The sequence below is a fragment of the Myotis nattereri genome, assembly GCF_964212035.1.
Source record: "Myotis nattereri genome assembly, chromosome: 10".
Classification (NCBI taxonomy): Eukaryota; Metazoa; Chordata; class Mammalia; order Chiroptera; family Vespertilionidae; genus Myotis; species Myotis nattereri.
Window position 1 is genome coordinate 53,276,779 of NC_138085.1, and position 288,358 is coordinate 53,565,136.

At 40.2% G+C, this 288,358-nt stretch overlaps 5 protein-coding genes across 9 annotated transcripts; 3 read left to right on the forward strand and 2 right to left on the reverse strand.

Moving 5' to 3' along the window:
• The first annotated feature begins 45,912 nt into the window (after window positions 1-45,912).
• On the forward strand, window positions 45,913-156,584 carry CCDC88A (coiled-coil domain containing 88A). Of its 4 annotated transcripts, XM_081101476.1 has the most exons (33): window positions 45,913-46,851; window positions 46,947-47,047; window positions 72,262-72,370; window positions 79,371-79,440; window positions 81,521-81,579; window positions 86,546-86,629; window positions 88,419-88,559; window positions 94,530-94,702; window positions 100,959-101,040; window positions 103,503-103,661; window positions 105,328-105,474; window positions 106,303-106,447; window positions 111,000-111,184; window positions 115,632-115,769; window positions 117,410-118,480; window positions 119,850-119,977; window positions 121,168-121,309; window positions 125,421-125,585; window positions 129,221-129,382; window positions 129,716-129,993; window positions 130,218-130,361; window positions 131,567-131,753; window positions 136,196-136,341; window positions 136,663-136,755; window positions 136,875-137,089; window positions 143,827-143,910; window positions 144,918-145,121; window positions 145,700-145,771; window positions 146,950-147,030; window positions 148,790-149,052; window positions 149,497-149,959; window positions 153,536-153,635; window positions 154,146-156,584. In XM_081101476.1, the coding sequence occupies exons 1-32, from the start codon at window positions 46,777-46,779 to the stop codon at window positions 153,598-153,600; spliced, it is 5,631 nt and encodes a 1,876-aa protein (XP_080957602.1). In that variant the 5' UTR covers window positions 45,913-46,776; the 3' UTR covers window positions 153,601-153,635; window positions 154,146-156,584. The 4 variants fall into 4 exon arrangements, with proteins under 4 accessions (XP_080957602.1, XP_080957599.1, XP_080957600.1 ...); XM_081101473.1 differs by lacking the exons at window positions 153,536-153,635; window positions 154,146-156,584 and having other exon boundaries at window positions 148,787-149,052; window positions 149,497-150,655; XM_081101474.1 differs by lacking the exons at window positions 143,827-143,910; window positions 153,536-153,635; window positions 154,146-156,584 and having other exon boundaries at window positions 148,787-149,052; window positions 149,497-150,655.
• A 3,747-nt stretch (window positions 156,585-160,331) lies between these two features.
• On the reverse strand, window positions 160,332-162,882 carry LOC308526332 (prolyl-tRNA synthetase associated domain-containing protein 1). The gene is made up of 2 exons (XM_081101477.1): window positions 162,596-162,882; window positions 160,332-161,496 (listed from the first exon to the last, which is right to left on the reverse strand). The coding sequence occupies exons 1-2, from the start codon at window positions 162,728-162,730 to the stop codon at window positions 161,062-161,064; spliced, it is 570 nt and encodes a 189-aa protein (XP_080957603.1). The 5' UTR covers window positions 162,731-162,882; the 3' UTR covers window positions 160,332-161,061.
• A 2,772-nt stretch (window positions 162,883-165,654) lies between these two features.
• On the forward strand, window positions 165,655-186,958 carry MTIF2 (mitochondrial translational initiation factor 2). The gene is made up of 15 exons (XM_081101478.1): window positions 165,655-165,914; window positions 166,020-166,189; window positions 168,041-168,265; window positions 168,639-168,750; window positions 172,740-172,911; window positions 173,348-173,508; window positions 174,365-174,541; window positions 176,242-176,381; window positions 178,237-178,361; window positions 180,137-180,341; window positions 180,678-180,930; window positions 181,807-181,947; window positions 184,723-184,887; window positions 186,068-186,208; window positions 186,556-186,958. The coding sequence occupies exons 3-15, from the start codon at window positions 168,047-168,049 to the stop codon at window positions 186,726-186,728; spliced, it is 2,184 nt and encodes a 727-aa protein (XP_080957604.1). The 5' UTR covers window positions 165,655-165,914; window positions 166,020-166,189; window positions 168,041-168,046; the 3' UTR covers window positions 186,729-186,958.
• Window positions 186,959-187,937: 979 nt separating this feature from the next.
• Window positions 187,938-190,454, reverse strand: RPS27A (ribosomal protein S27a). The gene is made up of 6 exons (XM_081101232.1): window positions 190,169-190,454; window positions 190,003-190,067; window positions 189,491-189,545; window positions 188,990-189,075; window positions 188,512-188,643; window positions 187,938-188,121 (listed from the first exon to the last, which is right to left on the reverse strand). Exons 2-6 carry the CDS (start codon window positions 190,048-190,050, stop codon window positions 187,972-187,974), a joined length of 471 nt encoding a protein of 156 aa, XP_080957358.1. The 5' UTR covers window positions 190,051-190,067; window positions 190,169-190,454; the 3' UTR covers window positions 187,938-187,971.
• Window positions 190,455-194,543: 4,089 nt separating this feature from the next.
• Window positions 194,544-219,511, forward strand: CLHC1 (clathrin heavy chain linker domain containing 1; the record flags this gene model as incomplete). Of its 2 annotated transcripts, XM_081101303.1 has the most annotated exons (11): window positions 194,544-194,720; window positions 197,352-197,539; window positions 200,678-200,811; window positions 205,193-205,394; window positions 205,502-205,614; window positions 206,006-206,090; window positions 208,045-208,151; window positions 210,072-210,246; window positions 210,828-211,030; window positions 215,858-216,037; window positions 219,167-219,511. In XM_081101303.1, the coding sequence occupies 11 exons, from the start codon at window positions 194,544-194,546 to the stop codon at window positions 219,361-219,363; spliced, it is 1,761 nt and encodes a 586-aa protein (XP_080957429.1). In that variant the 3' UTR covers window positions 219,364-219,511. The 2 variants fall into 2 exon arrangements, with proteins under 2 accessions (XP_080957429.1, XP_080957430.1); XM_081101304.1 differs by lacking the exons at window positions 205,502-205,614; window positions 206,006-206,090.
• Window positions 219,512-288,358: the final 68,847 nt, after the last annotated feature.

Consider the following 288,358-nt stretch of genomic DNA (forward strand, 5'->3'; position numbering starts at 1 on the left):
AAGACCAGAAAGGATTTTGAAAAACACTCAATCTTTCTAATTAGAAAACATTTTGTCTTGCCCTGACTGGGTAGCTCAGTTGGTTAGAGCATCGCCATAATAAGCCAAGGTTGTAGGTTCTATCCCCAGTCAGGGCACATACAAATCGATGTTCTCTCTCTCTCTCTCTCTCTCTCTCTCTCTCTCTCTCTCTCTCTCTCTCTAAAATAAATAAAAACGTAATAAACAAATAAATAATAAAATAAAACATTTTGTCTCTAAAATTGAGGGTAGAGATAGGGGAACAACAATAAAAACCCTTTCCTTTTATCTAAGGAGCAAGAGCCAATGAATTTCAAAAGCAGAAAAAAATCTAGCTCACCAATTATATGTAAATTCTCCTTTATAAGGGAAGAAGAATGAGTCACCAAAAACACAAAAGCTACATAAATTAACATCCTTTAATGCCTTTAGACAAGTGAATGAAACAGCATAATAGAGTTGTCCCAAAATTAGCCTCCGTTCATATTCCACCCAAGCATATACAGTAGCATTTGTAAAAGACTCATATTACCATCAAGTTGGTACCTGATGTGGAATTTTTTTACTTCTTTATATTTCCTCCATCCTCACTCTAATTCACAAAATGCTTTGTTAGAGTTCATTGGGGTTTTGTGGCTTATATGAGTCAAAAATGAGTTAATTGGCATTCAATGAGTAATGTTGAATACGATGATTACTCTATGAAGAAATATGTAGAAGTCATTTTAGAGACTGTTTTGAAAGTTTTACTCTATAATAAAATACTTAATTTTTTAAATGTATGAACTTTAAAATAATTAGTTTTTAAAATGAACTTTGCTACTTGACAGGGTGTGTGTGTGTGTGTGTGTGTGTGTGTGTGTGTGTGTAGACTTCTTAAATTCATAACTACGGTTTGTGGTGTACCACTGATATGCTGTTTTAAATACTTTTTTTCAGAATCATGAAATGTTTTAGAGTTATAAAAGTCAGAATGGATTTCTGGAACTTAATTTTTTTTTTTAAAGCTGCCACTTGTCATCATGAAATGCATACTATGTGACTAATAAAATTAGTATAAAAATAATAAAATAACTTCCATTTTTCACATGTGGTAAAAGGGGGGAGATTACTGTCAGATATTTCCTTAATTTTGTGCACAATTCTTTTCCAGTTCTCCTAGATCTGAAGTAGTCAGCCCATTTCATAGTTAATCCTCCTAGGGTAATACTGGAGAGGTGAAGGCAGCGGAGTTAAGCTTTGCTGTAGATTAACCATTTCCCTTTCTTCTCTTGGAGATTGTAAGGTGAACATTCAAAACACATTCGCTGAGTTCTACACAGAGAATCCAAAGGGGTCATTTCACAGACAGCCTGTATTCAGTTACAATCAGGCAGCATGCACAGGTTTGGCTGTGCTGCTTGTTCAAATAATGAAACACTCCCATGACCATTGTGGTCGGCAGAATAATGGTCCCCAAAGGTGTCCACTCTCTACACCTCCAGAACCTGTAAAAGTATGCCCTTACATGGCAAAAGACTTTGCAGATGCAATTAAGATTTTGAAGTGGAGAGATTATTCTAGAATATCCAGTAGGCTCAATCTAATCACATAGATCTTTAAAAGCAGACTTTTCCCCAGCTGGGATCAGAGAAAGATGTGACTGTGAAAGGAGGGCAAGAGGTAGATGTAATGTTGGTGGCTTTGAAGACAGAGGAAGGGGGCCACAAGGCAAGGAATGTGGGCAGCCTTAAGAAGTTGGAAAGGGCAGGGAAACATTCTCCCTTAGAGCCTTCAGAAAGGCATACATCTGTGTCACCATCTTGATTTCAGGCCAGTGAGACCTGTGCCTGCTTTCTCATCTACAGAACTGGAAGATAGTGCATTTGTGTTATTTTAAGACACTATGTTTGTGGAAATCTGTTTCTGCAACAATAGAAAACTAATATACCTATAAAGCCACTGCCCCAAGCCTCTCCCATCTTTATGCTTCCTTGGGACTCTCAATTCAGTAACAAAAAGGATCATCCTGGCATAGCAGATTTCCCTGGACACCTGTTTCAAACAGCAACCAGCTTTAGTTCTGACTGAGCTATGCCCTAGCTTTCCCAGGTGTGAACATTGCGTTTTATTACAGGGACCTAAATCAGTGACTTTCAAATTGTTTGACTCCAACCCACTTACAGTGAAGAAATACCTTTTGATTTCAACCTAGGACACACATACACCCTCCCAAAACACACACCTCTATAATAATAAAACCATAATATGCCAATTAAACCAGACAGCTGAACAGCGGAACGACTGTCCAGACAACCTTCCGGAGGAAACCGGGCCTGCGAGGGCCAAGCCCCTTGCATGAATTTCAAGCATCAGGCCTCTAGTATATTATATTACTAAACTAACATTTCATGTAATAGTACTTATCTTTACTACATGTATTGTACTCTAGTAGTTTCAATTCTACGCTTTTCTATTCCTTTTTAAATATGTTTTTATTAATTTTAGAGAGAGAAAAAGGAGAGAGATAGAAACATCAATGAGAGAGAAACATCAATCAGCTGCCTCCCGTACGCCTCCAACCAGGGATGGAACCCAAAACCTGGGCATGTGTCCTGAGTTGGAATCAAGCCGGTGACCTCTTGGTACATGGGTCAATGATCAACCATTGAGTCACACCAGCCGGGCATATTCTCTTCTATTTTTTCATGTAAATTTCAACCCACTAAACTGATTTCATGATTCACTAGTAGGTTGTAACCCTCAACTGAAAAACATTGACCTGGATCATGAGAACTTTATGGTCAAGATGTAGAGTTTGTGGTAGAGAATATATTGTTTTATTTTTAAAGGAAGCATAAACATTTGTTCAGAATTTAAATTGTTTCTGCATGTAAGTTTAATTTCTTATTAAATGTTTTATTAACACACCAAAAATGTATTCGTTTTCTCAAAGTGAACATCACACCCATGACAACTGGTAAATTAAGTCTAACAGTAAAAAAGCAGGCTCACAATGTGGACCAGCTACATTCTAGAAACAATCCTATATAATAAAAGCCTAATATGCAAATTGTTCAACTGGGAGTTCCACCTCTTGCTATAATGTGCGCTGACCACCAGGGGGTGGTGAGGAACATGGTGGGGATTTGTGACACAGAGCTGGCAGCGGGTGGCAGTGGAGGCACTGCTGGCCCCCATGGGCCCCGAGAGAGCAGGACTGCGGTGGAATGATGGAGCAGGTGAGCAGGCAGTGCCAGGCCAAGGCAGGTGCAAGCGGGGGCCCGAATGCCCTGCTGATCGCCCTGCAGACAGTGACCAGCGGCGGTGGTGAGGGGGGATGGGCGCCCGGCCCAGAATGATCACCCCACAGGCAGGATGGTGGAGCAGGTGAGGGGGCGGCGCCAGGCCATGGCGGGATGCCAGGCAGGGCTGCGGGGCTGCAAGGCTAGGGGCATGAGCTGGGGCTGTGAATCTGGGGGCGCAAGCTTGGGCCCGATCCCCATAGGCCACCCCAAAGGACCCCACCCATGAACGAATTGCACCAGGCCTCTAGTTTTTAAATAAATATAGTCATTAGGTACGTATATTTAGGGTTCTACATTCCTATTACTCAACTTTGTTCATTTCTGCTTTTGTTTTTAACATTTCCTGTTTTCTTGCTTGCCTTTAAGATATTACCCATTTCCTTTTCTAGACTTTTTAATTTATTACATTTCTCTTTTTTTCTTGTTACTATTTATAGCTGCAGCAACATTTCAAGCACTTACACTTGTTTCAGTTAATTTAGAGATCCTGAAGAGTTTAAATATGCACTTAAAATTGTTTAAGTGCATATTTAATTCAACTAGCTTTCCTAGGTGTTGATAGCAAAGGGTTTGAAGATTATGACCTATTGTATATCAGTTAGCTCTCATGAGGTTATGTTGTAGAACAAACAACCCCCAAGTCCCAGGGGCTTACAACAACAGAGGTTTATTACTCACTACTGCTCTGTTCTGGGGTCTTCTTCACTCCAGGATGTAGACTGAAGGAGCAGCCTCTGTATGAGACACGCTGGTTCATAGCTGAGCCACAGGAGTCTCCTAAAGCATCTGCTCACAGTGGGGCATCCACCACTTCTGCGCACATTCCACAGGCCAGAGCAAGTCATAAGGCTAAACTTGATGGCAAATGGGTGGTAAACATAATCCTTTTATAGGCAGGGCAACAAATAGTAGGGAACAATAATATAATCTACTCCCATGTTAGCCCCCATAATGCTGCAACCAGAAAGGTTTACCCTCGCGTCTCTATCCATTTAAAACTCCATTTTATTGTTATATCTGGGATTATATCTGGGACTTACCATTATAGCATTTATGTTTTCATTTTAAATGTATCTTTTCTCATAATATAAAACTGTGTGTCTCCCTTAATGCATTTTGCTACAAAATTAGTTGTGCTGATCATGTTTTTATAGGCCACACCGGGCTGCAGCCACTATGGGTTATAATAACATTAAGAAAACAGTATTTTTCTAGCTTAGCCTACACCCACAGCAATGCCAGCCCTTCTCTCTCTCAGAATTTACCAGGCACTGCATGTGCTTCTGCAAGGAGTCCCCTGGTCCCAGGAGGCTCCTTCCTGGTACCTGTCCAGCCTGGGTTTCTAGTCTGCCGAGAGGAGGGCCGCGTTCCCTGCTACCTCCGAAGGCAGAGCAGTGCTGTTCTGATTTCACACAATCAGAGACTCCAGGGATTTCACTCTTTTCAAAATTAATAGCCATCTTTCTCTAGAGCTTTGGCTCAAGTTCCTAGTTGCTGGGACACCACTGGATAGAGAATAATATGATTACTACACTGAACCATTCTCCAAATTACCCTGACAGCCAAACCTTATATTTCAATGAGTTTATTTCCCTCCCCCACTTCTCTTTCTCCCCCCTCCCCTTCTCCCCTTTTGCTCTACGTGAGGCTCCTCTGCTGTTCACGCTGACAGATCCTCTAATAACCAGTCCCACCTGGAAATCTCTGTGTAACTGATGTCATTTAAATATCAGGTTTCTATTGTGCTTATGCAGGCATTAGGAGTTGTAAGCCATTCCCTTGCCTTATTAAAATTTCCTTATTTTAAACATTTTATCACAATAATCACATGCATGGGGAAAAAAAACAATAACACAGGGCTTATCATGAAAAACGGCAGTCTACTGGCCCACCCTCTCCCAGCCCTAATTTGATTTCCCAGAAGAAACCACTTTTAATTGTTTCTGTTTCTGATGGCTACTTTCCTAATTCTGAACAATGCTGTTTCTTTTTTTTTTTAATTCAATGATTTTTTAAAAAATATATATTTTAATTAATTTTTTTAGAGCGAGAGGAAGAGAGTGGGATAAAGAAATAGAAACATGGATAAGAGAGAAACATTGATCAGCTGCCTCCTACACAACCCCTACTAGGATTTAAGCCCACAATCCCAGCATGGACCCTCACAGGGAGGCAAACCGAGACCTCTTGGTTCCTGGGTTGACTGCTCAACCACTGGGCAACAATGCTATTTCTTGATTTACTTGGTAAATCACTGTATTAGGTAGAAAGATGAGTTCTCCTCTTCCGACTCCTCTCCATCTTCCTCTTGCTTTCTGTGCTTACACATTTGCTTTCGCATTATAAAGGTTTGCTTTTATAATTTCTCTAGTAACCATATTTAAGTTTTACCTGTTTTATGCATAGGCTGCTTCTAAAAGTCCAAAACCACGAATAATCATTGATATATTATAACTACATAAATATTGTTAAAAAAAATTAGACAGTAGGATTTCATTTTCCACTTCCCAAGGGCTCTACAGATCATTTTAAAACTGTTCAAATTTAATATCACAGAGTTTTACTTGGCTGGTTTGATTTTATATTTCCATCTCTTTTTACTTACGCAGAAAATCTTGGTTCCAATGACAATGACATAACAATCAGAAATTGTCAAGCCTACAGAAAAAGTAGAATAGTAGGATAAATGCCTGAATGCCCTTTATGTAGATTCTAGATACACAATGGTTAAAATTTGCCGCATTTGCTTTCTTTCTCTCTGTTTTTGCTGAGTCATTTGGAAGCACATTGCAGACAGCATGACAATTCACCACTTGCATGTTTCTCCTTTATTGTCCCTTACTTTTATTTTATTTTTTGTCCTTCACGACATTGACATTTTTTAAGTCCAGATGTCCATAACCTGGTTTCAACGGGAAGTGGCCAAGAGGTCATCCAGCCTCAGGGCTCAAGAGCTGAAAGTAATTTAAATTAAGATGTCGTTATCTTTAGCCTGCCTGGAGCTTAAACCGGGTGCCCTTTAGTCAAAACCTGATTATTGTCTTCTGCTGCTTCAGAAGTGAACAACCACCAAAGAGAGAAACTAAGGCTAGGTCAGTGAAGTGTGCTGAGAAGAGAGATGGAAAAAAAATGATCTTTTTAAAACTATAGTTTAGCTCTGGCCAGTGTGGATCTTTGGGTATCTTTCCATGCACTGAAAGGTTGCCAATTTGATTCCTAGTCAGGGCTCATGCCCAGGATGCATAGGGAGCGTGCAGGAAGAAGCTGATCAATGTCATCGATAATTGCTCTTTCTCTCTCTTTCCCTTGCCTTTCCTTTCTCTCTAAAAATCAATTTAAAAATATTTTTAAAAATAAAACTACTGTTTAAATGAAATCAGAATTACAAGGACCCTCGGTTTCAGTTTTCAAATACATTGATGACCCATGTGTGAATCAATTACAATGAGGTTTTTAAATGGTGATCCCCCCCCCCCTCCTTTTTAAATTAAATTTATTAGGATGACACTGGCTAGCAAAATTATACAGGTTTCATTTGCTCAATTCCACAACACATCATCTGTACACTATATTGTGTGTTTACCACCCCAAGTCAAGTCTCCTTCCAGCAATATTTATTCCCCTTATACCCTTCTAAAACGGTGATTTTCTAAATCATTTTTTTAAATGGCTGCTAATATATCAGCCTTTAGAGTTGTGTCATAATTTACTTATTAAATCCCCTATCGATGGACAGTTAGGTTATTTTTAATCTTTTGCTGTTACAAATAATGCTGCAAAGAACATTCTGGTTTGGTATCTTTTACCCAAGTCCCAACTATAATTGTCAGATAAATTCCAGGAAGAAAAATTACTAGTTCAAAGGCATTTAACATTTGGTAAATATTTCAATGTTACATCTCTCCCCCTCCCCACCCCCCAAAGAGTGATATTAATTTACATTCCCACAGTCAGTGCATTAAAACTGCCTATTGCCGGGCTGGTGTGGCTCAGTGATTGAGTGTTGATCTATGAACCAGGAGGTGATGGTTTGATTCCCGATTGGGGCATATGCCCAGGTTGTGGGTTCAATCCCCAATGTGGGGTGTACAGGAGGCAGCCGATCCATGATTCTCTCTCATTATTGATGTTTTTCTCTCTCTCCCTTCCTCTCTGAAATCAATAAAAATGTATTTTTAAAAAGATATTAAGAATTATGTTAATTTTGTTAGACATGGTGTTTATGTGAAAAAAAGTCTTTGTCAGTGAGGTCCAACAAAGTATGTATGACTAAACTGACATAATATCCAAATTTTTCTTTTATTGATTTCAGAGAGGAAGGGAGAGGGAGAGAGAGATAGAAACATCCATGATGAGAGAGAATCATGGATCGGCTGCCTCCTGTACACCCTACATGGGATTGAGCCCGAAACCCGGGCATGTGCCCTGACCGGGAATCAAACCGTGACCTCCTGGTTCATAGGTTGATATTCAACCCCTGAGCCATGCCAGCTAGGCCAAAATTTTCTTCTAAAGACTCAGGGATGAGTCAAAGATTTTTGGCTTGAGCAACTGGGAGAGCAGGGCTGTTATTTGATGAGATTTTTGAAGACTTCAGGAGGAGGCAATTTTGCAAGGATGGAAGTGGGAGAAAATTGTAAGCTTGGTTTGACATGTTAAACTCGAGATGTGTCTAGATACCAGAGTAGAGCTGTTGAGTAAGAATGGAATTCAGGGAAGAGAACTGGTCTGGAGGTAAACATCTGAGAGTTATCAAGATATACATGATAATTAAAGCCATTGGTCAGGATGGAAACATCTAGGAAATTGGATTTTTGAAAAGAGAAAAAGGAGAGGCCTGAGAAATGAGCCCTAAGTACTCCAAAATTCAGAGACCATAGATAAGGAGAAGTCATTAGAGGACTAGGAAGGAGTGGCCAAGTGAGGTGGGAGGTGAACAAGTATGGTAGCCTGAGAGCCAAGTGAAGAAAGTGCCCCTCCTCCCAAGGGTTCCAAAAATGGTGGTATAATGACTATGTTTAACAAGTGAATACAACACAGTAATTTATTCCCTGCATCAAAATATATAGCAACTGAAGATAATCAATTGATATAAAATGCCAGAACTTTTTCTTTTTTAGAAATCCCACATTTCAATACATGGCTATGCACATAAGGAAACAAGGAATGAGTATACAAAACAGCCAAATGTACAAAACGATAAAGCAAATTTTCAGGCCTGATAGAGATCGTGCTCACAGATACTGGGGGCCAAACATTTATACAGTTTCAAAATGCCAGAACTTTTGGTAAAGTCATATTCTTTTTAACTTTTTAAATTAAATAGCCATTATTATGCAAATTACGCATTGAATAATAGCTAAATGCTGCTGTAATCTCAAGATTCAATTCTGTTTTACATTATTTTAGTGAATACTATTGTGTTTCATCAAGGATCAACATTCTCATCCACTAGCTGCTGAGCATATTAACTGCTCTTGGCTCTCAGCTGAAGCCCTTGCTGGAAACACCCCTTGGGTGTAAGGAGCTGCCTCTCTTGAAGTTATACCACCTGGTAGGGGGCAGCTCATATCAAATACCCGGTTGAGGCAGGAATACAAAGCTTGGCCCTCTTGCTTCAAGTTGGGACTACTCTGAAGGATCATCCCTGATCCAGAGCTCCCCATTGGATCAGTGAGGCCTCAGCGGAAACCTCACTGGGGTCAGCTTCTCTGCTGTCCAGTCTTACCTTCCTCACTTCCTCAGAGGTATCTCTCCAATAAACTGCATGCAACTCTCCACCCAGAATTTGCATGTAGGGAACCCAGCCTAAAATAATGTTCTATGAGGTGGGCACTCTCCTCCAAATATAATTGTGCCATTTATAATATAACTATAAAATCTATTACCTGTTAAACAAGCTGGGTCATTTGCTCTGTGGAATTGTCCATACTCTGGAGTTGGCTGATTATATCCCGGCATGCATTCTTTATCTGATACTTTCTGTAAACTGGCAGTAATGCTAGAGGCTTCATTCGATTCACTTCCATCCATTAAAACCTGGTATCCTGAAGCTTCTTTACTGATCTTTTCCTACCCCGTAAAATTTAAATATTGATTATATGATTCTAAGAGGAGGAAAATATCCAAGTTTCCTGGGATCAGGAGAGATCATTTATGACTGCACCTCCCCCAACACCCACCCCACACACCCACACACAGACCTGGCATAGGCAACGAAAAGGCTTTCCAGATACACACTGAGATTCCGAAGGAATGGCTGGAGAATGTGCTTACCCAGGTTTACAGCCTTAGATACGAAGTACCCTCCTCCCACAGCAGAGTATGATTATCTCATTCTCATCTAGGAAAGAAACCAAAGACAGCAACAGCGTCTCTGGATTATTTGCATGTAGAATTCCACATTGTTACTAATTTTAAAAGCCATCCTGCTTTTCTTCTGTCAAATGGTTTGATTGTGGATCACATTTTTTCACCGACAGCTGGTGTATTCTAAGTCAATTAATCAACATGCATTTATCAAGCACCTGCTGTGTGATCAACGTCATTCTTGGAGAATTCATGCTGATTAAATTCTCTATAAAACAATTAGGAAGCTGTATCTTGTTTCTGTTCTGCCCCCATCCCCCAATTCACATAAATGTATTCCAAAATCAAAGAGATTCTCTTTCCTTATCAATTTACAGTTTTGAATTATCTACACCCTGCTTCATTCTGTTGAGGGTTGATAACACCCTGGACAATTATGCATAAATGTATATCCTTCTGCATAATTATGTTCTCCTATGTATCTCCTTTTAAAAATATTTAAGATTTTTTTTGTTTATTTTACTTTTTTATTAACATCATTACACATAAGAGAAACCAGCTTGAGCTGGCTCAAGGGAAAATAAAAACTTACTGGAATTATATTAGGCTCTCTCATGGAATTCAAAACAAACAAACAAACAAAAAAACAACTGAACTACCAACCAGGCCTCTGGAACGACAGAAGACAAGGAAGGAAGCTCTGGGGACCCTCACAACAGCTGCTCATGACCTTCACTTTGGAATTCTGCCACTAACATGACTCAGAGCCAAATTTCTCCATTCTCTGTGTATTTCAGTTCAAAATTCAAATTCCTGAGAGGAAGAACCTGATTGCCTGAGCTGTGGTTTGAAGCCTACTGCAGCTCCAATCAATTATGACCATGAGACAGAGTCTAGTGCTCTAAATTCAAACTGTCCCATACACTGGCCACGTGTGCCTGTGGAGCATTTGAAACATGGCTAGTACAATTGAGGAACTGAATTTTCATTTTATTTAATTGTTATTAATTAAACATTTAAAACTGAAGCAATGTAAATTTATTTTTTCCATTACATATAACTTTAATATTTTGGTAGAAGTGCATTTCACTTTAATTGTTAAAATTTGCCATCTGAATTAAGATGTGCTGCCAGTGTAAAATACTCATCAAATTTCTAAGACAGTACCAAAAAGAAATAATGTAAAATATTTCATTAATAATTGTATTATATCCTCAGGTGAGGATAGAAAAGAATAATAATTGTATTTACATTATATTGGTTTCATGTTGAAACGATAATGTTTTAAATATCTTGGGTTAAACAAAATATTAATAGTTTACCTATTCTTTTTACTTTTACAAATGTAGCTACTAGAAGATTTTAAAGGACATATGTGGTGCTCAGTACATTTCCACTGGATAGAGTTCTTCTGTATAGCTACCAAGGATCCATTTCTGAGGACCAAGGGCAGTTTCAAGATACTGGTTAAAAGTTCTGAACGGAATAGACCCCTGAAAGCAGTCAATTACACAGTAAAAAAAAAAAAAAGATATTTCTGGGGCAACCTAATGTACTCAAACAATAGTGGAATGCATCTCTTCAGCATTATTTGACCACTTCATTGCAATATTTGTTATATCATTAAGGAAATTGAAAGCTATTATCTTTTACTTCAATGTTTAATGCTACAAATTTCCATCCAACCACATTTATTAACAAAGGCTCTATCCTCATGGAGGTGAAAATGTGGTAGAGGGGAGAGACAAAAAGCAAAGACACAATGCCCAGATAATTAATAGTCACTTGGCAAAGCAAAAAGTAAGGAGATAGAGAGTGACAAGGGATGCTCTTTAGCTGGGTGATTAGGGAAGACTCTGATCTGGTGATATTAAAGTAGAGATTGGAATAAAGGGGAAAGGGCGAGTCATGTGACTCTCAGGAAAAGCAGCCCCGGGGAGTCAGATTATTCAGGGCCCTCGAGACAAGGTAAATGTGAATGGAAACCTTTGCAGTGTTGAATGCAAAACTTTAAAAAACTGCCAGACACACAAAGAAACAGACACCCATAGAACCTGAAGACAACCATAAAAGAGACATAAATTCAGAGCCACATCAATACCTAAAACTTGCTAAGCATATGCATAGATAATTTATTATTTTATTTTCATTATTTTTAATCCTCATCCAAGGATATGTTTCTACTAAATTTTTTTTTGAAAGAGAGGAAGGGAGAGAGAGAGAAAAACATCGATGTGAGAGAGAAACATTGATTGGCTGCCTCCCATACACACTCAAAGATCAAACCAGCAACCTGGGTACATGCCCTGACTGGAAATTGAACCCGCCACCCCTTGGTGTGTGGGACGAAGCTCCAACCAACCACGACACATTGGCCAATGTGTGCATAAATAGTTTATATACAAGAGGTATATTGTACATATAATAACTGCCAATTATCTATACATATAAAAGCCTAAGTGGCCGGTCAACTGTTTGACTGTTCGACCGATCGACCGGTTGCTATGATGCACACTGGCCACCAAGGGGCAGATGCTCAAAGCAGGAGCGCCACTCGGCTGACCAACGGATGCCAGACACCAGGCTCACAGCTGGGGAGCACAGCTGCAGCGGTGTCCACAGCAGAGCAGCAGCTGTGGCAGGCTCAGCTGGGCGGGGATGAGCGGGAGCGGCCGTCTGCCACTTTGCACACTACTACATCCCTTGGGGGATGTAGGACTGCCAATTTCGGCCGATTCCCACAGGCCAGGCCAAGGGACCCCATTGGTACATGAATCCATGCACTAGGCCTCTAGTACATAATAAGTACCATTTTAAAGCACTTACTATATGTCATTTAGTTTGTATTAGTTTGCTAGGGCTGCCATAACAAAATACCATACACAGAATGATTTCAACAGAAATTAATTTTCTCACAGTTCTGGAGGCTAGAAGTCCAAGCTAGGTGTCAGCAGATTTCGTTTCTTCTTAGACCTTTCTCCTTGGCTTTCAGATGATGCCCTTCTTGCTGTGTCCTCATGCGGTCTCTCTTCTGTGCATGCTCATCCCCGGTGTGTCCAAATTTCTTCTTTAAAAAAAAATATATATATATAAAATTTATTTCAGAGAGGAAGGGAAGGGGAGAGAAACAATAGAAACATCAATGATGAGCATCATTGATCAGCTGCCTCCTGCATGTCCCCTACTGGGGATAGAGCCCGCAACCTGCGCATGTGCCCTTAACTGGAATCACAACTGGGACCCTTCAGTCCACAGGCCAAGGCTCTATCCACTGAGCCAAACTGGCTAGGGCTAGAGACAGTTACTTTTGAAGTGGCTTCAGAAGACAATTAGACATTGCATACCTTGTGCCAGAAACCGTGGCAGCTGTGCCTAAAATGCAGTCACCAGTTAACTATTCAATATATTATATAGGAACAAATGATTAGGGAACAATAAGGTGCTATGTAAATACTATTTTTCTCACTTTTTCAAAATAATCAGTTAAATTACAATATTCCTTATTCCTCCAGAAAACAAATAGTTAAATAAAAATCTAAACACATAAGATCCTTATTTGCCTCTTTATTTATACACTAATGCTTGGAAAAACATTTCATTGTTTCTTGTTGCTTTTCTCATCTATCTTGCTTTCTTTGGTTGTTACAAAATAATTATTATAAGTCTTGAATTTTTTTCCCCCCTCGGATGGAGATAGAGACTTCTTCATGAATTCTACATGTCATCTGTGATTGATGACAGTACCTGAAGATAACTATTAATTGTGGCAGGAACTAGATGAAATCAGATAGAATATATACTTAGCAAAGTTCTGTATTTCCCTTAGATTGGCTAAGTCCTTGAATTGACTTCAAATAGAATTCTTTAGAGCTCTTTTGTTGTAATACCTACAATATTGTTCTCTTAAAATATAAACTTAAAAAAATCAATCTTATATGAAAACTAGAGGCCCGGTGCCATTTGGGGCGGATTGGGAGTGGGCTGGCCAGAGGGAGGGAACAAGTGAGGTTGGCCAGCTGTCGTGGGGACAATTTGCATATTAGCCTTTTATTATATAGGATAGCCTCTATAGATCTGAAAATATTTCTATTTTAAAATTGCAAAGTAACGTTCACTCCCTCCTCCCCCAAATGACTCCAGATATTACTTCTAGAAAGAGCTTTCTTTTCCTAGAGAGAAATCTTGGCTTTGGTGGCAAATGTCTTTCTCCTGAGAGAAGTTGAACAAGAATCTGTTTTTGGCCCTGGCTGGTTTGGCTGGGTGGATAGAGTGTCGGCCTGTGGACTGAGGGATCCCAGGTTCGATTCTGGTCAAGGGCATGTACCTTGGTTGCAGGCACATCCCCAGTGGGGGGTGTGCAGGAGGCAGCTGGTCGATGTTTCTCTCTCATCGATGTTTCTAGCTCTCTATCCCTCTCCCTTACACTCTGTAAAAAATCAATAAAATATATTTTTAAAAAAAGAATCTATTTTTGTGGTCTTTTGTGGTTTCTGTGGCTTAGAGCAACAGTCATCAACCTTTCGGACCTCACGGACCACCAGTGGTCCACGGACCACTGGTTGGTGACCGCTGGCTTAGAGTGTGATGATCATATCATACCTGTAATGTATTCATAAATTATATTTCTGCCACCTTTATAACATGTCACTGGAATAAAATCCTAACTTTATTAATTGCATTAGGAATAATGAAATCCTTTTCCACTAAGAGTCAAACTGCTTTGCATTCTCTTGGACTTCTCTTAACTCGTACTGCTGTGAAAAGGACATCCTGCAAAGAATGTAAGAAACTATGGACAGCTAAAATGTGCCAAACAAGCCCTAACAGGTTTGGCTCAGTGGATAGAGCGTCGGCCTGCGGACTGGAGGGTCCCGGGTTCAATTCTGGTCAAGGGCATGTACCTTGGCTGCGGGCACATCCCCAGTAGGAGGTGTGCAGGAGGCAGCTGATCGATGTTTCTAACTCTCTATCCCTCTCCCTTCCTCTCTGTAAAAAATCAATAAAATATATATTTTTTAAAAAATAAAATAAAATGCGCCAAACAAGTAATAGTCTTCCCCAGAGAAGCTCCTAACCACAGAACGTGGCATCTTGGCAGCTTGTGTTTTGGCTAATGAGGAATTTATATTAAATATTAAAATGCCACATTCACAATAATTGTCATAGCTTAACTAGAAATAACTTGAAAAATGGTTTGTTTTAAAATTTAGCAGATTCAATGCAATGTGCTACCCTGGATTGAATCCTGGAATAGAAAAAGCATTAGAGGAAAACTAGGAAAATCCGTTTGAAGTCTGAAGTTCAGTTAATAGTAATGTGCCAAATTTGATTTTCTTGTTTTGACAAATGCTTCATAGCTAGGTAAGATGTTAACACCCTTATTGGACGAAGAATACAAAGGAACTCTCTGTACTATCTTTGCAATCTCTCTGCAAATCTAAAATTACTCTGAAATTTAAAATTTAATTTTTTTGCCCTGGCCAGTTGTCGCAGTGGTTAGAGCGTCAGCTCTCTGACCCAAGGGTTGCAGGTTCCATTCCCAGTGAAGGGCACATACCTCGGCTTCGGTTTGCTCCCCACTCCTGGTCAGGGGCACGCAGGAGGCAACCAATCCATGTGTCTCTCTCACATCAATGTCTCTCTCTCCCCTGCCCCCTCCTTCCCTTCCACTCTGTCTGAAAATCAATGGGAAAAACAATAGTTTATTGTTTTAAACTTAAAGCAATTTAACTGAATGTTAAAATTATATTTTCTAATCTATTTCCATGAATAAGGGGCCAGACCCACAATTCCAGGGATCTGGATTAGTTTGGGAACTATGGGGAAAAACAACACAGAACCAAGATGCAAAACTGCCAAGGCTGGAAACCAAGAAAGCTAGCAGAAAGCTCTAGAACTGGGAGGGAAATTCTCTATGAATATTGATATTCAGGAAGTGCTAGCATAAATTTAGTAATCAGATAATGTTATAAAAAACAAAACATATATGTAGATGAGAATAATGGATATAGCACCTTCTAAAAGCACTTTTGAAATTTAGATTCCAGGTCCCAGCCAGATAGCTCAGTTGATGAGAGTGTCGTCCCGGTATGCCAAGATTTGATCCTTGGTCAGGGCACATACAAGAACCAACCAGTGAATGCATAAATAAGTGGCATAACAAATCGATGTTTCTCTCTCTAAAGTCAATCAATCAATACAAATAAATAAAAAATAAAAGACCCCTGACTGGTTTGGCTCAGTGGATAGAGTGTCGGCCTGCAGACTGAAGGGTCCCGGGTTCGATTCCGGTCAAGGGCATCTACCTTGGTTGCGGGTACATCCCCGGTAGAGAATCTGATCGATGCTTCTCTCTCATTGATGTTTCTAACTCTCTTTCCCTCTCCCTTCCTCTCTGTAAAAAAATCAATAAAATATATTTTATCTTTTTTTTAAAAAAAGGGCTCAATAAAATATATTTTTAAAAAAATAATAAAAGAAAAGAAATTTAGATTCTACCTGTCAAACGGGGGTAAAGCTGCAGGTTTACGAAAGCCAAGGAAGCCGCTGAATATTTTTACAGGACCAGTTCTTGCATTTCTGATGGTGCGAAGAAGGGGTGACAAAGTCTCCTGTTGTTTTCCTTGTTCCCTGGTTCTGGCTCTTTTTCATTCTGTTTGAGATGACCTTGCAATTTTTAAATATGAGGGTGTGATCCTAACAACCTTTTCTACTCGTACAGTTTTAGATTCAATGATTTTTTTTTTTATTTCTTCTTTATTTCCGTGTTATGCAAACTTCTAAAAAATGTATTTATCTTTATTGTTGAGGGTATTACAGATGTCTCCCATTTTCCCCCAGTGCCCCCCTCCACCTGATTCTGGCCCCACCCCAGGCCTTCACCACTATTGTCTATGTCCATGGATTATGCATATGTGCATATAAATACTGTGATTTATATCTGAAGTACTAAACTCCTTTAAAAATAAAGGTTCAATAGTAGCTTGTGGTCTACCCCAGAATGGATTTCTACCCCTCCCCTCTTTCCCCAGTAAATCCCGCCGCCTCAGAGGTGGGAACATGACCCAGGCCAATCAAACAGGGTACCCCATTTATCCGGACCTACTGACAAATTGGGAGGATGGGGACTTGGAGTTGCTAGAAAGAAATCCTGCTAAGCTAAGAGGAAAGGATAAGCTGAAAGCACAAGGCAACAGCACACAGGAAGGCCCCTTCTGCCTCTAGCCAGTGACCCAGGACCACTGAGGGTCAAATGATAATTCTTGCTGCATTGAAAAAGCCGAATTCTATGCTCCCATCTAAAATGAATACAAGGTGGGAGGCAGGAAACATACCAGAGTCTTGATAAAAATTAGGGAACCCTGTGTCCCTTGCCACTTTCTCTTAAACAATTGGGCTATTCCCTGCCAAATATAATTAGAAATCGTGCCTGTGGTAAAAGACTGTCCACTGAAGTACAGCCTGGGGGCACGTTAGCTAGCCATTACTGGAGACTGTAAATTGAGAGCTTATAGACTAAGCAAAGCTGAGATCGGTTCCTAAGAGACAGAAGCTGTGAGGGTGGGACAGAATTTCTGGTATTGCTGCCTGGTTTATGGAAGTCCCAGGTATAAATTTGGCAAAAAGCCAGCAGAGATCTGAAGGGAGTCCTATTGCCACAGAAAAAAAACGACTTGGAAAGAAGTTTGTGAATGTTCAAAACCCAAGACAACACAGGGGCTCCATAATCAGGCCAACAAGAAGATGGTGGCGAAAGTGGTTCGATTCTGCAATGTGATGGGTGAGGGAGACTTGCTTCTCACGTGTACAGACCCAGAGGTAGCAAGACTGAGTCGCTAAAGAACTCCGGGACAATAGGAGCCATGTGGATGATATTTTCATTACAGGACTAGAAGGAGCCCTGTTTTCATCTGACCAAGAAGAAAGCATATGGCCCACACTTTGCAGACTTTCACACAATGTAGTCACTGGACAAGACTTCGGGTGTCTTCCTGGGAGATGAACTGTACATGACGGTGTTGCATTTAATCCAGTATGGGAAATTTTCAGAATTGCACGTTTCAAAAGGCTAGAGCATAGATGAAACTGGTGCACTGTGATAGTATACTGTGCTGCCCATTATCTTGCTTTCTTTTATTTATTTCGTTCTCAGTTTTTTAAATTGAATTTATTTGGCTGACCATTACTGCTATTTCTCTCTTCCAGTACCAGATCCTAGCTTCTGGAACATGTCACAAGCCACCCAATCTTAATACTCCATTTCCCCAACAATGTGATTAGCCTAGGGGTGGGCAGGTGGCACCAGCAGGGCCCATTATAGTCCTTCTCTGGAAGTGACACCTAGACATTGGGGGAAAGAGTCCTCTTTCCACTAGGATTCCTAAAGCAGACGATGGAAGCCTGGAGGTGTGGGCAACCTACTTCTCTGGCAGCCTGGAAGATGGAAGAAAATGAGGTTACTACACAGAGGAGGCTGAGCTGAGCTACTGTGGGGAGGGTGAAAGAGGGAGAACTGATGATATAATTCCCACCTTGGACTAAAGCCAAACCCTTCTATGAACTCTCTCCCTTTACCTACTCTTCGTTTTTGGCTAACATTAATTTGAGTTGTGTTTCTGTTAATTTCAGCTGAATAGTCTTTATATTTATTTTACTTTTCTAAATATAAAAGTAATACATACTGTAAATGAAATTTGGAAATACAGATAAGTAGAAAGAAAATATTCTATTATGCTTAAATAGATTAGTAATTCAGAGGTTTTGGAGTATTTTAGATGTTGGTTTTACATAGTTATGATCATAATAAATATTCAAGCTTAATATACTTTCTATTTAACATTATAACATTTTCCCATGCTCTTAAGCCACCTTATAAATAAAATTTTCATAAATTTTATCTATTATTGAATAATTTTTAAATATTATAATCATCTTAGGTTATAGCCCTAGCATTTATTTTCAGAAATATAATTACTGGGCCTAAATACTGGAACATTTTAAAGCCCTCATGGTATGTTTCAGATATGATTTCTTATTTAGTTGAATGCAAGTATACACATATAAGAAATGTTTTTCATGGGCAATTGGGATTAAGTGATTCAAATATGTGGAGTTAAATAAGAGGAAAACAAGTAAGATATGATCAGGCCTTCCATAAATAGTTCTTTTATAAAAGAAATAAAAACATGGCACCTGGTATACATTCCTCCCTAATTGATAAAATCTTTTAAAAATACAATTTTAGCATTTTTCTACTATAAAAATAGTATATAAAACAACAAAAGATATAATTGACAGATTTTAAACAATGATAATTTCCATTGTCATTGAAGGTACAATGCTGGGAAGAGTGCAAATAGATATAACCCTTTGGGGACAAGTTGGCAACTATTTTATTTTTTTAATGAATGAATAAATAATCAGGCATTTCAATTGCTTTATAATATTCCATTAAGTGCCTGTGTTTACTTAACCAATACTCTATTTTAGAGATTTAAATTGTTTCCAGTGTTTACTATTATATATTCATTCATTTATATGAGTTTTAATATATTATAAGTTATTTACTTTGGACCAATTCCCAGAAGTGAGATTACTGAATCAAAGGTCAATGAATCAAGATTACAAAATCAAACATTTCTGGCTCTTGATGGAGCTGCCAAATTATTTTTCAAAGAGAGTACATCAATGTACCATTCCAAGAGCAATAAATGAGAGTACACATTTCACCCCACTTTTTCTAATATGTTAAATTAGTTTATAATGTTTTCTCATTTAAGAAGTAGAAATTGATCTGGTTTTAATTTAAATTTTAAAATTACTAACCAGGATGAATATATATGAATATTTGTGTGAAATTTTGTTAATCTTCCAAACATAACCTTTTAACCAGTAAGAAGACATCCTTTCTTCAGGGTGGCTTCTGTCATATTAGGAAAAAATATACCAGACTCTTCCATCACTTTGCCTGAAGTGAGGGGTGGGGAAGGGCTGACTAATCAGGCCCACAGTCTATTATTACAATTGTCCTCAAATGCCTATTCAAAAAAATGTGCCAAATCACTTCAGAAATGATAGCTAGGGAATCTATTAAAAATGCAGATTCCTGGATGCCAGTCTCAGAGTATCTGACTCTGCAGGCCTGCAGTAGATCATATTTTTAACAGGTGAGGATGATATATTGTCAGATTTGGACACTAGTGCTCTAAAGCAGAAGTTTCTAAAGTGTGATCCTCAGATTAACAGTATCAGCATCACCTAGGAACTTGTTAAATATGTAAATTCTTAGGACCCCACCCAGACCTCTGAGTCAGAAACCCTAAGGGCAGGGCCTAGCAATCTCTACTGTAACCAGTTCTCAGCTCATTCTGAGCCAGAATCATTGCTCTGACTATTATTGTGAGATGAAGAGTTGAGAACCATTCAAGATATACCACCGCCTGCTTGGAAAGTGAAAGGAGATGACATCGCAGAGACATCGCAGAATGAGTAGACTTTCATCGGTGACAAGGAACAGAAGGGCCTATCAGGCAGATATAACAACACGACAAAAGGTACCGAGGCAAGAGAGAGCAGGAAGCATGATAGCACAAGGTGGATGGCCTGGCTGGAATGTGGGGTACAACAGGTGTGACAGGAGATGAGGGAGAAAATTTGATAAAGTGCCCAATGTTAATGCAAAGGAGTAGACATTTGTCATTATTTGGCCACTCAGTCACCATCCTTCTTCCTAATTGCATCTCAATGTCCATTGGGGGAATTACCTCTTCCCCCCTGTGCCTCATTGACAGGATGGTATATGCAGGTGTTCTCCTGGTCCAGAAACTAAAGGACCTTTTGGAGGGTCCACCCACTCATTGACTTTCCTCTCACCTCCCTGATGTAGTCAAGGCGTGAGCATGGGACCTAAACTAAACCAACTACACTCTCTGTCATGGGGCTTTTTTTTTTTTTTTTTTTTTTAAAGGATTTAGTCATCTTTTCATTGTGGAAAATTCAAATATGCACAAAAGCACAAGGAATAGTGTAATGAATCTCCATAAACCTCAACTCATTCTCAACGATGATCAGTTCATGGCTAATCTGCCTTGTGTATACAGTTCTTCATTTCCTCCAGTCCGTAGGTCTTTTTGAAGCAAATCTTAGAGATGTAATATCACGGAATATTTGCCCAGTATTGTTAATGTAAGCCATTAGATTAATTTAAGTTAGTCTGATGAAAATATTGCTTTGTGCTAGAAGTGATACTTTCTAAAATCCTTTTATTGCCTAGTACTGAAATTGACAATGCCTGAAAAGAGCATTTTCTTCATTGGAGGAAAGAATGTCCAGGTTTGGTCACCTTCTGTGTTTCTCTGCCTTTGTCTATCTCTCTGTTATCTCTGAAATTAAACACAACTGTATCAATTTTACTTAATTTGATCACATTTATTTAATTCCATATGTTATCATGTGCCATCTAATTCCTATAAATATTAAAAGCTATATTTATGTTTCATTGGTTTAAAATTACAGTCCTGAATATCTTCAGCATTTGGCTACATCAAGATCATTGTTAATTTTTGTTTATGTGATAAAATGTATATAACATAAAATTTGCCATTTTAACCATTTTCAGTGGCATCAAGTACATTCATAATGTTGTGTAACCAGGGATTTTGTATTTTACAGTGTAACATACGGAGAGGAAGAGCCCATAGAGTCTACTCATTGCAGAATAAATACCCAACCAAGACCCAATAGGGATCCCTACTATTAAAACCCACAGGAACTACCTCATTCTAAGCAGGTTTTCCTTCCCTTCAATTCCATTAGCTCCCCAAAACCCCTTAAGATGGCCTTGAAGAAAGGTCTATTATGCCATTGCAGTGAATATCATAACCAAAATAAATTTTCTTAGTCATTGCAATTAATTGAATCTGGGACTAAAGGAAAACAGTCTGTTTACTAATTTAATCACTGTCTATAGGTAAGAAGCTCCTGGACTTTCCAGGTGAATGATGCTCCTGATAAATATCTCTCTGACTTGTGGACAATAAAATGATTCAACAAATGCCATATGTAGTATTTAGCTCTCAAGGAGACCTACTGCTTAGTTGGAACACATCCTATTTGCTGTGCCTACTGGAGGGTAGAATGAACAGATTGCTGGTAATAGCTCACTCCACATAGTGCCTGTCAGACATAACATGCCAGGCCAAAAAGTGACCACACGCAATGTGGACACCATTATTTTCCCACTTCTCTCTACTAAAAGTCTTCAAAGAGGAACAAAGAGAACAAATGGCAAGAAAACTATTCAGATAACAATAAATTCTGATATGAGATCTGACCATTATATAATAAAAGGGTAATATGCAAATTGACCCTAACAGCAGAACGACTGGGAATGACTGGTCACTATGACACACACTGACCACCAGGGGGCAGACGCTTAATGCAGGAGCTACCCCTTGGTGGTCAGTGCACTCCCACAGGGTGAGCTCTGCTCAGCCACAAGCCAGTCTGACAGCTGACAGCACAGCAGTGGTGGCGGGAGCCTCTCTTGCCTCCTCAGCAGCATTAAGGATATCTGACTGCAGCTTAGACCTGCTCCCTGCTGGCAAGTGGACATCCCCTGAGGGGTCCCAGACTGCAAGAGGGCACAGGCTGGGCTGAGGCCCCGCCCCACCCCCCACCTCCCCACCGAGTGCACAAATTTTTTGTGCTCTGGGCCTCTAGTAATAAATAATAGCTGATTAAAAATGGACAAATGGTATCTTGTAATTTTCAGTGTTAACAGAAGCAATTTGATGTAATTATTAGCAACTTTCAGGGATGATATTCTATTATTGAATAGTTTCTGAAGAGGAGTATCATTGTAGTAAAAATACTAGTAATATCTTACTATTAATATATGAAAGATAGTGGCCTCTGGTAAGTGGATAAGACCCAAATAAAGGTGGAATGGTGAGTGATAAAGTCTAAGTTCTGCTACTTAGGACCTCATTGGTTGCTGAGAATTGCAGTTAGGATAATGAAAATATATACTGTTGTGTGTACATGAGTGATATAGTACCTTGATACTCAAAGTGTTGTATGTGAACCTGCAGCATCAGCATTACCTAGGAGCTTGTTTAAAATGTAAATTATTTAGCCCTAACCTAGATCTACTGAGTCAGAAATTCTTGGAATTGGGCCAGCAATCTGTGTTTTACAAGCCCTCCACACGCTTCTGGTGCACCCTACAGTTTGAGAATCAACATCCTAATAGTTATGAGCACTCTTCTGGTGGCTTGTGCAACTGCCCAAGCAATAGGACTTGTATTGATGATGTAGACATTTGTGATGCACAGGTCTCTCTTGTCTGGGTCACTACCTGCAGTGATAAACCAGTTTAGTAGACCTCCAGTATTGCAATGACTTCTTTCACCTAAAGCTCAAACCCACACATTTAGGTGGGTTGACATAGTCTCATTTTGCTCATCAGTTTCTTTAAAGTTATCAGTAGGACTTCTCAGATTACTCTCACTTCTAGAGTTCTGTATTCTGTTATCATGTAACATACACAGTGCTGTCTCTGATAGTTATTACAACTAAGGCATTTCTTTTCTATAACATATTCTTTAAAAGTTCATTTTCCCTTTACTTTTTCATAAGACTGGAAGACTTGAATTTTCTTATGTCACCTTGTTCTAGGACAAAGGCCTTTCAGCATTTGTGCTAGCCAAAGCTGCACAATGCACTCCTTGTATTCCCATATTCATTAAAAATAAAAGTGTTGGAAGGTACTTTTCTTGTAAAATATATTTTATTGATTTTTTACAGAGAGGAAGGGAGAGGGACAGAGAGTTAGAGACATGGATGAGAGAGAAACATCCATCAGCTGCCTCCCGCACACCCCCTACTGGGGATATGCCTGCAACCAAGGTACATGCCCTTGACCAGAATCGAACCTGGGACCCTTCAGTCCACAGGCCAACGCTCTATCCACTGAGCCAAACCGGTTAGGGCTGGAAGGTACTTTTTTTTTTTTTTAATAGATTTTATTGATTTTTTACAGAGAGGAAGGGAGAGAGATAGAGAGCTAGAAACATTGATCAGCTGCCTCCTGCACATCCCCCACTGGAGACGAGCCCGCAACCCAGGTACATGCCCCTTGACCGGAATCGAACCTGGGACCCTTCAGTCCGCAGGCCGACGCTCTATCCACTGAGCCAAACCAGTTTTGGCCGGAAGGTACTTTTTGAACCACTGATTAATCAGCATCAACAAATATTTAGTAAGTGTATGTTAGAACCAACACTCTGTTCTAGGAGCAGTGGAATATAAAGTGGCCTTAGACACGATCATCATTTAACATCTGGTTAAAGAGAAAACATAAATTTGAAAATTTAATGGCAATATCAGATAATAAGATAAAAGATATACCTAGACATTATATGATTAATTGTAAAAATAAGTGGGAACTTCTGTGAGAAGAAAGAGATCATCAGGTTGAATAGATCTGGGAAGGCTTCACTCAAGCTTTCTCTACAGAGCACATGTTTAGGAAGTAACTGCTCCAGGAAAGGTCACATGCAGGTGCTGGAGAAAATGTGGAACTTGAGCTAGGCTTTTGAGAAAGGCAATTCAAATGGCAGGAACAGCACAAGGAAAGGTAAGGTGTGAGGAGTTAATAGAGTAGTTCTGGTAGCCCTCTTCCTGCATATCTCTAAGGAAGCCTGGATTCATGACTGACCATTGCCAACCCCTCGGTATGTAGTCCTTGGAAGTTTCGTTATATTAATTTTGATGATTTTATCATATACATCTAGAACAAGCATATCAAACTCGCGGCCCACGGGCTACCTGCCTTGTTTATTTGGCTTGTATTAGCCTTTGAGTTTGACATGCTTGATCTAGAGCAACGGGCCATGCTCTACCAGCTTGTCAGAATTGTTTTGTCCAAACATCAAGATTACTGATGTGCACTGGTTTCATTGTTAGGGTCCTGAGTTTCATTTGGCATGAATGGTCATGTGCTAGAATGTGCCTGTATAATTAGCCCTCCATAAAAGCCTTGAACCCTAAGACTTGAGCTGACTCCTCTAGTGGAGGCTTTCTGCACATGTCCTCTGCAAGAGAAAAAACATATCCTGTGTGGCACTTAATGTGGAAGGACTGGAAAGCTTGTATCTGGTCTCTCTGGATTCTGTCCAATGCATATATTTTTCCTGTTGCCTTTGCTGTAATAAATCTAAGCTGTGAGTATAACCTGATATTGACTCTTATAAATCCTCTAGTAATCACCAAACATGGGTGGTCATGGGCCCCCTGAAACATATTACCGTACATGCAACAAGACTAAAAATACACATGAAATCTGGGGGTTAGAGACAATAAATATTTAGATCTGGTAGGAAAATTCAGTTCTTGGTTGCTGAATATAGGTGAAGTGTGTGTTCATTGTACTATTCTTTACAGTTTCCTGTAAGCTTTAAATTTTTCAAAATACAAGTTTGTAGAAAAATTAATAATATTGGGGAAAAACTAAGTACTAAGGAATGTTAACAATTAAAAAAATCAATTATTGCAATATGCACATGGACATGTGTGTACCGGTATAGAACCATAGGATTGTGTGTTGTATTGAAGAAGGGAAGTTTTACCCTTTAGTCAAACCTATCCATCTTTTCTTTTTTTGTGTGCAAGTGTGTTTTCCATTACTTTTTGACCACAGACTCCTGTCTTGGACATATGGGGGCCTGAGAGGCATGGTAGAGCTGTGATTTTCTGGGTTGAAAGTGGGCATGAGGCTATGGTAAGTGGAGCCAGGAGGATAATTACCAGGGCAGTTTCCTATGGAGATCCTGGGTCAGTGGTGCCAAGACCAATAGCGAAGGGTCAGGATGCCAAATTCAGACAGGACAACGAGAAGAGGAAGCTCTGATTCCAAGCTGGTCTGTCTGACTGAGAAGGCAAAGCAAAGACAATTCAAACGGGGAGGAAGGCAGACAAGCCAAGAGTGACCCCTGAGAAAAAAACAGTATACAGCTAAAATTTCCTTTTAACCACAGCTGAAAGAGGGAGTATATCCTGAAGTGACCGACGCAGCTGAGGATTGGACACTTGCAAGGTCACAGAGTCCTCTCTCATCCTGAGATTGAATAAATATTTACATCTATTTTCTTCTGGTTTTGTTATATGAGATTTTACGTGTATTTTAAATCTCTCTGGTTACACTGTTTCTACCTGTATGAGTGAGATCAGCTCGTATTGTGCTAGCTTCCTCAGGTTTTATTAATAGGAAGTACATAGTGGTCAAGAACATGAATTCTGGAGTCAGACCCCTTGGGTCCAAATCTTGGCTCTAACATCTAATAAATAATTAGCACTATTACTTAACCTCTTAGTATCTCACTCTTCTTTTAAATGCAGATAAAAAATGCTTCCTACCTTAGGGTTTTCATGAAGATTAAATGAGATATGTATGTAAAGCGATTTGCACAGTTCTGATGGAGACTAAGTGCTCAATAAGTTTGCAACATCAGAAGAAGGAATTATAAATAAGGAAAGGATGAAGGCTAGAGTGGCCCCTCTGGTGTTTGATTGGAATAAAAAGTATGAGGAGCAAGGTGGCAGAATAGGAGCTTTCTACTGTCATCCCACCACAGAAGATCAATTTTGACCATCACCCACAGATGAGAGCACCTTTGGAGGGGTCTGAGAGTCTAGGGGTGAAGCTCCAGCACATTGTTGGAGCAAAAAAAGTCTGAGAATAGACACAATGAAGAGAGTAAGAACAGTTTCATTTTACTTGCATAAGATCTGGGAATCTAATGTACAGCATGTTGAGTATAATTAATAATACTGTATTGGGTACTTACTAAGTGAATGGATCTTAAGCATTCTCAACACATACATAAGAAAGATAATTATGTGACGTAATGTACGTCAGTAGTCTTAATTGTGGAAATCATTTCACAATTTATACATATATCAAATACGTTGTACAATTTAGATACAATTTTATTGGTCAATTTTACATGAATAAAACTGGGAAAAGTATCAGTATAAATTAATGATTTTGAATAAGTATAGAAATAGAGGTGTGTGCATGTGTACAAATGTATATAAATAGATATTAGTGTATGTATATGTACTGAGAGGCCTAGAAGCAATGATACCCCAGTAGCAACAAACACACCTGGTGCTAAGATTTTGTTCTGTAAACACAATATTTCAAAAAAAATAAAAACAAACCCTAGTTCCATAGAGAAATGGCTGGTTCCAGTGCTGGAAGGAACATCTTGTAATGCCAAAAGATAAATGCTCAAAAAAATGATGGGAGAATGTTGAAAGAACATAAAAACCAATGGCTAAAAAAAGGGTACCTTAACCGGTTTGGCTCAATGGATAGGGCGTCGGCCTGCAGACTCAAAGGGTCCCGGGTTCGATTCCGGTCAGGGGCGTGTGCCTTGGTTGCAGGCACATACCCAGTGGGGAGTGTGCAGGAGGCAGCTGATCAATGTTTCTCTCTCATCGATGTTTCTAACTCTCTGTCCCTCTCCCTTCCTCTCTGTAGAAAAACCAATAAAATATATTTTTAAAAAATTTTAAAAAGGGTAAAAAAAAGTATACAGCTAAAAGGGGATCCCAATGGCTAAATCTAAAACAATTTGAGCAACAAAATCAATAATGAAAGCAATATATTATAACCCATGGAATACAACCAATGTCCATAAGACCACATGATAAATAAATAATTAATACAATTATACAAGTAGTTGGGTAAGAAAAAAAATTCAGAATTATAGTAGCATTCCAAGTAATAAATGTTGAAGAAGTGATGGAAATAGAAAATAACCATTTGCCAAACACTATAGTAAAAATTGTTTCAGGCAAGAGTCAATAATGAATGCTAAAATTGTTTGGCTTAAGTTTGGAGAAATGGGATTTTTACATAACCTGAAAGTATCTTCCCAGAGGATACTTATTAATGACCAAGAGAAAAAGTGTCAAAGTCATGAAAGACAAATGAAGATTTAAAAACTATCCCAGATTAAAGAGTCAAAGAAGACATGATAACTAAATGCATTATGTGATCCTGATTGTCCAGGAAAAGGATGGCATTAGTGGAGGGACCATTGGCAAAATTTGAATATAGCCTATTGATTAGTTAGTGGTATTTATTGGTGTTATTTCCTTGGTTTTGATCTTTTTTGTTGTTGTTAATCCCCACCCAAGGATATTTTTACCCCTTTGATTTTTAGAGAGAATAGAAGGGAGGGGGAGATACAGAGAGTGAAAAACATTGATGTGGGAGAGACACATTGGTTGGTTTCCTCCCGCACTCACCCCAACTGGGCTGGGATTGAGCCCGTAGGGTATCCTTGACCAAAATCAAACCTGTGACCTTTCAGTCCACAGGCCGATGCTCTAACCACTGAGAAACTGGCTAGGGAGTTTTTGATGATTTTAATATGGTTATGTAACATTTAACATTTGGGGAAGTTGAGGTAAGAGTATACAGGAATTTTATGTACTATTTTTGCAACTCTTTTGTAAACATGAAATTATTTCATAATAAAAAGTTAAAATATAAATGTCTTTTTCCTATTCACTAAAGACTTTTCAGACTCTTCTAATATATGCATTAGCAAGAGACATATATTTGTATATACACAGTTTTGTTCTGTTTCTATAGAAATGGGATTTATTATACTTGACTCTCTTGTTTCCACTTAACAATTGCATTTAACTCTCCTTGGGTGTTGGCTCATTTCACAGTGATCTAGCTTAACTTCCTTTTCTTTAAAGATGGGCCCCAGACAATCATATCTCTATTTATATGACTTCATTCCTTGGTCACAGATCATCAGACCATGGGTAGAGATCTGACACAAACTGGATCTGGCAGATTCTTTCTACCAGGAATTTGAAATCGGGTCTGTAATATTCTTATTCAGACGGATCTACTGTCTTGAGTGAAGGAAATTTAAAAACGTCAGAGCTGGACTACAGCTGTAACCTAAATGTGTGAACTGAGGAGCAGAGACAGTTGATCAGCAGCGAAATGAGAATTAAATAGAGAAGCAGGAACAGGATATGAGAAGGCATTTCCCGGGTTCCTGGTTGCTAACCATTTTATTATCCCCTTTCCTTCCCTGCCCTGCACTCCTCTCCTCTCCACTCTTCTCTCCTCTAGCCTCTTCTACTCCCTTACCCTCTTTCCCCCCTTTCTTTGCCCCTCCTCCTATTTCTCATTCTTCTTCCACAAATAAGCAGATCCAGATATATTTTATTTCCCTTCTTTTCTTCTGTACTTTGTTTTTCACACTTACAGATTTATTTTGAAGTTAGTTCAAGGTGATCTTCCTCATTCACTTTTACAGCTCTGTGATATGACTTTGTGTTGCTATGCAATAGTTTATTCAATTATTCTAGCAGAAGTTATTTTTGAATCATATATAAAAAAATTTAATAGAACTATACACATATGCACATATCAAAGTGTACAGCTCAGTGAATGTTCATAAACTGAACACACAGGGTAACCAGTAACCAGGTCAAGAAACAGAACATTACCCCAAGGGCCCTCCTTGTGTTTTCTTATTACTCCTATCAACCTCTACCCCACCTCCCACCTCCCTGGGTAATTAACCACTCTCTACTTCTAAGAATAAAGATAGCTCAACTACTTTTGTTCTTAATATCAATAGAATTATACAATATGCACTTATCTGTGTCTGGCTTCTTTCACTGAACATTACATTGAGAGAATCATCTATATTGTTCTGGGTGGATCATCCTTTTTTCTGTACAGTATTCTGTTATATATCCATTATGGGCATCCGGGTAGTTCCCAGTTTGGGGTTACTACAAATAGAGCCACCATGAACATCCCAGCAAATACCTTTGGTATACACAGACATACACTCCTGTTGTATATTTACTTAGCAGTGGGATTACTGCGCTAAGGAATATGCACATTTGGTTTTAGTACACGCTGCCAAGTAGTTTTTCAAAGGATCAATTTACACTCCCACCGGCAATATGAGAACTCTGTTTGCTTCACATCCTCCCCAACACTTGGTCATTTCATTTTAGTTTCTCAGGTGGGTGTGTAGTGGTAAACCACTGTGATTTCAATTTGTATTCCCTAATGACTAATGAAGTACAGTACCTTTTCATATGTTTATTGATCACTTGGATGTGCTCTTTTATAAAATATCTGTTTAAACCTTTAGCCATTTTTTCTCCTATTAGATAGCTTGCATTTTCCTATTTTTTGAAGTGCCTCAAGAAAAATTAATGTTATGGGTACAAGTTGTTTCTTGATGTCTTAGTTTGGATTCTCTGAAAACAGACCAGGAAATGAGAATTCTAGTGCAAGTGATTTTTCCAGAGAGTACTGCCTGGAGAAAATAATGTGGAGTATGAGAAGCAGAATAAGAACAGGAAGAAGCCAAACAAAAGTGTGACTTCAGGCAAAGTATCACTGAGGGTAGCTGCAGCCTGATCCCACAGGGGAACTCTGAGATGTTAGTTATGCCTCAGAGTTTGTCCCAGATTGAGACAGGGGAGCGGGGCTTTCATGCTCCTAACATGCAATTCTGATACATGCTACAACATGGATGTACTTTGAAGATCTTATGGAAAATGAAATAAGCCAGACACAAAAGGGCAAATATTGTATGATTTTATTTATGAGGTTCCTAGAATAGTCAACTTTATAGAGACAGAAAGTAGAATAGTGGTTCCCTGTGACTGGGAAAGGGAAGAAATGGAGAGTATTGTGTAATGGATTTGGGATTGTGGTAGGAAGTTAGATAGATATGAGCAGAGCAAGAATGATTCTCCAGGAACAGGAAGTCACCAGGGTGGAAAGTCCCAGGTGCCTAGCAATTGTAGGTCATTCCCAAGGTGACCTTTCCTCCCCTAGCATATCGCTGATCTGTGGTTTGGACCCCCTGACCTTTCCTCCGTAGAGATAACATCTAGACCTCAGTTCCATTTCAGCTCCAGGCCCAGAAAAGCTGCAAAACCAGACAAGCAGCACCATGCCAAGGCTGACCTCAGGACCAGCTGCAATGAAAAACAACACACACACCACCACCACCCTAACCCCACCATCACTCCGCCCCAGGACCGGCCAACCAACCAATTAGTGGAGACCCTGACCCAGAAAAGACATACCTGGAAAGATGCTGAATATTCTATTGAGATCTTCCTCTGGGACCTCCCCTAAAATCTCTACCCTTAAAACCCTTAGGACAGAGGATCCAGCGCTCTCACCCTCCTGAGAGCATGCCAGGGCCTTTTACCTTCCCCCACCCCAACCCTTTCCCCCTCAGGCATGTCACCTTTACCCTCCTCACTTCTAAGCTCCAAGGGTCCTTCCTTTACCTCTATAACTTGTCTCCTAAGCCCATTTCTTCTGTGAAGTACTTCTACCTCTGTGATGTTCCAAATGAAATTTCTCTTATAGTTTGAGTCTTGGCTCTGAATTCTGTCCTAGCTAGACTCAAGTACAGAGGTTGCTGAATCCATGTTTGGTCTGACACCACTGGTCTAACTCCAATTTTCACTGCCCCCAACAGGATGATGAAAAATTTCTGGAGATGAGTAGTGGTGATGATTGTAAAAAATATGAATGTACTTAATGCCACTGAACCACCTAAAAATAGTTTAAATGGTAAATTTTATATTATTTATATTTACCACAATAAAAACATAACAAAAGCACATTAAAGAATCCATGATCAAGTGGGATTTACCCCTGGGATGCAAGGATGATTTTAACAAATGCAAATCAATGTGTGATTTCTGACATTAATAGAATGAAAGAAAGATAAAAAATCATATGATCATCTCAGTAGATGCAGAAAAGGCATTTCACACAATTCAGCATCCTTTCATGATAAAAACTTCTTCACAAATTGGGTATAGGAGAAATGTATCTCAATGTAATAGAGGCCCATACATGACAAGTCCACAGCTAACACTATAGTCAGTGGTGGACAGTTGAAAGCTTTTCTTCTAAGATCAGAAACAAGACAGAGAGCCTGCTTTCATATTCAACATAGTAATGGAAGTCCTAACCTAAGCAATTAGACAAGAAAATGAAATAAGAGCATCCAAATCAGAAATGAAGAGGTAAAACTTTCTCTGTTTGCAGATGATAAGCCCTAGTGGCTAGGTTTGGCTCAGTGGATAGAGCATCAGCCTGTGGACCAAAGGGTCACGGGTCAAAGGCATACAAGTTGGTTGCAGGCTTCTCCCCGGGAACATGCAAGAGGCAACCAATTGATGTGTTTCTCTCACATCGAAGTTTCTCTCTGTCTTTCCCTCTCTCTTCTGGTCTCCCTAAAAATCAATGAGAAAATATCCTTGGGTGAGGATTCACAAAAACAAACACACACACACACACACACACACACAAACAAACAAACAAAAACAGATGATGTAATCTGATATATATAGAAAACCCTACAGACCACCAAAAACCTCTTAGAACTAATAAATGAATTCACTAAAGTTTCTGTACATAAAATCAACATGCAAAAATCAGTTATGTTTTATACACTAAAAATGACAACCTGAAACAGGTTGTGGGTTCAACCCCCACTCGGGGTTCTTATGGAACGCAATCAATCCATGTTTCTCTCTCACATTGGTGTTTCTCTCCCTCCCTTCCTCTCTCTCTAAAATCAATATTTTTTTTTAATCCTTGGGTGAGGATTAAAAATAATAATAAAAGAGAAGTCTGATATTTTCTTAAAAGCTTCAATTGACCCCTACTGACCATAAAATAAAATATGATATTTGAGTTTTTTCACAATATGACTTTAACTTTCATTTCTCACCGTTTTCCACACCCTTCAAAACTATGTTCCTTCGCCACGCAAACCTACTCATATCTCCCCAAACACGTGATGCTCTTCTGTACTTAGATGTGTTGCTTCTGTTGATCTTCCACCTGAAATTCCCTATACTTCCCCTCCCCATTGAATAACTACTTTTCCTTCAAGGCCTGGATCAAGTCACCTTTTTGTGAAGACGTTCTATTAAAACTTTCCTTTTTCTCCCTCAAATATCACACATCACCCATTACCCTGTTAGAGAATAATCAGTTTGTCTGTATTTCCTAACCATAAGATCCCTGAGTGTTTGTGTGTCAAATGGAAACATCTTATTTATCTTTGTATCTCCCATGCCTGGCATGTAATAAATACTCAAAATGCTTATTCACTAAATGGACAAAGGAAAGGAACTAAACAGGAAGTTCATATTGGACAAAGCACCTTAAATAAACTTTGGACTGACATTTGCAGCTAAGGCATATGGATAGTGCTCCTCACAACTTCAGGAAACATCAGATATTACTAAGAGATTATTTTTGAAATATACGGGAATTTTTTTTAGTTGTCAAGATGGGGTCCTTTAGTGCAGAAGTACTGGGATTTCATGTTATTTGGAGAATCCCTGGTAGTACCAGGTCACTTGATTTCAAGGCCAGGTGGAATTCTACTTTCCTAATTCTCTGGAGACAGGGATGATGTACAATCTGTGTGTACTTGGCACACTCGATAACCAATTCCAGTCTCATTTACACTTTTATGCTGAGATCAGCATTCAAGAGTGTAATGAGGGGAGAAGAAGCATTCCTTTCATGATTCTACCTGTCTTAAGCACCACAGTTTGTGTAAAAACACTTGATATATATACCAGTAAGTAGACACAGATGATGTTTTGTAGAGGTGATCATTGCTATACCATCTGCCAGGGTCTGCAGTTTAGAAAAAGAAATTAGTTTGGCAGGATTTGCTCTTCACAAAATCATGTTGATTTTTGCCAATTCCACGTAATTTGATATGTCCCTGCAAAATGAGTAAGAGAAAAGTGCTTTCACATTGAGCTACAGGAAAAACATGGCCATTGTTCTTATGACCCTCGTTCAAAAAAATTAAAGTATTAGTTAGATAAGGCCATAGTAAATAAAAGAAAATAAAGAAGACAAAGATAGCTGGGTTGCTAATTCAAAATTACTAAAACTTGAAAATTGTAGCTGCAATATAATTGACGTCCAATTGCCATGTCTTAAACTAAAAAAGGGATGAAATCTAAAGCCTTTTCAGATAAAAAATATGCCCAATCCAGGACTTGAAAACCTGTCACAGAAGTTATGTATGAGTTTGTGAAAGTTTACATTTACACAAAAAGGATTTCTTCCTAATTCAGAGCCAGAGTCTTCACATGATTAATATATTGTGAAATATAGGCGATCTAGTTGGTATTACCCACAAACAGTATTTCAGGCAGTACCCTGGCTGTCTACTATGTAGATTTCACAATGATTTGGGGAAGAGGCTATTAGAACTTTCTCAAATATAAGTAAAAAGCATGACTCCAATTTGTTATCAATTTTGCTTTTATTAAACAAAATGATGACTGATTTCAAATGGGGAGATAGTCTAAATAAATGTTGAATGAGTAAGTGTTAGTGAAAGTTAGCTTGTGTGTACAGCTTCCAGGTTTGGCTGTGAGTGAAGGATACAGGTAAGAGAATCTCAAGTGCCCCATAGACATGTTAACCCAATTTTGTGATTTTTCAAAAATAATGTTTTTTAATAAATTACATTTTCTGCTACTTAAAAATCATTCTTTAAATAAAAGTTAGAAAAAATATTCTTTTAACAAATTTATTCATTCAACTAATATAGAGCAAATACTATGTATAAGACATTGAAAGGCACTGATATTTTATACTGGTATTTGTCAATCAAAAAAAAAAATTGGGGCCCTGTCTGGGTGGCTCAGCTGATTGGAGCATCGTCCCATTGCACCAAAAGATTGTGAGTTTGGTTCTTGGTCAGGGCACGTACCTAGGTTTTGGGTTTGATTCCCAGTCGGGCATGTTCAGAAGGCAACCGATCAATGCTCCTCTCTCACATCGATGTTTCTCTCTCACATCGATGTTTCTCTCTCACATAGAAGTTTCTCTCTCTCTCTCTCTCAAGTCAATAAAAACATATCCTCAAGTGAGAAAAAAAAAAGGTTTGGTTTAAACCTTTCATTAACAGATCATATATGCCAAACTATATGCCACAAATGTTATGGCATTTTACTGTCAACATATACCAGGTTCCTCTGTTTTGTCGTGGCATTTTGGAAAGAATTTCCATCTTGTATGACTATCAAAGAATCTATAGAAATGGATCTAGGTATCATCCACAGTATTCACATGCAGCTCTGTGCTAGATAGGTTTTCTTGCGGGCATTTAGTTCTGACCTCTCTGCCTTTCTCTGCGATTTACCACTTACTCCTCACACCTGCCTAAATCATCCCATCATTAAATTCTCCTGTTAAACACTTCAAAGTTGTCCCCTGTGTCTTGCAGAGACTCAAGAGAATTCCCCCCAAAATGGTTTTATACCCAGGGGAAAGGTTTTCAATGTTAACAACATGAGAAATTGAAAACAATTTGAACTATACCTGATACACTAGAATAACGAAATCCATTTTCAAACAACTTGTAGACCAACTCTTCTGCCTATACAATATAGTTGGATGGTTAATTTAATTATTTATAAAATTAATTGACTAGAAAAACCTTCAATCCTGTTTTCTGTTTTGCTGATCCAGTGTAAATACAGTGAATACCAGTGTAGAGGTCTACAAACAATGCCCACCGTCTCTTGTTGCAAATAAAGGTTGACTACAGCACAGCAAGGCCTGTTACTTTATGTACAGTCAATGGCTGCCTTATGCTACCGTGGCAGTTGCAACAGAGACCTTGTGGCATGAAAAACCTAAAATATTTACTTTCTGGGTTTTTGCAGAAAAAGTTTGCCAACCTCTGAGGAATTGATTGAATGATATATTTGCCATTTTCTTTCTTTTGGCTTCATTTAGATACAATTTTCTATGGTCTTGTATGTCAATATGCTATCTCACACATATGGTAGCTCAATAAATATTGATTAATGAAGAAAGTGAGAATGCACTGACAAATATATATAACTGCAGTTATACTTAAAATCCAGAAATGACACTTTTATTCTTCTGCAAGATGTATTAGTCAAATGTACATATGGTTCTGGGAATTTGGTTCTGGAAATTTGGAATTTGATGTTTTAAAAATTGGTAACCTGGGCCCTAGCTGGTTTGGCTCAGTAGATAGAATGTCAGCCTATGGGCTGAAGGGTCCCAGGTTCAATTCTGGTCAAGGGCACATGCCTAGGTTACAGGCTCGAACCCCAGTAAGGGGTGTGCAGGAGGCAGCAGGTCAATGATTCTCTCTCATCATTGATGTTTCCATCTCTCTCTTCTTTGCTGGAATTAATAAAAATATATTTTTAAAAATAAAAATAAAAATTGGTACACACTTAACATATAATGAATGTTATTAAAAAGCACTTGAAGTCCAGTCATTAAAAAGTTTAAACTGAGAGGTATGTCCAAATTTTAATTATTGTTGTATTTTCTAATGTGTTATGATAGTGGTACAATTTTTTAATAAATTGAAATAAATGCAGCACTATATTAACCTCTGAATGGTAGAATTAGAGGTTTGATTTTTTTTGTTTCTTCTTTATGTTGTGATTTACCCAAATATGACAATGAAACATTGTTTTTATAATCTATCATATATAATAAAATGATAATATGCAAATTGACCCTAATGGCAGAATGACTGGGAAAGACCGGTCACTATAATGTGCACTGACCACCAGAGGGCAGATGCTCAATGCAGGAGCTGCTTCTGGTGGTCAGTGTGCTTCCACAGGGGGAGTGCTGCTCAACCAGAAGCTGGCTCACAGCTGGCCAGCACAGTGGCATTGGTGGAAGCCTCTCCCACCTCTGCAGCAGCGCCAAGGATGTCTGATTAATGTCTTAGGGCTGCTCCCCACAGACATCCCCCGAGGGCTCCCAGACTGCTGGAGGGATGTCCGACTGCCGGCGTAGGCCAAATCCCCTGGGAAATGGGCCTAAGCCATCAGTCGAACATCCCCCAAGGGGTCCCAGACTGGGAGAGGGCACAGGCTGGGCTTAGGGACCCTGCCCCCAATGGAGGAATTTTCGTGCACTGGGCCTCTAGTCCTATCTAATAAAAGAGAAACATGGTAATTGGCGTACGACCGCTACCCTTCCCATTGGCTAATCAGCGAGATATGCAAATTAACTGCCAGCCAAGATGGCTGCCGGCAGCCAGGCACCTTGAAACTAACATGAGGCTTGCTTACTTCAGTGACAGAGGACTCCAACGTTCCCCACCTGCCTTGCCGGCCTCTGAGCTTGCAGTTTAAGAAACAGTGTAACAAATATAGAAGCTAAACAAAACCCCAGAAACCTGCTTTCAGCAAGCCCGGGATCTCAGAGCTGAAGTTATACATTGTTTTGATTATAGAACCCAAACAAACCAGATACCTTCTTTCAGCAGCAGAGGCCTCAGAGCTGGAGCCAGAGCTAAAGCTGGCCCAGAATAAAAAAGAATAAAAGGAGCAGTTGGGAGCTTCAGTCGGCCTGAAAACAGCCCTCAGCCCCTCACCCAGACTGGCCAGACACCCCAGTGGGGACCCCACCCTGAAGGGTGTGTGACCAGCTGCAAACAGCCATCATCCCCTCACCCAGGCTGGCCAGGCACCCCAGTGGGGACCCCCCACCCTGATCCAGAACACCCTTCAGGGCAAACCCGCCAGCCCCACCCATGCACCAGGCCTCTATCCTATATAGTAAAAGGGTAATATGCCTCCAGGCACCGGGATCAGCGTGACAGGGGGCAGCACTCAAACCCCCTGATTGCCCTGCGGCTCTGTGTGTGACAGGGTGCGGCGCCCCAACCCCCCCACCCCACGGGCCCTGCTCTGTGTGTGACAGGGTAGAGCCATAACCTCCCCATCGGCCCTGCCCTGAGTGTGATAGTGCTAGCACCCCAACCCCCTGATCGGCCCTGCTCTGTGGGTGATAGAGGGCGGTGCCCCAACCCCCTGATTGGCCCTGCTGTGTGTGTGACAGGGGGTGGTGCCCCAACTCCCCTATCGGCACTACTCTGTGAGTGACAGGGGGGAGCTCCTCAACCCCCTGATCGACCCTGCTCTGTGCGTGACAGGGGGTGGCGCCGCAACCTCCCCATCGACCCTGCCTTGAGTGTGACAGGAGGCGGTGCCCCAACCCCCCAATCGGCCCTACCCTGAGCGTGACTGAGGGTGGCATCACAACCTCCCAATCCCCCCTGCTCTGTGCATGACAGGGGGCGGCGCCCCAACTCCCCAATCAGCCCTGCTCTGAGCCCGACCAGGGGCTGCACCTAGGGATTGGGCCTGCCCTCTGCCACCCGGGAGCAGGCCTAAGCCAGCAGGTCGTTATCTCCTGAGGGGTCCCAGACTGCGAGAGGGCACAGGCCGGGCTGAGGGACCCCCCCTTCACGCTGAGTGCACAAATTTTTGTGCACCGGGCCTCTAGTATATATATAAAAGCCTAAGCAACCATTATGACCAGTTGGCCAGTTGCTATTACACACAATGACCACCAAGGGGTAGACGCTCAATGCAGGAGCTGCCTCCTAGTGGTCAGTATGCTTCCACAGTCAACCTCCCGCGGCCAGCCAACTCCCATAATCCCACCCCCTGGCCGGCTGGCCCTGATCGGCCCCGATTGCTCACTCAATCAGGACTGAGTGAGATGGCCCCGATTGGCCCCAATTGCTGGCCAGGCCAAGGGACCCCACCCATGCAGGAATTTGTGCATTGGGCCTCTAGTGAGAACATAAAATAATTTTAAAAATATGAAATGTGTTCAGTTTCATGCAACTGAATATTTTCTATTGCTGTTTTAGTAAGAAACCAAAAGTAGATCTTTAGGTTAGAAATTCATGGAATAAAATTGAGGCTGAGAATCTTCTCAAGCTAATATGTTAAGAAAAGATTCAACTGTCACATGGTGATTGAAAATTAGTAAATAAAACATTTACATTTAAATTTTTAATGTTTCATGAAAATTTTAACTTTCAACAGCAGAACATCAAATACATACACTCAAATACACCTTTCTACTGCTGTTCAACAGAAGTAAATAAAATGTCTTCATATTTCCCCATTTGTAACGCTTATTATCATTTGTAATTGATTTTTTATATGGAAGCAGATCTGAATTTTTCCTTTGGTTAGAAATATTTCATTGTTTTAGTACACATTTATTTTCAGTAACCTAAAAGCACAAGTTGTGCTTTATGTGAAAAACTACTTGCTGATTTACCTTAAATGGAAAGCAGTGTGGCAAATTCAAAGATACCCTAACTATGGTATCATTATATCAACAATAGCCAGTTTGTGATTCTTTTTTTTTTTCTTCAAATTGCACTTCTTTTTTTTTTTTTTTAAGTATATATTTTATTGATTTTTTACAGAGAGGAAGGGAGAGAAATAGAGAGTTAGAAACATCGATGAGAGAGAAACATCGATCAGCTGCCTCCTGCACATCTCCTACTGGGGATGTGCCCGCAACCCAGGTACATGCCCTTGACCGAATCAAGACTGGGACCTTTCAGTCCGCAGGCCGATGCCCTATCCACTGAGCCAAACCGGTTTCGGCAGTTTGTGATTCTTTTATTAGGTTTTAAACTTGTGTATCATAGTGTATAATTTATCAATTATATTTCTGTGGTCTTCACTGTGAGAACAGTGCCTGTCACATGAAATTCTTGTCTATTTTATTAATGATCCATCATTTGTTCTGACATAGGTGAGGTTCTCTTTTAGTTAGGTATTGCTAATGTCTGTCTGCAGGATGGAAATGGGTAGATAGTAGAGGCTTGGGATAGGCTTATCATCAAAATAGGAGAGTGATTTTTTTTCATCATTTGGAATTCCATTTCATAATATTTGTCCTTTTCTATACATGTTTTTATTTTCTCCTCTAGCTATCAGGTTTCCATTTATTTAGTATCTTTCCATTAGCAGTATTGTAAATAGGAATGAATGAGTCACTATCTATAGCAGATTTGAGTTAAAGGAAGAACTGATCACATGATAGGACGCTCATATTCTGGAAATACCTGGTAAGTAACCATTAATTTACAAGAGTATTTCGTGTCATACCACAGCAAAGTAGTTAAAGAAATAGGATAGCACCACCTTACCTAAGACCAAGCAACTGACAGTTAGCAAAAACATTACACCAAAGACACTTTTAGGCCTATTGCCAATTCATGGACTTTGCTCATAGAAGAGCCATCAGGTCCTCACTCAAAAATTATTAAATCCTTCAGATTACTTTAACAATCTGTGAATTCCCTGCATACAGTAAATTAGAAGCAGCAAGATAGAATGGGGACTATTGATACTGATATTGTCAGCAGCAAAAACCAACAACAGAGAGAGAAAATAGAAAAACTACTCAAGTAAAATAAAAATTTAAAACATAGTTGTCTGGGACCTGTGAGTGTAGGTCAAATATCCTTGCACTTTTTAAGAGCCTCTGAATATATCATTATACTAAAAGTGAAAAACAATAATTTAAGTCAATTGTGATGACATATTTCTATACTAAAAGGTTAATTTCTGTTCAGAATATCCTGTGCAATGAAACCTTGATAATTATAACATCTTTCTAGAATATTTCTTTCAAAATGATACAAAATGTAAAAAATAAACTTATTGGGTGTTGAAAAGGATAAAATATCATTATATAGTATCTGAGAAGTAAAAGATTATGTGATGTTTATGTATTCCTCCAAGCTTTTCTCTCAGAGAAAAGATTATATAGAGTCAGGAAAAATTTGTCTTGAAAGCCATTTATTTTATGGTCTCAGTGTCTTTTTAGTTCTTCCAATTCTCTGGCAAGCAGTAATTGCTCGTTAATGCCCCTTCTAGGTCATTAGTTAATTAGAATAGTCCTTTTCGGAAGTTTCTTTGCTGTGAGCTCTTGCCAATTGTTGGGAATTTAAACTGGTTGAAGGAAGACTCTTTGAGATATTGACTGAGATGCTGTCTTAAATGTCAGGTATACAAAGATGAATAAAACAAGTCACTCTCCAGGAGTTCCCCATCTACTCAGAAAAAGAACATGTGAGCAAAAATAAAGGAAAGCCTGGCCTGCGTGGCTCAGTGGTTGAGCGTCAACCTATGAACCAGGAGGTCACAGTTTGATTCCCAGTCAGGGCACATGCTTGGGTTGCAGGCTCGATCCCCACTGGGGTGTGTGCAGGAGGCAGCCAATTAATTATTCTCTCTCATCATTGATGTTTCTATCTCTCTCTTCCTCTCAGAAATCATTTTAAAAATATATAAATATATATGAAATAAAGAGATTAGATACTATGCAGGCACAAAAGAGGGAGTGGTCAACTCAACCCAGAAGAAGAATGCTTCACGGAGAGTGACACTTGAATCCTGAAGGAGGATTGGGAGTTGACCAGGATAGAAAGCAGGAAAGGGTATTTCAGCTGGGGATGGTAGCATGGAATATAATGGTGAATTTGTGATGGTTCACTTTGGAACACGGCACTGAAGTATTTGAGCAGAATAAATGAAGATTGGACTGAAAGAAGGCTCCTTTGCTCTGCCCTGTCATCTCTTTTTAACTTTCTTTTCCCCTGCCTAGTTGAGACACAGGACAGAGCAACAAGTCCACTCACTAAGCCAGTGAGGGCGAACCTTTTGAGCTCGGCGTGTCAGCATTTTGAAAAACCCTAACTTAACTCTGGTGCCGTGTCACATATAGAAATTTTTTGATCTTTGCAACCATAGTAAAACAAAGATTTATATTTTTGATATTTATTTTATATATTTAAATGTCGTTTAACAAAGAAAAATCAACTAAAAAAATGAGTTCGCGTGTCACCTCTGACACGCGTGTCATAGGTTCACCATCACTGGACTAAGCAAATGTCTAGTAGGGAGTGAAATTAGTATGTATTCTCATTTTACAGCCGAGGCTCAAAGAAGTTAAGCAATGTACTTAATTTCTCTCTGTCTCATTGTATTATAATCCCTATTAAAACTACGTTGGATAACTAAAGCATATGCATTCTATGTTTTAGGTGAGTTAAAAATCTTATTCATTAGATCAAGAGGACTTGGAGACTCCTTTGAAAAGTCTATGAGAGCCTGGCTCAGTGGTTGAGTGTCTACCCATGAACCAGGAGGTCACGGTTCAATTCCCGGTCAGGGCACATGCCCCACATTGTGGGCATGCAGGAGGCACCTACCTGGTCAATAATTCTCTCTCATCATTGATGTTTCTATATCTCTCCCCTTCTTCTCCCTTCCTCTCCCTGAAATCAATAAAAAACATATGAAAAGAATAATAAAAGAAAAGTCTGTGAGAGATTGGACTTTTAAAAATTAATGAGAGAGAGAGAGAGAGAGAGAGAGAGAGAGAGAGAGAGAGAGTTATTCCACTTATCTATGTATTTATTGGTTGATCCGTGTATGTACCCTCATCGAGCATCATACCCACAATCTTGGTGTATTGGGATGATGCTCTAAACAGCTGAGCTACCTGGCCAAGGCCTGAGAATGGATCTTTTGATAGCATATAAAAATAATATTTATGAGGCCATGGTGCCAATTTTTTGAACAATTTTTTTAGAAATACTGTAATTGACAATTCAGCCATTTAAGGTGTTCAATTCAATGGTTTTTCAGTATGTTCATAGAATTATGCATTTATCACCACAGTCAATTTTAGACTATTTTCATTTTCTCAAAAAGAAACCCCTTACTCTAAGCTGTGAACTCCCCATATCCTCCCAATCTTCCCAGGCCTAGACATCCACTAATCTACTTTCTTTCTCTATAGATTTGTCTCTTGTGGACATTTCATATAAATGGAATCATGCCAAGATGGTCCTTTGTGACTGACTTCTTTAACTTTGCATAATGTTTCCACGGCGTAGCATGTATTAGTACTTCATTCTTTTTTATTGCCAAAAATATTCCATTGTATGACTTTACCACATTTTATTTATTAATTTATTAGTCAATGGGCATTTGGGTTATTTCAATTTGGGGGTATTATAAACAACTAGGGTCCCGGTGCATGGATTCATGCACATTGAAAGGAAATCAATTAGAAGAAATATTTTAATATTGCTATTCATGTCTTGCTAATGAAAGGAAAATAGGATTCTACTGAGTCTCCTATCTACCCACTCCAGGACTTCTGTGAGGATCAAATGAGATGAGGCACGGGAAAATGCTTCACAAACATTTGGTTAAACTTTAAAATGTTTGCTCCTGGCTATAAAGGAAGTTGGGTTCCTGGGGTGAAGGAACTCCAAGGAGGCTAGTCGCTAGGGAGAGGAAGCCAGGCATTGCTACGTGATGTCATTACCCGGCACCCACAGCAACTGTTCCTGGCTGGGCTCGCTGTGGGCCTCATTTTGCACCATGGGGACTTGGCAGCATTGGCTACGATTTGGTAGGGTGTCGCTCCCGGGTGGTGACGGGGCCTGTGTCCCACTTGGGGGAAGCCGAGTGTTGGTTTGTCAGCATCAGGTCTTTGGTGTCATTTATTTTTAAATGGCCAATACGCGTCATGGCAGCTCCTGCATTGAGCGTCTGCCCCCTGGTGGTCAGTGCGCATCATAGCTACCAGTCGGATGGACAGCTACAGCCTTTTATATATTTAGATAGATGATACCATTCTGCAGATGTATTTGTTGTTTGCATACTAGCTTATAGATGTGATTAGTTTTGCAAATATTTATCTTCGAGGAGCCTGGTTCAGTGTAAGTCTATCACTTTCCATAGTATAGATCAAGATGGAGGTACACATGTGTGCTTTTGTACATGGGCAATGTTTTGTATGTGTAACCTGCAGTGGGAGCCTCAATTATAATACATGGGGAGAGGTAATCTTTCTTTTGTGACCCCTGAATGTGATCACGGTCCATTTAAGTTCTGATTAGAATAGAGCAGAGCAAATCATGTAGACCCTAACCAGATGGGTATGATTTTTACGAAGTCCTTTCCTGCCGGACTTAACATTCTAAGAAAAGATGAATTCAGGACAAATAAATGACTACTAAGTATGAAACAAAACTACCTTGGAGAAATCTCTTCCTAAGTGAAAGGAGGATTGGAACAAACTTTTGAATTTAATGTTACAGGACGTTGCAATTCAAAAACCATTAAATTGTGTAAATGTACAATCCCTCCTTTGCCAGACGGAGAAGTTTCCTGATTGTACTCTTGAGGTATTACAAAGTATTTCTAAGGCTGCTGTTAAACTAGAGAATTGTGAATTGGTAGGTTTTCAAATAAATTGCTCCAGACCTCAGTCTGGTCTAAAGCTTCCTGTTTTTACAATTAACTCCTCATGTTTCTTTGTTGAGTGTGTGTGTGTGTGTGTGTGTGTGTGTAAAACCTAAAGATAGACCAGGAAGCATGTGGGGCCATCTGGCTTTAGAAGGGAATCCAGATTTCTGTGCGGGCTAGCTTCTAAATGTAAACTGGATAAACAATGCTATTGTAATGTACAACTCCTGGGCTAACCGTTCAGTCATCACTATCCAAAGTGCCCTTAACTTCTTGTACTTTGGTATCAATACTTTGTGGGTCTTTCATGTATGAAGGAAGCAGGTTGGTCTGTCTTAAGATAAACCCCAGTATATGCACGGACACTGCCATGTTGTTTAGTCCAGCTTCTGAGGGATTACAAAGAAAAGTGAACCTCTCAGGCATTAGGCTGCTCCTGAAAGCAATGCTTCCTTTTTGGTGCCGGCTTGCTCTTGGTCCGCATTTCCAAGTAAAGGCTTGTGATTCAGAAAGAGTCATCAAGAGAAGAAGGAAATAATTGCTAGCAACTAGAATGATCCAAGGTTTGTGTCCTGGCCAGGGCAATATGAGATTTTACTCTGTTTACCAGTTAGCAAAGTGTGCTACGAATGCATCTTAATATTAATTGAGATGCATTTTGGAAGGGCATTTCTCTTCTCTTAAAGCGAGAGCCATTCTCCTATAACTGAAGTAAAGTAGGAGAGGTTACATTTCAAGTTTTTTCCTAAAGATTCTTCATTTGGCTGGGGGTGGGGATAAGGGGAATGATGATGAAAACAGCTTCAACAACATTTATAGAGCACTCACTATGCATTGCCATTTCATTTAACCCAATTATTATTCCTGCTGAACATATGAAGAAAGTGAACCACCGACAGGTTCAGTAAGTTGTCTCGGCTCACACAGCCGGTAAGTGTCGGAGCCTGGATTTGAATTAGGTAGGAAGAGCTCAGGCTCTCAATGACCTAATTAAGAAATGGTGCTGCTTCTTAATTAGTGTAATGACAAAACCATTTTTGCTACTAACTTAAAATACCATATAAGTAATCAAAAGTAGATGTTTGTATAAACATTAAGAGTACACACTGCAAAACTATACTATATTTATACGCTTCCCCTCTCAAAAAAAATTTTATATGCCCATGTTCTCCCAGGGAAAATGTCTTCTTGATTTTTCCTTTGAAGAGTAACATTTGATTTTGTTGGCGAACTGCTAAAATTACTTTGATGGTTCCAGTCGTGCATAGCATAGAGATTTATGACAAATATGTAATCTATTTATTTGTCACCCAACTTGGACGACTTCCAAATGTTTCTTCTTAGTAGCTCTTGATTTTGTTTGGATTTTTTAAAATGGCCAAATAGTCAAACAACGTCTGAATCACGTTTGCTCCAGGCAGGGAATACCAACGTGTTGAAAGACAGCTTTGGTTATTTAACATCCCGCTACATTCACTTGCAACTTTGAAGAGAACTCACGCTTTCGTGGACTGGATTTTTAAAAGGAGAAGAAAACATAAGGAATAAAAAAAAAACACACCAAGTTTGCGGCTCAAGTCTCTCGGTTGCTATTTGCTGCAATGAGTTTTCCCATTCCGCTTTGCAGGCAAAAGCACGCTTCCCAGATCAAACCAAACTGTCCGAAAACGCTGTCTGCATCCCTCATGGTTAAAAGAGGAGACTTTGGTTCTCTTTCCTTCACACATCAAAGAAGGCGCTCGGGGAGGAAATAAACCATAATTAGGCACGAGCGAGCAGACAGACCCCTTCCTCTGCCTCCCCGCCCCCCCATCCCCGCCCCCAGACCCTGGCAAACGTCCTGGGCGCGAGCAAGGCGCCGGCCGCCGCAGCTGCTGCAGCGAGAGCGCGCCCGCGCCCGCGCCCGGCGCCAGGATCTGGGCGGCGGCGGGGCCGGCCGGGGGCGCGCGCTCGGGAGCGCGCTCATGCAGCGGTTTTCTTCTCCCACAATCCAGAGGCTGCGGCGCGGGAGGGGCGGGGAGTCGGCGGAAGGATCTGCGCGCGGAGGGAGCGGCGCGCGCCTGCCGACGGCGGGCCGGCGGCCGGGGCCGGGCGGCGAGGGCCGGGGTGTGATGCGGCACTGCGGTCCTCCAGTCGTTGCTCCCGCTCCTCCAGAGCGCGCCGAGGACTAGGCTGGAGTGCGGCGGCCGTTTTGTGCCCGGGCTTCCCAGGGGCGCCCTGAAAAGGCTGGCGGGGCTCCGAACACTGGGGGGTTAGAGACACACAGTCAAGCCCCCACCCCCCCGGGAGGGGACGGGGGCTGGAGGCGAGGCGCGAGGGCGGCCGAGGGATGGTGTCTGCTGGGGAGGAAGGGGCGAGCCCTGCCTGTCGTTGGTGAGGGGCTGCGGGCAGGGGAGGCGCCGCGGTTCGCAGCAGCTCCGTGCGCGCTGGTGGGTGGAAGGTGTGGAGCGGCGCGCGGAGGGAGGGCGAGCCCGGCGGCCGCCCGGCACCCTCCCCGTGACATCCGACGTGGTGGTCCGTTTAGCCCGCGTTGCGGTTAATTCATTGGAGGCAGCTTCGCGGATCGCGCTCCTGCGGGAGCCGGGCAGCCTGGACGGGCTTTTTGTCTGGCTGCTCCAGCCCCCTTTCCCTTCCTCCTCCTCCTCCCGATGCCGTTGCCCTGCCCCTCCTCGCCCGGTACAGACATTTGCAGCGCAGCCTGCGGCTCGTGGCTGCTGCTGTCGAAGCCGCTGCTTGGGATTTCGGCTCGTTTCCCGCTGGGGAGTTTTTTGAGGTGGGAGAGCGTTTCTCTCCCCTCCACGATGGGGTTTCCTTCCCGTGCCAGCATAGACTTTCATTGATTTCTACTTCAGCGTTTAGTGACCGATTCCCCTTAGGCGTATTTCTGTGGTGGTTCCTTTTTTTTTTTTTTTTTTTTTTCCCCCTCAAATACATGAGCTGTAAAATGGAGAACGAAATTTTTACTCCCCTTCTGGAGCAGTTCATGACCAGCCCTCTGGTCACTTGGGTAAGTGGGTGTTCTTCATTGTACCTTTTGCTGCATTCTCTGTGGCCGCAGAGATGGAGGTGGGCATTCGTGTCGTGATAATCCTTCTGTCGTAGGTGAAAACGTTTGGACCTCTGGCTGCAGGAAATGGGACCAACCTGGATGAATATGTGGCTTTGGTGGATGGGGTGTTCTTGAACCAGGTCATGCTCCACATGTAAGTGTCTTTTTTTTTTCTAGGTAACTTGTTTTTCTTTGAAAAATTACATGCTGTGAACTTTAGAGATGTTATGTTTTAAGCTTCTAATTTGATTCTTTGGCGAGGAAAAAAAAAAATCAGGCATCTTAACAATTGGACCTTGAAAGAGGTGATGATCTTACATGCCCAGCCTATTTATCACAACCCAGAGATTAAAATGATGAAACTTTAATTTTTCATTCCGTAAACCATGTATTGTCACTTGGTTGTCTTCAGTGCTGAAATTCAAACCACATTGTGCCCCTCTGATAATTTGGTAAAATAAGAGAGAAAGAATAAGAATAGTTTCCTTGGGGGCGGGCGGGGGGGCGGGCGGGGTGGAAGCCTTTACTGTGAAGTTATGTCCAATTGATGCAGAAATGTTTCTTATTAACCTTTTGTTTAAAAATAAATGTCTCAGAATTTGAAACTAGTGAAGTAGTAACAGATTTCAGAAGAGAGAATTTCAAACAATAGCTCTGATTGGGGAGGAACTGTTGCTCACCAATAATTTAATAAATAGCAAATAATTTAAATGCTACTAAATCTGAGTCTATGGTTTAGTGTGTGAATTATTAGATTAATATTTGGGGGATCACTTTAAGGTAGTAGAGCTAGTTTTGAAATTCAGGTAACTGAAATCTTGATGACAAGTAGGTAACGATGTGGTAGGCATATCTTTCTTTGCCTTTCGTGTTTATGATACTGTGTTTGTATTAAGTAGGAAAGTTTTTGAGATGGGAATTGAATATTGAGATCACGTTGGTAGCTGGATCTGTGACATAAAAACTTCAGTTTTACCATTGTGGCATACATGTATTGTTGTGTACATCAGTGGAGGTTATGAAACTGAATTTTACAGCTGTGCTCAAAATAATGAATATTTAGCCTTATTTCTCTTGAATAGAATCTGATTACAAGAGTAGTTTGGAACTTTTAATTTAAAAATATTCTAATCTTTTATTATGTGAGAATCTCATGCATTATTAATAAATGTTACTAGAGAATAAGTCTACGGTTAATAGACTAATAACCTAAGGTATCAATCCTGTATTTTATTGGAAATTTTTTTTTTAGATTTTTCTATTTAAATAGAGGGTAAAAATCACATCCATAAATAATTGTTCCAGTGGTAACTTCTCAGTCTGTGTGTTCAAAGAGTTTGTGTGCTGTTTTTAATGTACGTGTTGATCCTACAGGAAGTATCATAGTAGTATATGTTTTCCAAAAGTGTTTTATTTGTATTGTCGCCCAAAGAAATATGTATGTTATCTAAATGTGTGTATATGTATATTTTTTTTTCCTTAGGAAAGATAAAAAGCATGTGGACATTACTTATTTTCAGGTTTAGTAAATATACTTTTGGAGGCTCTCCTATGGAACTATTTTTTGTCTTTGAAATATCCCACTATTTCCTAAGCAAAATGGTAGACTAATTAAATTGACTTCTATTTTAGGGAACACACATGACAGGAAGGGTAGCCATTACAGTAGATACTTAGAACTTGTTCTCCTGTTTCTTTTTGGCTTGTTTTTAGACAGAAAAATTTGAATTTGTATGCTGGCCTCTTAAAAAAATAGGTGTGTTTACAAAAATAGGAAAATACATTACTTAAGTTTTCCACTTTAATAGTTTTTATTTAAATGATTCTTTTTCCAAAAAAAATATTTAGTTTATTTTGGAGTCCTAAATAGTTAGCAAAGATGCTAAAAACACGTTAGCTTGTTTCCACTTTGAGTACAGTTAAAAATATATATGTATATTTTGAAAGTAATGGTGTTCCAAAATAGTGGTTGCCAAGTTGTTTTTGAGGGAGAACCTCAAATCTGCTTCTGTTTTCAGTTCCACCTCTCAGTTTCTTTAAAAGTTTTTACAGTGTCCTAATTCTGTTCTGAATGACCTATATTAATTAAAGGAAAAGAAAATTAAGAAAAAAAAGTATGCTTTAGCTTTTTAAAAATAATTTGCTAAAATAAGATCAACACAAACTGTACTCAGTAAGTTAAACTAAAAGTTAGCCTTTGTCTAAGTAATTTCTACATGACATTTGGGTAATAGAATTTGTGAGTAAGAATCCTTTGTAAATGAATCTTTATTTTTCTTTGTTTCCTGTGCTTTTATAGTTCATTGAGCTTCTTGGATCTGTGTGGGTTTGTAGTTTTTATCAAATTTGAAAAAGTTTTGACCATTATTTATACACACACACACACACACACACACACACACACTTTATTTTTGTCCCTTTTTTTCCATTTTGGAAATCCAATTACATGTATATCAAGGCTGCTTGATGCTCACTGATGTTCTATTCACCTCTGTTTCAGTTGGATAATCTTGCTATGTCTCCAAGTTCATTAATCTTTTTTCTGTAATGTGTAATGTGCTGTTAATCCCATCCAGCATATTTTTTATTTCAGACATGGTTTTATCTCTAGAAATGCAGTCTTTTAAAAAATATCTTCCACATCTATAGCTTTCATACACTGTCTTTTTCCAGCTTCTTGAACATATACTAGTAGAATTCAGGTATAACGTGCTGAATGTGCAGGTCTCCAATTCAGTCTGTCATTTCTGGGTTGGTTTTGATAGATTTTTTCTTACTATGGATTGTGTTTTCTTGCTCTTGCATGCCTGGTAAATTTTGATAGGATGCCAGGCATTTGGAATTTTACCTTGTTGGGTGCTGGATATTTTTGTATTCCATTAAATATTCTTGAGCTTTGTTCTGGGATGCAGTTAACTTGGAAACAGTTTGATCTTTCCAGATCTTGCTTTTAAGTTGTGTTAGGCAGTTCCACTGTTACACTATTGAGGCAAAACCCTGCATAGTACTCTAGCTTGTGGGAACAAGAAGTATTCCTGGACTTGTGTGAGCCAAATGGTAGACTAATTAAATTGACTTCTATTTTAGGGAACACACATGACAGGAAGGGTAGCCATTACAGTAGATATTTAGAACTTGTTCTCCTGTTTCTTTTTGGCTTGTTTTTAGACAGAAAAATTTGAATTTGTATGCTGACCTCTTAAAAAAATAGGTGTGTTTACAAAAACAGGAAAATACATTACTTAAGTTTTCCACTTTAATAGTTTTTATTGATGTTCCTTCTAATCCTTGTTGCTGGTTCTTTCACTGTCCGTGGGTAGTTCCCTCAAATACATACTGATAATAAGTACTCAGCAGAAAACTTGAGAGGCCCCCCTGCAGATTTGTGCAGCTCTCTCTTAACTACTCTGCCTTGTATATGATCGTCACCTTGCTATCTCCAGGCTAAATTATGTCTCCTCAACTCAGGGAGACCACTGTGCTCTCCTTGGGTTCCCCCTCCCTGTTCTGTGGCCTAGAAGTTCTTTCAAGGCAGTAAAGTAAGCTAGGGCAATTGTTAGTCATCTTGTGTGTTTCCCGTCTGTCAGAAATCTACTGTCTTTTGTGACCTAATGTTCATTGTCTTGAAAAAATGCTTTCTGTATTTTGTCTTTTTCTTTTTCCCTGCAGTTGTTTCAGGCAGGAAGGTAAATTTGGTTCCAGTTATTCCATCTTGGCCAGAAGTGGAAATCTGTTTATATACTTACTAGAGGCCCGATGCACGAAATTCGTGCAAGAGTAAGCCTTCCTTCCCTGGCTGCCAGCATCAGCTTTTCTCTGGCTGCCGGCAGGCACTCAGGACCCGGGCTTCCTTCCGGCCACAGGCCACCGGCAGGCACCTGGGCTTTGCTCCGGCCGCTAGGAGGCACCCGGGACCTGGGCTTCCCTCACAGGCCGGGCTTTGTCAGGGAAGGTCATCCGGAAGGATGTCCGTTCTAATTAGTATATTACGCTTTTATTATTACAGATAATTACATTTTTGCCCTGCCACTCTTGTATTTCTGCTTTCACATGTGGCATAGAGTTTTGTTACAGGAGCCTTATGGTAGACTTATTTTCATGTAAAGTGTTAATTAAGAATAAGGATATTGATTAATTTAGTGACTAGATTTGCCATTTTGGACCTAGAATCTGAAAGTAAACAGTTGATTTTTTCATGCCAGTTTACTGACTGCCTTATACTTTTGGAGTCTTTTCACTGACTTGGGATTCACTATATTCAGAGATGAATCCGGGATTTCATTGAGTAGCTCCTTGAATCAAAGAATCTCTGTAAGAGCTTGTGACATGGTGTCAGTCCTCTTTAACTAATGGGAAGAGGAAGCTATTTAGAGATCTGGAATGATGGGCCAGCTCTTCTGCATGCTGCAGGGCATTTTCCTACTTAAACGGAATGAAAAAAATTTTTCTCAGCGCTAGTTATATACATAGGGCTCGGTAACAGTGAAGTAGAAATAATCGTTTTTCTGTTTGAGATGTCATTCAGTTCTGTAACCAATTTTGAATATTACTTGCTATGAATTTTTAAGGTATTTGTGACAGTAGTTAATTTCATAATCTTAATGTTCACAAAGTATGCCATTTACATTACCTAAGCAGTTGGATATATGGATATGTTATTGTTTTAAGGACTGAGAAAATTGTCATTAGTATCAAAACAATATTTGGATTTACTCTAGATTCAATCCCATTAGATAGCTATTAAAATACTTAGTAAATATGATATACTGGTGTGTAAATTTGTATATTTTTGTTTTCCCCCCCACGTCCCTCGTGGCTCAGGGTTCAGGATCTGGAAGAGGGGCCGCACACAAATGAAAGATACAAGACAAGAGATAATTTGGGAATATTGGGGGGCCAGGCGGGCAAGTCCAACTCAAGGGGAAGGACTTCCACTGGTGCTCAGGCAGGCCTCCCCAACCTTTTATTGGTTTGGGATACACCCATAGCCCTTAGGCAGTCAATTTCCAGTAACAGGCAGACTAGCCCATCAGCAAGGATTTACATAGTAATAAATGGGGAAGTTGCTTCAGCTACCATTGTCTGGACTAACAGTGGGTGCACAGCCCTGACCTTTGCCAGGCCTTCAAGGGTCACCAGCCTTCCAGGTTCCTTGTTCACACCTCTCTGCTAGTGAAGACAATAGGTGGCTTCCCACATACTGGTTATGGCTTTTCTTCTTTTAGATCTTGAGTTTGAAGGGACTTTAAAAGTCATCTACTGTGAAAACAGCTTTTTTAAAAAAATTTAAATTCTGCCCTGACCTGTTTGGCTCAGTGGATAGAGCGTCTGCCTGCGGACTGAAGGGTCCTGCGGACTGAAGGGTCCCAGGTTCAATTCCAGTCAGGGGCATGTACCTTGGTTGCGGGCACATCCCTGGTGCGGAGTGTGCAGGAGGCAGCTGATCGATGTTCCTCTCTCATCAAAGTTTCTAATTCTCGATCCTTCTCCCTTCCTCTCTGTAAAATATCAATAAAATATATTTTAAAAAAATTTAAATTCTTTACTGCTTGAAGTATTACATGAGTCTCCTTTTTCTCCCATTGACCTCTCCCTGGCCACTCTCTGCCCCCCACCACAGGCCCCCCCCCCCCCCCCCACTATCTGTGACCATTGGTTATTCTCATATGCATGCATACAAGTCCTTTGGTGAGGGGTTAAGAGATCAACGAAAACAACTTTTTTAATGTTTTTTTTTATTGATGTTAGAGAGAAGGGTGAGAGAGAAAGAGCTACGTGAAAGAGAAACATCAATCCTATCTGCACCCAGACTGGGGATTGAACCTGCAACCTAGGTATGTGCCTTGACTGGAAATGGAACCTGCAACCTTTTGGTGCCTGGGACAACACTCCAACCAACTGAGCCATCCAGCTAGGGCTGTGAAAAACATTTTTAATTAAATCCCTGACACATGGTCATCCAACTTCTGTTTTTCCTGAGAAGCAGTTTCATAAAGTGTAGCTGTAAGTAACCATTTAGAGGAAGTTGACTGAGAAATGTTCCTTAGGTCTATCAATGCTTATGTTTAAAAAGTATATTTTGCTCTGGCTGATTTGGCTCAGTGGATAGGATCCTGGGTTCGATTCCGGTCAAGGGCACGTACCTTGGTTACAGGCTTCTTCCCAGCCAGGGCCCTGGTCGGGGCGTGTGCAGGAGGCAACCAATCAATATATTTCTCTCACATCGATATTTCTCTCTGTTTTCCCCTCTCTCTTTCACTCTCTCTAAAAACCAACGGAAAAATATTCTCGAGTGAGGATTTAAGAGATTGCCCTATCTCTATGACTATAATAACACTAAAATGACTTCTAAAATATATATTGGCTGTCTTATCAAGTATGGCATTGACTCAGAATTTTGATATGGTCACTCTGAGATTTTCTCATTGGACCTTCTGGTTTTTGTTTGTTGCTTCTTTAAAAACACACTCATGATGTAGTCAGAGTTGATACCTTATTACCAAGTTTTGGGACTTACCTCCCAAATATTTCTCGAATGTGTCCCTGACTCTTGGATTAATGCTTAAGCCTCTTAACTGGTCTTCTTACCTTTGGGTGTACTCCCTTCAACTTGTCTTCTCATCTGTGATCATATGAACTTTCTAAAACACTCTTATCTTTAAGATGATTCAATAGCTTCTGCTTTTAGAGTAAGCATTATATAAGCTTCCAGATTCCTTTGAGATCTGGCTGATGCCTACTTCTCTAGTTTTGTCTTTGCGTAGTACCACTCCTCAGTGCATAGCCTGCGATTAAGCAGATTTATAGAAAAGCTGTGTTCTCATAGGTCTCTGTGCCTTTCGATATTCTTCCTGTCCCCAGAACACTCTCCTACTTCCTCGCTGTTACTTTCCTAACTGACTGCTGCTTACTTACCGTCACTGCTTCTCTGCTGTTCCCCTGGCTCATCCTAAGCTTAGTACTCCAACTTGTGCTTCTGTCAAACCCTATATATCAGCAGTTCTCAACCTGTGGCTCGCGACCCCTTTGGCGGTCGAATGACCCTTTCACAGGGGTCGCCTAAGACCATCCTGCATATCAGATATTTACATTATGATTCATAACAGTAGCAACATTACAGTTATGAAATAGCAACGAAAATAATTTTATGGTTGGGTCATAACATGAGGAACTGTATTTAAAGGGCCGAAAGGTTGAGAACCACTGCTATATATACTTTGGTATATATATCTCATTGTATTGGTATATTTATTGGTATATTTATTATTGGTATATTGGTATATTTGGTATATTTATCTCATTGTATTGCAGTTCTTGGTATGTTTGACTCTGTTGGCTACTTGTGAATTTCTGGAAGGTAGGGGCATATCTTTCATCCCTCTATTCCTAGCATAGGGCTTAATATACAGTAGGTTTTCGATACACTTCTCTTGTATGAATGAATAATAGAGAGGGTATGTGGTAAAGTGGAATGAATTTGGGCTTTGAGTCAGAGAGACTTGAGTTCATTTCTCACTGCTACTTATTAGTGTGTGATCTTAAACAATTTAGTTATTATCTTCAAATCTTAGTTTCTACATCTTTAAGATGTGGGATAATGTTTCCTTCCTGGAGTAGACATAATCTGTACTAAGGGAGGGATAGTATCTATTTTCTGTTTTGTTGACCATGGTAACCCCAGGGCTGGTTACTGTCATTAGTATCACCCTGTGCTCTACCATACCTACCTATTTATATTTCTTCAAACAAGTCATGGTCATTCACAGTATAATTTTGTATGATCTCTGTTGTTGTCACCTCTGTATAGCTGTATGTAACTTTATCAAGTTACTTAACTATTCAGTTTCCTCCTTTATAAACAGGATAAAAACAATCAGGTTATGAGAAATCAATAGGATAATTTGTGCATAGTGCTTAGCATATAGCAAGTGTTCAACAAATGTTAGCTGTTGATATCTTTATTGTTTTATTTCTATTACAATAATAATTCTTTCTAGATTGCCCTTGACCTCTCCTTTTTTTTTTAATGCTCACCTAAGGATATGTTTATTGATTTTAGAAAGAAAGGAAGAGGGAGGGAGAAAAAGAGAGAGGGAGGGCGAGAAAGAGAGAAACATTGATGAGAGAAAAAAAATCAGTTATTGCCTCCTTGTATGCACCCTGACCAAGAATCGAACCCACAACCTTTCGGTGTTCCAGACAATGCTCCAATCAATTGAGCCACTTGGCCAGGACCCCCCAGTTTTTTTTGGCTTGCAAATTATTTCTGTTCTTTTTTGTTGTTGTTAATCCTCACCTAATGATACTTTTTCCATTGATTTTTAGAGAGTGGAAGGGAGGGGGAGAGACAGAGAAAGAAACATTGATGTGAGAGAGACAGATCGATTGATTGCCTCCCACATGTGCCCCCACCTGGGCTGGAGATCGAGCCTGCAATCAAGGTTTATGCCCCTAATTGGAATTGAACCCTCACCCTTCAGCCCACAGGCCTATGCTCTCACCACTGAGCAACCAGCTAGGGCTCTACTCGTTCTTTAACACCCTGTGAAGTCCCTTGGGAGAGTTAATTGTTCTTTCCTCTATGATCCCATATCTACCTTCACTAAATTGTTAAAGTGATATGACTACTAGACAGCATTTAGAGGCTAGAGATTTTATGTTGCATATCACCACCACCTAGCATAGATTATCTATAATAATAAAAGCGTAATATGCTAATTAGATCAGACATCCTTCTGACAACCTTCCAGATGAAGCCAGGGCTGCGAGGGAAGCCTGGATCCCGGGTGCCTGCTGACGGCTGGAGGGAAGCCTGTGTCCCAGTTGCTAGAGGGAAGCTGGTCCCGGCAGACAGGGGAAGGAAGGCCTACTCTTGCATGAATTTTGTGCATCGGGCCTCTAGTGTATGTCATAAGTTTCTAGTAAATGTCAAAGGAATGATTGAAGACATTTTGTAATTATACTCATTTTTGAAAATTTGAAGACACTCTCTAGTATTGTAGGATTTACTTTTTAGTTTGTCTTCTATTTCTCTCTCCTTTTTTCTCTGTCTCTTGCTTGTCTTAATTACCTTTATTGGATATTTTCTCCACCTATGTTATGTCTTGCTTGAGGTGAGGTAAGAATAAGTCCTAGTCCATGGTTTTGTCTGGTACTGGAATACTTAGTTCCTTCAGTTTGGTTTCTAGTAACTTTCCTGATGAAGTCCAGCATACTGAGATTTTTGTCCATAGGCTTGTATTAGATTGATGTCTTCAAGAGCAATCTATAGTGAATGTCTGCTTCTTAGTATGACATATATACCCGGTTAAACTATAGAAAATGACGAGAACCTAGAGAGAACAGTTGAACTAGTTGCTACATATGGGAGTATTTTTAAACTTTTAACTGAAATTTTTCTTTGTAATATGTATTAATTATGGGAAAGCAGTCCTCACAGGATAGTTGGAAAGGAAGACTGGTTCTTAACTATACTCTTTCAGAAGAACACCAGTTGACCTTCTTTTAAGATTTATGAAACAGATTGGTACCACTCTTAAGCACATTGGTGAGACCCAGGGCAAGTGTTTGCCACAAAAGGCCTAAATATTTAAAGGTTCTAAACCAGGCTAACAAATTGTCAAATATGTTCTGGTCTTTTATCTTGATACATATACCTTCATAATGACTTAAAATGAAAGATTCAAATTTGTAATTTGTGGAATTTAGAATTCAAAAGCTCACAGTTTTACATCCTCCTATTGTCCCTGGTTCTGTCTGGCACCACAGAGAGGTTTTATGTACATGCCTGTGGGCATCCTGCATGCATGACTGCAGTCCAAGCTCTTGTACTCCCTCCTCCAAACAACTGTTTCTCAGCCCAAGGGTGTACACGTCTGTAGCACAGTCCATTCTTAGAACAGACCTGGAATAGAGGCTGAAATTAGGTTAGAGATATTTGGGCAAGAACTTCCAGGGTCCCCCCTGATAATTGCAGTGTCATCTAGAAGGGGCATGTATGGATACATCCTCTTGTTTCCCGGACTCCTTGCCCAGCGGTGAGGGGCATGGTCTGAGGAGCGCCAGAGTGGGACTCAGGGCACAGACCGTTTTGCCAGGATCTAAATACAGTATTCAGTGAGAGGAATGAAGGGATGGTTCATTCAAATATCTATTCGTAAATCATTTCTGCAGGCTGACTTTATGACAAACTATCTGCTAGGTACAGGGGATATGATGCTGAATAAGGTATAGTCTTTACCCACTAGTAAGGGGGTTGAGCATGTAAACAAATGGCAGTGTGATATATGTGCTATGTGATGCAATTATGGACTTGATCCATGTTGGCATAAAGAGAAGTGATTATTTACATGGAGGGAAAGCTTCTTTGAGGAGGGAACATTTGTACTAGGACATGAAAGTTGAGTAGGAGCAATCAGGTGAATAAGATCATAAACAGTGAGAGTAGGGGAAAGGATATTGTAAGCTAAGAAAGTAGCATGAAGATATAAATAAAAATGGTTGAATCAGGGAACTGTAGGGTATTTTGTATGGACAAAGCAGAGACTATACTTTTTGCACTTGGGAAATGCGTTTGAAGAGGTGGTGAGTGGAGGATACCATGTAGGTAGATACCATGTTTAAAAGATTAGATTTTTGTGTGTGTGTGGAAACATGTATTAATTAGTTCACATTCTAGCTGGAGAAACACAACCAACAAGATGTGTGTGTGTGTGTGTGTGTGTGTGTGTGTGTGTGTGTGTGTGAAAATATACACACAAGAAAGGAGAGGGGGAGAGAGAGAAGGGAGGTCGAGGAGGAGGTAGTTTGATGTTAAGAAATTGGCTCATGAAGGCTTGGTTAGTCCAAAATCTCATCTGGTAGGCAGGCAGGCTGGAGACTCAGAAGAATTATATTGAGCTAAAGGTAGTTTGTTAGCAGGTCTGTACCATTAAGGCCTTCAAATGATTGGGTGAGGTCCATTCACATTATGGAGGATAATCTACTTTACCCAAAATCCATTGATTTAAATGTTAATCTTATTAAAAAAACACATTCATAGAACATTCACCATGGTCCAGCCAAGTTATACATAAAAGTAACCATCACAACGAGTGTTTCTTAAACTGGGCCCATAGGTATTCATGGGGGTCCATGAGTTTTTGTGTTTTCATTTCAGTAAGTTATTTTTCAAGAGATAATAACAAAATTCTTTTGCAGCAATAACTTACATTTGAAAGTGTTTTTCATATACTAAGACTAGTTTCTTAGGCTGCTTTCTCAGACTGGGCCCATGGACATAGTTCCTCACAGATTTTTGATAATGTTCTTTCCTTAAAAGGCATCACTGCCTTACTCTAGCTCGGAAAAGAGTAATATAGGTTATGTAAATCATAGATAGAACTGAAACAAGGTGTTTGCATTTTAGAAGGATTGATGTGAGTGCTGATGAGTGTCAGAACAGAAATAACAGAATTGATGTATTAGTGATATGGAAGAGAGATAACACTGCAGTGATTGGACGTGGTCACCAGTTTGATTTGGAGAATGAGAGGGATGAGTCTAGGGTTATTACCAAGTTTTTTACTTGGGTGGAGAGTAGATGGGCATTGCCTTTTGTAAGACATTACAGGTGACTAAAAAGTTGAGGGGAGGGGAAATGTAGAAAATAAGTTCTGAGTTTATTTTGGATTGTTTGGTGAACAGTGAGAAATACCTTTTGTGGGCAGGTGGAAACAGGTCTGGTACTCAGGGAGAAACTAGAATAGAGATAGAGATATGGGAATTAGCTCTTTAGTTTGTAACAGAAACTAAGGCCATGGATGTTAGGGGAAAAATGTAGATGAAGGCCAATGACAGTTCCTAGGAAACAGCAACATTAAAAGGTTGGAGGTTTAAGGAAAGTGGAAAAATTACACAAAGCTGCTGGGAAGAATCACAAAAGGAGTCAGTTATAGATGAATACAAGCATTGTCATGGCGGGTTGATGACTTGGGACTTGGAAACCACACATTGGTAGTGGAGCCAATTAGCACAGTTTGAATAACTTATTCAGTAATGCTTAGCTGTTCAGAAACTGACAAAGATATCTTGTAGAGTTTATTCAGAATTGGGGATTGATATGTAGATATGAGGTGGGATATTCTCAGGTACATAGTTGAAATGAACAGTGTGAGCATTAAAGTGAGGAGGAAAGTTGGAGTCAGCAGAAGTTGTACTAAAGATGAAGGAAAACAGTAAGGATGAAGGGGTGAGAAGGAGTGGAATAGTTTGAGGTCAGGGGATTTTTAGAATTTGACATTTTTGGAGGTTGCAATTCTGAGTGGTGATTTAGGGCCAAGGTTAAACAATGCTAATGGGTTGGTAAAATGGAATAGAGTGAAAAATAACCTTACTTTCTTATTCTTTATGTAGCAATAATCTCTTGGTTACCACTAGAGATAGAAATTAATATTGTGAATTAAAATAGAAACTGGAAAAGAAATAGCTAATAAAAAAAGTTTAATAATGTTAACTGTAACTTTTTATTTTAGCATAATCTTTGTATTAAAATCAAACTCTAGAAATATCTCAGTAGTTTTTTAATGTGAATACTTTCCTAGTGATGGCTAGAAAAAAAATTGAACTTCACATCATTATTGATAATAACGACCCAGAGCCTGACTGTTTCCTTTGCCTGGGTGGTAAAGGACCAATGAAGATGGTTTAGTTTTAGGTATTGAGTCCTAGTCCAAAGTTGTGGAGGATGACTAATAGAGGCAATACTTCAACCCATTTTTGTTTTGTTTTGTTAAAACTGGTTTAAAAAGGTAATTCACAGTAAAATCTCAATTAATTTGAATGTTCAGAGAAAAGAGTGTTGAGTTTTCTCATAATTGACCGCTAACTTAATTTTTTCCAACTCCTTGTTTAAAATCTTTGCAAATGAACTATTTTCACTTTTGCAGATATAATATGCATATGATGATTCACAATCTTGTAGTATCTAATTCTGTTGTTTTAAACTTAAGTATTTGTATTAAGTATTGAGTGTATATAACTGACTAAGATGAATCATAGTAAATAGTGATTGATCCCAAGCATGTATTTGAGAACAAATCTCTAGTTATTAGCTTGTTTGTTTTTTTACCTTTCTTTCTTTAATTTGTATGAATTTTATGTTTTCCTTTGAGGGAGGGAGAGAGGAAGAGAGAGAGAGAGAGAGGGAGAGAAGGAGAGAGGGAGAGAGAGGGAGAGAGAAAGAGAGAGAGAGAGAGAGAGAGAGAGAGAGAGAGAGAAAAGAGAAGAGAGAAACATTGATTAGTTGCTTCCCCCAAACGCCCTGATCAGGAATCAAATCCAAACCTTTTTGGTGTATGGAACTTTTTTTTTTTTTTTAATGTAGAGAAACTGATGATGATAAAAGGATTTTCTTATCAAATTTTAAAACTTTCTGGGTATGTTTTTATGACTGTATACATTATTAATTAGAACAGATTATACTTTGGAAAATATTTTTTAAAAGCTTTTCTTTATTTTAGATGGCTCTATTGCTTCTCAAAAATGACAGTGATACTTGTCACTGATAATTAATCAAGTGAACTATGTAAATTACCTTTGGAGGCTTTATGGACTTCAGGTTAAGAATCCGTAACTCTATTGAATTGATATTATGGGAGTGAAAGCATAAGTCTGTCACTAATCATGGAAAATACCTCATTTATATATCTGCTCAGTTTGAGATTTCTTGAATCTCTAGGACTGACTGGGTCTGGAGCAAATACTGCCTTAGAATACTGATTAAAACAAATCTCTGTGACCCTCTTGTAAGGATTAAGGACAAAGGGTGAAAATTAACATCACAGATTATTGATGCCTATTGGTGCTATAAACAATCTTTGTTTTTAATTACTGGCCATGTGGTTGACCACCGTATGAATAAAGGTTCTGTTACATTATGAAGGCACTAATTAGCATAATATGAAGTACTCAGGTCTCCATAACACGAACAGGAATTGATTTGCAAATATAGTGTTCTCAAAGTGAAGTCACAGGTTGCTGGAGGTGTGCTTGTTTTTCAGGTCAGAATTATTTTCGTAATATTAAGATGTCATTTGCTTTTTTGGCCTGTGTTGTAAAAGCATTGATGGTGCAAAGCAAATGTGGGTAAAACTGCTGACACCTTAGTATCAATCAAGGAGTGGAACCGAGTTGTATGGGTAGTCATTGTATTCTTCACACAGTGTACTTGTAGTTAAAGAGAAATCGAGGTGCACTTAGAAATGTCCTTGATGAAGCAATAAGTTATTTTATTGAGTCTTGATCATTGAGTACATATCTGTAACATTCTGTAGGACAAAACGGGAAGTATGCTTTAAACATTTCTGTTGCAGAATGAAGTGTGATGATTATCTCGAGAAAAAAATACTTGTGATTTTTTGAGTTGCAAGCTGAGCAAGTCTATTTTGTGGAACACTATTTTTACTTGAAAGAACTAAAAAACTATAGTTATTCATATTTGAGCATTGGGCAGACATTTTCTCAAAAATGAACAAAGTGAGCCCTGGCTGGTGTGGCTCAGGCGATTGGAGCACCGTTCCATACACCAAAAGGTTGTGAGTTCAATTCCTGGTCAGGGTACATACTTAGGATGAGGGTTAGATCCCCAGTCAGGGCACATAATGGGAAGGCAACCGATCAGTGTTTCTCTCACATCAGTGTTTCTCCCCCCCCCCCCCCCCCACCTAAAATCAATAAGCATGTCCTTGGGTGAGGGTTTAAAAAAAAATGAACAAAGTGAGCCTGTCACTTCAAGGAAAACAACTGATAGTATGTGTTATCAGTGATAAAATTTGAATTATAGAAAGCATGAGCTTAGTAGTTCTCAATATTAAAGACCTTTCGGATAAGATATTAACGTGGTGTGTGTTTTTTTTGGTATTGAATAATAAAATGCAAAATTTGGAAGATCTCTATATAACTCAGTGAACCAATATTTTAAAAATGGCCAATGCATAATAAGCAATCATGGATATGCAAAAGATTATTCAACTTGCCTGAGAGACCAGTGGAAGAAAACGTCATTGATAAAATTTCAGATTCCAAATTACAACCAACCTGTAAGAAAGTACCACTTTCCTGAATTTGGTAGCATCAAAGAAGAATATCAATAATTATGTGAAGCCCTGACCGGCTTGGCTCAGTGGATAGAGCATTGTTCTGCGGACTGAAAGGTCCCAGGTTCGATACCGGTCAAGGGCAGGTACCTTGGTTGCGGGCACATCCCCAGTAGGGGGCGTGCAGGAGGCAGCTGATCGATGTTTCTCTCTCATCGATGTTTCTAACTCTCTATCCCTCTCCCTTCCTCTCTGTAAAAAATCAATAAAATATATTTTTAAAAAAATAATTATATGAAAAGGATATTAAAATACTCTTTCTTTTTTTGTAACTTTTCTTTATGTACTTTGAGCAGAATAGTGTATCATTGCACGTTGAAAGCAGAAGCAGATTTAAGAATCCAGATGTCTTCTATTAAGCCAAACATTAAAGAGATTTACTCAGTTGTAAAAGAATGTCACTTCCCGCTAAAATTGTTTGTTTTTTGGAAAAAATGGTTATCGTAAAAATGTTCTTAATGTTAACATACAGTGAGTTTGTTATTTTTAGATGGTTGAATACATTATTTTCAATTATTAATTTTTAATGTAGTAAATATATAGAGATATAACTCACATAAAGGAAAGCTCTTTGGAGTCCTCAGTAAATTTTAAGAGTGAAAAGGGATCCTTATACCGGCAAGTTAGAAAATTGCTAGCCTGATGTTTTAAGGGTTCATGTTGGCCTGTTCTAAAATGTGAAGGGTAGCTCTACAGTCATTTTATGTAGTTCAGATAAAATCAAGGTTAAGTGTAAGTATAGTATTAGGTTTTTATTCTTTTTGTGTCCATTTGCAACTCTTATATCAAAACATTAGTTCTGTTGTTAAATCAGTGAATATCACTCTATACTGCTAGCCCAGTCTTGGGCTGACTAGGAGATGTCGTAGATATTTCTTCAACCCTTGAAGAGGTAACAATGTATCATAAATTATGAGAAAGTATAAGAGGGGGACTGTGTAATGATCTCTATGTGGTAATTACATGTCACATGCAAGAATGATTGTTTAGTCATTATAAGATTTGGTTAGTAATATATGTGAAAATATCCTGTAGATATATAAGATATTAATATTAGGTTTTATTGTTGGTCATCATGCACAGTGATTCAATTTGTGAAAAATGGGAGAAATTAAGGTAAAGAGATACTTTTTAAAAAATAACAATTCTTCTCCCTGATTATTCTCAAGGCTGAGATAGATACCTTACTACTTAGATAACCCTAAATGGAGGTGATATTTACCCAGTTAATTATTTTTCATAAAGCAATCATTCTGGTATAGTTATTTCAAATGTTTCATGCAAATGTTACATAATTATGTGCTACCATATAAGATATTTCAAAAATTAAAAAACACTCTGTATACAACTAGTTTTAAGTTAGAGTGGCGTGATCAAAAACATGAGCACATGTAGTTGTTAAGCACCAACACTAAACAGATGGTCCAAGAGGATACATAACAGGTTTACAGTCTGGTTTGAAGAGCATAAAGCCATTAAAACTATCAGATTTCTGTTTCTCATAGATATTAGTCAATGAATAAGTAAAGACATAATCCTTGGTTCTAGAAGGACCAAATCTTAGAATATTAGTGTTGTAGAATTGCTAACATTTCCTTCATCTATTACCCTAATTTAAAAATCATTATATACCGTGGTGGATAATACCATTGCCTGTGTATTGAAATTAATGTGATTTGTCGTAAGTAGGTCATTTATAAATGTGAAATTGCTTGAGGCTCTCTTTTGCTGCCATGTTGCATTTAACTTCTGGCTGGACAGATTTGAGCTATATTGCTAGGCTATTTGCCTCTATAGCATTTTTTAATTTTTATCTTACAAAAGACAATGGTTGATTTGAGATTGTTAGTTTGGAAAGAGCTATGTGTAATTAAAAAGGTACTTGCTCATATATCACATGTATCATTCAGTTGCTCATCATTTATTTTAGAGAAAGACCATATAAAATATAAATTATTCTTTTTTAAGGTATGTTTTCAAAGGGAATAATCAAAACTTTATTAATTATGACAATTCTGAGTTAATGTTATTTAGTATTTTAATTTGAACGTAAAGAAAAGAGAATGTTTAGAATACTTAGTAGACTACAATATCCTTTTAGAGAATTTTGGAGTCATATTGAACTACATACTGTTTGTTTAATTACTATATGTACTGTGACTGTTACTGTATAAAGAAGTAAACCTAAATTACACGAAGGAATGGAGTGCTTTCGTTCTTTACTTTTGACAGAATAAATTATTTATATTGTTTTCTTTTTTTTCTTTATTGATTAAGGTATTACATATGTGTCCTTATCCCCCCATTGCCTCCCCACACCCCTACTCATGCCCTCACCCTCCTCGTGCCTGTGTCCATTGGTTAGGCTTATATGCATGCATACAAGTCCTTTGGTTGATCTCTCCTCCTTACCCCCACCCTCCCCTACCTTCCCTCTGAGGTTTGACGATCTGATCTGATCGATGCTTCTCTGTCTCTGGATCTGTTTTTGTTCATCAGTTTATGTTGTTCATTGTATTCCACAAATGAGTGAGATCATGTGATATTTATCTTTCTCTGACTGGCTTATTTCGCTTAGCATAATGCTTTCCAGTTTTTTGTTGTTTTTTTTCTTGATATATTTTTTTGTACTTCCTAATCTGCTCCATTTTTAAAATTTATTTATTTTTATTTAAAATTTTACATATGTCTCTTTTTTCCCCAATTGACACCCCCTCCCCCCAGCCATTCCCTCCCCGGGCAAGCCCCCACCGCCCCAGTGTCTGTGTCCATTGGTTATGCTAATATGCATGCATACAAGTCCTTTGGTTGCTCTCTAAGCCCTGCTTTCCAGTTTTATTTTCTTATGTTTATGTGCAGTCTCACACATCTTACAACTGAATTTCTAGCATTGAATCCTACGTATATATAAAATGTGCTTCAACTAAGTAACAGATACAATTACTTATTTTTTCCCTAGAAGTAAATAAAATGACCAGACTTCAGAAAACATAATTTTTTGTGGGTGTTTTGTCCCTCTTTTAAAATACGTGTTAGCCCTGGCCAGGTAGCTCATTTGATTAGAGCATCATCTGATTCCATCTCCAGTCAGGACACATAGAAGAATCAACCAATGAATGCATAAATAAGGGGAACAACAAATCGATGTTTCTTTCTCTCTTTTTCTCTCTCTTTCCCTCTGCCTTTCTCTCTCTATAATCAACCATTAAATAAAAATGTTTTACATGATTAAAAGGATTATTTAATACCAAAAGTTTCATAGTGAAGAACAGCAGTTCTACTTCCTTTTTTTAAAGCAGTTTCTTCTTTCACTTAGCCCCATATACTATGGTGATAATATGCTTACCCTAGTATTTTTTGATTTCTCCCTTTTGGACATTATCTATTAACTTCCTGATAATGATAGATGAGGTTTTAGCTTTTTAATGCCCATCTCTATTTCTTGCCTTGTTTTTCTAATGTATTTTAAGTTCAGTTAAATCAGTAATCAGTATTTACATTAGTATAACTATACAGGATGGGGCAAAAGTAGGTTTACAATTATTTATATGAAAAATAATACAGTGATTAATAAATAATAATACAATAATAAACTCGTGTACTCACAACTATAAACCTGTTTTTGTTCCCACCCTGTTATGTTTCCTGCAGAGCCAGGTAATATATCATTACATTGTTCTTTTTGAAAAAGTACTATTTTTCCTGAAGTTAGTAATTTTCTTGACTTACGTAATTTTCAGTAAATCTTTCCTTTAAATATGCAATTACAGCGTATCCAAAAAAATGTACACACACTTTGAAGATTATAAAGTCAGTATTTATTAACATACAGTTCAATTTCAAAATTTACAAGGATTTATAGAAATGAATAATTTTTTTTTTGTCAATGCCCGTTTTCAAACTGATCAACGTTCTGGTCTAGGCACTGCTAATAACATGAAGCAATGGAATTTCAGACATCAAGAATCATTTCATTTGGTATTTGTGTGCCTTCAATTCATTGATTGTTGCCAGTTTTGTACTGGAAACTTTTATGTTTTATGTATCTCCATAAAAAAAAAAGTCTAGTGGGACTTTGGGATAAATTTTCTTTGTTCAAAGCTTAGTCTGGCTTCACCCATTATTTCAAATCACTTAAACCGGAAAAGGAGTGAAAATTAAGTGAGTTATCATCTGTTAAAGTGTGCATACATTTTTTTGGGACAACCTTTATTTTTCATAGGAGTGGAGACGAGCACCTTTCAGGCAGTTTCACCTGAGGTTAGTTTCTCTCACATAAAGAAGATCATATTCTTGGGGTGAGAGGGCTTGTTTTCCATGATCCTAACATATGTCAGTTTGACCCTAACTCACATTAGGCATGCATCAAATGAAACCCAAGCCTTGTCATTGAGAGTTTATTGCTCTCTAGGTCCATGCCTAGAGTGCTTAGCAGTTATGCTGGTATCCAAGTCCAGAGAGTTGATAGACTGTGATGTGATATCCAGTGATTCTAAAGAAGTAGGAACTTTCCAGTTTGTTTGCATATTGAAATAACGTGTGAATGATACAGTGTAGGTTAGAAATTGAAACTGAAGCTCTGAGTTTCAGCCTGTTCTTCCAAAGAACCCCACTATTCTATTGGATTTCCTTATGAGTATACTAGATCATAGAAATCCCCTCAAAGTCCATGTAATTATAGCAAAGATTTGTAAATACAAAGCACCACAGTTTTATAAGAGAATACAGAAAACTTTATTCTCCTACCTTGAGACCCTTGTTAAGTGTGAGAGTTTTAGGCGTTGAAGTATTTTTCCATAAATTTTTCAACATACTTTCTATAGCTTATCTAAAGTGTATTTTTCACTTTTCCCCAAATTCCTAAAATATTTTCATCTGATATCCTTAGTATATACTAAATAGTTTCCTCTTTTTATCTTCAAAATTGTCTTTGTTACAAGCCATCTTTTTCAAAGGCTGAAAAAAATGTGAAACTTAGACATAAAACTTTTTTTACACAAATTTTTTTTTTTAAGATTTTGAGTAAGCCAAAATTCTAAATTCTTAAAACTTGCTAATTCTTTTTTTTTAAAATATATTTTATTGATTTTTTACAGAGAGGAAGGGAGAGAGATAGAGAGTTAGAAACATCGATGAGAGAGAAACATTGATCAGCCGCCTCCTGCACATCTCCCACTGGGGATGTGCCTCCAACCCAGGTACATGCCCTTGACTGGAATCGAACCTGGGACCTTTCAGTCCGCAGGCCGACGCTCTATCCACTGAGCCAAACCGGTTTCGGCAAAACTTGCTAATTCTTAGAAGACCTTTTGACAAAGGAGACTACAGGCTTTTTGGGCAACTGAATAAATTTCAAAGTATCATATGAGCAATGTTGGACATAAAATTTCAAAAGAAACTTTAAAACTTTACTTTTAAAAAAATCACTTTAAAGAACACAAATTTTATAACAAGTGCCAGGGGCAAATATAATATTTACTTAGTAAAATTTTTAAAAGTAGCAATGAAATCACATATGTTTGTTAGAATACTAAAGGCCTGGTGCACAGATTCATGCACCGGTGGGGTCCCTTGGCCTGGCCTGCACCCTCTCGCAATCCAGGACCCCTCAGGGGATGTCAGACTGCTAGTTTTGGCCAGATCCTGCAGGCCAGGCTGAGGGACCCCACTGGTGCACGGGGCCTCTAGTATGCATATAAGAACTTTGGTTAATCTCTTCCTGCCCTCCCCTCTCCCCCTTATCACTCAATTCATCAATCTGTTCCATGTTCCTATGCCTGTGCATTGAGTGTCTGCCCCTGGTGGTCGGTGTGCATCATAGCTACTGGTCAGATGGTCCCTTAGGCTTTTGTATATATAGGTTGACATCCATCCCAAAGTATAATCAAAATCATATAGTGTCATGTAATAATGGATTTGTACTTTAAATTTGTAGTTTAGTTTCTATACATTTTCAATTATAATATTGAAATCTTTCTTAAATATTTGTTGTCAGAATTAAATACCTAGGTTTATAATAAAATATTATTGTAATGAAGTTAGTGGAGAAAGGAAATAGATCTTCTTTAGTTTGATTACTGTGAAAACAATTAGGGATATGCTCAAATAATACAATCTTTGTTTTCTTGAATTATTCTATAAGAGAAAATGCTGAAAGAGTAAATGGATAAAATTTAGGATCTTAGACAAGTTATTACTTTGAACTACCCAGAGTAATGGAAATTTCATTTGCAGTCATAGACGTTCTGTAAATATCTCCCCTTTCTAGCCACTTTCCATCTTTTTATTTCTATTTTCTTCTTAACTCTATATTTGAATCCCCTTTTGTACTTCACTTTTTTTTTTTAATCTTCATCTGAGGATATTTTTCCCATTAATTTTTAGAGGGGGTAAAAGGGAGGGGGAGAGACAGAGAGAAAGAGAGAAACGTCAGTGTGAGAGAGACACATTGATTGGTTGCCTCCCACACGGGCCCTGACCAGGGCTGAGGATCGAGCCTGCAACCAAGGTACTTGTGCCCTTGATCAGAATTAATCCTCCACCCTTCAGGCCAGGGGCTGACAGCCAGACCAGCTAGGCCTATTACCTCACATTTTTTTCTTTAGTATGTGTGTGAACATTTAAGTTCCACTCTTAGCAAATTTCAATTATATACAGTGTTATCAACTAGCTACACTAATAAAAGAGAAACATGGTAATTGGCGTACGACCGCTACCCTTTTCATTGGCAAATCAGTGAGACATGCAAATTAACTGTCAGCCAAGATGGTGGCCGGCAGCCAGGCAGCTTGAAACTAACATGAGGCTTGCTTGCTTCAGTGAAGGAGGAAACCAAAGTTCCCTGCCTGCAGCTATGGCCTCAGAGCCTGCAGTTTAAGAAACTGTAACAAATACCACCCGGCTTCAGCCAGCAGGATGGCAACATTGTAAGCAAAGGCCAGAAACCTAAGAGCTGGAGCCAAGCCTCAAAGCTAAAGCTGGCCCAGAATAAAAAAGAAAAAAAAGAAAAAAGGAGCGGTTGGGAGCTTCAGTCACCCCCAGCCTGAAAACAGCCCTCAGCCCCTCACCCAGACTGGCCAGGCACCCCAGTGGGGACCCCCACCCTGAAGGGTGTGTGACCAGCTGCAAACAGCCATCATCCCCTCACCCAGGCTGGCCAGGCACCCCAGTGAGGACCCCCACCCTGATCCAGGACACCCTTCAGGGCAAACCAGCCGGCACCCACCCATGCACCAGGCCTCTATTCTATATAGTAAAAGGGTAATATGCCTCCCAGCACCGGGATCAGCGGAGCCATGAGGGCAGCGCCCAAACCCCCTGATCACCCTGTGGCTCTGTGTGTGACAGGGGGCGGGGCCACAACCTCCCTATCCACCCTGCTCTGTTCGTGACAGGGTGCGGCGCCCCAACCCCCTGATCAGCCCTGCTCTGTGCCTGATAGGGGGGAGCTCCCCAACCCGCCCCCCCCCCCCCCACGGGCCCTGCTCTGTGTGTGATGGGGTAGAGCCATAACCTCCCCATCGGCCCTGCCCTGAGTGTGAGAGTGGCGGTGCTCCAACCCCCTGATCGGCCCTGCTCTGTGGATGATAGAGGGTGGTGCCCCACCCCCTGATTGGCCCTGCTCTGTGCATGACAGGGTACAGAGCCCCAAACCCCCTGATGGGCCCTGCTCTGTGAGTGACGGGGCAGTGCCCCAACCCCCTGATTGGCCCTGCTCTGTGCGTGACAGGGTACAGAGCCCCAACCCCCCTGATGTGCCCTGCTCTCTGTGTGACGGGGCCAGCGCCCCAACCCCCTGATTGGCCCTGCTCTGTGCATGACAGGGTACAGAGCCCCAACCCCCCTGATGGGCCCTGCTCTGTGCGTGACGGGGGTGGCGCCGCAACCTCCCCATCGACCCTGCCTTGAGTGTGACAGGGGATGGTGCCCCAACCCCCCAATTGGCCCTACCCTGAGCGTGACTGGGTGGCATCACAACCTCCCAATCTCCCTGCTCTGTGCATGACAGGGGGCGGCGCCCCAACTCCCCAGTCGGCCCTGCTCTGAGCCCGACCAGGAGCTGCACCTAGGGATTGGGCCTGCCCTCTGCCACCCGGGAGCAGGCCTAAGCCAGCAGGTCGTTATCTCCCGAGGGGTCCCAGAATGCTAGAGGGCACAGGCCGGGCTGAGGGACCCCCCTCCCCCCCGAGTGCACAAATTTTTGTGCACCGGGCCTCTAGTTGTTATCATATTTTACATTACATCTTCAGACCTTACCTTACAATTGAAAGTTTGTACCCTTGCCCTGGCCAATTTGGCTTAGTGGTAAGAGTGTCAACCCTTGGGCTGAAGGGTCATGGGTTTCTATTCTTGGTCAAGGGCATGTACCTAGGCTGCAGCTTTGATTCCCAGCTGCAAGGGGAGCATGGCGGGGGGGGGGGGGGGGGAGTGGGGAGGCAACCAATTGATGTGTCTCTCTCAAATCAGTTTCTCTCTCTCTCTCTCTCTCTCTCTCTCTCTCTCTCTCTCTCTCTCTCCCCCCCCCTCCCTCCCTTCCTCCCTCTCTTTCTCTCTGCCTCCTTTCCACTCTCTCAAAATAAATCAATGGGAAAAATATCCTTAGGTGAGGATTAACAATAACAACAACAAAAAAACAAAAGAAAAGAAAATTTGTACCCTTTTACCAACCTCTTTCTAGTCTCTTCACCCCCTTAGCCCCTGGCAACTACTTTTCCATTTTCTGTTTTTATGAATTTGACTTTTTAAAAATTCTACATGTAAATGAGATCGGAGTATTTTTCTGTCTCTGGGTAATTTCATTTAACATAATGCTGTCAAGGTCCATCCATGTTGTTGCAAATGGTAGGATTTCTCTCTCTCTCTCTCTCTCTCTCTCTTGATTTCAGAGAGGAAGGGAGAGAGATAGAAAATCAATGATGAGAGAGAATCATTGATAGGCTGCCTTCTATATGCCCTCTCACTGGGGATCAAGCCCACACCCGGGCATATGCCCCAACCAGGAATTGAATCAGTGACCTCCTGGTTCCTGGGTTGACACCCAACCACTGAGCCCCTCCTGACTGGGCAGGATTTCCTTCTTTCTTATAGCTGAATAATGTGTGTGTGTGTGTATCAGATCTTTATCCATTTATCTGTTGATGTATACTTAAGTTATTTCCATATCTTGGCTATTGTAAATAATGCTGCTGTGTACCTGCAGAGAACAATTTGAAATCTTGATTTCACCTCCTTTGGATGTATACTCAGAAGTGGGATTGCTGGATTATATGATAGTTCTATTTTTAATTTTTTGAGGAACCTCCATAGTGATTGCACCAATTTACATTCCCACCACCAGCACACAAGGGTTCCCTCTTCTCCACATACCAACCCTTGTTATCTCTTCTCTTTTGATGTGATAGCCATTGTAATAGGTATGAGGTGATATCTCATTGTAGTTTCAATTTGCCTGGTGATTAGTGGTGTTGAGTACCTTTTCTTGTATGTTAGCCATTTGTTTATCTTCTTTGGAAAAATGTCTGTTCGGTTTCTTTGCCCATTTTAAAATTGGATTATTTGTTTGTGTTTTGCTATTGAGTTGTATGGAGTTCTTTATATATTTTGGATATTAACCCTTTATCAGATACATGATTTGCAATTTTATTTTTCATTCCATAGGTCGCCTTTTCATTTTGTTGATGGTTTCCTTAAGAACCTTTTAAGTTTGATGTTATTAGATCTTTGCTTTCATTAAATCTATAAAGATTATCCAAGATAAAAGTGTTAACCTGTGTCATCACTGCATTCTTTAATTTCCCTGGGATGTTGCCTTTTCACATATACTCTTCATTATCCAGTGAGAAGATAGGACATTTATTGGTTATTAGCCCATAGTTTACATTCTTGATTTAAATAGCTTTATTTTAGGTTATGGAAAAAAATATATTTATTCAAGGAAATAAGAGGTTATTTATCCAAGGAAGTTGTAGAGACAAAATGAGAATGAAGGGCAACATCTGACTTGTGTTTCAAATTTATTTTGCTATTGTCTTAGAAATATCAGATGCATTTTTATTCATTAGAAGCATAGAATATGTTTCAAAGTAATCATCTGTCCTTTTGAATCATCTCTCATAATGTAGATGAATGTACAATTTGTTTAAAGAAAAATATATGATTATTTTTAGTCATCTATAGGTTGATAGTATATTTCAGTATAATTTTAGTTTAAAGTATTTTTTAAAATTTCTTTCAGTAATCCTAAATCGGAGAGTCAGAGAGTAAATAAAAAAGTCAACAATGATGCCTCACTTAGAATTCATAATCTATCCATTTTGGTGAGACAGATAAAATGTTATTATCAGGTAAGTGTTTTTTCCCCCCATCTATTATATTTTAATAACTGCTCACATACATTGTTGTGTTACTTAGGATCAGTCACCTAACAATGCTTATTATATGCCAGGTACTGGTCTGTTTCCTGGAGATAGAACAATAATGACATAGTTCCTTTTATGCAATGTTAAGATACAAGTAAGCACTTTATCATTATCTAATTTCACAAATAATTATTATATATTATAAATTTTTAAAACTAGTTCTCAGTTTCCTGAGGTTTGTATAATGCAATATTTTGTTAGCTTGCTCTAATTATGCCTTTCAAGAGTGTACTTTTTATTGTTCTTTTTTAAACTTAAATTGGATGCATATTTCACAATTTAAATATGAGCATTCTCAAGGTTATCAATATACCTCTAAGAATTGCTATAGCTGCATCAGACAAATTTTAGTATGTTGTATTTTTTAAATGTTTATTCTGTGAATTTTCTAATTTTTGTTATGATTTCTATTTTTAGTTATGAGTTATTTAAACTATGCTTTTAGATTTCCAAAAATAATGATATTTTTAAAGCAATTTGTTGAATTTTGGTCAAAGAATTTGGTTTGTATGATACTGACTTTTTGACATTTGTTAAAAATTACCTGACTTGGCCTAGTATGTTGTCAGGTTTTATTAAAATTCCATGTGTGCTTGAAAGAGATGTGTATTCTTTAATTGTTTGGGTGCAGAGTCAGAGCAAGCTTGTTTGTTAATTGTATTGTTGAAACCTTTTACAGCCTGATTAATTTTGTCTCTTGATCTCCCTGTTATTGAGAAAGATGACTTGAAATCTCCCAATATGATGATAGATTGGATTGGTCAAGCTTTCCTTTGTACACTTGAAAGCTATGTTATTGGGTGCAAATGAGTTTCCTCACAATGTTTTGCAGATTTTATTCTTCTGTCTCTGGATTCTTTATTGTTCTGGAGAAGTCAGCTATCAGTCTAATTTTTTAAATGTTTTCACTCCTGGCTGCTAATTTTGTCTCTTTTGATATTGACTTTTTACTATTCTGTTACCAGATATACTTCCAATATTTCTATTAAATGTATACTAGGCTCTCTTAACTCTATCCTCCATGTTTATTAAATTTTCTTTTAGCCCTAGCTGGTTTTGCTCAATGATTAGAGCATTGGCCTGTGGACTAAAGGGTCCAGGTTGAATTCCGGTCAAGGGCACGTACCTCAGTTGCAGGTGAATCCCTGGCCCTGGTCAGGGCATGTGTGGGAGGCCAATCACTGTATCATTCTTACTTCGATGTTTCTCTCTCTGTGTCTCTCCCCCTCCCTTCCACTCTCTCTAAAAATCAATGGAAATGAACAAAAAATATATTTTTTTCTTTTATATTCAATCTTGTGCTAAATTCTGAGAAGTTTTTCCAAACTGTCTTTTCAGTTTGCTAATTTGCCCTGCATATTTGTCAAATCTCTGTTTTACCCACTGATTAATTTTGACCCTCAATAATTATATCTTTCCTTTCTAGAAGCTCTGTGTGATCTTTTTTCATGTTTTTTTTCCTTCATTTTGTTTATTAATTATTCTTTAATTTCTTCATTTACTTTTTTAAAAATTTAAAATTTTCTGTTTTAGATTTTATGTCTGATAATTCCAAAATCTGAAATCAGATCTGTAGGGATCTGAATCTGCCTTGTGTTTTCTGTTTGCTATTTCTCATGGTTGGTGGTAGCAGTGGTGGTAATGGGGTGTGTGTGTGTTTTAATTGTGAGATCATTTTGGGAGGAAATTTATCTATGGGAATACTTTTGTGTCTGGGCCAAGTATTCCTTGCTTCAGAGAAGATTTGTTGCTTTTCTTACAACCAACCCAGAACTACTTTTAATTTATTTTAAGCAGCTTTATATTATTTTAGAATCAATAGTTGTTTACTATAGAAAACTAGAAAAAATGTAAATTATGAACAGTTCCAGTGCCTTATAGAGATTACCACTATAGTGCCTGAATATATATACTTCTGGATCTCTTTTTTCTGCATCTTTGTATAATGATGTACTTAAGTGTTTACATATATCTTTTTAACTGGTACTATGTTATTGCAAATCCTTAGGGAAACAACCCTCCTCAATAGCTACCAAAGGCTAAGAAAAACAGCTTTTTCCTTGCTTCCTGAGACAGGACTTAATTTTTTCTGTTTTATCTTTTAACTGAGAAATTATCTTTTTACCTTGTTTTGAACTTAGTCATATATTTAAACATTTTTTTAACCATTCAGCATTTTTAGATTCCTTTCTAATACCTAGTACTCCTTGTTGCCAGAAATAAAATTCTATGCTAAATTTTTTATAAATGTTTTTAAGCCCAGATGTTAATAGTGCCAAGATGATATTAATAACGATTTTCTTTTTCTTTTCTTTTTTATTTACTTATTTATTGATATGAGAGAGAGAGAGAGAGAGAGAGAGAGAGAGAGAGAGAGAGAAACAATGAGTTGTGGTTCCACTTATTTTTGCATTTATTGGTTGATTCTGTATGTGCCCTGGACTGGAAATCAAATCCGCAACCTTGGTGTATCAGGATGACACTCTAACTATTTAGCTACCCGGCCAGGGCCAATTTGCTTTTTCTTGACTGTCACTCTTTTTTTAGACATGTTTGTATGTATTTCATTAACATTTGCTGGATGACCAGTTATACCTTTTTCTTTTTTTTAATCTAAGTTTGAATACCGGTGGACTAATTTAGGGCTAGAAGTGATCGAATTTTATAACATTTTGTCACTATTGTTTCAGATATTTAAATCATAAAATATCACTGATAGTTGAAATTCTCCTTGTACCACTCTCCTATGCCCTTTCTTTAGAACCAGTTTACCAAACCATCTCTACTTGCCCCCAGGTTTCATATTCTTAGGTAAAATGTTTCAAAGGCACTTGTGTTGTATCTTCAGAAATAGATCAATCATCTTATTGACACAATTAATAGACTTACTAAAATTATTTTTTATTCTCACATGGTCTGCTTTAATATGACAGATTTCAAGTTAACAAAGTTTAAATTAATGCAGTTCTTGTCACCGGTTAAATTACCTATCTTTTGGAAAAATCAGACTCCCCTCCCCCCCAAGAGTCTTTCTAAAGCAATTAAAAATATAAAATTTGTATATCTTATATACCCCTAAGAAAAAATATTTGAGGTAAAATATTTGATATTCAAAACTCAGACGTACATTTAACATGAAAGCTTCTTTCCTCCCCCAGTTTGCTGCTGGTTAGGCTGCTGAGGGGAGGAGGCAGGGCTGATTCGTCCCCTCGCCTTCTGACAGACATGAGCAGAGCAAGAGGCAAAACTGGGAAAACAAGAACCTCACCCCCAGGGTAACCTGTCCCCCCTAGCATATCGCTCGTCATGTGGTTGAGCCCCCCCTGACCTTTTCTTCCCTGAAGATAACATCTAAGCCTCAGTTGTATTTCAGTTCCAGGCCAGAAAAGCAGCAAAACCGGACAACCTGGCTGCCTTAGGACCAGCTACATTGACTAATGACCCCCTGCCCTGGCACTAAATCAGTGGAGACCATGACCCTGAAAGGGCACGCCTATAAAGCTGATCAATATTTTATTAAGATCCTCCCCTGAGACCTCCCCTAAGATTTCCACTTGCGAGAGATAAATACCCTCAGGACCAAGGACCGAGTGCACGCTCTCCCTCCAAGGAGCATACCTCTGCCATTCCCTTCCCTCTCCTCTGCCTCCACAGCCATGTATCCCCTAACCTGCAACCAGGGAAGCCATGGGCAGTGGCAGCTCGTCCCAGGTAACCCCTGAACCTGTCTCCAACGCCCCCTTTTCTTTGACTTCTCAGTGAGCCGAAGCAGCCCAGCCTAGGCTTTCCTGTTGCTTCTTTTATACCCTTCCTTGTTTTACGGCCCTAAGTATATTTTTGCTGCCATTGTGGGCCCAATACCCTTTGGCTCAGTGCTATGTCTCCTTCCCTTTGGATATCCCCATCCTCCATCCCCTTTTCCTTAAGTAAATTCAATTTTTCTTTATTCACTGCATGAGAGGGCTATTTAACTTGCTCACATACCACCGACTAACTGTTCACCTTCGTTTCCCTTTCTAGATGAAAGTTGGCAGGAACTTTTGTATTCTAGTTTGGCCTCTCTGGAATTGGTATTCAAGGCTGAATAGATCTTTTGTAGGATCCTTGGGTAGGAGTGCAGGGAGGCTGGGGGGGGGGGGGGTAACTCAGCTTTTCCCTACCAGGAATTCCTGATGGCTGCTCCCTTGATAGACCGTGCCTATACTCACACTACCACCCCAGCCTCTGCTTTGAATACCTCACCTTCATCCTCTTCCAGCTGAGAGAGACTGGCCCAAAGCAAGGAGACTATGTGGATGGGATCCCTTTTAAAATGACCGCAGGTCCAGATCCTACACTCCTGTCGCATCTAATTGTGGGACTTATGTCTCTGTCCTATCATTGATAAAGATCAAAATTTGCTCAGAATTGGCAGACATTATTCAGATATCTCCCGCTGCAGTTTTGCCTTTCTACTTTCCACAGGAATGGGTCTCTCCCAGCTTCAAGGAATAAATGCCAGTTCTGAAAGCGGTTCTTTTAAATACCCTCTTGGTAGGCATGCAGTGAAGGGGAAACACCTCTCTTCTCTCTCCCATGGTGGGAGGGGGGCGAGAGGGAAAAGCCAAGGGTCTCCAGTAACTTTTCCCAAAGAAATCCTCTTGAGCCTGAGGTAGGTGTTGGGCTAAGGGTCTTAAAACTGGTTTCAGCTGGCTGGTGTGGTTCAGTTGGTTAGATCATCGTCCAGTGCACCAAAGGGTTGCAGGTTCGATTCCCGTTCAGGGCGCATACCCAGGTTGTGGGTTTGTGCTTATGGAGAGCAACCAATTTTTCTCTCTTCTCCTTTCCTCTCTCTCTAAAATCAATGAAAACATATCTTCCGGTGAGGATTAAAAAATAATCATAAAATAAAATCCTTAAAAAGAAAAGAAAACAAAGCAGAGCTGGTTTCAAAACATCGCTTTAGCATGGCATTGGTAGTCTAGCATCTCATCTTGAAATCTGAGCCACACCGGCTGGGCAATCTGAATTTTTTGAGGTTTGAAAAGAACACTTCACAATTAGAAAATTTAAATTTATTAGGAAGTTTTTGCATTAATACTAAAAACAGAAATCAGGTCTAGTACCATTAATGTAGTTGCCAGAGAAAGCAGGTACTACTGTTTAAGGTTTTTCTTTAATCTCTACTTACTAAGCAACATTTGGAGTTTACCATTCAGTAGCTGAGGAAAAAGACCCTTAGTTTATACAACAAATGCTTTATATTCCATCATATTTTTGACACGTTGGTTCCATGTTCTTTACTTTTAATGTCATTCATTTAATTTTTTTTTCTGTAGCCTACTGAACTATGGTAAAACAGTTTTAATTCTTTTCACTAGTAACAAAGATAAGAGGAAGAAATACAAATAGCTTGATAAATGTAATTATGTTTGGATTTTTAAAATAGATTTTAAGAATCTCAAAGAACCATTTTGCTCAGTGTGTGATTCATGAAAGGGTAATGAGCCCAAACCTTTGCCAAGTATTGCTTTTTAATGGTCCTGTAAACTCTCAAATTATTTATATTTGAATATTTGCATGCTTCTAAGAAATTGCCACTTTCTCATCTCCACTTACACCAATACTCCTCTTCAATTCCCTGCTTTGTCATTAGAATTTATCTCCAAAAACATTTACTTATTTTCTGTCTACCCCTAGCATTTTTTTTGTTCATTGTTAAATTTCAGTTTCTAAAACAATGCCTGGCAGATAATAAATACACAATAAATATTTGTGAATGAGTGCCTGTCCTGATTTTCTCAAACATCATTTTCTTTCAGTTGTATCGATAAAATTATTTTTCTCCATCCATTTTTATAGGTTTCTTATCACTTTAGTAACAAATCACAGTGCCTTCCTTAGTTCACATACATATTATCCTTAAACTGTCAATTATTTTGGTCCTCCTATTTAACAGAGTCCTATTTATCTTGAGTTCATTGATGTATTATTTTTCCATTTCTTAGCACCTTAATATCTTTAGAGCTAGGAAAAGTCTGGAATGTCTGAGGATGATATAATAGAGCTTTAACAGTAGCAATCTGTTTTAGCCTCTAGTCTCATGCCTTGTATATTTTTAAATGTTACTTATAAGATTGGACTAGGGAGATAGGAATTTTTTATAAAAATATAGATAGAATCCTCTGAAGGGCCACTAGAAATGGAGGTTTTAGAAAAATTTGGGTTTTTAAAATCTATAATTTTTAGCTGCTTTATCTAATATTAGTACTTTGAGACATAACTTAAAACTAACACTTGGAAATAAAGTAAAAGGTAAATTTTTCCATATTAACTCCAATGTGTAATAAGGTTCATCATTTTTAAAACTTGATACTTTTGTTTTACTTCCTACCCTTCCTACAATGCACTGGGGATTGAGCCCACAACCCAGGCATGTGCCATGACTGGGAATCGAACCAGCAACCTCTTGGTTCCTGGGTGGACACTCAACCACTGAGCCACACCAGCCAGGCTCAGGTTGATATTTTTAGTTCCCTCAGAGAAGTAACAGAAAACCCAAATGAGTACATATACTTAATCTTTTATTGAGAAATACTGTTTAATAATATAATAACACTTAAAACTCAGATTTCCAAATAAATATTAGACCAGTTCAACTTGACACTTATTTTGTGGGTTCTTGACATATTTTAATAACTGAAATCTACCTGATAATTATAATTTAGTTATTTAATTCATTAACTTAAAGTTACAAAAGATTTAAAACCTTACATATATTTTTTTCACATTTTTTTATTTTTTTCACATTTACTTATATTTTTAAAAGCCTTTTAATTGCAGTGTAGCACACATGCTGAGAAGTGTACAAATCATAAGTTATAGCTTGTTGAGTAATTACCTAGTCAGCATTTCCTATGTAACAACCTTTGGATATCTTTTTTAGGAGACTTTGCAGCAGTTGATCATGATGTCATTGCCAAATATCTTAATTATTGGCAAAACCCCCTTTTGTGGTAAGTGTTAACTTCAGCATAATGTGATAATAAAGTCTTTGCCTTTTGTAATACTAGAATGCTTACCCAGGTCTTGCTTATTTACATCAAGAGACCAAGTTTTTCATGACTCTGTAGGGAAAGCTGGAGGTAATATTCCATTTTATATAGAGAAAATAAACTCAGGATATTTGCAAGTTGTGGATGGGATCAGACATAAATTTTCACTAAGTCTGATTTTTTTTTTTCTACCATACCAAATTGATAGTTTTCTGTGATAAGTTTTAGTGTGTCATAAACAAGGATAGAAGATAATGTAGCTGTAGGCCTTGAGGAACATAACCTTAGAAGTGTTTTGACATAATTTGTAGGTTACTTTTTATATATCTACTATGTACCATTGCCACAGTTGTTTGAGTCTAAGGTTTTTATTGATTGATATGCTGTAATTTATAAATATAAATTACTTCTGAATGGAAAGATGAGAACCAGTTTCTTAGATCATTTAAATTATTTTTTTCAAAAGTTCCTATACTTTACTAGATTTTAAATGTGACATATTTAGAGTTTTAATTTTTGAATAATTGAAATTAGCAACTACATAACCATTTCAACAATGGACTTCTAACAGGCTGCATGTAACCCAAATAAAGTTATTTTCTCCAAATCGTACCTCCACCAAAATAAAAACTAAAATCACATAGCTATTTTTATTGAAGAAACTACCAGTTAGATGGGGGTGATATTCTGGGATATTTGGCTATACAAATAAAAAATGAAAAAATATTTTATATGTAGAATGGAATTATTTTTATTTCCACATGTATTTAGTAATTGCCTATCAAGTAGGGACCAACAATATAAAGAAAATGGTCTGTGCTCTTCAGGACCTTGTGTTTTGCTGAGTGATATAGATTACTGGGAAATCATGTAAGAATTGGTACAAAATAGAGATATGTAAAAATGTTAAGACATAAAATATGGAGCTATTACTTATTCAAGTTGGCAGATTAGTGAGGCTTGGGACCATTGGTGGTTAGGTCAGAGAAGACGACACAGAGGTGTTACATACAGCTGTGCCTAGGATTGGGAGTAGTAAGTAGAGGGACAAGAGGGAAGGGAAGAAACGCAGAGTAACATAAGTTAAGGCAGTGTGTATGTATTTATATTGGGAGAAAGGTGATTAATGTAGCTAAGAAAGTAGGCTGTTTCATGGAGAGTAGGAGGAAATGTTTGAAAAGAAGATTGTACTTTATCAAAAACCAGATTGGCCTGATGGTGAAATTCTGGTCCAAAGAATTGACTTTTTTTTTTGTCTGCTGAATGTTTTAAGCAAACCTCAGTTGAATTGGATAGCAAACGTGTTCTTCAGTTCTGTTACAGACCATTAATTTTGTCCAGCTCATTATATACATTATTTTTACCAGTTTCGCTGTAACTGACAAGGTTTTGATCCTCATGTACCTACACAGTGTAAAGCCATTTAAATTTTACTTGTAGATGACTCATACAAGATATTTTAGAAATAAAACAATAATAGGCCTAAATACAGTGCTTCTCAACTTGTGTGTCGCGACCCCTATTTTCGATGGTCTTAGGAACTGAGTCACCGCTCCTCTATTCGTCTCCAGGCGGGTCCGCCCACATGCAGATACGCCCACATACGAGTAGCTGGCGTATTAAAGGGTCGTGGCATTAGGAAGGTTGAGAACCACTGGCCTAAAAGAAGCCTGATATGTTGGGAACCATTTTGGCTGATCTTGGGTATGTCCCTATATCAACAGTTCTTAATTTAGTATGCTGGTGTAGTATAATCATTTATGGAAAAGTAGTGGATTTATAGTTAGCATACTTTATTGCACAAAACTTTGAAGCCTATTTTATCTATACTGTAGCTCCTCAAAATTGAGATCCTTGTCCATTTCTCCTGCTATTACCACATTGTGCACACACAGCTGTTCTTTTAAAAATTTTCATTGCACTTACATTCTTAATCTTTTAGTCAAGTTGTGAATATTACCTATAGACGTGCTTCTATTGATATAAGAAAGAGAATTGAACTAATGTAAAATGTTATACTCAGTTACTGTTTTTATTTTAGAACAAGGCACAGAAGAAGTTAAAAAGTTGCTTTTACTTTTACTGGGTTGTGCAGTTCAGGTAAGTTTGAAATTTCTTCATATTTCATTTTGGTAACTTCTTTATGCTTTTTTGGGCTCTAGTTTCTGAAAGATTTCAGGATGGGCCATTGGTTTTCAAAGTCTGTGTTAGAGATTTTAGATTTTGAAGAAAAAGTTATTCTCTTATTTTATTTCAAATTTTAGTTATATTACCAGATAGTCATATGATCAAAAATCTTTAATTATTCTTTATTCTGAGGCTTCTAAGGGCCCCAAATTTTTCAAGTTTCCTTAAAGATACCTTTAAAAACCCCTCAAAACATCCTTATGATTAATGCATGCATGTGTGTGTGCTACTGAAGAAAAGTGAGAATGGCAATATAAAAGAGACAGAAATTATGAAAAATGTTTTAGGAGTCTGGGTTATTGTTATATTGCCCTTTTAATCAATGACTAGTAATAATAATAATAGCAGCTATTACTTATATAGATTCTCTTATAATATCTCTTTTTCAGATAAGGGAATTGGAGTTTATGTAGGATGATATTTAAGTTATCCAAAATTAAAACACTTATGAGAGTGAAAAAGGGGTACTATTAACAATTACAGTGGCACTGCTTGTATAAATGGGGACTGCCCCAGACAAAAGTGGTCGCTCTAGATTTAGGTCATATTGTTAGTAGGCCAGAGAGTTGAGATTCAACTTCAGTCTGATGTTTCCTTTAATCAGCCAATATTTGGATGGATTATCACAATGATACTTTAAATTTTTCACTAAATTTATTGATTTTAGAGACAGGAAGAGAGACAAACCCTGAGAGAAACATCAATTTGTTGTTTTACTTATTCATACAGTCATTGGTTGATTCTTGTATGTACCCTGACCAGAGATTGAACCCACAACCTTTGGTGTATCAGGACGATGCTCTAACCAACTGAGCTACCTGGCCAGGGCACAATGTAAATGTAAACTATCTCAGTTCTTTATCGAATGAAGTGTTGGTAAACCAATAATGTGGCCACTAATAATGTTTTACACACGTATGTTAGAAATAATAACACCCAAAAGAGTGTTGGCTTTTAGAGCTGACTGCTTGGGAGCTGTATATACAATGTATGTTATTAAAGTTTCATGCTGTATAATGTACAGGTGTTTACTTCATAATTGATTTCATATTAAATGAAATATACTGTTTGTAGTCATTGCTGTTCTAATTTGGTCATCAGATTCTGAGTTAGAAACAGCTCTAAATTATTTACATACAGCCTTTGTGTACTGTATTTACTTATAAAAATAACTCTATTGGTGAGTATTATATAAATTTGGACAACATAGTGATATCATACATTTGGTTATTACTTCTGGCTACCATTTAGTTGTTATTGCTGGTTACTAAAAGTGATAGTAGCAATGGAGCAAAACCAAGGACTTTTAAAATGGACAGTTTAGGGAAAGCCTAAAATATTAAAGAAGCCATCATTATCACCATCTGTAAAGGCAAGAAAAGAATATTATAAAAATCTAAGCTGCTTCCCCCTCCTTTACTATTTTCTATAGTTCACAAGATAGTATCCCAGATACTGGAAAATGAAAAGAATGCCATGGAAATAGTGGTCCTCTTTCTTACTAAGATAAATAAAGCATTTCATAGGTTACTAAACCCGTTGAGTGTTTCCTAAAAAAATTTACCAAGACTTTTTTTACATTTGATGTTCATGTCATTTTCCTTAATTACTAAAGTAAAGCAGAACTATGTAATGGGCCTGTTTTTTAAAAACTACTTAATCGCCCTAGCTGGTTTGGCTCGGTGGATAGAGTGTCGGCCTGTGAACTGAAGTGTCCTGGGTTCGATTCTGGTCAAGGACACATGCCTGGGTTTTGGTCCCCATCCCCAGTAGAGGGCATGCAGGAGGCAGCCAATCAATGATTCTCTCTCATCATTGATGTTTCTATCTCTCTCTCCCTCTCCTTCCTCTCTGAAATCTATAAAAATATATTTAATAAACAAACAAAAATACTACTTAATGAAGCCATGCTAGAAATCACCAATTATCATATTAGATATGTACATTTTTAATATGTACATGCAATTAAAATGGGATTTTCTAGCAATGCTAAGTATTCTTAATTTTTCCTATTAATATATCAGCTGGTTATGATTTCCTGTACTTTAGATTCACATAATCTGGGAAGGGTTTATAAGGTAGATATTATTTCAAATAGTCATTGGAATAGGGAGGAAGAATAGTTGAGGAGATTAAGGCATAAGAGAAGGCACAAAATGGGAAAGTTGTGTAAAAGAATAATTATAAATATGCATCAGTATGATATTGTAAAGTAAGCTAGAAAATAGAGGGTATTATTTTCTTTCATTAATTTTTAAAAGTTTTTTAATTATAGTTTACATTCAATATTGCTATTTTTTAATTTTGTATTTTGTACAGCATTGTGGTTAGACAATTATATACTTTACAACGTATTCCCCCTGGTATTTCCAATGTCCACCTGGCACCATACATAGTTATTACAATGTTATTGACTATATTCCCTATGCTGTACTTTATACTACTTTGTAACTACATATCTGTTGTTCTCAATCCTTTTACCTTTTTCACCCAGTCCTGCAACCCTCATTTCCTCTGGCAACCATCAGTCTATTTTCTGTTTCTATGAGTCTGTTTCTGTTTTATTTGTTTGTTTATATGTTCTTTAGATTCCAAATATAAGTGAAGTTATTTGGTATTTGTCTTTCTCTGTCTGACTTATTTCACTTAGCATAATACCCTCTAGGTCAGGGGTGGGGAACATCTGGCCCGAGGGCCCTATAAGTCTGAGAAATCATTTGGTCTAGCCCTGCCAAGGCATTGGGGGTGAGTTAATTAAATGTTTGACCAAATATAGCAGGCTAGTTTTCAAGTTGATAATTTTGTATGACCCACGAATGATGTTATAAATGTCCACATGGCCCTTGGCAAAAAAAAAAAAAAATTCCCGTCTCTTCTCTAGGTCCATCCATACTTAGTAGCCATGTGTAGCTGTGATTTCTGTGTGGACAGCACTGATATAAAACATTTGGTCTGATTATTTAACTTCAGAGTTTGAATCTTCTCTCATTCTCTTTTCCATCTTGATAATCTTTCTCTTTTCTGCCCTTCAAAATCCTATGACATTCATTCTATATTCTTTAAGAAAGCCTAACCTATTGATAAAGCATTTTCAGCATTCATAAGACTTTGTGGATATTTTAAGTGTAAAGGAAGAATCTCATTGATTTGTGTTATGACTGTGTTAAGGGCTGAGCTCTTAAAGGTAGTGTAAATAAAGAAACAGTGGCTTTAGGGCTTAGGAAAGGAAAGAGTTTCTGTTTAGTTTAAATTGAAGGCAGACAGCAGGGCCGGCGTGGCTCAGTGGTAGAGCTTCGACCTATGAACCAGGAGGTCCAGGTTAGATTCCCGGTCAGGACACATGCCTGAGTTGCGGGCTCCATTCCCAGTAGGGGGCATGCAGGAGGCAGCTGATCCATGATTCTCTCTCATTAAGAAAAAAAAATTGAAGGCAGACAGATATGACAGTTGAATTGGGGGACTGTCCCTTTAGTGAGTTATATAGTCTCTCACTATTTTATATGCTCATTAGCTCAGAAACTATGTATAAGTTAACATTTTCAAAAGCATTAAATTGAAACTTTATTTTATATATGCTGCAAATGTACTGTCCAAAATCATTCTTAATTGTTCTTACTAGGCCTGTCAAATATTACTTATACATAAAACTTCTTGTTTTTAAACAAATTTTTGTTTTATATCCCAAATTTTGGCTTCCTTCTCTAGTCACAGCTAGGAATTGCATGTTCCTGGTCATTTAATTTTAAATATTATATGTCATCCTATTAATTTTGTTTTTACACAATAATAGAACTTTCTGCATTATGGAAATGTGTTTAAGTTAAATTGTATGGCAATAGAAATAGGACATTATGATTTGATATAATAAATATATAAATATAAATCAGAATTTTGCTAAGTTTCTTAATGATCAAAGAATTGATTTTCTTTTTGTGAGTATATAGTCTTCACTAGTGTTCAGTAATTGGCCCAGGAGATGCCACTGGGCTAGACAAGGCAGTGCTGGTTATTTTGTATGCACTTCTCATTTGGTAGCTGGAGGAATACAGTTAGGCTGGCAGTTGGAGTGCAGTATAAGAGATGTAGAGGGGAGGCAGAGATTAAGATGCATGTTAAACTGCTATTTAATACTGTTTAGAAAAAAGAAGAAGTTTAAGTTTGCATTTTAATATCTTTAATTTATATAATGTCTTTAAAATGTTACACAAATGCTGCCTTTATTCCACTTGACACTTGTGTACTTGTATATACATTCTTAAATTTTGCCCCTAGTCACTTTGTTATAAATAAGTCAAATATTTATTGTATTACCTTATAAATGTTGAACTGGTATACAAAAGTAGGTTTCTTAGATTGATAGGCTAAAGATGTGAGAATGAATTGTAAGCTTGAGGTAAAAATTGCTTACACTTTTTTTCCCAAGAAGAAAGGCTGTGTTGTTTGATGATAGCCAAAGCCTGACTGAGCATTTTGGCTGTATTCCGAATTCTGCCACTGACTCACTGTGTTTTTTGGCAAGTAACTTACCCTCCCTGAAACAAGTTCTCGATTCTTTACTTCTCTGTTTGTAAAGTTAGCATAATAATATTGTACTGACCTCAGATGGGTTGTGTAATGGTTCCCCACTTTAGAACTTTGAGGCATAAAAATAGTATGGATTTTCAATGCCTTGCCTTTTAAATAAATACTTCTAAATTGTTATCTTTTTATTAGGTAAGCATATTAAAGAGACCATTTAAATGCAAAACAAAACAAAACCCTCATTGTACTGTTCAAAACATAGCCAAGAGTTTTACCCTGATGAGTTTTCAGTTATTTACAACATATTAAGTACTATACCCTATAAAATATAAATGATCATTTTATTCATTTCTTTTAGTGTCAGAAGAAAGAAGAATTTATTGAAAGAATTCAAGGTTTAGATTTTGATACAAAAGCAGCAGTTGCAGCACATATTCAAGAGGTAATAACCTGTGTACAGTTTTTATGAAGCTCTGGTGTGTTCATGTATCTCCCAAAATCATAGGATAAGCAAGAGCAAATCCAGGTCAAATATAGATGAACCCTGCTTTTAGACAAATTGCCATCTTCTCTTTAGAGACAGTTTCTTAAATGAATCAGTCATCTTATATGTGGTATATAGTGCTAATCATAAATGTACTATTGTGTTTATACAGAGAGACATAGACAAAAATGTTATTTGAGGAATGAAGTATATGTCTTTTTTATATAGCACAGAATAAATAGTATAGTAAATGGAAGCAGCAGAAAGTGGATCATTGCATGTAATTCAAAACTGAAGTGAGTTAAGATGATAACTGTAGTATTTTGTCATTCAGTGATTTTTCTTTGGATGAATGGACACAGCATAATTTTTATTGAAGATATTTGAATTATAAACGGTGATTTGTAATATCTTTATAAAAACTTAATTCTAGTACATATTGTCTAGTACATATTGTGCAATGTCAAGTAATTGAAGTTACATATTAATGCTTTTAAAAGCTGCTGTTTCTGCATTTATCTAGAACTGGTCCTTTAATCATGTATACTTTACAAGACTTTTTAGAATTAGAGCATGCTAAATTTTTCATGCTGGTTAGAAAGAGAATTAAGGGAAAGGAGAGAATTTTTAAATAGTGAAAATTGGTAGTGTTTAAAATATTATGTATTTAAATAACTTTGTGTTCCCATATGTCATCTTTTCTCTTATTTATCATTCAGAGATCCCAGCTTTCTTGTCTGTAATATTATTATCAACAGTATGCATAGTAAAACTCTATAAAGTATAGTTTTATTGGTAGTTTCCCCTTATATGTATTTGTTTGTTTATGCTAGCTCTGTGGCTTGTATCTTATTTTGGATAAATGCTAATTGTTGCAAGTCACTGAATTTGCCACCATTCTTGAAAATGTTATTTTTGCTGCTTATTGTGAAAGCTAAAGCAAAATATCAGAATCATGGTGAGAAAAGAAAAGCAAGAACTAAGTATTTTACTTATATAACTTTCAATTTTTTTAAAATCTTTATACTGGGAGTCCTTTTCTCCTTAGGTTCTGTAATGGTGTCATCTTCAGAATCTATAATGAATTAGCTTTTCAAGTATAAAAATACAAGAACATATATCCTATATGATTAAAAAACTTTTACTTTTAGATTAAAGTACAGTACATTTAGTATTATCTAATAAAAAGTTAAATTGATTTTGTTAAAGCAGTTGTCAGACATCAATATTACCTTCCTTTAAGAATGCTTTGAATGAAATATCTTTTTTAAAAAATATTTTTATTGATTTTTTAAAGAGAAGGTAGAGGAATAGAGAGTTAGAAACATCGATGAGAGAGAAACATCGATCAGCTGCCTCCTGCACACCCCCTACTGGGGAAATGCCCACAACCAAGGTATATATATGCCCTTGACCGGAATCGAACCTGGGACCCTTCAGTCTGCAGGCCGATGCTCTATCCACTGAGCCAAACCAGTTAGGGCTGAATGAGATATCTTATTTTTTTAATTGGAAAAGAAATAGAAATTTATTTAAAAATTTATATTTAAAAAATGTTTTTAAAAATAATTTTTAGTAGTAGCTTTTTCATCATTCATTACTTTAAAATGCTTTTTTAAACATCATATTTGCTTTTTATATTTTTATTATATGGGACATAATATTTGAGCTAATATTTTGCTAAAATGAAATAGATTTTAAGTATTAGCCATTTTAAAAGTTATGTATTTTGGTTGTTTTTCTAAAGGTAACCCATAATCAGGAAAATGTGTTTGATTTGCAATGGATGGAAGTGACTGATATGTCTCAGGAGGAAATAGAACCACTTTTGAAAAATATGGTGTTGCATCTAAAAAGACTTATAGATGAGAGAGATGAACATTCAGAGGTTTGTAAATTTCTTTCAGTGTATTACCAAAGTTTGATTTCCAAAAAAAGAGAAAAAATAGCATTTAGAAACACTTCAGAATTGATACTTTATTAAAATACGGTATGCTTTTTGTGTGTGTGTGTGCGTGACATAGGAACCAGAAAGGACATACGGGCCCCAGATTAGACAAATTTAAACAGTAAACTAGTAAACAGATTACAATTAGGGTTTCTTTCTTCCTTTCCTTTTAAATTATTATTCTGATTTTTTTCCTATATGTTTTCTTAAGTCATCCCCATAGCTCGGCAACAGTACAAAAGTGTGAAACTGAAAGTATCGTTGATGTAAGTGGAAAAATCATTGCCTTGAAGCATAAGAATTTACTTAAGGATAATTTTTAGTTTTATTACCATGTGAGGTTGGAAAAATGAGTGTTAATAAAAGGAGAATAACAGGTGTTCTGTATAAAATGTCCCACAAAAGTTCTCAAATTTTTGTAGTCAGTATAATGAGGTGTGATTTAAAAAAAAAAAAGAATTATTATAAACTTGTTTAAGACAGTACTTTGCTTTTTAAAAAGTGGAAAAATTGCTCCAGAATTTTTTGCCTGTGCTCTCTGAAAACAGCTTGTAATTTTTAGAGGAGTCTAGACTTCAATGCATGTGGCGGTGAGTAATACTTTCTGAGTATCAGACCAAAGTACTCGGCCAGTCAGGAGAATGTATAGCTTTGATCATTTGTTCCATTTACATGGAGACAGTTTTCAGCTGATTTATACAGCATTTGATTACTCTTGGGACAAATAAAAGACTATACAGAAGAAATTCCTAAAGATTTATTTTTATGAACAAAACTTTCATGTCTCTTTAGAGTATATTCAGTTCTGATGAGAATTTTCGGTTTTTCTTCAGTCATTGAAGAAGACAATATAGGAAATAAATATTTTAGAGCAATAATTAAAATTTTTAAAAAAGCTAATACAGTGAGACCAAAGAAATAAAAGAGTAAATTGAAAAAATCTCTAGTATATATCAAAGTTATCCTGAATTTTGTTTCATTTTCAATCTGATTTTTGAACCATATGCTGTATCTTTTTTTATATTAGTATCTTTTCATCACTTTATTCATTTCTAGACCATCCCTTTGTATTTCAAGATATTAAAGATATTTTGCTAAGGTGTCCTCCAACTTCTGAGAAATTACTTCTAAAAATCTATACTTTGGCCCGGCCAGTGTGGGTCAGTGGTTGAGTATCAACCTATGAACCAGGAAGTTGCGGATTGATTCCCAGTCAGGGCACATGCCCGGGCTCAATCCCTGGTAAGGGGTATGCAGGAGGCAGCCAGTCAATGACTCTCATCATTCATGTTTCTCTCTCTCTCTCCTTCTTCCTTCCTCTCTCTGAAATTTAAAAATTTTTAAAAATCTATACTTTGGTTTCATATAACTGATAAATTTAATCTCACTTACATGAACTGATTAATATGGTATGAAGCAGTACATTATTTTGGAAAAATGTGAACAAAATACTTGTCATTACATTGTCTGTGTTAAAACTAAAAGGAATAATAAACACTATAGATTATTTGAAAAGCCTTTTTAAAACTTGCCTGATTAAGCATTTTTGTTGAATTTGTTTTTCTAACAAGGAAGAAAGAATCAGTCCTTTTCTCCTGTCTATAGTATTCAGGAAACAAGTTGCTAGGTGATTTAATCCCAGTTCAGTTCTCTTGGGGGAGCGGGGAAAGGGAGAATTTTAATTTGGGTCATCAGGACTAATTAGAAAAGATAATTTTGAAAGTTATAAATACCAAAAAGAGACATGTACCTAAACACTATAGGAATTTAAAGAAAGAAGATATTACTTGCATCTGCTCGTGGAATGTCTAGGATCGTAAGGATCAGAGAAGACTTATTTAATTAAAGTTATGCTTTAATGACATTTCCTGTCAGATATTTGGGAAAATGTCCAGAGGCCTTCAGCTCAAGAAACTGCAGTCATAAGAGAAAAGTCAAAGTGTTTACATAGTCTTCAATGGAAAATACCTCTAGATGCTCTTAATTCTTAGTAACAAGTTTCTTTCTTTCCTTTTTAAAAATATTTTTTCGGCCCATAGTTCTTTTGTGCTCTGTGCATTGGCATCTGGAAGCTCTTGATACCTCCATATCACCATTTTTTTTTTTTTTTTTTTTTTTTTTTTTATTATGAACTTTTTTTTTTTTTTTTTTTATTGCTTTAAGTATTACAAAGGGTATTACATATGTGTCCATTTTATCACCCCGCCCTAGACAGTCCCCTAGCCTCCCCTATCCCCCAGTGTCTTATGTCCATTGGTTATGCTTATATGCATGCATACAAGTCCTTTAGTTGATCTCTTACCCCCCTACCTCCTGCCCCCCAACCCTCCCCGGCCTTCCCGCTGCAGTTTGACAATCTGTTTGAGGCATCTCTGCCTCTGTATCTATTATTGTTCAAAAGTTTATAATGGTCTCTATTATCCATGAATGAGTGAGATCATGTGGTATTTTTCCTTCATTGACTGGCTTATTTCACTTAGCATAATGCTCTCCAGTTCCATCCATGACGTTGCAAATGGTAAGAGTTCCTTTCTTTTTACAGCAGCATAGTATTCCATCGTGTAGATGTACCACAGTTTTCTAATCCATTCATCTACTGATGGGCACTTAGGCTGTTTCCAGATCTTAGCTATGGTGAATTGTGCTGCTATGAACATAGGGGTGCATATATCCTTTCTGATTCGTGTTTCTGGTTTCTTGGGATATAATCCTAGAAGTGGGATCACAGGGTCAAATGGGAGTTCCATTTTCAGTTTTTTTAAGGAAACTCCATACTGTCTTCCATAGTGGCTGCACCAGTCTGCATTCCCACCAGCAGTGCACAAGTGATCCTTTTTCTCCACATCCTCTCCAGCACTTGTCGTTTGTTGATTTGTTGATGATAGCCAGTCTGACAGGTGTGAGATGCATATCACCATTTTTTTTAGTTCAATTGTAGTATGTGTCTCCAGTACTTTTCTTGAGTTCTCCATTTTATCAGTTACTCAGTTATAATATGTTTGAGCATCTCATTACTATGCTGGATATGATCAGAGATATAAAGGAGGTCTAAGAAAGATTATTTGGTTTACTGGAAAAAAATACATTGCAAATGAAAAATAAAAGGTAACAAGTTCTAATTTACTTGTGCGTGAAACAAATATTTATTAAACACGGTGTACAGGTTAGAGTCAGGAGATGTTAGGAAACAAAATTACAGATAATTGAGACAGAAAGAAAATTAACCAATAAAAATTGACTCAGTGAAAATTGAGCCTGGGCTACTATGGAGATTAATGACGCTATGCACAGTGACAGGGAAGTTGGGCTAGACACACTGGATGAGTGGATAGGATGAATTATTGTCAATGAACATATAAACTATTTTTCAAAAAATACCATTGAAGAGAAATAGAAGAGTAGTAAGAGAGAAATGTGTTGTTTTTTTTCCTGTATAGAAGAGACTTGTATGTATACCTTTGAAGAACAAAGAAAAAAGCCAATTGAAAATGTTATAGAAATAAGGACCATGTGTAGGGAGCAAGCGATATGTAAAAATGGAGGCTTTAATCGCAAGTGGTTTTGTTTCTTAGACAAGTTGGAGGAGAGGTCATTTGTTGGAAGTAATGATAGCTGTTTGCAGTTGAAGGCGTAAGTAAAGAAAGGGGATTATATTTATAATAGCCATTATGGGGAAATTTGCCAGGAAATCAGAGAGATTTTCCATAAAAGGATGGATGGACATTGGAAAGAGCTTAATTGAAAATAGACCTGTAGTCGGGCTATGTATTTGTTGTTGTTTTTCTCTTGAGTTCTTTATTACCTTGGAGCAGGAATGGGGAAAAGAAAAATGATGGTAGGTAAGGAAAATAACATAGTGTTAGAGTCAGATTTGAAATTGAATTCCTTTTATATATATTATTAGATGTGTGACTTTGGTTAAGTTATTTAATCTAAAATAGACATAATACTTATATTACAAATTATAGTATTGGATGAGATCTTGTTGGAAAATCTCTAGTTAGAAGTTCTGTAAATATTTCCCTTTTTCCCCCTCAAAAGAGTGAGCCATAGGCAAAGATGGCATGGTAGTATTAAATTAGAAAGTAAGGGTGACATTTACGGACCTAATTGTAGCTCCAGGCTGATGAAGAACTCGAGTAGGCAGGAAAAATTTGTTTGACTGGATAAAAGGGGGGAGTTGAATGATTAAAGGTTCAGGCATAGGGATGGTGATATGGGAGTAATGATAGTTAAGGAATCATGGCACAAAAGAGGAATGGTGCCTTCACTGTAGAAGCCTGTATGTACCAAATAGGGAATGGATGAGAAGTTGTAGAGGGAAAAGAACTTGGGAAGTCACATTCTGTGGTTTATCAATAGACAAACTAGAATCTGTGAAAGCGATTGTTGGATAGACCTTCATTCAGGTGCTGAAATATATCTCAAGGATAAGGAAATGAATTCCGTGTGTGGTTTAAAAAAATAAAGGAAGAGGAAAAATAATGATTTAGTGAGGGTGGTGTAAAACTTGGTAATGAGAAATTAAGTGAGGGTGGTGATCTCATGGTCCTGAGGTGGTAATCCCACCCATTCTGTCTGATATAGGACAGTTGAAATTTCCATAGAAGACAATTTCTGTTTGCCAAAGAAGTTTGAAAAAAAGGCTGAAAAATTGGTAGAATAAGAGAATTTTCCAATAAAAGGAAAATTAGGGGAATGGATACATGATTGAGTGAGGTACATGTAGATTAGAAACCCCTTAAAGTCCACATTTAGGATAACCAGAAGGAGATTTGTGTTTTATAGAGGGGTTCTAGAAAAAGTGATTAGGGAAGGAAGCATTGAGACGGGAAGCAGATTGGAACTATTGTAAGAGAGAGTATAAGATACAGAGTTGAGACTGGCTTGGAGTCTTGGTATTGCTACTAGCTAATTGTGTGATTATGGACAAGTCAATTTCTGTGTCTCAGTTACTTTGCAGAATTAAGGGACTGAATGAGACATCTGAGATTCTGGTAGGTCTCCCTGAGATCCCTGTTTACAATTCTAGAGCATTGTCCAATTCTGTAATGATGGCAAGATTATATTTCTGCACTATCTACACTAATAAAAGAGAAACATGCAAATTGGTGTCACTCTGCTATGCCACCAGCTAATCAGATGAGTATGCAAATTAATGCAATAAAGATGGCAGTTAATTTGCATACGCAGGCAGGGAGTGAAGACTGAAGACAACATAGAAGGAAGCCACGTGCTGCAGAAGGGAGTGAAGCTGCGGAAAAGTAAGCAGGGCGGGAGGGAAGCAAGCAGGGCGGCGGAGGCGGGAGCGAAGCCTGCCTCGGCGGGTTTCGCTCCCTTCTCTGCTTCGCTCCGGCCGCAGGAAGCCCTATTCTTGCAGGAATCTTCCTGCCACGGACCTCTAGTTCAATATAATAACCATTAGCTACATATGGCTGTTGTGCTCTTGAAATGTGCCTAGTGTGACTATTGAACTGTATTTTTAATTTTTTAGATTTGTACTTCAATAGCCACTTGTGCTGCTGACTACCATATTTGACAGCACAGTGGTAGATATATCATTCTTGGGTTAATTTCTTCCCTACGTCAATGTCTTTTATGCCTTTCTGGCAGTTGCCATCTGGTCGAAGTATTTTACTATAATTGATTTCTTTTGTTAAACTAAAAATGGAAAAGAGTGTTGTCATCTTCTACTATTATCTTCTACTATTACTAATAGCTTGTCCATGACCCACTGATTCAAACTTTTAATGACAACTAAATATGACAGAGTTAAGTTTTTTTTTTATCAATGAATTGTTTTGATATCATAGTATAGTACTTAGAGACAGTGAATAGTGTTCATGTATTTAGGTCTTTGATAGGTAAAATACTAAAAGTGATTCTGTGTTCGTTTCCACATTTCCTTAGACCATCATAGAACTCTCTGAAGAACGGGATGGTCTTCATTTTCTACCCCATGCGTCTTCATCTGCACAGTCACCCTGTGGTTCTCCAGGCATGAAGCGGACAGAAAGTCGACAACATCTGTCAGTGGAACTAGCAGATGCTAAGGCCAAGATAAGAAGGCTGAGACAGGAGTTGTAAGTTGCCAATTTTTAAGGTTCATTCAATTTATATGGTTGAAAGGTGACCTAAACAATATTTTTAGGCTTATGGTATATAGATAGTAGTTCTTAATTGCTGGCCTGAGTCACAATTTTTACTAGTTTTTGTCAAAATGAGAAAAATAAGGAGACCAGCATTAGGTTTTTTTTAAATGCTAAATCTTAAAAATTTAAAGGTTGCACTTGATTCTGGATTTATGCCCTACTTATCTAGTGTTAAAATGCCCTTTCTTTTATAAAATAATGTTCTTCCTTGGCAGATTGGGATCTCCTTAATAGTTTTATTTTTACATGCTTTAAATACAAAATATTGACAACCACTGATACAGATCAATAAGTTTAGTTCTTTTAAAATTAATGTTGTGGCCCTGGCCTGTGTGGTTCAGTTAGTTGGAGCATCATCCTGTGCACTGAAAGGTGGTGGGTTCAATTCCAGTCAGGGCACATACCCAAGTTGTGGATTCCATCCCTGGTCGGGGCATGTTAGGGAGGTGACCAATCAATCTCTCCCCCCGCCCCCTCTTTAAAATGAATAAAATATACATATAAAAATAAAATTAATGTTATAAAAGACTGAATTGTTGACATACAGTTTTACAAATAATTTTGTGTGTGTATCTTCTGCATTGAGTAATTGAAAAGCCTGACTCATGTACTTAGCAGTGGTAAATATTCAGATTGGTTGGTGCTGGTGAAATTTATTTTTCAAAGAACATTACAGAAAAGTCAGTATGTGTCACATAGGCATTCCTTGGTGAATCACATGTAAAGACATGACCAATCCCTGCTGGGGATTTTTTATTTTGCACTTAAAAAAGAACAAAGGATTTTTGTACTTGGACTTTTTCTTTTTGTTGTTTTCTTCCCTGGAATTTGGGCTTTAGAGTATAGATTTAAATTTAAAGCCACAATATAGAGATTAAGTTTATTTACTGATTGTTTAAAGCAGTTGGTTTAAGAAAGTGATTAAATATACAAGGTAGAAAAAATACACAGTTTATAGAAAAATGTGAAAAAAAATAAATACAGCCTACATTGTGGATGTCTGCATTATTATGTATCTATTGCAGTGAACACGCCCAGGATATTCTATAAACAGCTGCACCAGGAAAATTAGGGAAGCGATTGCTGTTATTAGTTTGACTGGCAGTTAATGGATAGCCTAAACAGTGAACACTAGTTTGTTCCATATAATTTAGTACCATCTTCTCCAGTCTTTAGATAAAGCATGCAATTAGAACTGCAATGCTGGCTGTGAATTCATTTAACATTTTGCACTATATTAGAATTTGATTTTTACATAAAATTTACTTGCCATGGAGTTATTAAAATGCCAAACATCTTAAAAGGGATTGATAAGATTTGGTCTTTCATATGCTGATTAGAAAATGTAAAAATTTTTTATTAGTAACTAAATATGCTGTATATAGCAAGTATTCCTAGAAACTAGCGTTTCATCAGATACTATCTAATATCGTTGTTGTCCTTAAAAATGTGTTCCTTGGTGGATTTCTTCTATTAAAATTTATTTTACATCTTTTTGCTGGGACAGATCTTTACTAAAGTGATGAAGTATGAAAATCAGGATGGATAAAAATAGTTGAAATTGCCTTAGACCTAACGGAAATAAATAATTGTAATGAGAACATGCAAATTAACTAATAACATACTTATGGGCGGTACATTATAATATAATTGCTTTTGACTTATTAACATACAGAGTAAAAGTATTATTTGCATTTTGGCTGGAAGAAGTAATTTCCTTAAAAATTACATTTTTATGCAGTAGTTAACACTATCAAAAGTTTTCTTTAATAATTTTTCTGCCTTCATGAATCCCATGTTTTCAGAGATTTTGTGTCACACAAATTATTCTTTTTAAAAATAACTTTATTGAGATATAATTTATATATCAGAAAATTTCTTTTAAAGTATACAATTCAATAATTTTTAGTGTATTCATAGAGTTGCACAACTCTCACACATTGATTCCAAGACATTTTTGTCACCCCAAAGAGAAGGGCCATACCCATTAGCAGTCAGTCCCAATACCTCTTTGCCCTTGACAACTCTTGGCAAACACTAATATATTTTCTATTTCCATGGTTTTGCCTATTCTGGAAACTTCATATAAATGGATTGTACATTATATGGCATTTTGTGACTGACTTCTTCACTAGCACAATGTTGTCAAGGTTGATCCATGTTGTAGTATGTATCAGTATTTCATCCTTTTGATGATTAAATAACATTAGATGGATATATACCATGCTTGGTTACTTATCAGTTGATGGGCATTTGACTTGTTTACATTTTTGGCTATTATGAATAATGCTCCTATGAACATTCATGTGCACATTTTTGTGTGGACATGATGTTTTCAATTCCTTAGGGTATATACTGAGAAGTGGAAATGCTAGGTCATATGGTAGTTCTTTCTATATTTAACATTTTGAGGAACTGTTAAAATATTTGGCTGCACCATTTTGTATTCCTACCAGCAATTTCTCCATATCCTCACCTATACTCATTTGACACCTTTTGATTATAGCTATCCTAGTGGGTATGAAGTGATATCTCATTGCGGATTTGAGTTGCATTTCCCTGATGACTAATGATGGTGAGCATCTTTTTCTGTACTAATTGGCCATTTGTATATCTTCTTGGAGAAAGGCCGATTTAGATACTTTTCTCACTTTTAAATTGAGTTATGAGATAAACTTTTTTAAAAATGTATTTTTATTGATTTCAGAGAGAGGAAGGGAGAGGGAGAGAGATAGAAACATGAATGATGAGAGAGAATCATTGATTGGATGCCTCCTGCATGCCCCCAACTGGGAATCGAGCCCACAACCCAGGCATGTGCCCTTGTTCAGAATTGAACCTGGGACCCTTCAGTCCACAGACCAATGCTCTGTCCATTAAGCCAGCCTAGACCGGCTAGGGCCAAACTCATGAGCTTTTGATACATTCTGCCTGAGTGTCACTCCTGGCTCAACACTTCTTAATTGAGTCACTCTGACCAAGTTAACCTCTTTTTTAAAAAAATATATTTTATTGATTTTTTATAGAGTGGAAGGGAGAGGGATAGAGAGTTAGAAACATCGATGAGAGAGAAACATCGATCAGCTGCCTCCTGCACACTCCCTACTGGGGATGTGCCCGCAACCAAGGTATATACCCTTGACTAGAATCGAACCCGGGACCCTTCAGTCCGCAGGCCGACGCTCTATCCACTGAGCTAAACCGGTTAGGGCTGACCAAGCTAACCTCTTTAAGGCTGCTTGGTTTCGTAGCCTAATAACTAGGAATACTTCTGCCTATTGCCACATTGTTATGTGAGGTAAATATGAAAGTGAATAGTGTCTAGTATTACTAGTAAGTGCTCACTAAATGTGAGCTGCTATCAGTGCTATTATTTCTCAGAAGGCTCTTGTAAGGATTAAGCGCTTAGCAAAGTGTGAAGTGCTTATTAGCGAAAATACCTAGCACAGGTAATGAGAGCTTGACAGTTGTTAGCCAAAAGATAGGCCCAAAACATGAAATCAGCAAAAGAGTCAGTAAAGTAGAAAAACCCAAGTGTGAAGTCATGGAAGCCAGTGGAGAGATTGTCAGGAACAATGGAGTTAATGCTACTAAATTTTTCAGAGACATCTGAAAATAATCCACTGGATTTGGGAATAAAGATGTAATTGACTCTATGAAAACCAGTGTTAGTGGGGATGTGTGGATGGAAAACCTTATTGCTATAAATATAGTGGTCAAATGGGTGCACAAATATTTGAACTCCTGGATAACTGTTTTGGAAAATTTATTTAAATTTATACCTCACATACACCAAAGTGAATTCCACATGGATTAAAGCAGCGGTCACCAACCTTGCAGACCTCACAGACCACCGGTTGGTGACCACTGGATTAAAGAGCTAAATGTAAAAAATGAGATAATGCTAAAAGAATCAGAAAGTAATATGCAGATGAATATATATTTGTTCTCTAGGTAGGGAAGAACTGTACACAAAAGCAAAAAAAGTATTTGTAAAAGGTGGTTGCTCTATTTGTATAAAAATATAAATATGTAAACATCCAGAAAAAAAATAAGTAAAATTAAAAGCATTTGACAATATTTCTCAGAAAGTAAAACAATTTTTATATGACCCTGCAGTTCCACTCCTAGATACTGTATATCCCCCAAAAATTTAAAACAGGAACTCAAACAGATACTTGTATGCCATTGTTCATTGCAGTATTATTACCAAAAGCCAAAAGGTAGAGACAACCTCAGTGTCCACGAACTGATGGATGGATAAACAAAATGTGCTATAGGCATGTGATGGACTGTTATTCAGCCATAAAAAGGGATGAAATTTTGATAACTGCTAAACATGGATGAGCCCTGAAAACAATTTGCTAAGTGAGAAATCAGATACAAAAGGACAAATATTTTATGATTCCACTTAAATGAAATATCTTTAATAAACAAATTCAGAGAAACAGAAAGTAGATTAGAGGTAGAGGCTGTGGGGGTCTGGGGGAATTGGAGAGTTATTGCCTAATGGGCACAGAGTTTCTGTTTGGGGTAATAAAAGAGTTTGGAAATAGATAGTCATGGTCATTTAACAACATTTTAAATGTAATTAATGCCACTGAATTGTACACTTAAAATGGTTAAAATTGTACACTTAAAAATGGTACACTTAAAATTGCAGTTTTATGTCATATATATGTCTGTATATATATGTATGTATATTACTATAATAATAAATAGAATTTGTTTATACTTTTTGAAAAAATTGATAATCTTAATCTATAAAGAAATATTTGTAAGAAATCTTATAAATTGCAAAAGTGTAGTAGCTTTTTATCATTTTAATGCCACAGACCTAAGAAAACAAATTTAGCCTTTCCTAGTGTTCAAATAAATGTAAATTAGAACAGTGACAGCATTTTTCAGTTGTTAAATTGTTTCACATATAGGCACTTTTATCCTCTGTTGTTGCCTTCTAAATTGATATTGACTTTTCTGGAGGGCAGTTTGACAATAGTATATCAGGTACCTTTAAACTATAATTTAGTTTTAGAAATCTGTCCTGTATAATGTACAGTGAGTGGCCAGATGTTTATGACTGGCCAGATTGTTATGACCACCCTATCAGTACTTCATTGACACTTCTAAAAATACTGAATATTGAAAACTTCCTAAGCAGATACTCTCAAGGTTTTATTATTATTATTATTATTATTATTTGCATAACTAATTCACTTCATTATACTGATGGGGTGGTCATAATAATCTGGCCAGTCATAATAATCTGCCCACTCAGTGTATAATGTATAATGAGTTCATTTACCAAAACATTATTTATTACTATAAAGAATAAAATCCACTTAAATTAATTATGGTTTCTCTGTCAAAGGGACTATTTCTCCATTAAAAATTATAGTTTTGAGTATACCTGAAACCTGTATAATTTTATTAACCAATGTCACCCTAATAAGTTCAATTTAAAAAACATTAAAAACATAAATTGGATGTGCTAAAAAAATTATGGTTTTTAAAAAATGTATGGGTGTGAGAGATGTCAACAGCAGATTATTTTCTACAATGAGCAGTTATCTTTTTTACTAAAAAATCAGAAAGTTGAATAGTAGAGATAATGGAAACTTGATTTTGAGGAGGTTGGCTCTGAAGGCAAATAGAAAACTGAGAAAGTAAAGCAGTGTAAAGAGAAAAAATTTGGAGAAATTTGAGGATGTTTATAGGCTTCAGGAAAGAAACCAAGAGAATTGTAAAGATTTAGGTATCTGTGTGGCAGGGTATCATTTCCTTTAGGCCATTGTGAATGTTGAAGATAGTTTGGAGTCCTTTATAAATCTCAGACCCAGATAGTATTGCATTGCATAAAAATTTGTTCAGCTTATTTGGTTTTGACTGTGCAGAGAGGGAGAAAGAAAAAGAAGAATGGGAATGGGAGATGTCAGGAAAGATGGAGAGAAACTACCTTATTAACTATGAGGATGCTAATCATTGAGGTTTAGGGGGAGTTTTATTGATGACATCTAATCATATAAATTCCTAAAATCTATTTCCTTGTCTTTCCCCCCTGGGTTGGAGTCATGGCTAATACTATGTTCAACTAGACATTTAGTAATAATAATTTGTATTCATGAAGATGATTATAGTTTTTTAAAGCAGTAAGCTTACTTTTTAATAAATGTTTTTTGCACTTAAGGGAGGAAAAGACTGAACAGTTGCTGGACTGCAAACAAGAACTTGAGCAAATGGAAATAGAGCTAAAAAGGCTGCAGCAAGAGGTTTGTACCTGAAACTTTTATTACATAGGACCACTGAGTAATTGGAAATTGGAAATTGATTTTTCTCCTTATAATTTATAACGTTTACCTTAATACTTTCTGAGGTTACTGAGATTTCAAGAGAACTGATTACTTTTTCAGTGTTTTTCTCTTCAAAAATGCCAGAGCCAAAACTAGAAATCAGTCTGTGGACTATTTTTTTTTTTTCTTTTTCTGTATCAGTGCTGTTTAAACTTTGCTAAGATTCAAAGGAGCCTCAGGATTAGGGTGGTTCCAAGTTTCTCTTTTTTATGTAACTGGCTTCTGTGGGCTTGGAAGCTGAAACAACTACACTATAAATTGTGGCTGCTAATGTATATCTCCCTAGGTCTCCACTCTCTGATGGTGCTTTATGTTATATAAGACAGAATGCCTTTAATTTTTCATTCTTTTCCTATTAAATAAGATAAAACTTTTTACTTAAAACAAGGTGTTTTTTGGTGTTTTTTTTTTTTACTAAAGTGTGTTTTCTTTGCATCTTTAACCAAGATTTGTTTAAGAAGTTACTACTTTTAATCACTGCATAATGTTGAATTGAAGCTAGACAATTTTCTTTACCTTACCTCCCCTAACCTGCATTTTAACTTCAGGGAATACTGCACTTGCAGGGTCATAAACTGGGACTTTTCTGTTCTCTTCGTTTTTTATTTTTTGACCTTTCTAGATCTGTGAGATTGTACATGATAATCTTTATTTCTAGATATGCTGTGGCTGCTCTTCCACGTCTTGGTAGCAGGGTTTTTTTGTATCAGTTTTACCTCCAATACAGTGGTTCTCAATCTTTTTGGTCTCAAGACTTTCTTCCACTCTTAAAAATTAATAGGATTATATCTACTGGTATTTACCAAATTAGAAATAAAAGCTAAGAATTTTAAAAATATTTATTAATTTATTTTAAAAACAATATTCAATCCGTTCCATCCTATATAATAAAAGCCTAATATACTAAGTGTCCAGTTGTCCAGTCGTCTGTTCAACCAATCAAAGCATAATATGCTAATGATATGCTAAGACCACTCAACTGCTCGCTATGACGTGCACTGACTACCATGTGGCAGACGCTTCAACCGGTAGGTTTGCTTTCTGCTGGGGTCCCGCCGATCAGGACTGAGTGAGATGGGCTGGACAAGCCCTGGAGCCCTCCCGCAGTTCCTCCCTGGCTGGCCAACCTCCTGTGTCTCTCCCTGGCCCCGATCGTGCACTGGTGGGGTCCCTCAGCCTGGCCTGTGCCCTCGCAATCCGGGACCCCTTGGGGGATGTCAGAGAACCGGTTTCGGCTTGATCCCACAGGCCAGGCCGAGGGACCCCACTGGTGCAGGAATTTATGCACCAGGCCTCTAGTGTTAAAGTTTAAAGTATAAAGTTTATATTTTAAGTAAATATTATTTTACAAAACAAAAACTAGAATGTACTCTTACATTTTTGCAAATCTCTTTAATGCCTGCCTTAATTGAAGACTACTAGATTCTTGAATCTATTTCTGAATTTATTCATTTACAATACTACATGCCATGTAGCTTCAGAAAACGCTACTGTGCCCTCATGGGAGAATGAGAGTGAAAAAGAGAAATAATGTATTAGGATTATTTTGAAAATAGTTTTGACCTCATGAACTCCCTGAAAGGATTTCAGGAAACCACAGAAGTCCTTGTATCACACTTTAATAACTAGTGTTCTAAAGGATTAAGGATTACGAGAAGGTTTTTTTGAATTTTAATATTTGTCTCAAATGGCATTAAGATGTGCATTAAACATATGCACTAATCATTTTACTTGGAAGCATTAAAAAACCAGCAGGATTTTAGTATGTTATAGTATATCTGAATAGAACCATTATTTCTCTAAAGTAACTAATGATCAACTTTAATAATTGAGTTTGGCTCTTTTTTGTGTTCCCTGTCCTGTATTTTAAAGTTAACTTTCTTTTCATCTTAAATAAATTGCAAATGGTTATGTTAGGTAAAGGTTAACTTATTTTAAAACATCCTGAGTAATTTTTACATTCCAAATTTTTTAGAGTGGAATGGGGAGGTGAGGCGGGAGTGGGGAAAGGTGGAACAGAAAGAAAGAGATAGAACGTGAGAGAGAGACAGAGACAGACAGACATGAATGTGAAAAAGACACATCGAATGGTTGCCTCCCGCACACACCCCAACCGGGGCCAGAGATCGAGCCTACAACCCAGGTATGTGCCCTTGACTGGGAATTGAACCCAAGGCCCTTCAGTGCATAGGCCCAGGCTCTAACCACTTTGTCACACTGGCTGGGGCTATATCTCCCCATTTAATGGAGGTATAATTTACATACCACAAATCCACATTTCTAAAGTATATAATGTATTGATTTTTTAGTAGATTCATCAAGTTGTGCGAAGAGGGAAATAGAAAATAATATTTAAAATATTAATATTTATTTATGTTTAGAACATGAATTTGCTTTCGGATGCTCGTTCTGCAAGAATGTACCGAGATGAATTAGATGCACTTCGAGAGAAGGCAATCAGAGTTGATAAGCTTGAAAGTGAAGTCAGCAGATATAAAGAAAGGCTGCACGATATTGAGTTTTATAAAGCAAGAGTTGAGGTATGTTGCATAATTTAAACCATTCACAATTTATTTCTTTAAAAACTGTTATGATTTTCAAAATTCAATGAAAATGCACTTAATAAATGAATGGAATTGTTGAAATGTTTAGCAAACTAAATACATTTAGATGTTTATTTTATGATAGATCAGCATATTGCTTAGAATTTAAAAAGGGATATTTGGACATTATTAATTTTATTTAAGTCTTTGGGGCTCTTCTTTTATCCCTTTATTTAACATTATAGGTAGAGCAGATTTTTGAAGTCCTTCCCTCATAGTCAAAATAAAGTATTTCTCTCTACTAATTTTAAACTTGTCCCTAGGAGTGAAAACAGACGTATTGCTGACTCAACTCAGAATGCTAAATTAGGATCAACGAAGTCACTTGTGTGTGCACACCTGCTCATACACTCTCTTTCTCAGTAAATCATATAAACAAATTAGAAGAAACATTTTTCCATACTTAATGATTATTGTACAATGTTGCATGAAGTTGAGTTTGACATTGACAGCAAAAAATGGATAATCTTTGCATCTGCATCCTTTTTTCCTTTCTTAGTTAATTTCTTCATTGTCTGCAAACAGTGGAGATCTTGGTCATGTTTATTATGGGGATAAGAAGGAAGGAGTATGCAAAAATTAAGAAGTGAAAACATTATAAGAAAACATAGAACATTTGAGCCTAAAAGTTATCAAAAATATACTAAATAGACTATAAAGATAAGGTATATATGAATTCTTTGCCAATTTTTTAAATGAGTATATGGCACTGTTAAAGGATCCTTATAGATGCCACTATTTTAATATACTTTCTCTTGAAGTTAGCTTATAAATTACAGGCGTAAAGCTTACCAAGATAGATTTGTGAACATATGTCTTCAAAACAGATGTAGGGATTTAAAACATGTCCTCAAGATGCTTATGTAAAATATTTATTGATAAAGCCTTTATTTATGATTTATGTGAGTATTAGTTCAAAGTCTTGGAATTTTACTCAAAAACCCCAAACCCTTCACTTCTAAGTTACAGTTTAAGTGGAGAGAATTCTTTAAATCTATTTCAGTAAATAAATTAAGTTCTAATTCTATGGAAATTTATGTGTTAAATATCTGTAAGACTCTCTATACTTAGTTTTTCCTCCTCATGATTAAGGGATTTAAATGTACCCTGACAATTTTATGTGAAATTATAGTAGTATTACTCATTCTAATAGAAGTACTGAGTGTTTTGTTTGCATACTAGCTTAAATTTGGGGGGAGAACTAAAGCCAAGAAAAAATCAACTGTATTTTTATTATTTAGTAGCTTTACTCTTGCACAGAACTGTTAATAAAGACAGATTAATGTCTTTTTAAATAAGTTTTTATTGTTGTTGTTTTTTAGAGGAAGGGAGAGGGAGAGAGATATAGAAACATCGATGAGACCGAAACATCAGTTGGCTGCCTCCTGCATGTCCCCATGGGGGGTCAAGCCTGAACCTGGGTATGTGCCTTGACTGGGAATAGAATTGGCAACCTCTTGTGCATGGGTTGATGCTCAACCACTTGAGCCATTCTGGCCAGATTAATGCCTTATTTTACAACCAACAATTTTTATGTTTCAGACTTTAAAAAATTAACAGATATTAACATGTTTGTGATAAAGCCTATTTGAAATGTTTATAGGAATTAAAAGAAGATAATCAAGTTTTACTAGAAACAAAAACCATGTTGGAAGACCAATTAGAAGGAACTCGAGCTCGTTCTGATAAATTACATGAATTAGAGAAAGAGAATTTACAACTAAAGGCCAAACTGCATGATATGGAAATGGTAAGTATTGTAAGGGAGATCAATTGCATGACCCCTAAGGAAGCATTCTGAGATTCATCTGACTTCCCTATAATGACAAAGGACAGCAGTGTCCTAGATGCTTTAACAAAGAAGAGATGAGCTAAATAAATTCAGTGCTTGCAATTTTGTGGACGTGGGAGTAGTGGACATTTCTGCTTTTGTTATAGAGGGGTGTTATTGATTTTGCCTTGTATTTTAAAAATAAACTCTAATAAGCTATTTTGTCAAATGCCTTTAAAATACAGAAATAAAACTATTTAGCATTAAGTCAGAATCTCTTGTTATATTACTAAATTAATATGTTGACTATGAAGAAATGTTTTCAGTGTCCCCAAAGCTCACTTTATATATATATATATATATATATATATATATATATATATATATAATTGATTTTTTTACAGAGAGGAAGGGAGAGGGATAGAGTTAGAAACATCGATGAGAGAAACATTGATCAGCTGCCTCCTGCACACCCCCCACTGGGGATGTGCCCACAGCCAAGGTACATGCCCTTGACCGGAATCGAACACGGGACCCTTGAGTCCGCAGGCCAACGCTCCATCCACTGAGCCAAACTGGCTAGGGTGCCATAGCTCACTTTAAAAGAATATCAGACAAGTGGTCAGTATAATGACCAATTGTGATTATAATAACTGGTTATTGCCTTTAAACTGAAAATTTTAAGCAACTCAAAATTTATCCTCATTATTTAGTTTCTGATAAAAGTTATAAGTAATAAAATATTAGCTTGAGATTGTACTGTTTCTTAGCTTTCTTTTCTCTTCCTACTTCCTGCCAACAAAAAAGGAACGTGATATGGATAGAAAAAAGATTGAAGAATTAATGGAAGAAAATATGACTTTGGAAATGGCACAGAAACAAAGTATGGATGAATCATTACATCTTGGCTGGGAGTTAGAACAAATATCCAGAACTAGTGAACTTTCTGAAGGTATTCCCAATATTGTTTTACTTAAATGGGATGGTGAATAAATAAAGTTGAATTTATGCTTACATTTCTGGATATTTCATTGCAGTTATTTTCCCTAGCTGGAGATGTCTCGGCAGGCCAGCTGCCCCTAGCTATGATTTCACAGAGCAATTTGTTATTTCCACATTGCTGGGTCTGATTATCTTTGCATGTCTTACAGCGAAACTTATTTTTGAGTGCAATCACAGATTTGATCAGTTGTTTAGGCATTATTTTGTTAGTATCATAAGACACTAGAATACCAATTTATTAATTTATTTTGAGAAGTATAGCCATCTACTAAATAGAACAGAAAAGTCGCATTAACTGGTCAGCTATATTTTTACTCTATTCAAACCTAAATAGGAAGTCAAAATTAGCGGGAAGAGTTTTAGGTGAATATGTAGCCAGAATAGAACAAGTTAAGGATCTCCATGGCTATGTTCATTAGTATATGAGAATTATTATTCCCATTTTAGGATTATATCTACCAACCAGTTTAGCCCCAGTTATACCCTGGAGATAATGAAAGATGCCCCCTGCCCCCAGATAAATTTTTAACTCTTGACTCTTTTTTCTTAAGCTCCACTATTGACTTATCTTCTGTCTTAAAACTGGGCATATACTATACAATAAAGTTGTTTGTGTTATAGCTGTGATTATGCTAATACTGATAGACTTTCTTGAAATTACACTCAGGTCCCATTTATTTGAATTAGACAGGTTCCATAATTCCTCACTTACCCAATATTAGATTCTTCCACCTGCTTTCCTTCAGCAGGTATTTATTAAGCACCTACCATGTGTAAAATACTATACCAGACCCTGAGGACATAGTGGTGTGGTAGACGTAAAGTCTGAAGACGGTTTATAGTCTAACTCTTGCAGAATAATTACTTTTACACATGTCTCATATTTGTTACCATTAGACTTTTTCTAGTTTTACACTTGAGAACCTACTTGCAAATTCTAGGACCCTAGGTAAATTCCCTACATAGTAAGTGATGATATTCATCTAGTGGGTTTGCTGAGATGTAACTTAAAATAGTTGTGGAACTTCTTTTATTCTATTCCTTGTGAATTGAGTTACAAAGAAAGCAATTCAGACTTAAATGTTTTCTACTTTGAAAGTAGTTAAAATTACACTGTTAAGAGTTTCATCTGTTAAGTGAGGACAATAATAGTAAGTACCTTGAAGGGTTGTTGTGAGGATTGAATTTCTTAATACTTAAGAAAATGTACCGGTTATATAATAAGCATTTGAATGTTAAGCATTATGATGATGATGATCATTATATCAGTAGCTTTGCAGTTATTAGCTGGGGTCACATACCTGAATATTTGTTTTAATGTGGTGTCATTTTTGTTTGTTTTTTACATATACAAGGGCTTTTCTTTCTAGAAAATTTGTAGAATATGGAAAAATATAAAGGAGGAAATCAGTCACTAATAATTTCTTAAATCATTTTCACATTTGAAAAAACTTGTTTCTAAGATTTTCTACACAGACATAGGATTTTAGACATCAGATTAATGTGTATGCACAATTCGGATTCCTTTTTGTACCTAAGACTATATTACAGACATTCTTTAATATTGTTAAAAATGTGTTGTAAGCATTTGTTTTAATTCTCATAGTCTGACTTGAAGCTTCTTTGAAGTACATTCGTAGTATTCATGGTATTCAAAGTATTATTGAGGTATATCATGTATTTTAGCCTAATTTTTTTAAAGTTTAAATTCTTTATTGTTTAAAGTATTACATAAGTCTCCTTTTCCCCCATAGACCTCTCCTCGACCACCCCCACCCCCCAGCATATGCCCTTACCCCTCTACTATCTGTGTCCATGTGTATGCATATAAGTCCTTTGGTTGATCTCTTACCCCCTCAACCCCCAACTTCCCTCATAGGTTGGACAGTCTGTTGGATGCTTCTGTGACTCTGGTTCTATTTTTGTTAATCAGTTTATGTTGTTCATTATATTCCACAAATGAGTGAGTGAGATTATGTGATACTTATCTCTCTCTGACTGGCTTATTTCACTTAGCACAATGCTCTCCAGTTCCATCCATGCTGTTGCAAATGGTAAGAATTCCTTCTTTTTTTTACAGCAGCATAGTATTCCATTGTGTATATGTGCCACAGTTTTCTAATCTACTCATCTGCTGAGGGGCACTTGGACTGTTTCTAAATCTTAGCTATAAATTGTGCTGCTATGAACATAGGGGTGCATATATCCTTTCTGATTAGTGTTTCTGTTTTCTTGGGATATATTCCTAGAAGTGAGATTACTGGGCCAAATGGGAATTCCATTTTTAATTTTTTGCGGAAATGCCATGCTGTTTTCCACAGTGGCTGCATCAGTCTGCATTCCCACCAACAGTGCAAGAGGGTTCCTTTTTCTTCATATCCTCGCCAGCACTTGTCATTTGATTTGTTGATAATAGCCCCGCTGACAGGTGTGAGGATGGTACCTCATTGTTGTTTTGATTTGCATCTCTCGGGTGATTAGTGACTTTGAACATGTTTTCTTATGTTTTTTTGCCTTCTGTATGTCCTCTTTCGAAAAGTGTCTATTTAGGTCCTTTGCCCATTTTTTGATTGGGTTGTTTATCTTCCTTTTGTTGAGTTGGATGAGTTCCCTATAAATTTTGGAGATTAAACCCTTATCAGAGATAGCATTGGCAAATATGTTCTCCCATGCAATGGGGTTTCTTGTTGTTTTGTTGATGGTTTCTTTTGCTGTGCAGAAGCTTTTTATTTGGAGGTAGTCCCATTTGTTTATTTCCTCCTTAGTTTCCATTGCCCTAGGAGCTGTATCGGTAAAGATCTTGCTACAACAAATGTCTGCTATTTTGCTGCCTATGGCTTCTTCTAGGGTTTTTATGGTTTCCCGTCTTAGGTTTAAGTCCTTTATCCATTTTTAGTTTATTTTTGTGTATGGTATAAATTGGTAGTCCAGTATCATTTTTTTGCATGTACAAGTATCTGTCCAATTTTCCCAACACCATTTATTGAAGAAACTGTCTTGATTCCATTGTCTGCTCTTGCCTCTTTTGTCAAATATTAATTGAGCATAATGGCTAGGGTCACGATCTCTGGGTTCTCTGTTCTGTTCCATTGGTCTACATGTCTGTTCTTGTGCCACTACCAGGCAGTTTTGAGAACAGTGGCTGTGACCTAGCCTGATCTTGTTAATTTGAAATGCATAACTACAAGTCATTAACTAGAGTTTTACTACAGAAGATGTGGACAAATAATAGAATTTTAAAAGTCAGTGATTGTCTAGTATACCAGCTTTTAATAAAAGATTAACAATATGTGACTAGAACAAAAGCTGGAAATAAGAATTCTTTACTTAAAATCTGGGGGACACCCTAGCTGATTTGACTCAGTGGATAAAGCGTCGGCCTGCTGAATGAAAGGCCCCAGGTTCAATTCCAGTCAAGGGCATATGCCTGGTTGTGGGCTTGATCTCAAGTACGGGGCGTGCAAGAGGCAGCCAATCAATGATTCGCTCTCATAATTGATGTTGCTATCTCTCCCTCTCCCTTCTTCTCTGAATCAATAAAAATATAAAAAAATAAAATCTGGGGGATATTTTACCATACCTAATTTTGTAAAGAATGTATGCTTGTGAGGGTTTGTGTGTGTGTGTGTGTGTATTCGCTTTTCTATGATGGAGAATTTCAAACATACATAAAAGTTAGCAGACCTAGAAATGCCCTCCCATACTTCTACCCTTTGCCCTTCCTAAAATTTAGGATTTCAAAATAAATTCTAGGCATCATATTTCATTTGTAAATCCTAATGTTTTTTTATCATCAAAATATTCAATGAGTCTGCTATAAGATTATTAAAACATAATTTTTTGTGGCTTCCTGGAGAGTATCATTTACAGAATTCGAAACTGAGTTTTCTTATTTTAAAACATGTAATGTTGTAATCTACTAGAAAGATGGTTTTCCTTGATGAAATGGAGTAGATGTTGCTCTTTACACTTAGTGTAATAGGGATTCTTTAGAGAAAGACTTTTGCAAGGTGACCAGTGTATACTGTCTTGCCTTTTTCAGAATTAGATAAGGATTTCCTCCCCTTAAACTGTCTTTCTTTAATTTTTGAAAGTGTGGAATGGGATATACTTTATACTTCTTATTTGAACCATACATGACTATAGATACACAGGACCATAACTATTTGTACAAGTAACCTAAGACTCATTGAAGTTAAAGTGGCTTGATATTATCAGTTTGTTAATTTCTCATGGCACTTGAACTGGAACTCTCGTCTCTTTGGTCTAAATTTTGTGTCTGCTGCCTCCCCCCCCCCCTACCCCCCCGTGGGATGCTTAAGGATGCATTAAAATTTAGTATTTACCTGTCTTTTATCTCTGTTTTTGTCATTGTGTCTATCTTGTATAACTTTATAAATTTTTTTATAAAGGACCAAGTGATGTACTGCATATACACTCAACATTTTAAATAGTAAAGAATAATTATAGGTTTACCAATGACTTATTTTTCAATATTATAGCACCACAGAAATCTTTGGGCCATGAGGTGAGTGAGTTGACATCAAGTAGGTTACTGAAGTTGGAGATGGAAAACCAGAGTTTGACAAAAACTGTAGAAGAGCTTCGAAGTACTATGGATTCTGCCGAAGGAAACACTTCCAAAATCCTGAAAATTGAAAAAGAAAATCATAGACTAAGTAAAAAGGTAAATAAAAATGAATGTTTGATATTAAAAAAATGTATGTAAAAATATAAATAAACTAGAGGCCCGGTGCACAAAAATTTGTGCACTCGGAGGGGAAGAGGGGGTCCCTCAGCCTGGCCTGTGCCCTCTCGTAGTCTGGGACCCCTCGGGAGATAACGCCCTGCTGGCTTAGGCCTGCTTCCGGGTGGCAGAGGGCAGGCCCAATCCCTAGGTGCAGCCCCTGGTTGGGCTCAGAGCAGAGCTGATTGTGGAGTTGGGGCACCGCCCCCTGTCATGCACAGAGCAGGGCGGATCGGGAGGTTGCGATGCCACCCCCAGTCACGCTCAGGGTAGGGCCGATTGGGGGGGTGGGGCACCGCCCCCTGTCACACTCAAGGCAGGGTCGATGGGGAGGTTGCGGCGCCACCCCCTGTCACGCTCAGAGCAGGGCCAATCAGGGGGTTGGGGAGCTCCCCCCTGTCACTCACGGAGTAGGGCCGATAGGGGAGTTGGGGCACCGCCCCCTATCACACACAGAGCAGGGCAGATCAGGGGGCTGGGGCGCCGCCCTCTATCACCCACAGAGCAGGGCTGATCAGGGGGTTGGGGCACTGCCCCCTGTCATGCACAGAGCAGGGTTGATCAGGGGGTTGGAGAGCTCCCCCCTGTCACTCACGGAGTAGGGCCGATAGGGGAGTTGGGGCACCGCCCCCTATCACACACAGAGCAGGGCAGATCAGGGGGCTGGGGCGCCGCCCTCTATCACCCACAGAGCAGGGCTGATCAGGGGGTTGGGGCGCTGCACCCTGTCACACACAGAGCCGCAGGGCGATCAGGGGGTTGGGGAGCTCCCCCCTGTCACGCTGATCCCAGTGCTGGGAGGCCTCTCGGCTCTGCTGATCCCGGTGCTGGGAGGCATATTACCCTTTTACTATATAGGATAGAGGCCTGGTGCATGGGTGGGGCTGGCTGGTTTGCCATGAAGGGTGTCCTGGATCAGGGTGAGGGTCACCACTGGGGTGCCTGGCCAGCCTAGGTGAGGGGATAATGACTGTTTGCAGCTGGTCACACACCCTTCAGGGTGGGGGTCCCCACTGGGGTGCCTAGCCAGTCTGGGTGAGGGTCTGAGGGCTGTTTTCAGGCTGGCGGGTGACAGTAGCTCCCAACCGCTCCTTTTTTCTTTTTTTTTTATTCTGGGCCAGCTTTAGCTCTGAGGCTCCAGCTCTTAGGCCTCCGTTCCTGAAAGCAGTTATCTGGTTTGTTTCGGTTCTATAATCGAAACGATGTATAACTCCAGCTCTGAGATCCCGGGCTCGCTGAAAGCAGGTTTCTGGGGTTTTGTTTAGCTTCTATATTTGTTACAATGTTTCTTAAACTGCAAGCTCAGAGGCCGGCAAGGCAGGCGGGGAACTTTGGAGTCCTCTGTCACTGAAGCAAGCAAGCCTCATGTTAGTTTCAAGGTGCCTGGCTGCCGGCCGCCATCTTGGCTGGCAGTTAATTTGCATATCTCGCTGATTAGCCAATGGGAAGGGTAGCGGTCGTACGCTAATTACCATGTTTCTCTTTTATTAGATAGGATAGCACTGTAGTAAAACTTTATCCAGTTTCTAATGTTCCCTCATTTATTATTTTAACTTATGAAATTTTTAACATTTATAAATGTAAAGTAAGTGAACTCCTATACTTGTTTTTTAAATGTGTTTTACTGTAGGCCTAATCAGGTTCAAATTGAGTTTTTAGTAAGTATTCATAAGGAGTATGTACATATGTCAGTCAGGAGGCACATGTCTGGTTGTCTGTCTTTTTGTGATATTGTTATGGAAAATCATTTGCGTGGATCCCTTAATCAGAGATTATAAAATCCTGATTTTCTAATTATATCATCCCTTCCTAATGTGGTAGATAGGGTGTTCCTATAAAGGAAAATCTTGTTTTAAAAGCTACTGGTTTATAGAAAACACCATTGGTTATTCTAAGGAACAGCCTATGGGAAAAGCAGGATGAATGTTTGACCCTATCCTTTATTTTCCAGTTTCCTAATAATGACTTGGTTGTCTCATATCCTCCTGAGATAATTGAGTGAGTTTGTTGTTTTAGTGTCATTATTAACTCGCGGATTTAAGAATATTTAAAGTGTTTCAGTCCACTGCATTTATTTTTCTTCCTGTCCCAATAAAGCTGCTTCCTGAATCCTTATGACACAACCTTCGCACTCCTCGGGAGCTGCCTTGCTTTCTGCAATGACAAAATGTTTTGGCATCTAGCCATGCCTAGTTTTCCCTTTGAAATATTCTGTGTTTCTAGACTTTGTTATGAAAATCGCCCTAACCTTTAGACCAGTGATTTTTGAACTATAGTATGCATCAGAATCACCTGCAGGACTTGTTAAAACACAGATTGCTGAGTCTCATGCCTAGAGTTTGTGTTCTTGGTAGGTTTGGAGTGGGGGGCTAATAATTCTCATTTCTAAGAAGTTCCTTGGTGATGCTTATCCTGCTGTTTTGGAACCATGCTTTGAGGGACCACTGCCTTAGATAATGAGTAAGATTCCTTGATTTTCTTGCAAGACTTTTACTCTTTTATTTTTATTTATTTATTATTGATTTCACAGAGGAAGGGAGAGATAGAAACATCCATTAATGAGGAGAGAGAATCATTGATCGGCTGCCTCCTGCACGCCCCCTACTGGGAATTGAGCCCAAAACCTGGGCATGTGCCCTTGACCAGAATAGAACCCAGGACCCTTCAGTCCACAGGCTAAAGCTTTATCCATTGAGCCAAGTCGACTAGGGCTAGACTTTTACTCTTTTAAAACATTTTGTATCATCATTAGTCTATTAACCAAATAATCTTAGTAAGCATTTGACAATCAATATAGTGTTAAAGTAGGTGTGGCCATTTAGAACTTGCATCAGTTCTATTTTGGTTGCCATTATAATTGGATCTGTGAATTATAATTTGATTTTGAAATTAGCTTTGAAGTCTAGTAAGTTCTTAGTGATTCTAGCAATTTTTCACAAATTCATTGGATAAAAGATGTCTTTTGTAAACTAAATGTTTCACTTGAATTCCACTAACATATAACAACATATGAACTTAATTAAATAACTGTTATCCATATATTTTAATCATGATGGGAGAACCAGATTTATTAGTTATTTTTAACTAAAAGCTTCTAAAACATGTAAATGAATGTTGAACTGAGTTATTGGATAAGATTTGTGACTCAATTCTTTTGAGGCATTGGGAGATTATTTTCCATGTGTGGTTATCTTCCATTGATGTTAAAAAGAAAAATCCAGCTTGCTTTATATAGACTTTTAAAATTCCTAGAGTTCTTCAATATTGATAAAAATGTGTAATATTAACTATTTTTAGATAGCTAAATATTTTATATAAATAAATCTTCTTTATTTTTTAAATTACCTGGTTTGATGAATATCCTATATAATAAAAGGTTAATATGCAAATTGACCAAATGGCAGAACGACGGATCACTATGACATGTACTGACCAACAGGGGGTAGACACTTAACACAGGAACTTCCCCCTGGTGGTCAGTACACTCCCACAGGGGGAGCGCCACTCAGCCAGAAGCTGGGCTCACGGCTGGCGAGCGCAGTGGCAGTGGTGGGAGCCTCTCCCACCTCCGCGGCAGCGCTAAGGATGTCCCACTGACGGCTTAGGCCTGCTCAGTTGGACATCCCCCAAGGGCTCCTGTACTGGGAGAGGGCACAGGCCGAGCTAAGGGGACCCCCCGCCCCCCTTGGGTATACGAATTTCATGCACCAGGCCTCTAGTGTTGTATAATAATGGGAAAATCAGTTATAGCATATTTTGAACTTAAATTTGTTTTTTCATACTTATTGTACTTATTAACCACATACTTTATTGTATCTTCAAAATGTACAAATGAAAATAAACTTAAATTCAAAATATAAATACTTGTTGGAGTTTTGTTCAGCCTGTTTTTCTCCAGTATTCTCCTTTTTCCTCATTTTCTTTTTATTTTAAACCAAGTCCCTTCTTGTTTCCTCATTAAACTTATACCATTATTTCTCATCTTTTCCTTCATGCTTTTTATATTCTCCTCTTACTTCTTCTACATCAAAATTCGTTGACTATAAAATTTTACTTTACAATTTCACTCGAGCCAAGAGAGCCTTTCAGTAAGACTTGTACAGTCTTCACATAGCACATAATTATCATATTGGATTGTCTTTGTGTTTACAAGTAGATATTTACTTTGAAAGATGCAAAGGATAAGAAACGTAGTCAAGTCTGCATATTTTATATAGCTGCTAAAATTAGCATGGTATTTTACTTGAATTTCTCTACTAAATTCCTAAATTTCACCATTTGGGTATTAAAACTGTATTTTACCTTTTAATTCAACGGTTATCTTTTGATATGTTCCACTGTTTTAAAATACTTAATGGTATATTGTTTTGTGACTTATTTTCTCCAGGTTGAAATTCTTGAAAATGAGATTGTTCAAGAAAAGCAAAGTCTTCAGAATTGTCAGAATTTAAGCAAGGATCTAATGAAGGAGAAGGCTCAGCTTGAAAAAACGATTGAAACGCTTAGAGAAAATTCAGAGAGACAGGTTCATAAATTTCTTATTAAGCATTGTATTTTAAAGTTTATTAACAAAAGTTAGTTTGTGCAAATAAAATGTTCATATAATATTAAAAGGAAATACTTTAGAAGTTTTTTAAATTTTAAAGTAACTGGTTTATCTCACTTTCTATGTTACGTATTTTAGGAAAGTTAAAGAGAAAGATTAGAATTTTTTAAATTGCCAGTATGATTAATAATTGTGTAACATTTTGCAGTACATGTGTTTTCAAGTATCTGGCAAATGGCTGTGGAGGAGAGAAATGGGAGTGGAGTTGGGAGAAATGAGAGTGGAGTTGGGAGAAATGCCACTGTGCTCTGGCCCCACTAATAAAGGGAGAAGTGGTGGCAGCAATCGTCTTGGATACTGTCACATTTATTTTCAAGTATTTATTGATCATTCTTGTGCTTGAGGAAACAGAACTGGATAGATTGACTTGCTATTTTAATATTTGTATTTATTTTTTATATGTAAAATGATTTGCTTTATATTATCTTAGGGATAGCCTTAGGCCACCTGTAAAATTAGAGATTTCTTTAGAGCTACAGAACAAAAATTGTAGAGCTAAGTATGAATCTGTACTTTATCAGGTTCTTAGGAGCTTGTTCAAAACACTAAATTTTGAGAACTATTACTAGTATATTAAGCCATACCATGAATTGAATGGATTAGTTTTCAAATGTACCAGGGGATTTTGTTATTTTGATGTTTCCAAATTAGCATTCTTTGGGGGGTTGAATACACACACATATATGATACAGCAAATATTTACTAAGAACCCTCAGTGTATAGGCATTGAAAAATTTATTTGTGCCCGGCTTGGTGAGGCTCAATGGTTGAGCATCAACCTATTAAGCAGGAGGTCATAGTTTGATTCCTGGTCAGGGCATATGCTCATTTTTTGGACTCCAACCCCAGTAGGGGGTGTGCAGGAGGCAGCTGATCAATGATTCTCATCATTAATGTTTCTCTTTCTCTCCTCTGAAATCAATAAAATATATATTTAAAAATTAAAAAACTATTTGTGTAAGGTAAAAGCATATATCCTCAAGGAGATATGTATGTGTATTTCCCTGATACTCATATTTGAATTTGAAACATGTAATTAAGTAATCTGAAGATCATTTTTATTGATATTAAACACATATCTCTTAACCATTCCTTTATATTACAAACTCCCTAAAGCCACAAACTTTAATGATCTGGCAGTACACGTATACAATGGTCTCTCAGTAAATATTTGTCAGAATTAAAAGTAAGATAGACAATGCTAGCACCCTTTTATGTTACAAGTTCGCTGTTAAATTTTGAAAAGAAATAACTATAATTTAAAATATTTAGTTCTTGCCCTAGCCAGTTTGGCTCAGTGAATAGAGTGTTGATCTGCGGACTAAAGGGTTCCAGGTTCGATTCTGGTCAAGGACACATGCCCAGGTTGTGGGCTCGATCCCCAGTGGGGTGCGTGCAGGAGGCAGCCAGTCAATGATTCTCTCTCATTATTGATGTTTCTATCTCTCTCTCCCTCTTCCTTCCTCGCTGAAATTAATAAAAATATATTTTAAAAAATAGTTTAAAATAGTTCTTACTCAATTAGGTTTTTAATTTTCTCCTTTCTCTTTTAAAATTAGATTAAAATATTGGAGCAGGAAAATGAACATCTGAATCAAACCGTGTCTTCCTTAAGGCAGCGCTCCCAAATAAGTGCTGAAGCAAGGGTGAAAGACATTGAAAAAGAAAATAAAATTCTCCATGAATCTATCAAAGAAACAAGTAGCAAGTTAAGCAAGATTGAATTTGAAAAAAGACAAATTAGGAAAGAATTAGAACATTATAAAGAAAAAGGAGAACGAGCGGAAGAACTTGAAAATGAGTTGCATCATCTTGAAAAAGAAAATGAATTGTTACAGAAAAAGATAACCAATTTAAAAATTACGTGTGAAAAAATTGAGGCCTTAGAACAAGAAAATTCAGAGCTAGAAAGAGAAAATAGGAAATTTAAAAAAAGATTGGATAGCTTTAAAAACCTTACTTTTCAGCTAGAATCTCTAGAGAAAGAGAATTCCCAACTTGATGAGGAAAACTTGGAACTGCGAAGAAACGTGGAGTCTTTGAAGTGTGCAAGCATGAAAATGGCTCAACTGCAACTAGAAAATAAAGAACTGGAAAGTGAAAAAGAGCAGCTTAAGAAGGGTTTAGAGCTTATGAAGGCATCATTCAAGAAATCAGAACGCTTAGAAGTTAGCTACCAGGGTCTAGATACAGAAAATCAAAGGCTACAGAAGGCTCTAGAGAACAGCAATAAAAAAATTCAGCAGTTAGAGAGTGAACTACAAGACTTAGAGATGGAAAATCAAACATTGCAAAAAAACCTAGAAGAGTTAAAAATATCCAGCAAAAGACTAGAACAGCTAGAAAAAGAAAATAAGTCATTAGAGCAAGAGACTTCTCAACTGGAGAAGGATAAGAAACAGCTGGAGAAGGAAAATAAGAGACTCCGGCAACAAGCAGAAATAAAAGATACCACGTTAGAAGAAAATAATGTGAAAATTGGAAATTTGGAGAAAGAAAACAAAACTCTATTCAAAGAGATTGGTATTTATAAAGAATCTTGCATTCGTCTGAAAGAATTAGAGAAAGAAAATAAGGAGCTTGTCAAAAGAGCAACTATTGATATAAAAACTTTGGTTACATTACGTGAGGTAAGTATAGTTACCTAAATTTAAGGCAAATATTTTTTATATTTTTAATTCAAGGCTTTAAGTTTTATTGGGACCCATTAGTCATTTGTATCATCTACTTAGGGCTCAAAAGTAGAAATTTAGAATTATAACTAGAAAGTCTCCAACTTTCCTGCCTTTGTTAAACTAAGAAGTGTATGTATATTATATTTTTAAGATCTTGTACTAATTAAGTTTCCATATGGTATCTGACTTATTACATTGTAATTTTATTTCAAAATAATATTAAAAATATGTGATCAAGATTCTTGACTGAATGCTAAGTATAATGGGACCCAAGATAGCCACTATTTATTGAACGCAAACTGTGCCAAGTACTGGGCTAAGGACCTTGTAAGATATATGTATATATATTTTATGACCAATTCTTTATAGTTATTATCTTAGATTAGAAAACAGGTTCAAAGACATTAAGTAATTTTTTGAGGATGACAGTTAATAAATGGCAGAATTGGATTACTGGATTCAAATCCAGATCTTTCAGACTCCAAAGCCCGATGGATTTTGACCTCTAAGCTTAAAGAATACAAATCAGGTTGAACTTAAAGGTCAACATTGAACAATTGGTAGTTGCTCAGATCTGTGTGTTGAGGAGAAATTTGAAATTTCTAGGAGTATACTGGTAGCAGGTCTTGTAAACGTGGTTGGTGTAGATCAGAAGATAACATGCTTGGCTTGTTTTTGCTTTTACTATGCTATACTATATATAACCCTTTAAGTTCAATTTAAAAGTATCTTAGCATTCTTGTAATAAGTCACATTGGAAAGTCTGTGTTTCTGCTAAAGAGATATTGAGAGGAGAGGGACCATTATGGGACATTCATTTTTTTCTTTTGTTCTATTGTCTCACAGACATGAGCAACAGGTTCCTTGTGCCTGCACTTCTCAGAATGCCCGTAGTTCTTCAGACCTATATCCTCTTCCACTGGGAGAAGGGTGCTTGTGGGAAAAGGGTGTTGTATAGGAAGAAACATGCATTAAGGTCCTAGCTTATTATTGAAAAATTAATGGATATGCGTTTTTTCCCACAGTTCTCAAATGTGAGGTGTGGATTCACAAGGAAAGAGTAAATGGTTTCTCCATTGGTTTTAAACATTAAAAAGATAAAAAGAAGTATTAGCCAAAAAAAGACAAAACTATTCTGTTTGGACTATGTTATATTGTTTCACAACTACTTCTTAATGAGGAAGGGAAAGTCAAATCACATTTCTGTCTTTTCTGCTTCAAGTTATATGTATTCCTGGGTGGTGGTAATTAGAATCTTGGCTAAATTTCTTAGACGTTTATGTTCTTGACACTTATGTGAGTTTTGCATTCTTTTTAAAATAAGGATTTGGTGAGTGAAAAATTGAAGACTCAACAAATGAATAATGATCTTGAAAAATTAACCCATGAGCTTGAGAAGATAGGGTTAAATAAAGAGCGACTCTTACATGATGAGCAAAGTACAGATGACAGGTGAGTATTAAGTCACTGATTCAATTCCCGGTCAGGGCACATGCCGGGTTTCGGGCTCATTCCCCATTAGAGGGCATGCAGGAGGCAGCTGATTGTTGTTGCTCTCTCATTAATGTTTCTTTCTCCCTCTCCCTTTCTAAAATCAATTTTTAAAAATGTTTAAAAAGTAAAAAATCAGGGTAAAGACAGCCTAATACTGTCTAAGAAAAAAATGCTAAAATGTTACATAAATACAGTTCGTCAGTGACGTAGCAGAAGATCTAAGGCTATAATTGCCTGTGAAAGTGGAATGAGACATTAACAACAAACAAACCCCTCTCTGGTGAAATAAGCAATTTTAGCAAGTTATATTTTATTTGATTATGTACTCAAATGCCTCAATTCTTTCATTTATTACTTATTTTTAAATCTTTATTGTTGAAAGTATTACATATGTCCCTTTGTTTTTCTTTGACCCCTTCTAGCTCGCACTCTTCCCCCCCACACCACACCAGGCCTTCACCACCCTGTTGTCTGCATATACTTTATACCAGGGGTCCTCAGACTTTTTAAACAGGGGGCCAGTTCACTGTCCCTCAGACCGTTGGAGGGCCAGACTATAGTTTAAAAAAAAAAAAACTATGAACAAATTCCTATGCACACTGCACATATCTGATTTTGAAGTAAAAAAACAAAACGGGAACAAATACAATATTTGTATTTGCATGTGGCCCGCGGGCCGTAGTTTGAGGACCCCTGCTTTATACCCTGAAGACAAAGTCTTCATGAGTTTCAAGTCTTAACTATGAATATGTTCTTATATAAATACTTTACACTTAATAGTGTAGACAAGTGTTTGATAACATAATAATCCTTTACTTTCTATAGATTCTATTCTTATAAAACTAAAATAAATTTTTTTAGACTTATAAAACTAATAGAAATATAATGCCTGTTTGAGTATTAGATAATTTTTGCTTTAGACAACCTAGGCAATAATTTAAAGCTCTGTTTACTTAGTGATTTTTGTTTCTTCATTCCCAGGAATAGTTTAAGAGGGGGAGACTGGGGCAGTAAGAGGAGAGTAATTTAATTTGCCACTTAAATTATAAGATCTATTTATGGCACCAATATCTGTAGTCATAAATTATTTTTAAAAATAATTTTCTGACCTCCAGTAACAATCCTTTGCTATTTTTGTACTTGGATAGTAGGTACAAACTTTTGGAATCAAAATTAGAATCCACTCTAAAGAAGTCCCTTGAAATAAAAGAGGAAAAAATTGCTGCTTTAGAAGCTCGATTAGAAGAATCCACAAATTATAACCAGCAATTGCGCCAAGAACTTAAAACAGTAAGTGATTTCTTTGGAAATAATTTTAATTGTTAAATATTTGGAGAGAAAATTATAAAATAGAAAATAAAAATTTAATATTTAATTAATATTTTGTTTTTTTCTTAAATTTGAGGGTGTGCTTAAACAGAGTTTTGCCATGTAGTTTATGACAAACTATATTTTGTCTATACACTGTAATTGATTCAATCCTATTTCATGCGTGTGTGTGTCACCCATGCAGTTAGGAACATACCAGAATTGATACGTTGGGATAGGGAAAGGGCAGGCTTATTTTATGGGTAAAAGGTCTCAATGAGAGACAGGCACTTGATTTTGACACCCTTTTCCTATTGAGAATCCAGGTAAAAGTTTGATAGGAAATTTGTAAGTGTGAGAACACCAAGTAGAGGGAAATCATATGTCATCCTCTTATAAAGTTGAGAGTATTTTTCTAGATCTGTTTTCTTGTGATATTTAGAATTATTTGGTGAATTAAACAAAACTGTTTTCTCTACATGAATAAATTGAATATGAAGAGACTTGCCCTATATTGAGTAAATATAATACTAGATTGTGAGTATCGTATTCTGATTTATTCTTCCTCTTATTGTCTCTGCATTGCTCCCTTGAGTGGTTTTATAGTAACTAAACATTAAAACTTGTAAGATTACTACAGACCACATTTAGAACCATTTGTTTGGAACACTATAGGAAATACAAGTAGCTATCAGGGCACTGTCCAGTGTTCTTCACAGGGGTTGTCTGAGAATCATCTTCCTACCAGATGACAGGTGCAAATGAGATTCGTATTGGGGTTGTGTTGGAGCTGCCCTGGCTTTAAGACTTCATGCTCCACAGCAATTATCATCTCTTGCAACAACTCCAGAGGTATAGATTTAAGATCTCCATAATAGTTGTTACTAATTTTAAGAGTTGCTGCACTTAGAGAAGTTCAAAGATATGGCTTCATATTAGGTATTTATGGTTCTCTCAGCCCAAATACAATTTACCAATCAGGGATCTCATTTCCCTTCAGCAAACCTGCCTGGTAACGTAGAACATTCCAATTTTATGAAATTGGAGAAAGTTAACTGAAGATGAATTTCTTATGCAGAAAGGAAAAAGGTTTTGTTTCCTATTTGCCCTTACCATCACTGCTGGTATTCATCTCAGACATTACCATGAAACAAGTATTTATGTAGAAGAAATTCTAGAACTTTGCTTAGTTAACATAAAGGATTATCCAAAAAATAAAGTAAAATTTGGTGCCAGATTTTATTAATCTGCTTTATTTCCTGAATTTTTTTTTTACCCTATTGAGCGGTATAACTAGGTTACAAGTAAAGTCAACTCATGAAGCTACTCAGCTAGAAAATAAGTAGGTTTGGATATGGGTTGGTATATATCTATTTCTAGTCTAAAAGGTGGAGACTTAAAAATCCATCATTATCTTTTACTTCCAGCCGTTTTGGCATAACTACTATTGGACTAGCTTACTGCTATAAACATGTATTCAGCTGTAATTATACTGTTCTAACTTTTAGTGCTATACATAAAGAGGTATATCACTTGAAGATAGACTATGAAAGTTAAATATGAATAGTATAAGTTCTAAAGTACTAGTAACTACAAAAATAGCATGACAGAGAGGTATGGTTAACATGCCAGCAAAAGAGATAAAATAGAATTATAAAAAATCCAAAAGAAGGAAGAAAATAAAAAAGGGGAGCAAAGTACAGATTGGACAGATAGAAAATAAATAGCAAATGGCAGGTTTAAATAAAAGCATACCACTAATCACATCGTATTTAATAAAGCGGTAATATGCAAATTGACCATCACTCCAACACACAAAATGGCCACCCCCATGTGGTCAAAGATGGCCGACAGGGGAGGACAGTTGGGGCAACCAGGCCAGCAGGGGAGGGCAGGTGGTGGGGGGGACCAGGCCTGCAGGGGAGGGCAGTTGGGGGGGGGGGGACCAGGCCTGCAGGGGAGGGCAGCTATGGGGGGACCAGGCCTGCAGGGGAGGGCAGTTAGGGGTGACCAGGCCACCAGGGGAAGGCAGTTAGGGGCAATCGGAGCAGCAGGGGAGCAGTTAGGTATCAATCAGGCTGGCAAGGAAGTGGTTAGGGGCAATCAGGCAGGCAGGCAGGCGAGTGGTTGGGAGCCAGGAGTCCTGGATTGTGAGAGGGATGTCCCAGATAGAGAGGGTGCAGGCTAGGCTGAGGGACACACACTCCCCCCTGCACAAATTTCGTGCACTGGGCCTCTAGTTAAATATAAAAGGTCTAATACCTCAGGTAAAAGTCAGAGATTAATGGATTAGATAAAAAGGCAAATCCTACCTATATGCTGCTGCTAAGAAACCTTGATGAAAAATCATATTTTATGTTTATATGAACATAAATTAGAGATTCTGATTAATGATACATAAGGTAAAGAAGCCATTTTTGAAACTTAGTTGTAAGAATAATGGTCTAAAAATCAGAAGCTTTTTTAAAAAAAAATATATTTTATTGATTTTTTACAGAGAGGAAGGGAGAGGGATAGAGAGTTAGAAACATCAATGAGAGAGAAACATCGATCAGCTGCCTCCTGCACACCCCCTACTGGCGATATGCCCTCAACCAAGGTACATGCCCTTGACCGGAATCGAACTTGGGACCCTTGAGTCTGCAGGCCGATGCTCTATTCACTGAGCCAAACTGGTCAGGGAAGAAGCTTTTGAGTTTTATTCTCAGTTCTTCTTACTAATGGCATATGTCTATAACCTTTCCAAGCCTAGGGCTGAAAAGACCTGTGGGAAATTAATGTAAAATAGGAGACTAGAAATGATGTCACCCATCTATGTTACTAGGGTGTTAAAAGTAAGGGAGAGGGGGGAGTTGGATCCCAGAACACCTATTAGATCGCTTGCCAAGGTTTAAATTACATTCTATTTTGGCATCTTTTTCTTTAGTCTCACATCATTATTTTCTAACTCAATAGTAGCAAATTTTATTGTTGAATTATAAGCTTTCTTAAGGTTTGCATTAAATGTTGAATTATTTTAAATATTTATCCTTGCCTTAATATACAGTTTAGGTTAATTTAGAAATTTATGATAAATGTCTCTTGGGATAAACTAGTGATTCAGGATAAGTATAACAATAATCATTTCAAATTGAAGAGAGCTGTTTAAGTTGATCAGCAATTTTGGTAATGTAAGATGACCAAGTTGCTAGTTATGAGTTGGTTCTCTTAAAGTAGGATCTGGTTGTAGTCATACCAGAAAACCTTGGATTGCTCAGTCTTCATAAATAAATTATAGTAATTATATGTGATAGATTCAGGTCTCAATAAAGAAATCATTAATTTATTTAACACAGCTTGTTCTGGGCAATATATCCTTCATAAAAGAGCAAGTGTCTACATACAGATACTTCTTCAGTTTTAATTTAGATCTCTTTTTAAGAGGAATTAATACTGTGTCATCTTTAATTGTTGTTTACATGGGGATCTCTGAAATCTCTAAATCAGCTATAGATAGAGCTCTAAAACGGTTGCTATTATTAGCAGCACGTCTTGATCTTGAGCAACGTTTTTATCATAAACAATAGGCTATGAAATTAGAGAATATATTGTAGGTGCATTACAGATAAAAAAAAAGTGTATATGCCCTAGCTGGTTTGGCTCAGAGGTTAGAGTGTTGGCCCAAGGACTGAAGCATGGTGGTTGCAAGTCTGGTCAAGGGCACGTACATCAGTTGCAGGCTTAATCCCCGGCGCCAGTCAGGCACATGCAGGAGGCAACCAATCGAAGTGTCTCTCTCACATCAATGTTTCTCTCTCTTTCTCCCCTCCCTTCCACTCTTTGTAAAAAAGCAGTGAAAAAAGATCCTCGGGTGAAGATTAACAAATAGAAAAAAAAGCAGAGTATATTGAATATTTCTAAGAGGGAAGGATTTGTATTTTACAGATCATAAATTGTGATTATGCTAATAATGATAATTATACATATTATTTACCATATTTTTAAATAAAGCATGTCTCACATTCACCAGAGCAGTGCAGAGTCAAATTAATTGTAAGAAGCAGAACTGGGATGATTTATTTTCCCCATTAAAATATTTTAAATAAAATTTTAGGTGAAAAAGAATTACGAAGCCCTTAAACAGAGACAAGATGAGGAAAGGATGGTACAGAGCCCTCCTTCAGCTTCCAGTGAAGATAACAAATGGGAGCGAGAAAGTCAAGAAACAACCAGAGAGCTTCTGAAAGTGAAAGACAGACTGATTGAAGTAGAAAGAAATGTAAGTATTTTTAGTAGGAATAAAGGATTTTTAGAAGTAATATATAACTAAGAAAGTGTATCTATTCTGGTTTTGTGGCTTTGTTCATTGTATACTTTCTTGACCGATTTGTTTTGTAATATGAATACAGACTGAAGAACTCAATTTACTTTTCTCCATCACCCTCACACAAGACCATCGGTAACCTTTATCAACTCTATCTTGAAAATATACTCCAAACCCATTTTCTTTCTCTCCATCTTTACTGCTACCTCAGTTGCAGGCTCAAGGTAGCATCATCTGTCATCTGGACTATTAAAATATGCTCCTAACTGGCCCTGCCTTTTCCATTTCTGGCCCAATCTAACCCATTCTCCACACAGTAGTCAGTTATTTTTTAAAACATAATCCAAACCATGACACTTTCATACTTAAAATCTTCAATAGCTTCCCATTTTAATTAGAATAAAATCCAGATTCTTTACTGTGTCCTGTAAGGTCCTTCCTGACATTGTCCTGCCTGACCTTTGCCGTACCACGATTCTACCCACTCTGTTTATTAATCTGGAGATAATATTATCTGTTAATATCTGGAAAACACAAAACAGTCCCTGGAACATGATAAGTAAATTAGTTCTAGTCATATTGGCATTTTTCTTCTTGTTCCCACCTCAGGCCTTTCTGTTTGCCTCCCCTGCTGGCTGGCTTCCCTCAGAATTCATGTCTCAGGTCACATATCGCCTGCAAGATGTCTTCCTTGATCGCGTTCCTCAGTAAAGGAGCTATCCCCAGCCTAAACTGTTCTTCACTGTCGCACCACTGCCTTACTTAGCTTCCTCATAGCACTTTTCACTTATGAAATGACATTATGTTGTTTATTTATTTGTTCTTTACTGAAAAAAAGCTCCTGGAAAGCAGGTAGCTTATCTTTCATTTTCTCCACTGCCTTCAGTATGTAGAATAATGCCTCTTAGATATCAGACACTTTGCTGAATGAGTTAGATATTTGACAACCAACAATAATTGAATGAATTCAACAGACATCCTACAAAGTTGAATAAGCCTTAGGAACTTGCATGCTAACAAGTAAAATAATTGTAGTTGTTATTGTTATTTAATATAACATGAATTAAAAGCTTTAAGCCATAAAGCCAAAAATTAATACTGATTTCTACTTTCTCATCCAAAAATAATTACTGTAAACATCTTTCCCAGAAAACTGTTTGTGATTTACCTATATATAGAAGTATATTTCTTTCACAGTTTTATACCTGTGGACTATTAAAATATGCTCCTAACTGGGCATTAATAATAGAATGTCTATTTTTAATTATTCAGTGATGTATACATATGTACCTCTATCATTTAGATTAATAATTATACCTCAAACAATTTGGCTGGCATATAAAGTCCTATAAGATAAATCTCTTCCCATTGACTTCCTTTATAAATTTCCACTGGAGAAAAAGTTGCTTGGTTGTCATACTTTAGCCATTTTAGATAATGGGTTTATAAAGATGTCTAGCCCTATATTAGACAGATAATTTTTGTGTCTCTGCCATTATATTTGCTAACTACATACTTTCTTAGTGTAAATTTTTCCTGCTCTGAGATATTCTTTCTACTTAGCTATCTCATCTGTTCGTTACAGACTGTAGGAATTTTTGTTATTTCTAGGATCATTAGAGCTTGTATATTTTGATTTCTAAAGAGCTGAACTACAATAGTACGTAACATATCCAAGAGAAAAATCGCTTAATTCTTTAGTGTGTCAGGATGGTATTCTAGGCCCTGACTGTTTTTGCTCAGTGGATAGAGCATCAGCCTGCGGACTGAAGGGTCCCAGGTTCAGTTCCGGTCGGGGCCACATGCCCGGGTTGTGGGCTCAATCCCCAGTAGTGGGCATGCATGAGGCAGCCAATCGATGATTCTCTCTCATTGTTGATGTTTCTTTCTCTCCCTCTCCCTTCCTCTGTGAAATCAATTTTTATCCTTTGTATTTGAACAAATGAACAAAAGAAGTTCAGTATCAAAAACATCTTTGAAACATTTAGGTTCTTTATCTTTGGTTTTTATGGTATATGTGAGTTAAATCCTGACTTATCTTTTATACAGTTAGGTAGTATATATAACATGAAACCCTATCAAGTGAATATTATTGTTGTCCCCTAAATGTAGATAAGATAAAAGTAATTTGTTGGGATTCAGTTGTAACTTTTTTGTTGTTGTTAATCCTCACCCAAGGATGGAGATATGTGTGTGTGTGTGTGTGTGTGTGTGTGTGTGTGTGTGTGTATTGAATTCAGAGATGAAGGGAGAGGGAGAGAAAGAAACATCAATGATGAGAGAGAATCATTGATCGGCTTCCTCCTGTACGCCCCCAACTGGGGATCGAGCCTACAACCAGGGCATGTGCCCTTTATCAGAATCGAACCCAGGACCTTTCAGTCACAGGCTGGCACTCTGTTCACTGAGCCAAACTGGTGAGGTCATCCAAGGATATTTTTCTGTTGATTTTTTTTAGAGAGGGAGAGACATAGAGAAACATCCATGTGAGAGAGACTCATCGGTTGGTTGCTTCCCACATGGCCCCAGCCAGGGCTGGGGATTGAGTCTGCAACCAAAGTATATGCTCTTGACAGGAATCAAACCCAGGACCCTTCAGTCCGCTGTCTGATGCTCTATCCACAAACTGGCTAGAGCTCAGTTGTAACTTTTTATACATATTGCAATTATATGTAAATTCTGGTCTCTTATATATTAAAGATTTTAAATTTGGTTTTTTAGAGGATTAGGATTCTATGTTTATACCTTTTGATGCTATGTTATTTATGGTATGTTATTTAGAAGTAATCCTGAAAATATAATATTCATGACAAACATTTTAATATCTAGAGCATTAACTATGATTTGCACAGTAATTCAACTGTTTGACTATAAAACTGAATTATGGCCATATGTACTGGAAAAACTGAAAATGGTATGTTTAGTTTGGATTTGTTCTAGAAGTCCTATAGATGAAATAGAGCTATAGTGAGTGTTTTATACCATGGAAAATAATTACTAAAGAAAATATGTAATATCTGTTAGGTTTGTAGGCACTAAAATTTTTAAACAGATGGTTAAGATTGTTTCTACTTCTCTTCCAAATACTTGTGTTTGTAAAATACTTCGTTTTGCTGCTATCCTTGTGACCACCACATATCTGTCTGTCTGTCTGTCTGTTTGTCTGTCTATCTATCTATATTTGCCTTTGGGCATTTAGAAAAGAAGCACTCCATTGACTAGAAACAGCCCCACTCATTCTGGACACACTGGGCACTTTTGAGCGGCATGAAAACCGTACAACTGACAGTCACATTCTAGTTTTTTCTGTTAGTCAATATATTTAGAATGGAGTATTTTATTTTTCAGGTATTATAAAGCAGACAGACACAGATACAGTAGTCTATTAAGATTTTATAATTATTGCTTTCTTTTCTTAGATATCTGTATACCATTTGGGATAGAGGGAATATTTTCTTTTCTCTTTTAAGATTATTAGGGTTATTTTTTATTATAATGGTAAAAAATACTTGTACAAAATTCCAGTATCTGTTAAGTAGAAACAGTTTGATGTTGCTTTTATTTATAATATGTGTGTTTTCTTTATTAAGAATGCTACACTACAAGCAGAGAAGCAAGCACTGAAAACTCAACTGAAGCAACTTGAGACACAGAACAATAATTTGCAGGCTCAGATTCTTGCACTTCAGAGGCAGACAGTGTCATTACAAGAGCAGAATACTACTCTTCAAACACAGAATGCCAAGCTCCAGGTTGTAATGTAATATGTGGGGGATATGCAACCAAAGTCTTGAATTATGCTATTAAAATAATTCAACCTAAAACATATATATGATATAGGTCCCCTAATATATATCATATATATATATATATATTAGTAAATATATAATAACACTTACCAAAAATCAAAGTTAAATGGTAACCTTGTTCTTTGGGACATGAAAATTCAAATTTTCTCAGTATAATGTGCATATATCTGCTTTGATTTATTTAGAACTTCATAAAGTTAATGTAATCTTATTTTTAAAAAAAAGAACAATATAAGCTATTTTCCTTATGTCTGATAACAATATACATTCTTATAGGTTGAAAATTCCACACTTAATTCCCAAAGTACCTCTCTTATGAACCAGAATGCACAACTCCTAATCCAGCAGTCTTCCTTAGAAAATGAAAATGAGTCTGTAATCAAAGAGCGGGAAGACCTGAAATCTCTCTATGATTCTCTGATCAAAGATCATGAAAAACTGGAACTTCTTCATGAACGGCAGGCTTCGGAGTATGAATCTCTCATTGCTAAACATGGAACTCTAAAGTCTGCCCACAAAAATCTTGAGGTGGAGCATAAAGACCTCGAAGATCGGTAATTTATTATATTTTCTGTGTTTTTAATTTAAAACCTATTTACTTTGGGTAATAAAGTAAATGTTGAGTTAAACTCATCTAAGAGATTATATAGGAAATTTATATAAATTTACATGTTTTGTGATACTGGCATGTAATAAATTACTCTTTTTTTATTTCATTTTAAAGCATTTTTCCCCTTGAGGAAATATTATAAACCAAATATCTAACTTTTCCCCCCAGTTATAATCAGTTACTAAAACAGAAAGGACAATTGGAAGATTTGGAAAAAACACTGAAAGTAGAACAGGAAAAAATGCTGCTTGAAAACAAAAACCATGAGACTGTAGCTTCAGAATACAAGAAACTTTGTGGTGAAAATGATAGGTAGGTAATAAATACTTACATATTTTAGTTTTGTGTTATTATTCATTACATCTAAAGAGTATACTACCTCTTTGCAGTACCATCCATAAATTAGAATTTTAAAAACAGACCCCAGCAATAAGTAAATCACCAACAAAATCATGCACCTAGTTATAGCATGGCTCAGGCAAAAACCTAGATCTCCTTTTCTCTCTCTATTCAACTAATTAAGCTTTTTTATTTTAAACCCTCACTTGAAGATATGCTTAGAGAGAGGGAAAGAAGGAGAGAGGATGAGAGAGAGAGGAAAAAAACATCGAGCAGTTGCCTTCTTTATGCTCCCCGACTGGGGAGCAAACCCACAGCCCAGGTATGTGCCCTTACTGGGAAGTGAACCAGCAACCTTTCAGTGCATAGGATGGAACTCTGCCAACTGAGCCATTCAGGTTGGGCCAAGTAACTTAAGTTTTTAAGCCACGTTACATAATGAAATTTTTGTGCCTTGACAGCATTTGCATACTTTATTAAGACAGAATGTAATGGACCTGATTCTTTATGTCTTTCTCTTTTTTTGCTAGTTTGGTCAATTCCTGTCTTTTGAAGTTGCTACAAGTGAGCAACCTTATGATTTTCTAGCTGATTTATTCATACTTTTATTTTTAACAATCTTAGGTATTAATAGCCTCATATTGCCATGAAGCAATTTTTTTTTTTAACTTGAAGCCTTGGGAAAATCAAAACTTGCCACTGGTAATCAAGTTACTTCATAAGGGTACATTTTCAAGATTTTTAGAAACCTTTGAAAAGTTTAAACAGCTTAAGCCAACCAAGCATGTCAAACCCATGGCCCGCAGGCCACATGCCTCATTTATTTGGCCGGTGTAGCCTTTGAGTTTGACATGCTTTGCCTAAACATTTTCACTGCACTTACATTGCCATAGCTGAAGTGCTAAAAGGCAGCACACAAAATTTTGCGTGTCTTTATATCTTCAACATATTTAAGTGTTGAGAGATTTCATTTCAAGGGAAAAAAGTACTCAATTTTTTAAAAATCTAGTTTTTACGAAATAGAAACTGATTCTTGATCAGTGTAGTAATTGGCAGAAGAATTCTTTATATTCTCTAAAGTATGTCTGAATGTGATTTACAGCATTTTCACATTTGTAAATGACAATGAAAGCTATTAAGAGAATTTGATTATATTCTATTATCATTTCTAATTATAGGTTGAATCATACATATAATCAGCTTTTAAAAGAAACTGAAGTTTTACAAACTGACCATAAAAACTTGAAAAGTCTTCTAAATAATTCCAAACTGGAACAAACAAGATTAGAAGCTGAATTTTCAAAGCTGAAGGAACAATACCAACAGTTGGACATTACATCCACCAAGCTAAATAATCAGTGTGAGGTGAGCTTTAACAAGTTTAATCACTGTCTCCCTTTCGTTAGGCATCCAGACACATCTAAAAACTAAACAGTGATATTATAGTGACCAGCAGTGTGTATTTAGCGGGATGTTTCTAAAAGAATTGGTCATGGATAATTGAAATTCATAAGTAATTCAAAAAACTTCCTTTATTATTAATTTCAATTTTTTTATTGTTTAAACTTATATGTTCAGGTACTTTTACTATATATAAAACCATTTCTACTATTATAAAAAATGTTACTGGCCACCTGGCATGTACTAGTAAACTAAATAGGTAAAACTCTCTCCCCCTGTGTAGTTTATATTCTGGTGGAAGGAAACAGACAATAAACATAATAAGTAAGTGAAATACATAGTGTTTCAGTGTTTTGTTACATATGGCTGCGTAGCAAATTACCCCAAAACTTAGTGGTATAAAACAATTATTTATTATGCTCACAGGTTCTGTGGGTGGGAATTTGGACAGGTACAGGGAGGCAGTTTGCCTCTGCTCCACTTGCCCCTGGGCCCTCGGCGGGAAGATGGAAAGGCTGGTGGTGGATGCTGGCTATCAGCTGCAGGGAGGTATCCGTTTCCTCCCTGTGTGATCTCTTCCCATGGGCGGTTATTGGCTTTCTCACAACATGGTCAGAACCAGACGAAAACCATCTTTGTTTTAATGACCAAGCCTCAGAAGTCATGCAGCATCGTTTCCCCTGCATTCTATTCATTGAGGCATCTAAGTCCTGTGCAGATTCAGGGGAAGAGAAATAGACTCAGCCTCTCGATGGAGAAAAGCAAGGTTCTGGAAAAGCACATGGACTAAAAATACTGGTGTAACCATTTTGAAAATGGGCCTGCAACATATGGTATGTTAGAAAGTGATAAATTATGTGCAAGGACAAATGGATTAGGGTAAAGGGGGTAAGGACTGCCAGGGACGGGGTAAGGGAGTGCAGATTGAAATTCTAGGCATCATTGAACAAAGATTTGAAGGAGATTAGGGTGTTATGTGGATATCTGGGAAAAGATGTTCCAGGCAAACAGCCAATACACTGACCCTAAGGCCAGGGGAATCCTGGTGTGTTTGAGGAACACTCAAGGAGGCCCGTGTGGCTGGAAGGGAATGAGCAAAGGGGAGAGTGGCAGGAGTGAGATCAGAGATGTGCGTGGGCCAGACATGTTGCCTTATAGGCCATTGTGAAAACAAGCAAACAACTTTGAATTTTATTCTGAATAAAATTAGGAGCCATTGGTGGGTTTTAAATAGAGATGACATTATGCCTATGTATATAGTTTTATTCTTAATGTAATTTCATGGCTCTTACAATGGTTTGATAAAGTGCTAAATGTTTTGAAATATAAAAATGATAGTGAAAATCTTAGATCACCCTTAAATTTTATGGTTGGTACCTAAATAAGTAGTTTGAATATAGCTTAACACCTGAATTTTATGGAACTTTTAGGGAACCAGCACTTAAGCAAACCTTTAAATAGAGTTAGGAATAGACTGTATAAGAAAAGTAATACCAAAAAGCTTTTTGTATTAAATTATAAACCAATAGAAGGAAAAATTAGTTTGAAAGCATATTCAGGTTGGGGCCAAAGTAGGTTTTCAGTTGTGCATATGGAAAATTAGTATAATAATTAGTAAATAATAATATAAGAATAAACTTATGTGCTTACAACTATAAACCTACTTTGCCCCACACTGTACATTTAAATACTCAAAGCTTACAGTGTATAGAACACTCATTCTGCCTGTGATTTATAAAAGTCTTAAGTAAAATATGATTGGGGTAATGAACTTACAAAATGGTAGAGGAGCATGAAGAATTAACTCCCCAAGAACCAAAATTCGACAAAACTGTCAACAATTATTATTTTAGTACTGTGGAACTCACGCAGAAGCAAACAACACGTTGGGAAGCATTTATTAAAAACGGCTCAACTTTGGGTAGGAGCTATAGTTGTCTGAGGCAATGTGACTTCTCCCATTCTCATTCCCTCTCCCTCTCCTCGTTTCAGTACCTGGTAGTTCTGCCTGGGTGCAGGGCAATCCATGAAAAGCAGCCCCTTTGCTACTGGAAGGGACTGGCTTGATTTGAGCAGAGCACAGAAAAGCCCCAGGCCCAGGAGTGCTGTCAAAGGCCAACTCTCAGATAGCCTGAGGTTGGAATATTGGTTGGGACAAAGTAACAGATCAGACGCGTCAGAAATTTTACTGTGAGATCCAAGCAATGAGACAGTCAGCCATGGTGGGTCTTGATAATGTCCCACATGTCACTAGTGGTCTGGAAGGCTGCCTAGGAGAGACCAGAAAAAGCCCTTCGCTGCCTGCTTAACCCTGGCTGATTGTCCCAACTTCAAATGTTAACCCTTGGCTATGGGCTAAGTCACATAACGTAATTTGGAGACTGAAAAATGAATCTGTATCTTTGTGGGAAGGGATAGTGACTAGAAGAGAGCACAGTGAGTGTTTTTTGAATACAATTAATATGCTGCTTCTTGCTGGTTTCACACATGTTCTCTTTGAAGATTTTTTAAAATTGATTTTGAGAGAGAGAGAGAGAGAGAGATCAATGCAAGAGCTGAACATACATCGGCTGCCCCATACACGCCCCCTACCAGGGACCATGCCTCAGCCACCCTGGCCTGTGCCCCAACTGGGAATCGAACCAGCAACCCTTTGTTGCACGGGATGACACCCAACCAACTGAGCTACACTGGCCAGGGCCATGTGTTTACTGTAATGCTTCATTGAGCTGTATATACACTTAAAATTTTTTTTCCTATACATATGTTTTAATCAATGTCCGTTGACATGATAATGCTGTATAACAATAATAATGGACAGTAAACATTTATTTTTGCTCATGAGTCTATGGGTCAGTTGAGCAGATGTACTGATCCATGAATTGCTGTGTAGGCCAACATTAGTTGATCATAGTTGGGCTTGCTCCTGCATCTGCGGGTATCTGGCATGTACTCTGAGGGCTGGCTGGTGTAGGGGGGCCCCAGCTAGCATAACTTCACTGTTTACTCAGTCTCTCATCCTCCAGCAGGCACATAAGCCTCTTGAGGTCTGAGCTTGGAACTGTCACACAATCACTTCCATCTCCTTCTCTTGGCCAAAGGCATTCCAAATACGAGAAGAGAGAAAATAGATTCCTTTTCTTGATGAGAAGAGTGAGAAGTCACATTGTAAGAGGATATATGTATAGGGAGGAGGATAACTGGATTCACTTTTGCAATGAATCTGCCACATGTTATATTTCAATTTAATAATATATAGATAAATGAAAGAAACTTAGCACAACATTGGCAGTTGTTAGATCTAGATGACTGTTTATGGATATTCATAAATAGCTTTTCTATAGGTTTGATTTATTGATTTGAGAGAGAAGAAGGGAAGAGAGACACACACACACAGACATCGATTTGTCCCACTTATTTATGCATTCATTGGTTGATTCTTGTATGTGCCCTGACCAGGATCGAACCTGCAACCTTGGCATGTCGAGATGATGTTCTAATCAACTGACCTATCCAGCTAGGGCCTTGAGAATTTTTTAAATGTTTGTTTTCTTTATCTTATTTTTTTGGAGGAAAGATTATTGTTGGCATATATTTTTTTAAAAATACATTTCTCTGGGCTCTACTCCCGACCTGCTGAATTCAAATGCTAGCATCCAGAAATCTACATTTTAAAAAATATACTTTATAAGTGATGTTAAATTTTGAGAATCACTACTGTGGGCTTTCTGATTTCTATTGGAACCACTGGTCTAACTAAAGCATATTTCCTTCCAATTTCTATTAAGAAAAAGCAGCCCAACTACAAGTAACATGAGCTAGCAATACCAATCATTGACAAGATTACCTCCTCCTTTGTTCAAGCCACAAAAAGTATATAGCAACTTATAAGGTCCCTTGAAAACAGTGGTTGAGGGAAGAAGGAGGTTTATTAAGTATCTGTTGGGTGCCATAGGCATGACACCAGGTACTTTACATGCATTATTTAATCTTTGCAAAAATCTTACAGGATGGGATTATCCTCATTTTATAGATGAGATCATTGAAGCTCAGAGACTTAACTACCTTGTTCATTGTTTCATAGCTACTTAAAAGGCCAGAGATTTGAATCTAGCTTTCAGAATATAAGTTAAACAATTTTTAAGAAAGCAGTGTTTTTGGAACTAATTTATGATTAGCCCAATGTTTGTGAGAATTATGAAAACATAGATGTATAGCACATAACCCAGTTCTTTAGCTGTCATTATTACTAAACTAATCACTCACATTCTGACCAAAGTGTGATCATCTAATTGTTCAAATAGCAGGAGATAGAAATCTGTGAAGTACTCTATTTTTCAGATGTTTTGGGTGATTTATGTTAAATGTAAATGTTGATATTTTAAAAAATAACTGTGTTTCAACAGTTGCTAAGCCAACTTAAAGGAAATTTAGAAGAAGAAAATCGGCATCTACTAGATCAAATCCAGACATTAATGCTGCAGAACAGAACACTGTTGGAGCAGAATATGGAAAGCAAGGATCTTTTTCATGTTGAACAAAGACAGTACATGTAGGTACCAAATAATTCTGCATTGTGAAATATTAGTTATGATTTTATAATTGCAATTTCTAGTGGCAGAGAAAACAATCTAATTTTTTTTGGCTTTCAACATTATTTCAACATATATTTTTTTGAATGCTTATGTCTCAGGTTCTGTGCTGATAACTGGAAATACTAACATGAAAACATGGGTACTGCTCTTAAGGAACTAGTAATATAAAGTGAGAAATACATAAATTGCCATAATGGAGATATGTGTAGGAGGCCATAGAAATATATCATAACTGTACAAAATATGATATATGTTCTAAAATTTAATTTTTTTTATAGTGATAAATTAAATGAATTAAGACGACAAAAGGAGAAATTAGAAGAGAAAATTATGGATCAATACAAATTTTATGAGCCATCTCCTCCTAGGAGGTACTTTTAACCAAAATTTACTCATTTTTATTCTGAAAAAAGAACAGAATATTTTAAACTTCTAATTTTGTGAAGGATTTATTTTAGACTAATAAGAACTTTTTAAATTATTCTATCAGGAGAGGCAACTGGATTACTCTAAAAATGAGAAAATTGATAAAGTCTAAGAAAGATATTAATCGGGAACGTCAGAAATCTCTAACATTAACACCTACCCGCTCAGACTCCGGTGAAGGATTTCTTCAACTCCCCCATCAAGATAGTCAAGATAGTTCTTCCGTAGGTTCAAACTCCTTAGAAGATGGCCAAACTTTGGGGACCAAGAAAAGCAGCAGTGAGTGCTTAAACTTTTTAAACATTTGTTATGTCTAGTATTGATTTAGAATCCTTTCTAAAAGATTTTTTTTAAATAACTTCAACACTCCTTTGAGATAATAGTCTTAATTAATGCATTTCTTTTTAACTCTATATGATTATAAAATTCATTACATACTACAATAATACATAACTACATGATTTTCTATATTGTGTGTGTAAAGATATTCCATACACAGGGATACCAGCATTTGGCCAGGGAGGTAAAACAGTGTAGAAAGAACATTGAAATAAGAGCCAGAAACCTCTGCCATTTGCTAGTTCTGTTAATATGGGCAAGTGTTTCACCTTTGGGTCATACTTACCAGGGTGATTATGAGGAGCAAGTGAGAAATATTTTTAAGAGCTCATTTTCATAATTAGAATAGAATAAGGCATTTTATAATGAGGTTTTACTCATATTTTTGTATCAAATTGAAACAAAGTTACATTGGGCAAAGCAAAGAAATAGGTATAAATTTGAAGAGAATGCTATTTAAAGATTTAGAAATAATTGATAGTTATGAAAAGTATTGAGTGACTGATAAAGGATTGGTTAAAATAGGGGAGGAGATATAAATTTGTGTATAAACTTGTGATTTAGTATTTTTTGTCTTTTTGTTAATCCTCAGCCGAGGATATTTTTCCATTGATCTTTTGGAGAGAGTGGAAGAGAGAAATACAGAAAGAAACATAGATGTGAGAGATGCATATTGATTGGTTGCCTCCTGTATGTGCCCCTTGACTGGAATCGAATCTGGGACCCTTCGATCTTCAGGCCGTCACTCTGTTCACTGAACTGAACCAGCTAAGGCTGATTTAATATTTTTAATTACAAATACAGAAGTTCACATCATAATGTGCCCTGTATAATTCATAATCTTTTCATTTTATTACTAGTGTGCTTAGCTAAACAGGAAGAGCAGAGTAAATGGTTAAAGAAGTGCATTTTAAGAGAAAGAGAAAAGAATCCAATCCTGGGCCCTTAGAAGATGTCCAAGAAGTTGACTATCAGTGTTCTTATAAATTATATAAACAGTATACTTCAAATCTACTCAATCACCAGAGTCATTAAATTTAAAAAAATAATAATATATATATAATTTCATTACTATTCTTTTAAGTGAATAGCAGGCAAAAACAGCTACTACTTCCCTTAGAGGTAGACACTCCATATGGGTAACTTTCAAAAAACTATAGACAGTTTTTTGGCCTTGGGAATTACCTTTGAAAGGCAGTATTTTCAGGTGTAGGAGATTGGAGACATTCATTATAGGGTATATTTTAGAATGCAACTGTAGCACATAAGAACTAGAATCCATAATCAAGCAGCAAATCATATACATACATATGTACATATTTGTGCATATACACATGTGTGTGTGTATTTATATAGTAGGCTCAAGAAATTTGTTTAATTCTATGTTCCCACATAAGAATATTATTACCTGGGTCTTTTGCTATCTAGTCTTTTCACCCAAATCTGCATGAAACATCTGAGTATTGTAGAAAGATCATCAAGTTAAAATGTTTCCAGATAATTTACTTTTATCTCTATCCTTAGATATAAAAATCTGACATTTTATTAAATGAGAAATGGTAGTAGGTATACTTAATTTTTTTAATCAAAGGAAGATATTTCAATTCAGATATGAGAGCCTACACAAGAAAGGCATGACAGTCTTTTCTGAGACCATCTTGTTTGTTTTAAGTACAGGATGGGGCAAAAGTAAGTTTACAGTTGTATGAGTTTATTCTTTTTTTTTTTTTCCTTTTTTTTTTTGACGGTTATTTTCATTTTATTTTATTTTTTTATTTATTTTTTTATATATATTTTTTATTGATTAAGATATTACATATGTGTACCCTCTACCCCCTCCCCCCCCCCCGCCGCTCATCCCCTCACCCCCCCCCCCCCCGTTGTCCGTGTCCATTGGTTAGGCCTATATGCTTGCATATAAGTCCTTTGGTTGATCTTTCCCCCTTGCCCCCACCCTCCCCTACCTTCCCTCCAAGGCCTGACAGTCCAATCAATGCCTCTCTGTCTCTGGATCAGTCCTTGTTCATCAGTTTATGTTGTTCATTATATTCCACAAATGAGTGAGATCCTGTGGTATTTATCCGCTCTCCAGTTCCATCCATGCTGTGGCAAATGGTAAGAGTTCCTTTTTCTTCTTCCTCTTCTTAAAGAATACCTTTCAGCATTTCATATAGTGCTGGTTTGGTGGTGATGAACTCCTTTAGCTTTTTCTTATCCGTGAAGCTCTTTATCTGACCTTCCATTCTGAATGATAGCTTTGCTGGATAAAGTAATCTTGGTTGCAGGTTCTTGCTATTCATCTCTTTGAATATTTCTTGCCACTCTCTTCTGGCCTGCATGGTTTCTGTTGAGAAATCAGCTGACAGTCGGATGGGTACTCCCTTGTAGGTAACTGACTGTCTTTCTCTTGCTGCTTTTAAGATTCTCTCTTTATCTTTTGCTCTTGGCATTTTAATTATGATGTGTCTTGGTGTGGTCCTCTTTGGATTCCTTTTGTTTGGGGTTCTCTGCGCTTCCTGGGCTTGCAAGTCCATTTCTTTCACCAGGTGGGGGAAGTTTTCTGTCATTATTTCTTCAAAAAGGTTTTCAATATCTTGCCCTCTCTCTCCTTCTGGTACCCCTATAATTCTGATGTTGGTACACTTGAAGTTGTCCCAGAGGTTCCTTACACTATCTTCGTATTTTTTGAATCTCTTTTCTTTTTTCTTTTTCGGTTGGGTATTTTTTGTTTCTTTGTATTTCAAATCTTTGACTTGATTCTTGGGATCCTCTTGTCTGCTGTTGGATCTCTGTAAAGTATTCTTTATTTCAGTCAGTGTATGCTTAATTTCTAGTTGGTCCTTTTTCATGTCCTCCATGGTCTCACTATACTCCTTGAGGGATTCATTAAATTTATCGGCGGTTTCCATAAAATTCTTGACAAACCTTATAAACATGGCCTTGAACTCTATATCCAGTCGTTTGCTTTCCTCCGTTTCTGTCATTTGTGACCTGTTTCTTTGTCTCCGCATTTTGGCTGCTTCCCTGTGTTGATAGAGTGGCCCTGCGCGCCAGGTGTCCTGTAGGGCCCAGTGGCTCAGCCTCCCCAGTTACCTGGGGTGGACACTCTTGGTGCACTCTTGGTGCCTTGGTTGTTATAGGATCACTGGGAGGAATTCACCTCCAGGCCAATTGGCTGTGGGAAGCAGCTGTGTCTGAAGTGGGAGAATGGTCCCCCTCTGACCACTGGGCACAGTGGCTCCTGGATCTAAGGAGGTGCTAATTCAGCCCCTGCCTGAGGCCACACAGCAGGAGTCACGAAGAGGCTCAGCTGTGAAGCAATGCAAGCCGCTGCCGGGCCTTGAGCCTTCTCTTGGAAGTTCCGGGTCTGCCTGGCTGGGCTGTAGTTGGGTACATTCACATGCAAAAGCCTCTGCCGCAGCCTGGGTGGGGCGGGGTCTCAGGGAGTCAAAAGGCGGAGAAAGAAGCTATGGTGATTCTCCGCGCCCGGAGTCGCGCGTCTCAGTGTCCCGGTAATGGCTGCAAGCACCTCTGAGGGAAAGCTGCCCTCAAGTTCGCCCGCTGCCGCCTGACAGACCAGCTTCTCCCCGTATGAGACCTGGGTCCCCAGCGACTTGCTGGAACCGGAGTTCCGAGCATTCGGGAGCTTGTGATTCAAAAAGACAGCCGCGTCCTCAGGTGCCACCCCCTTTCCGCGCGCGAGCTGCCGCCGTACCTCTGCACTTTCCCTCCGCAGCTCCTCTGGCTCTCAGCGTGCTTTTCTTTTCTTCTAGTTGTAGAAATTACACTCAGCCAGCCTTCCTGTTGTTCGGGATGATGTTTGCTCTGACCTTTGCCGTATTTTTCAATTGTTGTGTGAGACGGCGATTTCCCGGTGTTTATCTATGCCGCCATCTTAGTTTCTCCGAGTTTATTCTTGTATAATTATTTTTATTGTATATTTTCCATGCAAACAACTGTAAACTTATTTTTGTCCTACCCATCATTCCTTCATACTCTCTGCTGAAAACTTCAAAATAAGAATCAAAAGGAAGTAATGTTCTCTTTTCCTGCAATTGTTCAGTTTTAGAATTTTTTTAAAATATATTTTTAATTGATTTTTTTTTTTTTTTTTTTTACAGAGAGGAAGGGAGAGGGATAGTTAGAAACATCGATGAGACAGAAACATTGATCAGCTGCCTCCTGCACACCTCCTACTGGGGATGTGCCCGCAACCAAGGTACATGCCCTCTACCGGAATCGAAACCAGGACCTTTCAGTCTGCAGGCCGATGCTCTATCGGATAGAGTCTATGCAGTGAGCCAAACCAGTCAGGGTTAGAATTTTTTAAATAAACACAAAATCCAACAATGCTAATGTTCCCTTAATTTCAGTATGGTTTTGGGGGAAAAAACGTTGTGTATCTAAAAACTAATTGCCATAACAAAGATCACATTCTGCCACTGGCAGATTTGAAACTCCTGTGGTCCTCTCCCTTTTGTAAGAGTGTCTCTCAGCAAAGCAGTCTTTGGAAAACAGTTGAAACAGAAAAAGAAAGTAAAGACAACATGTGCATGTTGCAACCATTCAGCTTTGGTTTAGCTAAGTGTCCATTTTTACATTGTTTTCAGTTCATTTATTTTAATCATTGAAAGTAATTGTGCTATACGAAGCTAGAAAAGAAATAGGTCAAATTAAAAGCTTAAATGAATCATGCCTATGTTTTCCTAATAGCAATCAAATATATAAGTTAAAAAGCTGTATGTACATTGCATTCTCCTTAATGAATGATTCTTGTCAGTGTGTCAAAGAGCTTTGATTATTTACAAGACAATGGTAAACCCTGAGAAAGAGCATAGTTATTAGGGCTGTGTACAATGTTTTTAAGTCTATGCAAGTTGTTTCATTAGTGCCTGAATTGTAGTTCCAAAATAAATACATTTTTTGTATTTACTTACTTTTTTTTTTTTTACTTTTTTTTAAAAAGTTTAATCCTCACCCAAGATATGTTTTTTGTTCTTAATATATTTTATTTATTTCAGCGAGGAATGGGAAAGGTAGAGAGAGATAGAAACATCAATGATGAGAGAGAATTATTGATCGGCTGCCTCCTGCATGCTCCTATGGGGGATCGAGCCTGCAACCAGGGCATGTGCCCTGACTGGGAATCAAACTGTGACACGACTCCCCCCCCAGCCCCCCCCGCCCCCGGTTCATAGGTTGACGCTTAACCACTGAGCCTTCTGGACGGGCGATGTGTTTTGTTTTAATTGATTTTGAGAGACAGAGAGAGAAACATCAATCGGTTGCCTCCCATATGTGCCCCAACTGGGGATTGAACCAAGGGGTGTGCCCTGATCCTAGGAATGGAACCCTCAACCTCTTGGTGTATGGGATGACGCTTGAACCAACTGAGCCACCCAACCGGGGCTTTTTCTATTTAAATCTTATTAAAATATAGTTTAGCAAGATGTAGTTTAGTGATTGAGTATTGACCCATGAACCAGGAAGTCACAGTTCGATTCCCAGTCAGGGCACATGCCCCGGTTGTGGGCTCAATCCTCAGTAGGGAGTGTGCAGGAGGCAGCTGCTGATCAATGGTTCTGTCTCATCATTGATGTTTTTATCTCTCTCTCCCTCTCCCTTCCTCTCTGAAATCAATAAAAATATATTTAGGAAAAAAAATATATATATATAGTGTAGTTTAAGAAAGTTGGTGACTCTAGTGAACATTTTTATTTTTGTACTAATGACTCCTGTAGTTATAACCCTCATTTACATTCACAAAATCTTCTTGCACAGTGCTATCTTTGATTTTTTTAATAACCTCACTGAAAAAAACCTTCAAAATAAATACCTAGAAATGTAATATACACTTTTTTGGGAACATTTTTGCTTGCTTTAGGATGCCTTCGTATCTTTTAGCCTTATCAGGACTTAGTGTTAGCACTTATTACTACTGTCAAAATACTCTTTTTTCTCTTTCCCCAGACAACTTTTTGGTAAAATGAAGTTTAATGTAATTGCTCATTTCATCGTTTGAAAGACTGTTCAAAGAATATATATTTCCATTGTGCTACTACATATTGCACCAAGAAGCAATTTGCTATTTCTTTATTAAAGTTTAAGAAAGTATTGAAAATTTTTAATGAAAGTTTTAAAAGCTTTAGATTGTTTAAAACATCCCATAGGCACTTTAGTTTTTGGTGATGTATATTACTAAAATACTCTTAAGTGCATTTGCCTAAATTACTTTTTCCGTAAAGCCTTATAATTTAAAAAATTAAAGAAAATAGAGGATTGAAAAGCCTTGTACATTTTTAGCACGTATACTCTGTGTCCCACCAATAGTTCTAATTTTAAAGGTATACATTTACAACTTAACTAGGAAACTTGTTCCATAAGTAATTCTAACCAGTTCCTGTATTTATAGGACTTATAATCCAAGCTTTCAAAGTATATGTTCCTCATCATTGTCTTCAGTGCCATTCCAAGTATTTTAAAGTATCAGAGTGCTTATTTCATATTTCATTATCACTCAGCAGCACGAGAATAATAACTTTATTATAGCATACATAAGCTGAAACTCAGACATTCATTTCTGTCCTTAATTTCAACATTTAACTCCCATCTGTTCTTCTCCCTTTTTTCTGTTTCATTTTTCTGTTTCTGTTTTTCCTCATGCTCTGACATTAAAGTGGTTGCACTGAAAAGACTGCCCTTTTTGAGGAACAGACCGAAGGATAAAGACAAAATGAAGGCCTGCTACCGTCGTTCCATGTGTAAGACTTTATGACAGTTCAGCTTCTTTCAGTTGACTACATTGGCTTCCATTACTAATTTTCACTAACCTTTCTCTGGACTGTGCCAATTTTCTTATTTTACAAAGTGCAGTCTTCCTCTAATACAAGGAGCTGGAAGAATTTTTTTTTTTCAAAACTGGCACTGAATTTGCATTATATGTATGTTGACTGATACATACATATACATGCGTATGTTTAGTTGTACACGTAATAATATACTGTAAATTTCCAGTGCTTTCTAAAAGTTGGCAGAAATAAAACCCTAATTTTATGCCATTAGAGATTTTTTCCCAAAGAAATTTACTTAAAGAAAATATAACAGAATGTTTAGCATTAGACATTTATTTCCTTAATGAACTAGATTAAATAAATAAATAAAATGGCCTGTAACCCTTAAAAATGTTTGTCATTCTTTATATAATAATACTCTGGTTTTCCTTTTTTTTTTTTTTTAAGTGGAATGGGTAATTACATAATCACATTAAATGTCTGTCACTTTGACTATCGTCTCTTTCAGGTTTTTATTAATGGTATACTTATTTGATAAAATGAATAATTCCTTCAGTAACCTGCTCTGACCAAGGACTCTTTATCATTTTCAGTAATGATGCTGTATAAGAACTGCTCTCCATCGTACCTTTATTCATTCCATTTTTGTCACCACAAAACCACATTATGAAGGCTTCTAATTATATTGCACATCACTGCACAAAAGCATGGCAGTTGTACAGAGTAAAATTCCTTTTCCCATCTTTAAATGGGGTGGAGATGGGATAAAAATATTTACTGAAATTTATTAGCCTTTGGCCTATTCATTTCATTGAGCTGAATGCATGTCATAATTTGAATGACATTGTGGTTACAGTTTTTTGTTTTCACGTGCATTAATCCATAGGGAAAAAGCCCCAGATCATTTATAAGACAAAAGAGAAATAAGAGCAAGAACATTAACCGTGCTGATTCATTTGCTTTCATTTGCATCCCAGCCATGAATGACCTGGTGCAGTCCATGGTCCTAGCAGGAGGACAGTGGACAGGTAGTACTGAGAATTTGGAGGTTCCGGATGATATTTCAACGGGTAAAAGGAGAAAAGAATTGGGAGCTATGGCCTTCTCTACTACAGCTATCAACTTTTCAACTGTCAACTCTTCTACAGGCTTCAGATCCAAGCAGTTGGTTAATAATAAAGGTATAGGCCGTCTGCTATTTGCACTGTTGTGGAAATGTTGGCAACAGAAATTTTAATTTGACTTTCCCATGTGTATTTTTTGACAGCAGCAAACGGAAATAATTATCAAAACAATCTGGCTTTGATTTGAGGGAATTTTCAAAGCATTTCAAAAAATTTAAGACATAAAATAACTAAAAGTTTTTCCTAAGCTTTTGATAATAAACAGCTAATGAACTGACAAGAAAAGAAAAAGTAATGCAAGTAAAGTTTGAGAAAAGGAGAGAATAATAGAAGCTTAAAAAACATACACACCTGAAAACACTATGACTTCAAACAGAGAAAAAAAAAACATGTAGAACAACCGAGGCTCTTGCTTTGCAGGGTCAGGGAGACTGTTCTGTTGGCGAGTAAACTCATCAGAGATATTCGTTTTCTTGCTTCAGTTCCAGTTTTTTGTTGAGTCTAGAAATATATTAAATAGAGATGTATTATATGTAATTGAAAAAGAGTTTCCATATTCTGAGTAAATAAAATTTTACAGTGTTTTTTGTTGTTGTTAAGAAATATTTTTATATCTATTTTGCTATTTTATGTAGATGCTACATCCTTTGAAGATATAAGCCCACAAGGTATTAGTGATGATTCTAGTACGGGATCAAGAGTTCATGGTAAGATATGAACTTTATTTAGAGAGTACTTATTAACTATAGAATGTTGCATTGAATCTGAATGTGCATTGCCAGCAAGGATGTCTTATCTAACCTGCACCTCATACCTCTGCCATTTCTTCAAACCTAATCCTCCCCTTTGCCCCTTTTAAGGTTACTGCTTCATCTAAATAGTCTGTTTTAGTCAAGGTCATTTATAAAGTATTCCTGAACAATGATTAAAGGTAATTTTGTTGCCATTTTGGTATAAGTTTAAAAGTTCTGAATTTTTACCATATTTACTCTAAGAAAATATAAACTTTAAGAAACCATATTCTGCAGAAGCATCGAACAGACTGTCAAATTACAGCAGGAAGGCTGGGGAGTGTTGGGGGGGTAAGAGATCAATCGAAGTACTTGTATGCATGCATATAATCATAACCAATGGACACAAGTCACTGGGGCGGGGGGGGGATAAGGGCATGTGTGCGGGGGGCGGGGGGGGGGGTAGAGGAGGCCAGGGGAAGGTCAATGTGGAAAAAAATGAGACATATGTACTACTATTTGTACTACTTTAAACAAGAAAATTAAAAAAAACAAAAACATTCTGCAATGTCAAGCATTCAGGTTTTTAATTTTCTATCTGGAAAATCATATCTCACCAAACTAAATTATTAACAATAAGTAGATAACATGTAAAAGGAATTTCATATGAAAGCAGGATTTTAAGAAATAGGATAGGGCCATGTTAACTCTGCGGCTGTTTCCCTTCTATGGATAGGAATACAAAACATTAACTGCAAATGCTCATATTCCTCCTGTTTGTGGCATCTCTGCAATGTGCAGGGTTCTTTGTCCAATCTGTTGTAAGTGACCTAATCACTAGCACCCTTTTTTTGGCATGTCACTCTATTAATCTAAAATAGTCCTAGTATCCTTCTAGAAATCATATTCAAATCTAATATGCAATTTATCTTCTTTTCTTTAAATTTCAACAATTGTTTCAGACGTGCCCTGTCTTACTAAACTATGTGGTAATGTCTTTGCTCTCTAATGTATACGATTCAGCTGTTGGTGGGCATGCTCAGTGTGTGCAAGTATGCATGATTACTTCCTCAAAGCATTCTGTGATCAGAATGTAAAGTTCAGTGCCAGCAGCTGGAAGTTTTATCACACTGTCTCCTGATGTTTTCATTTAGCTTCAAGACCAGCCAGCCTGGATAGTGGCAGGACATCCACTAGCAATAGCAATAATAATGCTTCACTCCATGAAGTCAAAGGTATGCTGTAGGTAAATTTATTAATATGTTCATCCATTTCCACATTTAAAAGGGAGATGGATGAAGTTTCTAGGGTAAAGTGTGAAATCCAAATCATCTGTTTGGAACATAGTTCCTTGGAATATTTTATACTTTCAACATTGTAATACAAATGTATTTCAGTGTATATAAATGTAAAAACAGGAGCAGTTATTTTGGTTTCCATTTTTTATCTTTCACAGGTAAAATATTTTTATTATAATGTATACTTCAAAAGTATCTGTAGTTCTTATTTTACTTATGTTTTATCTTTCTCATTAACATGGTTGTCCTTAATTTTTTATGATGCATGCACATTGAACTCACAGAAGGAGTTTTACATACACAAAACTTATCTACGAAATAGGGGGAAATATATTTTTTAATTTGATAAGGCAATTGTGTGTATATATGTGAAACAAGAGCCAAGTGGATGCATATAGCTCATCTAAGAATTATTTCAAATTTTTTTCCTTAGTTTTTAAATATACATTCCAGGTAAGGCTGTTATGTAATGTCTGTCTGGAAGCCTTGACTAATACCTTTTTCCTTAAAGGTATACTGCCTACTCAGATTCTGGAATTGTTTAATAGATTATAAAAGTGTTAAAATACTATTCTGTACAGTCCAGAATTGCCAAATTAGAGTCAATGCATTTGTTCCATCGCTCTTTGCATTATAAAATCCTTTTGTCTCCATTTCAGTTTATTTTTATCATTAATGCTATGGCTTTTTTGCTATGATCTGAAAAAAAGGGATTCTTAAATTTTTATAATCATGTTTATATAGCCAGTAGGAAAAAGTAGTCTGAACATATGAAGAAGTATTTGAAAATTTACGAAAATCTTATTTCTATAAAATTGTTACAGAACTTGAGCCAAATTCTTTCATGACCTACTTTACTCTTTTGTGATTGGAAAACCATGGAAAGTTGCATTTATTATATACTGTATCAGTTTGCTTTTGATCAAAATAAATTAGCACTCTTAAGGAATAGCATAAACTTTAGATAGCTTTTTTCCAGAACTAGTAATTTGCATTCTATACAGTTACTCAACTGAGTGGCCACCATACCACCAGTGGAAAGCATGACTTCCCTTATATGCCTATTTAAATTTAAAAATTTTTTCTTTAAGGTCATGTATTAAGGATGAACAGATAAAACTTTAAGTAAGGAATAAAAACTTCATAGAAAGGCAAAGCATTAGAATTTTTAGTATTTAGAATAGTTTTTGGTTTTAACATTCAGAAATAATTCCTATAGTCACGTTTTGTTCTAAATTGTGAGATGGTTTACAGTTATAGTTGACTCTTGAAAATATGCGGAGGGGGAGGGGGTCAGCACCCCTAATCCCATGTTATTCAGGGTCAATTTGTATTTAAACCTGTATTTTAAAAAAACATATTAACCATTTATTTATTCATTCATGTCCTCATCAAATGCATTAAGTGTCTGCATTATATGTTTAGGCTCTGAGTATGGTGGCAAAGGTGCTTATATTTGTCAAATTGACAAAATAAAGAAGCAGGTTATGATAGACTGATAAGTTTATGATAGACAAAATAATCTGGCAGTTGTTAGACTAGTGAAAGATAAACATAGTTACTAAGCATTTCTAAGTAAAGCTTGAAAGTCACTTTGGCTCTTCGTAAGAACCCCGTCAACAAATCTTTTTACTTATGTAGTTTTAATCTCATTTCTATTATTGAACTCTTAACACACCATTTACTCCGAAAGCAGGTGCAGTTAATACCCAGAGCAGGCCACAAAGCCATAGCAGTGGGGAATTTAGCTTGCTTCATGATCTTGAGGCTTGGTCCAGCAGTGGTAGCAGTCCAATCCAGTACTTGAAAAGACAGACCAGATCAAGTCCAGTGCTCCAGCACAAAATGCCTGAAACTGAGAGTCGAGCACATCACAAGGTCAAAACTGGTTCCCCTGGAAGTGAAGTTGTTACTCTACAACAGTTTTTGGAAGAAAGCAACAAGCTTACCTCAATACAGGTTAGTTTTATAGGTGACCTTAATTTAGATGGGCATTTCAAGTTAAATATCTGTGACTGAACTTTAGAGCTTTTTTGTTGTTAATGCCCGATGATATTTTTTCCATTGATTTTTAGGAAGAGTGGAAGGAGAGGGAAGGAGAGAAACATCTGTGTGAGAAAGACACATCAATTGGTTGCCTCCACATGTGCCCCCACAGTGGGGGGGAGGGCAGCTAGGGAATAAACCTGTACGAGAACTTGATCGGAATTGAACCCGAGACCCTTCAGTGCACAGGCTGATGCTCTACCACTGAGCCACACTGACCAGGGTGAACCGAGCATTTTTTTTTTTTTAAAGTAAAGGAGTGTTTAGAAATACTAGCAGTTTTATATTATGCAGTCTAATATATCAGGAAAGTAAAAGCATGCCTAATATTCATTAATCTGCTTTGTTTTTTAACAGATAAAGTCCTCAAGTCAAGATAATCTTTTAGATGAAGTAATGAAAAGTTTGTCTGTCTCTTCTGACTTTTTGGGAAAAAGCAAACCCGTTAGCTGTGGTCTGGCCAGGTCAGTAAGTGGGAAAAGCCCAGGAGACTTCTACGATAGACGGACAACTAAGCCTGAACCGTTTGTGAGACCTGGTCCTCAAAAGCCTGAAGATACCTACTTTGTGAGTTCTCCAGGAAAACCTACACCAGGCACTCAAGGAAAGATAAAATTAGTAAAAGAATCTTCTTTGTCACGACAATCAAAAGATAGTAATCCTTATGCCACTTTACCTCGTGCTAGCAGTGTGATCTCCACTGCAGAAGGGACTACTCGAAGGACAAGCATCCATGATTTTTTGACCAAGGACAGTAGACTACCTATGTCAGTTGATCCATCACCAGCTGTTGCTGATAGCCACATCACTGCAGCATCTAGTGAGTACCGTTTACACCAGTGGTCTTACCATAAACTTCATAGCCCAACATATTCTGTAGCTTCTCATGCACAAATGGATTTAGTTACGGATGAGCCTGAGTCTCTATATGCCCAGGCTCGGAGCTCAACAACAGAAAGGTCTCATTTTCTAAACCAAACTTTTGCCTCCGTTAATATGTCTAATGACACACTGGTAATATCAGCTAAAGATAGTATAGAGTCATTTACTCATCCTTCTCAGCCATTTTTATCCCTGAATACAGAGTTAGTTAGTAACATAAGTGGGTTACCTCCCAGGCCAGTCACCAGAGTAACTGACCAGGCTGCTGCCTCTTTGGATAAAGCTTCACAGAAAGATAATGAACAGTTTTCTGATAATCAGATCCGTGGTAACTATAACCCACAGTCTTCTGTAGGTAGCAGTAATCTTGTCACTCCTGCATGCCTCTGTCCTGATGACACAGAAGCTGCATTGTTGGTTTCTGAGGATAATCAGACTGTTTGGTATGAATATGGTTGTGTGTGATCAAAACTGCACAGTATAATCCTGATGTCATTTGATATGTACTATGCTTCTCTAATCTGACTTCAAGAGCTGCTGTTGAAAAGTATTTGGCAAGGTTCATATTTTTATTTTCAAATCGTGGCATAGTGTTTGGCTGTACATGATGGCTTGTATATAAATGTGAATGTGTAACCACACCAAAGCCTGCATGAAATATTAATTGCATTGTATATTTTCTGCATGACTTTAAAAACCTTAACAATACATGCTCCTCTTTCACATTTCTTGCTGCCTGATAAGAGATTGTTCCTTTTAGAAGCATGGTAAGATAGTTGCATGCTATAATTACCAAGAAAGCATTTCCAAGTCATACTTTGTTGCTTCCAAAAAAGAATGCTCATTTCCTCCCTTCCTTCTTCTCATTCCTTTTTCTTTTTCTAAGAAATATTTCTTTAAAAATATATATATTTTTTTATTGATTTCAGAGAGGAAGGGAGAGGGAGAGAGAGCGAGCGAAACATGCCCCACTACTGGGGATCGAGCCCACAACCCAGGCATGTGCTCTGACCTGGAACCAAACGATGCCTTCCTGGTTCATAAGTCGATGCTCAGCCACATAGCCATGAAGGCCAGGCCCCTTCTTTTATTTCCAGAATGTGCACCACATATTGCACATGTATAGGAAAACATGTTTTAAAAAAAAGTCCTTTTCCTTTGCCATTTAATTATGCCTTCTGTCCTGTTTTATTTTCAAAGAAATAGTTAATAACTCAATACTTTATGTAGCAAATATTAACTACTGCCCATATTTATAAAATTGTTCAGATTTAAAATATTGTTAATATTAATACAGTTAGTGTAATTCTTAAAAAAACCCATCAAATTTAAATATGACTTTTACATTGTCTAGGAGCATTTTCTATGTATTCTATTTCTTTTCTGCACTTTTCTTCATCTTCCTTCAAGATTAATTTTTACTTAGAATCAGAGTTTTTCTAGTTCTTTTTTTTTTTAATAGAGTCAAAGAGAAATAAACCAATCATACTCAATGTGTTGAAAATTTGCATTTTTACTTCTGTTAAAAAAGGTAGCAAGTTTACAAAGTGGTGAAGATTGGTACTTATATAATTTTATAATTTATTATAAATTATATGTCTGTCCTTAAAAAAGTTTTCTAAAATGAGTACATTGTGCTAAAATAAAATATTAGGATTTGTAACCACTTAAACTTAATAGGTGTACTTTTAGTAGAACAAATTTTAGAACTAAGAATAAATATGACTTGTAGCTAAAAAATAACCATATAAGTTAGAGAAAATATTTGCTAACTTTGACTCTGGTGTCATAAACTTTAAAATTGTCTCTTGCTGTGGTCCTTTAAAAGCAGAATCAGCTAAACTTGAATCTCCCAGAAAAAAAACAAAAATAAAAACTCATAACTCTCACTTATCTCTGGAGGAGTATATCTTCGCTCTGTCTCTGGAATGTTTTTGCCATTTTGACTTAGCCTAAATATATCTGTTAGTAACAGCCTAGCATCTGAAAGGAATGCTTTGAAATGTAACTTTCTAAAGAGGAAGGAAATTATTATTTACTACATGTTGTTATATTAATTATTGTTATTAATTGAACCAAAGAACAATCTGTAGAGAATCTTTGCTTAATGAAATATGTATCTTTTGTAATTTAAGCCATCCGTTTGTACTTACACAAGCTCATTTCAGGACTAGGCCCCTTCTACTTACACCTTTGACCATACTACTTTTCTCATAGCCAGCTATTACTAAAAGTAGTACGAGAGCAGATAAATCAGAAAATTTTCATATTTTTAGTACCACCTAATATATTTTCTGCGTGAATACACCAATCTATTTTATTGTCATTTGTCTTATACTCAATGCTAACATTTTAAATGTTTTTGGTATGCCTTCTTTTATTTTTTCATAACCTAGTAATAAAAATTAATGGCAAATACAGGTGAGATTAGATGGAGGACATATATCAGGCAAATGTAATAATTATTATTTCTTTTCCACATTGAGTCAAGTTTTATTTCTCAACTATTTCAACTTTTTAAATATTATAAATCTGGCCATTTTTAAAATTTAAAATATTAAATTTTACATTTCATACATTGAGAAATCATGTGCTATTATATTAAAAACTGTTATTATTTTTAAAAATTACTTTTACAGTAAAGAAGTATTGACAACCCAAATGGCTATAGTTACATATACAGCACATTTTCAAAAAGAAGATGCCCGCTGGGCATGTGAGACAGATACATACCATGTCCATGTGTCTTGATGATTGTCTAAGCATACAGACTAGATTTCCTCCAGAAACTATCAAAAGCTGTGGAGTCATGAAAGTCTCTCAGAACACTATATTAATATAAATGAAATCTTAGAAAGATGCCCCCAATTAAATACATTTTTTAAAGTGAAAGTAAAACTCTGACTCAATTGAGCAGCTACATGTTTTTTTTCTAAGACATCTCCATAAAAATCCTATGGCTTCACAAAAGATTGTTTGAAAGACTATGTGAGATTCAATACCCTAATTTTAGACGAAACTGCATAGTTTCTATTCCTGGCCTAGGTTTCTATAAATTATACCAATATTATTTGTATGACATTGTAAATTTACACTGTTATGTATTGGGTCCCCTTTAACCAAAACAATTTTAGCTATTACAGTGTAATGAGGTATATTATTTGCCTACAAAATATGCCTCAAGCCCAGGTTTTCTTAGTAATACAAATATTTCATTGTAGATGTTTCTGCCACTGCATGCAAGATTACTTTTTACTTTACAACTATATGTGACCATTTAGTACATAAACATAACACGTAAACCTTTTTGACACTAGGAGGCATATTATTTCTAGCTTTTAAACTATGAAAATCAGTCTTGAAGTAATGAGATGTCTATCAGATTAAAGAATTTCCCAGAGTTAGAGTCCTTCTCCTTGCCCTATTCAATGAGAGCTCTTTAAGTTTCTTATCTTCGTGAATTGTGTTATGTTTAACTTTTGATTAAATAACATGAAATGCTTTTTTCCTGCAGATGTGGACAAAGTACAAGAAAGCAGAAATTCAAAAAGCAGGTCTAGGGAGCAACAAAGCTCCTAATTCTATTACCCACTACATGACATGTGGGCCAAGTGGTGAGTTTCTTACTCAAAATGTAAATGAGATTAGTCTCATTTATACAAACTAACAGCATTAAGTATAAGAACAAGTGCATATTGCATTAACAGATGTAAATATTGCTTGCTTAATTAATTCATGACTTCTGTCCTATTTACTAGTAAAGCAAGATAATTTGATTGCCATTGTTTTTTGCCTGTCACACAGGCAGCAAACCTTTAAGAATTATTTTTTCCTCAACTTAAATTTAATTTTAGTAGTGAGTAATGTTTTAGGAATTCCTGTTTCAGTGTGAAGTCTTTTCTTTTTTTGTGGTAGGAATGCAACTTTGCCAGGGTTCTTGGTAATTGAGGGTAAACTAAATGCCTCTTGAGGAAAGCTTGTCTCTGACTTTCTGTCACTCTCATTCCTATAGAAATATCTGGTGCATGCTGTTCTTGTAGTGGCTGCTCTGTATTTTATATCTCTCTTATCTTCAAGCTTTTCTTATATTTTCTTTCTTCTTTCTACCTTTCAACTAAATACAGAGAGAAAAGTGTCCTTCATTTTCTCAGTATGAAGCCTTTATATCTGAAGTAACAAGACACCCAACTATAGAAATCATTTTTTTAAATCTTTAAGGAGACTTTATACAATTCTGCGTGACTAGAGCAGGCAAGAAACACAAACCTTCATTCCTTCCTTGAATCAAGGAGCACTACTGGAGTCAACTGCCAAAATTTTTAGAAGGTTTTAGGACTTACTATACATTGTACTATTAAGATCTACTGAATAAAGGATGTTCTCTCGCTAAGGACCAAGTGTTTTGAGGTTTCAAGAAGTTCTCCAAGAACAACCTACTTCTTTCATCATTTGTTTATGAATTTATCCATGTTTGCTTAATGCTTCTGCTGAATATTAGCGAAAATTTAGTGATTTATATTTAGTTGTATAATCTAAATCAAATGCTGTAGTATGTTGTGGAATGTAGTATATATTAAGATACAGAGAACCTTGTTTTGGCATGCCAGAGTCTTATTTGGTTAGCAGACTGCATGTGTTGGTATTTTTTTTAAGCCAATTATTTTGGTGCACTGAACAAGAATTCAAGTTTATATGATAAATCTGAAAAATCCATAATGAGATAGGAGTTATAAAAACTTTACGGTGATATTCATCTTTCCATATTCCCCAATAAGCAACACTAAGCACTCACAAGTGGATCCAAGTTAAGTAAAGAGTGTTTTCCTGAAGCTTTTAAGTAAGGTGGTTTTCCAGCAAATGGCATTCCCAAGATAAAGTTGTTGTATTTTAACTCATTTCCCTTCTTTAGTACTGGGTTATGTATGTTTGTTTTTTTAACTTGAGAGCTGACTGTTGCTTAAGAAGTTTTCTTATGGCAAATATAATGTAAATAATTTACTATGATCTGCATTTTGCCAGGAACTCACTTATTATTAAGGTTATCACTTAATAAGAATTTTTCTGGTTTTGTCCTTTTTAATATTACATTAAAGTTGGTAACTATTATTGCTACTTTTGAAATATTTGTATGCATTTGTTACCTTAAACATTTGAAAGAAGCACAAAAAAGTAGATTTAGTTAATTTAACCCAGGGAAACATCAATTCTTTTTGTAGTTCCAATTTTATATCACAGTTTTATTTTCTTATGAAATCAAAAAAATGCATTGATTCCTGTTAATGCAAATTCATTATTTAACATAAATATCAGAATAATCTTACAAGTCTTAAATGAGGAAGATATGATATGACTTTTTAATTTTAACAGTGTACTTCTTAGGCTCTCATTACCAGCTCTAAAAATCTTTTTAGAATAATTCGTATTCCTGTGTGTGGTTTATGTGAACTGTGTATCACTAACCTACATGTCATGAGAAATGTGTTGTTTTTCTCTCCCTCCCTTCCTCTCTCTTCCTCTTCTCCCTCCTCCTCCTTTATCTCTCTCATATATATTTATCTTTTTGGAGGGGATAGGCCAGTAGTTATGTTGTAATCAGAGTCTCCTTTCAGAAAGACCATTAATGAAAAGACAGAATGTATAGTTGATCAGAAATTAAATGGAAATTAGCAAACTTGGTTAACTTAGCCACTATTTAACTTAGGTTTTGCCACCAAATAGTGCTATAAAGTTAAATCACGTTTAAACTCTTGGCTGAAAGGTGCTGTGTAATGTAAATACAAAGGATTCTTACTAAAATATAGATTTTACACAACAGACATATTTAAAACCTATTCTCTAGACTTTGAAAGATCTCTCTCCATCATGACTCCCTAGATTCAAGTATCAAATTGATCATGGGCATCATGGCAGTCTAGAGACACTTGCATGTAAAAAATGTAAATTCGTTTTTAGGTGGATAAATGGAAAATAAATATAGAAGTTATGGTTTAGCTAAAATACAGTAAGTGGGTAATTTAGGTTTATATTAACTAGCTTCTAATTTGCACAACTAGGACACATCCCAGGACACTTACTGAAAATTGAAATTAATGAGTAGGAGGTGGCCCAATGAGGGTGAATGATATCACAGCTTGACCTCTCCAGGATACTGATGTCCTAAAACAGAGAACTGCTCACTTAAGCAGCACATTATTCCTTCAAGTAGAAAATCCTAAGGGCAGCCTATAAAGTACTGAATCTGAGTAGGCTGACCATGAGAAAGCCCAGTTAAAGCAACAACCAAGGGAACACTTGAAATTGCAAAAGTAGGAATAGACTCAATTATATTCATCCCCCTTTTCATAACAATTCAAAAAAGGACTAGATAATAACCACATGAATATTTCACTTTCTCCAAAAGGTGTCATTGGAAGCAAACTTAGTAGAAAGTCACTCTTTTTCCTTAAAGAAAATAGTATGGCCAACTAGAAACTAACTGGGGCCTTTTTACTGGAGCCTGACATGCTTTTAATTATCTGGTTTCATTCTAAATCTACACCTAACCCCCCACCTAACCCCACCCCAAAAAAACACTGAAGAATTTAATATACAGGGTAAGAGTTTCGGCCTAGAACTCCAATAAAGTGCTTCAGACCTGGCCACGTGGAAATTTAGGTCCAAGTTTTTGAACTGGTGGTTACCAAAGAGTTCATGAAACAGGTTTGTTGTAGCACCTTTCATGCAAGGCATGGTAAGAGCCTACTTAAAAATCACTGTGCATATTACAGAATTGCAGCCACCTCACAAATGAAATACTACAGCCTGCACTGTCTTAACAGTTTATGTCAGTAAGTGAAAAAGATATTATACCAAATCTGGATTACAATGCGGAATAATGTATGCTAAATGACTTGTATTTTAAGTTACTTAGGAGAAAAGTGATTTTTTTTTTTTTTTTTTGCTATACTTAGTCCTGAGATGTATTTTTTTTTTAAGTCTTGAATGAATAATACAAAAGGAGCCCATTTTATAATATCAAACTTGATGTACATGTTGAAATATTTGGACAATGAAAATGCCTTAAAAGGAATGCTTATAGATGAAGTTGCACTTATAACACCCTTTAACAAAACCTGATTATAAATTGTCTTTTTCTTTTCTACTAAGGTTTCTCTTTTGATGTTTGCCATTGTACTTATAAATGTTATTAAATACCAAATCAAATAATATAAAAGCTGTAACATTTCCTTTCAGAGTAATGCTACTGAGGGATTTGAAGTTGAATAGCAAAATGTTTGGCAGTACCTAATATCAGCCACAGAAATCCAGTTTATAATGACACCATTGTTTACCTTTTTAAAAGCATCACTTTTTTATTTTAGTTTTAACTTTATTTTTTAAAATTAGGTTGGCTTAACATTTGCTTATCAAACTGATATAAAAAATAAAGCAAAGGTGATTTTTATAACAAGTGGTTAGTAATCATTTAAAATTTGTAAAATATGAGTTAGCCAAGTATTCTTTCCTTTCCCTTTGCCCTGGAAAACCAATTTTCACATGACCCATAACCTTATTTAGATGATTGTGTCCTAATCATTTTGGGATGGGTTTTAGCGGTTTTGGGAGAAAGAGAAAAGAGTATCAGTTGTCAATTCCAAAGTAGGTTTAAATACATTAGTAGATTGTTCAGCCCTGGCTGGATTGCTCAGTTGGTTGGCTGCAGGTTCTCTTCTATCCCTGGACAGGGCACATACAATAACCAACCAATGAATGCATAAATAAGTGGAACAACAAATCGATGTTTCTTTCTCTAAGAAAAAAAAATCAATAAACAATGGATTGTACAAATCAGTATCTCATTTTCACTCATAGCCATTGGAGACAGAATGTTAGAGATGGCAACCAGCCTTGTATCCTTAAGCAAGGACATTCTTTCTGGATGGACCTGTTTCTATCAGAGGTGGGGAAGGGCAGTTAGACCACTTATCTAAGGTCTTTGGGTCTGTTCATTAAATCTTCATTTTATATGCAAAGCAACCTAAAACTTACTGTATCTTAGAGATACAGTACAGAGTAGGTAAAAACTAACATGGCAAATCAGGATAAAGTTACCATTTATGAAAAGTGTTTCTTATTAACTCCACATCTCTCAAATCTGTTGTATATTTTATAAAAACTCTGTCATAGACTTGTAGCTTCTAATCATCTATCTACACTAATAAAAGACAAACATGCAAATTGTACCTTCGCTACACCTTAAGCCATGCCCGCCAGCCAATCAGAGCGACTATATGCAAATTAACCCAACCAAGATGGCAGCTGGCAGCCATGGAGCTGGAGCAAGCAGGAGGCTTGGTTGCCCCAATGATGGAGGAAGCCAAGCTTCCCGCTTGCCGTGGCCCCGCTCTGAACTCCACTCAAAGCAACAAAGTTTCAATTATAGAAGCTAAATAAACCCCAGATACCTGCTTTCAGCAGGCCATGGCCATGGAGCTGGAACGAGCAGGATGCTTGGGTTGCCCCTGGTGATGGAGGAAGCCAAGCTTCCCTCCCGCCCGCCCTGGCCGGCTCTGAGCTCCTCTCAAGGCTACAAAGTTTCAATTATAGAAGGTAAATAAATCCCAGAATAAAGAAAAAAAGGAGAGGGTGGGAGCTTCCATTGCTGGGGGGGCTTGGCCAGCCTGAAAACGGCCCTCAGCCCCTCACCCAGACTGGCCAGGCACCCCAGTGGGGACCTATCACCCTAAAGGGGGTGTGGCCAGCCAGAAAACAGCCATCAGCCCCTCACCCAGGCAGGCCATGCACCCCAGTGGGGACCCCCACCCTGAAGGGGGTGTGACCAGCCTGCAAACACCCATCAGCCCCTCACTCAGGCTGGCCAGGCACCCCAGCGGGATCCCCACCCTGATCCGGGACACCCTTCAGGGCAAACTAACCTGCCCCCACCCATGCACCAGGCCTCTATCCTATATAATAAAAGGGTAATATGCAAACTGACCCTAACAGCAGAATGACTGGGAATGACTGGTCACTATGACACACACTGACCACCAGGGGGCAGATGCTCAATGCAGGAGCTGCCCCCTGTTGGTCAGTGCACTCCCACAGTGGGAGCTCTGCTCAGCCACAAGCCAGGCTGACGGCTGCCAGCACAGCGGTGGTGGTGGGAGCCTCTCCTGCCTCCTCAGCAGCGTTAAGGATGTCTGACTGCAGCTTAGGCCTGCTCCCCGCTGGCAAGTGGACAACCCCCAAGGGCTCCCGGGCTGCCAGAGGGATGTCTGATTGCCAGCAGAGGCCCAATCCCCCAGGGAGTGGGCCTAAGCCAGCAGGTGGTCATCCCCCGAGGGGTCCCAGACTGCGAGAGGGCACAGGCCAGGCTGAGGGTCCCTCCCCCCCAGTGCACAAATTTTTGTGCACTGGGCCTCTAGTATATATATAAAGCCTAAACAACCATTAGCTATGATGCACACTGACCACCAGGGGGCAGACGCTCAACACACAGGCATGGAAACATGGAACAAACTGATGAATCTCAGAGGGGGTGTGGGGGCAGGAAGAGATTAACCAAAGATGTTATAAACATACTGGAGGCCTGGTGCACTGTGCACTGGTGGGGTCCCTCAGCCTAGCCTACACGGATCAGGCCAAATCCTGCTCTCCAACATCCCCCGAGGGGTCCCAGATTGCGAGAGAGTACAGGCCAGGCCGAGGGACCCCATCGGTGCATAAATTTGTGCACCAGGCCTCTGGTATATCAATAAATGCCAAGTTTTTACTTGTACTTTGCCTTTCAGTAACACAAATTAGTATAAATTAAGTACAGTGTCTCTACCAAATGGGAATTATTTTTTGAGTGATCAAACTTAGAGGAAAATGTGAATTCTCATGATAAGACCTATAGACTATTTCTGTAGTCTAGTCTATGCCAGACCCTCAACTGATGGTTTTATTTAAATGAAGTGGAAAAAAATGTCAGTTTTCCTATTTTTTAACTACCTTCTATGTGACAACTGACAATATATAATCCTGGCATCTTACACTTTTCATATGCCATAACTGAAAGGTGATGAGTAAAATACAATATATTCCAGAAGACAGAAGAAACTTGTTCATATTCACATTTCTAACCTTTGAACAAAGACTAAATAAATCCTTCCAATGACCTGTGTATATTCTGCTGCTGAGTTTTAGAATTTCAATGGTATGATTACAACATTTTCCATCCCTATTTTGAGTGTTTTTCTAGATAAAACTTTTCTAAAGATACACTTTTATTATAAAAAGGTAATAATCTTATTTTTTCACTGAAGAAAAACCACTTCTATATTTTTAAAATATATTTTTATTGATTTCAGAGAGGGAGAGGGAGAGAGAGGAAAACATCAATGTTGAGAATCATTGACCTGCTACCTCTTGCACGCCCCCTGCTGGGGATAGAGCCCACAACCCGGCCATGTGCTTTTTACTAGAATCGAACCAAGGGCCATTTAGTCCACAGGCTGATGCTCTATCCGCTGAGCCAAACCAGGTAGGGCAAGAAAAACCACTTTTAAAAACAAATACTCAGTAACAGGAATCTTTAGCTCTTGTCCTATGCTTGTTTCAATTATCTTGCAGGGAGTTTTTATTCCTTAATTCTCATTCCCAAAAGAGAACCATTATCAACAATATACTTATATTCCTCTTAATTTTTCCCTATATGTGCACTATCACATGCATAATTTTATATATGCTGTTTCGCCATTTGCTTTTTTCAAGTACAGTAAGTACCTGTCGAAGATATGTTAATCTTAGTTTTGATGTTAATTTATTCTCAATTTTTGTGGGCATTTCTGTAATGAGTTATGGGGAATGGAGGATGGGGAGTGGAGAGGGATCTGAGCTGACTAACACTACCTCAATATATCTTTTTAAAAACAGCTTTAAGATGAAATACCCCTCCTAAAATGACTTAAGTAGTCACCAAATCAAGGTGCTAAACATTCTTACTACTTTTAATGCTCTTTACAAATTAGAAATAAGAAAAACAGCTTTCAGATGTAAACATAAACATTGGCCCAATTAGTTGTTTTTATCAAAATTCAGTATTATGGGATCATGTCCTGTCTTCTTCACAAATGTAAGAAAGTCTTCAGGGCTCAACCCCATGGTTGCAGCATTAGTCATTGGATGAAAGTACACCTTTTCATGTCCACCTTCCAAAAAAGCAGAGTCCAGAACAAATTTCACATCTCCATCATCACAGAATAGTGCCAACGGTGTGGCACAGCCTGAGCCAACTTTTAGCTTTTCTAGCATGGCCGTTTCATCAGCGAACCGCAGATTTCCACTCCCGACACCTAACTGCTTGGCAAGGTCATTTAAATTAACTTGTCGATCATGAAGAACTGTCACCAGCCAATATCCTTTTTTCTTTTTGTCTTTAAGAAATAAGTTCTTACTGTGTGCTCCTTTCAAATGTTGGACATGAGGCATCATTTCTTCAACTGTAAACACCTGTAGAATGTCACATGAGAAATTTAAAAATAATATGCATGTATACACACACTGTATACACACACACAGTTACAATGTGTTTTGCTTGCTGGGCGAAAACAGCAACATTAGGGGGAAAAAACACAGCAAGGTTAGGAAGCACTCAGTGCTCTGGATTTCACCCATTATGAAATGCAAGCCTTTACCCGCTCAATTCCTCGTATTGGGACCTCGAGTAATTTATCTTAGGTCAGTTCTCTATTCCAGTGTGCTGACTGACCAAGCCCTCACATTCTTAAAATACTTTTTGCCTTTTTTTTTTTTCTTTAAATTGAAAGTTTGTAACAGCCCAGATTCCTTAGCATCCCATTACATCTAGATCAGGTGACAACCTCCAATCTACAGGTATGTAACCAGGGTGAGGGTGAGGGTGAGAGGGTGAAGGCAGGGAGTGAGACCCTGGACTAACAGAGAACAGCAGAAAGCTGGCAATATGCACAGGTCAAGGAGCGTGTGTGGGCTCTATGGGAGGGGAGGATCAGAGAAAATGATAGTTTTGGCGTTAAATTTGTAAAGTTGAGAAGACTTTTAATGGACTTCTCCCTTTGGAGATTGCCATACTTAGGTACTACCAGTAGCTGTCACGGAAGCTTTGGGTAAAAACGTTATGGACTCGCAGCTCTCAAGTTACAATTGGTTCTGTGAAATATTTGCAAATCTTCATATACACTAAATCATGTGAAAAATACCAGACTCTCTAACCCTGGTGTCCAGCCGGGGTGCGTGATGCCTGATACGTCGTAGCTACTGCAGAGACAGTTTCCTGCTGGGTGACTTGACACATAAAGTGGACAAACTGAGCAGCATCTCGCAGTTTACAATGCACCAGTTCTCGGTATGTTGCGCTAGTTCTCAATATGAAATGTGAGAAAGCAAGAGGAAAACAAGTTTTCCCACAGAACACCATAATCCCAAATCCAGGGGCCTTGGGTGCTGTTGGGTCCTTTCCGTACGAGAACCCGGGGAATGCCCAAGATGTTCGTTTCTGCGGCCTTGCCCGGAAGACGCTACAGCAGCGCCCACCCGCCCCGTCCCGGCTGTCCCGGCGGGGGCGTCTCACCTCCGGGTGCTCCACGACCTCCGCGCGGATGGCGAGGGCGTCGAGCCTCTGCTCGAGCGCTGCCCGCAACTCAGCGCCCGCCATGCCGCTGTCGTGGCCAGCGGGAGCGACCGTGGGCGAGGAAGCGCCTGGCATCTGGAGGTGGATGAGAGCGCCTATAGGACCGCCTCTGGAAGCCCGGTGCCGGCGCCTTCCGGGGGTGGGCGGGGCCTTCCGGGGGTGGGCGGGGCCATCTCCGTGCGCCCCTCCCTGCAAGTTCCTGAAAGCGGTCCCTGGACGCAGCCTTTCAACACCTGCGCGGAGGGAAGATCAGAGAACATGAGAGTTCTGATGTTAAAGGCTGCACCTGAGGGAAGCAACCTTGACAGAGTAATGTGTTGAGACCATCTGGACAGTAAAGGCCACTGAACCGTGTTATGGCCTTTATAACATACTATAAACTATCTGGATGGAGGTCTTGTCCTGCAGCCTCCCAAGACAAGCCGCCTAACAAGTCCCCTTGCTTATTAAACCTGTCACCTGCCAACATGGAGCGGCCTGCCCCTGCGGTTTCTGCTTGTCCTCTGTGTAGGGGACGGTTTCAGGTTTCACCAGGGAAACTCCCTGAGTTTGTGAACCATCAGGGAGAGAGTTGGGGGCCCATCCCTAACCTTTGAAGACTTCTCAATTTTTTAATTATAATTCCTCTTTACCCTTTCTGCAAGTTAACTTTTGTTATTATTCATCTGCGAATAGTTAGCCGCGGCAGCCTGGACCCAGCTTTTTCAGAAGCAGTTTGCCTGCCTCTGGTGGGGTGGCTTCTGCTATCCTTAGAAACTTCACTGAACCCTTGTATGAGGCCTGAAATGTCACGTTAGGGTTTCATTTATGAAATTAGATTAAGCCTCAAATCCCAAATAAACATAGGTAATCCAAGGGACGTCTAACTCCAGTGAGAATAGATTTAGGTTATTTCTGGGGTGCAAACTAAAGGCCTGGAAAAGGAAGCCCCTTCAGAAGACACAACAAAGTATCTATCTGGGTCCTCACTGCATAGGCCTTGGTGGAAACGGCAAGAACTGACTTCACAATTTCACCCAGGTTGGCCTTGGACAGCACATGATAACACTTCCCAGCTTGCCCTCGCTTGCATGGCTCAGTGGATAGAGCGTTGGCCTGTGGACTAAAGGGTCCTGGGCTCGATCCGGTCAAGGGCAAATGCTCGCATTGTGCGCTCGAGCATGCAGGAGGTATCCAATCAATGATTCCCTCATCATTGATTTTTCTGTCTCTCTCCCTCTCCCTCTCCCTGCCTCTCTGAAATCAATAAAAAATATATTTAAAAAAATAATAAAACTTTTCAGTTTAACCACTTCTAAAAACTACTGAGCCATGTTTCCCTACTAATTATTGTTTCATCTAATTATTTGATCTCTGGTTATGAACCAACAGGCTACTTACTATTCATGGCCATCTAAATTCAGGTCAATAACAAAAGCAAACATACTACACTAGAGGCCAGTACACGGAATCCGTGCACTCAGGGGAGGTGAGGGGGTTCCTCAGCCCAGCCTGCACCCTCCCGCAATCTGGGACCACTGCTCCTAACCACTCGCCTGCCTGCCTGATCACCCCTAACCACCTCTGCCTCAGCCCCCACCACCACAGCTTCATCCAGAAGGACGTGTGGAAGGTCATTCAGCTGTCTGGTCTAATTAGCATATTATGCTTTTATTCTTATAGATTACTGAGTGCTTAGAAAACAGACAAGGGAGAGAGGCTTACTTGGAACTTTTTTTCATGTTTATTCTTTTATTTCCCCATTTGTGAATTAGCTTTGTTTATGTCTTGGCTCATTTAGCTACTGTATAAATGTTAACAGCTTTCACATTCAACCTAATTTTTTATTAAGAACACTCAATTCATTAAAATTTATTTTGGCATGTAAGGTTGGTGGGACTCACTTTATTAGCTTTTCCTCTAAGAATGAAAGTAGAAAGCAATCAATAGCAAGATCACCCTTTGGAAGATAAGGCATATCCCGAGTGATTGTCCTTAAATATTCGAAGACTTTGAAGACTAAATATCCAAATCCAATCACAGTGACTACAGAGTAAGCAAGGAAAGAATAATTGGAATCTGATTGTACCTAAGCAATGTAAATTATGTCCCAAAAGTAGGAAAACATTAACCAAGGGTAGGATCTCCGTGGTAGCTACAAAAGAAGAATGAAAAGAGGTAAAATTGGCAGTGCATCCAGCACATTGTCTACCTAGAAATCTCTTTGGGATTGAACTGCCACCCATCAGTTATGCAAGGCATGAATCCCTCTCCTAAACCCACCTCCACTCCCCACCACCACCACCACCCGGCCACCGCATAGCTAATCCATCATAATTGCCCCTCAAGTCCTTTCCCTTTTCACCACCTCCAGCACAACAGCCCAGCGATTTTCAACCGGTGTGCTTCAAGAATTAAAACATGCAGCCGAAACCGGTTTGGCTCAGCGGATAGAGCGTCGGCCTGCGGACTGAAGGGTCCCAGGTTCGATTCCGGTCAAGGGCATGTACCTGGGTTGCGGGCACATCCCCAGTGGGAGATGTGCAGGAGGCAGCTGATCGATGTTTCTCTCTCATCGATGTTTCTAACTCTCTATCTCTCTCCCTTCCTCTCTGTAAAAAATCAATAAAATATATAAAAAAAAAAAAAAAAAAAAAAAAACATGCAATACCTGACTATTTAGTCAGGGCCACGTTCCCGGTATTTTTTCCTTGTATGTGTCTTATAGGAACCTATCCTTTCTCCCACGTTTCTGGGTTTAACTTTCCTCGGAGGGTAGGCGCTCACAGCCCCAGAAGAGCAGTAATAAACTTCTAGAAAAGGAAGGGACCTGCAGAAGCGATTACCGACTCGCGGCTGACCCCGGGAAGAGGCTACCCATTGAACTAGCGCTTCCCGCGCTGGGCAACGCCCACCCGCACCCCAGTCCTGGCGGCAAGAGCGATTATTCCGGATTCAGACCTCTGAATTCGGGGAAGAACCGCTTCCGGCGGCACCGGAAGCGTGGCGGGGACCTTTTCGGAGACGGACTGACCCACCGTCAGTTCCCCCAGGTCCAGAAGGTGATCTGCTCCTGGTTTCAGAGGCCAGAGCCTGCAGGCCCTTTGCAGGAGCTGAGTGAGTGGGGTCCCCCAGCCGGTCGTCCGGGTGGCGTATGCTGTTTGACCTAGAGTGTCAGTGGCACCAGTCATACACATTGCGCTTTTCCAGGATGCGTATCTCCCCTGCGTGACCCTACTTCAGGCTTCCGAAGCGGTCTCCAGCCGGAGCGCCGCGGCAGGTGCGGACCCCAGTCCCAGCCTCCCCTGTGCCCAAGGTTGTCGGGCTCGGGTTCGAGGCGGCCAGATCCGGGCTTTCTCTACAGTGACTTCTTTTTACCTTTCAGATAAGTCCCAAGGCTTCCAGTTCCATTCAGACGTTTCCACCAGTTCAGCTGCATGTTGTTGGATATTTCCAACATCCTTTTCCAGATTCCATGAATTTCCTAGCGGCGCGAGAACGCCGAACTGGGTGTCAGAAAGCCTGGGTTCTAGTCCTGACTGCCATTAACTAGCGGTATGACATTCGAGAAGGTTCTTTTTTCTTTTCTTCTCTCTCTCTCTCTCTCTCTCTCTCTCTCTCTCTCTCTCTCTCTGGCTCTATTTTTCTTTTCTCTAAATTGAGGGGCGTGGAATTAAGTAACAAGTAAGGTTCCTTCCAGTTTTGATATTTGGATTATTGCCCCCAATGTGTTTGTCTAATTCTGGCCTTAATTACGTATCTGGGCTTTGGTTAATCTCCGTGCAGGGCCTTTCCTCCTGTGCGTCCTTCTGAAATCTGGTTTGGGGCTCATTAAAATTATTTTTTATTGACTAAGGAGTCCCGTGCTTCCTGAGCACACTTTAGTGCTTAGCCCAGGGACTTGTGCCTGAAGAAGGTACTGTCAGTGCGCCACTCTTGAGGTGTCTCAGGGGCCTGAGGAGCATCGCATGGGAACACCTGGAGACGGTGAACCCTGAGGGAAGGGGCTCTGGCTTGTTAAACTATGAATCCACAGCCTCAGACACACTGCCGGAGGCTGGTGCTCAGGAAATGTGTGCTGAGGAGAAAACATACTTCTTACATTATTGTCGTTGCTCCTCCCCTTAAAAACTGAAAAGCAAACCTGTAGAAATGCAGTCTCGGGAGCAGAAGTATACTTGGGAAAAGAAGTATACTGCTGAGTTGAATTCCGTGGGAGTGTTCTCTCAATAAATTCTTTCATTCCAAGAATGATATTCAGAAGGCATTATGTAATAGATCTTTATGGGGTGTCTTCTTCCCTCTCTAAAGTATCTTGTGGGGGGGGGGGATGAGGGAGAGGGGAAAATGGTGAATGTTGACGAACAATTCCAAGTAGAGGGAATTTATGCGAAGGTTCAAAATTAGATGACAGGCCCTGGCCAGGTAGCTCAGTTGGTTATAGCGTAGTCCCAGTATGCCCAGCTTGCGGGTTCGACTTCTGGTCAGGGCACATACAAGAAGCAACCATGCCGAAGCCGGTGTGGCTCAGTGGATAGAGCGTCGGCCTGCAGACTGAAGGGTCCCAGGTTCGATTCCGGTCAAGGGCATGTACCTGGGTTGCGGGCACATCCCCAGTAGGAGATGTGCAGGAGGCAGCTGATCGATGTTTCTCTCTCATCGATGTTTCTAACTCTCTCTCTCCCTCCCTCTCTGTAAAAAATCAATAAAATATATATATATAAAAAAAAGAAGCAACCAATGAATTCATAAGTAAGAGGCATAACAAATTTCTCTCTCTCTCAATAAAAATATATTTTTTAAAATAATAAAAATATTTTTTAAAAAATAAGTGGCATAACAAATTGATCTCTCTTTTTCTCTAAAATCAATTTTAAAAAATTTAAAAAGTAGATGACAAACCTTTGGAGTTTATAAGTGGGTAAGAATAACAAAAGCCTGGGAGGTAGGAGTGAGGGGACTATTAAGGATGTAAGAAATGAAGTGAGGTTAGCAGAGAACAGATGCAGCATGTTTTGAAGTTGTACATTCAACTGGGGGGCGGGGGGGGGGGGGGCATTGGTAGTTGTTTAGCAGAGAGCTGATGAGTTCGTATTTGCATTTTAGAAAAATCATTCTATTTTTAATTTGATTAGCTGATGTTTTTCAAGAGTGAAAAAGGCCCTTTATAATTTTGGTACTATATTTCAATTCTGTCATAGTAGGAACATTAACAATAATAATACTTAGTGTCTAGTTAGTATGGAATCTCAACTCTGACTAGACTGGGAGCTCTTCCAGGGCAGGAACCCACTTGTATTCATTGTCACTCTAGTACTTTACTTTGTGTAGAGGAGATACCAATTAATATCTGCTAACTTGATTTAAATATTAACCAAAATACTACTTTAAAACTTTTTTTTCTAGGAGAAAATGAACCAGAAGTTGCTGAAGTTGGAGAACTTGCTACGATTTCACACTGTTTGTAGACAGCTGCACAGCCTAGGTCAAAGAAGAACGTTCGCACAATGGAGGCGTGTGTTTTCATCTGCTTACCCAGTGCGGCCAGCTCCGCAGCACACCGGGTCCTGGCAAACAGACTTGCTCTTTGGGGCTGCTTTATCTCAATATAGGCTTCTAGTAACAAAGAAGGTAGTGTAGATTTCTTGCATTACTGTATTATTTGGTCTGAAATGAAAGTGCCTGGAGCCATGAGTGGAAGTCCATTTTGAATATTTTGTCATTTACAGACTCTTTTTTCCATAATGCTACACTCCAGGTAATAAATCTTGGTGAAGAAGGGAAGTTCTGGTTGTTCTGTAATGCTGATGAATTTGGTTACTTGGAAATTGGTGTATAACAGTGAATTAAGGATGCAGGATTTTAAAATTTAGTCTTGAGATTTACCTGCTTATGGGAGTGTTAATTCTTAGTAGAAGCTGTGATTGTGGTAGATATTCCAGAATAAATATAAATTGTCACTTAAAAGTTGTTTCTTACTTCTTGCGTTCTGATTTTTTAATAGGAAGTAAGGCCACGGAAGTCTCAGTTATCTTCAACAAAATCTAAAAAGGAGGTGCAGGTATGGATTGGAATGACTGTTGAGGAGCTGGCCAGAGCAATGGAAAAGGACATAGGTGAGCCACATAATTTTATAAGGAAAAATAATGGGAAAATGGAATACCTGGAATCTTATTTGCAATGAGACTGAGGCATTCAAGTATGAAAATTAGACTGGTAGTTTAAAAAGTTGTCATTACAATATTCTTCACTTTAAGTCACAAACTATAATTCGTTTCTTGGCTCTTTGCCAAATGTAGTTCTCCAACATTCCACTTCTAATAAAAGTGGAAATGATTTTATCTGAACTAACTTTCTCAGAAATTTAGTGAGATATTAGATTAAGTCCAAATAATTTTTTTGGACTGAGGGACCATATTTGTATTCATTTACTTCCCCTTTGGTTTTCTGTAATTTTATGAATTCCCTTTTCCACTAATTTTGACATTATATGTACTGTCAGCAGAAAAATATTCATAGTATTAACTACAACTTTTAATAATACTATTTCTATTTGTAAACATATAGCATTATAGTCATATTTATCCCTCATTGCACCATTGATGTATTTATTACCAATTTGGGATTGTTGGAACAGAATGAGTCTTTATTATTATAACCTGACATTAAAATTTAGTAAACAAAAATAGCCTATGATTGTAGCAAAATAAAATGACAAATAAAGCAGAGTCTTGGAAAAAGGAAAGAATTAATAATAATAATAACTGATATTCATTGAACTGCTACTATTTATTAATACTTTATATTTATTAACTCTGTAATTTTCACAGTGCACCTAGAGGTAGGTATGATTATTATCCCCATTTATAGGTTGAGAAACTGAGGCATAGAGAGGATACATAATTGCCCAGGATTTCACAGCTAGTACATGATAGAGGCAGGATTTGAACCCAGGGATTTTTGGCTCCACAGCCTATGCTTTTCTTATTCACAAACCAAATTATCTCTCAAGAATTGTTATTTGCACCATAGAAATAAGGATATACAATAAATCAGAGAAATTTTTTTTTTGAGAACCTTGTGAGTAAACTTATACCAGCATATTACTGAATAGGATGTTCTTTTAGCGCAATGGTTTGGTTATGTGAGGATGATTTTATTTCATATCTTTCTTCCAAAATCTATATTATAAAAGGCCTGTGGCCCTAACACCGTGATGACCAAAGACCAGCGCGGGTGGGCAGGGCCGTGTGATTTCACGTGCTGGGCTTCTAGTATATTTATAAGGTGACTGAAAGTCTGGAAACATAAGACTACTAACTTCATTATCATAACAGGTACATTTATTTATCATCCACCGGGAAATATGACTGAAATTAAAACAAAGCATATTAATATTTACCTGGCAGGGGAGATACTATGATTCCCCAAGGTGATTTTCCCAGGGAGAGGCTTGTTCATTGTGCTAACTCTTGAGATTTCCCCAAACATGGGAACTTGACAGTGTAAGTTGTGGTAGTGGGGAACTATGTTTGCACTCCCCTGAAAACAAAAGCAGAACAAAAAGCACGTTAAATAAAATGAAGACCAAGAAAAACAAGTAAATATTATATACTAGAGGCCCAGTGCATGAAATTTGTACATGGGGGGTTGGGGGATTCCCTCAGCTGGGCCTGCACCCTCTCCAATCTGGGACCCCTCGGGGGATGTCCGACTGCCTCTCGCAATCCGGGGCCTCTGGCTCCTAAACTCTCTCCTGCTTGCCTGCCTGATCGCCCCTAACCATCTCTGCCTGTCTGCCTGATCGCCCCTAACTGCTCCTCTGCTGGCCTGATCGCCCCTAACTGCTCCTCTGCTGACCTGATCGCCCCTTAACTGCTCCTCTGCTGGCCTGATCACCCCTAACTGCTCCTCTGCTGGCCTGATCGCCCCTAACTGCCTTTGCCTCACCCTGCACCCGGGACCCAGGATTCCCTCCTCCAGCCGGTTGCAGGCACCTGGGACCTGGGCTTCCCTCCCTCTGGATGGCCGCAGGCAGCCAGGGCCCAGGCTGGCTTTGCCTGGGCTGGCTGCAGCCACAGGGGACCATGGGTGGGCGGCATTGCCTGGGCCGCAGCCGCAGGTGCCTGGGACCATAGGGCAGGTGGCTTGTCCCTCTCCCAGGCCGCAGCCCCAGCCACTGGTGCCTGGGACTGGGGCGGGCGGCTTGTCCCTCTCCCAGGTCGCAGGTTTAGCTGCTGGCACCCGGGACCGCGAGGATCGTGGGGCATGCGGATTGTCCCTCTCCCGGGCTGCAGGCACAGCTGCTGGCGCCCAGGATCACAGGGCGGGTGGCTTGTCCCTCTCCGAGGCCACAGCCCCAGTCACTGGTGCCTGGGACTGGGGCGGGCGGCTTGTCCCTCTCCCAGGTCGCAGGTTTAGCTGCTGGCACCCGGGACCGCGAGGATCGTGGGGCATGCGGATTGTCCCTCTCCCGGGCTGCAGGCACAGCTGCTGGCGCCCAGGATCACAGGGCGGGTGGCTTGTCCCTCTCCGAGGCCACAGCCCCAGTCACTGGTGCCTGGGACTGCGGGGACCGTGGGGCGTGCGGCTTGTCCCTCTCCCAGGCCACAGCCTGGCTGGTCCCCATTCCTCTCTCCCCAGTGTTGAGTTGTCTGAGCCATTACGGCATGATGGTGTGAGGGCGTGATGGTGTGAGGGTGTGACATCTATTTGCATATTAGCTCTTTATTTTATAGGATTTTAAGATTTTCTAGGCACTCAAATAGATAGATAAATAAATTGAATGTGTGTGTATATTGAGATACTGTGTGTGTATGTGCATACAGTTGAGTCTCAGCATTTGGGGATTCTGTATTGGTGAATTCTCTAAAATGTATTTTGCCCCCAAATCAATACTCGCAGTGCTTTTGCAGTCGTTCCCGAACACACGCAGAGGGGTGAAAATTTTGAGTTGCCTTATCACACATTCCTACTAAGGTTCAGTGAGGCAACATTCTGCCTTCTTGTTTCAGCTCTCATACTGTAAACAAGTGTAATTTTTGTGGTTTATCTAGTGCCACATGTTTTTGCTTTTCTGTACTTTTTGTTGGTGATTTCACTGTTTTAAATGGCCCCTAAACATAGCACTGAAGTGCTGTTTAGTGCCGCTAACTGCAGGAAGGCTGTAATATGCCATACAGAGAAAATACATGTGTTAGATAAGCTTTGTTCTGGTATTAGTTATAGTGCTGTTGGCCGTGAGTTCAGGGTTAATGAATCAACAATATCGTCTACTAAATAAAATATCTTTAAACAGAAACATTTAAAACAAGGTATGTATTGATTGGCTAATGAAAATTGTATGATTACAGGCTAAAGGAACCTAACCATGTATGTCCCCTCAGAGCAATGATTTAGTATTTGCTAATTCAGTATTCATGAAGGTTTTATAGAACATAACTACTACGATTAACAATAATTGACTATGTATATATATATATATATATATATGCATATATATATATGTACACACATTTGTATATGCATGACATGTTAACTACAAGTTTTCAAAGAACTAGACGATGATAAACTACTCAATACTAAATGTATATACAACATGCAATTTAATATTTTATTGATGATTCATATGGTTCATCAGGTACATAAATACTCTAAATAATCATGAATGTACAGAAATTCCAATTTATATATATGCATCGTATTTTTTTTAAATATATTTTTTATTGATTTTAGAGAGGAAGGGAGAGGGAGAGAGAAACATCAATGATGAGAATCACTGATCCGCTGCCTCTTGCACACCCCCTACTGGGGATCGAACCCAAAACCCAGGCATGTGTCCTTGACCGGAATCAAACCCGGGACCCGTCAGTCCGCAGGCCAATGCTCTATCCACTGAGCCAAACCAGCTAGGGGATAGATGCATTATGTTTTAAAGATCATTTTCTTTTCAGCTTCTTTGTGATTTATTAACATTAGAGAAACAGATAGCTTATATAGTTATTTCTCTGATTGAGTGTACTGTTTATATGGACATTTATTAATAGAGGTCACTTTCTGAACATTTAATTTCATGAACCTAAAAGGTTTTATCTATTCCACCCAGATTTTATTTATGAAGCTTTATTGAACACTTCTATGGACATAGATTCACTAGAAGCAGACTCACATTTAGATGAAGTCTGGATCAAAGAAGTGATAAAGAAGGCAGGAATGAAGTTAAAATGGAGCAAATTAAAACAGGACAAAGTCAGAGAAAATAAAGATGCCGTGAGAAGGTAAAACGTAACAATATATATTGGGGGAAGGAGACCACATAGTTTTATTCACACTTTTTAATAGAAAGGGTTGCCTTAAAATTTCTTTTGCAATTAAAATGATGTTAAACTTTTCTTTGAAGTACTTAAAGCATCAGTATATTCAGGTTATTATAAAACTCTTAAGGGTTATTTTTCTAAGTTTATATATTGATCCTGAATCTTAAAATTTTTTATTCAGTTCTGCTCATTGTTATGAAGATGTCAACTGTAGGTGTGTAGTCATGTATTTTGTCATAAGTCATATGTATAGAAGAGGAAAATACTTTGGTCTAAAGAATGCTGAATGTTAGGTTTTATCGTTAATGGCAGTTCACATAGATAACTGCAAATCAATTCACTAGCTATCAACCGTTCTGATGTTTAAGAAATGAAATTCCTTTGCTGTTAATTGTAGGCCCCAGGCAGATCCAGCTTTATTAACCCCAAGGTCCCCAGTGGTAACTATAATGGGCCATGTCGATCATGGGAAAACGACGTTACTTGACAAACTGCGAAAAACTCAAGTGGCAGCAATGGAAGCTGGAGGCATCACTCAGCACATTGGTGCCTTTCTTGGTATGAACACAAATTACCTGACAATGTGCTTGGGAACTCCATATATTCTTCCTTAAACCTAGTGTCATAGTATGAAATGTACAAATTCAAAGTAAAAGGAAAGGCTCAAGGTTGAAGCCATTGGTTTGATGAAGTGTAGAGCAGGTGGTTAATACAGTTTATTTTGTACATTCTGTAAGAAGAAAATTATATTATCTTTCTATTCTAGCCCATTCTTAGTTAATGAGCTTAAATTCTTCAATGCTAGGTTGTGGCAATAAATAATAGCTACCCTTTACTGAGCACCTAGCATGTTCCCACCAATGTGCTGAGCACCTTATATACTTTATCTTTTTTATCTTCAAAAAATATCATTAGGTAGGTATTAATATTCCTACTTACAGGTAAGGTGTCTGAGACTTATTTAAGTTAAGGTACTTGGTTAAGGTACGTACACAGCTAGTAAGTGGCAAAGCCAGAGTTTAAACACAAGGCTTTTGGACTCAAATCCTGAGCTACCGATTGTATATGAAATAGCCTTTGTTATTCAAGACAGTTGTGCAGCTGATGTTTGCTATGCAGGGGTGGCTACCTGTGTAATCCTCAGTGTATTCTCTCTCCAGAATAGATATTATTTGGTATATTTATGAAAGTAGTTATATTCTAGAAATATGAAGTGTTTTAGTTTGAAATTATTACATGCAAAGAAAACCCTACAGGTTTCGCCGGTACGTTATCAATTGTTCTGATTAAGATTAATGGAAGGAATAAAATTATTTTAAAGAATTAGTTGTGTTTGATAATGTCACATATATTTCTTCATGTTGAGAAAGTACCTGTTTGAGTTCTTAGTGTTCTTGGACTTCTGTTTCCACAGTCTCTCTGCCTTCTGGGGAGAAGATAACCTTTCTCGATACTCCAGGACATGCTGCGTTCTCAGCGATGAGAGCCAGGGGTGCTCAGGTCACCGACATTATCATACTGGTTGTAGCTGCAGATGACGGAGTGATGAAACAAACGGTAGAATCCATTCAGCATGCCAAAGATGCTCAAGGTGCTATGGCAAGAGCCACTGTTCTGGGATAGTGCCCATGTTGCTCATTTAGTCTTCATGGCAATCTCAGGGTTATTATAGCTGTTCTTACAGATAAGGCTCAAAGACAGTTGAATTATTTTCCCACAGACGTTACTACTTAGAAGAGTGTAGCAGGATTCAATTTGGGACTTGTGATCACAAGTACAGTTCTTTCTCTACTGTTTATTTGGCATCTGATCTTCTAGCTTTCAGTGTTACTCTCTTTCCTTTTTAATTTCTCAAAATTGCCTTTGTGGAATGAACTCTGTTCTTAATGATTTTAGGGAATATAATAAAAAGAAGAGAGTGATAAATTTGCCAGGGATCCCATAACAGAGCAGTTGGCTAAGATACATGATATTTTTTAAAAATATATTTGTATTGATTTCGGAGAAGAAGGGAGAGGGATAGAGAGATAGAATCAATGATGAGAGAGAATCATTGGTCAGCTGCCTCCTGCACCCCCACTCTAGGGATCTAGCCCACAACCCATGCATGTACCCTGACCAGGAATCAAACCATGACCTCCTGGTTTATAGGTCAACACTAAACCACTGAGCCACACTATGATATATTTTTTACATCATGCTTTCTATTCCTGTTCTTTTGGTCTTATCTATATGGCATGTACTTTTTCACAGTAGTAGGTTGTGGATTGCATAGTTTGTTTTGTTTTGTTTTTAATCCTCACCAGAGGATTTCGTTTATTTTATTGATTGATTGATTGATTTATGGATGTATTTATGTATGTGTGTATGTATTTATTTATTTTAGTAAGGGGGAGGGAAAGAGAAAGAGAGAGAGAGAGAGAGAGAGAAAGAGAGAGAGAGAGAGACGATTTATATGAGAGAAAACATCAATTGGTTGCCTCCCATATGCACCTCAACTGAGGATTGAACCTGCAACTGGGGTATGTACACAGGGTGACGCTCCAACCACCTGAGCCACCCAGCCAGGGCACAGAACTTTTTTGTGTGTTTGTTTTCAATTTATGTTCCTTTGCTACCTGAGAAAATTACAGTTGGTGAAACCCAACAAGAGAATTATCTGCTAGAATTTTGTGTGATTTCTCTAATGAGAGGGTATGTTTAGAAATAACAGGTAGATTATAAGATTGGTTGGCCCATTCATTAAGTAAACATTTATTGAGAATCTACTATGTATCACCAAGCTAAATGTATGAATAAAGAGTTGCTGTAAATCCAAAGGTAAGTTCATGGTAATGATTCCTAATTTCACCCCAGGGTAAAATGTTAGGTTTTTAGCAATGAGTCAGCAGCTCCTAGAAAGAATAGGCAAATCATCTAAAGGCACTGGAATTCAGTTAGAATCTTCTCTTGATCTTTTTCTGGAGATTATCTCCCGTATAATTGCTGATCTTGCTTTCAGGTTTAAGGATAGGCCTTTCTCTACTCAACCAACCTTTTTGTTTTAAATCATCTTAGCGTCTATTCTTAATTCAGAATCTGCTTATAATTGCAGTTTGACATCTCACAGCTGCAATCCTTTGTGTGTAGAAAGTAGAGTACAGTGGGTCTAAAGAGTGGGTCTTTTTAGGTATTTTATTAGATAAGTACATCCACTGAGTAGAGAGAAAGCCAGAACAGGTTGGTGACTTCATTGTGAACACCTGGGATTAAAGGTGCCATTTGCACTCTTCTTAACTTTGTCTCTTTCAGTGCCTATTGTCCTTGCCATAAACAAATGTGACAAAGCTGAGGCTGATCCTGAAAAAGTGAAGAAAGAACTGCTAGCTTATGATGTGGTGTGTGAAGATTACGGAGGCGATGTCCAGGCAGTGCATGTCTCTGCGCTTACGGTAAACGCATAGATGAGGTGCTCAGATGGGAAGCTTATAGTGCATTATGCCTGAAGAGCATTTTGACATATAATTTCTGTTGTTGTTTCAGAATTCTCTGGGTACTAGGCAAAACTGGTATCTTCCTGGTTTGGCAGATTAGAAATTAGGCTCAGAAAGGTCAGTCACCATCCAGGGTTACATAGCTGATGGTGATGGGGTCTAAACCTAATGCTTTTCTTATTATGAGGTACTTGGAATGAGAAGAATAAATACTGAATGATGTGGGTAGGGTATGTATTGGCTAAAGACTGTTTTAAGCAAAAATGAAATACAGTTGTTAATAAAAAGTGCTTGCTTTTATAGTGAAAAACTATCAAGGTCTTAGGGCACTTAAGATTTAAGCAAATAAAAAATTTTCACTAATACAAAGAAGAAACATTTGGGTTCAGTTTGTGAGTGATTGACTCAGTTTTTTTTGGGAATTAAATTGCTATAAGTTTTATAATGTTATTTATGATGAATTCTGTTTTCTTCTAAATTACCAGTTATTCTTTTCTGTTTGAAAAACACCAAGGAAGCTCAGTACCTGCTTTGTGACAGCATTTTCTAATTCTTTTATCCTGTGCAGGTTGCTGCTAAGTAACAATTTCCATTTTTGTCCATTCTTATCATATTCCATCATTTACTCATAATACAGACCCCCCCCCCCCCCCCGATCATTCACTGAGGGATGGTGCTGTATTTGGCCACAATTTTTCAATTAGGTCTCATTTTATCTTTATTTTTCCTAATTCTGTTACTTCCAAGATGCTTAGAAATCATGCCTCCTTTAATAGTATAACCATGCTACTGATACTCATAAACTGCCACCTTACTTCGTTATCTTTCCACTATGCGTGGATTGCTCTTGCACTCTGAAAGTCATATGGTAAGATTAAAGCATTTGAAGACATGGCCACCTTTTCTGTCCATATACCTTCAGATGAATAGATAGATGTAAAGCTGCTTAGGCAGATCTGGGGACATGGCAGAGACGATTCTTGGGGAATGGAGGGAGGTAGGAGAGTGGGACAGGGAAATAAGATTTGGCCTCCCTTTTCAAGGCATATAGAGGCCTACATTATGCAAAGAAACAACCCCAGCATTGTTTTTCAGAGCAGCATTTTATAAATTAGAATAAACACTAGGAATAACTAGATGGGTAAGCAAAGTATTTTGTTCACAGTTGTCTCTGTTGTTTTATACTCTCTAACAACTGTGAGCAATCTCTTAGCTGACAGGGAGAATGAAAAATCCCTTGCCCATCAGTTCCATCACCAGTTATCAGCTGCGTGATCTTTAAACTCTAGAAAGTGTAGTAAAGATAGATCATGAAAGGTGGAAGAATCATGTAATCTAGTCCTTCATTTGAGGAAAGGAGATCCAGGGAGGTGAAGTGAATTTTTATTTTTGCACAGTTGGGTAGTTACAATGGATCAAGTGAAAAAAATAGATGCGAAAGTTTGTCACATTGAATAGAACTTCAATGTGAAGTATCATTGTAAAGCGGGTTAGAGGAAGAAGTCACAGTTATAGAGACAGATGGAGGAGAAAAAGAGAGAATGAAGTATGTGTTTATGAAAGGGTATTAACAGGCACCACTAATGGCCTTAAAAAAAAAATAGCCACTGTTCTTTGCAATATCTGTCCCTGGATCAGGTTTTCTTGTTTATCTCTCTCTCCCTTCCTCCCTTCCTTCCTTACAATTGCATAATTATGCTTTTAATACTTAGAGAGAAAAATATAATTGTCAAGGATTATTTGGCTTTCTGACCCTAGTATTTACATTTACAGATGATATTAATGTATATTAACAACTCGTTTTGTTGTTAAGGGGGATAACCTGATGGCTTTGGCAGAGGCAACAATTACTCTTGCAGAAATATTAGAATTGAAAGCAGACCCCACAGGTCCAGTGGAAGGAACAGTTATAGAATCTTTCACAGACAAAGGAAGAGGGTAGGTCTAGTAAAATGCTTACTTTTTAATAATTTTGTTCTATTGTTTTTGTGAATTGATCATATAATGTTATTTTTCTTGCATGTTATGGTTAGTTCATGAATAATATTTTCAAAGCATTTTTTGAAAAGCATTTTATTGCACTAGCACAGAGAACACAAAATACAGTTATTAGTAGACCATAATAACTATCTGTATATACCAAGTAGTCACATTTACATGACTTAAGTATTCGATTTGTTTGATTTTTTTTTCCACACTGACATGACTGAACTGGTAAAGCCTGATTAGACTAACATAAATTGGAATGAAATAGCAGTTGTTGCATTTTAAGGATTCTAAATTCTTTATGTCCTTGCCCATTAACATAACATATAAGAAGGTCTTTGGAATGGTGTTGCCATCTTTAGTTTTCCTCCCTATCGGCAAAAGAAGTCTTCTCACTGCTTAACAAAATAAAGAAAGCGGAGTAGGATTGTGTCAGAACACTCAGCTATCTGCACCCTCCACTACCATCTATAATAATAAAAGCATAATATGCTAATTAGACTGGTTGGCTAAACAGTGGAACGACCATCCAGATGACCGGAATGACCTTCCAGACAAAGCTGGGGCTGCGAGGGCCGAGCCCCTTGCACAAACTTTGTGCATCGGGCCTCTAGTAACTTTATAAGAAATGTGTTGTTTTTTTTGTGGTAAAGATACATAACTATCAAATTTACCATCTTAACCATTTTTAAGAGTACAGTTCAGTAGTATTAAGTATATTCACATTGTTGTGCAATAGAATCTAGAATTTTTTCATCTTGCAAAACGGCAACTGTATACCCATGAAACACTAATTTTCTCTCTCACTCCCCTGTCCTTGGCAGCTACCTTTCCATTTTCTGTTTCTATGACTTTGACTACTTTAGACACCTCATGAGTAGAATCATATGGTATTTGTTCTTTTTGACCTGCTTATTTCACTTAGCATAAATGACCTTGAGATTCATCCATGTTGTAGCATGTGACAGGATTTTGTGTGTGTGTTTCTTAAGATTGCATAATATTTCATTTTATGTATGTGTATGCTGCAGTTTCTTTATCCTTCCTTATCATTCCAATATTTGGGTTGCTTCAACCTTTTTAACAGTTGTGAAGAAATGTTTTTGTAGCAGCTTGAAAAACTGCTTGAGAAATTGAAAAGTGGTAAATACATAATATTATGTATTTTTAAGTCTCAAAAAGATATTCTTGCTCACCCTGGCCAGTGAGGCTTAGTTGGTTGAGCATCATCCCATGCACCAAAAGGTCACCGATTTGATTCCTGGTCAGTGCACATGCCCAGGTTGCTGGTTCCATCCCCAGTAGGGGGCATGTGGGAGGCAGCCAATCGGTCTTTGTCTCTCTCCTTTCCTCTCTCTAAAGTCAATAAAAACATATATATTTTTTGTTAATCCTCACCAGAGGATATTTTTTTCATTGATTTTGTAGAGAGAATGGAAGGGAGAGGGAGAGACAGAGAGAGAGAAACATCTATGCGAGAGAGACACATGGACTGGTTGCCTCCCACATGCACCCTGACCGGGGCGGGGATTAAGCCTGCAACCAAGGTACATGCCCTTGACCAGAATCGAACCCATGACCCTCAGGCCAATGCTCTAACCACTGAGAAAACCAGCTAGGACAAAAACATTTTTCTTTAAATGAAAAAATAATCTTTGCTTTACTAAGAAAATACTATTACATTCTGATTATGGCATTAAGAATTAATAACTTTATTTTCATTTTAGTCCTGTTACTACAGCAATAATTCAAAGAGGAACATTGAGAAAAGGCTCAATTCTGGTTGCTGGGAAGAGTTGGGCAAAAGTGCGCTTAATGTTTGATGAAAATGGAAAATCAGTTAATGAGGCCTACCCCAGCATGCCAGTGGGGATCATAGGCTGGAAAGACCTTCCTTCTGCAGGAGATGAAATTCTTGAAGTAGAATCTGAGGTATATCAAGCTTAATTCCTATATATTAGCTGGATATAATGATTTTAAATAATCTATAATGTTATACCAAATTAATGTTAACTTATTATTAATTATTCTAGTCTATGAGGGGGCGGGCCAGTGGGGCCTTTTTAGAATTTGGCTGTAGAATTTTTTAAAATTTGAGATAGGGTTTTTCAATGAAATAATTTCATTTATATACAAAGCCTTCAAATGAAAGTTTTATAGGTTTCTTGAAACTTACAAAATTAGTACTTTCATATGAGTTAAACTAATTTCATAGTGGAAGAAAAACAAAGCTTTTAGTTAAATAATGCCTGATTTTTCCCTGTAAAGGCAAGGGCACATGAAGTTGTTGACTGGAGGAAGTATGAGCAGGAGCAGGAGAAAAATAAAGAGGCTCTAAAAACAATAGAAGAAAAGCGAAAGGAACACCAAGAGGCGCACCGGAAGGATCGTGAGAAGTATGGCAATCTGCACTGGAAGGAGAGGTCATTTATGAAGTACCAAGAAAGAAAAGAACAAAAGTTATTAAGGCCAAAAGAGAAAGTAGAAAGAGATTCAAATATGCTTCCTATAATTATTAAAGGTAACTTTTTAAAGATTTTACTTAACTCGCTTTTGGAATATCTGTATTTCTTCATTCTCACAGTTAATTTGAGCAATTAAATTTAAGCCAAAAGTATCTCAGTGTTTTGGGGGGGGAGACTTTTATTTTTACTAAGGTAGAATGGACATGTTATATTAGTTTCAAGCGTACAACATAATGATTTGATATTTGTATTTACTGTGAAATGTTCACAGTAAATCTAGTTAACATTGATCACCGTACATATTTACAATGTTTTTTCTTGTGGTGAGAACTTTTTAAAAAAATATATGTTTTTATTGATTTTATACAGAGAGGAAGGGAAAGGGAGGGAGAAAGAGAGAAACATCAATGTGAGAGAGAAACATCGATCGGTTGCCTCCCATATGCACACTGACTGGGAATTGAACCCACAACTGGGGTATGTCCCCTGACTGGGAATTGAACTGGCGACCTCCTTTTGGTGAATGGGACAACACTCAGTCAACTGAGCCAAACCAGCCAGGTCATGATGGAACTTCTAAGATCTACTCTCCAGCAGCTTTCAAATATGCAGTACAGTATTATTATAGTCATCACCTGTACATTACATCCCATGACATTTTTTTATAACTGGAAGTTTGTACCTTCTGACCTCTTTTGCCCTTTCACCTCCTCCCTCTTATGGAGATTTTCTTAGTAAACATTTTTCTAGCTGATTTTGTTGTAAATGTACATTTAGTTATATTTTATTAAATTAAGTAGATATTTATAATGCTAAACCTAAATTAAAGTGTATTTAGTGGTAACTACTATTCCTATTATGGTCTTAAATAGATTATCATCATTTAAATGCCTAACTCTTAACACCAATAATTTTAAACTTGCTTCATTTAGGTGATGTTGATGGTTCTGTTGAGACCATTTTGAACATTATGGATACCTATGATGCTTCACATGAGTGTGAGCTTGAATTAGTACATTTTGGTGTGGGTGATATTAGTGAAAATGATGTTAACCTTGCTGAAGCATTTCATGGTAAGGATTCCATTCCTGTTTAACTGTGTTCCCTAAAACTCACTGAGCCATTTGCTTCTGTCTTTTGTTGCTTGGCTCGTTGCACCTGACATTTGCCCATCAGCATCACTATTCCTGTTGCGGTGGAGTCCCTGCTATCAATTGGGGTGGATGGATTGATTGTGCAATATTTTAGCCACAGCTCCACTTGTCATTTTTTTGTTTGTTTGTTTGTTTGTTTTTTAAAGTACCATTTCTGTCCCCTCTTCCCACTCCTCCTGGTTCCCCACCCAATTTAGACTAATGAGTATTCCTAACACTGTAATCAGCCTATTCAAGTACTTTCCTTGTTCACTGATAATTTTACAGTCTTCGATAAAAAGCTCCTTTTAGTTTTAAATGCCTAGAAGGGGATTATTTATTAGTGGAACTTATGATACACAAAAAAGGAACTCATGAACTGCCTCTAACTAAGTCTATCACTTAGCAAACACCAACACTGTTGCGTGATTAATGAAATCATTAGGAAGGAGCTACTTCATGACCTGACTTAATTAGAATTAGATGTTAACTACTTCTGAAAAGGTTATTTCAGTAATCCTGGTTAACTCCAAGTATTTTATGGACATTGACTGGTCTAGCACAGCGATTTTCAACCAGTGTACTGCAAGAATTTTAATTATATATGTATATGAGAGGCCCGGTGCACAAAATATGTGCACTCAGGGTCCCTCAGTCCGGCCTGCGCCCTCTTGCAGTCCGGGAACCCTCAGGGGATGTCCGACTGACGGCTCAGGGGAGTGGGCCTAAGCCAGTAGTCGGGCATCCTTACTGCCACTGTGCTTGCCAGCCGTGAGCCTCGCTCAGGGCTTCTGGCTGAGCGGCGCTCCCCCTGTGGGAGTGCGCTGACCAGGGGGCAGCTCCTGCGTTGAGCATCTGCACCCTGGTGGTCAGTGCGAGTATTAGCCTTTTATTATATAGGATTTTTAAATGTATTTTTTATTTCAGAGAGGGAGAGAGAGATGGAAACATCAATGATGATGTTTCACTGCACATCTTGATCCTGCATCTCAAGCATGTGCCCTGACTAGGAATTGAACCATGACCTTCTGGTTCATAGGTCGATGCTCAACTACTAAGACACACCAGCCAGACAAGAATTTTTAAAACATGTAATACCTGACTGTTTAGTCAGGGGTACTGACCTCTTTCCCTTAGGTTGTCAAATGAAAAAATGACAACAGTCAACACAATAGCTGTCCAGTGTGAATGAATCAAAATTATACTTTTTTTTGTTAAATCGACAAAAAATATAGTTTTTGGTGTGCCACAGTTTTTCGTAATTAGATAAAAAGCTCTTTTTGGGTTTAAATGCCTAGAAGGAAAGGAGACTGTTTATTTGTCAAACTTATGATACAGAAAAAGGGAACTTATGACTGTCTTTTTAGCTAAGTTTGTCACTGAGATGAAAAAGGTTGAAAATCGCTGGCCTAGCATTATACTGTGTAATATAGTGTATTGAATGCTTTCTTAATGATGAGACTCTCAAGGTGATTGTTTTGCTCTTAAGCTGTTTGCATTAACTTTTTTTCATGTAAGATTTTCCCCAAGGTTTTTGTTTTGCTTTTTCCCCCCCAAGGTTAAATACTTTAATTTTATTTATTATTATTTTTTAAATATATTTTATTGATTTTTTTACAGAGAAGAAGGGAGAGGGACAGAGAGTCAGAAACATCAATGAGAGAGAAACATTGATCAGCTGCCTCCTGCACACCCCCCACTGGGGACGTGCCCGCAACCAAGGCACATGCCCTTGTCCGGAATCGAACCCGGGACCCTTCAGTCCGCAGGCCGACGATGCTCTATCCACTGAGCCAAACCGGTCAGGGCAATACTTTAATTTTAATTTGGCAAAATGTACAGCTTCATAGAACTTCTTTCATTTCTTAAATAACTTTTGAACTTTACCAATTAAGTATTTTTGAGCAGCTAAAAACCTAAGAGTAAATAAGTCGCAAAAGTTGTGGACAATAAGATTATAATAATAGAGTTGTTATAAAAATAATGTATATTTCAACCCATTTTTTTTTTTTCTTATATCCCTGGTTATAAAAATCAAAGCTTTAATTAGCATGCTGCCTACACATTATGGCACTTAAAATAATGTTTCTTAGATGAATGGATGGATTTTTAAAACAATAAAGAAATTTTCCTTAAGCCAAAATCCTATATAATAAAAGGCTAATATGCAAATCATCCAAACTGCAGAACGACTGGTTGCTATGACATGCACTGACCACCAGGGGAGCAGATGCAGGAGCTGCCCCTTGGTGGTCAGTGCGCTTCCACAGGGGAAGTGCCACTCAGCCAGAAGCCCTGAGCCGGGCTCACAGCTGGCGAGTGCAGCGGGGGTGGTGGGAGCCTTTCCTGCTTCTGCAGTAGCGCTAAGGATGTCCAACTGCCAGCTTAGGCCCACTCCAGTGTCAGTTGGACATCCCCTGAGGGCTCCCGGGCTACGAGAGGACGCAATCTGGGCTGAGAAACTGCCCCCCTCCCCTCTCCCGAGTGCATGTATTTCGTGCACTGGGCCTCTAGTAGAATTTATAAATTCCTTTTATTAATTTGAAAATTTACTAGTTTTCATGAAAAAAAAAATTATAGAATTTCTTCTCTCCCCAACTAGCTTTTAATTACATAGAAGGAAATAAAACAGTTTAGATTTGAGTTTCTATTCAAAAGACACACTATTTTGTACAGTAGTTGTGCTGATTTATTGATTATATTTCTGATTGCCAGGTGTTATATATGGCTTCAATGTGAACGCAGGCAAAGTTATCCAGGAGTCAGCTGCAAAGAAAGGAGTAAAAATTAAACTTCACAAAATCATTTACCGTCTTGTTGAAGATTTGCAGGAAGAACTGAGCAGCAGATTGCCCTGCACTGTGGAAGAGCACACAGTAGGTAAGTGTTCGCTGACTGTTACTTTTAAACATTCATATCTGAAGTGCTGTAAATGACACTTGAAAGTAAAGTTTAGGGGAAATGTATTTTACTGTTGAAATGTTCACTGTTCTAATACATAGCCTGTGTTCTAGAAAAAATGAATACCACACATGAGAATTCAAAGTATTATAAACGCTTGCCCTCTGAAAAACTTGGGCCCTGAGGATACAAGGCACATAAGGCAGTAAGAACTTGCCCTCAAATTTAGACATGGACAGCTAATTATGGAACAAATTAGACTAGGGTGGGAGGCATAAAGATTATTAAGGTGTCATGAAGGAGCCATTGATTTTGTCCTGGAGCTGGCAGAGACATCAACCATGAGAAAAAATCTACTTCACATTTAAATATTAAATATTAAAAAGATTCTCTAGCATACTCCTTGGGCAGATTAAAGTCTAAATTCATGATGACTGAATCATTTTATGTGTTCTTTCCTCCCCATATACAGATATTTTACACTTTTTATTTTGATGGTAGTTTTAAATACCCAGAAAAATTACAGAAGTATAGGGAGCTCTCTCCAATATACCCTTTACACAGTTCACCAATTAAACATGATCATACAGAGGTTTGTATGTTCTTGTGCTAAGAGCAATTTGTAAAACTAAGTTATGAGGGTTCCTAGCAGTAAGCAAGCACCAAATAACACTAACCCTAAAAAATTCATTCATGTATTATAATGTATTATTGGAATTTAGTTTTCAGTTAGTGAAAAAGTTCAGCTAAATCACAGAATTAGTATATAAATGACCAGTGATGATCTAGATGATATAGACTAGAAAATATATTGAGGGACAGCTGACAACTATGTTTTCATGAAGATCTAGACAGGAATTGTACTAATCTTATCATCAGTTATCACCTTCTAGTGCATTTTACTCAGCCAAAAAAAAAGGAGTCCCATTTTTCTTTTATTCACTCTTTTGGTAAGCACTTGTATTTTCTTTCCCAAGAATTTTCTGGGTTTTATTTCTAATATTGGCCAGGAAAATAAAGTTGGCGGAGTCAAAGAAAACCAGGATTTCTTTGCACAAGTTTGTATTTTTATCATCTTTCTTACTTTACAAAATGTTAGAAATTATATATTTTTCTGAATTTTTTACTTTCTGTACTTGATGTTCTCTTCTTCCTAAAGGTGAGGCTTCTATACTAGCTACCTTTTCCATAACAGAAGGGAAGAAAAAAGTTCCTGTGGCTGGCTGCAGAGTCCAAAAAGGACAGCTAGAAAAGCAAAAAAAATTTAAGTTAATCCGTAACGGAGATATTATTTGGAAGGGTAAGCAACATCAAAATCTGTTAACATATCCAGTCACCAAAACCTGACAATTCTCTGTAACTGCCTGAAATCTTTTACTTCTTGCTGGATTCCCTCCCTCATTTGGTCTGATTCCAAGATTGAGTCCCCCAGTCTGATTTTTTAAACTCCTAAAAAAAAGAGACTACCTTTCCAGTCATGTCTCCTCTACTCTGCATATTTGCTTGCTTCTATCCTTTCTTGATTCTGCCTGCAATCTTTTATCTTGGTTTATCTCACTCAAATCCTAACACCAGACTACATAGCCCTTAGTGAAGTGCCTATTATTTGTTGAATGTATGAACCATGTTTTATTTCTTTTTTTAAAGGCCCATTAACCTCCCTGAAACACCACAAAGATGACGTTTCAGTCATCAAAACTGGAATGGACTGTGGTCTCAGTTTGGATGATGAAATGATAGAATTCAAAGTGGGAGATAGAATTGTTTGTTATGAAGAAAATGAAGTTCTAGCCAAGACCTCTTGGGATCCAGGATTTTAAAATTGTATTAAAAATATAAAGATTAGCCGAAACCGGTTTGGCTCAGTGGATAGAGCGTCGGCCTGCGGACTAAGAGGTCCCAGGTTCGATTCCGGTCAAGGGCATGTACCTGGGTTGCGGGCACATCCCCAGTAGATGTGCCGGAGGCAGCTGATCGATGTTTCTCTCTCATCGATGTTTCTAACTCTCTCTCTCCCTTCCTCTCTGTAAAAAATCAATAAAATATATTTAAAAAAAAATATATAAAGATTAAATATTTTGCTTTTTAATAGAACTAGTCTTGCTTTATTGGAGGGTAGAATTCTCTCTCTATTGGTAAGTGCCCAAGCAATTCTGTCAAAATAGGAAAACTTAAGGATGCCTTCAACTAGAAATCCTGATGTTAGTACAGTAAAAGGGAATTACTGGAATATCACTGAAGGTAACTTCAAATGAATGTTTTTACTTAAGAGTGGTACCAAAGAAACAATCCTCTCTGAATTGAGCTCCAAGGATAAGATATAGTACCAATCAAATACTGCTTGAAATCACCTTTCTCAGTGCCAACTGGACTAATGAGCACAATTTGATTTCGAAGGTAGTGTATTCCCTAGTTCTGCAGACAGCAAACATCCCAGCCAAACCACCTAGCAACTCGGGATGAATTTTTGAATTGTCAATTTGCAGCTCAGCCTTTTAAATTTCCCATGTATGAAATCTATCATAGCCCACAAATCAGTGTTTCTCAATTGGGGGAGGGAGGTGGTTCTCACTCACCCAGGGGTTACGTGGCAATGCCTGCATACACTTTCGGTTGTGGTAATGGGGATGGCGTGCTACTGGCATCAAATGGATTGAAGCCAGAGATGCACAAGGCAGCACCCCCCAAATTATCTGGTCATAGTACTGAGGTAAAAACGAAAACTGACAAACACAAACTGGTTTATTATCTAGAGAGCTGATACCCCATGGTGGCGAGGGCTGAGGCAGTTAGGGGTGATCAGGCTGGCAGTGTAGGGCAGTTAGGGGCTATCAGGCAGGCAGGCAGGCGGTGAGCGGTTAGGAGCCGTGGTCCCAGATTGGAGAGGGTGCAGGCCAGGCTGAGGGACCCCCCCACCTGGGCCTCTAGTTAAATAAATGGAATTCTTCTGCCAAAGTATCGTTTATCAATTTGATCCATCAACTTCTGATGCTTAAAAAAATTCACTGGAATAAGATTCGACAATCAAATGTTAGTTCATGTCTTTTATTAACCCAAATACAATTACTTGTCTTCTGGTTTGTTGAAGCAATAGGTCAGACAACATTTGCCACAATAATGTCTGTCAAAGTGGCTGGCCATAAAAACTCCAGCACCACATTCATCTGAAGGGCACTCCCGACGAAGGCGACTGATTTTGCCATTCTCATCCACCTAAAAAGCACAAACCTGCTGTTAAGATAATTTTACAACATATTCTGAAGTCTTTTTTAAGTGAATCAAAACACATTCTTTTAGTCACACAATAGTAGTTTTTAGTACTTACGAACCCAAAGCATCCCAAACCCTCACCAGTAATTACTACACCAAACAAGGTCAGAGCTCATTCAAGTCAAACCCTGCAAGAGACAGACTAAGCTAGACCTGAACCCACATCTGACTTCAAAACCAAAACCCTCCTTTGGAACAAGCAGCTAAAGCTAATCCCCATGATCTAAAGTTCAAGTATTAAACAGGAAAAGAGATTTTATACTAGGAGTTTGAAACCAGAGATACAAACACAATTTATTAACCTATAGACAAAAACTTAATAAACTGGCTCACTTTGTAGTACTTCAGGACAGCCAGCTTGACCTTCTTTCTCTTATGCTTGTTCTTCTTGGGAGTGGTGTACGACTTCTTCTTCCTTTTCTTGGCACCACCACGGAGTCTCAACACAAGATGAAGCGTGGACTCCTGTTAAGGCAGCAGCAAGAAGCAAGCTTTAAAACAATCACACTCGTGCTCATGCTCCACCAAGGACGGGAAGCCAGCACCACGCATCCATCCTCTAAGGAGATGCACTAGGAGGCGCACGGAGGAGGGGGCCTTGGGGGCAGAGCCCGACTCCTAGCCGGTGCGCGGGGAGATTAAAGCACCAGCTTACTCCGGGGGACCCGGCCTGCAAGCCCAGGCCGTGAGAACCTAGAGCCGTGCTTCCCGAACGTTCACGCAGGAGCGGCCTGGGAAAGCTGGTCTTAGCATTAGGGACCTGTCAGAAATGTTAAGACTTATACTTCAAGGGCCCCTCTTCCTAACAGACCTTCTGAATGTTGTAGTCAGACAAAGTGCGCCCGTCTTCCAGCTGCTTGCCAGCAAAGATCAGTCTTTGCTGATCAGGAGGAATTCCTAATGAAAAACAAAACAAAACAAAACACCGACAAATTAGGTCGCGGCAGAGCCAGCCCCTGCTCAAGATTTACGAGGTGATCATCCTGGATCAAGGGCACCAGCGGCCCCGAGTTCTCACTGCCGGCCATGCAGGCTGGCTTCCAGGTTCGCTACTGGGACCTCACGCGATCGCCGGGGGACTTAACGTGCACACGCTACCGCCGCCTTCATTTGCAGAGGAAACCGGCTAGAGAGCTAAGCAGCTCGGCCAAATGCACACGCAGTGGACGGCACTGCAGCCCGGTTCCCCGCTCAGAAACGTTGTCTCCCCTTCATTTCACACGGTCTCACTGACCACCCCCGACCCCTGCCCACCCGCCCAGCGCCGAGGCCTCCGGAGGTTACGGTTTCTAAACTAGAAAATAGGACTTGCCTTCCTTATCCTGGATCTTGGCCTTGACATTTTCTATCGTATCCGAGGGTTCAACCTAAGAGTTTTAAAATGCAAAGGTAATGGTAAGACAGGAAGAAACAAGAACAAACGCCCCATTCGTGTGAGTCGCGAGGGGCGGGGGGCTGCAGCCTCCCCAAGAGCTGGTCCCTCACCCGGCGGACAGGCCAGCCCCCAGGACCGCATCCGGCGAGCCCTTCTCAGCCCCGCGGGGCGGGGGCGGCGGCGCCACACGTGCTGGGCCCGCCCGGAGCGCCTCCGGCCCCTGCCGGGACCCCCGCCTGAGTCGCGCGGGCCGGCACCACCGAGGTGAGGGCCGAGCCTTTAGCCGCCCAAAGGCTGCCCGGACCCCTGCCCTGCTCGGCAAACGGCTCTCGATTCAGGGTCAGGTTTCCGAACCCGGACTCGGAAACACGCTCTAAAGCAGCGCCGGTCCGAGATCCACCTCCGGGCCTTCCTCGGGCCTCGGCTCCCTCACGCCACCTGGCCCGCACCTCGAGGGTGATGGTCTTCCCCGTGAGGGTTTTCACGAAAATCTGCATCTTGGCGGCGACTCCACCTGAGGGGGAGGAGAAGGAAGAGTCGGGTTACACCTGGGGACACAAGAGGGGAAGGCCGGTAGGCCGCCGGCCAGGGAGCGGACGAGCAGCACACACTCACCGCAGATGGCGGATCGGAAAGGAAGGACGCCGCGCAGGGCCACACGGTTCCCGGGGCCGCCGCCGCCGCAGGCCCCACCTCTTAGGCGACCACACCGAATGCCTGACTGCTATCACCGCGGCTGTCTAGCCACATGCCAGACTAGCTCGTGGACCTCATTTCTTCTCGTTCTAGGCCGGGCTTATTTCTCACTTTCACCTCCAGAATGCTCTAGAGATAGTAGGTTTAAACAACTTAAAAGGCTTGTCTCCTATAGGGGACGTGGCTAAGAGGGTCTTAAAAAGGGGGTGGGGTTGAGGGGGCCTCATGGAGGAAGTGGAGGAAACGGAAGTGTCTTCTGGGAGTTGTAGTTTCCACTGCTTTCTTTGGGCTGAGACTACTTGTCCCAGGATGCAGTTCCAACCCCCCCCCCCGCGTGCGTACGTAGTTAACTAACTCCACGCACTGGAGCTGGGGTTTTTGGAGAAAGGGAGTAAGGTGAGGAGGGAGGAAGGGCGGAGCGAAGTAATGCTTTCAGGGGAGGTGGAAACGGGTGGGAAATGACTAGGAGGAAAGGGCAAGAGGCTGGGGACGGGTAGTGGAAAGGAGGTAGCGTTCACCTCCTCACGGAGGCGGTAAGGAGCGGAGGATCAAGCCATCTTCCTCCGCTGCTCCCCGGGCCTGCAAGGGAAGGAGTTCTGTGGCCAACTCCAGGCAACCTGAGAAATAGGTGATATCTTCCAAAGCTCGGGTTCATCCTTTTTTTATTTTTTTATTTTTTGCCCTGTAGTCCCTCCGCCTTCAGCCCCCAAGTCTCGGCTGGTGTAAGGAAAGTTCTGAGCCTGGTTTGCCGTGTGAGACAGTTTAATACGTTGCAAGTCTCAGGCCCGGTTTTCAAATGTTAAAATGAACCGATACGGGAAAGAAATCTGCGGGATGGCTATTTAGTTGTAGAATTTCCCAATCTGTACGTTGGCGAAGCTCCCGAGAGGAAGCCCGGAGGATGTGTGGGTCGCGCCCGGCAGGCGGGAATCAGCCGGGAGTTGTGTCCTTCCCCGCCTTCCTCCGCTGCACAAACACGGACTCCTTCCGGGGCCCCCTCCTGTTTTTATCCCTGTGCCTGCCCCCTGTATGCCACCCCCAAATTCAAGCCCTCCTTAATCTCCTGGAAGTTTTCACTACTGGCTTCTAACCTGCCTCTAGTCCTTTTAACCCACCTTCACACTTGTCTCCAAATAGTATTCTAAAAAGTAGGTTAGGTCATTATTCTGTTTCACCTGCATACTGAGACCCAAATCCCTTCCTCTGATATTGGGCCTCCGGCTCCCTTACAGCCTAACCTGCCAAACGCATTACTTGCTTTATCCTGTCGCCCGAATTGAAGCTCCTGGCACGGGCGCTCTCATGCTGTGGCTCTAATGAGGAATCCGCTTCTTCTCCCTGGAGCATTCCTTGTCCCAGGTGCCTCCAACTAGGCCTCACCTTTACAACAGACCTCCGTGCAGGAGCCGTCTACACTCACTGCCTCCAAAGCTGCCCCTTTCCTTGGCTGTACCCACTCCTGTCAGGCTTTTGTTCCCACCATTCTACTGCAATAGATTGGTCACCAATCTATTGGTGATTGGTCACCAATCACCTCCACGTTGCTAAATTCAATGGTCAATTGATCTTGTAGGATCTGTCAGCAGCATTTGACACAGTTGATCACGCTCTCCTTTGAAACACGGTCTTCACCTGACTTCCAGGATACCGCTCTCACTTCCACCTCTGGACACCCTTTTAGAGGCTTTTTTGCTGCTTCCCCCGGAGCTACCAGACCGCTAAACTTTGGAGTATCTCCCCCAGGAGTGGTCCTTGGACCTCTGCTCTGGCTTTGTTTACATTTCCCAGGTCATTTTCATTCTGTCTCATAACTTTTGAATACCATTTATTATGCAAATGGCTTATAAACTTACCTCTCATTCAGGTTACCCACCTGACTCCAGCTTCACATAGCCTGCTGTTTATTCAACATCTCCAGTGGGCAAGCCCCAGACTCCTGATCTCATGAAATTGCTCTTTGCATCTCCATAAATGGCAGTTCCCATCTTTCTTTCTTTCTTTCTTTTTTTTTTTAAATATATTTTATTGATTTTTTACAGAGAGGAAGGGAGAGAGATAGAGAGTCAGAAACATCAATGAGAGAGAAACATCGACCAGACGCCTCCTGCACATCCCCCACCGGGGATGTGCCCGCAACCCAGGTACATGCCCTCGACCGGAATCGAACCTGGGACCTTTCAGTCCGCAGGCCGACGCTCTATCCACTGAGCCAAACCGGTTTCGGCCCATCTTTCTAATATACAAGGCCACAAACTTTATGGTCATCTTTGCTCTCTCATACCTACATCTAATCCCTTCAGCAAGTCCTCTTGGCTTTGTTTTTAAATACTAGTCTATATGCAGAACACTTCTCACCACTGCCACTGTTACCATTCTGATTCAAGCCACCATTATCTTTCTCCCAGATGGTTGCAGTAGCCTCCTAGCAGTTCTTCAGGCTTTGGCCCTTTTCTTCACAAAGCAGCAAGAGCAATTCTTTGAAAATGTGTAAGTCAGCTGACACTCTTGCCCATAGTCCTCCAATGGCTTCCCATCTCACTCAGAGTTAAGCCCAAATTCCTGTAAGTGAGGCTGCTGCTCCAGCACTGGGGTGACTGGAGCCTCCAGTCCTCTTGCCAAATCTGTCCAGACGCAGTGGTTCTCAACCTGTGGGTTGCGACCCCTTTGGGGGTCGAACGACCCTTTCACAGGGGTCGCCTAAGACCGTCGGAAAACACATATATAAGTACATATTGTTTTTGTGATTCATCACTAGGCTTTAATTATGTTCAATTTGTAACAATGAAATTGGGGCTCACCACCACATGAGGAGCTGTATGAAAGGGTCGCGGCATTGGGGAGGTTGAGAACCACTGGTCCAGAGAAAGGGCACCTTTTTCTAAGCTGCACTAGGGTGCCCGTGTGCAGGCAGTGGTCCTGCCTTCCAGGCCCTGTACTTGATCTGGCTGCTGCAGCTCTGAGCTCATCTCTTTCTTCTCTGCCTTTCTCATTCTCTTCCGGCCCCACTGGCCTTGCCGTTCCTCAGACTTGCTTACTGCCTCGAGGCCTCTGGGCTTGCTGCTCTCTCTGCCTCAACCACTCTTTCCCAGGAATCCACATGACCTGCTTTTGTCAGATTTCTGAAATGCCACTTATCAGTGCGGACTTTCCTCGTTTCCTAACTTAATGCTTTATATAAAATTGCACCCGCCCAGCCTCCTCACTCTCTCATCCCCAGTTTCATTTTCCCCCCGTATGACGTACCCCTATTTGCCACGCTATGTTTTTACTTTGTGTTGTCTCTCTTTCTACTTGAACATAACTTCTGGGAGGTTAAAAGCTTTGTTTTGTTCAATGTTCTTTCTCTAGCGTCTAAGATAGTGGCAGACACACAGAAAGTGCCCCTAAGTATTTTTTTTAACATATTTTTATTGATTTCAGAGAGAGAGAGATTAGAAACACCAATGATGAGAGAGAGAATCACTGATCAGCTGCCTCCTGCACGCTCCACACTGGGGATCAAGCCCACAACCCGGGCGTGTGTCCTGACCTGGAATCAAACCGTGACCTCCTGGTTCATAGGTTGATGCTCAACCACTGAGCCACGCTGGCAGGGCCTAAATATTTATTGAATAAATAAATATGGCATAACTTAAGCATTGCCCTAGTTGTGATTCCTTTAGATGTTGTCCCTGATGTTTGATGTTTTCCTGCTCTCTCCCAGTGAGGTGCTCCTCTGGGCTTTTATATTTTATAGCCCATTGTGCCCGTCTCTGTCTCACTGCCTTCTCCACTCTACCAGTAGATTTTTTTTATGGGAATACCTAAAAGATAAGGTTTATGATACAAAACCAGCAACAGTCAATGAATTGTGGGCCCACAAATACCGAAGGAAATGATTCTTGATGTTTGCGATTCCATTGCATTGTGTTACTAGCAGTGCCTGGACCAGAATGGTCACGAGTTTGAAAAACAGATGTTGACAAAAAAATTATTTCTGTAAATTCTTTTAAATTCTGAAAATGAAAGCTGACTTTATAATCATTCAAAGTGTATACGTATACATTTTGGGGGATACTCTGTACATGCTCGATTAATAAGAAAAGAGCTCCTATTGACTGGTGTTAATTGTTTAGCTCAGATCCATGGCACATTTTTTTACATTTGCTTTAGATGAATATTTGACAATTTATTTTAAGCTTTAAATTAATTGATGGTCTTTTTTTCTTTCAGGCCTATCAAAAGTTTTGGCTTTGTTGCAAAAGCAAGTCAAGAGTTAACTTTTCTCTGTTGAATAAGTATTGCAGATTATGCCATGTCGGTTCAAGGAATAAATAAACATACAATTATCCCTCCTATCATTAGTAGATGTGATAAGGAATTTTTGGAAAGTATGCAAAGATACATAATTACAGAAACTAAAAGAGTGGGCTGCAATGAGGAAGGACCTGCTGATGAATATTACATCATATACCGAAACGTTTTTGATAAGGTATCAATGCTTTTAAGACAATGGATTTTCATGGGGAAGAAATGGTCTTTCTTTTCTTTTCTTTTTTAATATTTGTATTGCTTTTAGAGAGGAAGGGAGAGGGAGAGATAGAATCATCAATAATGAGAGAGAATCATCGATCAGCTGCCTTCTGCACACCTCACACAGATTGAGCCCAAAACCCAGGCATGTGCCCCGATCGGGAATTGAACCGTGACCTCCTGGTTCACAAGTCGGCACTCAAACCTCTGAGCTCTGCTGGCCAGGCAGAAATGGTCTTTCTTGATGACTAATACTCCTGTTTTAGTAACACCACTGCTTGTTTAACTACATCTATCAGTTTTGAAAAGTTCACCTCTTTTGTTCGAAAGGGGAGAAGGGAGAAAATGCAATACTGCACTTATTACTAGACAGTTGATGAATGTTTCAACTGTTTTGGGTTAAGTGCAAGCTATCAGTTTTAACATTTTTATCAGTTTTTGAGCAACACCTAGCAGTGCCCTCTAACATTTTGACCCTCCATCTGAAAGTGTTAACTGATTTGTGAGAGATTGGGCTGTAAGCAGGGACCTTGTTTTGGGTTTATGTGTGGTATCATTAAAGTCTTGGTCTAGATTTGATCTACCACAGCGATTTTCAACTTTTCTCATCACACAGCACACATAAATTAATTACTAAAATTCTGCAGCACACCAAATAATATATTTTTTGCTGATCTAACAACAACAAAAAAGGTATAATTTTGACTTATTCACACTGGATGGCTATTGTGTTGGGTGCTGTCTTTTTTTTTTTTTTTTTGAGGGAAAGAGGTCAGTATGCATGTTTTAAAAATTCTTGTGGCACACCGGTTGAAATTGCTGACCTAGCATATTGAATTGAGGGAAATATGGAGATGAGATTAGAAAATGTTGTGGCTTATATAACATTTGATTTTGTTTTGCAAGGTTTTAGCAATACCCATTTTTCTTTTTGTTTTTAAATATATTTTGATTGATTTCAGAGAGGAAGGGAGAGGGAGAGAAACATCAATGATGGGAGAGAATCATTGATCAGCTGCCGCCTGAATGCCCCCTACTGGGGATCGAGCCGAAACCCAGGCATGAGCCCTTGACCAGAATTGAACCTGGGACCCTTCATTCCACAGGCCAGCGCTCTATCCATTGGGCCAAACCAGCTAGGGCATGAGGCTGTAAGAGAATGAGGAATCATGGAGACTGGTAAAATGAAGAACCAGTCTAAAATGAAGAATTCAGTCTAAAGCTCTTGCTGTTTGTTGCCATTAAGGAATGGTGGTTCCAAGTATGTAGATTTTTCATAGTTTTCAAGAGAAGCTGGAAATATGGTTTTCAGGTGAAATTTACTAAATTTTACTAATTACAAAATTTACTAATATTTTGTGGGTCAAGCAAAACTATTCTACCTGTGGCCTGCCAGTCTGTCTTCTTTCTTTTAATGCAATATCTACTAGTATGCATTCTCCAAAGTTCCTATGAGTGTTCTCCTGATATCTATTTCTTCTAGAAGACAGATATGGGAGCTGATCAGTGTATCACTACAAGTCTATTTTCTATCCAGTAATGCATCCAAGTTGTCTTGGATTGTTGTAGCACACCCCATAGGTGTGTGGAGTGGACGATGGCCAGGAACAGCAGGGTGCTTAATTTGAAAGACCACAGAATCATGGCTCCTATTTTATTATGCGTTCTTGGGTGGCAGTCCTCCTAATTGGGTTGATAGGTAGTATAGTCATGTAAAAAAGACGCCCAGTATCTCCCACTCAGATATCCTCTCCTGGTACTTGTCATTGATGAATTAATCTCATACCATTTCTTGAGAGACCAGATGTCTTCCTGGATAATTTTTTCTAGATATTATCTAGCTAACAGAGAACTAGTAGGGGATACCAGAGACTAGAGATGTGGCAGGAGTAGAATGCATAATTGTGGCTTTCAGAGAAAATTATGGACTGATCACCTCTGTTCTCTTTATATATCGGTCCCTTCTGAAATCCTTGTGAGCACAATTTGAAAACTGTAAATTTTAAATTATTTTAAATGTTTATTTGTTTTTGCATGGGTATTGTATACACAAGATTAGCAAATAAATAAGTAAATACATACATACATAAATAAAAAGAACCAATAAAGAAGAGTATACAACTAAAGGTCAGCTTGTTCTCTTTCCCTTTCCTTTTCTTCAGGCATCCACTGTTTTCTATTTTCTTCTGTTATCCTTTATCCTTCCAAAGATATTCTGTACTTTCACACCATTGGAAGCCATGAGTAGATAGTGATGAGGGATTTCCTACAGTTTTACTTGATATCTTGGGAATAGGAATGCAGTATTAGGCCTGGTATTGGTTTTAACTGATACTATATAATGTATGTGTTCATACCAAGTAGAGAAAAATATGATATTTTTTCTCTCATATTTAAGCTCACAGGACTGTAATAATTTACAAAGAGCACATATTCAGGAAATATTCTTTAATACCCAGTGACATTTGAGACTTCTAATTCCTCATCATGTTTTATTTAAAAAATAATCTATAATGCTCTTTGAAAGGCTTTTGATCCATGGTGTACCAGAAAAAAATTCAAAACTATAGGCAGAAAAATCATATTTCAGGTAATAGAATATGTCACTGCATACAAATCCATTCTTACTTCAATCAAAAAAGAATATGATGCCATCATTGATACAATAAAAAGAGACCAAAGAATTGCATTTTATCTTCATGGAAGACTTAAAGTTTTTGCAGCAGAGCCCACAACATTCGTGTATCACAGGAAAAGAATAATCCAACTTGAAGAAAAGTAAGTATATTAGCAAGTAGCCCAAAAGGTGATCATTGTTACTTGGTTATATTAACTAACTAGTGTAACTATAACCAGTGGTTATCAGTCTTTTTTGTTATTTTATTTTAAAGTCATGTTTCCATGTTCCCCTTCCTACCAACTTGAAGTAACTATTTTTTACTTAAAACTCTTGTTTGAGAATTTTATATCAGGATCATTGAGGCACGTTGTAGTATCACAAAATGAGGGATGCAGTTAGTTGCTTCCAGTAATTTCCTGCATGGAAAATTTGGTAGTACAATTTCATGATTACCATCTGAATTAGAGCACTTAATTCTGTATGCACAAAGGTAAGTAGCCTACTAGGAGAGGATAAGATGCCCACTCTTGTTGCATAGTCTCATATTTCCAATGTTTCTTCCATTTGGAAAATTATGGGCACATTATTTTTATAGATAATTTCAAGCAACTTGGAAAATTATGCAAAGTTTGACCTGGCAATATGGCTGGCTAGATGTGGATCTTCTATTGGAGAAAAATGCTGCATAAAGTAATTTTTAAAAATCTTACCAAAAGCAACAGGAAGCTGACAAGATAGTAAGAGATCATCAGGGCAAAATCAGAACAGAAGACAAAAGATAAAAGGAGCACAAATGATTCTATGGCCCTGAGAGCATTTATTAAAGTAGTGATCATAAGCTTCAGTTTTTAGTGTGGCACTGGCACAAAAGACAGAGCCTCGGAACTGCTGCCCAAGGGGTTCAATCTTCTGGGAAATCCTCCCCTTGTAAAGCTGGGAGAATAAAGGGCTACAACCTTGTAGCATGAACCAAAGGCGAACTGTCCCAGCCTTGGGGTTGCATGGAAACTTACTTTCTGCTCAGCAGACTGCTGATGGGAACAGGGATTGTTCTGGATGAAACGTTCTGGAACTAGAAATGGTAGTGGTTGCACAACTCTGAATATACTAAAATCCACTGAATTGTACACCTTACAGGGGTTAATTTTAAGGTATATGAACTCTATCTAAATAAAGCTATTATTTAAAAAGCTATGAAAAAGCCATATTATGTTTAATCAAAACTCTAAGGAGATAATATGGTATAGGGACAATATTTGAAGATATAAAGGTGAAGAATTTTCCAGAACTGGTGAAAGATAGCAATTCACAGATATGAGGCCCAAAGAATCCCAAGTAAATAATCTTCAGCAAGGTTTATTGTAGTGAAATTGTCAATGATAAAGAGATTGTAAAGTAGCTACAGAAAGCGACAATAATTAGATACTTCTGAATGTGTTGTGGCATATATTGGGACTTCATTCCATTTTCTGGCTGAATAATACTCCGTTGTATGTATATACCATATTTTGTTTACTTATCTATTGATGAATAGTTGGGTTGTTTCCACCTTTGGCTGTTGTAAATAGTGTCACTAAGAACATTCATTCTCTTCGAGTCCCTGCTTTCAATTCTTTTGAAAGACTATTGACTTTTTTTTTTTTTTTTTTTAAATTCTCAGAGAAAGGAAGAAAGGAGAGAGAGAGAGACAGACATCCATGCAAGAAACAAACATGGACCAGTTGCCTCCCATACGCACCCTACTCTGACTTGGGCGTGAACCCACAACCTGGGTGTGTGCCCTGACCAGGAATCAACCCCACCACCTTCTGGTACATGGATAACGCTCCAACCAACTAAGCCATGCCAGCCAGGGCAGAGAGTCAATTTTAACATTGCTTTCTTTCACAAGCATAAGTTTATTTGGATGAAAGCCAAAAGAAATTTTATTTTCACAGTCCCTCTTTCATAAATACTGTAAGCTGTTGTTTCGAGCAATTTGTACTTACCAAGAGCTCTGTAATAATCAGATGCAGACAGCCCTTATCTACTGACAAACTTGTTATTAATTTGCCAAAACCATTGTGACGTTTATGTATCTAATTTATTTTAATCTGTTATTTTCTCCCTGGGCCACATATCAGTGATAAGTTAGGAAGTAAACTTCAAATAATGCTTGAAAGAAGTTTGTATCTTCTTCTTGGTCTTTAAGATCCCCATTGCAGGAGGAACTCAGTTTTCTCTCAGAGGAGTGCTTTCATTCCTCCAGCTCTAGGATCAGAATTACTACAGTAGGCTGAATAATGGCTCCCAAAGATAGCAGGTCCTCATCCTGAGAACCTGGAAATGTTACTTATTTGGGAAAGGGGTCTTTGCAGATGTGATTACATTAAAGATCTGGAAATAGGGAGATTATCTCAGATTTTCAAGGTGGGTGTTACAAGTGTCACAAATTTCCTAATCTCAATCACAAGTGTCCTTATAAGAGAAGGGCAGAGGAAGTGTTGACAAAGACAGAAGGGGAGAAGGGAATGCCACCAGGAAGCCAGAGATTGAAGTGATGCAGCCACGAAGGCAGCTGGAAAAGGCCAGCAGCAGAGTCTCCCCTAGCTGGTCTAGAGAAGCCGTGGGCAAACTATGGTCTGCGGGCCGGATCCGGCCCGTTTGAAATGAATAAAACTAAAGAAAAAAAAGACCGTACCCTTTTATGTAATGATGTTTACTTTGAATTTATATTAGTTCACACAAACACTCCATCCATGCTTTTGTTCCGGCCCTCCCGTCCAGTTTAAGAACCCACTGTGGCCCTCGAGTCAAAAAGTTTGCCCACCCCTGGCTAGAGGAAGCATGGGCCCGACAGCACTCTGGTTTTGGCCCAGGGATACTGATTTTGCTGGTCTCCAGGACAGAGAGAAAATAAATGTCTGTTGTTTTAAGCCACCAAGTTTGTGGTAATTTGCTATGACAGCCCTAAGAAATGGATAATTACTTTGAAAAATGAATTTTCAATGCAAAGGTAATTTTCAACTAAAGGGAATAGATAGTGCTTTGTGGCCAGACTATTATGTTTAACATTACAAGTTTCCAATAAGGTTGTGAGTCATAGTATTGCTGCTCTGAAAGAAAATTGTTCCTCACTATGAGGTTAGTACACTTTTTATGGGGCACTGTTTTGTAAACTTCCACCTAAATCCATAATGGTTCAAAATGACAATTAGGCAAAATAAAATAATGATTTAACCTGTTTTATTAGAAATCTTATGATTAAATAATTAAGTTAGTTGAAAGTAACATAAGAATGCCTTTTTGTTTTCCAGAATGAAGGTTATTGAAAATAACTCCTCAAATATTCAATTGCAAATAGACAAAATAAAACAACTTAGGGCAGAGTATGATGTGGAAGAACTAAAACATTTTCCTTTCTTCAAAGATCCTTCAAAACCTATTCCAGGTACTATATTTTGTGTAAAATATTTGAAAGAAATTCTAATTACCTATTACACAAGTTAATATTTATGTGCCATGTATAGATCTTCCGAGTACAACAGGACTTTATCCATCCTTTACAAACAACTTTAGCCAGGACTCTAGATAAAAACAAGAGAATGACATTTTACTTTTCATCCAATCCCAGAAGTTTCCCCACTTTGCTTTCTCCCATCTTCCTAATCTATCACCAATGGCTTTCAGAGGTGGCTCTGTTCAACATGCACTTCTTAATTTATTAAAATGAGCCTCAGGAAAAAAAACCAAGATGGCAGCATAGGTAAACACCGGAGATTGCTGCCTCACACAACCACTTAAAAAATACAACTAAAAGACGGAACAGACATCATCCAGAACCACAGGAAGGCTGGCTGAGTGGAAATTCTACAACTAGAAGGAAAGAGACAAGCATACTAAGACTTAGAGGAGGTGTGGTGCGGAAGTAAAATACAAAGGTGCGGAGGTGCATGTGGAGAGGGCTGGCGGCTGAGGGCACGATTGTCTTTTTCAATCGGGAGGGAGTCTCAGGCTCTGAGCTCCAGTTCCGGGTGAGTCTCTGGGGACCCAGACTCATATGGGAGAAACGGGACTATCTGGCATCGGTCGGAACTCAAGGGCAGCTTTCTCTTGGAGGCACACACAGCGATTGCCGGGCCCTCTGAGGACAGGACTGAGAGCAGCCATACTGCTCCCTCCGCCCGCCCCGCCCAGTTGATCCCCTGGGGCTCCGCCCCGCCCAAGCCGTGCATGGAGGCTTTTGCATATGAAAGGCCCAGCCCTTTGTAATCTGAAAATTACTTAACAAACTGCAGCTGCCCAAGGCCCCAGGGCAACTTGCATTGCTTTACAGCTGGCTTCTGCAGGGTAGCCTCAGGCAGAGGCTAGATTAGCTCCTCCTTAGATCCAAGAGCGAGTGCACCCAGTGGTCAGAGTGGGACCATCCAATTATAACTCCGCAGATCCATAAGGGACACACTCAGTGAGCACCAAAGCCCCACTGAAGCAAGTCTTGCCCCATGAGGGTGTCTTCAGCACAGAAATTCTCCCACCTTAGACACAGCTGATTCTCACAGCCAATTGGCCTGGAGGTCAAATCCTCCCAGTGTTACCTACAACAATCAAGGCTTAACTACAACAAGACTATGCACAAAGCCCACAAGGGGGTGCACCAATAGTGTCTACCTCAGGTAATTGGGGAGGCTGAGCCACTGGGCCCTATAGGACACTTAGCAAGAAAGGAACTCTATCGACACAGCGAAGCATAAAAAATGCTGAGACAATGAAACAGGACACAAATGACAGAAATGGAGGAAAGCAAACTACTGGATATAGAGTTCAAAACCACACTTTTAAGGTTTTTCAAGAACTTTCTAGAAACTGCCGATAAATGTAGTGAGATCCTCAAGAAATCTAGTGAGACCCTCGATGTTGTGATAAAGGACCAACTAGAAATTAAGCATACACTGACTGAATTAATATTATACAGACTCCCAATAGCAGACCAGAGGATCGCAAGAATCAAGTCAAAGATTTGAAATGCGAAAAAGCAAAAAACACCCAACCGGAAAAGCAAAATGAAAAAAGAATCCAAAAATACGAAGGTAGTGTAAGGAGCCCCTGGGACAGCTTCAAGTGTACCAACATCCGAATTATAGGGGTGCCAGAAGATGAGAGAGAGCAAGATACTGAAAACCTATTTGAAGAAATCATGACAGAAAACTTCCCCTACCTGGTGAAAGAAAAGACTTACAAGTCCAGGAAGCGCAGAGAACCCCAAACAAAAGGAATCCAAAGAGGACCACACCAAGACACATAATTAAAATGCCAAGAGCAAAAGACAAAGAGAGAATCTTAAAAGCAGCAAGAGAAAGAAACTCAGCTACAAGGGAATACCCATATGATTGTCAGCTGATTTCTCAACAGAAACTTTGCAGGCCAGAAGGGAGTGGCAAGAAATATTCAAAGTGTTGAATACCAAGAACCTACAACCAAGATTACTTTATCCAGCAAAGCTATCATTCAGAATTGAAGGTCAGATAAAGAGCTTCACAGATAAGGAAAAGCTAAAGGAGTTCATCACCACCAAACCAGTATTATATGAAATGCTGAAAGGTATCCTTTAAGAAGAGGAAGAAGAAGAAAAAGATAAAGATACAAATTATGAACAACAAATACACATCTATCAACAAGTGAATCTGAAAATCAAGTGAATAAATAATCTGATGAACAGAATGAACTGGTGATTATAATAGAATCAGGGGCATAGAAAGCGAGTGGACTGACTATTCTTGGGGGGGAAAGGGGTGTGGGGGATGTGGGAAGAGACTGGACAAAAATCGTGCACCTATGGATGAGGACAGTGGGTGGGGAGTGAGGGCGGAGGGTGGGGTGGGAACTGGGAGGAGGGGAGTTATGGGGGGGAAAAAGAGGAACAAATGTAATAATCTGAACAATAAAGATTTAATTGAAATAAATAAATAAAATGAGCCTCAGACCCTACCCCCCCCCCCAAAAAAAGAAACAAGAGAATGAGAAAACCCTAAAAGATTAAAAGAGTTCCAGACTGACTGGACTATATACAGAATATTAAATTGTGGTTCCTGGTCAATATCGGCATTAACTGGGAACCTGTTAGAAATGCAAATTCTTTGACCCCAGTGCAGACTTACTGTGTCAGAATTCTGGGCATGGAACTGGGGTGAGGTGGGGGTAGAGCCCAACAATCAGTGTTTTAACAAGTTCTCAGGTTAGTCTGATGTACTCTAGAGTTTGAGAACCCATGGTATAATACATGAAAAAACTGTCGTGTATTAGGTTCTGTGAATATTGTTGATTCATATTTATGTCAGCATTCACTGGTTCCTCATCTTCAGCTAAGCCACATTTTGAGAAATTGTAGTGTATCCTTGATTTTTTTTCCCTAATATTTAATCGGGAGGTTTTCTCAAACAGGCTCAGGAAACTTTTTTTGGCTGGGTAAATGAACAACTAACGGAGACAAAAGTGAGGACAAGTGTATCTGGGGAAGTGCAAGTAGCATTCTGCCTCCTGGAATTTATTCAGGAAGCTGAGAGCTTTATATGATGAATATAGAGGAATTATAAATATTCACCCTGGGGACAAGGACGGCTTTGAGAATAGATAACTGTATTCAAAACTTTTATGGATGTCAACTAGTGTTTAGCCAAAAGCAGAATCAATAGGTGGAAATTTTAGGAAGTAGGATTTGGATTCAGTGGAAGAAGCTATGTCTTGAAATAATAAGCTATTCCACACCAGAGGATTTCAACTGAGGTTGAATGATCAGTCAGCCTGTGTTAGGTGGAGGTAGGGGCTAGACTTCCTTTCAAATGTAAAATTATAACTAACAAAACATAAATAAGATACATATGAATAAGTACAGAATAACAGATAAATTGATTAAATGCCTAGAGAATTCAGGGTAGGGTAATGATCAAAATTGAGTAGGATTAATCCAAAAGGGTTTCTGGAAGAGAATTTTGAGATATACCTTTAAAGGCAACAATTAGCCTGAATGAGAAGGGAAATCATTTGGCGTGTGCGTGTGCGTGTGCGTGTGCGTGTGTGTGTGTGATGAATAATGAGTAAAAGGGGCAATTTGAGAGGGAGAGAGGACTGAGATATGTCTGGGATTTATAAGCTTTTCATTGCAGAGAATAAACATTACCCTGGGGTTAGCAGGAATAGTTTAATGGAAGACTTGGTTAGAGAGAAATTACTGGTCAGAAATCCTGAGTTGTTAGGCAGAAGCTCTTAGTGTTATTGAGTAACAGTAATATTTAGGGGTTTGCAGGGTATGGTGATGAGGTCGTTCAAAAATTCTTTCTTAAAATGCTAAAGTGTGGCCCTAGCTGGGTTGGCTCAGTGGATAGAATGTCGGCCTGTGGACCAAAGGGTCCTGAGTTTGATTCTGGTCAAGGGCACCTACCTCGGTTGCAGGCTCCTCCCCAGCCTGGGCCCTTGGTTCGGGCTCCTGCAGGTGCAAGAGGCAACCAATTGATGTGTTTCTCTCACATCGATGTTTCTCTCTGTCTTTCCCTCTCTCTCCCTCTCCCTAAAAACCAATGGAAAAATATCCTCCGGTGAGGATTAACAACAACAACAAATGATGCTAAAGTCTTTCTAGAATATTCACTGGTATGTTTAAAAACTGCTAGCCATTTAAAAATTGTATGCTAATTCCAATTATGTTCAGTAAATGAAAAATTCATGCTACCATTTCTTAGTCATTTCCTGACATAGAGAACTCACTGACATATTTTACATTTTTGCACAAGAGTCCCACCCATGTCTTGGCTGGTTTGATTTGTTCCCTTTTCCCATAGGCATGATTCTCGAAGAATCCTTCAATTTAGATGCTCTCAATAAATACCTGAAACATCTGGAAGATAAATATGCAAAAATTAAACAACTGATGTCAAAAAAATATGTCCCATTTCAGAGGAAGGCAGATTTAGAGGAGGAAATGATTGTGATAGTAAAACGGCAAAATGTAGCTGAAAGTCTGAACAAAGAATTAGAGTTTCGGTATGCAAGTTGATTATTTTTAAAGTTTGAAGCTTTTATATGTGTTTATTCTAATATTACATTTTGATTTTAGATTCAGTCTGTTGTTGATGTTTTTATCTTTATAGTCATCGAAGACTGCAGATTATTTCATATGCACTTACTTCATGGGTAAAATCTGATAAGAGCAGTTCATTTGAAGACTTCGTGAAGCAAATTGAGCAAATCCAAGATTTACATGGTAGTTTATTGATATATTTAATTAATACAAATAATGGAAAACATTACTTCTTCCCCCAATGCACAGAAAGCTAATGAGTGGGAATTTTCCTAGATAGAGTTTAAGGAAGCAAAAATGTACTTATTTTGGTTAGGTCTCTGTTATCCTATGGGCTTCTTCCTTCAATAGCTGACAGATAATTGGTAAAGAGTAGACTTGGTGAACCAAAGATATAATACCTGAAAATGTACCTTAAAATAAGAAAAAAGGAAAGGGAGGCACTCAGTTTAGAAGAGGTTGATGCTATTAGAAACTGTAGCATTAAGTGGTTGTATTAAATATCTGCATGCTTAATATTTTCTATTAATGTATAACCTTAAATATCATCTGGTGGATCTTTCGATATTTATAGGTAACCAAAGCTTTATTGAAGAGCTATTGGAAGATGATCCAGGCAAGGCAAACGAAGCTGAAATTTTGCTTTCCTACATTGAAAGGCAAATATTTTAAAAGCTTGGATTTTCCTTGTTGAAATAATATTGCAATCATTTAATATGTATTTAAATAATTATTAAATACATCTTTAATATTAATTAATTAAATGTTTAGCATTTATTTAGCATCTTGATGAGCTATAGTCTCTAGCTTTTGTATCTTTAAAATTTTACCCTAGTACTTCCCATTTATTTGTTGTCATAGTCTTTTCAATGATCTGAGCAGTTATATGCATGGGATAAAATAACATTGGGCCATTGTAAATTGAAGTGGAATAACTGTTTCATTTCTTCTGCATGCATGGTCTAGACATTGCAATTTTTTTTTTAATTCTAATAGACAATTAGAAAATAAGGTAGAATTTTAAATGATAATTCTCTGTGATAAAATACTAGATTGGGCCCCGCCAGCGTGGCTCAGTGGTTGAGCGTTGACCTATGAACCAGGAGGTCACAGTTCGATTCCTGGTCAGGGCATATGCCCAGGTTGCGTGCTTGATCCTCAGTGTGGGGCATGCAGGAAGCAGCCAATCGATGGTTCTCTCTCATCATTGAAGTTTCTATCTCTCTCTCCCTTTCCCTTCCTCTCTGAAATCAATAAAAATATATTTTTAAAAATACTAGATTAGTAGTCTAGGAAATATTTCAGAGAATATAGGTGGTTTGTAGTGTTGATTTAAGTTTTATTTATACTTTTCTTGCATTCCCTCATCATCAACTTGATATTAAAAATATTTTCCTAAATATGTTTTTATTAATTTTTAGGGAGAAGGTAAGGGAGAAGGATAAAGAGATAGAAACATCGATGAGAAAGGAACATCCCTTCATATGCCCCCCACGGGTGACCGGGGGTTGAGGCCACAACCTGGGCATGTGCCTGGACTGGGAATCAATCTGGTGACCTCTTGGTTCCTGGGTCAATGCTCAACCACTGAGCCTCACCGGCTGGCATACTTTTGCCCAATACTTAAGTTATTATTTATAGTGTAAATTAGAGGCTTAAAGAAATTTAAGACTTTATTCTTTAAGAGGTTACTTAATAGGCTATAAAGTCCATATGTAATGAACATATTTAATGTTCCTAATCTTATATGTGAAAAAGTTTTCAACTGTTGATTTGCATGTTGATATGATACAAATAAGTAGTGAAGATTATTTTGTGGGGGTGGGGGGCACCAAAGCCCATTATATTTCCTTACACTGTGTGCTTCTCTAAGTCTGCTAGCTCTAGATATGAGAGAAAAAACCTTGTTGAGGTTAAATGTTTTATGTATTTTACTTAATATTACTTTGATATTTTTCCCCTCTGGGATTCCACATTCATTTGCAACACTGTGTAAATGGGTGTTAGTCATAGTTTTATTAATTGCGAGGTAAGGCCTGATTTGAAGATATTTTGCCCTAGGAAGAGGAGTAGAGGCTTAAGTTATTTGAACTATTATCTTTTCTTCTTGTGTTAATCTCATATTTAATTGGGAATCTGCAGAGCAACATAAATTCTGAATACCAAGGGTACCTATTGATCTTCAACTTGGCAGCCTTTATGTTCATTTCATATTTCCCCTAGATGAGCCTCTAAGCAGCTTGCCCTTCTTTTCCCTGACACCCCCTTTAATCTGGAGACGATATAAGAGAAAAAAATCTGAGCTCATTGTAACTTCACCTCAAATTCTGTTTATTTTCTATGGCTTGCTATAAAATAGTATAGGAATAAAGTACAGGATCAGGTTCATAGTCAGCTGGCAGATGAGAGTTTTTTTCTGAGGGTACAAAAATGATAGAATATTAGGGAAAGAAGTGAAATAACCTCTTATAGAGTGAATGAATCTTGTTATCATTTATTAGAATTGCTTTTCTGTATTACTATGCGACTGTGTTTAGTGTATATTAGAGATTTCTAATCAGTTTTCTTTTTTGTTTACTATTTATAATGTATAATGAAATGTAATGGCTGTAGGTTCAATGAATTAATCTCACTTGGTGAATATGAGAAGGCCGCTTGTTTTGCAGCAAAAAGTCCTAGAGGAATTCTTCTAAACATTGGGACAGTGAATAAATTTAAGGGTAAGCATTTCTCTCTCAACCTTCTATATGTATGCAGCTATACTTTCCCCCATGATAGAATGGAAAGAGTATTGAACTGGGAGACGAAAGATCTAGGCTCCAGTCTTATCTCTATCTACCTTTTACTCAGTTTCCTGAGCTGTAACAGTACAAGGGAGAAAGATGGAGAAGAGAGGGAGGGGGAGGAGAAAGGTTAGGGAGGGAAAGTGTGCAGTATTTGTGTTTTTATTAATGAGTTGCAAGAATTCTTTCTATATTCCCTTATATAGGTGATATAGAAATATTTTCTTCCAGTCTGTGGATTATTCTTTTACTTTCTTGATGGTATTTTTTGAAGAATAAAAATGTTTAATTCTGATGAAATTCAGTTTATGAATTTTTTCTTTTATTTCTGTGCTTTTGCTGTTGTATCTAAGAACTCCTTGCCTAACTTAAGATCCTGTGTTTTCTTCTAAGAGTTTATGTATTTAGGTCTGTCATGTAGTATAAGTTCATTTTGGTGTATAATGGGACATAGGGGTCCAAATGCATTCCTTTCTAGATGGGGGTATCTAGTTTTCCCAGCACCATTTGTTAAGAAAAAGACTTTCCTTTATGCATTGAATTTTTTGGCCCCTTTGTCAAAAGTCAATTGGCCAGGGTTTATTTCTGAACTCTTAATTTATGCTATTGCTCTAGATATTCATCATATGCCAGTATCATACCATCTTAATTACTATGGTTTTCTAGTAAATTTTGAGATTAGAAGTGGCAATCCATCTTTCTTTTGATAAATATTAGTGTGTATATTTTTCATACTTTTAATTTATTTGTGTCTTTATTTAAAGTAATGCCTTCTAGATAACATATACTTGGGTCCTACTTTCTTATACAATCTGACAATCTTTGTCTTTCAAATGCAATGTTTAGATCATTTATATCTAATGTGATTATTGACATGGTTCAGTTTTGTTTGCTGTTTTCCTCAACTCTTGTTTGTTACCTTCTCTCTCTTTTTCTGCCTTCTTTTGGATTAGTTCAATTTTTTTATGATTTCATTTTTCTCCTTTGTTGATTTACGAGCTATAAATTTTTGTTGATTTATTTTGATTGTTACTTTAGGGTTTATAGATTAAATATTTATCACATGCTACTCTCAGGTGATATTGTACAACTTAACATATTATATAAAAATAATATATTTCTAAATTCTTATATTCAGAGCATATACCATTTTTGGTCTTCATTCCTTTTGTAGATTTGTATTCCTCCCTGGTATCATTTTCTTTCTCCTTGAAAGACTACCTTTATCATTTCTTATAGTGCAGATCTGCTGGTGGTATACCCTTTCAGCTTTTTAAAGTTCCTTTTGGAGGCTCTGAGAGAGATTACATTTCATGCTTTTCTCCTAGTTTCTAGGTGGCTGACAACAATGTTTGGCATTCCTTGGCTTATAATCACTCCAATCTCTGCCTTGGTTTTTACATAGCATGTAATGTTTAGTCATTATCCAAAATAGAAGGTTTAATCCATAAGCATTAGTTAAAAATTACAAATATGGCCCCAGCCGGTTAGGCTCAGTGGATAGAGCATTGGCCTGCAGACTGAAGGGTTCTGGGTTCGATTCCAGTCAATAGCACATACCTCAGTTGCAGGTCCAATCCTTGGCCCTGGTCGGGGTGCATGGGGGAGGCAGCCAATTGATGTGTTCCTCTCACATTGACGTTCCTCTCTCTGCCTCTCCCCCTTCCTTTCACTCTCTCTGAAAATCAATGGAAAAATGTCCTTGAATGAGGATTAACAACAAAAACAAACAAAAATTACAAATATGTAATTTTAGATTAAATTTTTTTTAAAAATGCAAAGAGATGAAAATAATATGAAATAAAACAAAGCAAACTATTAAAGTATTTCACTTAAAAACTCTATTTTTCTCTGTAGCTGCTGGAAAAATTAGAGGAAAGCCTTTTCCATTACTCTCATTTTTTGAGGCTATCTTTAGCACAAGTCATGCTAATAGACGTCCTATTAATGCAGAACTAACCCTGGAAGGAATCAAATGTGGACTTTCGGAAAAACGTTTAGATTTAGTTATCCACTGGGTCACTCAAGAAAGGTAAGCAAAATTGAACTTAATTTTGGTATTTGGTTAATAAAGTTGTTCATTCTCAAAAATTAAATAGTTTCCTTTGAGATAGCTTGGAGGGACCTGGAGAATATCATGCTAAATGAAATAAGTGAGTCAGAGAAAGACAAGTATCACATGATCGCACTCATATATGGAATCTAATTAATAAAACTGATGAACAGAGAGGATCAAGAGACATGGAAGCATGGAACAGAGTGCGGAATCTCGGAGGAAAGGCGGAGGAGGGTGGCCAGGATTTTTGTTTACCTTATATTTTGAAATCCCTCCAGTCTTTCCAGGAGAGTTTTAACATTATTTATAGGCTTTTTAATAACTTGAGCTCAGTTTTGCCAAAATGTCTTCCTCCAAAGGAATATATGCTAATTGTTTTTCTTCTTGCTGTTAAATTTTAGATGTATTTAATTTCTCCGACATTAATTGCCTATTAACTTGGAATTCTTATAGACCATAGAAATTCCAGTTCTACTGTGCTGAGTTTTCCAAGACTTCATTTTTATCCTCTCATTAAGAACTCAGTAATGTGTGCCTTATTGATTTCCTTGCTTTAGGCTCACATTTTCTGAGGAGGCTGGAGATGTGATTTGTGATTATGGAGATCAGGATACTCATAACAAGGCCAAGTGCCTGGCTTTAGCTCAGATCATCTACAGTAAATGTAACCTGTTCAACAAAGTTATTCTCTGCCTGTGTAAACAGGATCAGCTTCATGAGGCCATGGAATACATACAACAACTCAAGGACTTTACTTCTGGTAAGTAATAAAGCCTACTTATTTATATATGTTTGAATTCTGGACTTTAATTGTAAGATCACCCATGTTAGTAGGCAATATTTTGGCTTTACATTATAAAGTCCATTTTGCATATAATGATAAGTACTAGTAGATTTCTTTTGTAATTTTCAGTAAAACAGTTAAGCTTAAGCTGTTTAACTTTCATGCTTGACCTTCAAAGATATTACATGTTTTCTCAATACATAAACATTTAATAAACTGGATGGTCCTGAAATAGACAGTTTTAAAGATACATTTTGCAGATATGTTATACCATACTACTTAAAGGATTAAAATACTGAACTTATTATATATATAAATGTTCTGAATTATGATATAAGCATTAGAAATGAAAAATTGGTGAAATAAAATTCATTTCAAAATTTGAAACACCTAGGTTGCAACTGGACAGTGAACTGAGAATTGTGGACTTTTTAGGGTGACCCTAGTCTAATGATCTGATCTCTTACTATGAATCTGGTTCAGCAGTTATGTCAATGTACAGGCAGTACTGACATCTCCCCATATCCCTGGCAGCGGCAGTCCCAGTGTGCAGGCTGTGTACCCCAGTTGCAAAATGAAATAAAATGTAGCACTTTTAGGTCACATTTTCCCAGGAAAAGGATATTTTATGGCTATTGAATCTGGTAATTTTCAAACAATAAATGGACTTTTACTTAGAATTTCTTTTATAAAGTTACTAATTTCTTCATTCGCTATATAGCAGCATGCCTGATACTATTACTGTAAAATAGATAATAGTTCAGCTTTTTATATGAATTATCTCACTTAATCCTTATGTTAACTCTATGAGGTAGGTTTTTTAAAAAAATATATTTTATTGGTTAGAGAGCCCTCCTGATACACCAAGGTTGTGGGTTTGATCCCCAGTTAGTCAGGGCACACACAGGAATCAATCAATGAATGTATAAATAGATGGAACAAAAAAATCATCAATGTTTCTCTCTCTCCCTCCCTCTCTCGCTCTAAAAAGATAAATCAATAAAACATTTTTAAAAGGTAAAATATATATATATATATATTTTATTGGTTCTTTTACAAAGAGGAAGGGAGAGGGATAGAGAGTTAGAAACATCGATGAGAGAGAAACATCGATCAGCTGCCTCCTGCACACTCCCTACTGGGGCTGTGCCCGCAACCAAGGTACATGCCCTTGACCGGAATTGAACCTGGGACCCTTGAGTCCGCAGGCTGACGCTCTATCCACTGAGCCAAACTGGTCAGGGCTATGAGGTAGGTTTTAGTATGATCCCAATTTTATAGATGGAAAAAAAAAACACACCTATGTGTCCAGAGAGGCTAAGGACAGAAAGGTAAGTAATTTGCCTATATGCACACAATAACAGAACAGAATCTGGCATAGTAGAAACTACTCAATATTCATTTTATGTACACTTTCCAATGATATATTTTATAATTAAGTATACAGATTCAGTTTTTGTATTATTATTTTTCCATAGGTAGAATTATTTTAGTCGGGGTTCAGGCATGGAATATAGGTTTTTAATTACTCTTAGAACATAATTATTCTGTTCCTCTAGAACAGTGGTTCTCAACCTTTCTAATGCTGCGACCCTTTAATACAGTTTCTCATGTTGTGGTGACCCCCAACCATAAAATTGTTTTCGTTGCTACTTCATAACTGTAATTTTGCTACTGTTATGAATCGTAATGTAAATATCTGATATGCAGGATGTATTTTCATTGTTACAAATTGAACATAATTAAAGCATAGTGATTAATCACAAAAACAATATGTAATTATATATGTGTTTTCCGATGGTCTTAGGCGACCCCTGTGAAAGGGTCGTTTGACCCCCAAAGGGGTTGCGACCCACAAGTTGAGAACCACTGCTCTAAAATAATTAAATATAGTATAATAATTAAGTAATAACACTCTTAAATAATTAGAACCTTGATATTTATCTGCAGAATTTATTTAGTATAACATCATAAGATGAAAATAATAACCTGAGAAAAATTAAACTTAAAAGATACAAACATTGTTTGAAAATTACTTTGTTCATTTTACTTTTTAATGAGAAACAACTATAGCTTTCAAAGGTATCTTTCCAAGGCCTCGGAGGACAGGTATAGTTTGCTAATACTTTCTGGTTTCAGAGAAAAATGTTCTCCCTCAGATTTAGATTATCAGCTTTACATATACAAATTAAAAACACACACAAAAACAAAACCAGAAAAGTCTTTTGTTCCCAAAGCGTAAAGCTGATAGAGTATCTGTTTTAGAAGTAAAGAATCATTTCGGTTTTTTTCCTCCTAATAATTTCTAGAATAAAGCCTGAAATGATTTGTGTGTTCACCTTCTTCATTATCATTAAACAAATAAATGTACTTCTCTGGAAACTAGCTTATTCTAGATCTGAGGTGAGGCTCTCAAGCTTTCTGGGGTCAGTCCTCCTCTACACTTTTAAAAAGCACTGATGATCACAAAGAGCTTTTAGTTATGTTGATAATATCTATTGATATTTATTTTAAGAGAAATATAAAATTTTAAAATATTAATTTATTCATTTAAAATAAATCTTTACATATTACAAATATCTTTTTAATGAAAAGTGACTTTCCAACACCAAATAGTTTCATGGAAAGAGTGACATTGTTTTATAGTTTTGCAAATCTCTGTAATGGCTGGTTTAATAGAAGGTATATGGGTTTCCATATTTGCTCCCATATTCAGTTTGTTGTAATATCACATGTCGTAGCCTCTGGAAAGCACCCCTGTGTCCTTGTGAGAGAATGACAAGCAAAATGGCAAGTAGCAAGTTCGTATTTTCATGAAAGTAGTTTGACTTTATAGACCCTTAACCCGTGGCCGGCAAAATGTGGCTCATGAGCCACATGCTACTCTTTGGCCCCTTGAGTGTGGCTCTTCCTAAGCCTTAGGAGTACCCTAATTAAGTTAATAACAGTGTACCTACCTATATAGTTTAAGTTTAAAAAATTTGGCTCTCAAAAGAAATTTCAATTGTTGTACTGTTGATATTTGTCTCTGTTGACTAATGAGCTTGCCGACCACTGCCCTAGACTGTATTTTAAGAACCACTGTTCTAGGTATTTATGAGTTAAAGAAATACCATATCTTAGAGTTTTATTAAAACAGAACATTCATGAGATAAATTATGATGAATAATATATCAAACCAAGGGATACGGAAATGGATTCTGAAGTGTCATAAGCAGTGGGGAAAGGTCTTAGGATTTGAATTTGTGTCCTTTCTGATTAGTCGGAGACCATATCTTGCATATAATTGAGTAAATATTGATTAATTAATGAATTCATAGAGAAGGGGATTCAAATACCTGATTGAATGAAAAGGAGAAGACAGGTGAGTTAGGAAATGTTGGAGGCTGGGGATGCTATAGAAATAGCTTCACCTTAGTAGAGGATAGTTTGAATGACCCAAATCATAAATTTATCTTTCATCTCTAGGGAATTTCTAAAAATTGTTTAACTGCATTGACATAGAATTATATTCTGTTATTCCTTGTTTACTCTTTTACAATTTCTCTGTGTTTGTGTGCATGTATGTGTATACTTGCATACATTCAGTGCATACACACATGTAATTATTGTTTTGGAGGAGCAGCACTATGGATTGGAAGGTCATAGACTCTGGGGATCATATGAATTGTTCTACTTTATACCATATGTATAACCTGGGAAAATTAACTTCTTTAAGCCTGCTTCCTCACTTGTAATGTGAGAATAATAATATCTCACTTAATACTAAGTATTAAATGCAGTGATCTAATATATATAAGTTTCCAGTACAGTAAGTAATAAACACTAGGTTACTTTATATTGTCTTCCAGAGTTCAGATTGTGTTTATGATAGTTCTTCAAAGTCTATCAGAAATTATTCTGAAAATTTCCTGTGTTGCGATCCAAGAAGAACATTTTTACTTTAAAAAATTTAGGAAGTTGCCCCAGCTGGTTTGGCTCAGTGGATAGGGTGTTGGCCTGTGGACTGCAGAGTCCCAGGCTGGATTCTGGTCAAGGGCATGTGCCCAGTTTGCAGGCTCAATCCCCAGTAGGGGGTATGCAGGAGGCAGCTGATCAATGATTCTGTCTCATCATTGATGTTTCTCTCTCTCCCTCTCCCTCCCTCTCTGAAATCAATAAAGAAATATTTTTTAAAAATTTAGGAAGTTAACACAAAGTATATACTTTAAGAATATAAATCACGATTGTAGCTTTGGATTACCTAAATTACCTCAGTGGTTAACCAATAGATTAAACCATATGAAATTGCTTTTTTTGGAGTAAAAAATGGTCAACTGTAAGCAACTTCATCTGGCTTAACCTCCAGCTACTTAAACTAGCTAATGGCTTCTTGAAATCTGCATTTTTTAGTTTCTGAATACTTCATATTGTTAGGGAAAAAATTATGAAGCTCTTTTTCTGTGCAGGCACGGAAAGAAAGGCATTATATTCACTAGAAATTGGACCAAATATGAGCATCAAGATATAGTCAAACAACCCTAGCCGGTTTTTGGCTCAGTGGATAGAGTGTCAGCCTGTGGACCCAAGGGTCCCCAGGTTCAATTCTGGTCAAGGACATGTACCTTGGTTGCAGGCTCCTCCCCAACTGGGCCCTGCTCAGGGTGCATGCAGGAGGCAACCAATCAATCTGTTTCTCTCACATCGATATTTCTCTCTGTCTTTCCCTCTCTCTTCCACTCTCTCGAAAAACAATGGAATCCTAGGGTGAGAATTATAAATAAATAAATATATATGTATTTTTTCTTTCATTTTTGCTTTCAGATGACCTGATGCAGCTAATAAAGTTATGTCCCCACTATGGATTAATTCAGTGTCTCACTAAAGAATGGAATGGAAAACCACCATTTTTACCTTTTTGTCTTGCTATACTTTATCTGTTCTCTATAGATATGAAAAAAGTTGGCATTAAACTACTTCATGAAATAAATAGAGGTGGGAAAGGTAAGTAGAGGTAAAATGTTGTAGAAGAAATAGTAGTGGCTTATTTAGGGAAAGGTTCAAGATTATTATGTTTGAGTTATTCGATCTTCTAATAGTTCCTTCTTGGTAACAGTTAACTTTAGTTTATAAATGTGGAGATCACCATGTCAATGAGAGTCTGTTAGCAGCAGTGTATATATTTTGAGGGAATTAGAATGAAGAGAGAATCTTTATGACGCTTCAGGGGAACATCATATATAAAAACCCAGGGTCCATAATGACTGACCGAAGGCTCCACCGAACACCGGAAGTCAATCACTGACTCCTGCTGATGCGGGCGCAGCGACCCAACACTGACTGCCAAGGGGGCTGCTGATCAGGCCTGGAGAGAGGCCGGGAGAGAGAGGCAGGGTCTGATCCGCAGCCTCCGTGGCAGCTGTTGATCAGCCATTGCCTCTCTCTTTCTCTCTGGGCCTCCATGGGGGCTGCTGATCAGCCCTGCCTCTTTGATCAGGCCTGGAGATAAGGCCCAGAGATGCTGACTGGCATAGAAACTGACCAATCAGAACCAAATCTGGGTGACGTGCCAGGAGCCAATGGCTGCCTAGGAGGTGGGCTCTTAATGCAGACTGGCATAGAAACTGACCAATCAGAACCAAATCTGGGTGAACTGTGAGGAGTCAATGGTTGGTTGGAGGTGGAGCTTTTGATGCTGACTGGCATAGAAACCAACCAATCAGAACCAAATTGGCCTGCAGGGGAGGGAAGTTGGCCGTGAGATCAGGCCAGCAAGGGAGGGCAATTAGGGGTAATCAGGAAGGCAGAGGCAGTTAGGAGTGATCAGGCTGGCAGGGGAGAGCAGTTGGGGGCGAGATCAGGCCGATGCGGGGGGGCGGGGGGCGTTGGGGGCAAGATCAGGCCGGCAGGAGAGGGCAGTTGGGGGCAACCAGTCTGGCAGGGCAGGGTAGTTGGGGGTAAGATCAGGCCAGCAGGGGAGGGCAGTTGGGGACAGGGAGGGAAATGGGGGGCAGGGAGGGAAATGGGTGGCGGGAGGGAGATGGGGGCAGGAGGGAGAGCAATTGGGAGGGGAGGGAAATTGGGGGTGAGATCAGGCCAGCAGGAGAGGGCAGTTGGGGGTGATCAGGGAGGCAGAGGCAGTTGGGGGTGAGATCAAGCCGGCAGGGGAGAGCAGTTAGGGGCGATCAGGCAGGCAGGCAGAGGCAGTTAGAGGCGATCAGACAGGCAGAGAGGTTAGGGACGATCAGGCAGGGAGGCAGAGGGGTTAGGGGCAATCAGGCAGGTAGGCAGGTGAGTGGTTTGGAGCTAGCGGTCCCATATTGCAATAGGAATGTCCGACTGCCGGTTTAGACATTCTCCCAAGGGGTCCCCGATTGAAGAGGGTGCAGGCTGGGCTGAGGACCGCCCCCCCCCCCCGCCCCTGGCTGCCGTGCACAAATTTCGTGCACCAGACCACTAGTCTATATATATATATATATATATATATATATATATATATATATATGCCTAAGCAATCAGCTGACCAGCCGACCAGGGGACAGACAACGCAGGAGTGGAAACCACAGGCATGGAAACATGGAACAGACTGATGAATCTCAGAGGGAAGGAGGAAGGGGGGAGGGCGGGAAGAGATTAACCAAAGATCTTATGTGCATACTAGAGGCCTGGTGCACAGATTTGTGGGGCCTTCGGCCTGGCCTATGGGGATTGGGCCAAAACTGGCTCTCTGATATCCCCTGAGGGGTCCCAGATTGCAAGAATGCGCAAGCCAGTCCAAGGGACCCCATCTGTGCATGAATCCATGCACTGGGCCTCTAGTAATAATTATAATTGCTAACCCTGTAAAAACTTTATATTAGTATAAGTGTATATGAGTAATTTTTATATGTATTTTAAATGTTTAGGTATAAAATTCATTTTTTTATTCTTATATATATGTAAATAACAATGATATATATTTACTCTAAAGCTATTCTATAGTGGGATCAAAAATAACTAATTATATCTTTCCTCTTTCCTTTCTCTAATTCAGCAATTTTCAACCTTTTTCATCTCATGGCACACATACACTAATTATTAAAATTCTGTGGCATGCCAAAAAAATACTTTTTGCAGATCTGAAAAAATAAAGGGTATAATTTTGATTCATTCACACCAGACGGCTATTGTTGTATTGGCTGTCATTTTTAAATTTGACAATATAAGGGAAAACAGGTTAGTGCCCCTGACTACAGAGTCAGGTATTTCATGTTTTAAAAAATTCTTATGGTACACTGGTTGAAAATTGTTGCTCTAATTTAATATAGGAACTTAAGCAGACAACTTGATTTTAAATTATCATATGGGGTCAAAGAAAGAACAGTAAATTACATGAAAACATTGAGGAAGATAATTTTGAAATTACCATTATAGATATCAACTAAAATATTTACTTGATAGAAAAATAATGATCACGGGTAGAATAAAATAATAGTGATTACAGCATTCTAAAATGAAAAACTTTCATTACTTATCATTAAACAATACAAGAAATAGATAAGAAATGAGTTTCATAAATAGATATCTCCCAAGGAGGTCACTATAATGGATTTTTAAAAGGAAATAATATTATTTTCTTTAGAAAAATGTTTGTTATAGAAGCCCCATCATTAAGAAGTCCCTATCTAGAGATAGGATGGAGGGTTTGCCAAAGAGTTTCTTCAGCCTTGGGTGAGCACTACTAGGGCATTTGTAAAAGTGTTTGAAGGGTCATGCAAAGTAGACCCATTACTCTCAGTTATTTGATAGTTTCTAGTGGTACCTTATGGACTCTGCATAATGCTGAGCCCACATTATTCACTCTCTGAGCTCCCTGTCTTGTAGCCTTCAGTATCTGCTACTTTACCAAGGCGGAGGTGAGTGGAGGAGTGGGGAATGTGAGAAATGCTAGAGGGTTGAATTGAGGCCTGAAAAGGTTAATGAAAAAAGAGAAAAAGGTATTAAAATGAGCTGGATTAAGCACTCCACATTAAACTCGGGCACAGGAATCATAGTAACTGAGTTAAATAATACCCCTTCCTATTTTTGAACAGTTGCTAAGTGTGGATTATTAATTAAGAATAAGTGCCATACTTATTATATTTTTTCTCCTAGATGCAATAGAACATCTTATGGTAAATGATCCATTTTGCTCCCTAGAAAGGTGGCAAGAAATGGCAAATATATGCTCACAGAATGGCTTTGACAGATTATGTAATGATATCATGTCCATTCTTCGATCTCAGGCTGGAGTTATAGAAATTCCTGAAGAGGATGATACAGTCAACTTAATGCAACATGTGTTTTGGTAGTTCTGTAGCTTAACCAGCTGAGGGAGCTTCTGCAACATTTTGTGTATGTTGGTTGGGCAAACTGATTCTGAAATAACTAATATAAATAAATCTGGAATATGAAGCTCTCAGAAATAAATCATGTTTCTTTTGTTATGATTTGATTTTGAAACATTTACATTGTTGCTTCTTTTTTTGTCCATATCCTTAGTTCTTGTATTGAATCTTGATAAAATCCACGAATATAACTTCATATAGAAATGTTTAGGCATTTCTATCTAAGGGCATAAGTTAATGTGCAGATGTGCTCCATTCTGATAATCTAATTTAATAGCAAGGACTGAGGAAGGTGTGATTGTATCCTGTCTGTCTGACTTCCCAAATATCAAATGCCATTGTGTTCTAAGGAGGATGGCCCTTTAAAGAAAAAAATGTTACTCTACATTAAAATGTTTTAAAATTCTAGCACTCTTTTCTCTTTGAGCTTTTCAGTTGGAGCAGGAATGAGGGCAGGCCTGCAAGTGAGGGCTTTGTTTTCAAGACATTTCAAAGGCCATATTGTAGTAGGATCCTGCTCGTTCTGCAGCGGTCCTGCACTGTTATATGCTTAAGCAGGTCCTTATGACTTGGCTGACTTTTCTGCTGTTCAGGGTTGAAGCACAAGCTGGCTGCAAAGTTGTTGCTAATACCATAATTTTAGCTTTGAAAAATGTTAACCTGTCCAGTCTGTTCTTCAGAAAAGAAATGTATACACAAAATATCCCAGGCTGGTCAATTTACTGCCAGATTGTGGGCAGTCTGTTTTGTCAAAATCATTGAGATGGCTTGAAAACCAACTGGAGAGGGTCCTGGTTATTCTGCTTACACAGTGTTCAACCTTTGATTCAAAGTGGGGAGATTAGATTACTACGGAGCTGGGAGCTAGACATCTCTGGGTGCTTCTGAGCAAGACCCAGACCTAGGAAGCAATTTTGAGAATCCCTTGTTATTTTATGATGCAGCCGGCCCCTCACCGATCCCCACATAGCATATCCCTACCTTTTGAAGGGAGCCCATGAGCCAAGGGCAAGCTTGCTTTCACCTCACAGTTGGGTTTTACTTGCCTTTGGTACACTGAGCTTGTCCACCAAGCAGCTTGTAATTTCTCCAGGCCGGTAGTGCCGAGAGGAGGAGAAACAGCAGTGCCTGAATCTCCTGAAGAGGTGGAAACATGTAGGAGGATGCGGAATTATTTGTAAGTTGGGGTTTCTCAATCTCTGCATTATGAATAATTTGAACTAAATTTTTTGTTGTGTGAGGCTGCCCTGTGCACTGTAGGATGTCTAGTGGCATTCTGGCCTGTATCCACTAGAGGCCGGTAGCGCTCCCTGTTCGCCCCAACTAGTCCTGACCAGCCGAAATGTCGCCAGGCCCTCCTTGCCAAATGGTTGAAAACCACTGGTTGTCCGGATGAGTACAAAAATTGTACCAACCCACAGTTAAACATAATACTAGTTACCGGGTGGTTCTGCAAGGAAGGTCAGAGATAGCGAAGAAAGTGAATGTACCTCCTTGATTTTTTTCCTCCTACATAAATTGTTATTTGCATGCAGATCCAGAAAGCATCCTGAGGTAAGTGCAGGGAAACAAGTGAATAACATAGGACTTACCTTACTTTCAATTCATAACTGAGAAATCTAACTATCTCAAGAATTCTTGGCAAGAAAGAAGTAACGAATGTGCTCAGATTTCTCTCAGAGGCAGGCGAACATAACCTCAAACACAAGCCGCCTGCCTCTGGCCATGTTGGGCAGAGCCTCCTCTCCCCCTGTCTCTGGGAACCATGCAGCCTCGGGTTTGACCTTTCTTCTTCTCAGCTCTTGATCCCTCCCATCTCTTCAGTTAGAAGGCTGTCCAGGTCTGCAGGCTGTGGGAATCCCGGCTTTGAAGAGTGGAAGCCAAGACGGCTTGGAGATTGTGACTTGTTATCTACTTGAGTGCCGTTTGCCACACAGGATGACAAAGTTGGCTCTAAAACGTGAGAAATTGGCATAGCCATTACATTGACTAACACTCAAACCAAGATTTGAAAGGTTCTTTTGTGGCCTTTCCAGAAAGTCAGTTAGAGGATTGAAAGCATGACCTTTTGCAGAAAAACTAGTGAAATGAGATCATTCACCTTGAAGAACAGGTTGAAGATGAATCATAAAGGGTTCCTAAACAGAGAAACTTAAGTTGTTGTTTTTTTAACTCTGCCTAAGGTAACAAAAAGGTATTAGTACAGGGTATGAGAAATTTAATTTATTGCAGGGAACATTTCTGATAGTTAAGGTTTATCAGGTTTACAAGGGGTGTCAGTGAGGGTGGTTTTAGAATCTTCTTTAAGGGTCTTTAAGAATTGCCTGAACTTGGTCCTGCTTGGGAAAAGGCCTTTTCCATTTCATTGCTCTCATACATGGATGGCTCAATCCCTATGTTGTGGCTGGCCATGAGGTGACACTCTGTCACCTGGATAGAGCTTAACTCAGTTCTCTGAATCAGGGGTTGGGCAGTATTCTCCCACAGGTGTGAGGTATTCCACCAGATTCAGCAGATCGAGGTTTCCTCCCTGCCTTCAGTGGGACTCTGTATTTCCTTAGATCAGCGTGTCACTTGGGTTCAAATGACTGTGAGGTGGAGATTTCTGTGCGGGCTGTGCTAAGGTATCAGCACTGTGGAGGGAGAGCGAGACAGCAGGACTGGGCAGAGGGAGAAGGTAAGCTCTGGAACCATCCCAACGAGACTCGGCTGACCACATGGGAAGCTCTGAAGTGTTGGGGTCCAACCCCAACAGGTCCAGGGGTTCCCAAAGGTGTGGACAGAGTCGGCGAAGAAGGAATGACATGGAGGCAGCATTCAGTCGATCATCATAGCCAGGTTCTCCCTTTATTCTCCTATTACATCTATATTTATGCCATTTGATCTATAAGCATGCCTCTATAATCACATCATGGTATGTTTTGGGTAACGTTCTACAGTTCCTTGTTTCTTATCTGACCTTTGCCAAAAATCCTGTCTCTATCTAGTCCTGTTGATTTTAATCTTGTCTAGGTTAATCTCTGTGTTCCATTACATGGGCTAGTCCAAGGTCACTATTCTATTGCTCTACTGATAAGCTACAAGGAAGAGACAGAAAGAGTTTATCCTACCCAGTAAAGATTATGTCCTCGCTGCTTGCCTTCCCTGGGACTGCCCTGTGTCAGTGGGTCTCCAGGGGTATAGGCTTTTGTGCGTTCCCCGGTGGGCAGACCCCTGGGGATGTGGGCCCAACAAGTCCCAAATTTATTGCCAACAGTCTTAGTCCAAGGTCTTTATAAGTAGTACATGGTATTTCTGTAACACTAGGGGGATTTACTGATTTATTCTCTTCCTTAGTCCTGTTAATCCCTAACCTGGGGAAACAACCTTTCTCGGGGAGGTGGTCCTGTTTAAAACACATAGCGCTAAGAGGGGGAGCAAACATATGTCATATACGCCAGGTCCCTTGAAACATAAGCTGTGCAGATGTTTCTTCCCTGCAGCGACTGTGTCAAGCAGCAAGGGTGGACCGGCTTCCGGCACTGAAGCAGGGGTGGTTCCTTGGAGGTGTTTCCAGTTGGGGCAAGAGGGCCAGCCTTTTTACTCCTGTGGATGAGCCGCTGGATGGGGGCTGCATGACCTCGGGCAGTGCAGCTTTCTTTGGCCTAGCGCTCCCCAAAGAGGGCTGGCAGCTGAGGGTCATCCTCCAGCAGCATTTGCAGCATGTAGGGGAATAAACCCTTCACTCAGGAAGGGTGCCCTGGTGGGCCATCACTGCATCACCAAAAGCTGCTTTCCCTGTCTGCTACTCACGTCTGACATTTGCCTTTACTCTTATTTATACTAGAAGCATATTCCCACCTTCAGGAACAGATTTCCAGTACCCTCATTCCCATCCGGCCCTTGTGAACCTAGCGCACAGAGTAAATGAGATGTTTTCTCCCCTCTTCCCGCTCTCCCTCCTCTACCTCACTTCCTTCCTTCAACTCTCACCAGGCAGGTCCACCTGCTTTCCACTGGAGCTGTGTGGCAGCCAGCCTAGATAGCAAGCTAACTGTCCGCTGGGTTCTTCCTCTTTGGGGCTTTCCCATTATTCCCTTCATGGGCACTTATTCCCCCTCTGCCCTCTGCCAATACCTTGGGCATGGGTTCCCTGGGCAGCAGTGCAGCAGGCAGATGGCTGGGCTGCAGCCCGGGTTTGCTCAGCCACCAGCTGGTGGGGCTCTGATCACGGCCTGTCTTCTTGATTGGCTCTCTAAAGCAGTGGTTCTCAACCTTGGCTGCACATTAGAATCACCTGGGAATCTTTTTAAAATCCTGATTTCTGGGCCTCATCCTCTTGAAATTCTGTTTCTTTGTTATGGGGTGAGGCCACAACATTAGTAACAAATGGAATTTCCGGAGGATGAGGCCCAGAAATCAGATTTTAAAAAGATTCTCAGGTGATTCTAATGTGCAGCCAAGGTTGAGAACCACTGCTCTAAAGTGAGGGGAGGCCATGGGACTAAGTGGTTCCCAACGTCGCTTCTAACGCCAACATCCAAAGACTGTTTGATCTGAAGGATTTTCACAAAAGGTAATGGGAACAAAAAGGGATGCCAGGTTCCCCGTTTAGGTTGTGCTTCCTCTCCCTCCCACACAGCATATCTGAGCCCTCTTTCCCCGCCAGTGCAAGACGTGGGATTAGTTATGGCAGAGTCTGCCGAGCGTGGGAGTGAAGGGTTAGAATCCCCAGAACATAGTGGAAACCAGTCTGAATTGAAACTAGCAGCCCACCTTGCGGCAGCCCTGAGCCTCCGTCCGTCCGGCTGAGGCATTGACGGGGAGCCGGACTGTACTGAGCTGGGTTTCAAATGCTCAGGGGAGTCCACTGCAGCAAGAGAGCGTCCTGCTGCTTTCGTTCTTTTGTATCTAAATGGATTTAGCTGGCGCTGTGGTAGTCTCTGTGGCCGTTGTCTTTTGTTTGTTTATTTGCCTGAGACCAGCCAGGGTAAACGTAGGCCCTTGAAAGGAGCTCAGGCTCAGGGACACCTGGTAAAGGTCTGGTAAAAACTGTCCTTTCTTTTCCAGGCTGGACGTCTCCTTAAGTAATGACAGACCAGGAGCAATGAGTTGTGTAAATATGTGCAGAGGGAGAGAAGAGCTCATGGAAAAGTGGGCCTGGCTGCCCTGGGCGCAGAGCTGAGGGTATCTGCATAGCAGCTCAGGTGTGGTTACTTATTGATGAAGCACATTTCCTCGGAGGTGTGGAAAATAGGCTAGCTGTGAACCCGATCCCTGCCCCAGTGCTCCCGGTCAGCAGGCCGGCCCCGTGGCCCCTCCCACCTCCCCTGTGCTCCTGTTAATTTCCCGAGCTTTGTCTTATCTTCCCTTCTTGCTGCACTCTGAGGTCCTGGGGGCAGGGGCACTGTTTGGTCACCATTGTTTCCCTGTGCCCTGCGTCTCACCTGGCACATGGCAGGCCTTCGGTAAAAAAACGTGTAAGGGACGGCACTTGGCAGTGAAGCTTGCAGCTACCTGGAAGCTGCAGGGGAGTCAAAATACAAAAGAGGAGGAGAGGCTGTGAATCTTGCAAACCAGACGCGCACCCTGCAGCAAGAGGAGGCAGCGACGGTAAGAGGCTGAGGGACAGGAGGGCCCCCTTTGAGGAAGGGATCAGCAGGAAATCCCAAACTTGGCCTTCTTCCAAGTGCATGGTGTGACTCCTCCAGAAGGAAAAAAACCAAACACCCCAAACAACCCCCCACCCCCACCCCACACAGCAATTCCTCCAGACTCTTAGTGGTGCCCTAGTTACACAGCAGAGAACAAAGAGGTGATTTAAGCATCTCAAAATTGACATAGCTATTGCCAACACCACAGACTCAGCAGAATCATTAGATTCCAGAAAATGCAGAACCTCTGAGGCCTCTGTACTCTTCCACCCTGATGTCAGCCTCTGGCAGCCCACGCCCCGCTGGGTAAGAATGTGCAGCGAGGCCGCTGCCTCCAGAAAGTCGGAGGGAGGGGAAGGTCTCGCTCCCCCTGCCTGGAGTTTGGAAGGTCTGTGTGGAGATCATGTCCCCAGCGCTGGACGCTGAAGTTTCTCAGCTCCCAGTGACGAAGGAGGGCAAGGCCGGCCCTTTCTGCTGATCAGACACAGAAGTGCACGTCTCTGAAAGTCAGGGGCCTGACAGGAACGCAATTTATCCCAGGTGTTCCAATACAAAGACGTCACCAAGGGGATTCACAGAGATGCAGGAAGGGTTAGGGGAACAGTGTGGGATGTTGAGGTGCCCAGAGACTTGCATCCATGGGGAGCTGTTACCTCCCTGGGGCTGGAGGGCAAAGGGAGGAGGAAATGTTGGAGCCTGAATCAGTGAGGGGCGTGAGGGGACCTCGTGCCTCCTGTTGGCCCAGCCAGAAGCCAGCCAGCATGCCTTCCTCAGGGGTCAGTCTCCTATGGCTGAGAACAAGGGGGTGAGTCAAAGGGAGAATAACAAGGACCCTGACAACTAGAGCAATTACCATACACACACACACACACACTAGAGGCCTGATGCACCAAATTCGTGGACTTGGGGGGTGTCCCTCAGTCCAGCCTGCACCCTCTCGCAGTCCGGGAGCACTCAGGGGATGTCCGACTGATGGGGAGCGGGCCTAAGCCAGCAGTCAAACATCCTTAGCCCTGCCTCGGAGGCAGGAGAGGCTCCCGCCACCTCCGCTGCACTCACTAACTATGAGCCCAGCTCAGGGCTTCTGGCTGAGTGGTGCTCCCCCTGTGGGAGCGCACTGACCACCAGGGGGCAGCTCCTGCATTGAACTCCTGCCCACTGGTGGCCAGTGCACGTCATAGTGACTGGTCATTCTGCCATTCAATCGATTTGCATATTAGCCTTTTATTATATAGGATATACCATATATATATTAACATCTACCATATATGACAACTAACCCACATATCATATATATGTACATAAATTTTTAAATGTATTTTTAGAGAGAGAGGAAGGGAGAGGGATAGAGATAGAAACATCGATGAGACAGAAACATCATCATTGGCTGCCTTCTGTGCACCCCCTACCAGGGATCAAGCCCAAAACCTGGGCATAGGCCCTAACTGGGAATTGAACTAGTGACCTCTTGGTTCATGGGTCAATGATCAACCACTGAGTCACATGGGCCGGGCTGCCATATATATTTTTAAACATTTCACATAGCTTCTTATATGTTACCACATTGAATTCTCAAAATTACTCTAAAGCAGACTGAGCCAGGGCTCTTCAGAATACCAGGGCTAGTGGGCATAGCGCCCACTCAGGTGTGTTCAGGCTGGGGGTGGGGGTGGGGGTGCTGAGACCGACCTCATGAGCTTGAGGCCAAAGGGTCTCTGGACGCCAGCCAGCAGGGAAGTCCCTGGGACAGAGACTGTGGCACTTGGTCCACTTTCCTCACGTCTGTAGTTTCCTCAGTTAGTGCTTTTATCCTCAGTGTTTCCCAGGAAGGCTGTCTTCTGCCCAGCGGGCAGTCCCTTGGGGAGAAACCCTGTGGGTGCCGTGGCAGGGATAGTGTTGAGCAAGCCGGTCCCCTGGCTCCATCATGGAGGGAGGAAGGGAAGCAAAAGGCCAGCAGCCAGAGGGCCCTGAGGAGCCGGTGTGGCTGGATGGCGGGCGCTGGGCCTACGGGTTGTCTCTAGCTGCTCCGAGGTACTGTCTTCTCCTGGTCCCTGTCTGAGGGGCTGGGATGGTGCAGTGGGATGGGATCCCCCTGGCTCAAGTGCGGGCTGAAGTGAGTGACCCTCCAGCAACTCGGGCAGCAGACACTGACGCTGGCTCTACCGTGTCGTAAGGTAATCCCGGCAAGGGCAGCCATTTGATCTGAAGGGCAAGGCCTTATCACCAAATAAATATTTTATCATTCGAGGCCCCAGTGAGCCGGGGCTGGACAGGGCTTCATGCACGCCTGATCCTCTGTCCTTCTCAGATGTCCAGTGCCCAGGGAAGGGGGAGGAGGGCCTGTGACTGAGCCAGCAGAGGAGGTGGGGAGGGTTCCCTCACATGACCCCCACAGACATGCTGTCCGTCAGCTAGAGCACCTCTCTGCGCCTCAGGCTTCTCAGCTGCAAAATGGAAGCCATTTCCCAGCCCAGCTCTAGTGCCCTTTCTTGCTGCACAGGTCAAATTCAGTAACCCATGAAAGCATTTTGGAAGGCAGAAAAGGAAATACCAAATGTACCAACTATTAACGCCATGTTTTGTTTTCAGAAAATGTCCCTCACGGGGCCTAAGCCATTCTTGAGCTGCTTTCAGTTACTAATTAAATGAATATTCAGTTATTAATTGAACACACATTTATTGAGCACCTGCCATGTGCCAGGGTCCTCTTTCCTGCCCTACGGATTGGCAGGCCCTTTGTTCTTCATATGTTCTTCCGCTTTCACCAGTCCTGCCCTCTAGAGGTTTTATTTTAACCTCTGCTCTCCAGGGTTGACAGGAAGTATAAAAGGAAGTCAGCTGCTCCTTGGGGTTGATGAGGAGTCTATGTGTTGGCTGAAATGAGATTTCAACGCCCCTGCTCATTACCTCTAGGCTGATTGCTGGTCTGCCCTTTCTGCCCGAGGAGCTGCAGGCTGTGTCGGCATAGAGAGCCGAGTGGCCCTGCAGGGAGCCATGGCAACCACACCAGGGAGTTCACATCAGGTGGTTCCTTAAAGCTCACCAGCAGTGGGCAAAGCAGAAGAGAAACCCTTTCCCATCTGTGAGCTGCAGAAGGGGAGAGAGGCAGGTGCGGTGGGTGTGGCTCTAGCAGGGCAGGTGCTATCAGCAGGAATGGATGCGTCTGAGGGGACTTCTCCGTTTCAGTGGAACCTCTGCTTGCTGGGAGCTGGGGAGGCCAGGCCCCGGCGCAGAGAAAGGCACCAATGCCTGGCTTAGGTTATCAAATACTGGGATGTCCTCTCAAGACATGAGCCCTGGAGCAAGAACCTCGGAGCAAGGAGTAGAGGGGCTCCCACAGGGCAGGGCACTTCAGGATCCCCTGCCCGTCCCGAAGGGGAACCTGCCTGAGCTGGTCCTAGATAAACCTCACGCCGACCCCAGGTCCCGGATCCATCGCCTACGGGTGTGTAACATTTTCTTGTTCTTTTCTTTAGTTAATAAGCCAACCCTTCCACAGCATTCATCTCCTAGTGGGACGTGGTGGTGGGCACAGCTCTTCTGTGGAAGAAAACTGTCTGCGACGTATCGCTAAATAACCACAAAGTAGTGTCCTTGCTGAAAGAGGACACGCCGTGGGCAGGGCCTTGTGAACTTGATGCCCCTTGGTACTTTCAAAATATGCCCAATGCAGGGGTCCCAGGGAAGGGAGTGCTGGTAGGGGCCGACAGAGGCAAAGCCCTTGCTTTACCCCCTTTCCTCCCCACTTATGTTGCTGGAGGAATCAGCAGGGTCTCAGATACTAGATAGTAGTAGGCTTTGTCTGCTAGGAATTTGTGCTTCTGCATCTCTCTTCTTTTTTTTTTTTAAAGTATTTTTATTTTATTTTATTTTTTTAAAATATATTTTATTGATTTTTTACAGAGAGGAAGGGAGAGAGATAGAAACATCGATGAGAGAGAAACATCGATCAGCTGCCTCCTGCACATCCCCCACTGGGGAAGTGCCCGCAACCCAGGTACATGCCCCTGACCGGAATTGAACCTGGGACCTTTCAGTCCGCAGGCCGACGCTCCATCCGCTCAGCCAAACCGGCTTTGGCTAAAGTATTTTTATTGATTTCAGAGAGGAAGGGAGAGGAAGAGAGAGATAAAAACATCAATGATGAGGGAGCATCATTAATTAGCTGCCTCCTGCACACTCCCTATTGGGGATCAAGCCCACAACCTGGGCATGTGCCCTGACTGGAATCTAACTGTGACCTCCAGGTTCATAGGTCGAGCCTCAACCACTGAGCCACGCCAGCTAGGCAGCATCTTTCTTCTTTTATCTTATTTCTTGTCACCCCCAAACCAGCGCCTTTACACAGATCTAGCCTCTGCAGTGGTTCTCAACCTTCTGGCCCTTGAAATACAGTTCCTCATGTTGTGACCCAACCATAAAATTATTTTCGTTGCTACTTCATCACTGTAATGTTGCTACTGTCATGAACCGTAATGTAAATATCTGATATAGTCTTAGGTGACCCCTGTGAAAGGGTCATTCGACCACCAAAGGGGTCGCGACCCACAGGTTGAGAACCGGTGCTCTATTGCCTCATCCACTTGCAGGCAGGCCCAGAGGCTGAGTAGGAGCCAGTGGCCAGGGGTGAAGGTGGCCCATTGCCTGATGACGGGGTTGATGATGAGGACATCACAGCCTCCTCCTCCTTGTCACTGCCAAGAGTTAACAGGGGCCATCGTGATGGTGGTTGACAGCCCTTCAGGGGATCATCTTATTTTAGCTTCTCTTTGTAAAGCCCCTCCCTGAGCTCCGGTGATCTGTCTTTCATTGTTTCTCAGGCCCAGGACGCTGCTTGGTTCAGAAAGTTCCCTTGTTTATGCTGCAGCGGGTGGCGGCTGCCAGGTCCTCGGAGGGGAGGGCCCGTGGTTGGCTGTTTTCACAGGTGCTGCGCTGGTTCAGTATTGATGTTCACATGGCTCCCTGCAGTCACATTGCATTCTGCTGCCCTGGCTCGGGGCCTGTGCAGAGATTTTTAACTGAAACATCTTGGCTTATTTGCTGGAAGCTGCTGACACTGTCTCCTTTGGCTGCCCCCGCCGGGGTGAGGGGGGGTGCAGCTTGTCACTGACATCCTTCTTCCTATTGAGTTTGAAAAGGTCTGAGAAGGGAGGTGTCCACACATAATCTGCAGTCAGAGCCGTTCGGCTTGAGCTGGTGAGGTTGCTTCCCTCTTGGACTGTATGGTGGGAGGTGCCAAGCCAAGGCAAGTTCTTAAAGAAAGAGAACATATTAACATCAGAAAGTTGGAGAGTCAGACTTTGCAAACACCTGGTGAGAAGAAACGTACTCTATTTGGAAATAGAAATAAGGGTTAGTAGCCACGTTTCCCTTTGCCAGATTAGCACCTCGGGCACGCTCTGGGGAGCACTGGACGCTGTGATGATTAAGCGAAAGGGGTTGCACCTGGGGCTGTCTTGCCTCCCTTCTCACCCCCCACATGTGGGAGTCTCTCCTTGGTCTCCCCCAGTGCGTTGTGCTGTGCTCTTGAGGGAACGGGATTTGTTACGGTCGCAGGAGAGTGCTGGGTATGCAGCAAACGCTCTGTAAGTGCTTGATAAATAAGGTATATGGCAGAGCTGAGGGCCAGAAATGGGTAGGAATCGGCAGCTGGGTAGAGAAATGTGTTGGGGCCTGGGGTCAGCTGCAGTGGACGACCCAGGACAAGACCGAGGAGGGGCCGAGGCTGCAGGAGAATTCAGGATTGTCCGGGAGGAAGGGAATCGTCACGTGCCTTTTAGATGCGAGGCCACAGTATGTCCGGGTGTCGGGGGCTTCACACTCTCATTTCACCGTCGCAGTACCCTATGCAGTAGGCGTTGCCGTCACGTTTTTAAAGGTGGAGAAATTGCCCGGGGTCACCCCTTTCCCAGGAGGAACAGGAGCGGAGGATGGATTTGGGCCTGTTCTCCTCTGGACACGTTGTTGGGGGGGAGGGGCAGCACACCCTCAAACCCCTGCCCCCCAAACACCACCCTGGGGCTCAGGAAGCTGCATCTCCGCCCTGGGAGGGGGGCTGAGTCACCCTCTCCCTGGAACCCTCGGGCATCTGGGCAGTGAGGGGGACGGGAGTCTCTATGCTGCCCCACGTCTCCGCTTTTCATCTCTCCAGGGACTTTTTGGCCAGAGGCCCAGGCTGTGCTGATAGAGAACTGACAGTTTTCCTAAAATAGGAAACTGCGCCACCCACCCATGATCTCCCTTGGCTGAGCGGGTGGGGTCTCCTTAGTAGAAATCTCTCTTTTAGATTTGTTTTTACCAGAGAAGCTTTGGCATAAGAGTGTGACCGAATGCATGCCTGTGGTTCAAGGGCCAGTTCGCAGCCGTCTAGTCTGTTGAGCTCTGGGGGTTAACTAGAGTAACAGGGCAGGCTGTGGGTTGGCCGGGCGTCTGCTCTCACTTCCTGTTTGAAGGGCTTGAAGAAGCCCGGGGGGGGGGGGGGGGGGCCTCACTGACTACCCTGCTGAGTTCCTTCCCATCCTGCAGAGGCCCAGGGCCATGGGGGCAGTGCAGGGAGTTCTAAGCCTGGTGTTAGAATAGCCAAATTCAAGTTCCAGTTTCATTATTTTTCTAATTAGAAGACCTGGAGTAAATCTTTCTGGGACTCGATTTGCTCATCTGTATAATGGGTGTAACATTATACCCACAGGTTTGTAGTCCCGATGGGGGTTGGGCAGCCTCTGTGTGCTTCAAGCGTTGGGTCAACTCGGCCAGTCCACTCCAGCTGATAAGAGACAAGGTTTCTTGCTCAGAGATAAGAACAGGGCTGGGAATAGGAAAGGTGAGCCCAGCTCAGCTGTCAACTGGAGAGCTGCTTCTCTGTGGCTGTGACTCTCACTCACGTTGATCAGAGAACCAGCCACACTGCCTCCGCTTGCTGTTGGGATTTTGCTTGGCTGCTTTATTCACCTGCTATTGGGCTTTTCTTGCCTTCTGCACTCAGTGGATCTGAAATCAATTTCACTTCATGGAGCAGAATTTCCCATTCTGTTGTTCTGTTTTTATGAGGAGTGTGGGTTTTGTATCTGGTTTTGTTTTTACTGCTCAGAATCTCCCTGATATGCTTAGCTTTCCAGCCTTGCACATGGTTAGGTGGAGAGGCCAGTCATTGTAAGAAGAACAGTATGATAGTAACTTTCCTCTCCCGGGGTGTGATTCTGACTTGAAAAATAGAGAGAGAGATAGACAGGGCAGACCCAGTCCCAGTGGTGCTCAAACCATGTCCGAGCTCCGTGCACTTGGCAATGGTGAGTTTGGCAGGAGTCAGAAGGGGCTGTCAATGCAGATCTAGTGTTCGGCCCGTCCCTCTGCTGATGGGAGAGTTATGAGGGCATAGCTGCCCCTTCCCAAGGGCAGAGGCCTGGGGAAGGCTTTTCGGAGGGGTCTCTGCTCCCCTCTTGGCATGGTTGGCTTTGGGTGTGTTGGGGGGCCATGGAGGAAGGGATATGGCTGGACCCACAGTGGTGTCCCAGCTGCCCTTGCTTAACAAGAGGCAGTCTCCCCTGAGCCCCTGTGACTAGTGAGGTGACACCCTCCACGCCCATCTTGGAGGTGGAATCAGTGCCCATTCCTCAGGGGTAGATACAAAAATAATAAATAATAAATAAATAAGAGCAGATAAAGTCCTTGTGCTGCTCAAGACCTAGCAGAGAGATTGAAGAGCTCCCCGGCGCCTTAGAGATGAAGTAATTGTGACCAGAGAGCGGGCTGTGTGGAGAGTGTGGGTGGGTGGGTGTGAGGAGGGCAGCTCCCCTGGGCTCATTTTGCCCTTCTGAATCGACAGAGGGGAGTGGACTAACAATCCACTGTCTCCCTTCTTCCCTCTTTCCTTTCCTTCCCTCTTTCCGAGGGGAAATCTATCTGTATAGCACTGCACTAGGTCCTGGGTAGGGACGAATGTGTGATAAGGGATCCCATAGTTCCTGTGGGAGTGTCAGTGCGGAGGCAGGGAGCACTCCTTAAGGGCCAAGCATCCTGCCTGAGGGCAGGACCTGGACTTCCAGTTTCAGTGTTGGAGCAAAGGGGCCTGGTCCGAGCAAGGGCCTCATGCCAGACCACCCACAGAGGACCTGCTTCTGCTCCTGCTCTATTGCTTTGCTCCTGCCTCAGAGCCCAAATCATTCATACAGATCTCACTTCCACGTGGGCTCTTCCATTTGTGATCCCGATGTCTGCTTTGGAAAGACCCCAACCTCACCCCTGACACAAAGCTTTGGTCCTGGGCCCCTTTCTCACCTGGGCCTGCCTACTGGTTTTGGTTCTGGCAAATTGCGTCAGCTCAGACAGAGAATAGAGGACTTCAGATTAATCGAGGAGAGAAGACCTAGACTCAAACTGATTTTAAAAAATACAGTATGCTCATTGCCAAGAGAAGAGGGTACTGTATGGTCTCAGAGGACTTGATTTTGGTCCCCAGGGGCAGTCAGGGTTTGCATAGCTGGAAAAAAGCAGACAGTGCGCTCCTGGCAGGAGGTGAGGCTTCAGCAAGGGCTCAGAGCTGGGAACGTGCCTGCAGAGTCCAGGGAGCAAGGGGGTAGACGGGCTTCCTAAAAACATTTACCATACGCCTCCTCTGTACAAAGCACGGAGAAGCTACAGAGAAAGAGTGACCGGAGGTCTGTGTCCCCAAGGATTCTGTGGGCTCTGACTCTGACATTCCCCCATCAGAATGGAAAGGCCTGGGGAAGTCCAAGGAATGAGGCTGGAATAAGAGCCGAGGGCGCAGGCCAGTGCCAGCCCTCCCAGCAGAGGCCTGGGTGGCTGAAAATGTGTGCGCAGGACATGATTTTAGTAAATCTGCAGATTATGTTTAAAGCAAACATTTACAAAGAGGATTGACACGAGGAATGTGCAGGGAGAGGGAGCAGTTCTGCCTTGCAGAGCTTCTGAATTGCAGTCGAATTAACCCGCAAAAGAGGAGAGAAACCAGGGGCCAAACACTGGGTTTTATTGCAGCCCCTCCTCGGGCTGATGCTCCTGGCATTTGTGATGTTGCCGTTGTCTTGGTGGCCGTGGCAGCAGTCTTCCAGGCCCAGGAGACCTTTCTAGGTTATTCGATTCTTTGGCTTTTATGAACTTGTCACAAGAAATTGCTTTAATTTCCTCTCCGCAAATACAGAGAAATGCCTGTGGTTCCTGAAAGAGGTAACAGTCTGAGTTGCTTTAGTGCAGTGGTTCTCAACCTTCTGGCCCCTTAAATACAGTTCCTCATGTTGTGACCCAACCATAAAATTATTTTTGTTGCTACTTCATAACTGTAATGTTGCTACTGTTATGAATCATAATGTAAATATCTGCTATGCAGGATGGTCTTAGGCGACCCCTGTGAAAGGGTCGTTTGACCGCCAAAGGGGTCGCGACCCACAGGTTGAGAACCGCTGCTTTAGGGGGAAAAATTGCTAATGAGATCTATGCTTTTGCATTGGCTCTCCTGCGTGTGTCTTGAACAAAGCTAAATTCTAATGGTTTCTCTAAAAGCACTTAATTTGGATTTGGATTTATAAAAGCTGGCATATCATCCCTTAAGGTACAATTGAAAAGTAGCAAGACAGCCCTGGCCGGGTGGCTCAGTTGGCTGGAACATGGTCCTGTACATCAAAAGGTTTCGGATTCAATTCCTGGTCATGGTACCTACCTAGGTTGCAAGTTCAATCCCCAATCAGGGTGTGTATGGGAGGCAACTGATCAATGTTTCTCTGTCTCATTGATGTTTCTCTCCCTACCCCACCCCCTTTCCGTCTCTCTAAAAATCAATAAAAAGGTGTGTTCCCAAGCACTGCAGGCGGGACACAAGAACCAAGACCTGAGGGACAGGCAGATGCCTGGTGTGGAGAATGGTCCCCTGTGGGACCGGGTGGGCCACTGTTAGCTGAGTCCATTTGGCCGTAGGCAGGAAGGTATGCTGCAGGGTTTGCTCATTCCTTTGAGAACCAGACTCAACCAAGAGAGGGGAGGCTGACACAGATGGTGTTGGACCATGTGCTGTGGAGGACCAGCTGGGCTTCTGCAGGTCACCCTCCTGGTTGCCAAAACCATAGGGATTGATATTGTAGGACTAGCCTTTGCTTTTTAATGGGAATTTCCACCAGCATAAATAATTTGTTGGAACAGTTTGAGTCCAGAAAGAGTAGAGACCATGATGCCTGTGGTTTATTTTCGGGTGGTGTCTCTGACTCACTCAGAGAATCGGTGATCTTTTGTACCTCAGTTTCTCCTACCCACGAGAACAGGATGAAACTTGCCTGCTGCCAACCACAGGCTGTGGGAGACTTACTAAACTTCAGTAAAGAATGTTGACATAACTCTTCATGCCTCTGACGGACGCAGGATTTTGGCCTGGTGAACATTTCCTATGGGGGAGCTGCAGGATAGTTTGAACAATTTTTCTTTACAAGTGAAGCCCATTTCATTGTTTGTGCCAATATCTTTTTTTTTCCTACTTCCCCTTTAATCACTCCCACTTAGTAATGGGCATTAGTACTAGTTACTAATAAATGATAACTTCTTAGTAATGATAGCTACTATTTATTAAGCAAATCCTATTGACAATCACTGTGCTAAATATTATATTATCTTGAATTCTAAAGACAGATATGAAAGCTGGGTATTATTAGTCACCCCTTATACTGTGGAAACTTAGGTTTAGAGAACTTAGTGGAAAAGATACAGGCAACTCAGCCAATAAGTGATAGAGCCAGGGTTGTAACCCTTCCCACTCCACCCCACCAGCTCCTGGCCACTCTTCTCAGATTTCTGAGCGTAAATGAGTGGACTGTGCCCAGGGAAGGCAGCTCCTAATGTTGTAGGAATGGCAGCGGTGGGGTCAGACCAAACCTGGGTTCAGCAACCTCAGTACTTGGGTTCTGGCTAGGAAAGAATTCAGAGTCCAGACACAAACTGTAAGAGAACGTTTATTTGGTAAATCACAGAGGTAGAAAAAGTAATTCTTAGAAGAAGCGGACTTAGAAAACAACTTATAGAGGTACAGGAAGGGCCCTTGGAGGTGGGAGTGAGGGAGCTAATGGTAAGGTGCCGTGGGCAGGGAGGGGAAAGGGGAAGGCAGGTGTGCTCCCAGGTGGGAGAGTGCACTGGTCCTCCATCCTATGGGTTTTAAGGGTAGAGATTTTAGGGGAGGACCCAGGGAAAGATCTTAATACAGTGGGGCCTTGACTTACGAGTGTCCCGACTAACGAGTTTTTTGAGATACCAGCTATCTCTGCCGATTTTTTGCATTGAGTTGATAGAGTAATTTGAGTTAACGAGCTCCTTAATGAGCTCGGTCTCGGAACGAATTAAACTCGTAAGTCAAAGCCCCACTGTAGAATATTCAGCAGCTTTCCAGGTGTGTCCTTTCAGAGTTGTGGCCGCCATTGATTGATTGGCCGGCACCAGGGCAGGGGGTCATTATTCAGTGCAGCTGGTCCTGATGACAGCTGTGGCTGGCTTTGTTGCTTATCTGGGCCTGGAGCTGAAATACAGCTGAGGCCTAGATGTTATCTCCAGGGAGGAAAGATCAGGGGTCCAAACCTCATGATCAGAGATATGCTAGGGGAGGAAACGTCACCCGGGGGCGAGGTCCCATCGCTAGGCACCTTTGGCTTTCCACCCTGGGGACCTCCTGTACCTGGCCCATCGTCCTTGCTCTCTCATGCCTGTCTAACTGCCCACAACACTAGCAGAAAGGGGCCTGCAGAGTGCTTGGTGATGGACACAGCACTGACAGTGCCAACACTCAACCCAAGGTGTGTGCTTGGGCTGGTTGTGGTGGGCACAATACAACTCCCTTTTCTTGGCTTTTGGCTGAAATGCCATCTGAGACTGAACCCACCCTTTTTTGTACAGATGCCTGGTTCCCACCTATGTAGAGGATGACAAACTCAGAAAAGGAAAGAATTTGTCTTGGGCAGACTTACCACACACCCAGGTCCCTCTTCCTTCTTGCACAGGGGGAATGCAGCAAGGCCCCTACATCCCATCTGACCACTCGTTCAGTGGGGGCAGGGGTAAAGGCAGGTGGTTTCCTGGGCCCTGGAGTTTGGGCCTCCGTCCCACTGCTTCCAGAAGGCCCAGTTTTCTGACAACATGGCTTATCTGGAAGCTGTTAACTCTGGCCTAGTTCACTTTATTGCACGCGTGCTTATCCTTCTAGCATGCTTTTGGACAATGGGTGTGGTGGGTGAGGAGTTGAAACTTGTCTTAATTACGCACTGAAGCTGGCTTTAGGAGTGTTACTTGCCTAATGTTAGCAGCTTGCAAAACAGTTTCCATGGCTCCCAGCACAGCCAGGCCTGCACGGTCGTACATCTGCTCCTGAAAAGGTTTTGCCATTTGGAAATGAAAGCAGTTGGCTCTAGCAAATGCTGCCCCAACACAATCATTCTAGTGTTTGATGTCCTCTAAATGTCATTGTCTAGTGATCAGCATCGATTTGGGTAGCTCTTTCAGAGGCTGGACTGTCAGCACCCCTTTGGGAGGGTCATAACCTTTGACACCAGAGAGTAGCTGCTGGTGTTATTGACGCATTGCCAGGACCAGAATGCCCTAGGGCCGAGCATTAGCTCTTCAGAGTTTTTGTAGACAACATTCGAAATGCTAGTAAAATTTCTGTATTATGTAATCATCATCAATATTGTATATGTAAGACTTTTTTTTTTTCTTTTTCCCATTTGTGGAAATCACCATCTTGATACTTAGTTGTATAGATAAGGTTGCACAATAAGGTAGACATTTAGAGCCAGATCTTATATATGTTCACATTCTATTTCCCCTCAGCTTTCCAGCCTTCTCAGGAATGACGTACGCCAAATAGCATATTTTTTTCCTAGGATCTAAAATTTACCTCTTGACAGAAAAAGTCAGACTTTAAACTTTTGTAGTATGGTCTTGGCATCTTAAATTGGCAAATTAAATATATAATTTCTATTTTAATGACTTGGGGCCATCAGTACCAGAATTGTACAATCTTGCTGTAACACAATGATACCCTCTCAAGGTGGCGGAGATATATGGGGGTGGTCTTTTGTCTCCCCCACAGTCATACTGCTGTGTCATTTATTTCCCTGGGCCTGTGGCCCTCTCTGCCTTCCTTTCTCCCGCTGCCTTCTAATCCTCACGCTCCCTTCTCACAGCAGGAGGAACGGCTTGGAGATAGCTCTTCTCTGGAGAAGGGCAGCACATGGGTTTTGTGACAGCAGCTGGTTGCTCAGAGTTCTCTTCGCTAATCCCAGGATTCACAGCTCGGCTGCGGACGGTGGAGGGAGCCCCCAGAGTGTTACCCGTGTTGACATTGAGCAGAGCTGCCCCTTGGGAAGATGCATTTCACCTCTAGGCGGAACTTACGGGATGTAGATTCATCACATGCATGATGAGGCTAGTCTTTATTTCCTGGCCCGCCTTTGACAGAAGCCATGGCTCCGATTTACTGTTTTACCAAGTAGCTGATGGTGGAGCAACCTAAGCTTTCCCCTCCTCTCCAGAGGAAATGCGATGTGCTTTGCCTTGTGTACTTTTAGTTATTTCCCCAGACTTGATTTGTACAGAAAGCAAAGATCAGGCAGAGAATAATAAACTATGACCCTCCCCTTCAGAGAGAATCACGCTGTGATAGGTGGTTAGGGAAACTGACTATACACACATCACACAGGGGAGTCAACAGAGTTGGGGCGTTGGTCAAGGAGATAAAGTGTTGACTGTGAGCTATGGGATTGGCCAACCTTAAGGGCCCGAATGGGAAGAGCAGTGTTGTGGCTTCTAGGAAAGCCACTCAACCTGTGGGTCGCGAACAATGAAAATACATCCTGCATATCAGATATTTACATTACGATTCATAACAGTAGCAAAATTACAGTTATGAAGTAGCAACGAAAATAATTTTATAGTTGGGGGTCACCACAACATGAGGAACTGTATTAAAGGGTCACGGCATTAGGAAGGTTGAGAACCACTGCCCTAGAGTGATTGATGGTGTTTGTTTCTCTTTGGGGCCTAAATGTTCTCAATCATGGGGATGAGGAGACAATGATTGAAACTTCCTCTTTCACTCTAACCAGATGAGACCGTTCATTTCCCAGACCATTTTCTTACTTGTTTGTACTGAAACCTCTACCCCGACAGTGCAGAGGTAAATGCTAATGGTTCCATGGAATTAAACTTGGCATGGTTCAGGGAAACCAGCTGTTGGAGGGGAGGTGGGTGGTGGAGCCTCGGCCACTGCTCAGGACACGGTTTCTCCACAGAGCTGGCCTCACCGTAGGTGGTGCCGAATCACTGAAGACCAGTGGCGGTAGGGATTATGCAGACAACTGAGTACAGCTTCCCTCCTCTCCCCAGTGGACCTAAGGCCCAGAGAAGATAAGTTCTTGCTCAAACCCTGAGTTGCAGAACCAGGGAAAGAGCCCAAGTCTTCCAGTTGCTGGGTCAGGGTGTCATCTCTTTCTCAGTGTTGCTTCAGAATGTAACATCCTCCAGCCCTAACTGGTTTGGCTCAGTGGATAGAGCGTCATCCTATGGACTGAAGGGTCCTGGGTTCGGTTCCAGTCAAGGGCACATATTGGTTGTGGCTTGATCCCCGGCCCTGGTCAGGGCGCATGCCGGAGGTAACCAATTGATGTGTCTTTCTCACATCAATGCTTCTTTCTGTCTCTCCCCCTCCTTTCCACTCTCTTTAAAGATCAGTAGAAAAATATCCTTGGGTAAGGATTAACATAATAAATAAATAAATAAATAAATAAATAAGAATAAAATAAAAATAAAGAATACAATATCCTCCAACTGGAGTGGACTAATGCATTTTACTCTAGGAGTCCCCCAATAAAACATAAAATGAAGTCATGCATTTAGCTCTGGTCAATAATACTTCAATGTGGACAGTTATAATTTTCTTATATCGACCAGGCCAATAGGGTAGGATTTAAGACGGACTTGCTCCCATCCCTACTACTGGTAAAAAACCTTTCGCCTTCTTTCCCCATTCTGATCTGCCCTAAAGCACATGCCCAGGTTGGCCAGGGCAGACCTTTGTAAAGGATTAGCTTAGAAGAAGATCATGTTGACTTTCCTGTTTGGGCCATGTCAGGGTTTCCTACACAAGGCAAATCTCTGGGCCTTTGCTGTGTTCTTCTAGTTGCCATTTCTGTAATGGATGCGAAACTCAAGATGTTTCAGAAGAAACCTCATAATCCCTCATCTCCTCTCACCACTTGGGTGATCCAGAGTGGAGGAAGAAAAGCTATGAAACATTCCTCCTGCCAGCCAGTGGGATTATTGATGGCTACCATGAGAAATGTCTTCAGAAAACCTGATCCTAAGACATTGCATTTTTGGGTTAAAAACTCCATTCTAGAGCTTTAGAAATGGCATGCTTTACCTGGTAATTTAAAACTTTTGTTGTTCCATTGTTCTCCTATTAGGGGATGCACATTTGAGAAGCACTGGACTGTAGCACTAAGTCCTCTCTGAAGCCTGCCAACAGAGGGACCTCATGTTATGGCTACAAGCCACCTGTCCAGCCTCCTGGTGCTCCTGGCACACACTGTGTACTCTGGTTACACTGAAGAGGTTCTTGCCTGGTTGATGTGGCTCAGTGGTTGAGCATCGACCTATGAACCAGGAGGTTGAGGTTTGATTCCCAGTCAGGGTACATGCCCAGGTTGTGGGCTCGATCCTCAGTAGGGTGTGTGCAAGAGGCAGCCGATCAGTGATTCTGATCATGGATGTTTCTAGCTCTCTCCCTTCCTCTCTGAAATTAATAACAATATATTTAAAAAACAAAAACTGCAGAGGCTCCTCCTTTCCATGCCTTCCTGCCTTTCCTCATATGGCCCCTCTGCCTGGAATGCCCCTTCCTTACCCCATATCTGTCTGCCAATTCTTTTTCTTTAATTAAAAATTTTTAATATTATAGTTGATATACAATAGTATATTAGTTTCAGGTGTACAACATAGTGATTCAACATATACATACCTTACAAAGTGATCACCATAATAAGTCTAGTAACACGATTCTTTAAATAAAAGCTTTGCCTGCCTTAAATGTTGGAATGTATATATCTGATGAGGGATGCTTTCCAGCTTTAGAAGAAAGATGGCTATCTCTGGTGATTCACAGGCTCAGTAACCGCTCTAGTAGAACCCCAGCAGCACTGGAGGGTGTCTCCAGGTGATCATTTGTAAACATCCTCTAATCAGCATGTGGGTTAACTAATATTTGCACGTTGTTTTCTTCTGGGTGCCTCCAAAGGCCAGTGTTGTGAAAGAACAGATGATTCAGTCGAGACCTGATGGGAAAACAGGATATAAAATCCAATACACCACTGACATGGGCGATGAACAATAATGACAACCTATACTTAAATGGCAGGAGGCTTGATAATTACCTGTTACAATATCTAGTCTCCCAGCCTGAATGTATCATTAGGATGTGAAACTCATTCTAAAAATTTAAGCACTGGAAAGCACTGGTAGGCTCGTAAAAAGTATGTACCGCAAGTACATGAGGTTCTGAGCAATGTATTCACTTCTGCCTGGCTCCATGTGCCTCAATGACCACCTGCATTAAAAAGCAAAAAACAAAACTGCAAACAAATTTTAACCAAGAGTCTAAAATTTTCAGCTAGTTTCTGTAAGGCATTGATCAAAATAGTTTCTGCCAATGTGGTCTAAACTGTCTTTGAGGTATCACTCATTATGTCTTAGGCCATTTACAATGGGGGAACCTTGTACTGTAGAAATGGATGGTAGTGACTGACGTAGCAAGCTTCCTTTGCAGGGCTGTTACGAAGATTAATTGGACTGTAGGTCTCCCTGTAAATGGGAAAGTTTAGTGTAAATATTAGTTATTATTATTTGCTCATCCATTTCCTGCTGCCTATTCCAAAGCCAGAGGCCTTACAGTGTCATTTAACAAACCGAAAAATCATTCTTCTTAAAGTTAAGTTATAAATACTTAGTCCTGTATTTTGACCATAGGCGCCTGGGGCTTGGTTGAAAATGGGCACTAGCTTTTAGTAAGATGTTGTGATTAGAATGTGGAAGGAATTGGAAAGAGCAAATTGGTTCAAAGCTCTGATTCTTCCCAGTGTGGTCTTCAGACTGTTCTCTTGGTTCACAGACCTGTGGGCTCTTTGAATTGGAGGCGACCACAGAGGTGAGCTAGTCTTACCTTTTACACTTTCCAGAAATACATACCACAGCACCCTGACAGACATCATCTAGATCTTGCTTGGACACCTTCAGGGTTGGGTGGGCTTATCATCTCAACAGTTCATTCCATTGTTAGCTATTTGTAGTCGTTGAAACATTCTTTCAACTTTTGAGCCAAAAATATGCTTCCACTTTACTTCCAACTACTGGTTTTCATTCTCAGCTCTGCTGGAACATACAGAAGGCCGCTCTTCGCAATATGGCAAGGCTTCCTGGAGAAATAACACACAGCTAGCAAGCTCTCACCAGGTCCTGTCTTCTCTGAACTGGTCTTAGTTGATGTGGTTTCCAGAACTGTCTCACAATTTCTGGTTCCCTCTCCAATATGAGGGGCATGAGTGTTTAGAATGTGACTGTTGGAAATAAAACACCGGCAGGGAGCACCTAGGTTTTCCATGGTCTTATAACAAAGCGAACATTTGTCTGATGGTGCCCCTGTCACCCTTACTGCATCACATGCTACAAGAGTTCAAAAAGGAACCGCCAAGGTTCCAAGTCTCCAGGGAGCCAGCAGGGACATTGGGCCACGGGGGGCAGCCTGATACTGTATGTTGTGCAGAGTGAATTCACTTGGTTTAGTTCCTACTGATCATGTCTTTATCCAAAGCGGTGGAATTCTTCCCAGTCATTCTGTAGGAGTGCTTTAAGCAGCAAGCAGTGCAGTGAGTGCAGCACACAGGCTGGCAGATCGAAGTTCAAACTTGGCTCTGCCACATCAGCAATTTGCTCACCATCTCTCAGCGTCTGTGTTCTCGTGTGTGAAACGAGGATGCTTATGCCTACCTGACAGAGTTGATGTGAGGGCTACACGCAGTGATGTTTCCAAAGCAGAGCCTGGCTCGCGGGGGCTTTGGGATGCACTCTGATGTCCTCAGCGTGTGGACCTTTTGTTGGGGTTTTGGCCTTCCTCCCTCCGAAGCAGGCCGCGTAGAAATGTTTGCCACATTCTGGGGTGGTGATAAGAGCTCTGAGGAATCTAAAAGCAAGGTGTGGCAAATTCTTTTGTACAGAGCCAGATGTAATTACGTGTACATCGAAATAGCCACGTGATCCTGGTGACTACCTCCCTGAACATAGCAGCCTTGGAGCATGTGACTTAGAATCTCGGCAAATAAGGCTAAACCCAATCTGTGGATTGAGTGAGAGACTAGCAGGCAGCAGGGAAGTGTTTTGCATTTTCCAGTAGGAGAATATCAAGGGCAGAAATGTGGAAAACACCAAGATGACCAACAGCGGACACCCTCGTATGGGGGTCAGGAGTTTCAGCTTTGTGGGTCACATGGTTTCTGTCGCAACTACTGAACTTGCTATTGTGGTGTGAAGGCAGCAGCCATAGACAACACATACATAGATGCGTGTGGCTGTGTTACAATAAAGCTTTATTTACAAAACAACAACAACAATAAACAAGCAGAGGGCTGGATTTGACCCATAGGCCAGAGTTTGACAACCCTTGGTCTTAAGTCTTATTTTGTTTCATTTCTTATTTTGTTTTATTTCTCTCTCTCTCTCTCTTCCCCTCCTTCTCTCCCTTTCTTTCCTCTTTCTCTTCCTCCCTCTTCCTTCCTTCCTTCCTTTTATTGTGGTAAGAACACTTAACATGAAATCTAGCCTCTTAACAAAATTTGAAGTGTTGTGAAGTATTGTTAACTATTGTCACAATGTTGTACAGCAGGTTTCTAGAACTTATTCATCTTGCATAACTAAGATTTTATTCCTATTGATTAGCAACTCCCTGTTTCCCCTCCTCCCAGCCTCTGACAACCACCATTCTACTCTCTGCTTCTATGAGTTTGAATATTTAAAATTCCTCATGTGAGTGGACTCAGGCAATGTCTGTCCTTCTGTGACTGGTTTATTTCATTCAGCATAATGTCCTCAAGATTTACCTATGTTGTCACATATGGCAGAATTTCCTTCTTTTTTGAGGCTGAATAATATTTCATTGTATGTATATGACACATTTCTTTACCCACTCATCTATGATGGACATTTAGATTGTTTCCACATCTTAGCTATTGTGACTAATGGTGCAATTCACATGGTGGGGGAGGGCAGACATCTCTTTGAGATCCTGATTTCAGTACTTTTGGATAAATGCCCAGAAGTGGGATTTCAACTTTTTGAGGAACCTCCATACTGTTTTCCATAGTGGCTACACCAGTTGACATTTCCACCAACATTGAGAATGAACAATTGTGTTCTCCACGACCTTGCCAACTTTCTTTCGCTTGTTTGATAACAGCCATCCTAACAAGTATGAACTGGTTAGTTTTGTTTTCTGATCTCTGCCCTGGGGACCTGCTTCTGTTGTATTCCTCTTTCCAAGAGCATCTCTCTCCCACCCTGAGGGGCGTTAGGATCCCCTCTGGGCTCATTGGGCACACAGCTGCCTCACCTGTCTGAAGATTTGCTTCAAATACTTGTAGCTCTTAAAGGGGCAAGGACCTCCATCCACTCTTCTTGAGAGAGAGGGAAAGTGTGTATAAATGCTGAACACAGGATTCAGCATTTAACTTCCCTCTGCTGCCGTTAATGTTTAAAAAAGGAAAATCCCTCCATAACCCACTGGAGACGCACTGGAGATTTTATTCTCTCTGGGGCAAAGTACCTGTGTCCTGTGTTTCCATTTAAATTATCTGTTGGGGTGCACAGTACCCCATTGTATGCCTCCATGACACCCAAACGTTTGCTTTGTAGCATTTAGCTCAATTACAATTATTTGTGTAATATTCAGTTTAATGGCTCCCTTCCTTTCTCTATGAAGGCAGGGACATGTTTGAATTGCTGTCTATGGCTGCATCTCTAGCATCTATTAGAGTGACCAGCACAGGTACACACTCAACAAGTATCTGCTGAAGTTTGGCCCCTTAACTCACCCACAGAACTTTTTTTAGACCTTATTTGCCAGACTTCCTCTTCCTAATACTGGAGGAGAAAGTTCGACTTTCAATTGTTAATGGACTCTAGGCCTGAAGACAAGACATACTGTGGATGTGACCTTGACCAAAGACCTACAGTGTCAGGTCTCGGAAGTTTTCTTGGTAACTATCACTGACACATCTTCTCTGTTTACTTATATGATTGGCAGGGACTTATTGGAGGGCGGTGACATTAATAACTTAAGAAATTGTTCTTTTGAAACGTAGGGATGGTGATTCATTCAATATTTCTTCCTTAGAGAAAGAAACTTTTGTAATTTTTGTACCCGATACACTTTTTTCTGATCTTTAGGTTGGGTTTTGTGAACTAAGTTATGGAGGGATTTTCCTTTTGTAAACATTAATGGCAGCAGAGGGAAGTTAAATGCTGAATGCCGTGTTCACGAGCCAGTTGTGGAAGGGCAGTCACGTGAGCAGTCCCAGAGTGAACAGAGTTGGCTGACCTCCACGAGGCAGGAGGGCAAAGGGCTGGACAGACAGGCTGCTGGGAGAGTTTCAGGGCTCAGCCCAGGCTGCTCACACCCCCAGGAGGGTAAAAAGCTCTGGGTTAGCCGTAGCTTACCCGGCAGGCATAGTGAAGTGGGAGGAAGGGTGTGTGTGAGTGGGAGAGATATTGATGACGTGGCTCTTTCCCTGTGACTTTGTGTTTCCAGCCGCTTGGTGCCCTCTGTGGGTCTCAGTGGAGGGCAGACCCCGAGTTAGCACCCCTTCCTCCCTACTACAGCCTCGCTAAAGGCTCTTTCGGTATCCTGTGGCCCTTCTGGACAGAGGGTGGGCCCTAGGTCCAATGACAGGTGCCCTTATAAGAGGAGAGGACACACAGACGCAAAAGAAAAGATTATGTGAAGTCTGAGGCAGGAATGAGAGTGATACAGCCATGGCCAAAGGAATGCCAAAGATTGTCCCTGGTGGAGGCATGGCATGGCTTCTCTTTCAGAGCCTGTAGAAGGCATCGATCTTGCTGGCACCTGATTTGGGACTTCTTGAAGAAAATAGTGGCCGAAACCGGTTTGGCTCAGTGGATAGAGCGACGGCCTGTGGACTGAAAGGTCCCAGCTTTGATTCCGACCAAGGGCATGTACCTGGGTTGCGGGCACATCCCCAGTAGGAGATGTGCAGGAGGCAGCTGATCGATGTTTCTCTCTCATCGATGTTTCTAACTCTCTATCTCTCTCCCTTCCTCTCTGTAAAAAATCAATAAAATATATTTAAAAAAAAAAGAAAAAAAAATAGTGCTGCGTCATGTGCTGTTAACCACCAGCCCCCGGGTTTCTCCTCCTATAAAGCCAGGGGCTGTCCATGGCAGATAACACCTCCCTTATCCTTATCAGCAGGGAAAATGGGAGACTAGCCATGCTTAGTGACCACCGGCTGGCTGGGAGGGTGGAAGGCCAGCCTGGTCCCGGGACTTCCCTGCGTCTCTCCTCTCTCCAATCCTCCTTTGCTTCTTAGCATATCAGCGGGGAACGCATGGCACAGCTGTTTACAGCAGTCAGCTAGACCACAAGCACAGTCCACTCTCTAAATGATGAAATCTTCCCTAAAGGGGCAAAGTAAAGCAGCATTTAAAAATCTTCAGAGAAAAGAAACCCCCCCACCCTCACTTCTCTGGTCTTCCCTCTCCCAGGCACCAGCCTTTCCACGCAGCGTCAGAGCAGTGGGGCCGGAAGCAGAAACTGGAAGCAGAGAGTGAGTACCAGGCATGTGCGCCTGAGACAGCCTGGGGAACCACTAAGGCAGTGGTTCTCAACCTTCCTAATGCCGCGACCCTTTAATACATTTCCTCATGTTGTGGTGACCCCCAATTTCATTGTTACAAATTGAACATAATTAAAGCATAGTGATTCATCACAAAAACAATATGTACTTATATATTGTTTTCCGATGGTCTTAGGCGATCCCTGTGAAAGGGTCGTTCCACCCCCAAAGGGGTCGCGACCCACAGGTTGAGAACCGCTGCACTAAGGGGTCAAGGTGGGGGATGGCTCCCTGGGGCTGTTTTAGCTTCCATCATTTTAAAATGTTGCAAGTTCATTTTGGTGTTGCTGTGCGAGACTCTTCATCTGTCCTGGTGGATGAAAAAACAAACAAAACCAAAACAAAGCCTTGGTCTCATCTACACTAATAAAAGAGAAACATGGTAATTGGCGTACAACCGCTACCCTTTTCATTGGCTAATCAGCGAGATATGCAAATTAACTGTCAGCCAAGATGGCGGCCGGCAGCCAGGCAGCTTGAAACTAACATGAGGCTTGCTTGCTTCAGTGACGGAGGAAACCAGTGTTCCCTGCCTGGGGCTGCAGGCCTCTGAGCGGGCAGTTTAAGAAACATTGTAACAAATACCGCCGGACTTCAGCCAGCAGGATGGCAACATTGTATGCAAAGGCCAGAAACCTACTTTCAGCCTCGTGGAGGCCTAAGAGCTGGAGCCAAGCCTCAAGGTAAAGCTGGCCCAGAATAAAAAAAAAAAAAAGAAAAAAAGGAGCGGTTGGGAACTTCAGTCACTCCCAGCCTGAAAACAGCCCTCAGCCCCTCACCCAGACTGGCCAAGCACCCCAGTGGGGACCCTCACCCTGATCCAGGACACCCTTCAGGGCAAACCAGCCGGCCCCACCCATGCACCAGGCCTCTATTCTATATAGTAAAAGGGTAATATGCCTCCCGGCACCGGGATCAGTGTGACAGGGGGCAGCGCCCAAACCCCCTGATCTCCCTGCGGCTCTGTGTGTGACAGGGGGCGGGGCCCCAACCCCCTGAGCAGCCCTGCTCTGTGCCTGATAGGGGGGAGCTCCCCAACCCCCCCACAACGGGCCCTGCTCTGTGTGTGATGGGGTAGAGCCATAACCTCCCCATCGGCCCTGCTCTGAGTGTGAGAGTGGTGGCGCCCCAACCCCCTGATCAGCCCTGCTCTGTGAGTGACAGGGGGTGGCGCCGCAACCTCCGCATCAACCCTGCCTTGAGTGTGATGGGCTGGTGCCCCAACCCCCCAATCGGCCCTACCCTGAGCGTGACTGAGGGTGGCATCACAACCTCCCAATCTGCCCTGCTCTGTGCATGACGGGGCGGCGCCCCAACTCCCCAATCGGCCCTGCTCTGAGCCCGACCAGGGGCTGCACCTAGGGACTGGGCCTGCCCTCTGCCACCCGGGAGCAGGCCTAAGCCAGGAGGGCGTTATCGCCCGAGGGGTCCCAGACTGTGAGAGGGCACAGGCCGGGCTGAGGGACCCCCCCTCCCCCCCGAGTGCACAAATTTTTGTGCACCGGGCCTCTAGTCTAACAATAAAGAGAGATGCTTTTGGCAGTCACTACATGGCCCAGTACTCCGGCCGCAGTCAAGACATTCCTGTTACTACATGAGCACCATTGAGAGTTGCTCCCATGGGCTTCATTTTCATTTGGGGCTCCCAATAGTCCGTGAGGTAAGTACGGCAAGGATTACTATCCCATTTTTAAAGCGAGAGAACAGAGGTTGATGAGACTCAGAGGATACAGGTGGGCAGCAGGGAAATCATAGGGAATTCCAAGCTTGGGGAGGAGCTTGGGCTGGAGGATGAGTGTGAAGGAGTGTGAAGGAGTCTGGAGCAGTGAGGAAATCTTCATGGCTGGTGAGCAGGATGGGGTGGTGGTGGTGGTGGTGAAACGTGCCGTTGGAGAGCTCTGCCATTTGAAGAGGTCCTTGGAATCACATAGCTGTTAGAAATGTCAACCAGAGACAATGAGAGAATCCTGTGGTTGGTGTGCAGAGGTTCCCCGGGAGCCTCAATGTTTAATAAGAGGTGGATTTGGGTAAAACAGTGTCTCCTCACCCTAATGATGGCCCACCATACTGATACTTCATGATGGTCCAATGAATGAACTCTGTCCCCTACAGGAAAGAGTGGAGGCTGCTATGGTAGCGAGTATTACATCATGGGCTTGGCTGTTGAATGGGGTCCCCCTGTGCAAGGCAGCGTTTTGGGAACTTGGCTCTCTCTGGCCCTGGGAAGCCTGGGCTGGTGGATGTGACGGTTGGGCTGTCATCCAGCGGTGATGAGCTCTGAGAGGAGGAACTTGGCACCTCCACAACCCTCAGCGGGAGGCCTGTCCTCAGCTGGTCTGACACATCACATTTGCTTTTTGATTTGCACACAGAAAATGAATTTCCCCAACGACCCTCTCCCCAGAGCCGCACCAGTTAGAACTGCTTTTGTCCTTCGCCTCCTTTTGTTGACCAGCTGGGAAATTAGTTAGAAGGGAGAAGAAAGGGAAGTTGTCTTTGTGGGCCGTGGCCCTGGAGAGCTGGCTGCTAATGAAGAGGCCCTGAATGGTCCGATTGTGCTGCTGTTTATATAGTTTTCATTTTAATTTGCATCCGTACCAGGCTCGGATCCCAACAGTCATTTGGCCTTGTTTGGGGCTTTTATCTCCTTTGTAGAGCCAAACCTGCCAGCTTATCATTTGCCTCATGGAAATTAATGGGGGTCCCCCTCCCTTCGCTTTGACCATGTGCTGTTGAGTTGTTTACACATGCCCCGGGGGAAAGAAAGGCTCCCAGAACCCTAGGAGAAGGTTTCCTTCCTCTTGTTCATGGATCATCTGGTACTTGGTCCTCCGGTTAAAAAGGTTTCTAGAGCCAAGTACTGAGAGCGAGGCCTGGATTGAATCAAGGGGGTGGAGGGTGAGGAATGGGGACCCAGTTTCAAGGAGCTGAACTGCATCTCTTAAAGCAGTGGTTCTCAACCTTCTGGCTCTTTAAATACAGCTCCTCATGTTATGACCCAACCATAAAATTATTTTCGTTGCTACTTCATAACTGTAATGTTGCTACTGTTATGAATCGTAATGTAAATATCTGATATGCAGGATGGTCTTAGGTGACCCCTGTGTAAGGGTCGTCCGACTGCCAAAGGGGTCGCTACTCACAGGTTGAGAACCACTGTTTTAAAGTAAGAAGTGAGAGCAGCTGCTCTCCATTTCCTCTTATCCCTCTGGGTGAATGTACATTGCTTACCCTTCTACTTTTCCTGAATGTGGCAGCAAAATCTGATGCAAGAACCAATCCCAGCTCACTATTCCCCGTGTAAATAGATTGGAACTCCTCAGCCTGGCATTTAAGACACCACATACCTTAGTCCCTTTTAGTTCCTGCTGCTGGTTAATGAGAATTTTCAGACCCAGTGTATTGACTTTCTGGGCTGTGGTTCTCCCCACCTGTGAGCTTACCTGTGCTCCAGGTCCCTGCGCAGGCCACGGCCCCATCTGGAACGCCTCTCCTGCCTTGTCCAGTTCCTCCTGCCGCAGGTCCCAGCCATGACCTGGTGTTGATGGAGCCTTCCCTAAGTGCTCCAGCTTACCTGCTTGCTTCTCCCCATTCACGAAGGTCCCGGCCACTCAGCAGCCTCTTCTCAGAACGTGTGAGAAATGCAGAATCTTGAGCTCTCTCTGGGACTACTGAGTCAGAATCTGCGTTTGAACAAGACCCCTGAGTACTTTGTGTGCACATTCAAGTTGAGGAAGCCCTGCTCCAGACACCTATGAGTTCTTTCAGCTGGTGATCGATTTATTCCCAAATGTCTTCGTGTGTGTGGATCTTGCTTCCCCAGTGTGAGTATTAACAGCTTTAGACAAGGACAGGGGACGTAGGTTCACTTAAGGTACTTCATAGTTCTCGGACAACACTGGGTAGATTGTAAGAACCCGATAAGCACTTGGTTAGTTAGCTGCTGATTTGCCCTGTAAGTCATATTTACTTGTTGCTCCTTCTGAAACACTGGGAAAATCATTGGCCATCCAATGTTTGATGCCCTTCTATGTATGCTTGTTTTATCTTCTTCATCTTAATTATTCAGGGCAGGGATCGCTTGCTATTTATTTATGTTTAATAAGAGGTGGATTTGGGTAAAACAGTGTCTCCTCACCCTAACGATGGCCCACCATACTGATACTTCATGATAGTCCAATGAATGAACTCTGTCCCCTTCAGGAAAGAGTGGAGGCGAGTATTATATCATAGGCTTGGCTGTTGAATGGGGTCCCCCTGTGCAAGGCAGCGTTTTGGGAACTTGGCTCTCATAATTTGCCCTGTAAGTCATATTTACTTGTTGCTCCTGCTAAAACACTGGGAAAATCATTGGCCATCCAATGTTTGATGTCCTTCTATGTATGCTTGTTTTATCTTCTTCATCTTAATTAGATGAGTGTGCAGCCAATTGATGTTTCACTGTTACACATGTTTCACTGTATCTTATCTCCATACAGTTTTTTTTTTAAAGATTTTTGTATTGATATTTAGAGAGAGAGAGAGAGAGAGGGGAAAGGAAAGGAGAGGGAGACAGAGAGAGAACCATCAATGTAACAGTGAAACATCAATTGGCTGCACACTGACCACCAGAGGGCAGACGCTCAATGCAGGAGCTGCCCCCAGCCTGCAGGCCCTAGGCAAGCCAAAGCAGGTGGTGGTGGTGGGGGGGTGATTGTCCCACAGGTTGCCCCGCAGAGGGAGGCGACTGGCAGTGGTGATGGGGTCTGGGGCTGGCCGGCAAGTGGGCGCTGGTGGAGGGTCACCAGCCAGGCCTAGGGACCCTACCCATGCACAGATTTCATGCACCAGGCCTCTAGTAATAAAGAATGTGTTCGATTTTCCTGATTGACTTAAAGAATATAATTTTACCATTGATTTGTTTGAGTCAGTTAAAGACTACTTAAGAGCTTTAAAAACATTTAAAAAATACTTTTAGGAAATGTGCTTCCCTGGCATTGACCTATGAACCAGGAGGTCATGATTTGATTCCCAGTCAGGGCACATCCCAGGTTGCAGCTCCAACCTCAGTGTGGGGTGTTCAGGAGGCAGCCAATCCATGATTCTCTCTCATCATTGATGTTTCTATCCCTTTCTCCCTCTCCTTTCCTCTCTGAAATCAATAAAAAATATATTTTTTATAAATGTTCTGGCCGTGGCCCATGAGCTGTGTTGCCTGAAGGGTGTATTCTGGTCCCGCCTGGCCCTGTGCAGGCTCTTTGGCTCGTGGGCCCTCAGCACCTGTGGCGCCAGAGGCCACACAGTGACCACGCGCTTCCCAGCGAGGCCTCTGGGGAGGGACTGGTACGGACCCCGGAACCCGAGGCCACAAGAAGCTGGTGTTCTGAGCCCTCCGCTTTCTTCAGGGAATGGACGGCTGTGGAAATTCAGGCCTCACTGGGCTTTTCCCCCTGAAAACAGTGTGCTCTTCTCTTCTGGTTTCTGCACCCCCTTCTCAGCTGCACCTGGTGCAGGAAGACCGCCCCAAGCTCTTTTGCAACTGTTGTGCCCAGATTTCAAGGTTCCCAAAAAGCCCATCAGGGAGCCAGTGAGTCCAATGCAAAAGCAAAGAGTCCTTCATTTCGAACTAGTTTGGCTCCCCGACCACACTCACCGATGCAACAACGGTAAGCCCAGTGGCTGCGAGAGCGAGGCCTGATGGGATTGTGGGTTTTATAGTAAGGGCAGGGGAGGGGACTGTGGGCCCCGCCGATTGGCCAGGCGTGAGTCGGGTCTTGTTACACAGGATGTGGTCATCTCTATGGCGCGCACGTCCCTTGATTGTCATTGGTTAGTTTAAAGAAATCCCCGGCGTGGCCAGCAGAGGCCTGGGCCTCCGGGAAGAAGCCCCCGCCGAGCACATGGCTCTGCCCAAAAATGGAGGACCCAGGGCAAGATGGAGGGCGCAGTCCTCGCCCCCCCAAGGGCGAGCTGAGCCCGGGCTCCAGGGGCCAGTCCGGTTGCCGGCGGTCCAGCAGATCGACCAGTTCCAGCCCAGACAGGAAGTCCACATCCTCCGTCTCATCCCGGGGGCGCTGGCAATCACCTCCTCCTCCATCTCCTCGGGCAAGGGCACACGCCCCGCCCCGCCGCCACCGCTGCGTGGGTCTGGTCCGGGGGCGGCGGGCGGGTGGCCTGCGCCGGGCTCCTGCCGTGGGCTGGGGAGTTGGTGCCCGAGGCTGCCAGCAGCGTGGTCAGGCCGTGCCTCATGGGGCCCGGGGCCGGCCCACATAGGCCCCGCGATGACTTGCCCTTTAAGCAACAAATCCTAGGAGGAGGCGGGTTGGGTCATCTTCAGCCCAGGAGAGCTAGGGGTGTCCTCAGGGACTAGCAGAGGCCCTGCGGCTAGTGGCGGGGCCAGGTGGAGCCTGTATATTTGTCAAGAGAAGCCTACTGTTCTGTGCCCTCTGTGAGGGGAAGGTTGTGGTGGAACAAAGGGGGGGCATTGAGAGTATCAGGGGTACTTGGGGGAGGGGAGGCACAGCGATTGGCAGTTAAAATCTGCAGAACAACCTGGCTCACGGACCATACTCGGACATTTTTAAAAAAAGAATTTAATATATTTGAACCACATAAACGAAAAGGTATTAAAAAGAAAAAATAATGGAACAATCTGTATAGGTACCTAATATATGGTGAACATGCTCTTACATTTAAACAAAAGAAGGTAACATTGGTACTACATATACAGGGTGTCCCCCAAAAATGTATATACACTTTGAATGATTCTAAAGTTTATTTACATACAGTTCATTTTCAAAATAAGTGAGTTATCAGCTGTTAAAGTGTGTGTACATTTTTGGGGACAACCTATATATTTGACAAGTGAACTTTAAAAAAACTCTCTAATATCAAACATTAAAAATGTGGAGGATGCTTTTTCAAGATACAGAAGACACTTGTTAAGATAGGCACACCTAGGGTTCTTATAAAAATATGCTGATGGAAGATAAAATCCATTTGCGCACTCATTCCTCACACGTGCAAAAGCTATGAAGTTGTTAATCACTGGAGATTGGCTCCCACTTTGCACAGTTTGCGTTTCAACACTGCTTGCTATGAATCACGAATTGCACAATTAATTACTGCCATTTTCCGTGTTTCTCCCAAGGTTCCATATAGAATGCTGCTATTTATATGAGCACTTAAAACAGCAACATTATCTGTTTACTAAAGTCACTTCCTTTGTTTTTTTTCCTTTTAAAAAAAGGCGCCATATTTAGAAAATAGTTATAACAGCAAATACTGCTTTGAAAAATCTGAAACTCGAAATCAATGTGCTCCAACTAGGACTGTTTTTAAACCTATTTTTTAATGCTTTTTAAAGCTCCAAGCATTCTTTTACTGATTCAAACAAACCAATGGTAAAAAAGATGTTTTTCAAGACAATCAGGAAAATCAAACACATTATGTATGATACGTGGTGTGCTAAATGGCATTATTTTGTTAAAAATCCTTATTGTGTACATATTATGTACATGCAGGATTGTAAATATATCGGTGGAATATACAACCCTGCATGTACATTACAGACGTGTCTATCATTTCTGTCCTATTTCCATGAGAGATCAAGGTGACGTACAATGAAGATAATAGATGCATCTGTCATTGGAACAGACTGCGGCCTTAGCACATTCCTTGCAGACTCACCAGTCCTTCTAAAATAAGTCTTTATTCAAGAACTTGCAAATTTATTAATGCATACTTTCTATTTTTAAACCATACAATGCCTCACATTAGAGTAAGAATAAAAATAAATGTGAACACTAGTGCAAGTTTAAATAGAGTGCTACTGCGTAGCTATTGTAAGCTTCCTTATAAATACACTTTTCTTTTAAAAAAATTAATTATGAACTATTTAAAAATACCAAAGGTATTACATTATTCTTTCTATCTTTTGTAGAGACAGGAATATAATGAATACTGTTGTATCCATCACCAAGCTGAAGTATTCATATCCTGTAGACATAAATGTAAGCCTCTCAAATGGCTCCCATCCCCCCTCCTCCCATGGGTGTTTAGCTCTTTCCTGCATATCTTTATACTAATTTATTTGTATTAAAAGTATAGTAACATTAAATAAGTATTATTACATATAATAAATAGCAAATATTTGTATGTTTTGAAAATTGCTGAAATAGCTTTATACAATTATTTAGGGAATTAAATACTTGATTCTCTTTATACAATGAAGACAAATATGGGGCCCAGGACTTTTGTGTGACTGCTGGACATCTCTGTGCTAACCGAATATTCAGAATAATGGCATTAATCACCTCTCCACTGTGGCTCTCATTTTTCTCTATCCTGGCTGACCTGTTTGAGTCTTTGCAAAGATACCTCCCTTCTTGGTGCCTCTGGAACCATCCAGACCTGGACCGAACCCTTTCTGTGTTACCTAGTAGCTCTGTGACTTCAGGCAAATTACTTGACCTCTTTGAGCCTCAATTTCCTCATCTGTAAAAGAAATAATATTACTAATTATGAAGCAGATAATGTTACTGCTCACCTTAGAGTTGTGAGGCTTAAAGAAGACAATGCATGTTAGGGCCTTAGCTCTGGACCTGCCAGACATATGAATTCAACAAATCAAAGTGTTTTAGAATTATTCCTCTCGTTTTGCAACCTAACAGCTTTGAAGGAGTCCGATCCTTTCAAATTCCTGCCTTCCCTCCCTCCCTCTAGTGATCTGGAACTGTTAAATAAAAGCATAAGGTCTGAACAAGGCCATACACGTTTCTTTGGAGTTTGTGAGGAAAGGGTGAATACTTCTTTTCTGAAGAGGAATAGCATGAGAATAAACATGTCTATGCTGATAACTGTGGGTCCTTACTGGGCTCAGCGTTTAAGAAGGACAGAAGCCCCTGACTCTCAACAGAACCTGGACTTCATGCACAAGGGCCTACTCCAGACAGGCCGACGGGACTGGAATGGGAGAGAGCCACTGGGCTGAGTTCCCGACAGCCCAGATGTTATCAGTGGAACCGACGGGTGTTCCTCTTCTCATCTCCTTACACTCAAGCAATGGACCTGCTACTGTGAATTAGGTTCTTTCTAGATGTGTATGCGGAAATGAAATCATCTCCAGGGCATTTAAACTCAAAACATTATTCCCTATTTCTGGTCCAAGCCTTTCCCCCTCAATAATTTAGATATCTTTTCCTTTAAACTGTGCTTCAGAAGCCCCACAGCGGGAGTGGGGCATCCAGTTCCACGCTTCCGTGGTTGGCTGACTGCCAGGACATTCCAGCGAGAACTGTGTCTCTTTCTGTGAAATGGAGGTAAACGCGTGGGCCTGTTCCTCATTCTCCCAACCTCCGAGATGAGTGCAGACGGAGCTCCAGGTTCCTCTGGGCTCGGTGAGCTTCCCAGATTCCCCTCCGGGGCTGAGGTTGCCACCCACAGCTGCCACCCACAGCCGAGTCTCCCCTCCCAGAGACAGCCCACATCCCCGGGCTAGTCCCCGTGGAGGCACCACGCCCAGCCCACTTTCCTCGTTTGGAGACACCCCCAGAGGCCCGCGGGCTCCTCTGGGGATCTGTGAGGCCCTGGTTGTGACTCACTGCATCACAGCCCAACTTCTTCCTTGGCTCAGTCCTTCACCCCCACAGAGGCCTGTTCCTGAGAGCCGGTCCCAGTCAACCTCCTGCAGATCTCAGTGTCAGCGTCTCTCCCCTGACCTGAGACACAGTGGGAAAGAAAAGGACAGCTGCCAATTCTTGGAATTTATTCGAAGTAGGGCTCCTGGTACGACATATTACTGACACATTACTTTCCAAGTCTCACTTATAAAAATTACAGTTTAAGGATCTAGAAACAGAGGGGAGGCTGGCCTTGTTCAAACGATACACACAGTGACATCAAGTCAGGAAAGGGAGGGCAGGGGTTTTTAGGAAAGGTTTCGTCTAGAGAGGGTATCAGAAAGTCAGGAAAAATACATCTGGAAAAAAACACTGTCATCTGCTGGTGGGGGGGGGAGGGGAGGGGGGCGCGGGCTGACACTGGGCAAGTGGTGGTTGCTTTTCTCTGCCCTGTCCCTTCTCCAGACCCCAGTCAGACTGCTTGTGCCCCTTAAGGGGAGGCAGACCTAATGGGTTTTATAGGTCTGCCCTTGAGCAATTCTGAACCTATAGTAGTTCCTCTTTCTTTTTCATCCTAAAAGTGCACATGTGATATATGAATATATGTTTCTGGTAAAAACGTCAACCAACAGAGTAGTCATAGCAAAAGTCCCTCCACTACTGCGTCCCCAAGCCCACTTCCCTAACCAGAGAACTCTTATTGTCCGTCTAGTGTGCATGCTTCCAGATGTATTTCTGTCCATTTACACATACATGTCTGTGCACATAGAAATGTGTGGTCTGGAGGGTAGACATGTTTAAAGTATGAATAGATTGTACTATGACTTCATGTGACTTGGAAATCTTTCCCTGTGAGTGCTCAGTGTGCCACCTGTTCTCCGGCTGCTGCATAGGGTCCTCGCTAAAACTGTCCGATGTCTTACAAAGCGCTGCCTTTCTGAGGACACGGAGGTTGTTTCCAGTGTTGTGCTTTTACAGAGTTATAATTAACGCTTCGTACGTACTTCCTCATTCACAAGTGTGTTTCCCTAGGTTAGCTGTGGGAACTAGAATGCTGGGTCAAAGAGCACACACATTTTTGTGGTAATCCTCACCCGAGGATATTTTTCTATTGATTTTTAGAGACAGTGGAAGGGAGGGGGAGAGACAGAGAACGAGAAACATCGATGCGAGAGAGAGACACATCAATTGGTTGCCTCTCGCATGCACCCCAACCAGGGCTGGGGGTCGAGCCTGCAACAGAAGTATGTGTCCTTGACCAGAATCAAACCCAGGACCCTTCAGTCCACAGGTCGACAGTCTATCTGCTGAGCAAAAACGGCCATGGCAAAGGGCACACACATTTTAAAATGTGTTGTAACCTAAATTACCTCCTAACTCCCAACACTGCATATTTATTTCTTTTTTCTTCCAGTTTATTAAGATGAAATTAACATCTAACATTCTGCAAGTTTAAGATATACAATATGAAAATTGAATACACGTACGTATTTTGAAATGATTACCACAGTTTAGTTACTTGACACATCATCACCTTATGTACGGTAATTACCATATTCTTCTGATGGTGAGAACATTTAAGATCTACTCTCTTTACAACTTTCAAATATACAATATGGTATTGCTAACGACAGTCACCAAACTGTACATTAGATCCCCAGAACGTATTTCTTTTATACTGGAAGTTTGTACTCCGGCCAACATCTCTTCATTTCCCCACCCTCTTGCCCCTGGAAACCACCAATCTACTCTGTGTCTATGAGTCCAGCTTTTTAAGATTCCACATACCAGCATCTTATCTCATGCCTATTAGATGATAACCATTGTGACAGGTGTGAGGTGGTATCTCATTGTGGTTTTGATATGCATTTCCCTGATGATTAGTGATGGTGAGCACCTTTTCATGTACTTGTTAGCTGTTTGTCTGTCTCCTTTGGAAGTGTATTCAGGTCCATTATTTGGACGAACTGGTGCTAATTCTTTAAAAGTTTGGTAGAATTCACCACTGGAGCTATCTGGCCCTGGGCTTTCCTTTGTTGGGAGGTTTTGGTTACTGATTTAATTTCCTTGCTAATTGTTCACATTTTCTAATTTTTCATGATTCAGTCTTGATAGGTTATGTGTTTCTAGGAATTTTCCCAATTTTCTAGATTGTTCTGTTATAATTATTTAGGTCTCAGGGGTGGGGAACATCTGTCCCATGGGCCATATAAGGCCAGTGAAATCATTTGGTCTGGCCTTGCCAAAGCATTAGGGGTGAGTGAATTACATGTTTGGCCAAAGATAGCAGGCTGATTTTTAAGTGGATAATTGTGTATGGCCTGCGCATCGTGTTATACATATCCAAATGGCCCTCGGCTGTGAGAAATGCTCCCCAGTCCGAATTCAAATAACTTTTGGGGACAGAAGTATGGTGAAAACGAGACTTTTAATACGCTCTTGAGAGTGGGTGTCCGTTGGTACAGGCACACCTGAATTCACTAGCACCGGCAATATTTATCCTACGGCGTGAGAGTCCCTCCTCCAGGTCCTCATTGGCTGAGACTGTGGACTTCTTATCCGTATGTCGCCTAGGTCTTTTTTTTTTTTTTTTTTGGAACAATGTGATTTATTAGTGGCCACACCATTCTGTTGACATAAGTACAATCTTTGACTCATGCAGAACTAACATTTTTAGTACTTGAACAGGGTCTATTGTTAAGTTGGTTCCTCCCCTTACTATACTGGTGTAAAGACTTTTTACTGTATTTAGTAATATTCTGTGCATGCTTAAACCCACAATAATATTCCTTCTATTCAGACTTCTGTGCTCTTTAGAAATCATTACCTTGCCATTTGGAAAATTTAGCTTTACAGAAGTAAAATTTTTGACTTTCGCATTTTCCTTGATATGTATTCCTTTTGAAACTCTCTGCTATTTAAGTATATGCATGACTTATTGCTTCAGTAAACATCTAGTTTTACAAAGTCTAGGAAGCAGGTATAAACATTCCAATAGTTTCTTTCTTTGAAATGCAAACTCTGACATGCCATTACTACTTTCCTATAAGGGGCCTGCCACTTCTCCATTACTAAAAAATTCTTCCTTGCCAATTACAATATAGCTTCTTCTTTTTGCTTCCTCTATCTTTAATAAGTTGAAATGGCAACAAGATAAATCAAGAATAATAGTAAGTTCTCCTTTTAGTAGAATTAAACTTATACAAGATGAACTAATGGAGTTGAGGCACAAAATTATCAAAATATGGTGTCTCTGCTAACTTTAAAATCTATATTATAAAAAAACTAGTAGCCCTGAGTACGAATCCGTACGCCAGTAGCTCGCTGCCGCTCTCCTGTAGCTCTCTGCCCGCTGACCTGCCCTCCTGTAGCTCCCCCCGCACCCCCTTACAGCTTGCTGCCCTGCCACCTCCTGCAGCTTTCCGCAGCCTGCTTGTAGCTCGCTGCCCCACCCTCCTGCTGATTCGTGATCTGGTCGTTACGTGTCAAAGTGTAACGACCATTTGCATATTACATCTTTATTATATAGGATGACTTACACTGGCTAGATGAATAATTTGTAGATTTCCCAAATAAAATGCTCTCAACCATGGATCCAACTTCAAGTCTGAACACTTCCAAAAGTACAAATAGCTCCCCAACAAATAGCTTTTAAGTTTCTACTTTCTCCATTTGATTTATTATGAACAAAATTAGAACATTCCACTCAAGAATCCAGTGCAAATGAGTTTCAGTGGCATTTTGGAACATATTTGTCTTACCTAAAATTATCTGTTCACTTTGTTTGTTACTTTAAACTGGCATATAACAATATGAAACTCAATATACAGTTGATGTATTATAGAATTGTATAACTGGTACCTATATAACTTTATTAACCAATGTCACCCCAATAAATTCAGCTAAAAAACAAACAATATGAAACCACAAATTTTAATCCTGAAATTCTTCCTTTGCCTTCTACTTTCTCCCATGAATCACTAGAAACCTCTCTCTACTGTCATTTCTTTTCTGTCATAATCAAATTCTCTGATTATGGTGTCCAGCATGTACTTCTATATTTCTGTTGGAGTATCCAGACTTTCACTCCTTTTTTGATCTCTTATTTCCCCCTTTTTGAACTCACCTGCCTTTCAACGGGAGAGCCCAAAAGCTAGAGTTCATTTTGCTCATTTTACCTTCACTTCATTCTGCTTTATTTTTCGAGGCCTAAATAGTAAAGATAACATTTAAGAGGATAGCTAAAATTCTTTGTTCTAATCACAGTTTTGCTTTTTTTTAAAAAAATATATTTCATTGAATTTTTACAGAGAGGAAGGGAGAGGGATAGAAAGTTAGAAACATCGATGAGAGAGAAATATCGATCAGCTGCCTCCTGCACACCCTCTACTGGGGATGTTTCTGCAATCAAGGTACATGCCCTTGACCGGAATTGAACCTGGGATGCTTCAGTCTGCAGGCCGACGCTCTATCGACTGAGCCAAACCGGTTAGGGCACAGTTTTGCTTTTTTAATGATAAAAAAATAGAATTCACTAATGTAGGCTCTACTTTAATCATTTATAAAATGCAGTGGTTGATATGTTAGGTGATCTCTGAGCTTTCCTCCACTGGAGATGATCAGCCAGCAATTGGACTTTTTCAAATTATTATTATTTTTTTTTATTGATTTTAGAGAGAGGAAGGTGGGGAAGTGGTGGTGGAGGGGGAGAGGGAGAGAAATGGGGAGGGGAGAGAGAGAGAGAGAGAGAGAGAGAGAGAGAGAGAGAGAGAGAGAGAGAGAGAAACATCGATTGGTTGCCTCCCTTATGTGCCCTGACTGGGGATTGAACCCACAACCTGTATATGTGCCCTAACTGGGAATCAAACACACCACCTTTTTGGAGTGTCCAGTCAACTAGGTCTTATTGTCTCCTATTGGTCATTTTAAAAATGGGCTGGGGCCTTTTCTAGTTGTCTCCCCCTCCCTTTGGGAATCTTCCTGGAAAATGTGCCACCAGTCAGGTGCACAGTTCTCATACCCTCTCCCCGCCCCCACCCTCCCCACATCCTGTTCGCCCAGGGGAAATTCTGTAACCGACTGGCCACATGCTGTTTCTTTTCTATGAAGATGAATCATGGAAGCATGCCTCCTACACACAGATAAAAGGTTCCCTAGCCCTGGTTTAAGTAGTCTCTTATGAGCCTTTGTATTTCTGTGGTATCAGTTGTAATGGCTCCTGTTTCATTTATAATTTTGTTTGCATCTTCTCTATGGTGTGTGTGTGTGTGTGTGTGTGTGTCTAGCTGAATGAAGATCCAACACTGGATTTTATTAGTCTTTGTAATGTTTGCTAATTTGATGAACAAATAATATTTTAAAATACTCGCTGAAGTATTTTAATTATATTTGTCTGTTTACAGTGAGATTTGGCATATTTTGCTGTCTGCCATTTATATATATATATATATATATTTTTTTTTTTTTTTCCAATGAAGTACCTTTTTATATTCATGCCTCATTTTAATTAAATTCTTCACCCTTTTCTTACTGAATTTTAAGGATTGCTGATATTCTGAATACTAATCCTTTGCCAGTTTTACATGTTATAGATATCTTAATGTCACTTTCTTTAACTTTGTAATATCTTTTATTGTTCCAAAATTTGGATTATGTTGCCCAGGTTTTCCGTCTTTTCTTCTTTGTGGCTTCTTTGTTTTTGTACCTTAAGTAGGCCTTTCTAACCCCCTGGTTATAAACACGAGAAGGCCTTTTGTAAAGTTGCAGTGAGTCAGGACCGTCTCGTAGGCAAGAATCTGCTTGGCCTTAGACACGTAAGGGAGTGACCCATGTCAGGTGGCTGTGCTCTGGAGGCTACAGCTCCACATTCTGTTCATCTGAGGGGGGCAAGGGGCAGAGCCATGGCTGTGGATGGTCGCCGCTGCCACGAGGTGAGTCTAGACGGCCTGCTTTAATCTGCTGCTGCTGCCCACTCCACCCCAGAAAGGTGCAGGAAGTGTGAGGCTGCCTCAGGGACCTGAGTTTTGGAGAGCTCCATCCCCTCCAGCCCAAAGGCCTCCACACACTCAGCAGTCCCATTGCAGATGGTAAAACACAGTGGTTCTCAACCTTCTGGCCCTTTAAATACAGTTCCTCATGTTGTGACCCAACCATAAAATTATTTTCGTTGCTACTTCATAACTGTAATGTTGCTACTGTTATGAATCGTAATGTAAATATCTGATATGCAGGATGGTCTTAGGCGACCCCTGTGAAAGGGTCGTTCGACCGCCAAAGGGGTCACGACCCACAGGTTGAGAACCGCTGATATAACAGGAGAGGCGCTCCTAGGAGGTGCTGCGATGCAGTAAAAGACAAGCAGTCCCAGAGTTGCCAACGTCTCTAATCACTAGGCCGCGCTGAAGTATCTGCATTTGTAGTGCCACAGCAGAGCGGCCTGCCCCCACACAGACTCTGTAGCAACTTGTGGCTGAGAACATCACCCCACCTCCCCCTCCCTTGTCAATGTTTGCTCCTTCTCTGAGGAGCATTCACATTCCTCGACATGCTCAGCGGTCCCAGAACAACGCAGATGGTGTAACATCTGCTAGGTTGTGTGCAAAAAGGAGTGATGCCTGCCCTTGTGGAGACGACCCCGGTCCACAGAGGTGCAGCAGAACAGAACCAGGCAGGTCTGCGATCGAGTCCAACTCTGCCCTTCAGCAGCAGTGGATCTGCAGGCAAACGGTCGACTTTCTCGAGACCTTCATCCCCTCTTCCGAAAAAGGAGCATTATCCTGGCTGGGGTGTGTCAGCGAGGACTGATGCATCAGTGAGTGGGAGTGTGTGTTACAGGTGCTCTAAGAGTATAGTATTGTTAGGTGTGGAGTCTGGGGAACACAAGGAAGAAGATGTGGTCTCTGTCCTCAAGGAGCTTGTGATGTGCACACATGGAAGCAGGAACCTGGACAGGACAGGAAATGATCAAGGGGTCAGATGAATGCCAGTGGCAGTGGGAGAAGGGCCAGTGTTCAGGTGGTCTGAGTGCACTCCTACTTACAGTTGTGAGTTTATGAAAGTTGCCAAATGTGTTTTGAGCGAAATGAAGTGAAACAATCCAAAGGAAATGGCCTTGTCAGTGGAATCTGTTTGTCCTGCCTCGTCTTGAGGGACAGCCGAGCATCACGGGGGCAGCTTCTGTCCCGAGGCGCCGCACAGTAAGGCTGACTTTCTTTTCCTCCAGTTATCCTTCAGTGCCTGCGGGCTTTCATCCATTGCCCTTCTGACTCTGACAACCTTGGTGAAATGACCCTGTCAGAGTGACTGGGTATCTGACCAGGAATCTCCAAATAGGATTCAGAGGGAAAGGCTGAGAAACTGGCTGATGGCATCTGAATAATGAAAATGTAATGCATCCTGAGTCCTCTCCGTGGGAATTCAGCCTTGCTCCAGGCTTTGTCCCCAAAGGAATGCAGATGTTCTCCCAAGAAGGAGCAGACGATGACAAAGGAGGGAGAGGTGGGTGATGCTCTCAGCCACAGTTTGCTGCAGAGTCTGTGGGGGATGGGGACGCTGGCAGATCTGCTGTGGTCCACAGAGCAGAGGCATGTGACTGGCCTGTGCTTTCCTTTGCCTTTGCTCAGCTGTGGCCCAGAGCAATGAGGACATGGGTCCCCAGTCCATCTCTGAATGGGCCATTTTTCTTGCCAAGACCAGCTGCCTAATAGACAGATGCATGGCCTTCTTTACAAAGGGCAGTGGTGGCTCGATCACTTCTGGAAGACAGTTCATGGTAGGGCTGTTGCAGGGCCCGGTGCAAAATGAGAATGCAGGGCCCTTGTTCAAAGAGCAGGAAAGAAAGTGCTGTTAAAGGCACTAAAACAGCCTGACCAGCGTGGCTCAGTGGTTGAGCGTCAATCTATGTACCAGGAGGTTGCTGTTCAATTCCCAGTCAGGGCATGTGCCTAGGATGTGGGCTCCATTCCCAGTGTGGGGTGTGCAGGAGGCAGTCAGTCAATGCTTCTCTCTTATCATTGATGTTTCTATCTCCCTCTACCTTCCTCTCTGAACTCAATAAAATAAAAATATTTTAAAAGGCACTAAGATATAAACTTTTTCTTTAAGAAAGATCTATTCCTTATCAACATAATAGGCATAATAGTGTTATATGAATAGCAGCATTAACTCACACATGCAAAAAATAATGCTTTTGGTGTCATATTATAAATGATAATACTTTATTAATGTGATATCTTGATCAAAAGACTTTTCTGGCTTGCTTTTTTGCAAATTCATTTATTAGGTCATCAAAAGTTATACTTTTAGCAACTTCATTTTCAATCGATATAATTGAAAGCGACATTAGTCACTCTTGGCAAGTGCAAGTGCTCAAATAATTTTTGATAATTGTCAAATTTTGAGACAGATCCTTCTGCAGGTACAACAGTTACTGGAAATGTTAGGTATATTTTAGAGGCTGGGACAACATTAGGATAAATGATCTCAAAATGGAAATTTTAGTACATCTAGTACATGATCAGCTTCGTGTGAGTCTGAATTTAATTTTAAAAGTTAATTTATACAATGGCATTTTAATATTTCCTCTGGCATTTCCTGTAACTTATAGAGGCTGGACAAGGAATTGAAAGCAGTTTCATGATTTATATATAGTTAAAATATCTATGTATTCTATGGCTTTATCTTCCATTATTAGAAAATTTAAAAACTTTTGTTAATAATTGGCTTATCCGAAGCTTCATGTGAAAAGAATGCCCTTTCTGTTGAATGCCATGGCCTTTAAAAGTACTTTCTATTTCTTTTGTTTTTTTTTAAAGGGAACATATGTAACACTTTCTTTTCTTAAAAAATATAGTTTATTGATATTTTACAGAGAGGAAGGGAGAGGGATAGAGAGTTAGAAATATCGATGAGAGAGAAACAGTGATCAGCTGCCTCCCCACTGGGGATGTGCCCGCAACCAAAGTACATGCCCTTGACCGGAATCGAACCTGGGACCCTTGAGTCCGCAGGCCGACACTCTATCCACTGAGCCAAACCGGTTAGGGCTACTTTCTATTTCTAAGCCTGTGTATATTTGCTTTGCAGTGGTGGGATAATTTTTAAACACAGAAATTCTAAACTCATTAAAGAATTCTAATAACTTTCTGACAGGTTTTATTGCAATGCCCATGTGCCCAGTCTTGCTGCATAGTAATTTCCTGACACAGCGCACTGCCTGAGCAGCCCTGGCATTCCTGCCCAGCACTCAGTCCGGAGAGTTATTGTTTGTGCAGATGCTGCAGAGACGGGCTCTGGGGATGGACGGGCACACCCCTCCCATCACAGTCCTCTGCTGCTCGCAAGAGGAGCCTCTCACTCCTCTGGGGCCGTGGCCATCGCTGCCAGCAATGCCTCCGCTGCTGCCACCACCACGGTCACTAATCTGAGCTGAGATCGGCCTGGTGGTCCCTGCAGCCTGCCGCCTGCTGTGCCCACAGGCCTGAAGGTGTGCGTGTGCCCTCTCGCCCGTGCAGCTCCTCTGCTCACACACATCCTTTGCTGTCTCATCAGACTTTGCTTAGAAAACACAAATTCAAAGATAAAAATGATTAAGAATTTCAGGACAGGGGTCACAGAGCCTTACACCGAATCTGAGAGTTGGGCGCTGGGAGACGGTGCAGGTTGCACACGGTGGAGTTGGCCCTGATACGGGGCACGTGGGCAGACCTCGGTGGGGAAGCATCTTTGTCGTGTAAGCCAGAGAGCACTCTACGTCAGGGGACCCCGAAATCAGGACTGTGTTCTAAAACTGGAAACCCAGCACGGCCCAAGCTGTGGGGTAGGGCGCCATGCTGACAAACGGCTTGAGGACGTGTGTTCCCAGGGGAGAAAGGACACCATGACTGAGCCACTCAGGTTGTTTACCCCAGCCCCACGGGAGATGTGCCCAGCATAGGAGGTGACCACTGCAGGTGCCGAGGTGGCAGACTTCCCGCTGAAACCGTCGCCACCGCCCTCGCCCTCTCGTGCAGTGCCAGAGAGTGGTGGGCAGTGTCCTAGGCCCTTGCCCAGCCCAGGAGAAGAGTGGGCACGGGACAAGCAACCGCAGACAGGAGAGTAGGCCTGACCCTGTGTCCGCACAGAACTGATTTGGCCCAAGTACCAGGGCTTCCTTCAGGATGCCATGGGGATTCTCTGATGACGGGAGTGGAATTTAGCTCTTCATTCAGGATTCCAAAAATAAGATGTTTCGTGGTCAAGCTGGTACCTTGGAAAGTTTTTATCACTTTTTTTCTCATTACCAAATCAACTCCAATTTTTAGAGATAGAAGTTACTTAGAAAATACAGATACATAAAAATAAGAATCCCACCTAGCGGGAATAACCACTGGTGAATATGCTCTAGCATTCTTTTTGTTTGTTTTTCTATATGTATTTTTTTTTAAAAAAGAGTTAACTATTGGATAGTACAGGGAATAACACAACATTCATGTGCCCCATACCCTGAATAAGTATTTACATTTTGTCATACTTGCCTCAGATTATTTTATATAAAATAAATAAAATATTATTGATAACTTCAAGTCCCTTTAATGCCCCACTCAAATCTGTTTTTCTTCTTCTTTCCTTAGAAGCAGCTTCTATCATGAATTTGTATATATCCTTTCCATACACATTTTTATTATAGATTTTCTACATATATGGATATATATATATTTGTTTGTTCAAAAGGTATTTATTTAGTCATTTCCACCACATTAGGCCCTAAGCATTGGGAGTGCCTGCCCTCCATTTACAACCAAGTGTTTAATTATTACCTGAAAAGCAAATAGTTTAAATGGTATTTTTTTTAATTTTTATTTTATTGGATTTATATTTTGAGAGGAATTAAAGGTTTACCTATACCAGTGATGGCGAACTCATTTTTTTGGTTGATTTTTCTTTGTTAAGTAGCATTTAAATATATAAAATAAATATCAAAAATATAAGTCTTTGTTTTACTATGGTTGCAAATATCAAAAAATTTCTGTATGTGACACGGCACCAGAGTTAAGTTAGGGTTTTTCAAAATGCTGACACGCGGAGCTCAAAAGGTTCGCCATCACTGACCTATACTATACATATTCTTTCAGGAATTTGTTTTTTCACTCAGTGCTTGTCTTTAAGACTTAAGTTGGTACACATAGACCTAATTCACTAACTTTAATTGCTGGTATAACAGAGGTTGGCAAACTATGCCTGTGAGCATCTACAGCAGGGGTCCTCAAACTACGGCCCACGGGCCACATGCAAATACAAATATTGTATTTGTTCCCGTTTTTTTTACTTCAAAATAAGATATGTGCAGTGTGCATAGGAATTTGTTCATAGTTTTTTTTTTAAACTATAGTCCGGCCCTCCAACGGTCTGAGGGACAGTGTTCTGGCCCCCTGTTTACAAAGTTTGAGGACTCCTGTGAGCAAATCTGGCTAAGGATGGTTTTACATTTTTTTTTTTAATTAAATCTTTATTGTTCAGATTATTACATTTGTTCCTCTTTTTTCCCCCCATCACTCCCCTCCTCCCAGTTCCCGCCCCACCATCCGCAATCACTCCCCACCCACTGTCCTCATCCATAGGTGCACGATTTTTGTCCAGTCTCTTCCCGCATCTCCGACACCCCTTTCCCCCCCAAGAATAGTCAGTCCATTCCCTTTCTATGTCCCTCATTCTATTATAATCACCAGTTCATTCTGTTCATCGGATTATTTATTCACTTGATTCTTAGATTCACTTGTTGATAGATGCATATTTGTTGTTCATAATTTGTATCTTTACCTTTTTCTTCCTCTTCCTCTTCTTAAAGGATACCTTTCAGCATTTCATATAATCCTGATTTGGTGGTGATGAACTCCTTTAGCTTTTCCTTATCTGTGAAGCTCTTTATCTGACCTTCAATTCTGAATGATAGCTTTGCTGGATAAAGTAATCTTGGTTGTAGGTTCTTGGTATTCATCACTTTGAATATTTCTTGCCACTCCCTTCTGGCCTGCAAAGTTTCTGTTGAGAAATCAGCTGACAGTCGTATGGGTATTCCCTTGTAGGTAACTGAGTTTCTTTCTCTTGCTGTTTTTAAGATTCTCTCTTTATCTTTTGCTCTTGGCATTTTAATTATGATGTGTCTTGGTGTGGTCCTCTTTGGATTCCTTTTGTTTGGGGTTCTCCGCGCTTCTTGGACCTGTAAGTCCATTTCTTTCACTAGGTGAGGGAAGTTTTCTGTCATTATTTCTTCAAATAGGTTTTTAATATCTTGCTCTCTCTCATCTTCTGGCACCCCTATAATTCTGATGTTGGTACGCCTGAAGCTGTCCCAGAGGCTCCTTACACTATCCTCGCATTATTGGATTCTTTTTTCATTTTGCTTTTCCGGTTGGGTGTTTTTTGCTTCCTCGCATTTCAAATCATTGACTTGATTCTTGCGCTCCTCTGTTCTGCTGTCGGGAGTCTGTATAATATTCTTTATTTCAGTCAGTGTATGCTTAATTTCTAGTTGATTCCTCAATATAACATCGAGGGTCTCATTAGTTTTCTTGTAGATCTCATTAAGTTTATCGGCGGCTTCTAAACAGTTCTTGAGAGACCTTAAAAGTGTGGTTCTGAACTCTAGATCTTCCATTGACAATTTTTTCCTGTTTCTTTGTCTCCGCATTTTGTTATGCTTCCTTGGTGCACCCCCTAGTGGTCTTTGTGCGCAGTCTTATAGTTAAATCTTGTAGCTAATTCCAGGGAGGGTTTGACCTCCAGGCCAAGTGGCTATGAGAATCAGCTGTGTCAGCAGTGAGAGAACTTCTGTCCTCTAGGGAGGTGCTAATCTAGCCTTTGCCTGAGGCTATCGGCAACTGCCTCTGTGCAGGGCTTGGGCGGGGCGGGTCGCACAGTATCAATAGGGTGGGCCGGAGAGAGCAGTGATGGCGACTCTCAGTCCTGTCCCCAGGGGCTCTGCCTCTCTGAGTCCCAGCACCCGCTGCAAAGCTCGGAGAGAAAGCTGCACTCGCTCTGACCGAAGCCAGGCAGTCCCGCTGCTCCCGTTTGAGTCTGGGTCCCTAAAGACTCGCCCGGATCTGGAGCTCAGAGCCTGCGACTCCCTCCCGATTGAAAACGCCAACCGCGCCCTCCTCCACCAGCCCGCTCCGCGCGCGCACTCCGCACCTCAGAATTTGACTTCAGCACTGCGCCTCCTCTGAGTGTCCGTATGCGTTTCTCTTTCCTCCTAGTTGTAGGACTTCCACTCAGCCAGCGTTCCTGTGGTTTTGGGTGATGTCCGTTCTGTCTTTTAGTTTCACTTTTGAAGTAGTTGTTCAAAGCAGCAAACTCCGGAGTTAACCTATGCCGCCATCTTGGTTCTCTGGTTTTACATTTTTAAAGGTTGTTAAAATAAAAAAAAGAAATCTGCAATACAGACTCAGGTGGTCTATAAAGTCTCTTTACTCCTCGCTTTGGAGAAGTTCGGATGACACAGAAAATGGAAGTGTTTGGGGAGTAAGGTGGGCGCTCTCTGAAGCCGTACAGAGAGGAAAGGGCAGGAAGGTTCTGGCTCGGGATTCTGAAGAGAGACTGCTGTCTGATAGATCCAGATGCGAGCGGGGGTCGGGTTGCCGCCCTCACTGCTCCGGTCCTAGTCCCACGTACGGTCTCTGCCAGAGGAGGTGAACAATAAGTGTGTGGTGAACAGATAAAAAAGCTGTCTTAGGACATGGAGCTATTGTGCAGGATTTGCAGCTGGTTCTGGTTCTTGTGCTTGTTCTGTTGGGGAAGGTGTTGTTCGAGGCACTTTTCTACCGGGACTGTTTGGTTGGGTGGCCTCCGGGGGAATTTTCCCAGCTGTCCTGGGGGCCTCCTGGGTTTGCATGTTGGTCGAATGGAGACCCTGGGGACCCCTGCAGTTGGGCCCAACTCCCTGGAGCAGCCGCTGCCTGCAGCTATGTGGGTGTGACCTGGAGGCCAAGCCTGTCTTAAGCTCTGCTCAGCTGCTGACAATAAACACGCTTTCCTGCAGCAGCTGTTGACAGTCGCCTCCCACACAGCCCCCAGCCTTGCCCCGAATGGCATGACTCTCTCCCAGCTGCTCTAATAATAACACTGGATTCTTAGGCAGAGCTTGAGGGCCTCACTCAGACATTCTTCACTTGCCCCAGAATGGGAGTCAGAGGAGCATGGGAACACAGAACAGTCCTTGGACATTTATTTCACCATCTCCAAGTTAAGTTGGTCCAGGTTCAAGTTCTCTCGGTCCCCCTGCCTGTCTTCTGGCTCCTGAGCAGTGGGAAGGGGACAAGCAGAGCAGAGCAGCAGTGGCAGCTGGAGGGATGCCCCTCGGAGGCCTGGGCAGGAGGGAGGCCCGCCAGGCAGGCCGGGGCCTGGACTCTCGTTCCTTGAGGGCTGCCAGGGCCCCAGCGCAGTGTCTTCCCGTGTGTGCAGTGGGGATGGGGTGCAAAGTCAGCCTGCTGGGAGCAGCAGCCTCAGAAAGCTGAAGTAAGGAGCACAGGAGGGGTTGCTTCCCTTCTAAAAACCTTGTTCCCTCTGCCTTGGCCTCTGCTCTGCAGAGATGCGCATATGCCTCCCTCCTCAGGGGCTGCGAGGCCCAGGCCACCTCGGCCAGGCCAGGCCGCATGCAGCCCACACCCAGGCCTGGGTTTGCATTGGACAGCCGCCAGCACGGACTGCACTTTTTTCCAGCTCAGGAGAAGCAAATGGAGAGGCACTTTTAGGAACCCATCCACATCCTCTGGCATCTGAGGCTGCTGAGCAGCTGGGAGAAGGAGACATGAGAAGGGACCAGTCAATGGCCCGATTCCTACGCCCCTGCGTAATTATGTGTTGGCCACGCTGCCCATCTCGTTTTCTCAATAGCCTTGCCACAGAGGGAGGCGGAGGCAGCTGCTGAGACCGCATGCCCAGGATCTGAGTGGGCTCCACCTGCCTGGGAGTGAGGCCACCCTGGCAGGTCCCTGGGGAAGTATTTACTTCTCTCCCTAGTTTTTCCCTTCCCTGTTAATACTGCCATCATTTTCACTATGGCTGAGTGAGATTTCAAGTTGGCCTGGCCATTCTGCCCAAAAAATACAGGATTACATTATACCTAGGAATGCCGGAGCTTCTATGAAGAAAAGTGCCCTATAAATCCAAGGCATTATTATATTTACTTCTACTTTAAGGCTTTTATGCTCACATCCCGTAAGGCTGAGTCCCTTAGCTGAGGGATGAAGCCAGCCAACCGTCACACATGAGCTCTTTCTTCTTAAATAGATTCGAAGCTTTGCTCAGAGCTTTTCAGGTAGATGCGTTGGAAACTGCAGCCTGCCTGCTACTTTGAGAAATTCATCATATCCATCACCAGCCTGTTGATTATATTACTCTTATGCATGGAGACACAGATGATAGACCCCCAGTGTAGAAACTAAACTTAAACTTTATATTGAATAATTGCACAAAATTATATTGTGATTCACTAAGAATCTATTTTGATGAGTAAGGAAACAACATTTCAAAAAGTAGGTCAGGCTGCTTTTAGGGAACCAAACACACGCACGCGCACACACACACACAACCACCCAGGAGGATCTCTGCAGGTGCAATAATTGGGCGGCCCATCAGCCTCCCACCTCTGTCCCCTTTCCCTTGTGTTTCTATTCCATGCTGCTGTCTGTGACAGCTCAGGCAGGGCCCCAGGCAGCTCTCCTGTGAATCCTTCCCTATGACACCTCTCCCCTTCTCCCTTCAGCCTCACTAGCACCTCAGCTTCTAATTTTAGCTTCTGTTTTGCATTTTGTGTGGCACACGAGGAAATATCTTGCAGAATTTTAGACAGGAGAGAAGTCAGCTTGTTTGCATCCTGAAAAATTGACAGGGACTCGTATGTGATGGCTGAAGGTGGATAGCAGGAAGAACAGGGAACAACAGAATCGCTGTGCCTCCTCAGTACCAGACAGCAGTCTCTTCTCAGCGTACCCTGAGCTAGAACCTTTCTGTCCTTTCCCCTTTGTACAACTTCAGAGAGCGCCGAGCTTATGCCTGGCTTTGGAGAAGTTCAAACTGACACAGAAAATGGATGTATTTGGGGGACAGGGAGGAATATGTCACATAAAAATACTAATTAGATTAAAAAATCAGTTTAGACTAGAAGCTGGAAAGATCTGTATTGTCAAATAGGCAGAGGACCACATCCTACATCCTATCATGTGGACTCTCTCCTTGGGTGTCTTAACGCTTTGCGGTCCAATTTTATTTTTGGAATTCAAACAGTCTGGTCCAAATTAATTGACGGGATTGAATGTTGAACCGGTTTGCGGTGTCGACCTCAGCCTCGACGTTGGACCTGCTCCTAGCGCCTGGTCTGTCGAGTCAGCCTCCACATTGGACCGAAAAGGGTTAAAGGATGGAGCAAAACTTTGGAACAGACTAGATCTGTGCTTCTCAAAGTGTGGTAGCATCGGCATCATCTGGGAGCTCATTAGGAATTCAGAATCTTGGGCCTTCTCTGTGCCAGGAAGTACTGAGGAGATGGTCAGGAGGCCTTTGCTAAAAGAAATGCCTAGAACTATGAGCTCTCCGGGGCCTCAAAACCCAACATTCAACCCGTGTGTAGCATTGGATAAGGTGCAGGATGACCCACGGGTGATTCAAGGCAACACATGTCTGTCTTCATGTTACATTCATTCTGGTTTTCTGATCCATCACACAAGCAACTGTGCAAGAGGCACATGCTAGAGACTGTAGAAGAGATGAGAAATCTGAGGCATAGTCACTGTCTGTCTTTCCTTGTAGACTCTTGCTCCTCACAGAGGTTAAGAGCTTGGCCTGTTGAGTCAGACCAACCTGGGGTCTGGTCCTGGCTTTGCTTCTTGACCTGAAGCTATGCGACCTTAAGCTCATCTCCACCTTAAAAATGGAGATTACAATACATCATGGGGCTATTTTGATTTAAGAAAGGCTTGAAAAATGCTTAGCATAGTATCTGGCTAATAATTCTGGTTAATAGTGGATGCTTCCAAAGTGCCAGGTTCTGGAATCCTCTATGCCTAGTTCTATTGTTACTCTCAATTTCAGATGCAGAAACTGGGGCACAGAGAGCTGAAGAAACTTGCCCAGGATCCCATGGCTAGCCAGTGGTGGAGGCAATCTAACACTGTGGTCTTTGCTCTTAACCACTCTACGTGGCTCAGTGACGGTTAGCTTTTTAAAAATATATATATTTTTATTGATTTTAGAGAGGAAGGGAGGGAGAGAGAGAGAAACATCAATGATGAGAGAGAATCACCAGTTGTCTGTCTTCTGAAACCCCACACTGGGATCGAGCCCGCAACCTGAGCATATGCCCTGACCGGGAGTCGAACCATGACCTCCTGGTTCATAGGTTGACGCTCAACCACTGAGCCACGCCAGCCGGGCTGTTAGCTATTTTTATCATCATTTTAATGCCTAGGTCTTGGTATTCTTGATGGTTTCTTTCATCATCTGGTTCAAACCTCTCAGATAGCTTCTAGCACAGCTGGGGTTTTATCAGCTGCCTGTCCCGGATCAGCCTGATGAAATAAATGAGACTGGCCTTGGAACCTGAGAATAATGCAGTCTTTTTGTTATATGATCCTCCTTTTGGGTTGTCCCTCACAACAGAAGCTGGTGACGACTGTGGTAGCCATGTCAGATACATACCAGAGGGTCTTATCTGTCACTTTATAAAGCACTTGTGTGCCTCGAGGCCGCATGCCTCATGAATTGGGATTTTGGAGCAGCGAGCCATTAAAATGGTCTAAAAGTTGGAAACTGTTCCCGACAGGATGGCTTGAAAGAACTGGCAGTCATTTGGTAATGGCATGTCAGTGACTCCAACTTCCAGTGATATGAAAATGGACAGCTTCCCGTGCCCACATGTGGTAAGAGTGGAAGCAATGTACAGAAAGGGATGAGCCTGACAGAATGTTTCTCTTCTATTGATGACAAGGCTCAGCTCCCTGGAGTAGAATACTGGGAGGCGATTGGGGACACTGTGCTTTTCCGGGCAGCTGCATTGGCAGCTTGAGACAGGGAGGGGCCTCCTTCCTCCTCCCCGGCCCTCTATTTTGTGAGAACGATATTATGTCTTTACTTTCACATCTCCTTAGGGTTTTCACAGTGTGATAGGCAGAGTCATGGCCCGCCAAAGATATCCACATCCCAATCCCTGGAACCTGTTTGTGTAGATGAAGCCCACAAAGGTTCTAAGAAAGTCAGTTCAGAGAGATATGATGTGAGGAAGACTCCGTCAGTCAGTGCTGACTTTGAAGATGAAGGGAGAGGACCAGGAGTTAAGAAATGCACGTGCCTCTAGAAGTTGGCAAAGGTGGGGAAATGGATTGTCCTCTATAGGTTCCAGAAAGCGATGTAGGCTTTCTGACACATTGATTTTAGCCCAGTGAGATCCGTGCCAGACTTTTGACCTACAGAGCTACAGCATAATTTATATTGATCAAAGTCACTTAAGTCTGTGGTAATGTGTTGCAGAAGCCATAGACAACTAATAATGCATACTCTAACCCATATAGAATGAATATAATTTGGAAGAATCAAATAGATTGAGGGGGGAATTTTTAATTTTTTTCTCCCAGCCCTGGCTTCTACAGTTCAGGTCCATGAGATTACAAGCCCAGATGTATGGATGGTGGTAACAGTGAAGTATCACTATTTCTTAAACCATATTGCTACCTACCTATCAGCTAATGTGCACTCTGGTGTCCCGTGAGCCTCTGTGGCTAGAGAAGCTTCCGAGGAAGGCATAGTAGGGCCACTCTTCAAGGGCAGCCTGAGCGGGCGTGCTAATTGTCTGTGGTTCTCTGGAGTTACCTTAATCACTCCTGGCATCCATCATGACCTGGACCATGGAGCCTCCTTGTCCCCTCGCAGCTCCAGCCCTTGCTGAGAGAAGTGAGTTTGCTCCCTGTGCTGAGTCACCTCTCAGACTGCGACGTGGAGCTGCGGGAGAGGGAGGCAGAACCAGCCAGTGTCGTCATGTGTGAAAGATGCACCAAGTCCCGAAACAAAGAAGTGACATCACAAACTATTCTAAGTGCAGGCAGATAATTCCAAATTGCTGGTGGGAAAAAATAAATTTAGCTACATGTTTTTATAAATTGCATATTTAGCCTCTTAAAAGGAAAACCAAGCTTTCGGCAAGTACCAAGAAAATCAAGTTTTAAATAAAAGATGGTTTCCTAAAGCAAGTTTGTGAGGCTATTTCAGGGGCCCGTAGGCTGAGCATAGAAGAGTTTCCTTCATGGCCTCGCTTAGTTGCTCAGGGCCCAGGGTCAGAAGTAGTTGAGTTCCCGTTTTCGGCCAGAGAAAAGTGACCACGAACACTCCAGGGGCAGAGAAGGCTCTACAGTTGATACTAGACTGTTGGGCCAGAGGCTCCGTGGGCTGCTCATCCTAGACTCTCAGCCACATTTCCCAATCGCTTTGGACTGGAGGCCACACCCTCTGCACCTTCCTGCAAGGGTGCTAAGGTAGGGGCCGGGCAATAGGAGTGATGGCACCAGGTTGGTGAGCCACTTCACCTATGTTGGGGCCCATGGGTCCTAGAAGTGGGGGGTGAGACCCATGATTTTGTCCAACTGCAACCCGGGCCACAGCAACTTGTCCCCTCAGAGCAGCTGCCACCAAGACCCAGTCTCCTCCTGCTGCTATAGTAGACAGACTGACAGACGCTTCCCAGGAGAGGGCTGAGCAGGCAGCGATGCTAATGAGCACGAAGGTAGCTATCGCCTTGCCTGAGGTCCTAGTCTGTTGTCCATATCAACAAGGATTGAGTTCAGTTCCACACGGCCTGAGTGTGACCAGGACTGCAGGAACCACAGTCCTGGGACCCGAGGAATCCCCGTCTGTAGGTAAGCAAGGCTCCCACCGTCAGAGAAGAGAGTGCCTTTCGCCATCCCAGGGAGCCCTGGCCCAAGCCACCTCCCCTCCTCCCAGAAGGAAGGAGGGAAGTCTCTAGGTGGTGGTGAGCCTTTTATTGATCTAGGGACAGCCCAGGGCAGAGTCATGTCACCGTCTCTCTCCTCCTAGGGCCGGCCCTGGGCCTGTAGCTGGGCCCTGGAACCACAGTGCAGCCGGGCCTGACTTCCATGGACCATCCACTGAGCTGGCTGCCCACTTGTTGTGGCCACAATTTTTCATTCTACAGTTAGTTTTCCAAAAGCCAATTTCCCCTTCTTTATAAGAGCCAGACTCTTGCCATTTCCCCCCCTTTTTTGCTTTGAACTATTTTATTGACCTGCAAACTCCAGTTGAAATCAAACAAGGAGGCCAGAGTTGTGAGCTGCTCTGGTGAATTCTCCAGCGGAGGAGATTCTGCCTTTCGGTGAGAGTTGGGGATTACCTGTTAGAATTATCCTCGCCACTTCAACCCCCGTTCACTCAGCTGTAGAAGTGCAGGCCAGTGCCTGAGCCTCCGGGGCTTATCCGTTAGGAAATCTGTGTTCATGAGCCAGCGAAGCTGGGCCCAGCGCCAGCGCAGCGTGGACGCGGGGACCGCAGGGTCAGGTTCCGGAAGAGCCTCTGAGGGCGGCTGCAGACTCAGCTGAGGCCGCCTGGCTCCGAGTTCGCTGGAGGGGCAGTGCCTGGGGAGAAGCTACCCTATAAAAAGCTCAGAGGTTATTTTGGGGCCTCCTTTTCCTTGCCCTGTCCACGCTTAGATGCAGACCCATACTGGTGTGGACGACGCAGCTTTTCTAAAACCAGGAGTGTTGAAGTGGTTGGGCCCTTGGACTCCTAACCCCCCAGTTTGGGCTCAAATCCTGTTGCTTAATCACCACTTGATTTTAGGCTCTGTGCCCCCCCCCCCCCCCCCCCTCCACACACACCCCTGCCAGGTTTCCTCATCTGTAAACTGAGGATTTGACCGTCTACCTTCCAAGATTGCTATGGGGTGCAAGTGAGGCAACCTATGCCAAGCGTTTAGCAAATAATAGGTATTCAGTCAGTGTATTGTAGTATCATTTGTCGTCATCACCATCATCATCACAGCCCAAGGTGAGGTGGGCCTGGTCCAGCCCTAAGCCAGCTCGCCCACAGGGGAGCCCCTCCGAGGTGGCCCGCAGCTCTGTACAGACGGATGCACACTCTCCCTTGTTTTCAGGAGCATTAATTGGAAGGTACTGCCCGAGCTCCGTCCTTCTGTCATCACTGGAGCAGGTCCCCAGAGGCCCATTGCAATCAGCTGATTCTGTAGTTAAGGCAGTTGTGAGAGCTGAGCGTGCCCGCAAAGCAGACTCGGGCATGCTGAGTCACACTGCAGGGTCCGCCTGCCCAGCCTTCACCAGCACAAAAGGCAGGCAGGAGACTTCAGTGAATGTCTCCCTTTCATGTGTCTGGGTGAAGGGAGGCTGGGGTGGGTGGTAACATTTATTAAGCTCTTGGCCCCTACAACTGGCCTTTGGTTGTGTTGAGTCCCACCCAAACTTCCCAGTGGGGACTCCCTCAGTTCAAACAGCCCCAGGCACCCTCCTTAGTGGGTCCTTGGGGACAGTCTCTGACCCAGCAGATAGTGGGAGGTGGCCGTGAAGGGAAAACCTCTGGTGAGGTCCTGGATGGGGGACACTTCTCCTTTCCCCTCCCCTCCCCCTCCCTGCCCACACAGTCAAGGGGTTATGGAAACAAGAATAGAAAGCACTTATTTCTGCCTGGGGTTGAGCGAGGCCTCCCAAGAGGAAGTGACTTGCAATAGGACTATGCCCTGAGATCTGTTTTCCATAGTTGCTATGGATATTTCGTTGTTTCTGTTAATACCATGGTCTATTCGGGCCTAGGGTATGAGGACGTCTCTAAAAAATGCTTCGTCACTGTCCTTGTACTTACTCCCTGTTTTAAAATCTGGGAAGAGTGAGGTTAAAGTGAAGTCGTTTCTTTCATGCAAGAATTCCAATGTTTCTTCTGACATTATTGGAAACTAAAAAGCACCTTTGCAACTATCAAATTTCCCAAGGTTGGCAGGCAAGTGAGTAAAAAAAAAAAAAAAAAGAAAAGATTTTAAAAAATTTTCCTGATTTGAGATTAGCTTTGGATTGTATTTCCTGAGTGAACACATTTTGCAGTCATTTAAATAATGAGTCAAATAATAAAAAAGGATTCAAACGGACATGTACATTTCTTCAGGTAGATGAACATTGGTTTGTATTATTGATAAGTAATTAGGAAATGATGTTTGAGAACATTTGTTTTCTTCACCAGCAAGAATGTTGTAAGCCTTTATTGGCTCCGATATGTCATAAGGAATTCCTAATTGTTCTGCTTCTTTTGATAGTCTTACCTTGGGTAAATGTCTAGCCTAAGAAAATGGAAGGTGAGAAGAGATTATGAGGAGTTATCTGGCCTACTGCCCTGCTTCATTTATAGCCACAACTTTCTTATTATTCTTATATTATTATTAATCCTCACCCAAGAATATTTTTTCCATTGCTTTTAGAGAGTGGAAAGCAGAGAGGGAGGGGAAGAGAGAGAGAAATATTGATGTAAGAGAGACATGTCAATTGGTTGCCTCCTGCACGAGCCCTGACTGGGGGTGGGGATTGAACCTGCAACCCAGGTACGTGCCCTTGACTGGGAATCTTCGGGTGTGTGGGCCGATGCTCTAACCACCGAGCATGCTGGTGAAGGCTAGCCACAACTTTCTATTGATGAGTGAGATCATGTGAAATTGAGATTCCAGAAATTTTTTTTTGATAATTTGTTCCACTATTCAACATCCCTTCTTTACCAAAGTTTTCCATGACTGCTTTCCATAACACTGATCCAAATGTGTCATTCTTCAGTGAAAGGCAAACAGTTGATCCCCAGGAAATAAATAATATCCGGAAGTACGTCTGAGAGTTTATGTGGGTCCTCCCACAGTCTCTTCTCTGTTTGGCCGATTCTCATTTTCAAACACTTAGAGGGTATTTACTTACTCTCTGCCTGGAGACCCTGTGCACTGCAAGCCCCCAGGCCATCGCCTGCTCTGAGTGCCCCTAACATGGTACCTGCATAACACCCTCTGGCTCCAGAGCATACCGGCAATTACCCTTCCTGCTTCAGTTCTTCTTTCCCTCGAGGGGTTTCAGCAGAATGGTTGGTGAGCAGCGAGTGAACATTCATAATAAATAATTTTCGAGGGCAGAAGTTCTAGGAACAAACATTTTTTAAAAATATTTTATTGATTTTTTTACAGAGGGGAAGGGAGAGAGATAGAGAGTTAGGAACATCGATGAGAGAGAAACATCGATCAGCTGCCTCCTGCACATCTCCTACTGGGGATGTGCCCGCAACCCAGGTACATGCTCTTGACTGGAATCGAACCTGGGACCTTTCAGTCCGCAGGCCGACGCTCTATCCACTGAGCCAAACCGGTTTTGGCAACAAACAGTTTTATCAAAGTGAGTTATCCCCTTTCTATGTGAGGCCCACCTAGCTACATGACATAGCACCTGTTGGTCCTTCTCTAGCATGGAAGAAATGTGAGGCGTTTCTTTTGTAAGCAAGGTTAATACCAAAAGTGGTCAGGGGAGGAGAAGCTGTGTTTGAGTCACCCTGAGCAATTTATTCTCAGTGTTGACATTTCCCTAACTTTGCATCAATTATTGAAGGGCCCAAGCTGTTCTGGGACTTGTTGCCATGCAGCCATTCAGTCATTGGATTTTGCATTATGGCTTATGATTTTTTGACAATTACTACATTTTAAAAATATTTTCTTATTGATTTCAGAAAGGAAGGGAGAAGGAGAGAGAGAGAGAGAGAGAAAGTGAGAGGAGAGAGAGAGAGAGAGAGAGAGAGAGAGAGAGAGAGAGAGAAGAAAGAGAAATGTCAATGATGAGAGAGAATCATTGATCGGCTGCCTCTTGCATGCCCCACCCTGGAGATTGAGCCCACAACGGGAACATATGCCCTGACTGGGAATCGAACTATGACTTTCTGGTTCATGGGTCGACACTCAACCACTGAGGAATTTAGCACTCTTTTTGCATATAACTTTTTATTTCACTTCAAAATTTTAGAAGTGTGTAATTTATCAATCTTGTAAGAATTGGGGGCTGAAACAGATCATGAAATGGGTATATTTTAAAAAATAATAGTTCATTTAAAACAACTCCACTTCTCATAATTCAGAAATGGCACCTGGAGCGGTAGCCAGCTGCACCTGCCGTCACTAGAAAGTGCTACGGCCTTAAAAAAGCTTCTGGCCTTGATCTTCTCTGGCCATTTTCTTAGAAATGTGTTTAGCACAGAGCCCCTGAAATTATTCTCTGAGGAATAGAGCTGTCGAAAATCCTATGGATCTCCATTCTTACTGTTTTCTGGGATTTTAGTCATGGAAGTTGGTTCATTATTTATTTCTTCTGGAAGTCAGAGTCATAGGAGAGGAGAGATCAGTAATAGTAGAGATGGGCCTAGCGGGTTTTTATTTCTAAATCCAGCACAGCCAGCTTTTATTAGTGCCCCTTCCCCAGTTTCTTCACTGGAGCCACCCTTCCTGACTCTTCCCCTCAAAATACAGTAAAACAACAAAAACAACAACCCCACCCCCACCTACCAAGCCACCCACACATGGGTCTCAAGGGATTCTTGCCCTGAATAAATCCCAGTTCTCAATATTACACACACACACACACACACACACACACACACACACACACACACGGAATTCCCTGAAGGTATCTACTATATATGACTGAATTTAACATGATAGGAAAAGGCAGCACAGTTAGCCATTCCTGAGCCACTCAGAGGTTTCTCACAGTCTGTTTCTGTCATTATAGTTGGTCTAGTGAAGCCTGTCTCAGGAGCCTTGTCTGCCCAGGGAGTGACATGGACATGCCAACGTTCACAGCCATGAGGGCTCTGGATGCCCAGAGCGCCCTTTATCTACCCAGAGCCTAACTGACATCTCTGCTCACTTTTGTATCAGCTCAGACCCGAGTGCATGACCTTGCTCTATAAATACCAGCCTTGTTTAAATAAGAGCTGCCTTGGACTGGTGGCCACCACAAACCCCCAGATGCACAAGGCAGGCAGTCCCGTCCTGGCTGTGAGGTTGGCTCTGCCCTCCCTCCGGGAGAGGGGACAGGGGCATGGGGGTGGGCCTCGAGCTGCCATCACTGGGCCTTTCTTTCCACAAACATGTGAGGCCCTCGTTGCGGGTTTAGGGGGACACAAAGATGAGTAAAACTCTGTCCCAGCTCTAAGGAGCTTACAGTGTGGTACAATAGGCGAGAGATGCACAGATAATTATAATACAGAAAGAAAGAAAGAAAGAAAGAAAGAAAGAAAGAAAGAAAGAAAGAAAGAAAGAAAGACTGAGGGGGAGGAGAGAGAACAGGAGAGAGCTCTCTTCTTATTGGGGGATACGAAAGGCTTTGTGGAGGATGTGAATTTGAGCTAAGATTCAAGAGAAGGCAGAATTTGAGCATAGGAAAATAAGTGAGCTATTTAGAAAAATAGTACTTTGGAAATAAGTCAGAGAAAGAAAAATACCCTATGAGTTCACTTACGTGCAATCTAAAGAACAATATAAACAAACAGAACAGAAACAGACTCATAGACACAGAGAACAACTGATGGTTGCCAGAGAGGAGGGGGGTTGGAGGACTGGGTAAAAAGAAGTGAAGGGATTGAAAATACAGATTGGTTGTTACAGAACAGTCGTGGGGATGTAATGTACAGCATGGGCAATGTAGTCAGTAACATTGTAATAACTGTGTATGGTGCCTGATGGGTACTGGAAATATCAGGGGGAGCACTTTGTAAAGTATATTATTGTCTCACCACTATGCTGCACACCTGAAACTAATACGAAATAGTATTGAATGTAAACTGTAATTGAAAAATAAAATGATTTTGGATCCCTAGCTTATACACCAAACTAAATTCCAAATTTCAACAGTTCATCATAAAAAAACAATACAACTCCCCAAGCTGTAGAAAATATAACTGAATGTTTATGTGATCTCAAAATGGAGAAGTTCCTTTTAGTGTAAGAGAGAAAAATAAAGGTAAAAGAAAAGACTGCTTTTGACTATGAGATGGCCTATCAGAAACATCCCACACAAAATAAAAGAACGAGGGAGAGTGCGGAAATATTTGTCCTTATAACAGCAGATAAAGAATTTATATCAATATAGCGAGCTCACATAAAATATATTAGAAAAATATAGATCCTAATAGAAAAATGGGCAAAAAGCAATGTGCAATTCACATAAAAAGAAATGTAAATGACTTTTGAAGTTGAAAAAATTCCATATGAGTAGTAATCAAAGAAATGGAAATGAAAACAACAGAGATGTTATTTCTCACCTATTAATCAGAGCAAAGTTTGATTTTCCTTTTTTGATGTTTATTCCGCAAGGCCCAAGAAGAGCTGCCTTTCATTCAGAGCTGCCTTTTAAAACTCATTTGTTTCCTTAAGTGCTATATAAACTTGGTTTTAAAATATACGTTATCTTCTTGGATCAATCAGAGGCATAAATTTGTTTTTAGATAAGTAACCTGTGAAGTTTTGTTTCATAAATCTCTTGGATTCTCTCCCCTACCCTCCACCCCTTCATTCCAGGACTAAGGAGAAGCAGCAGACCTGACCATCAGGCTTGGCCGACAGCCCTGGGTCAGGTCTGCCGACCATCAGAGTTCTGTGAGGCCTGCCAGCTAAGAGCGAGCTTTACACTTTTACATGGTTGAAAACAAATAAAAGGAAGAATAAAATTTGATGGCATGTGAAAAGCATATCACATTTAAGTCTTAGTGTCCATAACGAACGTTTTATTAGAATACAGCCACACCCTTTGTTTCTGTCTACAGTAGGGCTGCTTCTGAGCTGTTTCAATGCAGGGGAGAGAAAAGTTAGTGTCCCTGACTGGGTCTGAAAATGAAACTGACAAAGACAGATGAACAGGGGAAAACATACACATTTTATTGACTTTTTACAGGTGCCGTGGCACCTTCACCAGAGAATGAAGACCTGAAGTGTCTAGAGCAGGAAGCTTTTATAACCTTTAGGCAAAGAAACAATTTGTGAGGACTTGACAAGACAGAGAGGTTTGGGCTAGACAGAGAAGCACCTGGGCAGGTAAGGGTTATTTATTAAGGTTTGTTTACACAGCGTTCTCAGCCCTACATTTCCTACCAGAAAATACGAGTATCTGCTTTCCTTCTGGCCCAGGGAGGGCACCTCTCACATGGGACCTTCATGGTGTGCTTCAAGGAAGAAGGACAAGTGGGGGAAAGTCCAAGTGATCTTCCTGCTTTTGCCATTTTAAAAAATTCCTCAGCTTAAGATATTTAATGTGCCAAGGTGCCATGTGTGGGGGTAGCAGGTCCTGAACCTCATTATGACAGAGACGGCATGGCCCACAAAGCCCAAAACATTTGCTGTCTGGCCCTTTATAGCCAAAGTTTGCTGACCCCTGGCCTAGAATAATAGATATGGCGTCATCAAGGAATTTCAATTCTACAAATACTAATTCAGGTCTTTTTCCCTTGACATTTCGATACTCTCTTCCCTTCTATCCTAAATTGTCATCTGTTCCAAAGAAAGCACTAAAAAATGTGGCGTGAATTGGACTGGAGGTTATGAAATAAGAATATCTCCTCTTTAAGGAAGTTGGTGTTAACGATTTTTAAATTTTGACTTGTTAACTTTATAATTCAAAATAAGACAAGAGACTTTTTAAATGTCTTTAGAATTCAGATGTTACATCTACAATTGAAACACCAGTAGGAAAGAAAATAAAGCTTTCTTATCTATTTATGTTCTTTTAATTTTATACTTGATTTAGAAGTATCAAAATATATAATATATCCTACAGTGAGTGATAATTTTGTGAAACTTGAATATGCTGATGACATATATGTTTTTAGTCACTTAGCCATTATCAAAGGAAAAATTCACTTTAGCAATGAAAATTTGAGCAGAAGTACAATTAATGTATTTGCTTATGCATATGTAGTGATTCTTGTAGCTAATTGTTGATATGCTCCAGGACATACACAGGGTTGGTTCATGCCATAAGATGATGACAGGAACTGGGTTTATCTTTTCCATAACTGCATAGTTAGTACTTACACACCTAGCACATCACCTGGCACATACTATTATGGAATGCATGTTTAATGAATGAATGTGGCTTGTTCATTATACTAAAGATATCAACATTTTATTTTATATTTTTTATTGATTTTAGAGAGGAAGGGAGAGAGAGAGAGAGATAGAAACATCAATGATGAGAGATCCAAACATCATTGATTGGATGCTTCCTGCACACCCCCCACTGGGAATCGAACCCGTAACCCGGGCATGTGCCCTTGACTGAAATCGAACCCAGGACCCTTCAGTCTGCAGGCTGACACTCTATCACTGAGCCAAACTAGCTAGGGCAATATATCAACATTTTAAATTCTACTTGTTTTGTATATGTATAAAAGCATACACTAAATTATTTTGGATTCAATGAAGGCGAGGTATGCTGTTTTTCAATACATCAGTACTTTATTAATAATAACTTCCATTGTCACAGAATCTTATTAATATTACACCACTCAACTGAGAAGTGCCCATGAGAAATCTCTCTGATATTATTATGATGGATAATATTATTTTGCTGTTCTGAACAAGTTATAACAACATTGATTTTCAAACAATATATAGTTTTCTGATTTAAAAAGTAATAGTTATTCACAAAAATTCATATTTTTCTATGTATATGTCAAAGTATATAATAATTATTCTTTTACTAAAATATGAGTGTATTATACATTCTGTTTTGAAATTTTTGTTCTCTCTAAAACATGTTTCCATGTTAATACCTAAAGATCTACTTAATTATTTTTAGTGACCGAGTACCTTCTATTATCTTAATTCACCATCATTTATACACAGGCACTTTCCTATTGGCAGACATTTGGATTACAATTATTATTTGTAAAGTGCTTTAAGTGCCATGTCATCCTAATGACAAACAGCTGCTTAAAAAAAAAAAAATCCCAAGGGTGCTATCAAGGCGGGAGCGCGCGCGCGCGCGCGCGCGCGCGCGCACACACACACACACACACACACACACACACACACACACACAGGAAGCAGAGTAAACCAAGTGAGTACATTTTTATTTAAGCATTACCAGACCTTGGTGCATCCTGGGAATTTCTGGCCAGAGGCCCGTGGACGACTTGGCATAGCTGATGTAATGACAGTGCAATTACATGTCAGTGATGCAAGTATGTAAAACTGCAAACAAAAGGCTTTGTTTTGATGGCAAACCACTCTAGAGACCTAGTATGCTAGGGCTCTGTAGGGTTTTTCAGGATGAGAGAGGGACCTGGGAGCTTGGTTGGGACCTAACTTACCACCACAGAAACAGCCCCTGGGCTGCTGCTTCCCTTTCACTGCCTTTGTTCCGAACCAGTCAGTGGCTGTAGCCCTGGAATCTCATCCAATGCCTCAAACCCGAAAAAAGAGCTGCATTGCAAATGGCTGAATGGATCAGATTTGATCATTTGGATGGGCTTCCAGATAGGAGTATTGGGATCTATTGGATTTGGGACATATCTTGCCTCTCTACTAGTTTGATTAGAAAGGGAGCTGGAGGGTCCCTTCGGGATTGCCACCCCTGATAACTCCCTGTGCTCAACTAGGAGACGAGACAAACGTGGATTGGCCATGACCCCAGTGCAAAATAAGACCCTAACTCCGGGTTGGGCCACTCCCAGCCAGGCTTCTGCCAATTCACCCTTTTCCAGACGAGTATAAAAAGCAGGAAGTATGCTTGGTGCTCGGGGACATTATGAATGCCATTAGCTTTGTTGAATTTGGATTCCTTTATAGGAAACGTTCCAATGTGTGAGCGTTGCATCATTTAGAGCTGCATATTAGTGGGATGAATGTTGCAGATGAAACTTTAGAATCATTTTTTATAATAAATCAGTGTGGCCTTCTCTGAGTAAACACCAAATGGCGGATTACCCCTCTGTTGCTGGGGTCCCTGAGCCCTGGAGACCCTGCGGGAAGGAGGGGAGCGGAGGCACGAGCAGGGGGGTGGGGGGTGGGGGGAGGGAGAGTCCGGAATGGGAAGCTCTGACAGTAGTGTCTGAGGACTGGGGTTGAAGCAGGGGAGCTTCCCAGGCAAGGTTGAATCCCTGTCATCAAGCTGGGCCGCCTGGCCAAGGATGTCAATATCAAGTCCTTGGAGAGATCTGTCTCTCTCCCTGTCCATCAAGGAATCTGAGACCGTTATTACCCCCCACCCCCACCCCTACCCCCTGAAGGCCTCCTTCAAAGATGAGGGTTGGAAGGGTATGCTGTGCAAAAACAGACCAGCACTATCCAGTAGACCAGGTTCAAAGCATTTATCGCCATTGGGGATTACCATGGACATGTTGGTCTGCGTGTTAAGTGCTCCAAGGAGTAGCCACTGCCACCTATGGGGCCATCATCCTGGCCAAACTCTCCACCTTCCCCTTGCAGTGAGGCTACTGGAGGAACAAGCTCGCAAGCCTCCCACTGTCTCTTGTATTAATTTGGGCTTAAAATTCTAGTGTTTAAATTGTAAATGAATCTACTCAAACAATAGCTACCAGACTATTATAAATTATTGCTGATGATATTTCTTGACACAGTATCACCTATTTTTTGTCTATTTCTAGCCCAAGGTTCTCACATTTTAACAATAGCTACTCAAATTTATCTTTGCATAGCACAGAAATCTGTGTTTTTAACAAGGGCCATGACTTAGTATTATCAGGGAGGTTTGAGAAGTACTATTTGCACACACATCCCTGCTACATATCCTTGCAAGATCTCCATATAGCAGTTCTTCAAAACCTTATTTAAATGTGATTTCTGGTAAGAAACAGTTTACCTTTAAAACCAGGACATACAAATATTTATGTGTGCAGTAACAGACACAAAATGGGCACAAAGCTATTTTCTCTCCTTGATTCTATGTCACCTTAAAGTAAGGACAGTCAGGGACTCACTAAGTGGATTTCAAGACCCACAACTTGGAAACACTGTCCTGTTGGTTAAAATCCAAGTACTTAAAGCTTGTTTTGACACAATTTAGCTCTTATTCGTGTTTTGCAAGTATTTCCACGTGAAAATGCTGAATGACCATGGCTGCTTAGTGCATGATGTGCTTTTACCTAAACCTTCTCTTGGCCTCTTGTCCACTTGGTGAACTTTTTTCTTTCTTCAAGTCTTTGCCCAGATATCACTTCCCTTGTATCATTTTCCCTAAGTACTGGAGCCACCATGGGGAGCTTTGGCTTACACATTCCCTTTGCAATTTGTACACACCCAAATGAATACCTAGCATCTACCTCTCAACCCTGATCTGATCTGTTTACAATGCTTGTCACTCTAATTATATCACACTCCTTGAATGTAGGGAGCCCTTTCTCAACAATGTTTGCATTCCAGGACCTAGGAAGATGACTGTCACAGAACAGAAGCTTGGTAAACAGTAACCCTTGTGCCATGCATAAAGGAATGAGTATCCATTCTCATTCGTGAAGGTGTGATCGAAGGAGTGTTAGCATAGTACTCAGAGCTCAGGACAGGAGATGAAATGGAAAAGTAGCTTATGGTCAGGCTGAGAAAAAAGCCGAAAAGCAAGGCTGGAAAACTTGGACTTTATCTTCCAACTATGAGTAAAACAAAGGTTTTATTCCTAAGTGGGATTATTTGACAAGAGAAAAGATATTATCAGAGCTTAGCTATGGAAAGACAGCTTTGACAGTGTGGTGCAAGATCCTGAGAAGGGACTGGGAGCTTAGACCG

What these genes read in the sequence shown, in the direction of transcription:
- CCDC88A (XM_081101473.1), top strand. Translation starts at nt 46,777, where the DNA reads ATGAGCTGTAAAATGGAGAACGAAATTTTTACTCCCCTTCTGGAGCAG. An exon ending in ATCATAGACTAAGTAAAAAG is followed by an intron (nt 111,185 to 115,631) that starts GTAAATAAAAAT and finishes TATTTTCTCCAG; the next exon opens with GTTGAAATTCTTGAAAATGA. An exon ending in GCAGTTGGTTAATAATAAAG is followed by an intron (nt 145,122 to 145,699) that starts GTATAGGCCGTC and finishes TATTTTATGTAG; the next exon opens with ATGCTACATCCTTTGAAGAT.
- RPS27A (XM_081101232.1), bottom strand. Translation starts at nt 190,050, where the DNA reads ATGCAGATTTTCGTGAAAACCCTCACGGGGAAGACCATCACCCTCGAG. An exon ending in GGAAGACCATCACCCTCGAG is followed by an intron (nt 189,546 to 190,002) that starts GTGCGGGCCAGG and finishes TAAAACTCTTAG; the next exon opens with GTTGAACCCTCGGATACGAT. An exon ending in CTGACTACAACATTCAGAAG is followed by an intron (nt 188,644 to 188,989) that starts GTCTGTTAGGAA and finishes CTGCCTTAACAG; the next exon opens with GAGTCCACGCTTCATCTTGT.
- MTIF2 (XM_081101478.1), top strand. Translation starts at nt 168,047, where the DNA reads ATGAACCAGAAGTTGCTGAAGTTGGAGAACTTGCTACGATTTCACACT. An exon ending in GGCTTCTAGTAACAAAGAAG is followed by an intron (nt 168,266 to 168,638) that starts GTAGTGTAGATT and finishes ATTTTTTAATAG; the next exon opens with GAAGTAAGGCCACGGAAGTC. An exon ending in TTCACAGACAAAGGAAGAGG is followed by an intron (nt 178,362 to 180,136) that starts GTAGGTCTAGTA and finishes TTTTCATTTTAG; the next exon opens with TCCTGTTACTACAGCAATAA.
- LOC308526332 (XM_081101477.1), bottom strand. Translation starts at nt 162,730, where the DNA reads ATGCCAGGCGCTTCCTCGCCCACGGTCGCTCCCGCTGGCCACGACAGC. An exon ending in AGGTCGTGGAGCACCCGGAG is followed by an intron (nt 161,497 to 162,595) that starts GTGAGACGCCCC and finishes GACATTCTACAG; the next exon opens with GTGTTTACAGTTGAAGAAAT.